General features: G+C 37.1%; 1 protein-coding gene and 2 long non-coding RNA genes across 3 annotated transcripts; 2 read left to right on the top strand and 1 right to left on the bottom strand.

Annotated features, from left to right (window-relative positions):
- Nucleotides 1-103,653: 103,653 nt before the first annotated feature.
- Nucleotides 103,654-273,536, bottom strand: LOC116567445. The gene is made up of 4 exons (XR_004276221.1): nt 273,436-273,536; nt 258,054-258,238; nt 179,171-179,224; nt 103,654-103,736 (listed from the first exon to the last, which is right to left on the bottom strand). It is a non-coding gene; the product is annotated as an uncharacterized LOC116567445 (long non-coding RNA).
- LOC116567444 lies at nt 114,344-117,875 on the top strand. Its single transcript, XR_004276220.1, has 4 exons — nt 114,344-114,419; nt 114,743-114,838; nt 116,956-117,346; nt 117,427-117,875. It is a non-coding gene; the product is annotated as an uncharacterized LOC116567444 (long non-coding RNA).
- Nucleotides 273,537-273,601: 65 nt separating the features above from the next.
- Nucleotides 273,602-275,944, top strand: PRMT6 (protein arginine methyltransferase 6). Its single transcript, XM_032302500.1, has one exon. It carries the CDS (start codon nt 273,654-273,656, stop codon nt 274,779-274,781), a length of 1,128 nt encoding a protein of 375 aa, XP_032158391.1. The 5' UTR covers nt 273,602-273,653; the 3' UTR covers nt 274,782-275,944.
- The last annotated feature ends 12,414 nt before the right edge of the window (nt 275,945-288,358 follow it).

The raw sequence follows: 288,358 nt of genomic DNA, 5'->3' as shown, positions 1-288,358 counted from the left end.
TAGAAAAGGAAACTATTGCTCAACCTTAACTTAAATCTGATCTCTTATTTTATTCCTAGATACTGTGTTCTTAAAAGCCAAGTATTACTGAGTAGGAAAATGGTTTTCTTTATGCTTTTGGTTCCTATTAAAATAGCAAGAGCTGGCCCTGAATTCTTGAGTTATGGATGGAGAGAACCTGCCATCTGGACCAGCCTAACCTGTGATCTATTTATTCCCTCATTCAACAGACTTTATTGAGTGTCAACTATGCAGAGAACAAGATAGACTCATGGAACTTCATGGAAGTCGCAACCCAGCAGATGGTTCAGATATTGACTAAGTAATAAGGAGCGTGATGGGCAGAAATGCAGGGTGCTGTCAGGGACATTTAACAGAGAGTGAACTTGGTCTGGAGCCCAGAGAAAGCTATTCACCAGAAGTGACAAGATATTTATGCTGCAACCTGAAGTGTGACTATGAGTTAGCTGGAGGAGAACAGATTCAGGCAGCTGGAAAAACATATTCAAAGGCTGTGATGGTTCATTTTGTGTGTCAGCTTGGCTAGATGATGGTTCTCAGGTATTCAATGAAATACTAATCTAGGTGTTGCTGTGAAGGTATTTTGTATAAGTGGTTATATCCACTATTAGTTGATTTTAGGTAAAGGAGATTTTTATTATATGGGTGATCCTCATACAATCAGTTGAAAGGCCTTAAGATCAAAACCAAGGTTTCTCTGAGGAAGAAGAAATATTACTTGTGGCCTGAAGCTTTACCTCTTGCTTTAGAGTTTTCAGCCTGCTTGGATCTACAAATTTCAGATTTGCTAACCCCACAGCTGTGTAAACCAAGTGCTTGACATAAGTCTTACATACATTTCACACACACACACACAAAGTACAATTCTTTGTGTGTGTGTGTGTGTGTGTGTGTGGTGTATATACCTTCCCTCATGTATACACACCAAGAAAGAGAGAGAGAGAGAGGGAGAAGGAAGGAGAGAGAATGGAAAAATATCCTGACTAATTTAGATGTTGGTACCAGGAAAGGAAGTGGGGTGCTGCTGTGACAAATACGTTAAATATGGAAGTAGCTTTGGAATTGGGGAATGGGTAGAGACTGGAAGAATTCTAAGAACATGATAGAAAAAGCCTAGATTGTCTTGACAAGACTGTTAGTGAAAGTATGGAAGTTACAGGTGAAGTCTCAAAAGGAAATGAGGCACATGTTATTGAACACTGTAGGAAAGGGGACACTTGTCATAAAGTGGCAGAGAACTTGACTGAATTGAATTCTACAATTATGTTGAAGGCAGAATCTGTAAGTAATAAATTTGGATACTTAGCGAGGATATTTCCAAGTATGATGTGGAAGATATGGTCTTTCTACGTGATGATTTTATTAAAATGCAAGTGGCAAGAAGTCTATTGAGGAAGGAACTATTAACCAAAAAGAAGCCAATGCTTGATGATTTGAGAGGCTATCAGCCTATCCAGATTGCAAAGGATGATAAAATCAAGAAAATTATTGTTGAGAAAACATGCTCTTGACAACGACTAAGAATGTGGTTTAGCAACTTTTTGTTAAAGGGATTAGGTATGTGATTTATGGATCCAATCCACCATCTCAGCAGAAGCCAGGTACGGTGAGGGAGTTACCTGGGAAGGAACTATGGAGAATTATTTTATTTAATGCTTGGATCACCTTGACCTATAGGGGAGGCCCCAAAGGATTCTGAGAATGTTTCACTAGCAGAAACATTTCCATCTTGGACAGAAAGGGACAGAGCTGGATGAAATGAAAGGAGGTTGTTGTACTCCTAAAATTCTACAGGCGGGAAACAGGATGATACAGTTATCCAGCTGCAAACATCTGCTACAATTCAACATAAAGGAAAAATGACAGAAGATGAGGGAACTGGGGCGCCTGGGTGGCTCAGTGTGTTAAAGCCTCTGGCTTCGGCTCAGGTCATGATCCCAGGGTCCTGGGATCGAGCCCTGCATTGGGCTCTCTACTTGGCGGGGAGCCTGCTTCCTCCTCTCTCTCTTTCTCTCTCTCTCTGTCTGCCTCTCTTCCTACTTATGATCTCTATCTGTCAAATAAATAAATAAAATCTAAAAAAAAAAGAAGAAGAAGTAGAAGAAGAAGAAGGTGAGGAAGCTACCAGTGAGGGCACAGAGGATAAGGGAGCCAGCACTGGTGCGCGTGAGTACACAGGTATCCTTCTAAAAGACCAGGTAGCACTCCTCTCATTGGGGAATCACCATAGCCACAATCTGTAAGTAACTGCCTCTGCTTATAATTTGTGCTGCTTTCAGTTATTTATTTTTATACAATTACTAATTCCTCTTGTTCCACCTTGTTTTGACATACTCTAGGAAAGCACACACTATATTATCGGTAGTGAGGGTTTATCAAAGTGACATAATCTGCCTAGATTCCAGTTTTCATTCTTTCAGTTCCTAAAGAAAGACTTCCAAAGGATTATAATTTGATCAAATGCTGAATTTCCAGCATTTTTAAGATTCAAATGCTGAAATTCAAATGCTGAATTTCCAGTTTTTTAAGATTACAGAGAATCATTGGAGATAAAGCTGTGTGCCTTGATTCCCACTGCTTTCTATTGCTTAACGGGAAATATCTGAGTCCAGGCTCTTTTGGCTTCCCTACATGTTCCATCCTCAAGCCCATCTCTGTTCCTTTAGTCACTTGTTTACTCCTGTCTCAATGTTCTCCATACTTTCCCCCACCCCTCTCTGCCCACCCAATTCCTACTCATGTTTCATTGCTGCCTCGTCTTCCAAAATCTTCCCAGATGGCTCAAGTCTACCTAACCTTTCTCTTTTACATGGCCTTTAGAGTCAATACTAAATCTTTAGTTTGTAATTTATGGTTTATAACCTCTTACAAGATTTGGTTTGTAATTTTTATATAACTGTTTAAGGTGTTTGACACTCATCTCTTTGTTAACGATATCACAAAGGTTGATGTTGATTATATCTTCTATTTTTGCAAGCATTGAAACACAGCAATCAAGTGTTATAAAAGCTATCAATATTGTGGTTGAGAGCTGTGGGGCAACTGAAAGCATTACTGAATCATCAGGGAGTCTTCCCCAAACCTCACTTGCCCATCTCTGTGAACCCCAAAGTGCGATTCTCTTCAGGCACCATGACCAGCCAGAATGGTGTTTGCATGCAACTCCCTAAGACATCTCCCACAAGAATTCTGTAGTAAGGTCTTTGCATCAGTACTCTTACCAAGCCAATCAGGTGGTTCTGAATGTTGGAGGACAATCTTGTAAGAAATATTGCTGTCAGGGTCAGTAATGAAACTACATGTCCTGGAATGCAAGACTTGTCAGGAAGAAGAGAAAAACAGGCTGTAGCCAGACCCTTGGAGAATCTCCCACTTCCTGTAAGTCATGGGCTGAAATCTTGTACTCAGACTCTCTAATTCCTCACTCAGCAATCTAATCTTAAACTTTCTTATGTTCTATTAAGTCTTCAATATACACACTATTTTATTATTTAATAAAAATCTATGAGTTAGAATCCCCTTACTCTTTCTGTGTTACAGATGAAGAACTCAGGCACAGAGGGTTATGTAACTTGCCCAAGGCCTTACACTATGTAGCAGGGCTGAAAATCAAATCCAGGCCATCTGGCTCTAGAATCTGTACTTTTAATCACCCTTACCACTATAAAACCACCACTGTGTTTTGCCTCATGGACTCCACATTTGGACTTATTGCATGTTTTTCCTACCTGCTTATGTTAATAAAAACAAACAAACAAACAAGCAAAAAAAAACCCAAGTACTCAATATCTACTACATGTAAGACACTATGAGAGGTACTAGGAATGCAACCCAGAATAAGACTCCATCCATCCCTGCCTGTAAGAAGCCTACATTATAATGGAGAATGCAGGCAAATAAAATAACATTCAAGCAAATGTACTGATAAGCATTATGATTGGGGCAAGAAAGGATACTATAGGAGTACAAAGGAAGGAAACCTATTTTAGTCTTGGGAGCTGGAAAGATGGCCCAGAGGAAAGGTCATGTGAGCTGAGATTTGAAAGACCTCCTGTAAGCAAGGTAAGGTAATGGCCTCACAGCACTGGCAGCATTTAGCAGAGGGTGTCCATTGGAGAGTATTACAGTCAAAGGGAAAGGTTCATACAAAACACTTTGGAATATTCCAGATACTGTAAGTAGTTCACTATAGATACAAGAAGGTCAATAGTAACAGATGAATGAAAGAGGGAAGCTTTCACAAATCTTTTCTTGACTTCTCTATCTTAACTGTTGACCTTAAGAGGTCAGCTCAAACTCTTGATTATTCTCATTGCTCAGTCTTGCAGTTTAAAGTTTACTTGACCCACAAGATAAGATTAGTTAAATTCTAGTAGCCCAGCGGACCTCACCTTAGACCCTTTTCCTGAATTTAACATGTGCCAGTTGATCAATGAGCCTAATAAATAAGTAGCTCATTTCTACAGATATGTAGGCATGTGACTGAACATAATCTTCTCCAAACAACAAAAACATCAAAGAGGATTCAGAACTCTATGTGTAAATATATCCAATAAAAGAAAGCTTAATCTAATACTTGAAAACTTGAATAATTTTTGTCAGTTGTTTAAACACTTCTAATTTATAGTTAGGGACCTTCATTTTCAATCTTCATTAACAAGCACAGGGCAATAAAGATGGATCACTATATTAATAAAACAGAATTATTATGTGTTATTTATACAGAGCAGCAATAAAATCAGACTGGGAAGATTAAGCACTCTAACATGCTGTAATTTATGTCCAAGTAATGTCCTACTTTGAAATCAGATTCTGGCTTAAACAATGAGGTAGGACATATATTCAAAACAGCAAAGGGGGATGGGAAAATGAAAAACCAGCTTTACATAGAATATTGAAAATCCTGTTACCAATTTAAAAGCGAGATCACTTGAGGAATATAATCCGAGACAAAGGAAGTTTAATGATGGCTCACTCTCTCCTCCTTAATCCTCTATATTTAGGCAATGTCATTTTAAAAGCTGCTTTCATAAGAGCAAGTAGGGTAAAGGGTTTCAAATGTCCTCTGTGTACTCTAATGCTCTGTCAGGCCCTGACACTGAGTCACCACTACCTAGAGAAACACAAAGAAAACATTTCAATATATTTAGAGATGTTTTGTTCATAAAGGAAGAATCTTCCACAATCAAAAAATGGCTTAAAAAGGAAAGCTAGTGCTAGGAACATCCTGAGCCTTACTCCTACTGCATTTATCCCTAGTAAAACTATGAAGTTGATCTTCGAAATAATTTTGAGAATAAATGAACAATATGGCTTCTTGTAATGTTTCTGAGACCTGATTTTGAAAATGAATTAAGGCTATAATTTTTAATCTGGGGCCCCACCAAGACGTGTGTAGTCATACACTAATGGAAAATGATAACCAGAGATATAAATCTGTTGCATCATCCTGGAGAACCAATTTCACTAAAGAATTTCGGAGAAAAGTTTTGATTTTTTTTTTTTTTTTTTTTTTTTTTTTTTTTTTTTTTTGCACTTAAGAGGTTTTGTCACACCCACATACAACCAAAATTATTCTTTGGGTGTGAGCCTAGAAAGTAGAAGTTTTCATGGGCTGCAAATGACTGTCAAGTTTTATCCTTCTTGTGTTATGAGGAAGCCCTAGATACTAGTGTTACAGTTGAATTAAAGAGAATGGGTCTTCAAGGGAAGACAAAGAGATTATGGTCTTTCCCTAGTCTTCAAGATTGGAGGTGGGTTTTTTGTTGCTTTTGTTTTTTATTTTTCAGAGCTGGAATTTGCCATATTTTCCTGAGTCCTTTTCTTTATAGTTACATACACAAATCAGGGACTCACCAAAATTATATTAATATCCTCTCACGAATGTGTTCATATATATATATATATGGGAATATATATGTATTTTCTAAAATATATGACCACCAATTTCCTATGTTGTAGAGGAATAAAAAATTCTGGAGTTTGATGCGTGATCTTAGTCTCATGTTGCTTTTCTATTTTAAAAGTTTAAAGATTTAAAAGAAAAAATTTTTTTGCACAAAATTTTTTTTGAACAAGACTGAGGTTCAAAGTTTGAAGAAAACTTTTCTGAATATCATTTTTTTTAATCTAAAATGGGGATAGTATCTACCCTGAAATTTCACACAAATATAATGCATATGCATGCAGGTAGTTTTACATCTATAGATCACTATATGTATGTCAAGTGATCCTATTTCTATTTTATGACCTCATTAATTGCCTCATATAACCTATTGCCACATACATAAAATTCAAAATGAACTGTACAAATACAAATGCAAAATACAAAAAATAAAGCAGTCGGTGAACATATAATTAATATTTCCTAAAAATGTGAATGCATAGGGCATGAAGGACTTGAGCATCATCAATAATGACCAGCACAATCTCTGACACAGCAAATATTTTAAAAAATGGAAAATATTTTGAATATCATATCTGTCCAGTTCCAGTCAGAAACTATAAGCCACCAGCTATTTTTAACCATGTTGTACTGAAGAAATAAAAGTGCGGAACGTAGCGACTGCAAAAGTAGCTATCTTCCAAAGCGAAACAGTTGATGACTTAAACTTAAGAGCTGGAGAAGAACTCACAGCTGAGACTCAAACTCTAAGGCTGAAGAAATGATTGGGTCAAACATCCCGAGGCTTAGTATAGAAACAGAGAGCCCTGGGTCCAGACTTCTGGGGAGTTGGAGGAAATCTCTTTTTCCTTCAGCTTTCCAGTCCCCCTCTGGAATCCCATATTAGCTTATCCCAACATGGAGATGGCCATGAGCTGGCAGAGTAGAAATGTCGTGAGCAGAATTCCAGCACCAGACTCACAGCCCAGACCATGGAATAATTTCTATTATATATATATATATAATATATATATATATATATATTTATATATATATTATATATATATATTTATATATATATTATATATATATATTTCTAATAATTTCTGTGCCAGGTCTAGAGCTGGCACGATAGCATTGCACCAACTCAAACACAGGAATGGCAAACTGGATGAAAGAATAAAAGGGAGCGAGGGAAAAAAGGAATGAAGGAATGAATCATTCATTTATTCTGTGACTGATGAGGTAAAAATCTAAGCTCCCAGTAGTGCTTTCTCAGACCTGTATTCCTAAGGACTGGATATAAGCTAAAATTTATGAATCATATAACACTCAAATGCACTAGGGAAGTTTGGTATTTAGAGACATTTCATGGCAAATTGTTTTCCAAGACTAATAATCACTCACTAATTTAACATGCATAAATCACAATGTTTACACATTTGGTTTTCTTAGCAAATTGGATCTATATTGAAAAATATGAGACTCACATTATAAAATCTCTAATACCTACTTGGCTCTCAGGGGATATCCTCAGCATATAATATGCCAGATTGAGGTGGAATAATTTTAGACCTTGGAAAGGTGATAAAATCCTGTTTCCTCACTTCTACTGGCCTGACTCACAGAATAGATTGAAAAAATTGGTAACATTGATAAAACAAAATTTATAACTGAAAAAAAATATTAAGAGAGAAAAGGTAGGGGGGTGTGTGTATGTGTGTGTTAAATGAAGTTGTGCTGCAGTCTTCTAGAACAGAAGGTCTGATACCTAAGAAGAAGAATGGGTTATGGGACAGCATTTAGGTTATCCTGTTTTGCCGCACTATATACTGTCCTGGGTAGATCATTGTTTTCTCTTCCCTCATGCCCAGTAAGAGTCAACGAATTATGAGACTAACCAAATACCAACACAGTTACGGCATAACAAGCACAGCTGTAACGGAGTGTAAATGATAACTGATCAAAGCAAAGTAGCCAGTCCTAAGGGTTCTCTGGGCTATCTTCTGCTCTCTCTGAAAATGAGCGCTGATGAATTACACCTCAAGAGAAAAGTTGTTAAAAAATGTAATACCTGGAGAGAGTCACATGGAATATATAAATGCTCAAATAAGAGCTCTCTACCTCAGGTTGCACCCGCATCTGACCCCTACGTTCTAAATCTACCAGAAGCTCGTCTTTTGGGACTTGGGTTTTAACTTTTCAACCTGGTTACACATTACCGGGCAATGTAGCTGATATTCCTGTAAGACAAGAGATAACTAGCTAATCGAGAAAGGTAAAAACTACAGCACAAGGATCTCTCAACAGTCTATTTGGAGCCTAGACATACTAGCATAGAAAGCATAAGAACACTAAAGACAAAGAGATAATTTTTAAGTTGAGTAGATGGCTAAAAAAGAAAGACAAATTAGATGGAAACAACAAACATCTCAAGAGCAAGTCTAGATGCAAAAGAGACGATGGAGTGGAATGCTATTTAAAAATAATTAGAGGAAATAAAATTTGACTCTGAACATTATATCTAGGTAAATTGACAGTGGAATGTGTCTGACGATAGACAGACCTAAAAATGCAAAGCTTAAGAAGGTTTAGCACACAGAGACCATCTCTGAAAATGTTCTTGGAAAAAAACAAACAAATCTAGGGATTTGCTAAGGGTGTGTGGTAATTTAGTAAAATGTACCACTATTTTGTAAATCGATCCAAGCCACACCATTGAAGTAAATCTAAACAATGTAAAATTATAAATGATAGCCACACAGCGAGGGCAGTGGAAGGTGGGTAGCCTGGAGGAAATGAGAAGGGAATGAGGGTATAAATAAGCCTTATTCGAACAAAGATCTAAACGTTTTCAAGCTTAGGAATCTGAAAACAAAAAATCATAACACATTTATGAGACTTACTCTGTATAACATTACAATTAGAATGCATAACTTCCATGGTAACACAGAACCAAAGAAAGATAGGCAAGAAAGGAAAAAAAAAAAAAGGAAAAAATTATATATGGCAAAAGACTTAATATGACAATAATTAAAATAAATTAAAAATTTTAAATTTAACAATTAAAAGCAGTAAACTGTCATACTGAATAATAGCAGTATCCTACTACACATTACATATAAGTGATAGATTAGAACTAAAATGGTATAGAAAGTTGAAATTAGGGGCACCTGGGTGGCTCAGTGGGTTAAGCCTCTGCCTTCAACTCAGTTCATGATCTCAGGGTCCTGGGATTGAATCCCACATCGGACTCTGATCAGCAGGGAGCCTGCTTCCCCCTCTGCCTTCCCCCTCTCTGCCTACTTGTGATCTCTCTCTCTCTCTGTCAAATAAATAAAGTCTTAAAAAAAAAAGTTGTAATTAAAGTAAAAGGAACCAATATATCCCACAGTTATGAACTAAACACACATTAAGTAAGCATTTCAATATCAGAAAAGAAATAGAATATATATATATATATATATATATATATAAACACATGTACATGTGCTCACAAAAAAATACAAAGTAACAGTAAAAGAAAAATGATCAAAACCTAACAACATAGCCTCAAAAGAGCTGAAGAGTCAAACTGTTTTGTTTTTTTTTTTATGGAGAAAAAAAAACCAAAGTTCATCTTCACATAAATAAAATACAGGTGGATTAAAGTTTCAAATATGGGGGGAATATAGAAAAAAAATATGGGTGATAGGACAAATTTTAGAATACTTCTGTGACCTTCTGATAGTAAAGAACTTTTTAAGATTAAATCCTAAAAACAAACCCACAAAATATACAGCAGCCACCAACAAAGATGCATTTAACTATGTAATATAAAACTTGGTGCTTAATGAGTAAACAAATAAGCTATATATTTGGAGAAGATAATTGCAAAATCCAAAGGTAAAAACACTAACAATTGTAATACAAGTGGAACTCCAGAAAAATGTCAAGAAATTTATCAAAATCTGACATAAACATGGAAAAAGAATTGGATTAGGCCAATTTCAATGTTTTCTAGAGAAAACAAATTAAAGTACATGTGAGATCCACATCTGCATCCACTAAGCATGGCAAAATTTAAAAAAAAAAAAAGGTAATTCCAAGTGCTAGAATAAGGGCAGGTAGAAAGTTTCACTGTGGGTAGAAATATTCTGGAAATAAATCTGGTAAGACCTCATGAAAACCAAGTTAAATACCATGTATCCTAGAACTCATTAACCTCAATCCCAGGAATGCACCCCAGAAAATAAAATATATACATAGTCCCTTCAGTCTCTTATTGGCAATGGTTGCCTACTGAATCAGGGTGCCATCTCTCTACCTCTTTCCTTTGCTTTAAGAATCTGTCCTGGCACTGGTAGATGTGTTCTTGTTATTACAATTAGATGGTAATAATCCCAAGGTCATCAGGAGGGCCAGCACAGAGTCTGAACTGGATCAGACCAGCCAAAAAAATTGGATCGTGGCGGCTTCTTTGGAGTTGGTGGCTTCTGGCATTTGACCTTAGCCTCAGTATCAGGCAGCACCTGTAAGCAGGGCTAGAAAATTGGGTTATTGATTATGGCTTGTCCATGAGTCCCTCGTGATAAGCTCATAAAAAAATGAATCCAAAACTTAGATGAATCTGAAAACCAAAATTTCTAAGCATGTGAAGAAAAGTAATATTAAAAAGCCAATAACATTGGTAATCAAAGAAAAGGAATATGATAAAAGCTGGAAAAGAAGATTCTTCAATGAATATGCTTAGAATTTCTCAGACAAGATTGGTCTCCAAGATTTGCTCCCCCTTCCCTGGAAAGTATTTTAATTCTACACTCTAATTAAGTCAGATGTGGGTGATTTGCCTTTATAAAAAAAAAAAAATCTCTCTCTCTCTCTCTCTGAGTCTCTTGCTTGAAAATTTCCTGTCATATGTTTACCTATCTATCCATTTATTACCAAAATTATCCATTTCTACCTACCTGTCATTTACATTTATATAAATATTTGCATGAAGATCCATTTCCTATGGTTTCTCCACAATAGTCCTGTTTGTCTTTCAATAGAAACCAAATATAGCTCTATCTTATACATTATAGCTCTTTAAATATTTGTAACAAATATCATGTATCTTTGTCTTTCATTCTACCCATTAAATATCCCAACCTCATAATTTTTCCTTATGTGTCATAGATGTCAAAGTCCTCACTATGATGCTGACCTATTTCTCCAAATGCTTAATGTGGAGATCTTAAAGCTGAAGAATCAAACTTTACATGGTTGAGAAAAAACATGTAAAACAACTACAAGCCTGGAACCACAACAAAACCCACTCTTGATACTCATTTTCCTTCATGATTATTTAAAGAAACATTATAAAAAATGCTGTCCTAACAAGATCAGAACAAAGAAGCTGGAGTATAATGGGAAAAAATACTATTCTCAGTCCAAGATCTAGATGGAAATTCCATCTCTGCACCTCCCATGAGCGAGTTAGTTGACTCTAATGGAGCTTGGTTCACTCAGCTTTCCTATGAAGATTCAAAAGACTTACTCCCATAATAATTTATGGCGTAAGGAATTATGTAAATAAACTCAATTAGTGTCACTTCACAATGTTTGGAAATAATGATAAAATGTATTTTAAGAAAGCACTACCAAAGTTTGAATCATACATTTTGACAAAATAAATATTTAAGTGCAATTCTGACAAAAGTGTGAATTATATTCTTCCAGTTGGAGAGATTATTTTTGAAAAGACATGTCTCAGCGGCAGTCATTTTAATCTAGCTCATTTGGATTAACCCTTAAACCGGGCCCCCCCCCCCAAAATCTGCACTATTTTTCCATGGTTATTCTTCCCATGTCTGATGTTTCTGGGTGATATATTTAATTGAGTCAGATTCAGTGATGGAAGAGAGGCAGTATTTTATAAACATGGTTGACAGTTTGCAATTGATGGGAAGGGTTCCTCAATAAAAGAGAAATCTGGAGCTGGAAGTCAATAAAATAAAAATGTTAGAGCACAAAAATTTCACTTATATAAGAAAATTACTGATTTTTATTGGAACTAGAAGGAAAATTATTTTTCTATGTCTGAGAGTGTCATGTATCTTGATCCCTCATGGTTACCTGAAAGGGATCACTCTTTCAACTTGTATAGACACACACACACCATGAATATATGCAGCAATGTCATGAAGTAGGACATAAATGAGCATGGGCATCCTCAGAATTCTGGGAGGAAAACACTGCTGCTCAAATGTGACAACCTGTAATTGAATATGTAAGTAACAGTCAATATTTTGCCTTTAGAAATAGGTCATTACTGGCTCATCCAGGAAAGCAGAAAAGGCTCTTAGGTTGTCAAGTCAAAGAACAATCTCAAAGTCCCAGCTTCTTGAGTAAGCAGAACTTGAACTTCCTGAAGGAGAGACACTTGACACACTGAGAGGGACATGCTCAGTCATTAGGGCACCTCTGCAGACCCATCTTTTACTCTGCATTGGAAAGACTAGCAGCTGCTTGCCCTTTCAGACAGGAAAGAAAAAATAAAAAAGTGGACACAGCAGCCATAACAGCTGTCACTACCAGGAAAGGGGATGTGGAGAATTCGAAATGGGATAAATAGGTTTGGCACTACAATAAAGATGTAGAGAATTAATAATGTACCAGGCAACTTCCTCACGATCTCCCTAGCCTTCCATCAAAAGCAACGGAGACTAATTAAATCAAGGCAAGTATTTCAATTGACACATAAAAGAACAGGTCTAGCTATGAATTCTCTTCTCTGTTTGATATGATTAAAGTTGCATTATACTACAGAAGGCCACTTGGTAAGTGGTTAAGCCATGGTACATTTGGTATTTATGAAAGACTTTTTGTCATGTTGCAATGATGCTTTGAAAGCCTGACCACACAGTATTGAGTCTGGCTTTGATTGTGCCCTGGTGAAGCCTGGCTGTGGGAAAATAGTGAAATATTTTTCTCCAACATGTAGTTAGCCCTGCTGCTTTCAACACTGAGGCAAGATGTTAGAACACATTTGCTCAATTTCAGATCAAAGGAATCATCCTGACTTACATTCCCTTATATGTCTTTTATAAATGTTTGACTAATTCTTTTGACATAAATAATATCCATGTAGATATTATTATTACTATTATTATGAGGACTAGTTCATAATCATATTGATCTCATAAAAGTTCATACTTTGTATTAAAAAAATTTTTCCATGTGTCTTCTTAATTTCTTACCTCCACTCCATAGAATGCTACTTATATTGCCATAAAAAACATTGAGAAAAGAACCATATGTACCTTAAACTTTTCAAACCCATTAGTTTTTCTGCTCTTCAGCAATGGAATCTTAAGAGGTAATGCAAGCATTGGCAATTGAATGTGTTATTCTTAACAAATGAGTTTAGAGAATAGGAAATGCTTAATTTAAACAGATCTTAATAAATGTTACAGGAAAAGAAAAAGAGATGCCATCATAGAATGCATTTAAGTACCACTGCCACAAAGACAGACTTATATGAGATTCTATTTCCAAGCAATGCTTCCTTTCAATGACATCATTTTCAACAAAGACTTTCACTTTAAGTTGAGCTATCTCCAAATTTCTATTTGTCACTATGGGTCCTCTTTTTTTTTTTTCTAAACTCATTTAGGAAAGCTAAGGATGGCCATCCTAATTAGTCTGCAGGGTAATAACTTTTCACACATAAGAGAACTATTCATAATTTTTAAGCTCAGATAGATGAAAAATTATTTAAATGGAAAGTATGTGGTAAATTTAGTGTGAAAAAAAAAAGAAAGAAAGAAACCTAGAAGAAAGAATTCTGATTAGAAAAGGCTTGCATTCAAATAACTAAGAGCAAACCATTCCACACCGTGGAGTGGAAAAGTGAGATAAGTGCATGTAGCATTCTTAAATATGTATCTCATTATATAATTCATTATTTAACAGTTGCGAACGTAGTACACAAGTATGTGTAATAGTACTTCTATATCCTAGCCCCTAGCCATTGTTATAGCTTCAAAACAAAAAACAGCACTCAGATGGTTTTGAAAGAGTAAGCTCCAAAAGTTCTACGTCTGTGCATCGTTGTGTGGCTGTTGCTAATGGAGGTCCAGGCAGGCCATCTTCAAAGGTACTGGGGGGTTCATCAGGAATGTGTCTACTTTCTGTACATTACTAAGCATTCTCCTGGAAAATCTCTATTCTGAAGTGCTCCTTCTTATTTTAAATGGAAGCAATATATCTGACCTAGTTTTTGTACAGAACTTATATTCAACTAGGTTTAAGCTCCCTGTCGCATCATCTGCCTTCTTGATAGGGGCTGAGCAGATACACCTCTAGTAGAGCTCATTAATCCAAAGGCTTCCTTCCAGGCATGATCCCACTCAGGTAAAGTGGTCATTATTTCCCCAGGATCAGGGTTACTTTCTGAGTCCCTTTTTTCAAAGCCCCATTTGATTATAAGGATAACACTCCTAACATTTCCCTCTCATTCATTTCTTCTTCCTGTGCAAAAGGCCATTGGTGGAATAGTCAGCTAAGGCTGAAGAGAACTTTTGTTCTTAACAGTTTTAAAATCTAGGAGAAATTGTCAGGAAAGTCACTCCATAAAAAGTGACAAAATAAATTTCTCATGTGTCATTTGCTAAACAGAATTCCAAGATTGCCTGCATAATCAGTATTGTTTTATTTTAATGCTTTTCATGGGGAGAATTTGTAAATGAAGGATAAAATTCTATTTTAAGTGTTGTGATTATACAATATTAACCATAAGGGTAAGGGCTCTGTTGTATTTACAGTATCACTGAAGAATTGAAAAACATTACCAACTCTTGTAGAGACATGTTTATATATGTATAAAATGCATATTTATACAAACAAATATAACAAGTTCTCATTTTAAGGTGATTCATTGTTGTTGTTGTTATTGTTGTTGTCATTTTGTTCAGATCATGAGCTTTGATTAGTTTCCAAAAGTAGCTAAATTCATGCATTATATCTTCTCATCGTTGTTGGTCATCAGGATGACATTTTTAATTCCCTTCAATTGATTATCATGATTCAAGTTCATCTATTTCCAACTTATAATTATTTCAGGAAGGATTCAGTGAAACTGCCTATTTTGCCAAGGAAAAAAAATTCAACTTTTGATTACTTTCTTTTACTTTTTTATGCTAGAGAGCATCTGAATCTTCCCTTTAACTTTGCTTCATTGCTTTCCAGAGCAAACTGCCAAGACCCTCCCATTATCATTCACCTCCCTAAACACTTCTGTATCATTTCTCCTGTGTGCTCTTTACCAGAATTACAGAACCAACCAATTTAATCTCTGATGCTTGACAGTATATTTCACAGGTTGGCCTCTCTTTTATGTAATACTTATATATGTGAATTGATCAAATAAAATATTTAGAAAAGATTAATTTTATAAGAGAAACTCTGAATATACCAGTTTATACCACACAGGTCTGGCACATTCATATTTATATCTGTATCTATCTGTCTGTCCATCTACTTATCTGTACCCAGATAGAAACAGATACATACATACATACACAGATATATAGATACACATGCTTTCATAGCTTGCTGCACATTAAGCAAATTTGCCCATGTTTCATCCATTTGCTTACCTGTCTTTAAGGTAATTTAAGTCAGTGTGTGTGTGTGTGTGTGTGTCTTCCTGTTTTTGTAGCATAATTCCTTTTGGTTTATAGTTCAGTAAATAAAACATCCCATCATTTAAACCAACTCTTAAAATTTGCATTACCAAGATAAGGATGTGGTGAGGATGTTACATAGTCAATCACAGTTTTAGTGGGAACTAAACAATAAATATTATTGCACTCACATCCTCTCTTTCCTAATATTTTACCCTTCCTTATTTGGCAGTTACTGGCAGACAGTAGGCAATTAATATATATTTTTGAAAAGGGAACTGATTAAATTGAATACTCTCAATTGTTTAAAATATCACCTTACATTTTCTCGGTGGTATTGAATGAATCCTAGTCCATCAGTTATGTTCTTATTTAGGTTATTTTTTCCTATTATAATTAGTGTAACATGGTTTTGTTTTATTCTGGTTTGGTTTGGTTTGGTTTTTTTGTATTACAATTTTTTTTTTAATTTTTTATTTTTTATAAACATATATTTTTATCCCCAGGGGTACAGGTCCGTGAATCACCAGGTTTACAAATTTTTATGACATTGTTAACCCCATCAAGAGTCCAATTAAGCAATTATACCATTCTATTACTTGGAGACTCCTAACTTTCTTGCAATTTTTGTCCAAATAAATTAGCATGTTGTTCTTTGAATATTTAAATTAGAAAATACCATAATTGCAAGAAATACCATACAATCCGTAGCTGTCATAACTAGTATCAAAATGAATCAGAGTGAGGACTGATTTTTCTGCCATTTCTAGGGCATTGTTCTGTATTCCACTTTGCATTCCATCCCAGAGAAACTCACATTTTCTTCTGCCTGGGGGAGCCACTGCCTCCCCAACACGCTTTTCCTTTCTCAGGGACTTGGAATTCAGGGCATGTTCTCTTTCTTCCCTTTATTAACTTGTTAACTTGTTTATTAACTAAACAAGTTAAGTAATATATATATTACTTTATATCTATCTATATAGATAGATAGATAGATAGATAGATAGATAGATAGATATAGATAGTGTATGTGTGACATCTGGATGGGAAAGAACCAGAAGGGGGGAGATCATATTACTTAACTAAGTAATATATATATTACTTAACTTGTTTAGTTAATTTGTGTTAGTAGCCCCGGATGCTATTAACCAAATCCCTATAGTTAAAATATTTTCTTCCCTCAGTTTCCCTGACCCTTCACTCTCCTTAACCTCCTTCTACTTTAGAGGCTACTTACCAGTTTCCTTTGTTGTTAGACATTCTTAAAGGTGACAGTTGTCCTAGATTCTATTTGGGGAACCCTTCTCTTTTGATTCCACTTTCCCATTCCTGTGTCCTCTTTCAAACACTTCCTTCCAGCTCCAGTTCAATGTTGCTGCTTCCCCATTCTCAATGCCCAGGTCCTCCCTCTCTCCTGAGCATCAAACACCTCTATCCAATTGCTTACCAGACCTCTGACTCTAATGTCCCACAGACCTTAAAACTCATGTCTGTATTACTTCTCTGTCTCTGTGGCTCTTGCAATGAATTATCACAAGTGCAGTAGCCTAAAGTGATACAAATTTATTCTTTTATAGTTCTGGAAGTCAGAATTCCTAAAATCAACATGTCAGCAAGCCTGTATTCTTTCTGGGAGCTGTAGGAGAGAATTTATTTCCTCTCCTTTCCTAGCCTCCAGCTTTTTCTCACATCACTTCAACTTCTGCTTCTGTCACAGTATCTCTCAGACTCTGAATTGCCTGCCTCCTACTCTTATGATTACCTGGGCCCTATCTGTCCAATGCAGATAATCTCTTTACCTCAAGGTCCTTAATTGAATTACACCTTCAAAGTCCTTTTTGGCCATCAGGATGCGGACCTGATCTGGGCTCCTAGTGTTTTATCTACCACAATCTTGCAATGTTGAACCACTTCCCACAGTGCCCACCCCACCCCCAAATTCTTCTTTCTCCAATACTGATTCTCAATGAATGATGCTGCCTTGTACAAGTTCTTCAACTCAGAAACCTGTTGGGGTCATCCTTGATTCTTTTCTTTAATTTACTTGCTTGCTCCACAGATTCAATCGCCGGCTTCTATTGATTTTATATTCTGAATATTTTTTAAGCCAATTCAACTCTCTCCATCTTTGCCATTGCTTCCAAAAATCAGGCCACCAACCCTTCTTGGCCGTTTAACAGCTTTCCCCCCAGATTGCTTCTCATGACCTGTTCTATGTTCCTAAACATGATTCTGATTCTGCCAGTTCATTGCTGAAAACCCATCAATGATTCCCTATGTCACTCAAAAAAAAAAAAAAAATCAAACTTAGTTTATAATATAAATTTAGTGTTTCCCTCTTAAACCTTGTCTCTCATTGTCACCTCCCCATTTCCCACTTCCTTACTGAACTCAAAAGTTATTTAAGCTCTTCCAGCTCCATGTGATTCACGATAAGAGTCATTTATTTTGTCTGGAATGTTTTGTCCTATCTGAGTCCTGAAATCATACCAATGCCTCCTACCTATCCTACATGCCCTAGTGTTCATACCATTTACCCCTGGAAGCTTTTCTGTGTTCAAGCTGGTTGACACCTTGCCTTTGTTACCAGTGCTCCTGAACTTTACCAATTTAGCATTATGAGATAATGTAGGTTCCTCATGTGTTCCTCCCTTCACCACATATGCTCTGGGAAGCAGGATCTATGTCTTCCAAGGTCTTAGTTTATTCCTGTATCTAGCACAGTCTTGTACAAGGGCTCACTGTGTCCTGTTAAAGAAATGGATTTGCAATAAACTGCACAATTTCTATGACAGTCACTAACTATAACTGAAGAATTTGATACCGATCGATGTTCTCTGAACCATTAGAGCCATTTCCATGAAACATTAAACATTGAAAATTCTTATTGTATGCAGAGAAAATCCAATTCAATTAATGTCTGTGAAAATCATAGCAGGCACATGGCACTGTGTATGCTACTATTAAATGTAAAAATTTCACTTTGATTCCCTGAAAACACTAGTAAGAAAAAATATGCTAGATATAAAAACAACAATGCAATATACATTAAGATGCATGCTATAAGAAAAATCCACATGGATGTATGACTACACAAAAAAGAAATGATTATTGTAACATGTTAGTGCACTTAGTCAATAGACCAGACCATAAAGACTATTATTGTCTTGGAGGTAGAGCCCAGGATAACCGTCAAGAAGCTAAAGTACAAGATCCAGCATAGAGAAACACCCCCTGAGGAGCAGAGGCTCATCCCTCCAGGAACACAGCGGAGATGGCCACATTTTTCCTGACTGAGGCAGCCAGAGTCAACTCTGCACCTGGTCCTACATCTGAAGAAGTGGCCATTAGTTCTTCAAGCTCATATTCACAGTGTCCTATGATGGCATGACTCTGCAGTATTGCCATTCACCCAACCTAAGTTTTAGAAATTACCAGTTTCAGTAATAGCTGAACCTGTTCAAAATGTTAATAAAGATTTTGTTGCATGGTAACAAACAAACAAATCACCCTGAGGAAATAAACCGACAGTCTATTATTCATCTTCTTTTTTTTTTAAGCATAGTATCTCACTGGGACTTCATATATATGTATAATGGTTTTAAAATATGCCCCATAGGGGCATCTGGGTGGCTCAGTAGGTTAAGCACCTGCCTTCAGCTAAGGTCATGAGTCCAGGATCCTGGGATGCAGACCTCCTTTGGGCTCCCTGTTCTACAGGGATCCTGCTTCTCCCTCTCCCTCTCCTGCTCCCCCTACTTGTGTGCTCATGCTCTCTCTCTTTCTCTGTCAAATAATAAATAAAATAAAATATGACCCCATAAAGCCTTGACTTCTCTTCATAAAGAAATTGGGCCATTTCCCCACATCTTAGATCTAGACAGACTATGTCTGCTTAATCAATAGAGTACAGCAAAAGTGATACTATGTGACATCTCAAACTAAGTAATAAAAAGCAACAGGCTTCCTTATAATTCTCTTGGAGTATTCAGCCTTTTCACTCTATTTCTTGGGATGTTCTTTCTCAGAACCCACCTGCCATGATGTAAGAAAATTTAAGATACGTGGAGATTGGCCCAGCCGAGACCAGACATTTGAGTAAAAAAGTCCCCAGATGTTCAGATATTTGAGTCTTCTCATATGAGGCTGTAATTTTAGTGGTAAGAGACAAGTAATCCCTCTGTGTCCTGTCCAAATTCCTGGCCCGTAAAATCCACGCAAATGATGAAATAGTCATGGTCTCTTAATACTGACCTTGAGGTGGCAATAATAGTCATTGTCTCTTAGTACTGACCTTGAGGTGGCAATAATAGTCATTGTCTCTTAGTACTGACCTTGAGGTGGCAATAATAGATACTCAGAATGAAGGTAGCTGCTCAAAAAATATTTAAAGAAGGAAGCTGGACAGAAGAATGGAAGGAAAGAAGAAAAGAAGAGATGGGAAGGAAGGGAAAAGAAGGAAGAAAGAAAAAGAAGCAAGAAAGACCAAGACAGAAATACAAAGACAAAGAGGATAGAGAGAATCAGAAACACTCAGAGAGCTAGAAAGAAGAGAGAAAGGAAGGAAAGAGAAAATAAGGTAAGTAAATTTAAAAGGCAAGACATGTGGAAGAAGAAAGAAAAGCTCAATTCAGAGAGAAGGAGAAGTTTTCTGAGAGGTAGGATTTAAGTTGGGACTTTGAATGATGGGTAAGACTCAGCATTTTAGGAGGAAAAGCATACCATTTAGGTCAGTGAGGTGTCCGTCTAAAAAGCAAAAACCACTTGATGTATATCAGGTATAAAATGTTTAATGTAGAAATCAGAGGCTTCAGCAACCAAAGGAAAACCTGGAATCAAAGGTCAAGAAAGCCACCAGCATTCGAAGGAAGTGGGGGAGTTCTTACAAACATGGGAGAGAGGAATTCCACTCATTGAATCTCAATATCTGGCCCCTGTGTTTGGAGAAGAGTGACTTCTCCTTCCCTTAAGCCTTCCAACTCTTCTATTAGTATTTTTCCTTGGAAAACTATCCTGGATCCATTCAGGTAAAGGAATTTTGAGAAAGACATTTCCTGGCTTCACTTCTGTGTTACAGAAGCAGGGATGCTCGGGCCAGTAGGGGCTGGTAAGTCAAACATCAGTGGGGAGAGACACAGGTCATACTTAGCAAATCTCTACCTTACCTGGATTTTGGTGAAAGGTAAGAATCGAAAAATTTGTTGGGGCCATGGACTTGTTTCCCATGGGAACTAGGAGGAGGAAATCAAACAGCAGAAGAAAGAATAGCTGGGAGAGAAACCGCAGAACAGGGATTCATAGATACGATTCAGTGACTGCTTGTGTTCCGTCTGGGACTGGGATTCAAACCAACGATCATAAGCTACAAATCCTTTACTTTTCCCCCTAAAGCAGTGTTCTCTAAGTTTCTTAATTTTTTTCATCTACCATCTTGAAGATTTGTGTTAAAATCCATGGACCATCCATAGTATTACTTAAATTTTTATTCAAATATCATTATTTTAAAGTAATAATTCTGTTACAAGGAGATCGTCATCGTGTTCAAAAATGAAAGGCATCACCCAGTAAAATAGAAGCTATCTATGTGAATTCTGACTCTGATGGCCTGAAGATTCCAGATACTCAATGTAAATAGAAACTATTTTCTTTCTTAAGATAGGGAAATAAATGCTAACAAACTGATCATTAAGCGAGTTACACCAAGATTTATGCCTCCTTTTCCAAAGACAAATCATAACGTATATTGTAGCAAGGAAAGAAAACATATACTGTTTGGGGGGGGGGGGGCGGCGGAAATCCTATAAGAAACTTTCCTAATCAGAAATTATACTTTCTTGGGGCACCTGAGTGGCTCAGTGAGTTAAAGCCTCTGCCTTTGGCTCAGGTCATGATCTCAGGGTCCTGGGATCTTGGCCCAGCGGGGAGCCTGCTTCCTCCTCTCTTTCTGCCTACTGTTATCTCTTGTCTGTCAAATAAATAAATAAAATCTTAAAAAAAAAAGAAATTATACTTTCTTGGTTTTTAATATTTGTAGCAGAGAATAGAAGGTAACTTGCTCCCCATGAAAACAGTGGCTGACACCATGACTCTGCTAAAATGAAACCAGAGAGTAGTGTTGGGAGTTACCCAAGCATATGGATTCTGCTTCCAGTCTCTCAGGTTCTTAAGCTGCCATTGCCTGATCAGCCCATTTAGCAGGGCTCCGGAATGAGTATGTACCCCATTCTAGTTCAGGGGCCCTGCCAAAGGTTGAAGTCATCCTATCTTTGATTAGTGAGCTAAAGCAATGTAGTCGTGTAGTTATGTTGTTCAGCATTGTCAGGGAGAGAGAAAAAAAGGGGGTTAAATACAAAGAAAAAATTTTAACTGGTATGTGTCTCTTCTCTATTCCCATCTCCCTAAAACTGAAAGAATAAAACGAGGGCTGAGCTCAGAGAGGCAAGAGAAATCTGGGTTTGGGGAGCCCTAAAATAATTATAAAAACAAAACGATCTTGCTATAATCGGGTTAGATATTTTTACCTGTGTAGGTTTTGCTACTGAGATCTGCTCATCCTTTCTTTAAAAAAAAAAAAAAAAAAAAAGTGATTATTAAGTGCCATACAAACGTAAGATCATACCAACATCAAATATGCTAGTTCTTCTTGCTATAATCAAGTGTCTGAGAGAAAATTATAAAGAAATACTTGGTGAGACAGTTCTGCTTCATGTTGTAGGAGGAAGATGATCAATTTTCTTGTTGATGATCTTGGTGTTATTGTTTTGAGGGTGAGGTAGAAGATAATTCCAGAAGCAGTAAGAACAATCCCTGGTGTCACAGAGTTCATTTTAGAGAAAGCTATTACAGAAATACAAGGAGGAAGGAGATAAAAGTCTAACTTATTCATAATTGAAAAGTAGGCTGGATCATCTGTAAAAAGATTTGAGGAAGTGATACAGTAGAAGTGAGAAAGAGAGAGAGAAGATCTGAGGATGGCAAAGAGGCTTCCAGATTAGAGACTATTTAAACAATGATGTCGGTAAGGCAAACTAAGATTACAGGAAAGGACAAATTTTGATTTGGACAGAGAGGGTTAAGATACATTTCTCTTGGAGCTGAAGTACCTGTAGAATCCCTTGGGGGATATATCCAGGAAGCAGACGATACATAGAGCTTGGACCTGCTCAGATCTAGTGACAGAGATGTGGAAATTAGCACTCTCAGTTGCTTGGTCTCACAGAAGTAAATGAGATGCCCCACAGAGGCATGGCAGAGTTAAAATTCAAGACCAAAAACAGATTTCTGGGTGATAGCCTACATGTAAGGAACTTCTGGGAGAAAGACAAGAGAGACAGAAGAACAACAACAGATGCAGATGACACCATCAAAAACCCAATGGTCAGAAACAAATGAGCTGAAAATTAGTAGTCTGGAAAAGAAAAAAAAAAAAAGAGGTCAGCGAGATGCTGAGAAGACAGGGTATAGATCAGAGTTTCATTCCTGTCATACCTGATTTTTCAACTTGTGGTTCTATGAGCAGTCTTGCTTTCTCCTCTTTGTGCTTTAAACCCACTGACCACTCTGGAGAAAGCCCCTTCCCTTCCACCTTCCTCCTGGTTAATTCCTGCTCATCTTCACCCTTGCCCATGCACTACCCCCACCCGAAGGGCAGATCTCGCCCTTCCCATGTCCTGCAATAAAAACGTGTCATCCTCTATCGTACACTTCATTTAATACCTTGTATGACTGACACGCTTGTCTACCTTCCCAAAAACAATACGAGTGAGCTCTTGGAAGTAAGGATGCTACATCTCCTTCTGACGGGGGCAATTCTTGGCATGCTGTAGATGCCTCTAGATCACACATCACAGCCTCTTGATCAGCAATGAAAGAATTTAACCAGAGGAGACTCATCTCACACAGTTTGATGGTATTAATTGGAGGTAAAGGAGGACTTAAGCGAGGACTCAAGCAAACACAATTAGGAAAAATTACAGCTTATCAGTGAAGTGCACATAGTGAGTGGGCTTGTACGTGGAGAGAAAAAAATGACTAATTGCTTCATTTTCACTTCTAATGTGGTGTTCCCTGGTTGTTTGACCAACACATTCTGGGAACGTCCCATAATCAGCGTCTTTCTTCTCTGCCCCTAATTTGAGTTTCCAAATTTTCCTTGGCTCTCTCACTCCTGGCTGGCTGCCCTGGAACCTCCCATTGCCTGATGGAATGCTGTTTAGCACATAAATCAGTGACACTTTTGTCTCCCAGCATGAGGACTGTGAAGAGTTTACTCTTTGAAGAACCTCAAAGTGAACTAGAGAGATCAATGGGTCTCACTTCCAAGGAAGTGAATGGTTTTTTACTTATACCAGTTTGCTGCAAAATTTTTTTAAAGATAGCCAGGCAGAGAGCCTCCCAACCATTCTCAGTGTGAACTGTAGGATAACCATATAGGACACAAAATATAGTTGGTTTAATTCTGTTCTTCTTGAAGGTGACCTGACAATACATTTCAGTAAAAGTTTAGGGACCAAAACTTCTAGTCAGTTTGTCATCTCCATACTTCTATAAATGTCAGATGCTATGCTGACCCCTAAGAATAAGGTAGCCATGGACTTTCCTTCAGTATCCTTACTGTCTAGTAGAGAAATCTGATGTAAGTTTAATTAAAAATTAAACAAATAAATAAAAAATGTAAAACAGAGCATAAAAGACAGAAATTTTCTAACATATTAATTTAGTGGCTGAATATTCTGGTCTTTAAAAAGTCATAGTTTTAAATTTCCTTACAGGTCCCACCAGCTCTAAAAATCTCGTGGAGTATAAAGGTTTAAAGATAATCATTCGCGGTTTCTTTCCACTGGAAAGCAATGCTCTCAGTGTAGCAAGAGGGACGTTGAAAGGATGCTCAACTTCACCTGTCCCTTCATCCACTTACACCCAGATTTCTATTCTCCTGCTTAAGCCTTTTCAGTGGGTTCATGTTACCCACAGGATGAGCCCAAGCTATTTTGTGTAGTCTTTGGATTTGTTTGTGTTTTTATCATCCAACCATTAACTGTGGCCTTTCCGCCCTGTTTTTGCCAAATATCCCTACCATCCTGATGCATACACCACACATGCCCAAGCACGTTATGCCTCACAACATAAATCCAAGAGTTCTCCATGGCCTGCAAGTCTGCCTTGCACAAATGTTCCCAATGCCTGGAGGCCACTCCCTATCCTTTCCTCTTCCTTCCTTCCTTGCTATGCTAATTCATTCCTCCTTGAAGACACAGCTCCTATGTCCTTGCAAAGCTCCTAGGAAGTGTGGAAAGGGACCCTTCTCTTTCTTAATGTTCCTTGTGCTCCTGGGCCTCCATCACATGCTTCTGTCCCAGCAGTCGCTGTCCTGGGTTTATTCACATATCCTTTCTACTGGGTAGACTACGAGGACCTTAAAAACAGACTGTTTATTGGAGTATTTCCATATCCCGAGTCCATAAACAAACACCTGGCATATATAGTGCATGCTCAACATACATTTACTGAATGATGCATTTATCCACAATAAATGTGTGCCACTGACAGTAATAAATATTTTGCACAAAGCAACAATGCTTAAGTAAAAGAGCAAGTAACAAAAGAACATGATTTTAAACTAATTTGGCAAGGCCTGGAATTCTGTTTCTCTAAAAGCTGTCACGTACCACAAGTGAACCCACGGTCTAGCCGCTGAGTCCTGGTTTGCAGGGAGTGCTACAGAGCATCTGTAGATAGTAGGTACTTATGTTTTTTTAACTGTTATTGAGATAAACTGTTTCTAAATGCTCTGGCCTTATGTGGGTGCACATAATACCACAGACTAGCATTTGGATGGCCCTTTAAATAATACCGTTCATCACCACAAGCCTGCAAAACATGAAGCTGAGAATTGCTAGAGGAGAGCACATTTGCAGCAAACTTAAAACCTTACAGAATTTTCCTGCTTTCATTTAAAAATATATATTTCACAATAATCTTACAATGGCTTGCACTCACCTCTAATAGTCTCTGATTTTTATGGCTGGTTTTCAATGGCATATCTGATGTACAGTGAAGTCTTAAATGCTTGCTTAATAAGAAATTTTAAATACAGATTATGAGATGCCTCCTTGCAACACTTTCTGCTTAATGCCCTTGTTCTGCAGGAGATTTCATTAGCATGTGCCCTGCTCTCGTCCTCCAAGCCCTCACTGCTTCAGACAAGCATGGGCTTAATTGAGAGAAAACCACGCTGTGAGTGTGACTCAGGTGTGAAGGCTGCTTCTCTCGGCAAATTAAATCCAGTGCAATGACTGAGTGTTCTTTTCCATACCCTTCTGATAGATTTAATACTGCATATTAATTGTTGTTCTTGTATCCTCTACTCTGTGATTGTTTTCCCCAGGATCCTATTGAGGGTGATTGATGCTCATATAAATCTGATGGTTTCATATAGAGAAAGAAAGATTAACAGTGCTAGGAAGAACACTGGTTTATAAGAACACAGAGCAACCCAAATATTCATACAATATTAGCACACGCTTTTGCAAGTTTAAAAGGAAACACATTGGTTGATAAAATTCAAGGGTGAAAATCAGAAGAAAAAAAAAAACTGGTTCCTTAGGTATAGTTTCTAATACCTTATCTTTGTGACATACAAACTGATATGTCTTTTGGTTTAGCAGTTAATCCAATTGGAAAGCATTCCTTGACCATGTTCATGGCTATGATAAAAGAATTGAGGAGCAAATGAAGATTTTAGAATCCGTTTCCAATACCACTTCATCCCCATGCTGAACTGTAACGTTCTTTAGAACAAGAATGGGGCTATCGTTTGCATGACCCAGAGGTTCCATATGTGTTTTTTGAGCTTGAACTTCACTGCAATATATTTAAGTATACTTAGTGCAATATGAATGCATCATTTTTTAAATCAACCTTCATTTTTCTTTCTCACCAATTTCTTTATAATTTTTTTTCTCATTATTGAGCCCTTACTTCTATAGACAGCCTCAAATCCTTTGTGAAATCAGGCAGAACCTAAAAGCAAAATGAAATGAAGAAGGAAAGTCAATTCTAACATTTTCACAGAGAAAGAGAAAGAGAAGTGTGAAGCTAACTCTTGTAATTATATTTCTAGTTTACGTTACCAGAGTATCATTTTACTGAAAGTTTCGCTTTGGGTAGCTTATAGTTTATGTAAAATGTCTTTGCTGAACTGGACTCCTTAGGGTGAGGCAGGTTCACCTGTGAAAGCCAACAACATCTCTATTAACTAAAGGCCATAATGAAGACTGAATTTCTTGCTGAAAAAAAATTATCTTGGGTATAGATGCTAATCTAAAACCTACTTCATGAATTTGCTTATTTTTCCTGCTCCCTTCAGACATTAGCCAGCTAAAGCCATTACACATACATTAATTACACCAATTAGTCCCCACTGCACATACACATACATTCAAATTTGATTATCTGAGCTAAAAGAAGTGGCTGGGCATGGCACAAATAATACAAATGAGCAAAAAATTCAAATCCCATGTACACTGAACTAATGAGTACATTATATATTTTTGGCATAGCTCGGTTACCTTATTATGCTTTTCTTAATTTAATAATGCAATTACCTTAAATTTTCTTATTCCATCCAGGTAATGGTAGGGAGCACAGACCTAGATTTATAATAGGCATTGTGAAAGCCAGCTTACAGTTCAAGGATTTGGTCATAGTCTTCTATATTTTCAATTTTATTTTTTCCTCACTGGACATCCTCCATACTGTTGCTTTATTTCTCTACAATGTCCAGCCAACACATGGAAGGATAATCTTCACAGGTATCATAGTAAGGATTTATTCATTAATCTCTTAGATTAAAAAAAGATGGAAGGCAAACTAGTCCCTATCTCAGAGAGTTCCAGCATTTATTTCCTTAGATTAGATTTTTTGCGTTAACCTTCATAAAGTTCTGCCAGTTTTGACCACCTTGAGTAAAACGGCATAATGTAATGCAGTGAGATTCAAACCTTAAGTGTGCAAAACAAAATAATTTGGTGAATTTGTTAACACACAGATTGCTGGGTTCCCACCTCCAGAGTTTGGGTTCAGCAGGTCTGGGATGAGGTTCAACCATTGGCATTATAAACAAGCTCTAAGGGAATGCTGATGCGGGTGGTCTGGGGACCCCACTCTAGTGTAATGGTTAAGGATGTAGCTTCATGTGTTTAAACCCAGCTCCAGCACAACTAGCTGTATGACCTATGACAACAGATGCCACCTCAATCCTCAGTTCTCTTATCTGCAACATAAGGGTAATTATACCAACCTATGACATAATGCTATTTTCATGATTAAATAAATTATACACTGAAAATGCTTACAGTGGTGTCTGGCTCCCATTAAGTAACAAATGCTAACTATTACTATTGTTGTTGTTACTGTTATTTACAAACACAGTTTATCCAGAGTCATCATAAATGATTTACCACTAAAAAAAAAAAAATGCTTTTCTTGAAGTACTTGGCTGAACACTAGACACTGAAAGAAAAAGAATGTTGATAGACTAACCCTTCAGAGTTACATTAGAAAGGAAGATTCTGAGAAAGCAAGTGGGCCTTGAATATATTACACTGGACCATCACAGGGCAGGAAGAGAGTGCATGAAAGAGGTGAGAAAAAGGGCAGCAGGGTGGAAGTCTGATTTTTCTCTGAGGCACAGATGCTAAGTTCACTTCAAGTGTTCAGGATATATATGTGTTATATGTCTGACATTTATTTATTTAGGCTCTGAGCCAGAATTGAGTATGCAAACATGAGCAAAACTGGACATGTTCTTTGCTCTCCTAGAGCTTAAAATTTAATGTAAAGAAGTCATAAAAGTCCATAAAAAAAAAAAAAGCAAATGTCACAAGTGCCAAAGAGGGTCTTGCTGCTTTTGAGATGTTAGGTGACACCTCTCTGAAAGGGGTAAGGATTGAGCTGAGTTCTGAAGGACAGGGTGCTCAGGAGTACAGTTGTAGTCCATAAACACTGCAAGTGAAATCATAGAAATTTCACAGTTTCTGAAATAAATTGATAGATGATAAATAGATGAACGGATGGCTAGACAGACAGATAAATGATAGTGAACCAATGCCTCTTGAGTCCATAAATCATTAAGTAATGATTATGTGTGACATATAAATTAAATAATTTAAGACTACATTTGCTAACTATATCTAATAAGAATGAATGCCTTCTGGGAAAGTTAAGAAAAGTCAACTTTTCAGAGGCCTAAATAAATAGGAAGTCATTTTTCTTCAGTAAAGAAGTCTGGAGGCAAGATGTTGCTGATGTTAGTTTAGTGCTCAACATTTCTAGGACCCATGGCTCTGGAATTCCCTAGGCCTTTCCATCTTGAATGTCACATCTTGGTCTCAAGATAACTGCTATATTCAAGGCAGAAAAGGAGTATGTTCCTGATAGTCCTCTAAACCCCCCCCCCCAAGAAACATATTTCTCTTCAATTATCATAGGACAGAATTGATTGACAATAAACCCCAGAGGTAAGCCAGGTTGGAAAATAACAAAAGGAATTGTCATGATTTTCTTACGTTAATCTGACCCTCTTCCCTAGGAGGGCTCCAGTACAAAGCTGGGATCTTGTCACCTAGGAAGAGGGAATAACTGACAGTTTCTGCTACAAAAATATACATAACTTTGGTTTATAGGTGTGTTTATAGTTATTGGGCTGTAAATCTGAGAGTTTGGTGAAAATGATAATAAAGTTGATATATGTGTCTGGTTGTCTTTTATCCTGAGTTGGTAGAATTCCCAGTACCCACAGAAATGTTCATTAAGGATTTTTTCCCTCCCAGCATGATGATCATGTTGATAAGATGAACTGAAATTCTCTTTTGTTCCTTGATGGGTGGAAGGAGGGAACAAGAAATTAACAGGAAATTGAGTATTTCTTGATAGTAAATTATATTTTTTTGGAGAAGTTCAAAATAATTGAGAATTTACTATTCACTGGTGCATAAGATTGTGGAAAACTTAAACATTTCAGTGAATTATTTTGAAGTGAAAGTCAACATTTTCTTCTATTCTTCCATTTATGTTTTAATTCAATAATTCTATTTCTTCAAAGATTTTATTTATTTGAGAGCGAGCAAATGAGGGAGCATGAGCAGGGGGAGGGGCAGAAGGAGAGGAAGAAGCAGGCTTCCTGCTTAGCAAGGAGCCCAATGCCAGGCTCTATACGAGGACCCCGGGATCATGACCTCAGTGGAAGTCACAGGATTAACTGACTGAACCACTCAGGTGCCCTCAGTAATTCTTTCTAGACATACCATTTGGATAGTTCCTGGAGAAGAACACTGGAAAAGCAATTATTACTGACCAAATCATTGACGTTGTTTTTATTTAAAAAATAATTCAAGATGGAGTTGACTTTTCATATGGGTGTACTGGCAAATCAAAAATTGAAAATCATTCTTTCATGTCCTTACACATTCGTCCAAATCCATAAAACACCAGGAGTGAACCTGGATGTAAACCATGAATTTGGGGTGGGTACGGTGTGTCAGCTCTGGTGCCATTGTCACAAATGTACCTCCTTGGTGCGGGGACGCTGATAATGGAGGAGGTAATACGGGGGGCAGACTATGTATGGGAAATGTTTGTACCTTCCCCTAAAACTACTCTCAGAAATAAACTAGTACCACCCACCTCCCCCAACAAATGGAGTTGACTTTTAAATATATTTTTATTTTTCATTTTAAATCTGGCAGTGACTTTTTTTTAAAACACATGGACATTTGGGTAAACACTTTCTTTTTTTGTAAATGGTAGGTATTTCGCTTATTTGAATTTTAACTGGTTTTCAGTGTAGTGATTTTGTACTATCGTTATTATTTTTCCATTCATTTTTTAAAAGAATTTCAAGCTCAGATTTCTTCTTCGATAGAACCAACATACCACCAGTTTCAGGTCCTTTGCCTCATAGACCCAGAGGTCAGAAGCAAGTAAGTAACCTCTCTGCCCCCTGGCTTCCTTTTCTGCAACCCTTTTGTCACAGAGATCGTCACACTATGTTGTAGTCAGAGGCTTACTTCTTTTGTTCAGTATCAAATACTATTTGTGTCAGTTTTGCTACAGGTCAGACCACATTTGCTGTCTTTCTTCATATATTAGCTCCTTTGAGGGCAAGAATGTGTCTCATTTATCTCCCTTAACCCTATTCCCAAAGCACATGAAAGAGAGAAGTGGTCAAGGAAGAGCTATAGGAATAAAGTTAGAGAAGTCAGGAGCAAAGTGATCCTCCACATAAAATGTCAGCTGGAAAAGTGATAGATGAAGAATGACATGACTTGACGGCAAAAATAAACTGCTAAGATGTCCGCTTTTGCTTTCTTTATGGCCCAAGTAATCAAGCCCAGGATAAAACAATGTAGCGAGTTCACTGGGCAATGCCAGACAGAAAGCTTTTGGACACTGGAGCCTTCAAAAGAACAAATATGTGAACTAAATTCTGTCTCTACAGTAAGATAGAAAACCCTTCCTCATTTTAATTAGAGATAGAAAGTATAATGGGCTGGGGGAGATGAAAAGAGAAGGAATATAGTTTAATATTTATAGGGAAAGGTGATGAGAAAGTGTGAAGAAAAGTCTTAACAGGAGCCCGGATGTGCACAGGATTATATATAAAAGAATATAAGGGAAAAATATTAATAAATAACTGAAATGACCACCTACCGAAGAAAGATTGAATAAATTAGGTTATAGCCCTAAAATGAAAAGCTATTCAGTGACTAAAAAAAAATTACACACACACTCACACATATGCACACACAAACATGCATATGCCTCCCATATGTCAGACTTCATAACGTTCTCATGGCAACCTTAGAGGTAAGATGCTATCATCATCCCTATTCTACAGATGATGAAACTAAGTCACAAATATATCAGGTAACTTGTTCAAAGTCACACAGCTTGTAGTGGAAGAACTGGGATTCAAACCCAGGCAGTCTCGGGCTTAAGCCCTGAGCCAGACTTGAAGCAAGATAGTCAAAACTCACCATTAAATGAGAGGAAAAGTTCACTGAACAGTATATATGCTAATGGTCCTATTTTTTTGCAAATGTAATATAGAGCTACAAAGAAAGCGTGGGGAGAACCAAATCAAAAGTTAAAGAAGAAAATGAGGCGGTCTAAAGCTCTCTGGCACATCCCCAACTAATTACAAAAAGCATTAAATTGTGTTAGGGAGATGGAACAACCCGAAATTCCTCTCAAGCATTTGGCTCGCTCTCAAATGCCCCCTCCACTGTAAGAGAAGATCATTTCATGTCCCCTCTACTGGTCTGCTTGATTGTGTGTCAGCTCTATTAGAAAGTTGCTTCTCACTAATCCAAGTTGACTTTTTATTAGCCACTTATACCTTAAGCACCCGCCACATGACCATTTTAGGGTTTCAAAGCTGCAGTCACTAAGATCTAGGCAGACTGAGATCTTGGCTGTGACCGAAAGACAACATTCGAATTTGATGTTTAGCTTAACTGGTGCACGTTTATCCCCCTGCTTTTCATTCTTCTGTGAGGGGAAAACCAGGGAGCACAGACCACATCTTGTGACCCCACGCAACTGTGGGGGAATAAGAGAGGAGCTCTTTGCAGTATAGGATTTCTCTCCAGCAGTCTGTTGGCATGAGCTAAAAGATAAAAGTGCCAAGGTCAGCCAGCAGCTCCAGGGGGTCCTTTCCCAAGATGGCCAGCCTGGGATAATTACCCTCACACTGGAAAATTACCTATTTTGTCCCTCAGGCACAGAGACAAAATAAATCAAAGCCTTTGCAAGGCCTGGGTTTGTCAGGCTGCCACTTTTCTGTTTTCAGTGTTTCGTGATTCTCTGAGTGATTTATATATCTGTGTAAATTTTGAAAGTAATTCATTAATATTAGAAAAAGGTTGGGACTTGCTCTTGAGCGGGGGAGGGTTTGGAGCAGGGAGGACCATTCCTTGCCTTCGTCTACACTCTCCCAAGGGCATCACACCTACTTACATTATATTCTGACCTGAATTTCTTAGATCTGGTGGGGAGGGTGTCACTAAGATGTTAGAAAATGTTAGTCTACAGTCCCCAGTGAACTTTAAGGTTTTTGTATGAAAGAAATGTTGGTATGGGGCATTAGGCTTAATTTTTTATAAGTTATTTTGTGTTTTGGAAAACTTCCAAAAATGTAAAGAGGAAGGCAGAACTTTCGGAAGGCATTGGTAGGCTCAGAAGTGACTGGAAATACAATCTGCAGGATCCCATCTCTGTTCCTTCCTACAAGTCAAATTGCTTAATCCTGTTGTTTCCAGAACCTTCTGCAGACTGGAAACAAAATAAAACTTTAAATTGGAATATGGAATTTTGGAACTGAGACAGCACAGTTAATCTCACAATGCCTTCTTTATGCAGAAGAAACCTGGCATGCTGTGTTTTTGCAAAGTTACAGGAACCATTAGTAAATGGTAGAGTATGAAGATTCAGGTATTTGGACACCCCACCTGGGGAGTTTTCTGCTATCCTATATTGACAATCAGCCCACAACCTATGGGAAATTTATGATAACAAATAATAAACCTATTTTTAGTGGGGCTATTTACTTCATATTTTTGTGTTTCCATTTCCTTAAGTAGAAAATTAAAGGTCTAGAAAATGACAATGATGTGGTGAATTCCTTATACAAATATTTTGCAGATCCACCAACTATTTGTTAAAACAAACAAATAAAGCAACAATGAAGACATACGGTGACTGAGTGGAAAGTCCAATAATATACCTAAAGGACAGCCAGTGAATTACTAAAGAAAACTTCATCTTCTCTAAAGTCAGCAACATATGGAGTTCTGGGCCTAAAGCTGGGTTTCCTGAAATGGAATGTTCCATGGCTGCTTGTCTCAGTCTGGACACACAGCATGTTGTACACAGCACTGTGCAAAGATCACATGGTCACTGAGCACCTAAAATGTCATGGGAAATCTTGAGTAAAGAAACCAGTTTATGCTTGCTTCATACAGCATTTATGAAGCCTAAATAAACAGAAAATGTTTTATTCGTGATCTATTAACACATTACATAAATATTACACACCAGACATCTGGAAACCTCCAGGCAAAAGCCTAGTCAAAGAAGACTCTACACTGCCCTTTTCTCCATTCAAGGCCATCTTCTCAGCCCCAGACCTATACTCTCTGATCATTCCTTTTCAGTCCTCTGGCAGTCCTCACCTTGGGGGTTCAGGGTTGAGGGTCCTGCCCTGATCGCCTTTCCTCTTAGTGGGCTAGAGGAAGAGTTAGGCCAAGAAAGCAAGAGCCAGAGAAGAGCACCGATCACCAAGGGGCAGAAGAGCTGCAGATAATCAGCCATTCACTCTGGAAAGAAAAAGGGGGCTGCATTAATAATGACCCCAGTATGAACATTATAAACCAGAACCTTCCCCAGGCAAAACAGCATGTGTGGTCACCCTATAAGAAGAACCGCTTGGAGCTCCAGTGGTGACTCTGAGGCTGCCGCTGGCCCATGCAAGGCCGCTGAAAGCCAGCATATCTCATCACTGCAATGCTCTCTCCCTTCTCCCATCTGTAGACATAAAGCTATCAGTGTTTCCAGTGAGAATTGATTGCTCTTTTTCCCAGGAGTCCTGAGTACTTTGTTTATGTCTATATTGTGTCTGTATTATATTGTATCTTTTTGTAACTAGTATATGTGTATATTTTGTAGTTTCATGGCAGTAATTACCATGTCTGCTTTCCAAGCAGAAATGAAAAAGTGTTCTATTCTGCACATAGTAGGAGCTCAGTAAATTTTTCTTGAGCAAACAAAAGCATGGTACATGAAGAATGACTGAAGCACAGCTTCTAGATTAACCAGAAGATGTGACTCTCTGAATTTGTGCTGTTTGCCATTTTTGAAGGCTATTGACATTGAGGACAATTACTTAATATCCCCCTTGCAGATCCTATCCCCTAACCTTTGCTCTTCAAACTTGTTCTTTATCTGATCCACAAGCAACACTTTTCCTCAATCTCAGGGACTTCTTGGTGTCAAATGAAATGCTGAGATACCACTTTAAAAATTTTTAAAGATAAAATGTTTGTGTAAAAGGAAGGAAAAATGCCTTAATTCTAAATGCTTTGGTAAAAGCAGTGATGAAAATTCACAGGAAAACCGACCCACACAGTATATGTACAGCTGGGTTGTGTTGATCACAAGGAAGGAAGAGACTCATCTCCGTTTCTGAGATTGAATCCTCCTTGCTCTTTACCATCAAGGACAAGCCAGGTACAGGAGAACAAAAACTGAAGGCCAAGATGGTTAAGTGACAAGATTAATGACATTCATAAAATTGATGGAGGCCTGTGGGCTTGAAGTGATTGTAATAGCTCACGTGGAGCCCAAGGACGTAAATTAACAAACAATCACTTTTTGGTCTCATATCCACCATGGGGTCACAAAGTAAAAGTGGGGATATTATTTTCTCTCTGAGGACTTGGTTACTTAACAATTAAAGGAAGGATAAAATAAAACCCAAAAGGATTCCCCTTCACATTATTCCTCTCTGAAAGTACACTCAATTCCTTTAAGACTTGATATAAAAAGATTCTTCCTCACATTGCTTTTCTGTACCGTACAGGCTTTGGGATGTTCATGGCAACTGGTTATCTCTGTCTAAACTTGAACCTACACTGGTTGTCTTCCCTCCCTGGAGTGAGTCTTTTTAGGGAACTGGGTTGCAAACTCAGGCCCTCATCTGTCACTGTACTTAATCGCCCTTGGTTCAACCCATTTTGGTCTTTGTTCTTTTTTTGCGATGTTTCAGTAAGGAGGGTACTTCCTCAGTGTCAACCAGGGGGAGCTTCCCAGGTGCCACACCTTCAGCGTCGAACACTGGACTCGGGGCCAATTCAGGCAACTTCCCCTCATCCCATTCCAGTCACGGCACGCAGGTCCGGGCCAAGTGGCACCGTGATAGAGATTGGTGAGTTTATTCCTGGCAGGATGAAGAGACTGACATTGCTCACTTTGGAAAGGTAAATCAACTTCACAAAGTGTACCACCAGTTTAATAAGAGTCCATATTTATTGAGCACTAATTATGGGCCAGGAACTGTGTTGAGTGATTTACAAACATTATTTCATCAAACTATCACTACCGTTTTATGAAGTAGGCACTTTTATTATTCCCCAGCTTACAAATGATGGAACTAAGATTTAGAGAGGTTATGTAACATGCTCAAGGTCACAGATCTAGGAAGTGGATGAGCAAAGATTATATTCCGTATCTGTCTGGTTCTGAGACTTCTCCCTTTAAACTACTCACATAGGGCGCCTGGGTGGCTCAGTGGGTTAAGCCGCTGCCTTCGGCTCAGGTCATGATCCCAGGGTCCTGGGATCGAGTCCCACATCGGGCTCTCTGCTCAGCAGGGAGCCTGCTTCTTCCTCTCTCTCTCTCTGCCTGCCTCTCAGTGTATTGTAATTTCTCTCTGTCAAATAAATAAATAAAATCTTTAAAAAAAAAATAATAAAAATAAACTACTCACATATTAATGCACGAAAAGAGACAAAGCACGAAGTAAAGGAGAGTCAGTTTTAAAAACATGAGAAAGGAACTTGCTAAAATTATATGATGATCAAATGTTGAAAAGAACTCCGAAAATCTCAAAGCAGAAACATATTTTACATTACAGCCGTGGTAGTTTTGTGGAATTTTTCTTAAGGACCACCTCTGAGGACATCTTCATGGAAATATGGGACAGGATAATAGTTAGGAAATCTCATCAAGACTCAACGGAAAGAGCTAATGCTCAATTTCTGGCTATGAAATAATAGCTCTTCTTTAAGGTAGCCGATGCATGCGGCATACTTCCCTGCCTATATCTGTTTGGTTTCCCAGGTTCCATCCATGCATGGGACTGGATCTGGGAATGTTATAATCATCTCCCTTCAGTGGTCAGCTCCATAGGTCATCCATTTCTTCTGCTGACTCTCATGGCATCTGGAGTCTCTCAATAATTTTTCACACTTTATCTTTTCCCTTTGTGTCTCTGACCTCTGGATATAGGCCTCTCCTCCCTGGCCTTCCTCTCCCAACTCCGCATTTAAATATCCTTCCCCCTATTCCCACTTGCTATTGAACATAAGTCTCCAAATTCATTGAGACAGGTACTTGTTTCATGAAACACATATATAAACAAAGTTAAATTGAAATTTTCTAGATCAAAAACAAAAGTTTCCAACACTTCAAGAACAGCAACATGGATTTTGACATATGTTGAGAGATGGGACATCATGGTATTCAAAACTATAGGCTCTGGAGGTAGACTAAAATGCTGGCTCTGCTGCTCATAACCATGTGATCTTAAGAAGGTTGCTTCATTGCCCTGTACCCCAGTTTTCATGAAACACATATATAAACAAAGTTAAATTGAAATTTTCTAGATCAAAAACAAAAGTTTCCAACACTTCAAGAACACCAACATGGATTTTGACATATGTTGAGAGATGGGACATCATGGTATTCAAAACTATAGGCTCTGGAGGTAGACTAAAATGCTGGCTCTGCTGCTCATAGCCATGTGATCTTAAGAAGGTTGCTTCATTGCCCTGTACCCCAGTTTTCTCATATGTAAAATGGGGATAATTATATTAAATAGTTCATAGGGTTGTTGTAACTATAAAATGAATTGGTGTCTAAAAAAATTTACAAGAGTAGCTGATATATGGTAAACATTCAAATACGTTATAATTATTATAATATCTTCACAATGCCAATAGACCCACTCTAATAAACCAGAGAAATGATAAATTCTCTTAGGCTCACCAAGCAAATTTATGCCTAGATGCATAAATAAATATCTGCTTAAGATTTAAACTCAGTCTATGCAGTATCCTTGGTCTTATACAAGCAAAGCAACAACACAGAAGTACTTTCTTCAGATAGTTGCCCGAGAATAGAAGAGAAAAAAGAGAAACTATCTATTTTAAGATTGTGTTGTGGGAGGAGGAACATGGAAGTAGATGTCAGAAGAATTAGCTTCTACCTCTGATATACTCTGTATGAGTTTTAAGGACTTCTGAGCATCTTCATTTTTAATAGTAAAAAGAATATTTCTAACCATAGTGACATTCTAAAGTTGCTGTGTCAAGAAAATGACATAAAATAATGAAAACATGTTACAAATTGTAAATCAGTATATACTGCTAGTGGCTACTGTTTTGTTTTTCAAAAAGCACTGTAGAGCACTGATGTTAAGCATTATACTGGCTGGGCTCAACTTCGTTCAAAGCCATCTGATACATAAGAGATGTTTCCATAACAGCTCTCCACATGAATATCATTATCTCTGTTGCAGAGGTGGGAAAACCATGGCTCAGAAAGATTGTGGAATCCTCAAAGTTACATGACTATTAAATGACACTTAAATTTATTAATACAATTTTGCAGCTTCCAAAGTCTAAATAATTCTTTCAATTATGTAAAAGCATCTTCTTTATTTTACCTCCTTCCTGGTACAACTGACTAGATACAGGCCTAAAACATAGTACCTTTCTCAGAGAATATATAGTAATTATACATTTTTAATAATTAGAAGATAACACATAATCACATGCTAGACTGTATATTTATCAATGCTGCTATAACAAATAAGCCATACAAATTCAGAGTTTTACACCAAGAAAATTTATTTCTCACTCATTTAACAACACAGCTTTGATATTTCTGGATAGTGAGCAGCTTTCCTTCCCAAAATGATTTATAGACCTGAGTTTCTTCCACCTTGTGGTTCTGCCTTCAGCTTGGGCCTTGGAGACCTCTGCTTGCAGCCTGCAGAAGAAAGAAAAAGAAACCCCACCTGCTTCTTAAGAAAGGCTTGTCGCAGAAGTGACACTTCAGTTAGGTTCCTATGCGAGTGGTGATAGCTAGTCATAGGATCACAACCGCTGCAAAAGAGGGGTTGGCAGAGGTAGTACCTAGATGGGCAACTACCCCAGCCACAGTTTCACTCCACAGAAGGAGGACACAGACATTAGCCAGAGCTGCCAGAGTATACAATATAGAATAAGTGACAGAAGTTTGCAATTCCCTGAAAGAAAACCCTGGGAGCAACTGGGTTTTAGAATGCAGAAATTTTCAGATTTTAGGAAGATAATTTAGTACCTGGACCACATTGTATGGAACGCCCACTTAGAGCCTAGAGTAGATCCGTATAATCAAACCCATAGTATTTCTTTTTTTTAAGATTTTATTTATTTATTTGTCAGAGAGAGAGCACACACATATGCCAGAGCACAAGCAGGGGGAGTGGCAGGCAGAGGGAGAAGCAGGCTCCCCACTGAGCAGGGAGTCTGATGCAGGACTTGATCCTCGGACCCTGGGATCATGACATGAGCCAAGGCAGATGCTAACCAACCGAACCACCCAGGGGTACCAAACCCAGTAGCATTTCTGCAGTGAAACAAATCAAGGGTCACACTAAAATGTAATTAATAAAAATTTAAATTTTTTCACATCATTTGGAATTGGTGTCTTACCACGGAGACTTTCCAAAAACATAGAACAGATGAATAAACTTTTAGCTTTCTGAAATGCACACGAGGACTTGTGAACTGGTGTTAGGATTACAGATACGACTCAACAGAAGTGTAAGGGAAGGACTGCAGTGTTGCTTGTGGTATATGCCAGGGCTCTCACTCAAGCGAGAGGAGAGGAGGTCAGATGTGACCGGTCAATTACCATGTGCTGTACTAGCTCTTTAGCAAGTTAAATGTTTTGATCTTTTTGTATTTGCAAATGCAGAATGTTAGGAGGCAAGCGATAGAATAAGTACTTAACCATTTGTTATGCACACAGAACAGCTGCCACATGGCATTTTCTTTCCATTTACAACTCTAAGTAGATGAACTGACACTTTGAAACTGATAATCAAAATGTCCTTCCCACTAAGCTCTAGTCATCACCAATAGGCACTTTTAAATGAGTCATAAACCTTTCAACTCAGGAGCAGAGCAGCTTATGCTTCGCTTTATATTATAGTCATTCCATTTGACTCTTTTTTATGGTAAAAATAAGAGATAATTTATGAGTTTCATTTGTGCTCTCTTTAAACTACTTTTACATCCACAACCCCAAACATTCTCTTTGACCCAGGACACTTCTCAAGCCAATTTTTCTGATCCAGGTGCTAAATGCAGGTGACCACGCAGACATACATTACATTGCTATGAATTAATCATTATGAGCTTTAATCTTTAGTGATTCAAGCCTGATAATGGCTAAATCTGGTGATGTGACCTTGATGTTAATTTTTTTAATTATATATTTTTTGCAAATATAGGTCAGTTAACTTTCTCATGGCTCTAGCTATGTTTTCCAATCTCCTGGGTTCTAACAAATGCACTAACCTCAGGCAATTTGGAAAGGCTTTGTTACATGATAATGAGAAGTTGAACAGCACATACAAAAACCTGATATTTATTTAAATAGCATCATGAATAAAAAAAACTGATAGATTGCGGTATTCATCTCATGACAACAAACTACTTGAAAATGCTGTAAAACCTAAAAATAATGCATTTTAATTTTCTTAACAGCTTGAAGCAAAATTGGATGTTTTAAAATTAAAACCATACATGGCATTGACTGGTAGGTCTTAATTCAAACAATGAGGCTGTATATGATATAGTATTTCATATTAAGCCCAAGACATTATCTCAAATATTTGTGTTGGTATAAAAAACAGATTATGACAATTTATGTAGTTACCCCTTTCAATTATTATCAAGCTCTTTATCAGAGTAGTAGTAATATCGTAGGTATACAGGTGTGCATTTGTGAGTAGAAGTGTGAAAATTCTCAAATATATCGAAAACAGATATAAACACAGGTCTGGCCCAAAAGGGCTGAACTCGGTATCAGAAGACCAGCTTTACAATTCTAATTCTGACCATCTGGGTGACTTTGGGCAGGTGATCTCTTTCCTCATTGGTAAACCAAAGAGAGTGGATTTACTGATATCAAGTCCATTTCAAGCTCTTGCATTCTATGGTTTCAAATAATATTATTTCAGGAATATAAATTCATTTTACTATAAACATCATGTATAGGAGTCTATGGCTTCTGTTTCAAGCCATGCATATGACAGGAACTCTTTCCTTCCTAAGTGTCTTTATCACTGTTGTTATATCTTGGTTTTTTGATTCCACCAAGCTCATAACCCATGTGTCAAAAAATAGTTGCACCAGATGGATTAATCAGGCAAGAAAGATTTTATTCGAGCCTACTGCAATAGAGGCAAGGGACTGGACTCAACCATACTGAAACAAAAAGCTGGAGAAATTTTAAACCCTGGAGGAAATTAATGGAAAAAGTACTAGAGAAAAATATTTTTTTTAATTTTATTTATTTATTTGACAGACAGAGATCACAAGAAGGCAGAGAGGCAGGCAGAGAAAGAAGGAAGCAGGCTCCCTGCTGAGCACAAAGCCCTGTGCAGGGCTAGATCCCAGGACCCTGGGATCATGACCTGAGCTGAAGGCAGAGGCTTTACTGAGCCACCCAGTCGCCCCAGTACTGGAGAACTTTAAGAGGATCTGGTCATAGATGATTAGACCATCTGTGTTTGCTAGTTGGTACTTATCAAAGTTAGGCTCCTAGACTTTCACAGAGATCGGGAGTTAGGAATCCTATCTTTCTTGATAATTATATTTCAAAAGGTTGTCTCCCAGGTTCCTTAAGACAGATTTTCCCGAGTTGTATAAGATTTAGATCTCAAAGGAGCAGAGAAAGAATTTACAATTGCAAGCTTTCTGAAGTTAAGTACTCTAAGAAAAAGGAGGCCAGGGATCTACAGGCAGGAAGAAAACTGCCTAAAATTTATCCAAGCTGAAGAGAAAATTAAGGTTGTCTTGTAAGAGAAAATTTGGTAAACCAAATACTGTGGTTTGGATGAGGCCAAACAGGGAATCCCCAGAGGTCAACAAGACCTAGAAATAACTCCCACTAGTATTATAACAGGATGCTTGACTTAAGGCAACTTGCATGTAGGCAGCTTATTTACTACCATTTCTCCAGTGCCCAGCAGGTGCCTGTCACAGAGCGATAACTCTATAAAAGGAATACTCAGTGTGTAAAAACTAATTTGTGAACCAGTCCATGAAGATGGCTGTTTTTCCTCTTGCCTTCACCAACAGAGAATTCCTGACCATACACGAGTACACTAATCTGCTACCATGACTCTCATTAACTCTAAGCTACAATGTCTTAAAAGCAAGAATCTATTTTACCTCTCTCCAGAGCTATGGTTGAGAACATGGGCTGGGGAGTCAAGAAAGAGTTATAAATTCAAATTTCAGTTCTGATGCACAGTATCTAGTTGACCTTTATGAATCTGTTTTATATCTTTAGAAAAGAAATAATACCAGTACCTACTTCATTGGGTTGTTGTGAGGGTTGAATAAAAGAATGCATGGAGATGAAAAGCACTAAGCAGAGGACATTGCACAGAGAATTTCATAATTACTGCCTTTTTTAATTTTGGTTTTTATTTATTTACTTTTCAATTTTTCAATTAAATTAATTAACATAGAGTGTATTATTAGTTTCAAAGGTAGAGTTTAGTGATTTATCAGTTTTCTATAAGACTCAGTGCTCATTATATCATGTGCTCTGCTTAATGCTCATCACCCAGTTACCCCATGCCCCCATCTGCACCCTTCCAGGAACCTTCAGTTCTTTACAATGCTTAAGAGTCTCTTACGGGGGCACCTGGGTGGCTCAGTGGGTTAAGCTTCTGCTTCGGCTCGGGTCATGATCCCAGAGTCCTGGGATGGAGGCTTGTATCGGGCTCTCTGCTCAGCGGGGAGCCTGCTTGCCCCCTCTCCTCCCACCCCGCTCTCTGCCTGCCTCTTTGTCTACTTGCGATCTCTCAACCTCTGTCAAATAAATAAATAAAATATTTTTTTAAAAAAAAAGTCTCTTATGGTTTGTCTCCCTCTTTGATTTTGTCTTGTTTTATTTTTCCCTCCCACTAAAATTTAAATTACTTTCCTTTATCCATTTACTTAGTAAAGCACATTGTCACCCTCAGCTGAAAGGCATTTTATTAGTAATAAGGGGCCCTGTTTAGAGAGATTTGATGGTCTTTCCAAAGATATGGTACCAGGTTTTTCCCATTCTTTCTGTGTGTGCCTTTGGTGTGATCTCCAAAAGACAGACCTTTGCTATATGTAATCATCTTTTAAAGGTGATGGTAATTTACTGCAATTGTATGAAACACTTCTCAGTTAAAAAAGAAAATCCAAATGGGAAAATATAAGGCCTTTCTATTTAGGAGAGCATTTTATATCAACATGTCAAATAATTCTGATAATAGATATGTACAAATAAATCAAAGAAGGAAAAGTTAGTAATTTGGTTGTTGACAGAATATGTCCACAACAGGTCTGTCTATATTCTATTCAAGGAACTGAATGTCCAAGACCTTATGTTCATAACTTTTCTCAAGTATGATACACTGTGTCTCCAAAAGTTATAAACACTTCCCTGAGTAAGTTTAAATAATACATATTTTGTTGAGACTACAATTGATAACAAATGATGCCATGATTTGGAAGATCATTCCAATAGTAAGGAATTCACAGCGACCTTGTGAGTAGGCAACATACCCTCCCAGGTTTCAGTCTTTGATTGGAACAATTTGTGTTTGCATCTTTCTCAGTATTAAGAATGATGGACTTCAATCTGAAAAATAAAATCCTTTTTGTTTCCTCTATCTGGGAAGGCATGGTGGATATTCCTATACTGGAAAAGATTTTCAACTCAGAGTTTATGCTTTTATTATAAAAACATTCACAGTAACAATACTGTGAAGATACCCAAGAAAAAAGTATAAAGATTTGGGGTCTATTCTTGATGTAACTAATTTGTTGCCTATTTCTCTAGTTCCCCTTCCAGGAAAAAATTTTGAAAAAGTCACTCTATACCACCAAATCTTCAGAATAGTCTTATCGGTTTTTGGTTTTATTTTGGTTTTTGTTTTTTGTTTTTTGTTTTTTTTTGCTTGTTTGTTTGTTTTTGTTTTGTTTTGTTCTGCCTGATCTCTCTTTGAACCCAATCTAATCAAGCTTTCACCCCAACACCCACAAAAATTGCTCTTGTCAAGGTCAATGGAGACCTCCATGGCACTAAATCCATGCCATGGATTGGCAGTTCTTTGGTCAGTTCTCAAATGATTAACCTGTTTGCAAAATTTGTCTCTCCACCTTAAAATATTTCTAGGACATCAAATTTCCCTATTTGCCTTCTGCCTCCCTGAACAATCCTTTCCAATTTCTTTATCTGGTTCTTCCTCCTTTCCTCAATTTCTTAATATGACAGAGCCCATGGGATTAATTTTTAGACCTTTTCTTTTCTAAATAAATCCTTTGATGATCTCTTCAATTCTCAAGCATGTAAATGTCATATATTTATAACACCATAAAATTTTAAATCTGTTCCCTGAAACTCTAGACTTATGTATCAACCATCAACTTAACAAATTCACTTGAATGTCCAATGTGTTATTTAATGTGTCCAAAACCAAGACTCTGATAGTGACTACAACACTTGCTTTTAAAAAGAACAAATGTACTCCACAAGATAGTTAATGGAAATCTCCATTCTCTTAATTGCACAGGTCAAAAATTTAGGTGTCCTTTCATAGTAATAAAATGCAAATTAATACTACACTGAGATACTGTCAAGTTGGCAAAAATTCAGAAGTTGACAACATTCTCTCTATTGCAGTTGGGGAACGGCTGTTGGAAGACAGGAAATTTCATGCATTGCTTATGGGGATGCTAAGTAGCAAAACTCCTCTGAAGGCCATCTTGGCAATATTTAACAAAACTACATTTGCATTTACCCTTTGATCCAGCAATCCTACTTTTAGGAATTTACCGTGTATATACCACCCAAAATAAGGAAATATGAGCATGCAAGCTTTTTCATAGTAACATTTTTTATTATTTCAAAATACTGGAAATATTAAATGGCCATAAACTTAAATGCCCATATCTAGAAGTTAATTGAGTAAACTATGGTTCATCCAATGGAGTACTCAGAGCTCTAGAGAATGAGGGGGAGGATCCTTATGAATGAATATGGAATAATTTCCAGTATATATTATTAAGTAGAAAAGCAGTATACAGAGATAGGTGTAATTTATTTACTGTATGTTAGCTAGGAAAAAGTAGAGAAAGACATATACCAGTACCTGTTTATTTTTGCAAAAAGAAATATAGCAACAATAACTAAATGCTAATATAATTGGCTGATTGGTGGATAGAAATCAAATTACAAGAAGCAACACCTCTCTGAGAATAGCTCTTTGTAACAGTTTTGACTTTGGGAACAATTTAACATCTTATAATTAAAAAAATAAACTAATAAAAAATAAATGGAGCAATCTAAAATTCAATACAAGTAGAAAGAAATACAATAAAAAACATAATAAATAGAATATATAGCCACATGAGGAGCAAAATATGCTAATCTAAATAACATCTATACACAATACTTTGATTATATACCCTCAGTCTAAAGACAATGAGAACTGCAAATAAATCTTCAACTACTTTAGTAGAATTTGTCTTTATTGCAGTATAGATGTGGCAATTCTCAAACTTTTTCATGTATACTGTAAAATTGAGCTAATAGGTAAATATATCTGTACTTTCAGATCTCAATTATGGGAGAAGGAAAATACAAATTGGGAATGTAGACAGGCTCAAGAAAGAACCTTAGAGTTGGAATTGGAATTAGAAATCTCAGTAGGAACACATGGAATTTTAAAAAGTAATAATTATCTATTTTTCTGTCCACTGAAATTACCCAGTATCAATGAGCAAAGTGTCCAGAATCTAAATCTGGGTTTCAGAATTTGATGGCTGATTCCACGGGTAAGGCAGGGAAAGTACTAGTGAGTTAACAGAGAACTCCGCCTTCTAGAATCAGGCCATTTCTCCCCTTCCTTATCACTTGGATGATTAGAATAGGATAGAATAGTTTCGCTGCTTCCATTCTTGCCCCATGCACTCTATTCTCAAAAAGATACAGAGTATCATATAAAAATCTAAGTCTAATGTTCTCAATCCTAAATCCCCCCAGTGCCTTTCTATCTCTGTGGGAGTAAAAGCCAAAGCCTCTGAGAACTTCTAAATCCATACAGAATCAGGTCCACTATTGTCTCTCCCTTTTACTTCTAGCCACAGTGAGCACCCTCTTGCTTCTCAAACACACCAAGAGCACTTTTAACTCAGGACCTTTGTACATGTTGCTCCCATGAACTCCAAATGCTCTTTCTCCAGATAGTGATATGGCTCTTTCTGTCCCCTCCGTCATTTCTTTACTCAACTATCATTATCTTTATGAGGTCTTTTTGGTCCCTCAAAATCAGTAACCCCTAACTCACCCTTTCCTCTTCCCCTTCTCCATTTTTTTCCCTTCTATTTTACTCATCTTTATTTTCTGTCTATCCCACTAGAGTGCACACTCTACATATCTGATTTGTTCATCACTGTGGATTCCCAGAGCTTAGAATCATGCTAGGCACATTAGAGATAGTCAAATACTTCTTTACTTAATCAAGTAAGCAACAGAGTAACTAAACTTACACAAAAAGTCAAAAGAACAAATGGGATATATAGTATATAAATATAGTATATTATATAATATACATTATGTAATATCACATGTATAAATATATTGAAACAAAATGTGTTCATAAATTTGCATAAAGGAGATATTACATGGATGGAATGATAATAGAAGGCTAAAAATTGAACTGGAGCTTGACTAACAGGAACTGGAAAACAAAAACAGTATTTATGGAAGCACTCGATTGAGGAGTCACTGTTTGTTTCCCAGAAAAAGAAAATTATTTTGAAAATGTGCTTCTTCAAAACAGGCATTTTAAAATCAATTGAAAATTATCCTGTTAATACTCTTCTCACACTTGAATCTTCCAAACCACCATTACTCTATCTTAGGAAAAGGCAAACAAACAGAGAAAACAGATAAGAGGCCATCTGGCTAAAGATGTTGAGCAGTCACTGTACTATTGTAATTATCCAACCTAGAAACTTAACTTAAAAGATTTCTAATCCCATTCGTATCTCTACCTTAGTTTATGATTTATGTCAAAACCAAACGGCATTTTCTGATATCATGTTCCATTTTTTTCCCTCCTCATAGGTCTGATCAATTCATTTTTTAAAATTCAGAACTTGGGTGGAAAAATCAGGAAACCATGTTTCTACCTCCATTGCATTTCTGTAGAATTTTAAACAACTAATCTGTGAGTTCCTGGGTAAAATACCCTTTAAAGGATCTGAGAAGACTGTATAACTCACTATGCAATTAATGTTTTCTTCCTCTTTCAAGAAAAAAAAAAGAATTTAACAAAGTGTGACAATTGTATACTATTCACAAGAAAGCTACACCAACTTGTATGTATTCACTAAATAAATTACATATTGCAGATAAGATATGCAAAATTCTGTGAAAAACTCCCTTTGTTCAGAAAGTGCCCTTGCTTTCTATTTAATAAACAGAAAGGACTCCTGTTTAAATCTCACTCTGATGCTGCTTGGATGTGATGAGTTATCGTTTTGGTCTATTATTTATGTCCCAGAAGAGATAAAGTCAGAACATCTTTGTGCCTACCCAGAAGTCATCCAGTCATGCACACAGAGCTTGTCTGAGATTGTGAGCAAACACCTCTGCATCACCTCTCTACCTCCAAGTGAACTCTGTCAGTGAGGAATCTCGAACTGCTCAGACACATAAAGAAAATCTCCCCTCTGGCAGGGTGCTGAAAATCAATGGTTGATATCTGAAGTTGCTTAACATTGTCTTAGATAAAGAATGAGCATACAGTACACTAACCTTTTAGCTGGTTTCTTTCTTTTAGTATCCTAAAACATCCAGCTTTATTTGTTCTTTTTTTTTTTTTTTTTTAAGAAGCATCACAGCAGGACCTTCTCCAGAGAAAGTCATCCCTAATTTGTGCAGTTCTAAAATAATGCAAAATGGCTTCATCATTATTAATCATATTACTTTGCATTGTAATTATTTGGCTACTTAACCCCTTTTTCTACCAGTCTGTAACCAACTCAAAAGAATTTTATCCTAATGGCTCTCCATGCTATGTTTGATATACTATTTAGTACCTGGATAACACACAACATAAACTTCCTAAAAGAGTACACAAAGTGAAGTCCACTAAATCTGTGAATGACATAAAGTTAGGGCAATGGACAGTTCACGCACTGAGTTACAAGATCAGTAATCCAAATTAGCTCTGAAATCAGGCTAAACTCTAGTAAATGATGTTTTCAAATCAATGCAGATGTTTTAATAATGTACCCAAATACAGATCAAAAGAAAATTGACCAAACTGTAATTTGTTCAGAAAACTCTCATGAATTCTAGTTCACAATAAGTCCAAATTAAGCCAATGTGAAACAGCTTCTCGGCGATCGAATGCAGGACCAGGGTGGTGCCCCAGACTCCACCCCATCCTCACCTCCAGCACCTGCACATCAGGCCACAAGGAAAGTGAAGATCTATCTGCCCATGTTTTAATGGAAAAAGAACATTTTTAGTTCTAAGAAGGAAAAGACTGGCTATTGAAAAGATCTAGCTATGGCATAGAAGCAAAGGGCAAAGAATATACAGAGGAACTGCAGAAAGTCCCAGAGGGAAGCAAAAAATGAGAGGGAGATGCAGCTGCAACAATTTAAAAATAGAAACAAGAACTCTCTGCTCAGAAAATAACTGCCTCCTGATGGAGCTAGAATCTCTCTGAAAAGCAACATTCTGAAATCTTCCATGGGTTCTCAGCATTAGAATGGCCTTGTGAAGACTAAAGGAATTACAGATTAATTACACAACTATATTTTAGAAAGCTGGACAAGCAAATGATGATATGGGGCCAGTAAAATAAACCTTTGTCAAATCTCTGGAGGGGATTGAGCTGTGCTTGAATTAAACCATTAAAAGAAATACCTTCCTGGAAAGGAAACTTGCTGTGGAGGAGAATCTCCTGGGATCTGATCAGCAGAGGAAAGATGACGCTAAGGATTTGCAGCAGAAATTAGCAGAATGATGGAAGCAGTAGAAGCCTAGAACTCCCATGCCCAGCTCTGCTAAGAGATTGGACATAGCCATCCAAGTCCAAAGCAATGGCTCCATAGAGCTCATTGAGGAGGACCTGGCACTGGCCTAAACACAGGGAGGAAATCAGGGTTACTGGTACATCATTCAACACGTCCTCCACCCGCCAAGGCCTGTAGCTTCAATGTCTTAACTCATTCTCAAAGTGAATTTACTATTGTAAAAAGGGTACCCTGACAGACTTATTTATGCAAGTCTCTAAACTAGGCAAGTATTCTGGCATTATAATGGGAAAGCAGGACCTGAAATGGCAGTGACCAATAACCTGGCAGTTTCCATGTGCTTTTGAATCATGGGAAATGCCTGGAATTTGGGATGCTGCCTTTACAAATTTCCTTACCATCTTTGCCATCACCACAGAATGTAGTCAAAATGTTACTTTAAGAAAACCAGAGGGGGGGCGCCCAGGGTGGCTCAGTGGGTTAAAGCCTCTGCCTTCGGCTCAGGTCATGATCTCAGGGTCCTGGGATCGAGTCCCGCATCGGGCTCTCTGCTCGGCAGGGAGCCTGCTTCCTCCTCTCTCTGCCTTCCTCTCTGCCTACTTCTGATCTGTCTCTGTCAAAGGAATAAATAAAATCTTTAAAAAAAAAAAAAAGAAAAAGAAAGAAAACCAGAGGGGCACCTGTGTGGCTCAGTGGGTTAAGCCTCTGCCTTCGGCTCAGGTCATGATCTCAGGGTCCTGGGATCCAGCCCCACATCAGGCTCTCTGCTCAGCGGGGACTCTGCTTATGATCTTTATCTGTCAAATAAATAAATAAACTCTTAAAAAAAGAAGAAAAGAAAAGAAAAGAAAGCCCTTGGTTGATCTGCCCATTCAGTTAGTTCATGCATGCCCTTATATCACGTAGCTTTCAACAGGTAGAGTTGCAGACAAAACTTTTAATCCTTACAACATTAAGGATTGACATTTTAAACTATTTACAGAATCTGAGTGTCAATCAAGCAGATTTTTAAAAAATAAAATGTACCTCAGTGCCTAGCTAGAGATTGATTACTCTGCCTCATAATGGGCTTCTGAGGTGTGCTAGTCTCCAACTTCTGATTGAAGTTGAAGGTAAATTTCATGTTGAAATCCAATGAAAGATATTTTATTCTGTGGATGCCTCCTGGACATTAGACTGTCTGACTCTCCTGTGTGTTGTTGACTTAATTTTCTGGCATAAGAGGATCCTCTATCAGGGCAGAGTGGCCTTAGTAACATGGTCCCTGATAATAGAGCTTATCGAATTGATAGAGATATGCCTTAGAGAAGATTCACATATGAAGATTGTTGCTGCAAGCTTATTTTTCAAGAGGCAAAATAATACTGGATATGAAATAATCTTTTGTTAACAAACTGATCATTGCTTGTTTTAAATGAATGTTTTAGACTTGAGAAAAGAACACACTAATTTTAAGGCATTATTCCCAGCTTAATAACTTTCCTTTCATTACTAAGTTATTTTTAGAAAAAAAAAAAAGAAAATGTATATTTGAGTTGGAAATATGCATTTTATATACCACTGATTTTCAATAGAGGAAATAAGACCTAGTGCCTAATTCTTAACCCAAGAAATTTTCTTAATCGGCATGAAAAAGATAGGCCTTTATATTTTTAACAATAACAAAAAAAGCAAGATAATGTTCAGATTTATTTCCAGCTGAGTGATAACCTTGTGATGATGTTTAATAGTCCAATAGATATTTATATTTTGATGCTGTCTCTTCTCACATGACAGTAAAGAGCTCTTTTGGCTTCTGTTTGTTTTTATTTAACTAAGTCACAAAAATAAAAAATCCATCACATTTTTAAAAATATTTCCATTCAAGTAGGCTTTTTAGTAACACATTTTGGAGAAGTGTATATACTGCCAAAGGTATTTTAGCATTTGATCATTTAGTTGAGTCTTCTGAGTTTCCATTATAGATACGAACCGTCTCTATTTCCCTTCTCTCAAATCTATCTTCTTCGACAGAGTTGCTGTATGGAATAAAGTTTGTTTTGAATGGTAAGAAAAAAATAAATTCATGCAAGTTTGGGGACTACAGTAAGTAGAGCAGATTATCTGTTTATTGTTGTTGTTCCCTCTGTACATGCTGAAGAAAGGAAAGATTCTAAAGAAAAATCCCAAACTCCATAGCAGGGTTTCCAAACAGGGCCAGGGCAAGGGTGAGGCCAGAAAAAAGCCAAGGGTACAACATTTAAGATGTGGAGGGGCCTTTTGGGATCTGATCTTTTCCAGTCCCATCTCTCAGTGCCCACACCTTGCATCCTGTACCCCAAGTCTACTGAAATACAGGTTTTTAAAGGTATGAGGCTCATGATAGTCTCTTAGAAACACCCTGCTCTCGTTGTCCATCTAATATTGCTCTCCCTGCAGCTGTCCAATTTGGGGAGAATCTCTGGAAAATCCTTCATCCACACAAAATAGAAATGAGTTCTTATTATCCTTAGTATAATATTTACCACACTGTATGCATAGTTTTATTTTTCAGATCTAATTTTATGGAAGTATAATTTGCCTTAAGTAAGAGCCACCGATACTATGCTAAGCAAACACAGTATGTCTCTCCATTGATGTAGACATTTCATTTTTCTCAACAATTTTATGTCACTTTTAGTGTATAATTCTTATATATATATATTTAATTAGCTTCATTCTTAGGTATTACGTGTTTTTTATACCAATTTGACACTGAAACATTTACATAGCAGTTTAATTTAATTTTTAATTTTTCCTTGCTAGTATAGAGAAATACAGTTGATTTTTCCATATTGATTTTGTATTCTGTGGTCTTGCTAAATTCACTTTTAGTTCTAGTAATGTTTTTGTAGATTCTTAGAATCTTCTACATACATAATCATGTCATATGCAAGTACAGACACACTGACCTCTTCCTTTATATACCTTATATTTGTTTTACTTACCTTATTAGCTCGACTGGGACCTCCAGTAAAATTCTGAAAAGCAGTATTGAGAATGGAGATCTTAATCTTTTTCCTCAAACTTAGAGCCATTAAATATGATTTAGATGAAAGATTTTGAAGGTGCTCTTTTTCTGTGTCAGGAAGTTCCTACCCATTTCTGCTATCTTGAAAGCTTTTATCATGATTTGATATTATTTTGTCAAGTCCTTTTTCTGCACCAATTGAGATTATCATTTTCCCTATATCTTATTAATGTGGTAAACTATTGATTGATTTTCAAATTACAAATCAAATCTGTACTCCAGAGATAAATTTCATTTGGTCATGATGTAATGTACTTATTACATATTACAGGATTTGATTCTTCAGATTAGATATTATATCTTTCTTAAGGGTTTGTCTAGAATTCACAAGCAAGGTTACCTTGGATAGGCTTTTCTTCATGAGAAAGGGTTTAATATAAAATTCAATTTATTTCTTACTTACATAGCTGTGCAAATTTTATTTCTTTTGGGGGTAATTTTTTGTAATATGTGACTTGCAAGGATTTTATCTGTTATTTCTATTTTAGTGCCAAATTTATCAACATATTATTCATATAATATTCCTTCATTATCCTTCTAATGTTTGTAGAATCCATAAAGATATCACTTTTTCATTATCAACATTGGTAATTTATATCATTTTCTTTTTTCCCGTTCACTTTAGTTTGACTGTTTCCAATTTTATTGATGTTGTCAAAAAAAAACCCTTTGATTTCATTGGTTTTCCCTACTTCTTTTCCAATTTTTTCTTTCCTTGTTTTCTGTTATTATTGCCTCCTATTTAATACCTTCTACTTTTAAAGATTATTTATACTTTATGTATTTATTTGTTTATTTCTATTACTTTTATTATTATCACTTACTTTAGACTAATTTGTTTTTGTTTTGGTACCATTAATGAAAGAACTTTAGATAGTGTACTTTAGACATACTTGTTATTTTCTAAAATAAAAATTTAGAGTTTTTAATTTTCCTCTATATCATGCTTTATTTGCATCACTCAAATTTTGATATATTGTGCTTCCAAAGTCATTCAGTAAAAAAATATTTTCTAAATCTTCATGTAATTTTGATTTGATTCATGGGTGTTTTGACCTATTAGGTCAAGTTGATTAATATCTATTGATTTGTGTATTTACAAATACACATTTACAAATCAGTTACCAAAAGAGGATTGTGGAGATTTACAAATATAATTGTTAATTTATCTTTCAGTTTTGCCAATTTTTGTTTCATATATATTAGACTATTTGATACCTCACATATCACTAAAATCTTCCATTTACTTTTCAGCTTTTTTCTCTGTGTATTTCAGTTTGAATAGTTTCTACTGATTTATCTTCAAGATCACTGAACTTTTCTCTTGCAGTTTCCAATATGTTGTTAACATGACCCATTAAAATTTTCATTTCATATATTGAAACTTCAACTCTGAAATAAGCTGCTCTTTTATAATTTTTTCACTGTAGCTTCATTACATTTATGTTTTTCTTTAAATCTCACAGCACATTTTATAACCACTATTTTAAAGTTATTGATCATCTTATAATCTTGTCATTTCTGGGTCTTTTTCTATTAACTAATTTTTCCCATGTTATGGATCACATTTTCCTGCTTTTCAAAAAGTTTAATTGAATTTTAGATAGTTGTTTTAATGATTTTCTGTAAAGAATGTTGTAGTTTGTTCTATTAGGCAATCAAGTAATTTGTGAGTTGGTTTACTTCTTTATGGACCTGTTTATAAGTTTTGCTAGAATAAGTCTAAAGTGGATTTTTCTCTAACCCATTCGATATCTGTACTAAGTGTCCCATGTGTTCAATGACATCCCTCCACTTTGCCTGACTGAGACTCAAATGTGTCACAGCAGTTTGAGAGCTCTGGTTATAACACAGAGGGGGTTTCCTTTGTTCTACCTGATGGAATGTAACCCTAAACATGTGTAGTTTGTAGTCAGTCAAAAACTAAAATAAGGGGCACCTGGGTGACTCAGTGGGTTAAGCCTCTGCCTTCGGCTCAGGTCATGATCGCAGGGTCCTGGGATCAAGCCCCGAATTAGGCTCTTTGCTCAGCAAGAAGCCTGCTTCCTCCTCTCTCTCTCTCCTCTCTCTCTCTCTCTCTGCCTACCTGTCTGCCTCCTTGTGATCTCTGTCAAATAAATAAATGAACTCTTAAAAAAAAAAACTCAAATAAATCTCCACATATATATCTAGGACTCTTTTTCTATATAGAGCCCAGATTTCAGCCACCCTAGCCTCCTCAATCAAACTCGGATCTCTGTCATGTCTTTCTCTACCATGGTCCTCTGGACGCTTTAGAAGACAAACTACTCCTTGTCTCTCTTCCAACTTCTAGCAGTTTACCACATTCCCTAACTTCTTCTGTATCCACATTCCTTAGCACCTTCCTTCGCTCACAGCCACACTACTCCTATCTTGGTTTCTATTCTCACATCACTGATCCTCCTGCCTTACTCTTGTAAGGACACAATGTTTGCATTGGACCTACTAAAATAATCCAGGATAATCTCTCCATCTCGAGAATCTCAGTCACATGTGCCAAATCCCTTTTGCCATATAAAGTAATATATTCACAGCTTCAACAGTTAAGACATCTACATCTATAGGAGGTTATTATTCAGCCTATCACATTCGGTGATTTGTTTAACAATTACAAAGAATACATTTACATGAAGATTTTGGATTTATCTTGGGGGCAGATTTTAGATTTTTGAATTAAGCAAGAAAGAGAGGACTTTATGAATTGCCCATGGAAGTGGGCTAACAGATGGAGAAGACAGTATAATCATGACTGTTCTCCAGACAAACAGAACCAAAAGGATGAGGAAAGACAGAGATACTTGACATTTATTTTAAGAAGTTAGTTCATGTGACTGTGGGGGCTGGCAAATCTGAATAATCTGCAGGACAGGGTAATCAGGCTGGAAATTCTGGCAAGAGTCGATGTTGTAGTCTTGAACCAAAGGCAGTCTGGAGGCAGAATTCCTTCCTTCTCTGGGGAGCTCAGTCTTTTTTTTTAAGATCTCTTACTGATTGGATGAGACCCACCAATTTACTCCAGGTCTGCTGATTTATGTGTTCATATCTAAAAAATACTTTCACAGTAACATCTGGATTGGTGTTTAACCAAAGAGCAACACATCATAGACTAGCCATTTTGACGGATAAAATTCACAGTCACAGACAGCATAGTGTCCATCCTTCCACCCATCACCTGTGCAGAGGATATGCTACAGACAGAATAGGGCATGGCTCTGACATAGAGGCTTTAAAGTGAATATGAAATCATTTTAAGAGCTCAGCATTTGAAGGCTTGGAGAACTCTGAAACTTAAATCTTGGTATGGACTTGCAAATTCTTATGTTAAGAAAAGCCTTTTTAAGTAGCTTATCTGGCAGAAAATATCAATGAGAAGGAGCCTATGTATGAGATAAGCCTGTGCTGAGAGGCTGGTTCCTGAACACAGGAGAAACACTCCCCAAGAAATTCAGTATCCTAAGGGAGATTTGCAAGTTGCTGGATGTCCTTTGCAAATTAAGAGAAACTATGTCAAAGTTCATATAATAAATTTTAAAATGACCCAATCTCAAGGGCCAAGGGGGAAACACCCAAGAAAATCCAAGTTACAGTTATCTGTCCTTCCCTTAAGCAGAAAACTACTTGAATGGGGGGTGTTCTTACTCACCACCATATCAATAAAGATTTGTTGAAGAGTCAGTCGGTGAATAAGTAAGAAGAGAATTGGGTAAAAGAGACGTGAATGAAAATAACGAAATTTCTTCTACATAGTGAGAAATTTGTAGGTGATTTTTACTACCTGCAGCATCCAGGTCTACTCTCCTATTTCCCCTCTTCCCACTCAGTCATGCAAGCTGCCAGGAAACACATAGAAACTGACCACACCCAAAGCAACATAGTGTTAAGAGTTCTTAGACTTAAATATAAAGGAATTAATACCCACTGTCAAATGCTAACACATCAATATGTCTTCTTGCAAAGGACAGTGTACAGATTCTAGTTATTCTCTCCCACAGTGCACAGAAACAACTCGCCCACTGTAGAGACTAGTGACATCACATGCATGTTATTTTGATGGCTTCTTTTCAAATAATAAGAGATGTTTTGCTTTTAAGTACAATAAAATAATCAGCTACATATACTACATATATAGTACCTACACTACATTATGGGTGTAAATTCACCATTTAAAAAAATAAGTGCTTTAAGTTTCATAAGGTTGCCACCCACACCAGTTTGGAGTAGATAAGGTAAGCCTTTTAAGGGAGAAACTGCACAGAAGGAAATAAAGTGATCTTGTTTCTGTGTTCTTGGGGATAATACAAATTCAAGGGATTGGAGAAAGAGAGAAGGCACAGAAAAGAGGAAGAGTCTAGATAAGAAAAGAACCAGGAGAGTAGCTGTAAACAAGAATAGGAAAGGAGAGATTTTCAAGAAGTGAGAGAAAGAAATAGAAAATGGTAGATGTTGCAGAGAGATAAGACAGGATGATAAAGAAAAAAGGCCAGCAGATAAAGTAGTATTCTTGAGAGGATGGCAGGAGAATGCTATAAGATAGGTGGCAAGTCACAGGAGGGAAAAAGTAAAGGAAGTTTGGAAAACCGATCTGAAGATGCCACCAAGGCAGGAAATTGATGGAGAAGGTTGAAAACTCATATTGGTAACTTTTGTTTTCCTGATAGAGTATAAATAAAGATTTTTTATGAATTAATGTCAAGGTAGTGGGAAGGCAGCTTGAAAGAAGCTATGAAAATTTGAAAGAGTTCTTATGGTACCTAGAGTTTAGAGTCCTTAATAGTGCTTAAAATCATTGTGATTTTTTTTTTTCTCATAGAACCTAGAGTAGTCATCTACTGTATGTACCAAGAAAACACATGGACCTACAATTGGTTTTTTGAGACCAATGAGTCTCACAAGGAAAAGGGGTTGAAATGATAGCTCATGCATGTGCTAACAGCCTTTCTAGAAAGAGGAAGAAAGTGTGAGCTGTAGCTTCTATTGATACAAAGCTGAGAAGAAGTCTTTGTGTTTCAAGTCCTGAAAATCAGGGAAGACCTCACTCATGATGAAGCTGAAGAGGGAGATAGAAAAACAGTCAATACCATAGAGAACCTTGGTCATAATAATGAAGATAATAAGCAGAAAGTGGCCTGTTCAGGTTTGCATATTTGAAAAGGTCATTCTGGCCATAGTGTTAAAAAGGAGGTAGAGCAGATTGGTCAAAATGAATGGAGTGTAGACCAATTGAGAGGCTATGGTAATTATTCTAGCTAGAGGTTACTGTGACTTAGAAAAGGTGATGATGGACAGAAGAGTGGATACCTGGGAGATAGAAGCAAAACCAACAGTCTTGTTGTTAAATTGAACATCCCATGTGTAATACCCATTTGTCAGGGTAGGCGGGTTGATGATCATTGCATCTGCAAATATGAGTGCATAGTCCCATTTACATGTTAACAGAGTACAACCAACAAACCACAATGTGAATTTTTCCCAATATTAAGAAGAAGTAGAATACTCATAATGAGGAAAACTCCTGATTTTTGAAATTTGTATCAGAGCATTATTTGAATTTGACAGAATTTGCTCTGCTTTGTCATTGAGTTGGCAAGCTAGTGAACAATGTCACCATTTATTCTAGAAGGAATAAGTACCCAACCAAATCAGAGAGCTGAGTAACGGCTCTCAGTAATATTCTCATCAGAACTCATTCTGGCATCAAACTAAGTTCCCCAGACAAATTACCAAGTTTTATATATAAATTTTTCTTCTCCATATTCTTCTCAGCCAAAGCTTTACCCTAACTTACTTTAAATTTCTTTCCTGTTTTTCTTCTCTCCCATAAAATAAATGCCAGTACTTTCACCTCAAAGTGCCTTCTTCTTTTTATTGTCTTATAACAAATTTTCCTCAGTCTCCTGTAGCATATTTTGTACTGAGAATGAAGTTGGAAAAAAACACCATTAGATTTTAAGCTCTTTGGGAGGATTTTTTCTTCTTTTCTCCAAAATATCCCTAAAACCTATAAGAGTGCCTACGACACAATCAGTGTTTGATAAATAGTTGTTGAATATGTAATAAATACACAAATGAATAAATGAGTGAATGAATGAATGAAGTTAGCTTAAGTGATTCTCGGATCAGCCTTCTCCAGTCCTCCACAATAGGTCATGCTCTTGAAGGAAACCAGAGTACATCACCCCAAAATATGCTACTTGGGCATATTGATTATTTTGAATCAAAGACATCTAAGAAACAGCAGGTGCAAGAAGAATGCTCTAACCCTGCTTTTTCTTTCTAAGAGCAGGAGACAAAACTCTCTTGTGAAAGATCCTCTCCCCATGCAGAAGGAAGGAAGACATTCATATGACAGAGAATTTGGGGTTGAGAAATCTGTACAAACAAACCTTGTTAAACTCATCCTTATCTCCCTAATTACTTCTTCACCATATACCACACCTGGCCCCAACCCCTTTGTCTTGTCAATTCTTCACAAATGTATCATTCCTTTGTCTAAAATGCCCCAGTCACTTCTCTGGGTCTTCATTCTCTTATGAAGTCTCCCATGTATATGTAATAAGTTATCAAAAGTTTTACGCTTTTCTCCAGTTAATTTATTATTTTTAGGCCCAGCCAGAGACCCAAAGAGGGTAGAGTAGGATTTTCCTCCCCAACATTCCCTATCAATCATTCTTTTTAAGCCCCACTTCTTCTTCATGGTACAATTCACAATTGTAATTAAGCAATTAAGTGGGTAATTGGCTATTTAACCCTTGTTCTCCATCATGCTCTAAGTTCCATGACGGCAGAGATCATGCTCTCTCATTCATGGCTGTCTCCCTGGTGCCTGATACTGAGCCTGGCACACAGAAGTAGGGCAATGAATATCATTCACCAAGTGAAAAAATGGGAAAAGAGAATAATCAGGAGACATGAAAACTCTTAGGTGAGGGAAGGCATTTGCAGCTTCAGACTCACCCGGATTCTGCAGTCAAGGGAATGAAGGCCCTGAAAAGTTAAGTGACTTGCTCACTATTTCACAGCTAATAAGTAGTCGGGGCTGTATTTCAATCCCCATTCTCTCCAACTCCTTCGTTTGTGCTTTGAAATGGAAACACTGTGCCACACTGCACCATTTATGCAATGATATATTCATTTAAAGCACCAGAGATCACATTTTAGTAAGAAAAAGAGTTTGTAGTATGAGATGAATCAATCAGCCATATGGAAGGAAGAAAAAAAGAACAGGCTGAAAGCTTCCTTTCACTTTGTACAATATGAATTGTCACAGGAATCAAATTTGGCACATACTGTAAAGCAGAGGAAAAAATGATCCCACGTCGGATGTAAAATGTGACTTGCATTTTCCCTGTGTTTTTAAAATCCTGAAGAGGATACCAAAAGACTTGTGGAGTTGAGGGCATGATGTTTTGATGATAAGCTTTTTATGCACTTATCCTCAGGCAGTAAGATGAGGATCTGAAAAATTAAAGCTGACCTCAGACATAATGAATACATTAAAGGACAGAGTGGCTGGTCAGGGTCAGGCAGCCTTCATGAAGCAGAGTGGATGTGTCTCAAGACTTGGAGTCTCCAGACGGAGGGAGGGCAAGGATATGGCCTACTGGGCCATAAAACAGTTACATCCTGTTCTTCTTCTATCACTTCTCTTTGAGGTTGTTTCCCCTGTCTTCAGCAACATCCCAGGTTTGCAACCAGATTTTTCTGCCTGCTAATTGGAATGGGGGTCGAACGGCAGCCATCAAGTCTCCATGTGCAAGCGACGTCTAATTCTAACAATATCAAGTAGATAATGGAGTTCATGGGCCACTGCTGAGGAACGCTCTCTCTCATCTGCCACAGTCAGGTCCCCTAGACCGTTGCTTCACGTCCGGCTCTGCAGCACAGCCCCTCTAGAATCTCAAGCCCTGACTTTCTAATAGGTTCTTAACACAGAATTTAAGAATTTGAAAGCATTTTAGAGATCACCAGATGCAACACCTATCAACCTGAAGTAATCACCTACCAACACCTACCAACCTGAAGTAATCACCTTGAAAATATCTATCTTAAAGACTCATCTAGCCTGGGTTGCAACCCTGTGCTGGGGAACCACCACCTCATGAGGCAGCTTCATTCCACTGAGGAACAGATCAAATCATGGGAAAAATCTTCCATCATTAAATCAGAATGGACTTCCTTGTAACTTCCACTCCTTGTGGCTTCCTCTGCTCTCTAGGATTGCAAAACTCCCTTATCTACACTGTAGGACTTGCTAAAAAACATGACATTGAAAACAACACCAGAGTCTTACAAACTTGGACTCAAATGCTAATTCTGGAGCTTAGTGACCATTTATCTTTCCTCAAATTCTGTTTCTCCCCCAATGTAATGGAAATAGCACCTCATGGAATTGCTGTGAGAATTAAATGACTTCGATGCTGCTCAGAGCCACAGGGTAAGGTCCAGAGCACAGACTCTTGGAACCAGCTGGCTTGGTTTCAAACTTGGTCCCAACACTTTACAGTTGTGTGACCTTGGGTAAGTTACTTAAGCTCTCTGGTCTCATTTTCTTCATCTGTATAATATCTATAAGGAAAATAATATTAACAATCCATAGGCTGCTTCTATCCAGGAGCATCACTGTCCACTAGGACCTCAGATCCTTCTACTGGATCCTCTCCATTGAGTCCTGAGATAATGATCAATCAAATGAGTGGAAAACGCAAACAGGCTCTTTGCCACCATGGTCTAGAGCAGTCACCCATCTCTTCCTCTCACATCCCACTTGCTAGAACTAGTCATGTGCCACATCTGAACATAAAAGGCCTAGAAAATGAAGGCTACTGGTTTTCCAAGAAGAAGAGGAAGTGGGTTGGGTGAGTATATAGTAATGTCTTGGCCACAAGCTCCAAGAAGGGTGCTTAGCACATATTGCTTCTTAAGTGTGGGCTATCATTATTGCCATACCATGTGATAATAGCAGTTAGAGCAACTGTAATTATAAGAGTCCTTAGTATTTAAAATATGGTCACACTTGGTGGGCTAAGCATTCTTACTTTTTCTAGTGATCCCTCACATTATCATGGTTCTGGGTCTTTCATTGGTTCTTAGACTTCATAATGTCACCATCATTCTGGAGTCCAACTAATGCAGAACACATACATCTTAGCTCATAGCATGCACACAATATGAACACAAAACAACTGTCCCATTTTACATTTCTTTATTTTTCTTCATCCCATATTTTCCCTGGATCTGTGCCTTGAATTTACTTTAACCCAGACTTAGCTTCTGGACATAATATTGATTAGGGATTTTTAAAACTTGTATTTTAACTCATGGGTGGGACACCAAAATTCCGGGAGGTCTAAACCTGCACTTTTAGAATAAAATAGGATAAATCTAGAGTTGCTATTAGGTTTAAATGAGTCTGTGTATGTAAAGCATTTAGAATATTAATTTTTAAAGTTGGAAAAAACATGAAAAGAAAGAAAATTCACACACAAACTATAACATAGATGAACCTTGAGGATATTAAGTTATGCAAAATGAGCCATTCACAAAAAGACAAACATTGTATGATTCCACTTACATGAAGTACTAGAGTCAGATTCGTAGAGATAGAAAGTAGAAGGGTAGTTGTCAGAGTCAAGTGATTGGGGATTTGGGAGTTACTCTTTCATGGGTACACAGTTGCAGCTTGGGAAAATGAAAAAAGTTCTAGAGGTGGATTTTGGTAGTGGTTGCACAATAATGTAAATGCACGTGATATTACTAAACTAACTGTACACTTAAAATGGTCCACATAGTACATTTGATATTACGTATTTTTATCATAATGAAAACAGAAAAAGATTAGAAAGTATGAATACCTTACACTTCAGTGAGGTAGGTATTATTTTATAAGACACTTATTTCATATATGTGTGTACTTAGTCATGAAAAAAAGTATGTCTTTTTAAATATTTTTAAATTTTTTTTTATTAACATATAATGTATTATTAGCCCCAGGGGCAGAGTAAACCTGTAAATCGCCAGGTTTACACACTTCATAGCACATACCTTCCCCAATGTCCATAACCCCACAAGAAAATGTATGTCTTACTGTAGGTCAAGATTCACACAACAGAAACAAAAACAAAACAAAACAAACAAACAAACAAAAAAACACTGTCCCAGAAACAATCATCAAACCAACAAAACAAAACTATACACTGTTTTTCTTGAGCAGATTCACCCTTGTTAAATCTAGGAGCAACTGGGCATGCAATTGGGCATGCAAGTTGGTGCAGCCAACTTGCTTTTGAAGTCCCAGAAATAATTGCAGCAGTGTATATAAACACACACACACGCACATGGACTCACACAACACATGTGCACATACATATGCATACACACAAACATATGCAGACATGCATATACACACATGCACACATCACCTTTCACACATTTAAATTACTCCATATTCTTATATCCCTCCCTATTCTCTTGCTCACTTCTTTTTATCATTTAAGGATGAAGTTGAGTATTGTTCTTCAGGGAACCCTCCTTGAACCCATCACTGACCCCGCTTAGAGAAAAACGTATTTCCCTATCATACCATTTATTACTCTATTTGCAAGGCCTGCTTAATTTTCTATCTCCCTTACTCAATGATAATCTCTAAAAAGAACGTGTTTATCTTGCTCACTGTTAAATGTTTAGGACTTAGCACAATGCATGGCACACTATTAAGTGTTTAATAATTATGAATGAGTGAATGAATGAATGATGACTGAAAATGGAGATAGAGCTACCTAACTAACAGACCCAAACTAAAATATATAACATGTTGTTTTGGATAACTCAAATAAATCAATTTCCTTTTTATCCCTATGTCTTTTTAATCCCCCAATGCTCTAGCTGAAGAGAGGAGGGAATAATATAGATATTTATTTTCTAATTATTTCTATGATCCTGTCTTCCCATATGATAGTGAGGAGCTTAGTGTTAAAGGAGGTTGCAATGTGATTGTTAGGACAAAGAAAATTTTAGTAAAAGAAAGAAAACATGAGCACAATTTTGAGGGCTTATACACATGATGAAGTTGAGCTTCACTGTTAGCTCTGTTTCATTGCGGTTATAGATGTTTGAGATCCACAGGTGAGCCTAAAAACCCTTACTTAGCCCCCTAAAAGCTTTAGTGGCTCCTCTATCGCTGTTACTTATACAGATCCATCTTTAAAAAATGACAGTTTTTCTCAGACTGCAAACACTCACCCGTGAAACCCCATTGCATTGCTCTTACCTTCTTGCTGGGATATTTTCAGCATCTATTTTTGCCACCAAAATGATCCAAAGTGAGAGATACCCAGTAGTTCAATTGCAGGGTCATTAGGTAGCTCTATTTTTAATTTCTTAAGGAATCTCCACATTGTTTCCAAAGTGGCTGCACCAACTTGCATGCCCACCAACAGTGTACAAGGGTTCCCCTTTCTCCACATCTTCTCCAACACATGTTGTTTACTGTCTTTTTGATTTTGGCCATTTTACCTGGTGGAAGGTGGTATCTCAATGTGGTTTTGATTTGAATCTCCCTGATGGCTAGTGATGATGTACATTTTTTCATGTGTCTGATAGTCATTTGTATGTCTTCTTTGGAGAAGTGTCTGTCCCTATCTTCCACCCATTTTTTGATGTGATTATCTGTTTTGTGTGTGTTGAGTTTGAGGAGTTCTTTATAGATATTGGATATCAGCCCATTGTCTGTAGTGTCATTTGTGCATACCTTCTCCCATTCCGTGGGTTGTTTCTTTGTTTTGTTGACTGTTTCCTTTGCTGTGCAGAAACTTTTGATCTTGATGAAGTCCCAAAAGTTCATTATTTCTTTTGTTTCCTTTGCCTTTGGGGACATGTCTTGAAAGAAGTTGCTGTTGCTGATGTCTAAGAGATTACTGCCTATGTTCTTCTCTAGGATTTTGATAGATTTCTGCCTCACATCAAAGTCTTTTATCCATTTTGAGTTTATCTTTATGTATGGTGTAAGAGAATGGTTGAGTTTCATTCTTCCATACATAGTTGTCCAATTTTCCCAGCACCATTTATTGAAGAGACTGTCTTTTTTCCACTGGATATTTTTTCCTGCTTTGTTGAGGATTATTTGACCACAGAGTTGAGGGTCCATATCTGAGCTCTCTACTCTGTTCCACTGGTCTATGTGTCTGTTTTTGTGCCAGTACCATGCTGTCTTGGTGATCACAGCTTTGTAGTAAAGCTTGAAATCAGATAATGTGATGTCCCCAGTTTTTTTCTTTTTCAACATTTCTTTGGCAATTCGGGGTCTCTTCTGGTTCCATACAAATTTTAGGATTGTTTGTCCCAGTTCTTAGAAAAATACCAATGGAATTTTGATTGGGATGGCATTGAAAGCATAGATGGCTCTAGGCAATACAGCCATTTTAACAATGTTTATTCTTCCGATCCAAGAGCATGGAATGCTTCTCCATCTTTTCGTGTCTTCTTCAATTTCTTTCATGAGTGTTCTGTAGTTCCTCAAGTACAGATCCTTTACCTTTGGTTAGGTTTATTCCCAGGTATCTTATGGTTCTTGGTGCTATAGTGAATGGAATCAATTTCCTAATTTCCCTTCTATATTTTCATTATTAGTGTATAAGAAAGCAACTGATTTCTGTACATTGATTTTGTATTCTACTACATTACTGAATTGCTGTGAGTCCTAGTAGTTTGGGAGTGAAGTCTTTTCGGTTTTCCATATAAAGTATCATGTCATCTGCAAAGAAAGAGTTTGACTTCTTCGTTGCCAATTTGAATACCTTTTATTTTTCTTTGTTGTCTGATTGCTGTTGCTAGGACTTTTAATACTATGTTGAACAAAAGTGGTGAGAGTGGGCATCCTTGTCATGTTCCTGATCTCAAAGGGAAAGCTGTCAGTTTCCCCAATGAAGATGATATTTGCTGTGGGTTTTTCGTAGATTTTATGAAGTTGGGGAATGTTCCCTCTATCCCTGTACTTTGAATCATTTTAATCAGGAACGGATGTTGTATCTTGTCAAATGCTTTTTCTGCACTCATTGAGAGGACCAAGTCATTCTTCTCTCTTCTCTTACTGATTTGTTCTATCACACTGATTGATTTGTGAATGTTGAACCACCCTTGTATCCCATGGATAAATCCCACCTGGTCATGGTGGATAATCTTTTTAATGTACTGTTGGATCCTATTAGCTAGGATCTTGTTGAGAATCTTGGCATCTATATTCATCAGGGATATTGGCCTGAAATTCTCCTTTTTTGGTGGGGCCTTTGCCTGGTTTGGGGATCAGGGTAATGCTGGCTTCATAAAGAGTCTGGAAGTTTTCCTTCTGTTTCTATTTTTTGAAACAGCTTCAACGGACGAATGGATAAGGAAGATGTGGCCCATATACACTATGGAGTATTATGCCTCCATCAGAAAGGACGAATACCCAACTTTTGTAGCAACATGGATGGGACTGGAAGAGATTATGCTGAGTGAAACAGCTTCAGGAGAATAAGTATTATATCTTCTTTGAATGTTCAATAAAATTCTCCAGGGAATCTGTCAGATCTGGGGCTCTTGTTTTTTGGGAGGTTTTGGTCACTGCTTCTATCTCATTACTAGATATTGGTCTATTCAGTTGTCAATTTCTTTCTGATTCAGTTTTGGACGTTTATAGGTTTCCAGGAATGCATCCATTCCATCTAGGTTGCTTAACTTACTGGCATTTAACTGTTGATAATAATTTCTGATGATTGTTTCTATTTCCTTGGTGTTAGTCGTGATTTCTTCCATTTCATTCATAATTTTGTTAATTTGGGTTCTCTCTCTTTTCTTTTGGATCAGTTTGGCCAGTGATATCAATCTTATTGATTCTTTCAAAAAACTAGCTTCTAGTTTCGTTGATGTGTTCTACTGTATCTCTAGTTTCTATCTCATTGATCTCTGCTCTAATATTGATTATTTCCCTTCTTGTGTGTAGGATTGCCTTAATTTGTTGTTGATTCTCCAGTTCTTTAAGGTGTAAAGAGAGCTGGTGTATTCTGAATTTTTCAATTTTTTTGAGTGAGGCTTGGATGGCTATGTATGTTCCCATTCCTCTTGTTGTCAAGTATCTAGGGAGGAGACTGATCTGTCTTTTCAGGTCAAGGAGGAGACTGGAAGCAGGTAGAGGAAAGGTCACTCTTTACATTTTCTGTTTTTCTCATTTTTAATGAACTTCCAGGCAGGTTTGGTTTTTTTTTTTTTTTACTCACATTACTTCCATTGGATATCTAAGGGGGGCATAAGAGAATAAACTTTGCATCATTCATTTTCACCGTTGAATAAATCTCTCATGGTTATTTGAAGTGTAATTTGGTTCTTTGATGCCATTCTCCACATCACATATAGAATCTTCTGCTAACACAGGAAGTTAATTTGTTTTTTCCTTCACTCAAGATATTGATGCATATTTATGAGAACTGGTTCTTGGACCACCCCTGCAGCATATCATCAATAAACAACTAACTATTGATAAAACTGCTATTGAAACAAAAACTTCTCTGAATATATGCTCCTTCTGGAAACTCTGTCTTTTACCATTTAGAGTAGAAATCAGAAACTAATAATAGCTTTTCTAATTAGCAAGTCACTATCACATACCCTAAGGAACCCCAGGAACCCCAAGATCCTTATGATCAAGGAATTATCCCAAGTTTAAATGACTTTTTTCTCTCCAGCCTTGCATGTACACAATCCAGCCTTGAAAAGGTATGACAATTAGATGTTAAAATTTTCTTATTACATACATTTTTAAGTGCCATGTCCAAGAAAATATCAAAAAGGTGCATTCCTAGGAATCTGTACTAATATTGTCTAGCTAGAAAAGTGAGAACTAATTTCAAAGAGGAGTTTTTAAATTCGAATACCAGAAAGAATAAAAAAGAACCCAAATAAGAACACCATACCTATTGATATAAGCAGCCAATAATATTCTGGCACCCAAGAGGCAACACGTGAGCAAGAGGGCAAACTTCAGGCTTCTGGAATTAGGTGATCAGACCCCTGCACGTCAGAAGAGCTAGAGTGAGACTGGCTATACCTTTGGAGGGGCAGGGACTCTGGCCCTTTTCTTTCCTCTGCCTGAGCTGTCTTTCCCTTACACCATTAAGTGACTCTTCTTTATATTCTTCAGTTCTCAGTCAAATGACACTGCCTCAGAAAGGTCCTCTCTGGCCACCCTCTTTTCCCTACTCTTAAGACCACAGACATTCTTGATTTCACTGTCACCTGAATTTTCTTCATACTTCCTACACACCGTAAATTATTTTATTTTGGATTTTACTTGTTTTTATATATCTCTCCTCATATAGAATCTACACTCATATGAGCAGATGCCTTCTCTATGTTTCCAAGCATATGACTGGGCATGGATGAGGTGCTCAATAAATAATTATGAAGTGAATGAATGAATGAATGAATGATGGAATACATTCATACCTGAACTGTACAGACATTGGTGTGCAGACTATTTACATAATCTACTGCCTCTCAGATTGCCTTGGTTAGACACGTTTCTTCTTGATAGAAAACAGTACAAGACATGCATTCCTTTCTAAGAGATCTAGAATCCTTGTCATATGAAGGATGCCCAATCAGTGTAAAAGGTCTCATTTAATCCTCATAATACTCTGAGAGTGGTGTTATTACTCCATCTTAGAAATAAGCAAAGTGACAAGTTGTTTAAGAACCTAGATCTGTCTCCAAATCCCTCGTTCTTTTCTTCAAATGAAATTCTGAGTCTCTTGCTATCTGTGGTGCTGAAATGAAGGAAACATAAATGTTGGTAGGTCACTAATCACTCTTTTGCTTTGTTTTTCTTTCTCCTGGTTTTCATATCTTTGAAAGGTATGGGAGAAGGAGTGTGTGTGTGTGTGTGTGTGTGAGAGAGAGAGAGAGAGAGAGAGAGAGAGAGAAAAAAAGATATATAGAGAGAATAGACTTGTACCAGCCTCCAACATCCACTCTGTGGAATTAACCTGTTAAAACATTCCAATTCCTGGGGCGCCTGGGTGGCTCAGTGGGTTAAAGCCTCTGCCTTCAGCTCAGGTCGTGATTCCATGGTCCTGGGATCGAGTCCCGCATCGGGCTCTCCGCTTGGCTGGGAGCCTGCTTCCCTTCCTCTCTCTCTGCCTCTCTGCCTACTTGTGATCTCTGTCAAATAAATAAATAAAATCTTTAAAAACAAACAAACAAACAAACAAAAACATTCCAATTCCTAATTTCTTACCCCAGATCAGGGGAGTACATTAGGAAGAACATTGACTTTGAAGATAGCAAATATAAATTCTGTTCTGACATCAATATGTTTTAACTTTGTGGCTTTGGGCAAATTGCTTACCCTTTTTAAACCCAGGTTCCCTAAAATGAGAATAATAATGTCATTTATATCATATAGCTGTTATGAAGTATAAATGAGAGTTTGTGTTTAAAAATACCAACAATGTACTGAACATTCATAAGATATGCATAAAAGTTTGTTCCCTTCTCCTTTATTTAGGTTCTGTTTTTCCTTTTTGTTATTTTACCCATGGTACATGTTAGGGTTGCTTATTGCTTAGGCATTTTTAAACTGACTCAAGTAAAACATATTTTGTTTTCACCCACCACTTTTTTGAATTTCATAAACCAAATTTAGGCTACGGGTGTTAGGCATCTATTTTAGTTTTTTCATTCTTGATCCAGTCCTTCTGATAATCCACATGTGGGGAAGTAGGAGCTGTCTGTGGTTCACTTTATTTTTTTTTTCCTAGTTATAACTCTAACTGAATTTTAAAATAATTATAGAACCTTAAAATTTGGGGAAAAAAAAACCTTAGAGGTCATTAGTGCCAAAAGCCAGCTGAATAAAACTTGCCTGGGAGCTTGGCAAAAAATACAGATATTATAGCCTAGCTACATAGACTCTGATTCAGCAGGTATGGAAAAATACCCAGAAATTAGTACTTTTATAATGCTCCCCTTGGATTCTGATGCACAGCCAAGTCTGAGAAGCAATGAAATATAGACTAGCAGTTTTCAAATATTGTTAATTCTGGAAGACTTTTTTCACTTCTTGACTTGGAACCTTCATTGGAACCTTAAGATGTAAAACTAATCAGGAGTTGCTCTAATTGAAGGCAGGAGGATGAAAACCTTGGCTGCTCCCCTCCTCCGTGATTCCTGAGGACCACTAGGGAACTCTGATGGGGAACAGAGTTTGAAAACTATTGATCTAGACCAAGTCTTCTGAAACATCACTGATCCATAGTCTCTCAGCTCCAGTTTGGATTCTACCAATAACATAAAGCCTTCCTTTTATAAATAGCTTGTACAGTTGAGATCTACAGTTATTTCTTATTTGCTAGTAATATATTGCTCCCCTAGACTTCCATAGGTTTCTGGGGCACTGACATAATTCAGTAGTTCAATTAAGCATAAAACTAAAATTTTCCCTGGGGTGAACATGCTTTCTTCTCATCCTTGCCTCCTGGTATTCTAAACATCCTCTTTTCTGTCTCCTTTTTTTTCCCTTCTTTTTTCTCTTTTTCTTTTTTTTTTTTCTTCTTCTTTTATCTCTGTCTTTTTTTTTTTGTCTCCTTCTTAATTCCTTCCTAAATTTCTCTCCTTTTTCCCAGATAGTCATAATATAACAAAGAAATAGCACACACAAGGGCAAAATATTTTAAAAAATCCTTTTAAACTATACAATAGAAAAATCTATCATTGCTTTGACAAAGAAAAAGAATGAATTAGCCTGTTTGTGTCATCTCTGGATATGGTTAGTAAATATAAAAAAACTTTTAAATTTCTGTTTATTCTAGAGCACATACTCACAAAAATATTTTGAGCCCTAACTCTGTTCCCAGCAATTCGCTACACTGGATATACAAAGACAAGTCCAATTCAGCTTCCACCCTCTATGTATTCACAAAGTGGAAGAAGGGACAGGTACATAACAGTTGTAATATAAATAATGAGGTAATGCCAAAAAGACATTGTAAGAGCAAAAAGAGGAAGGTGACTAGCTAGAGGAAGAGCCATTTGAATTGGTCCAGAAGAAGAGTTAATAAAAGAACCAGAAGAAACAGAAGAGGGAAAGGAAAGAAAGATTGGTAAATTACGAGAAAATTACGAGAAATTACAAGAAGATTAAACAATGAAAAAAATGAAATACTTGGAATTTTTACCAAAATAATCATGAAGAATACAAGATCTCTAAGAAATGTCTGTGATTCCCAATTGTGAGTTTTAAATAAGCTTGAGTTCTGAAAGAGAAACAATGTGATTTCTTCTGTATCATAAGTCAAGAGAAATGTACTAAATTAATATCAGGAACATGAATGTTATTTTGTTAAAAAATGGATCAGGTTGGTGTGATGGGGTAAGAATTACAATATTATTATTAGTGCTATAGGTCTATTTGACTTTTTAAACTATGGATATAAAGCAATTATAGAAAGAGAATTTTATCAACATAACAGAAATTAAATTTACCTTAGAGGGGAAAAAATGGCTGGACTCAGTTTTAGTAAAGAATCCCACTGAGCCAGTTTAATTGAGAACCCCCCACCCTGAATATCCTGGATATTGAGCTCCTCTTCCTCCACTTTGGATACCCAATCAAGTTGTTCTTTCCCTAAAACCTCAATGTCTAACCAAATTCCTCTTGGTACTTTTCCATCTACTTTTTTCACCCTGCCAGTTGGCTATGAATCCCCTCTTGTCCTTATTGTATCCGGTGTTGAGTTCAGTCTCCCCCTTATTGCAATAGCTTTTCATAAAGCCTTTCTTGCCATTTGTGGCAAGTGTCCAGAACTTTTTTTTTTTCTTTTATAGTGGCAGGAAGAAAAAAAATCTAATTTTAGTCAACTGCACATATATGTAATCTGATAATTTAAATGTTCTCTTTGGATTTGACCTACTCTTCCCCCCTCCCCTTTCTTTTCTATGTTTCTATTTAAAATGTTACCTGGGGATGAAAGAGGGCTCTCTACTCAAACTTGTGCTCATCTTTATGAGTATGTCATTTTGAGTCCACTAGTGTTTAAGCTGGCTTGATCTTATCCTTGTCTGTTGGGATCCTCTCTTTGACTGAAAAAACTGTGGTCTTCTATTTCTTAGCTAGATCACAATATGATACGGTGTCCTCTCTTTACTAACTGAGTCTTTGCTGAGCTCTCAGTGGTGCTGAAGACCACTCTGAGTCTCTATTATATTCTGCCTGGCACCTGACACAGCTGCTCCTCCCCTCCCCAAACCTGCACCACCAAAGGTTTTGCTATGATGACTTTTTTCCCTCCATGGCCCCATGACATTCCTACTAGTGCTCAAATACATGTCCATGCCACACAGGATCCAAGGAAGCTCCTCAAGCCCAAAATAGATTCTCTCATTGGTTGACCTTGATTCCATGTTGGCCTGGAGTTGTTCTGCATAGTGATCTCTTCAGCTCACTAACAGGAATAGGGCAAGAATCCTCCCCATCTAGAATTTCAGAGCTGACAAACAAGATCCTGTAGACTCAGAGATTTCATCCAAAATCTCTCCAACCTCAATCTCATCTTCTTTCAGTTATCTCTCCCCATAATCCTCTCAGGATCACAAAATAAGTAAAGTTCCCTCTTAATTTTTTTATGTCCTATCTTGAGGTAACTTCATTTCACCATGGAAGAAACACTATCATCAAGCCCAGGGCTTTGTATTTTAAGTGGGAGATAAAAGACTTAAACAAAAATTTCTCTTTTAAAAATATTAAATTAACTTGCTATAATAGTCTACTAAGTTTTTATTTCTCTATAAGTTCCTTTTGTAACAATTTTAATTTCCACTCTAAACTCCTCAAACATACTAAATAAATAAATAAATAGGAAAAAAAACACTCTTGTAAGAGAGCTACTAATATTAAGCAGAAAATTGGTAGAGAGGATAAGTACAAGATATAATATAAAAAATCAATAACTTTTTCTATACTAACAGTACTGCTTGAAATTGGAATGGAACAAAATAATTCATTTGTAATAGCAACAAAACTATTAAATACCAAAGTATTAATTTAACAAGGAGGTTTAAGATTTTTTTTTAAAGATTTTATTTATTTATTTGACAGACAAAGAGCGAGCACAAGCAGGGGAAGTGGCAGGCAGAGGGAGAAGCAGACTCCCCACTGAGCAGGGAGCCCAATGTGGGGCTGGATCCCTGGACTCTGGGATCATGACCTGAGCTGAAGGCAGATGCTTAACTGACTGAGAACGTGACCAGGGGGAGGAGCAGAGGGAGAGAAACTTTGAGCAGACTCCTCAGTGACCAAGGGACTTAACCTCAGGACCCACAAGATCATGGCCTGAGCCAAAACCAAGAGTCAAAGCCTTAACCAGCTGAGCCACCCCTAGGTACTGCCTATCGGAAACTTTCTGATTAAAAGAACAAAAAAAGAAAAGATATAATTTTGGATAAGAAGATTCAATATCACTAAAATGTGAATTTCCTCCATATGAATACATACTTTTAATTCCAATATGGAAGTTTTTTTAAGGATGGAGGAAATGGATAAAATTACCTTAAAGTTAATGTGGCAGAATTAGAGGAAATTGTAAAGAAAGTGCAATGAAAGGATTTGTCCTAGGTGATATTAAGAATTATTATAAATCCTCCAAAGTTCAATGATATCATGAAAGGAAGAAAAACTCATGAAACAAAATAGTCTAAAAATAGTATATCACACCCTGTGTAAAGATCCACTATTTGACAAAGATGGCATCAATTAATCAGAAGAAATATAGTTTATTTAGCAAATGTGTTGGCTAAGTTGGCTATTCATCCAGCAGAAAATAAAGTTGAACTGGTACCTCACACTTAGAAGACACAAAAATAAATTCAGATGAGGGGTGCCTGAGTGGCACAGTTGACTAAGCACCTAACTCTTGGTTTTGGCTCAGGTTGTGATCTCAGGATCATGGGATCAAGCCCAGTTTTGGACTTCAGCTCAGCATGGAGTCAGTTTAGGATTATCTCTCCATCTGCCCCTGCCCAACCCCTCTCACTTTAAAATAAATGAATACATCTTTAGAAAAAAAAATTCAGATGGATTAAGAACTTAAATAATTTTAAAAGTACTTACAGAAAGAGATACATCAATATAACTTTGGGCAGGAAAACTTCTTAACTAAAATGGAAAATCCAGAATATCTAAGAAATAAGGAATAAAATCTATGTTTTAGACGAAGTCGAAATTAAACACTTTGGTGCAGAAAATGGTATCATAAATGAAGTAAAGAAAAATTTAAAAATTTACAACATATTGAACAGAAAAGAAAATACTGTGTATAGCATACAAAGAATCATTTCAAATGAGTAAGAAAAAGGCAAACTACCAAATAGGAAAAAGGTCAAATGATACACTAAGGTAAATAATGGAGAAACAAATTAAAATGTGGTCAATAAATGGTCACTGTATGTGCAACCTCATCAGTAGTTAAATAAACATGAAGTTACCCCTGAGATGGTTTTGGTCATTATCAGATTGGCAAAACTAATTATATATTTAAGAGAGAGATAATCTCTGGTGAGGATGAAAGTTGTATAAAATATAAAAAATAGAAAGCATTTTGGCCTCTGGTAGAAACAATCTCTCAATACCTAATAAAAACAAAAATGCAAACAACCTTTGTGCCAGTCAGAGTTCCTGGATATAATAAGAGAAATGCCCCCTAGATAATTTGAACAGAAAATAAATTTATTGGAAGGATATTAATCACTGAGAGAACTCGCAGGAGAGTTGGAGAATGAGGTAAAGAAAATGGACAAGGATCATTGAAATCTGAACAACTGGACCCACAGCCAAGGGCAAGCCTAGGATCAGCCCATTTATGGTATCCCCGTTTCTTTCAGTGGACACTGGACACAGTTGTTGGCGTGCAACTCAATTTTCAAGAAAAGAAAGAGTTTAAACTCTCAGTTTAAAAATTGAATTTTCTTTTTCTAATGGAAAAGTTAGTTAAAAAATAATGTCTCTTTTGGTGCAAGCTTACTTTTTTTTGGTGCAAGCTTACCTAAAAACATTTTGAATTCTTTCAGTTTCAGTTCAGTTTCTTTTTTTTCAGTAAAAATTCAGAAAAAATTAAATAGAACACTTTCATTAAAAACTAGTGAGTATATATATATATATCAACATACACATACATATGAATGATGCTCATCAATTTTTAATAATCATTTTTGAGTGGTGGAATATTTTGGATAACTTTTTTTTTTAAAGATTTTATTTATTTATCAGAGAGAGGAACTAGAGCGAGCACAGGCAGGCAAAGAGACAGGCAGAGGCAGAGGGAGAAGCAGGCTCCCTGCCAAGCAAGGAGCCCGATGTGGGACTCGATCCCAGGACACTGGGGTCATGACCTGAGCTGAAGGCAGCTGCTTAACCAACTGAGTCACCCAGGCGTCCCTGGATAACTTTTATACATTTCAGTGATCAGTAATTTTTTTATGATTAGGAATATCAGCTTGATTAAAACAGTAATGTCTTTATTTGATTAAAAGTGAACTGGGTCACTGACATTTTGAAAAAAGAATTGTATGACTTTAAGTATTTTTCCTGCTGTAAATAGTGGATTTTTTTTTTTTTCTCTAACAAGGTGACTGGAGGGAGTAAGTTCCATATATGGTTCCAAAGTTGAATAAAGTCAGGGTCCTAGATTGGATGTTCTGTAATGTTTAGGGTGCTGCAACCTTGGTTTCAAGAAGGCTGCAGCGGCTTCAAGCATCTTGGGCCACATGATTATATTCAAAGATGGAAAGTGTAAGACATTGCATCTCTCTTCTAAGGGATACTGCTCACCAGCTTTATCTTTGTATCTCATTTCTACCCTATTTTTTGCCTGGCTCTCCTGAGATTATGTAGGAGATCTCTTCATGATATAAGAATAAATTTGGGATCCTGTTAGCCAAGAAAGGAGAAGAAAGAGATGATAGCTTTTAAAGAAGCAATGTAGCCTGCCTACTATACACTATACACATTTTGTTAGCTTCTGTGTGTGTGTGTGTGTGTGTGTGTGTGTGTGTATGAGAGAGAGAGAGAGAGAGAGAGAGTACAAAAGCGAGAGGTGAGTAAGGGGAGGAGGAGAGAATTTTATAAACAGCTCCAAATTTATATCTGTGTTTATTTTTATATCAAATATAATTAGAAATTCAAGATCTCAACCAGAAATCCATTTTCATGAGATTTTTCCTTATTTTGTTCTTCATTAATCCTTAAGTGCAGAGTTTGTGTGGTAACAACAGTTTCTCTTTCCGATATATTTCCTTGAATTTTGCTGCTGACCAATGAAATCTGTGGTAGAGACGAGGTTTAAAGAGCTTAGACAACCAGTGAATTCATAACTTGATGTCTTTAAGTTAATGAGAATAAGCTATATTGAAATTAGCATTTAATGTGTACTTTATGTTTTCCATAACCTTTTTCTGAAATTCATTGCTAATACATTCAAAACTTGAAGGAATGAAATTTTTTTCTCAAAAATGTGATTTTCTCCTTATAGATTTTAGCTTTATAGTTTTGTAATAAATTTGGTATTGAGAAAGGAGCAGTAAAGAAGAGATCCCATTGAACAGAAACTAGAAGGTGACAATCGAAGAACTTCATGTAGCAATGACTATACTTTTTTCCTTCTCTGCTTTTGAAGAAAGTTCTGGTTAAATGGATGTTTAAAAATATTGGCAAAGCAAATAAAGGCCTTAGTGAAAGAGAAAAGTAAGTTATAAAATTCTTTTTTTAATTTAATTTTGTTTTATTTCAGTATTCCAAAAGTCATTGTTTATGCACCACACCCAGTGCTCCATGCAATACGTGCCCTCCATAGTACCCACCACCAGGCTCATCCCACCCCTACCCCCCAAAACCTTCAGTTTGTTTCTCAGAGTCCATAGTCTCTCATGGTTTGTCTCTTAGGAAACAAAATCAAACAAGTCGAGGGAAGCTACTTTTAATTTCTTGAACATTTCCATGACCCAGAAAGGTTTGTTTTGCCCCTACGTTAAGAGAAATTGGTGAGTTTCAGAGGAACATTATCATCAGAGTCTAATAAGATTAGGTTTGGACTAAGTAGGTAACAATTACAGATAATGAAAAAGGTATCTAATTGCAGCTAGATGTTTGTTTTCTTCAAAATCTTCATCTCTTTGTATAATCTTCTAAAGATAGGGCTTGGGAATCTTTGTTAATGTTTTGCTATTTTAATAAAGAAGTCTACTTTTGTATTAAATTAAAAGTGTTAAAGTTTCTATTAGTTAACTCAATCTACTCCATAAAACCCAGTATGTGGAACACATGTTCAAAAACATTACTCAGTTATTGGCATCTTAATGAGTTTCAAGTAAACAAAATACTCAAATAGATTCCAGCACCTACAAATCAAAGGAAAGTGTGACAGGACTTTCTTTCTCATTATGGAGAATTGTACTAGGATACCAAAGAGCACTAAGAGAAAGAAAGAGAATAAAAAGAAAGAATAAGTGAAAATCCTGACAGTAAGCACAATACAAACAACTACAAAACTAAGCCATATGATAGGACTTGTAGTTTAGTCAACCAGTTTCAAGCAACCAGTTTCATTATTTTACTTTTATCTCCCACCCTTGGTTAGTTGCTCAAGGCTAATATAATATTTGGGCAGAGATTTGGAATAAAGATTTGGAATGCCACTTAAGGTCCGGTATGAAAACAACTTCATCTGGCTCAAATATTGTCTGAATTTGAACCAGTTATTTGGGTGTCTTATTTTTTTTTCTTTTTGTAATTTGTTTATCCCTTATCAAGTAATCTTGTTATTTTCTGTTATTCTGGAATCCTTCCATTTTAAATTGTACAAGCGACAGTGTGGGGTTTTATTTATTTTCAACTGGGCATTACAGAATTATTTTGTTTATGTGGCTGGGAGAGTGCAAATTTGGGATGTAAGGTTTAATTAAGACAAGAGTCATTTTATAAAGACTTGGCAATGTTCTCTCCCTGAATGATGCTTCAATAGAACTGCTTCACAAGCAATGAACATAGCAGACTGATTTGACTGTTGAAAAATGAACAAAATTGGCATCAAATCACTCCAGACTAATTCTAAATTTGAGTCCTTTTGCTTTCCTATAGAATTCTAATATTTAAAGATTGGTAGATAATAAATTGAGAGACCATAAGATTTCTTTTTAAAGGAAACCAAAAAAAGGCAAGACTTATTTAAGATGTTTAAGCAGAATTTTCATTTGTGGGGCATTAGAGAAAATAAAGGACATATTTGAGGTTCTTTCCTACAAAATGCTTGCCACTCTAAACTCCTTTTGAGACATGGAGGTAAGGTTTACAAAGGAATGTAGTTGGCAGAGTCAAGGGAATTTTGTTTAGCTTCTCTTTCCTTCATTGTATACATAAGAAGTCAGAGGGAAAAATGTTTCTGTCATTGCTTTTGTTATTTTCTCCCCCTTTCTCTTCTCTGTCTCCTTCTTAATCTTAAAAGCCTCTGGAGTAAGTGTGTCTTTAAGTGGTAACACAACATTCAGAACTCAATTTCTAGACCACAGTTTTATGCAGAAGCTATAGGCATATGTAAGAAAACCAAATCCCAGTGAGGAATCTCTAGTCAAAGGTTAAAGTGGTCATGGTAGTTTCCTTTAGTTTTCTTGATTCTGCCTCTCATGTGGACACAAAGAGACCTACCAATGGGAATTAATTACTTAATCATACAAAGTACATGAAAGTGGTCAATCACTACTTGTCAAGCACAACACTCAACAAATTTTCATTAAAGAAATGCATTTGCCAGGGAGGATAGAACATGAAACTCCTAGGGGACAAAAAGACAATCAACAAGGATGAATACAAATTGACTAATGGAAGCAGCCACAAGTTGGTAATAACCCCAGTTTCAAAAGAATTTTTAAGAAGCTTTAAAATCTGACTTTTTAAATTTTGTTTTCCTTTGATTTTAACTCAATTCACAAAGTCCCTCATGTTTTACTATCCTGTAAGGGAACATCCCCACCCTTCCGACCCCCAACCCCGATTGAAACAGTTCTTAGACTGAAAAAATGGAAGACATCTTTTTAAAGGATAAAGCCTTGAAGAGTACCTACATAAAACATAAGTCCATACATCTCCAAGCAAAATGCTAATACCCTAACTCCATTATCATGGTGTTATGGACTGAATATTTGTGTCTCTCAAAATTAATTCATAGGTCGAGTCCCTAATTCTCAATGTGTTGGTATTTGAAGAAGCAGCCTTGGGTAGGTAAGGAGTTAGATGGAGTCATGATGTTGAAGCTTTCTGGTAGGATTAGTGCCCTTATATGAAGAGTTTTCTTACACATTCTAGTGTGTCTCCACCATGTGAGGACAGAAAGAGAAGGTGGCTCTCTGGAAGCCAGGAAGAGAGCTCTCACCAAGAACTGAATTGGTTAGGACCTTGATCTTAATCTTCCCAGCTTCCAGAACTGTAAGAAAATGAATTCATTAATTTTATCAATTAATTCATTAATTTACTTATTTAAAAATATTTTATTTAATTTGACAGAGAGAGAGATCACAAGTAGGCAGGCAGAGAGAGATTGGGGGAAGCAGGCTCCCTGCTGAGCAGAGAGCCTGATGCAGGGCTGGATCCCAGGACCCTGAGATCATGAACTGAGCCAAAGGCAGAGGTGTAACACACTGAGCCACCAGGTGCCCCAATCCATTAATTTTTGTAACCACCCAATCTATGCCCAACCAGACTTACATGCATGGTCTATATGAAACTGATAATGTGCAGATGTATTTAGATGCAAAGGTCAGCCTGACCTTAGCTCCGTGTGACCTTGAGCAAATCATTAACCTGTCTTAACTTATTTGTTCGCTCAAAAGTTGGGGGTAGTAATATTTGCTTTATTCAATTGTGTGAAAATGCAAACATGATGAGATAAATGGCTTTACAGAGTGTCTGGCAAGTAGCATGCCTGTCACTTCTGAAAGAAGTCATAGCCCCTTTCAGTTGAAAGCACAGAATGTGACCTGATGAATCTCCTGCTATTTTTATAAAACCCCTGCAGATTCCATTCCTTATTTCCACCAGTACTTCACTGCACATTAATAAATACTTCACATTTCTTTTTTATGATGCCAACAAGAAGTATTTTACCAGTCAAATAGTTCTTCCAAAATGTATTATCAGTTTGTTGGAATATGATGTTATCCTCCAAAATCTGGTTGTTTTCCAAAAGCCTTAAAACAAAATTCTGAATAATGTCTGAATAATGTACGAATAATTCAATACAGTAAATATATTTGAACACTTGATAGATGCTGGAAAAAAACATTGTCCTGGGAGCTGTAGAGCATACAGGGTTGGCTCAGACGGGGTCCTGCCCACAAGGAGCCCAGAATAGTGAAGGAAACAGACATGGAAATACAGTGTGATGGATGCTGGACTAGGCACAACCATAAGACATAGTGAAGGCACCAAGGTTAGTTCTTCTTAGGGTAGACAGTAAAGCCTTCTTACAGAAGGTAATACAATTAAGTAGGTGGTTTTCCAGCATGACTTAAACGTTGTACCTTACATCAAAGTCAAATGAATGAAGTGAATTTGTGAGGAACCATTATTTGCAATGTGCATTCTTGATAAATCCACTTGTAATTTTTTTTATCTGTTCCAGGATCCAATACAAGATACCACATTACACTCAACAATACTGAACAATCACACTAACAAATTATAACCACTATTACTACTACTGCTATTACTATTACTACCATTACTACTACTATTACTACTACTGCTGCTACTACCACTATTACTAATCTCTCCCATTTGTATAGTTCTTCACAAAGTACTTAACACATTTTATTCCAGTCCTACTCCTTAGGACATAATTTAGTCCCAAACGAGGAAACTGGGGTGCAGAGAAACTCAACAATTTGCAAAGTTAGTTCTTTTTTAAATGAAGAATAGAAATAAACCACCAAGAGCACTGGCACATCTTTCCCTAAAGTGAGGAAACTTAGAAAACAGGAAGCAAGTCTATATCCTCCAGATGCTTTACCCAACTAGCATCCTAGCTCCCACTATACTGCTTCTTAGCTACTTGAAAAAAATTAGTTAACATTCTCATTTGCATCAATTAACATTCTGAGAACTCTAACAAATGCTGTTCATAAGCTGTGTTTATACTACATTGCTTTTCCTTTTTTCACATTTTTAATTATAAAAGTTAAGTATGCTCATTATAGGCAACCGAAAACTATAGACAAATATTAAGGGGAGAAAGAATTAATCCATAACCCTGAGACCCAGAGATATCTACAGTTACTATCTATTCCTTCGAGACTGTTTTCCTTTGTGTTTGTCTCCATGTTTGTGCATATACTCTTATTAGGGAATATACTGTATAAATAGACATGTTATGCCCTATTATTATTTTAAGAATTTATTTGGAATAATTTCAGATTTACAGAATAGTTGCAAAAAATAGTAGAGAGTTCCAGTAAAACTTTCACCGAGCTTCCCCATTTTTAAAAACTAAGAAATTAACTTAATTATTAACTCAACTACATATTTCCTTCATTTTCACCAGTTTTCCTGCCAGCATCCTTTTTCTGTTCCAAGATTCCGTTCAGGGTATCACACTGCCTTTGGTTGTCATGTCACGTCTCTTTGGTCTCCTTTGGTGTGTGACAGTTTCTCAGGCTTTCCTTGTTTTTCATGGCCTTGACACTTTGAAGACTGCTGTCATGTAGTCCATAGAACAATCTCAATTTGGATTTTTAAATATGTTTTCTCATGATCAGTGCCCTTCTCATCACATCACATCAGGAAGAACATGACATAACATAATTTATCATTGGTGAAGTCAAACTTGATCTTTTGGTTAATGTGGTGTCTGCCAGGTCTCTCTTCACACTGTAAAAGTGAAGAGACCTATTATTTCCCTTTCAATACTCTATTCTTTGGAAATGAGTCACTAAGTACAGCTCACCCTAAAGACATAAGAGATGAAGCTAAACCTTCTAGAGGAGGAGTAGTTATATATATACTATTTGAAAATTTTTTTCTCAGGATGATTTATCTGTACTTCATTTATTTATCCCATCGTTTATTTATAGCAGGATGGACTCATGAATATTTATTTTATGCTTTGAGTTACAGTATGTTACTTATTTTGTTGCTCAAATTGATCCCAATTTGGCCAGTAGGAGCTCTTTCAAGATGGCTTTTGTTCCTTTGAATTTTCCCAATAGTTAGCCTTTGTTTCCTTTTGTTTTTGAGCATTTTCTTACCTTCTGGTGCTACAAGACTCTCCAGGCTTATCTTGTACATATTCTCAACCCTCAACCTTATTTTTCTAAGGATCCCTGATTCCTTTTACTGAAGAATGGTGTTAGAAACCAAGATGTGAGGGGCCCCTGGGTGGCTCAGTGGGTTAAAGCCTCTGCCTTCGGCTCAGGTCATGATCCCAGGGTCCTGGGATCGAGTCCTGCATCGGGCTCTCTCTCTGCCTGCCTCTCTGCCTACTTATGATCTCTGTCTGTCAAATAAATAAATAAAATCTTAAAGGAAACCAAGATCTGGGTTCTAGGTGTTAACACTTAAGTGGAAACACAGTATTATTTACCAACTACGTTATAATACAAGTAAACATGAAATAAAACAGTTTATTATTTTATTTGACCTGCAGTTGATGCTTCTCTAGTTTTCCTTCATCAAAAGTATAATCTGCATAAATAATATACTAGTTAAGAGCCTGGGTGGGCTCTGGAAAAACAAACAAACAAACAAACAAAACCCCTAAGTTTGTATGCTGGCTTTCCTGCCTACTTGCTGTGTGACTGTGGGCAAGTTGCTTAACTTTTCTGTTTCTCGGCTCTATTATCACAGTTCTAACATGTTACTAGCAATAATACTTACCTCACAGGTTAATTGTGAGGCTTTAAATAAATTGATATTTACCAAGTAAATATGGATGCCTGGCATCTACTCATTACTATACAAATGCTACTTGTTATCATTGCTACTCTGACAACTTTAACCACAAGTTCAATACTGAAAAGGCAACATCAAATAATAGCTAACACGAATTGAGCCTATCTTATGAGAAAGGCAATCATTAATCCTAACCATAAAGTATATCCTATTTTTAAATAACATATTTTCTTATTATTAATTATTAACTTAAATTTCCTTCAATGGGTATATTTTAATCCATATTTTATCCTTTAAGTGTTTTTGTTCAATTTCTCATAAAAACTTTATGTAGCAGAGCATCTCTAAGAAGGCTTCTATGAATTCCTTCCCTTATTGTAAATACATGCTACTGCTCACATCAAGTAGAATCTAGCTCCCCTTCCTTTGGATTCAGGACTTTCCTGGTGACTCGTTTAATCAAAATGAAGTAAGATTTTTAAACTTTTTTTTTTTTTAAGATTGATTGATTGATTGATTTGAAAGAGAGAGCGCACACATGAGAAGGGAGAGGTCAGAGTAAGGAGCAGACTCCCCACTGAGCAGGGAAACCCAATGTGGGACTCCATCCAGGGACTCCAGGATCATGACTTGAGCCGAAGGCAGTTGCTTAACCAACTGAGCCACTCAGGTGCCCAAGATTTTTGAACTTTTGAAATGAAGTGTTGTAAGAAGTTTTGACACTTCTGTCTGGGTTTTCTGAAACTCTTATTTTGGGGATTACCTGTTTTAGAACAAAGCTGTCATGAGGGAAAAGCCGAAGCTGCATGGAGAGGCCAACTGTAGGCACTCAGGGTGGTGACTCCAGGGGAGTTACCAGCAAACTCTAGTTTGCTAGAGTTACCATAACAAGGTACCACAAGCGAGCACCCACTGCTGGTTATCCTAGATACTCAGCTGGGTCGGGTTGCAAATGACTGTTGACAATTGATGCCATTTTGTGCACTGTGTCTGGTCAATGCACAAAACTGTGAGCAGTAATAATAAATGATGGTTTTAAGCTTTATTAATAAATTAATCAAGGTGGGGGTGTTTTGCTCTGTAGAAATAAGTAATGAAAACAGATGACCTCTTCAGTTGTTTATGCTCAACCCGTGATGAGAAACTTTGTTCACATAAGTGAAGGCAGCAAATGTGGGAAGATTATTAATAGCTTTTTGATTGCTGGATAGAATTTTCCCTGTTGCCGGAATTTAGAACACTTACTTTCTCTAACTTTTATGTCACAGAATTGAAGAACTCTTTTTTTTCATCCATTGACCAATATAGTTTTGAAAAGTTTTGTTGACAATCTGCTCGAATTTCAAACCCAGTATAACTTTTTCATAGCAAGTATTCCAGAACAACAACAAAGCTTTTCCTTACATACAGCCACATGTTGACCTACTGGGTGTTAATAATTCTTCATTATTAAGATTGCAATTTTAATATCCACTAAATATCATTAGTAAAATGTTTTTCGCTCCTTATTTCAAGATTTCATTTTCATTATTTTTTGAAGCTTTTATTTATTTGACAGAGAAAGAGACAGACAGACACAGAAAGAACAAGCAGGGGAGCTGCAGAGGGAGAGGGAGAAGCAGGCTCCCCACTGAACGGGGAGCTTGATATGGGGCTCGATTCCAGGACCCTGGGATCATGACCTGAGCCAAAGGCAGACACTTTAACTGACTGAGCCACCCAGGTACCCCTTCATTTTCACTTTGAATCTGTAAACTCTGAGCATGTTAATGTTTTTATGGAATTGTTGGTGTTTTCAGTAAGTGCCTCTAGTGGCTGAATAATGTAGTTTAGCCAGCAAATAACTGTGCTTCAAAAATATTCAATGGAATCATTCGGAGAAATCGTTTTTGATTCTTACAGCTTATTAATTTTTGACTAAAGTTTTTCCTTGGATGAACAGCACAATCCAGCATGAAACAGCAAAGAGTGGCATCTGATCCCATTTATTCACATAAAGCTGAAAATAGACAGAATAGAGCTGCTTAGATTTTATTAGATTCACCATTTTGATAACATCATTTAATGTGGAATTCGGATCAATAGCAAATGCCTACATCTGAAAGCCTTACTGTGAAGAAAATAATGTATTTCTTAAATCTTAAGGTTTACAATACGAGCTATATATGCGAAAGCCTTCACAACTTTCTGCCAATGTTCCCTCCTAATCGGGGCAAGTTTATGTAGGGTTTCTATCTGGTGTGCATCAGTATTTACTTATCAATTTAAACATTTCATCTCCTGTAGGCTCTTTTGGTATTTTACAGAACAAATAAAGTTCTTCAACGTGTTTCTCTTTAGAGAGTCTCACTAGCACCATTATTAAAGTACTATCTAATCTGTAATGGAACTTCTTTAATCTAAAAGTATTCCAGATTAGTGTGATCTCTGTTATCCAAAATGTCTTCAATGTGTCTACTAATTACATTAATCAAAAAGTGGTACATTTCCTATTTCTTCTGCATCATTGATCCCATGTGTTGCATTAGCAGTTTCAAGGCAGGATGTTAAAACAAAAACTCTACAATTGATGGAGAAATTCTCTATTGGGAATTACAGAGCCTTGTAATTAGTTCTTTAAGCACAAACTAATATTGTATAAAAGATTTCATGGAGCAAATCTGTTTCTTGGTCATTTATTCAATAATCATTTATCTAGACCATACTATGTGATAAGCATGGATCTTTGTTAATGAACAAAACATGCAAAGATTCCTGCCCTTAAGATGATTACATTCCAACAAGGCAAGACAGACAGTAATCTATGTAAAGAATAAAACTGAAATTCCTTAATATATTAAAAGATTAGTTTGCTAGAGTTACCATAACAAGGTACCACAAGCTAGGTGGCTTACACAACAGAAATTTATCATCTCACAGTTCCGAATGCTAGAAGTGTCTGATCAACATGTTGGCCAGGGTTTTTATCTCTTGAGGTCTGTGAGGAAAAATCTGTTCCTTGCCTCTCCCCTAGCTTCTTCCAGAAATCCTTGGCATTCCTTGGTTTGAAGATACATCACCCTGGTGTTTGATTCCATCTTCACATGACACTCTTGTCTTAATTCCCCCTATTATTGATAAGAATACCAGTTATATTTGATTAGGGGCCCACCCGACTCAAATTTGACCTCATCTGAACTAATTCTATCTGCAATGTCACATTCTGATTTAATAAGAGTTAGAACTTCAACATGTGAATTTTGGAACACAATTCAATCCATAACAGATGATATGTGTCAAGAATAAAAGAAAACGTAGATCAGGTTGAAGGAATGGAGGGGGCAGAGTGAAATATGAAATAAGGTATACCTTACCAAGAGAGTTTAAGAGAGAACTGAAGTGATAGAGAAAGTTAACCAGGCAGGCATCTAGGGAAAGACCTTCTAGGCAAATGGGAGAGCTATAGCAATGGCCCTCAGACCAGAGAGGTCCCTCTAGCTTAAGGACTAGCAAGAAGTCATTGTGGTTGTAGGGGAGCACGTGACAGAAAAGGGCAATGAAGAATGAAGAGCCAGCTCATAGACAGCTTCACAGGCCATGGTAAATTCTGGCTTTGACTCAGAAATAGAAATAGACAGCCAAGGCAGATTTTGAGAAGAGTGATATGACTTATTTCTGTTTTATGAGAGTCACTCTAGCTGCCATATAGAGAATAGACTTGTGATGGATAAGGGTAAAAGCAGAAACACCCATTAAGAGGCTCTTTCAGTAATCCAGACACAAGAAGGCGGTGTCTAGGGCCAGGACAATAGTAGTGGAACCATGAGAACTGGTGGAAGTCTGAGGTTATTTTTGAAATAGAGGGGACAGACTTTCCTCACAGAATGGAGTGGCATTCAAGGATGGCTCTGAGGTTTTGAACTGAACAGTTAGAAAGAAGGGGTTGCTATCAACTGACCAAAGGAAGGCTGTTGGTGAGGCAGGTTTTTGGTATACTCGATTACAGGGCAGCCTCTAAACAGCAAATCATGACCTCTACTTCTCAGTATTCATGTTCTTATATGACTCTTCCCTTCAGTGTGTTTTGCATCTAGGGATTATTTTTTTAATCAAATATATTATAGCAAAAGTGGCAGAATGTCAGTTTGTACATTAGGTTAAAGAAAAAAATGTGGCTTCAGTCTTAGATGCTTTGTCTCTCTTGTTCTCTCGCTCTCTGGCTCTCTCAGCCCTCCTAGGGCAGCCAGGTGTCATGACGTGAGCTGTCTTGTGGAACATTCAGTTGGTAGAGAATTGAGGGAGGCCCCTGGCTGAGAGCCAGTGAGGAAGTGATGTCTTAGTCCGACGGCCTACAAGGAACTGAGTCCTTGCAACAACCATAGGGGTGGATTTAGAAGGAATCTTTCTCCTGTCAAGCCTGTAGATGAGACCATAGCCTGTCCAAAAATTTGACTTCAATTAAGCTTATGACTGCTTTCAAGCCATAGGATCCAGCTAAGCCACGCCTGGATTTCTGACCCATAGAGATTTTGAGATAATAAATGTTTATTATTTTAAGTTAATTAGTACCAGGATAATTTCTTATATAGCAATAGATAAGTAAAACACTCTTTTAAAAACCTCACAACTTTTTTTTTTTAAAAATGTTCAAAATGTTTTGAGGAAAGATGTCAGAGAATTTACTTGTCATCATTGATTCACTGGATAATATTGCACACACAACAAAAAAATTTAGAGTGAGGAAGAAAAGAATTGTAGGGACTTTCAGTCTTGGGAGTATGATATCTTTCCAGCTTTAATCAAAAGTTTGTCCAGGGGCGCCTGGGTGGCTCAGTGGGTTAAAGCCTCTGCCTTAGGCTCAGGTCATGATCCCAGAGCCTGAGATCAAGCCCCGCATCGGGCTCTCTGCTCTGCAGGGAGCCTGCTTCCTCCTCTCTCTCTGCCTGCCTCTCTGCCTACTTGTGATCTCTGTCAAATAAATAAATAAAATCTTAAAAAAAAAAAAAGTTTGTCCATTAAGATGGGAAAACATGCCTATAAAAATCATCTAAATAGAAAGTTAAAGGGATCATAGGCTATGAAATTATTCAAAAAAGCTTTCTCAAAAAATAAATTTATATTCTCTGCATCCTTAAGAAAATTTAAGGACATATTTTCTTAAAATATAAAAAAATGAATATGCATTATGCAAAAGAAGTCATAAAATGTTAATTTTTATTACTTTAATGTTTAAGATTCTAAAAATATTCTCTTACAAATATTTTTGATAGTCATATGTAACCATATATATTGACTTCTGTAACTGTAATGTTCTATAGTCCCTTTAAAAATGGAATGAATTGAATTTTATTCAATTATTATTTGTTCTGAGTAATTAACATTTTTACTTTGAGGAAAAAAAGAATTCATTACAAAACTTAATCAGCAGACTTTGACTCATTATTCATATAAAATAATAAAAACAGTTATATAAGGAAAAAACCATGAGACTGTGGACTCTGAGAAACAAACTGAGGGTTTTGGAGGAGGGGGATGTTGGATGAGCCTGGTGTTAGGTATTAAGGAAGGCACGTATTGCATGGAGCACTGGGTGCAATGAATTTTGGAACACTGAAATACATTAAATTAAATTAAATTAAAAAAACATGCATTTAGAAAAACATTTTAAATTAGGTTTTAGTTGTGTATACCTGCTAATAATCATAATTATAATCATAACCATGATCCCTACCACTTCCTGAGCATGACTGTGTGTCAAGCCTTACTGTAACCACTTTTATGGCTTATTGAGTCCTCACAAAAACCTTCTGGGGTAGATCAACATTATCGCCATTTTACAAATGAGGAATCTGAATCACAAAGTTTATAATTTTGTCCAAAGTCAAACAACTAGTAATTAGTAAAGCCAGAGTTTGAACTGAAATGGTATGGTTTCAGGACCCTGCTCTTAAGAAAACCAACCATAGGGGCACCTGGGTGGCTTAGTCGGTTAAGCTTCTGCCTTTAGCTCAGGTCATGATCCCAGAGTCCTGGGATCAAACCCTGCATTGGGCTCCCTACTCAGTGGAGAGCTAGCTTCTTCCCATCCCTTTGCTGCTCCCCCTGCTTGTGCTCTCTTTCTGTCAAATAAATAAACAAAATCTTTGAAAAAAGAAAAACACAATGAAAAAAGCCAACAACACACCAACTGCAAAATTAACTAAACCAAATGGAACTGATTTCAACAAAGAAGGTGGGAAGGAGGTGATATGGTGACTGTTCACAGGGTCCTAAGTACCAAGGCCAAAATTACTCTATTCAGCAACCTACCAGAGTTAGTTTTTAAATAATATTCAAATATTTACAACAATTTTAAATGTTTTTGTAACTTTTAATATGTATTTTTAATGGTTTCAATGTTCTTTGTTCTAAAAGCTTTACCATCACTGCTAATTTGCAGAATTTATGATATATCCATTAGGAAACTCAGGATAGGGAATTTTTCTTGAAGCTATGTTTTCATAATAAGAAACATTTTTTTTACTTAGATTTTAAAAATTATTTTTATTTTTGTTTGAAACACCTATAGGGATTTGGGGGCAAGTGTGGGGAGGTAATAGCTCCCAATGGAACCAAATTCCATTGCTTGGTGACATAACCACTAACTAGTGCAAGGATAAAAAGAAAATATATATACATATATATATGTATATATATATACATATTTCCCTCTATGTTGTGTTTTTGTTTTGTTTTTTAGGTTTTTTTTTTATTTTGGGAAAGAATACATAATATTAAATTTACCATTTTAACCATTTTTAAGTGTACAGTTCAGTAGTGTTAAGTATTGTCTTGTTATACCACTGATCTCTAGAACTTTTTCATCTTACAAAACTGAATGGGATTTAAAAGTCCCTGTGTTTCAAATGCTTCACATTGTACTCATTTCATTTTCTCCTGAGTCTCTATAGAACTTATTTGGACATTTAATCATATATACATGGTAAATTCTATTTCTTGAACCAGATTATAAAATCTTGGGATTGTCCTTTTCATTCCTTGTGTACTCCACCACTTCTTTGCTAGGTTGATACCATCATCATACCATGAGTGCCCCTTCCCCTACCTCTGAAGTTCTGGGAAAGTTCCCCCACCACCCATGAACCACTGACCCCCAACACTCCATACCCCCAACCCTTCTGACAGTGTACACCACTGCCTCAAAGAATCTTTCCAAGATCTATCTCCCCAAACTATCAGCTCCTTAACCCTGTGTTTGGATTCTATTGAGGACATGATCTGTAGTACCTAGGAATTTGTCTTACTCAGGATGCTATAATGAAATACCATATCCAGAGTGGCTTAACAACAAACATTTATTTTTCATGATTCTGGAGGCTAGAATATCAGGATCATGGTTAGATGCATAGTCAGGTTCTTGGTGAAGGCCCTCTAGCTAGTTATGTACTCACATAGCCTTTCCTTGGTCCATGCACAGAAGGAGAGAGAGGGAGAGAGAGGATGAGAGAGAGAGAGACAGAGAGACAGAGAGCTCGTGTCTCTTCATTTTTTTAGGGCATTAATCCCATCACAAGGATCCCACCTCATGATTCTATCTAAACCTAATCACTCCCACCTTCAAATGTCATCCCTGTTTGAAATTAGGAACTTTAATTTCTGAATTTTGTGGAAACACAAATATTTATTCCATAGCAGAATTCTAGAACAACCAACATGGGAGAAGGATGTAGAAATCTTTTAGCTTGAAAAATTATATAAGATTATATTGATTATATGACAACTATTAGGCCATCCAAGCCTGTTTCAGAGAAAGAAAACAACAAAATTATTTTAAGCCCAGTTCTACAGTCTGTCCCACAACTACTCTGTTTCCATTAAAGTTTGCACTCCAGAGTGGCTGGATTTCTCTCAGAGAGATGCAGTAAAACTGAGATGATCAATACAGTTGCTGGAAAGAACAAGGAATGAAAAGCCAGGAAAAGAGGTAGAAGTGCCTGGATTTGGGAGGAAAGAGGGATTGCCAAGTAGAAAATGGGCAACAAAGAAAGCCCAAACATTTTTTTGCTCAGTTTTGTTCATCCTAATTCCTATTAATGTTAATTTAGTGTGCTATTACTGTTAAACTGCCCTTGACCCCTTAACTTGTTAAACCTCTCCTCAAGAAAAAGTCCTTGGAAAAAAATAGCATTTAAGTTAGGCCTTGAAAATAGAATACTGTACAGATCAAGAATAACAATTGCATAAAAGAGAAGGAGGGAGATGAGAGAACAGATAAAAGCAGAAGAAGAATTCTAGACTGAAAGGGAGGAGTCCATTTCATTTAAAGGTTCGGAGGTAAGAAAGAGCTTAGCTTTAAAGAAACTGAAAATTAGTCCAAGGTAAAATATACTGCGCTAAGAGGTAAGAAAGGATAAACCTGTGAATGGATCATTGAATTTGAGATTGGAAAGAATAGGGAAAGTGGCAGGATTTAAAAAATTTCAGTGAAATATACCCAAATTCATCAACACTTGCAGTCAGCATCTTTGACAGCAAACTTGACCAGACTTTTTTTTTTTTTTTTTAAGATTTCATTTATTTACTTGAGAAAGAGAATGAAAAAGAGAAAGTGAGCATGTGGTGGAGGAAGGGCAGAGCGAGAAGCAGACCCCGTGCTGAGCAGGAAGCCTGATCTGGGGCTCCATCTGGAACTTCAGGATCATGACCTGAGCTGAAGGCAGTCGCTCAACCAACTGAGCCACCCAGCCACCGCTGACCAGACTTTTTAAAGAATAGAAGCAGATTAATAAAGTCTTCACACACACAAAATAAAATAAATCAAAACAGATCAAAAAAAGAAAGTCTTCCCAATTAGGTAAACTTTGCTCTATATTATCTGGTTTACAGGTACCGGCACAACTGAGGAACAAAAGCAGTGACGTGGCCACTCAGTGCCATTTGCCAGCTCGTGGGGACAATCTGAGGTTTGTAATTGTTCGACATGGTTTCATTCTTGGCCCAAGGGAAAAAAATACAAAGTAGCTCTCAGACTGTTTATCACTTCAAGAGGGATGTGGCTCTCTGGCAGGGAGAAAGGAAAAGAATGGGAATGATTAAAGACTCAAAGGTGGTGTTCAGGACAAAGAGACAACAAGAACGTCAAGCCTCCCTGCCCTCCCCACCCCAGGATATGAATCATTTAAAATAAAAGTAAGATGGGGTAACTGGATGATGGACATTGGGGAAGGGATGTGTTGTAACGAGCACGGGTATTATATAAGACTGATGAGTCACAGACCTGTAATCTTGAAGCAAATGATACATTATATGTTAACTAATTGAATTTAAATTAAAAATAAAATAAAATAAATGGTATGTCAGTAATTAGGGTTCCCCAAAATATCATTTCCAGCTCTACTTCTAACATAATTCCTCTGCTGATAGCTATTAGGACTCCATCACATGATTTTGGTGTCACTTAGTACAGGTGATATCAAAAAATAACTACTATTCAGTCATCATCGAGGAGTTATTGTTAAATATTTTAAACAATTTTTTAATATAACAAGTGGGTGGAATGGTAGAAGGAAATTGTGCATTGTAATGTGAAAAAGTCTTTTCATAAGGGACAGGAAATATTCTAATTCATTGTTGAAGTTAAAAGCTGTTCACATTGTATCCCTGCAAGTAACAAATTCATGCAGCTTTGAAGTTTTGTATACCTGTTACCCTGCTGCCTTCTACAATCATTAATAACTTTGCCTAGAGAACAATGCTGATAAAAACTGATGCATTGACCATGAGCACCATGCTAATACTTATTAAATAACAGTTTGAAGAGGGAAACTTTTACTAGTCTTCGATTTGTAATTTTTAAAGTATTATTTTTATATTAATCAGTCATTTTTATCAAGTCAGCTGGTGAGACCCTTAATCAATGAAAGTATAGATATCTGATATGTTATGAAATGAGCCAGTTTTCATATTTAAAGAAACTTTTTAGGAAAGGCTTTCTTTGGGTAACAGTACACCATATTGTGTTTTGAGGATATGGTGTCAGGGTGCACAGAGCATAAAAGGCGATTTATTTGTGCAATACTTATCTTCACCTTAAAGTGCATTTAATGGAGAGGCACTACATTACCTGTTTCCCAGATTTCAATTCAAACATTTCCTGACTGACTTCAAGGGATAAATCTTTATGCAAGGTACAGCATAATGCAAAGGTGAGTGAAATCCTTTCCCTAACATTTCACATTCCAGAAAGGAGCTAAAGTGCACACACAAAGAACAATAATAAAAATAGAATGCAAGAATTGCTAAAAAGAAATATATGAATAGTTGTTATGGGATCATAGAAAGAATAGAGATTAATGGCTGCTAAACCCAGAGGAACATGATGTTGAGCCTAGCTGAAGAAGGAGAGGGCTCAGAATGGCTTTATTGCAAACAATGGATTTAAATTGCATAGATGCATTTCTAAGTCATATATCAGTCTTTTTAAAATATAAAATATAGTTGCTTTGCATCGGTATCTAATATTCATCTCATGATGATTTTCTGTACTTCCCAGAGAGTGGCCAGCACCGGAGTCCCCAGCTACAGACTTCTGCATCAGAGGACCCAGAATGCCAGCCAGGGGCTTCTGTTTGTACCCTGGCTCTAGGTAGAAACAACAGTTAGCAAGAAAGGCCCTGTCACTTGTTATGATGAGCACTGGATGTTGTACGTGAATGATGAACCAATGAACTCTGCTCCTGAAACCAGTATTGCACTGCATGTTAGCTAACTAGAATTTAAATAAAAATTTGGAAAAAGAAAAGAAGAAGAAGAAGAAGAAGAAGAAGGAGAATGGGCCTGCTAATTGATATAAAGTTCATAAAATTCTTGGAAGATTTCTTGTGCCTGTCTTAAGAAGCAGGAGTCCCAAGATGCTCTGCAGTATGGGATGCTTTGAAGAAGGCTGGAAAAACACAGACAAAACACCACGTTGATTCTTCAGTACATCTGATGTCCTCCAACAATGTCACCAGCTACTGCTTACCTGGTAATTGTTAAATAATGCATTTTGCTCACATGAAACATAATCGACAGTCGGGAGTAACCTTCTTCCATGCTGTATTTGAAAATTCACAAACCTACGTTGGACACTTATTATGGGTCAGGTTACTTACCATGGGAAACCTTAGACTGGGAGAGCAATTAAGCCCCTCACTGACTTCCTTAAAATGAAAAGAGGCACAGAGACAATTATTACCTACTCCCTGAAGAGACCTGTGTTGCCTCAAGACTAGAGGAGTGTTGGGGGGAAACATAAGGATGGACTGGGAACGGGATTGAAGAACAGAATACACCCAAATCATAAGCCCTAGGTATTTCCATGATCTGCTTCCCTTTTGTGAGCTAGGATTATACACAACCCATGCTCTGAAAAAGTAGAGTGCCCAAATCCAAATCTGTGAAGGAGATCTACAGGATTTGTAGATCTTTGTAGAAAGAAAGAAAGAAAGAAAGAAAGAAAGAAAGAAAGAAAGAAAGAAAGAAAAGGAAAAATCTTTTACAGAGCCTAGCCGCTTCCTTAAGGGATGGTTAGGGCTCCAGGGAGTTATGTCAACTCAGGTGGCTATGGTTACTTTTCAGGATATGGAAATAACCAATCACAAAGTGGCAGCTGAAGGGCCAGAAAGAGTTAATACAGCCTACCAGAAAGCCAAACTCTTCCACAGACAACATCCTAGGTACTCAGAATAGTGGGCCCCATGTGTAGGAATGTATTCAGAAAACAACACGGGGAGAGAAATTTAGAAAAGGAAAAAAAGAATACCAAAAGATACACACTTGAGTAGAATAATGTTTAACTTAATAAATAATGCACATCATAAAATATGTATTTGTTTAGTAAACACCTCGTATACCACAACATCAGTCACCCAAATCACCCTGGTTTTGCAACTGAATAATAAATATAGCACCTTGAAATATCTGCCTGCCAAGATGGATAAAAGGGCGAAGAAGCCAGCACATACTGACCTCAGACTCCACAGCCTTCCCCTGCCTCTGGGGGAGAAGACACAGCGGATGCTGAGTGATTAGGCCGTGGAGGTAGCAGCAGTGCACAGAGGCACTGAATAATGGATATCCTTGGAAGCCCTTGGTGGAGGCTGCGAGCCGCCATGGGAGGAGGGGAAAGTAGCGAAGAACCTTGAGGGTCTTGCGGAGACCGGGGGAAACCAGGAGAGAAGAGACTGGCAATAAATCTTTCAATACCCAAGAAAACAAGCCACCAGATAAAGGATTTTATCTGTTTGAGCAGAAGAGAATCTGTCCCCTTGCTGTAATAGTTACTCCTGTGAAATGAATATATGAATGCCAGATCCAGACTGAGAACGTCGGACCGACATCACCCATTTGAAACCGTCAATTGTTTAACCCTGGCTTACAGGTTAGCACAAATTAATCGACAGAACCTACTTTGCCGGGAATTTGCAGAATGCTTTCCAAATGGTTAAACCGAGACACTTTATTGACCATAAAGGGTTCCTAATGCAAACGAAGGAATGCTGAGGTGGCATTACTGTCTACGATAGGTTGCAGTTTACAGCGATAAACTTCCCGTCTCCTATCAAGCCTTCAGCCTGCTGTTCGCTGCGCAGCCGTTATCTTCACATGCTGACACGTGTAATCTAGCATCCTCACTTTGCCACAGTCAGAGCAATTGCTTGACAATTTGATTACAGTTTCCTGTCAGCTCATGCACGGAATATTTCTGTGAGCTTTCAGCAATCGCAAAATATTTTGATTTTGAAATGATAGTAATCCGTGAAGAAAAACGTCCTCAAAATATTGATTTCTGATAACAAATCAAGATCTGCATAAAGGAAATTGCTTTAAGTGTCTATGAATAAGGATGAGTTGGAGCACAGAGGCGAAGAAGTTGCAGGGTGGGATAATGCCACCAAGCAGAGAAGGACTTGGGGTGTAGAAGCTTCTGAAGGAAGCAGGGCTTGTGACAAAAGAGCCACCCATCAGTGTTCAGAGGTCTGGTGGTGATAATTGAATCACCACTCTGCTGGACTAGTGTATAGTCCGTGTTTGTCAATGTCGTTTCAAAAACACTCTTCCTCCTTCAAACAACTAAAGGTTGTTGGGCACGTATATTGGTAGAAATTCCACAAGAGAGGGAAATAAAGAATGAAACTTTGTCATTGAGAAGGCAAAGCATTTCTCGGTTTAATAAATAATTTGCAGATGAACGTGTATTTAAATGAACTAATATCAAGTGTTAAAGGTCATAGCTATCTGTAAGGATTTTTGTCCCTTGTCAGAAAATGGAGAGAGGCTTTTTCAATATATGAGTATGACTGGCTCTTTGTGACCCCTAATAGAGAAATGAAATAGGATTTGTCTTGAATTATCGACCTTTCCCCTGCAATGAGAGTGTTCCAGAAAGACCTCCATATTCTTTTCTGTTCCCTCAGAAATCAGTCATTCAAAATAGTTCCAACCAGCATTTTAGGCACTTCAACACAAGGGTAGTTTTCTACAGAATAAGACAAAACTGAGCTTATTTCCACAAATGAGCGAGATAGAAATGGGCATATGATCAGATTGAAAAAATCATGGAATTTTAAATGGAGGAAAATGTTCTGAAATGAAAACCCATTATGGTCGCCCTGGAGCTAAAGGTAATTTATAGGTAGACCAGTAAAACATGTGTTCCTCGATAACACAATCAATCATTTTACCTGGAATCTAGCCACTCAGCAATGTAAGGCTCTAGCATGAGGCTAGAGTTTTTTCAAGCTGCTATTAGTCAAATAGCTTTAATGACTTCTACTTTTAGACAACAGTTAGGGCTATTTAAATCTATAATTTGTCCTACATTTCTTCTTAAACAGGCATGCAACTGTACATGCTGACATTGCTTATGTCAGAAAATAGGAAAAGCAAATGGTGGTAACACATGGACTTTGAAAGCATAAATTACACAGAAAGTTTCTATCACTGACATTTCTTTTCATGTTTGTGATAAGACATAATTTGCCTAGAGTAAAATTCATCCTCTTAGTGTACTACTCTGTGAGTTTTTACAAACACATGGAGCCAGGTAAACACTATCACATTCAGAATGTAGAACAGTTCGATAATCCCCCCAAATTTCCTCCCACCCTTCGCAATCCACCCCAACTACACCCTCGGCCCCTGGCAACCATGGTTCTATTTTCCATCCTCATACTTTCATGTTTTCCAGAATGTTGTATCAGTGGAATCACACCATTTATGATATTTTAAATCTGGTGCCTTTCATCCAGAAAAATGTGATTGAGATCCATTCCTGTTGTTGTGATACCAGTACTTTTAATTGCCGAGTATGAATGTACCTCAGTTGGGATTAATTCCAGCTTTTAGTGATTACGAATAAAGCCACTATTAATATTAACATACATGTTTTTCTGTGCATAGGAAATTTTATTTAACAACCTAGGGTTGCTAGGTCATTTGGTAAGTATATGGTTAGCTTTACAAAAAACCTGCCACCGTTTTGAAAAGTGACTGCATCGTTTTGAATTCCCAAAAACAATATATGGGAGCTTCTGTTGCTCAACATCTTTGCCTGCCCTTGGTATTTTCAGTCACTTTGTGTGCTTGTTTTTGCTATTCTAATAGATGTGTTGTGCTGTCATATTGTGGTTTTTATTTGCATTTTTCTTAATAACTAATGATGTTAAGAATCTTTTCATGTGCTTATTTGCCATTTCTTTGATGAAGCGTCTGTAAATCTTGTGCTCATTTATTTTTTCACTGGGCTGATGGTTTTCTTATTACTGCTTTTTGAGGGTTCTTGTGTAAGCTGGATTCAAGTCCTTTATCAGATAAGTGATTTCAAATATTTCTTCTAGTCCGTGACTTTTTATTTTTGAAGTAATGCCATACATAGGGCAAAAGTCTTCATTTCAATGCAATCTAATTTATCAGTCTTTTCTTTTCTTTTCTTTTCTGGATTGTTCTTTTTGTAATGTACCTAAGAAATCTCTGCTTAATCCAGGATTGCAAAAATTTTCTTCCTTCTAGTCTATAGATCATTCACAACATAGTTTAAAACAGATTCAATATTAATGAAAAGAAAGGATTTTTTTTTCTAATTCAGAAGAATACAAACAGCTTTCAGTATTTCTCATATTTGGAAATTTTGAAATCACAGTCTGTTCCCTAAAACATAACAAATCACATCAGTACCTTCATTCATTCATTCATTCATTCATTCATCTATTCATTCATTTGTCAGGTATTTATCAAGTATTTGTCAAGTATTAATTTTATTAGATTAAAGTATAAGGATGGAAAATAGAACCATTACTATTTTTGACTTATATTGCTATATGGTATTTCAAACATGGTTGGTCTCTTCCCTCAAAAATTTCACACCCTAGTATAAGACAGACAAGTAGAGAGAAAACTGTATGTAACTCAGTGTGATCAGAGCAGGGATTAAGGTGGTCGCCAGCAATAGGAACAAAAAGCAGGATACAACACAAGATGATAAAGTATAGTAACTCCACATAAAAAAAGGAGATAAAGCTTGTAGCCCTCAGGAGCACATGGTTTTATGGAGGAGATGAAAATATAAATACATAAATAAGTATTTAATTGCCAATATCTTAAGTGCTATGAAAGAAAGTTATAGGAAGCGAAGAGAATATATAAGAAGATATAATTTAGCCTAGAAGCCTAATGGAAGACATCCTTAAGAAACCAACATGTAAATTGGAAGGTTAGCATAATTAGAAATTCATCCCAGAACAAGAGGGGAAAATTCAACATTCCAGACTGAGAAAATTGCACATTTAAAGACCCCGAAATAGAAATTACATGAACATATTTGAGAAACAGAGAAAAGGAGAGGCTAATAGGGAGTTGTGTAGTGATTTTCTAATATAAATGTAATGAGAATCATCCATGAATCTTGCTTAAAATTAAGATTACCAGGCCCCACATATAAAGTGTTTATTTAATAGTTCTAAAATAACAAGGTGATTATGATGTGATGTATCAACCACCATACTTCGATAAATTCTAGAATCCAAAAAAAGGGAAAGGTTGGTAGGTAAAGAGATAGGAAGTAGGAGCCAAGTTATTCAGAGTAAGGATAGCTGAGTCAAGCTTTACCCTAAAAACCAAAAAGTCTTTGAAGGATATAAAATGGGGATGAGTCATGATCCAGTTTACATTTTTAAAAAATTATTTTGAAATGACATAACAGAAATGGCAACATGGGTCATATTTAATTGCTGTCCATTTCACAAGAAGACCAGCAAGCAACTATCCATGAATAAGACACCATTATGGAGGTTTCAGAAATACGAAGTGAGGCTGAAGCCCTTCCATGGGCAGCAGAAGCTGAGAAGAACACAATTAGAAGGCTAAGGGGAGGGACTTCATTTTGACCACATCAAACATACCCAAGGCTGCACTTTGCCATGAAGAGGAGCCCCCAGAGCCTCCAGTTTCTCCAGTGATAAAAAGAGAATTCAAAAGGACATTCATTAATACTCCCGTCTGCCTGACCTCCTATGCAGCCATCAAAAGAAATGAAATCTTGCCATTTGCGACAACATGGATGGAACTAGAGCGTATCATGCTTAGCGAAATAAGTCAAGCAGAGAAAGACAACTATCATATGATCTCCCTGATATGAGGAAGTGGTGATGCAACATGGGGGCTTAAGTGGGTAGAAGAAGAATAAATGAAACAAGATGGGATTGGGAGGGAGACAAACCATAAATGACTCTTAATCTCACAAAACAAACTGAGGGTTGCTGGGGGGAGGGGGTTTGGGAGAAGGGGGTGGGATTATGGACACTGGGGAGGGTATGTGCTTTGGTGAGTGCTGTGAAGTGTGTAAACCTGGTGATTCACAGACCTGTACCCCTGGGGATAAAAACATATGTTTATAAAAAATAAAAAAATTAAAAAAAAAAAAAAAAAGGACATTCAGATTCCCCAGATAGCAAGATCCTTTCCAGGAAGATTACTCAGGTCTCACCTCATAAGAATCACTAGAGGAATCTGCAAAGCTCAACTACTGGGGGTTACGTAGACAGATAAGGATTTTGGTTTATGGCAACCAGTATTCAGATCTCATCAGACCACATTCCTGCTTATAGCAGCACCTGAACAGAAATCCCAGCCTGTGGTTCTGCTAATCCAGAGATCCAAACAAGTTGTCTCATCTGGCCACGGGGTTCAGTTGGCAGTTCTTCCTGATTTGAATCATAAGTCACAGGGCTGTACCAGCTATGGAGCAGACTCTCCAAACCCACACTGGCAAGGTAACTAATTCACTACTCCAGCCCCATCCCCCTCACTGATGAACATAGCATCCAGTCCCACTGCTCTGTGAAGCATGGCCACAATACCCTGCAGCCAGAAAACACATCCTACAACTTGTCCAGACAAGGAACCAAGCCAGCAGAGCTTCCCACCTGTTGAACATTGCCTCTGGCCTTGCATAACCAGGAAACTCAAACAGATAACCCTGAGCAGCTTTGGCATCCAGCCTACGGTACTGCCAGAGCCAAAGCCAGCCTACAACCTGGTTTAGTAGTGGAATCTTTGTGAGACCTTGCCCCATAACTGAACAGCCCATTGCCTCAGCTACACAGGGACCCAATCCAGTGACCCTGCCCGATTGCAGAGAATAGCCTGCAGCCCCTCCCAAGGAGGAATCCAGGATGGTAACCTTGCCCAGCTGAGGAGCATAGTCACCAGCCCCAGTCTTAACAATGGGTAGATTATTAACACAGAAAGTCATTAGAGAAAGAAAGAAAGAAAGAAAGAAGAGGGAAGGAAGGAAGGAAGGAAGGAAGGAAGGAAGAAAGAAAAAATAAAGGAAGAGCAACCTTGAACAACACTACAGACAAAACGGACATAATATATATAAAACAGTCCATTCAATACAGCAGCAACAGTATGTTCTTTTGAAATGTACACAGAACGTTTCCTAGGACAGATCATACGTTAGGCCACAAAATAATTCTTAACAAATTCAAGAAGGCAGATATATCAAGTATTTTTTTCTGAAAACAATGGTATGAAACTAAAAATTAGTAACAAAAGCTGGAAGATTCATAAAAATGTGGAAATTAAATAACACACTCATGAACAACTAATGTATTAAAGAAGAAATGTAAGTTAAATAAAAAAGTATTTTGAGACAAATGAAAATAGAAATACAACATGCCCATACTTATGGGACACAACAAAAGCAATTCTAAGAGGAAGTTTATAGCTATAAATGCATATACCAAGAAAAAAAGAGAAATATCTCAAACTACAATTCTACCTCAAAAAAAAAAAAGAGCAAACTAAGCCCAAAGTTAACAGGAGGGGAATAAGGGGAATAATAAATATTAGAGCAGAAATAAATGAAACTGAGACTAGAAAACAATAGCAAAAATTAACCAAACTAAGAATTGGTTCTTTGTAAAGATAAGCAAAATACACAAACCATTAGGTATACTGAGGAAAAAAAAAGAGAGAGGACTCAAATAAATTCATAGTGAAAGAGGAGATAGTACAACTGAAACTGAAGAAATACAAACTGAAGTGATCATGAGTGATCACTCTAGATAATTATAAGCCAACAAATTGCATACATGGACAACATGCAATTTATAAATTCCTAGAAACATACAATCTACCAAGACTGAATCATGAAGAAATAGAAAACCTGAGCAGACCAATAATGAATAAGAAAATTAAATCATTAATGAAAAACCTCCCAAATAAAAAACATCCCAGGGGGCCCCTGGGTGGCTCAGTTGGTTAAGTGACTGCCTTCAGCTCAGGTCATAATCCTGGAGTCCCAGGATGGAGCCCCGCATCAGGCTTCCTGCTCGGCAGGGAGTCTGCTTTTCCCTCTGACCCTCCCTCTTCTCATGCTCTCTCTCTCTCATTCTCTCTCTCAAATAAATAAATAAAATCTTAAAAAAAAAAAAAATCCCAGGGACAGATGCTTCACAGGTGGATTTTCCCAAACAAATAAAGAACAATCATTCTCAAAGGCTTCCAAAAACTTAGAAGGAACATTTCCAAAATCATTTTATATGGCCACATTACTCTAATACCAAAGCCAGACATGTACACTACAAAAAAAGTAAACTAATATCCCTGATGAATACAGAAACAAAAATTCTCAACAAAATACTAGCAAACTGAATTCAATAATACATTAAAAGAATTACACACCATGATCAAGTGGAATTCATTGTTGGGATACAAGGATGGTTCAACAAAAGCAAATGAATGAATGTGATACATCACATTAACAGAAAGACAAAAAATTATATAATCATCTCAACAGATGCAGAAAAAGCATCTTCAAAAAAATAGTAAAATTCAATATCCTTTGATGATAAAAACTCTCAGCAAATTGGGTATAAAAAGAACTTACCTCAGAATAGTAAAGGCCATAGGTGACAAGGCCACAGCTAACGTCATACTCAGTGGTGAAATGTTGAAAGCTTTTCCTCCAAAATCAAGAACAAAGTAAGGGTGCCCATTCTCACTACTCCTATTCAGCAAGGTACTGTTAAGTGCTAACAAGAGGAATTAGACTAAATAAATAGCATCCAAATTAGAAAGCAAGAAATAAAATTGTCTTTGTTTACAGATGACATGATCTTATCTATAAAAAACCCTAGATAATCCACCAAAATACTGTTAGAACTAAAGAAAGAAAAAAAAAAGATTCAGTAAAGCTATAGGACATAATATCAACAGGAAAAAATCAACTGTGTCTGTTCAAAAACAGAGAACTATCTCAAAAATAAAGAAAACAGTCCCATTCACAACAAAGTAAAAAACAATGCTTAGCAATAAATTTAACTGAGGCAGTAAAATATCTAAATGCAATAAGACATTGATGAAAGAAGCTGAAGAAAGACATTCCATGTTCATGGATTGGAAGAATCAGTATTAATTAAACATCCATACTACCCAAAGTCACCTACAGATTCAATGCAATCCCTATCAAAATTCTAAAGGTATTTTACACAGAAGTAGAAAAATAAGAACCATAAAAGACACTGAATAGCCAAAGAAATCTTGATAAAGAAGAATGAGGCTGGAGGCATCACACTTCCTGATTTCAAACTATACTATAAAGTCATAGTATATAGTAACCAAAACAGTAGAGTACTGGCATGAAAACAGTCACATAGACCAATGAAAACAAAATCAGGAGCCCAGAAATAAACCCACATACATATAGACAACTAATGTTTGACAAGGAAGCCAAAAATCTCCAATGCAGAAAAGATTATCTCTTCAGCAAGTGGTGTTGGGAAAACTGAATATCCTATTGAAACGAATGAAATGGAATCATATCTTACATCAGACACAAAAATGACTGAAAATGGATTAAAAACTCAAATTTAAAACTTGAAACCATAAGACTCCTAGAAGAAAACAAACAAAAAGTTCCTTGACCTTGGTTTTGGCATTCGTTTGGCAGTTGGTTTTGACAATTGATACCAAGATATGATACCAAGAGCAGAGACAACAAAAGCAAAAATAAACAAGTATGATTACATTAAACTAAAAACCTCTGCACAGCAAAGAAATGATCAAAAGAATATGAAAAGGCAACCTGTTGAATGGAAGAAAATATTTATAAATCACATATGTGATAAGGAGTTAATATCTACAATATATAGGTAACAACATATAATATAGCTCCATAGCAATGACAAATAAATTAATTCAGTTTAAAAACGGGCAAAGGACCTGAATAGATATTTTTCCAAAAAAGATGTACACATGGACAATAGGTCCATGAAAACGTTTTCAACATCACTGATGCTGAGGGAAATGCAAATAAAACCACAAGGAAAAATCACATCACAACAGCTGGGATGGCTAGTATAAAAAAAAAAAAAAAAGTCAAGAATTAACACATGCAGACAAGGATGTAGAGTAAAAGGAACCCTTGTGTACTGTTAGTGGAAATACAAACTGTTACAGCCACTATGGAAAACACTACAGATATTCCTCAAAAAATTAAAAATAGGGTACCTGGGTGGCTCAGTTGGTTGAGCGACTGCCTTGGGATACTGGAGTCCCAGGATCGAGTCCTACATTGGGCGCCCAGCTCTGCAAGGAGTCTGCTTCTCCCTCTTTCTCCCCTTTCATGCTCTCTCTCTCATATGGATAAATAAAATCTTAAAAAAAAATTAAAAATAAAACTACCATATGATCCAGCAATCCCTTTTCTGGGTATACATATCTAAGGGAAATGAAATCATTATCTGGAAGAGACATCTGAACCTGCTATGATCACAGCAGAATTATTTACAACAGCGAAGGCATGGAAACCGCCTAAGTGTCCTTCAATGGATGAACAGATAAAGAAAATATGACATATATTTACAATGGAACATTATTCAGATGTAAAAAAATATGAAAATCCTGCCATTTGTGACAACATGGATCAATCTTGAAGGCATAAGCTAAGTGAAATAAATCAGATGGAGAAGGACAAACACCAAATGATCTTACTTATATGTTGAGTCAAGAAAACAAAATGAACTCCTTAAAAACACAAGAGAGTAGATGGGCGGTTGCCCAGGGCCAGAAGTGAGAGAAGTGGGGGAAGGTGGTCAAAGGGTACAAACATACAATTATAAGATGAATAAGTTCTGGAAACTTAATGTATAGCGTGGTGACTATAGTTATCAACATTGTATCTCATACTTGAAAGCTGCTAAGAGAGTAAATCTTAAAAGATCTCACTTCATACATACACAAAAAATGGTAACTATTAGACGTGATGGATGGCTAATTAACCTTTTTGTGAATAAACATTTTGCAATACATACATGTGTTAAATCATCACACTGTACACCTTAAACTTACATAATATAAATCTGGAAAAATGCTCAAACAAAACTTACTTTGGCTGCCAGGCAGAGAAGAAATCAAAGGGGTCTCAAGAGTGGACTGGAAAATCCATTAGGCGCTATTGCATGGACCCAAGTGAATTCTTAGACAACAGTGGCATGTAAAGATAAAAAGAAATTGACAAAATTCATAAGACAACTGGTCATTAATTCATCCAGATACCACGATCTACTTGTCTTGTCACTAATGATGCCAGCAGGTGAAGGAAAGGTGATAGCATACCTGAAAATTTCAGTCACTTTTTAGTATGTTCCCAAATCTCTGAGCCTTGCCATTTCTGTCACACAAGAGAGTGGTTAACCAAACATACTATACTCTTTCAAAAGGTTTTTTTTTTTTTTCCCCTGCTCTTGTTGTATATTCAAATTCAGAATTTCTTTAAAAAAAAAATAGGTCAGGCATGCTCAAAACATTTGCTTCATAAAACAATAATACTAAAATTTACATAAGCTATCTATACTGATACACAAGTACCAACACTTACAATCCAGCCCTGGGATTCTTTTCTCCTACTACCATGTATTTTCTCCTCATGTCCATCATTGTGAGGCAGTTTGGGCAGTAAAGGTACATTTCTTTTTTTCTTTGCAGGCTATTTTACCTGCTTATTCCATGACCATAACTCTAGTATCTCTAAGTATGCAATGGATAATCACTAGGATTTGAATTTACTTTATTATTAGATCTCTGCTATTTGGAGACAAAGGAAGGAGTTGGAGGAGAAAGACATGAGCCTTCTTCTTCTGGTTCCTTTCTTTCCTCTAATACCTCAAACATTATCACGCCTGTGACCTTATCATTGTTCTTGCCTAGAGCCAGAATTTCCTCCTTGCCCTGGTTACCTTTCCAAATTATCAATTTATTTCTCAAGGCCATCTCCAATCTTATAACTTCTCTGAAGGATTTGCAGATGAAGCCATCCCAGGTTCATTCATACAGCCACTCAATCATTCAATCTGTAGATGTGTAGGGGGCAAAGGTTTATGTATTGCATGGAACATCTAAATCCTTTCTTTAACCTCCAGTGCTTGAACACTTTCCTTCTGGCTCATAAAAACCATATTTGCCCTATGCATTTGACTCTTAACTTGCACTTGTCTTGTTGAAGTGATTAATTTTTTAAATACACACAGAGTATCTTCACTCTGTGTGAAGAGTAGCTTTACATAATGGCTCCTTGATGACGTTTCACAACCAAAGATATAAGGCAGTACTCATTTTTGTAAAGCTATTGGCTCAAACTAGAGGACCATATTTGATTATGAAAGTATCTCTTTCTTGCTTTTTTATGTTAAAATGTATTTCTGTTTTAAATACACTTGATGGCAGAAATCAAACAACAACTCTGTCACATTGTCAAATTTTCTTAAACCTATAGCCTATAAAATGTATGAGACCTTAGAACACTTTTGATAAAGATAGTCACATGATGCCTCTCTTCATCCCAAATAGCTCCTGTCAGAGTACTTCACACCCAGAGGAAGCTTGCCAAATATCTGAACTGGTAATATCATTGTTCTGTGACTTGTTCTCATCAGAAATCAAGCCCCCACACTTCACTTCTTTTGTCCTATGTTCTAATAACTTAGTAAGTGATCAAAGTGTGTGCTAGGTGATCCTAAAATGTGAATTAGTTTATATTTACCATAGGCACAGACTCAAATTTACTCGAATAAGTACATGTGCTCATAAAAGGGATCAGCAAGAGAAGGAGGGAGAGAGACCAAGACAGATAATTAAATAACATATGAGCATTTCACTTGATATTTCATTCAGTGAGCATATGCCCCAGAGTGAACACGAGAAGCAAAACAGGACTTTGCCTTTTCTTCTGGTAAGTTCACGTTCCCTGCCCCTCTCTTAGTGATCATCTTGCTGCAGGTCTGAGAATTCTAGTTTTTAAAGATATTTATTACATATAATATGATTCCTGAATTCAATGCAATTACTTCATCTGGGGCTCAACCAAAAAAGAAAGAAAAATCTATCTGTTCCAAAGCTGGAGGGGAAAATTGGCTGTACTGGCTTTATTGAGAGAAAGTATATCAGTTTCCAACTTGGCAAATTCCTAAGAGATTTTCAAGGGCAAGTTTGCCTATACTTAACTTTTGCCTTACCTGTTGGCTCTAGACATTTTCCCCACTTAAGATAGCACTCTAACTACATGGTACTCCATTCAACCCTAGAAAGACTCTCTCTGACTTTGACATTTAATGTATTTTATGCAAGAGGTTCTCTGTTCCTAACTGATGATTCAAAACATTGAAATCACCTGCCATCATTTTAAGACTTTTAGAAGCACTATTGTCGATAACAAACAAATGTACACAAAAAATCACACAAAAAAAAAACAAAACAAAAAAAAACTTTAATACAAAGGTGAGATACACATGTTCCCAGAGGAGTCCAACAGGTAAGGAAACAAGTGAAGAATCCTGGACTTAGACACTGTAAGAGAAAGGAGAGGCCTGGAGGGCAGAATAACAGGGAATATTCAGCCCCAACCTACTGTTGTTTCAAGGCAGGAATGTGGGACCAGTGCTGCTAAATAGCAATTTTTTTTTTTAAAGAGAAGTTGAAAACCTGGATTTATATATAAAAGTTTACTAAGAGACTTAAAAAAAAAGGAGAATCAGCTGGGTCAAGACCACAGGGCCTAACACACCATATCAATAGGTCTGACGTGACACAATGATCATCCATTTCCAATCTCCCCACTACCATGTCTTTATCGAAAATAGGCAGCTTTTCAAAGTAAAAATGCAAACATCTGAATCCATCCAGTGCTTAATTAATATTCTGCAAATTGCATGATGTGTGGTTTCCTTTCCATGGAATTTTGCTGAATCGGGAAAAAATGCAATTTTTAGTTTGCTTGAAAAAAAAAAAGTTTACTACCTCCCAACATATAAAGACATTATAGCATGATGCCAAGTCTGTGCCTGGAGGTCTTTCTTTCTTTTGATTAATGAGAAATACTTCCAGTCACTGTTTACTAAGAAGTTAAGAAATAAAATATATTACATAGTTTCCTACCCTGTAAGACAAGTTGGATTTATTCTTCGTAGGATCACCGTACTAGATTATCTCATACACAACCATAAACACAATTTGATGGTTTCTCTATCTTTAAAAAAAACCCTGTAGCCCCAGAATCAAGCCTTCAATATGAATCAAGGAATTCTCATCATGGGACACATTTCTGACAGGGGAAGTCAGTACTCTGACATTATAGTTGTTGGCAGAGAGTTGTCTTGTGGTATACACAGCATCCAAAGTCATAGCTTGGAGGGTGAACCCTTACATCATTACTCCATACATACCAAACCTCTTTGCTCATTTCTGTAATCACTCACAGAGCACAGAAACCATCAGAGGGGAATAAGTCCAGGAAGGCGAATTGTGCTTCTTATGGCTATAAGGGATGCAGTGCTCAGTAGAGTGGAATTACTTTTCCAGCAAAATAAATCAGAAGGCTTCCAAAATTTTTTAAACCTCAAATCATGAGTGATGTTTACATTTCTTGTTGGTTTCTAGTTTTACATCCAACATATGGTGAGCAAAATATATCCAAACCCATTCCAGAAATGAAAGGCAAAAACTGTCTTACAATTTGATGTGCCCCCAAGTAATGTGGTACCAGAGATTGTAAATCTGCCTTTTATTTTATCAGTCTTTCTGATGAGCATGTGTTAAAACCACATGCAAAATAGTTCAATTAAAACTATCACTTGTGTAATTATTGTCAAGTAATGGAAACTGCCTATTGCAGAATGAATGAAAACTAATATAGGTTTAAATATAGAAAACTTCTCTTATAAAACTGGAATGAACTCTCATCTTATAGATAAAGGATACATGACTTAGCATTAATCAAGATGGGGCAACTCAATGGGTGGCAGAAAATATCTACCTATCACTGTGCTGACAAAATAGTGCAGCAGAAAGGGCATATTTTGGCTCATATATAAAATGCAAGGGAATGAACTGCTATTGACTGATCATGAGTTTTGAGATGATTGTTAACTCTGTGTTAGTGTCAAGGTCATGGGAAGGGTGATGTACACATACATGCCCAGTAACTTTATAGGAAACATTCCCTATCCCCAATATTTAAGAGCAGCCATCTCTAACAAAGAAATGCTTACTAGCTGATCTATATTATACCTATGTTATTTTTAAAAAGATTTTCACCAAATGATTATTTATAGCTGAATGCAGAGCTATTTGAACAAATGCCTGCATTTTAATTACACAAGTTCAGAGTTCTTTGTTGTATTTTTTTTTTTTTTTAATCTTCAGAGATATATGATGCTGGTGGGTTTCAAAGGTACAAACTAATCCTCACAGTTGGGGTGCTATGTGCCATCCAAAGATCATGAAATTAATGAGGTCAACTTTAAAGGGGCCAAATTTTCTTGAACTGGTTTGATTTGAGCAAAACGGACTCGTTTTCATGTAGTCTTAAAACAGTTTTATTAGAGCTATTTGATTTTACAACGCTGGCCCAAAGTTTTCTAAAAGTCAGGGGAAATCTCCTATATTTACTTGTATTTCACTTTCTCTCTCCTATTCTCTTCATATTGAAATTTAGGATCTGACTTATTTATAATTTGCCGACAATCCCTTTTTATTAGAACACTCGGATTTGAAGGGTATTTAAAGATTTAGGGTATATTTTGAATCTTTCAAATCAGCATGAAAACCAGTGTAAACTTTGCGTATGTCTCAATAGGTTCATCAGTTTCCAAAACCTATGCTAGAAGCTCCTACTAAGTGGTGTAAAATTTTCATCTCTCTCAATATTAAATAACAACAACAAAAACAATTATTCTGACTTAGGTAGATATGTGTTTTAAATTCATATTCATGGGAAGAGAAGATTGTTTAAGTTCTCTTACTATTAATGCTGAGTTAGTCCCCCAAGGAAGTCTAGTGAAATGATTAATTAGAATGCCATTTGAAATAATACAAACACATATATGTTTGTTACAAATATTTTCATTGCTACTATAAATAGTGATAATAGAAAAGTACACCATCATAGTCGTGACCTTTCACTTCCCTCTGTCCCTTCCTGGTCCAGATTCTACTGTTAAAATCAGTACAAACTGTTTTGGCACCTACTGTCACTCTGGGCACTGAGAAAGAAAGTAGCTGGCATTGTTCTTGCATTGAGGTAACTTAAAATCTAGTTGACCAGCTAAAATACACACACACACACACACACACACACACACACATTTAAAAAATCACATTTGGGGGGGTGCCTGGATGGTTCAGTCCGTTAAGGGTCTGCTTTGGACAATTAAGGTCATGACACCAGGATCCTGGCATCCAGCCTCCCACTGGGCTTCCTGCCTGCTTCTCCCTCAGCCCCTTCCCCCCATGCTTGTGTTCCCGCATGTCCCCTCCCCCACTCTGGAATAAATAAATAGAATCTTTTTAAAAAAATCCCATTTGTCATGAGGCCACGCTGGTCAATATTTCAGACATTATAACCCATTATGTTCAGGCAGTGAAACAGACCCTCCACAGAGGGTCTCTACAGAATCTGTAGGTAGATCTGTGCATACAGTGATCTGGAAGGACAAAAGCAGGACAGATGTGGAGGGACATTAGGACTAGATACATAGAGAGACACACACAATTGACCTATGCAAATGGATGCAGATAGAGGTGGAGATACAGATACATTTACATATATATATCTAAATGGCAAATATCAGAATTCTTTTATTACTTGCAAACTCAGAACACATAGGCATTGGAAATATAGATGCCAAATGGAGGAAATTTAAAATCTGTTGTCTCCCAGGATACAACAGAAATATTTGGGGGGAGAATTAAAAAAAAAAAAAGAAAAGAAAATAAACCACTGGCACTCCAAAACAAATCATATACATATGATTAAAAATCATGATCGATGTAATATCTTGTATTGTGTGGGACAAACACTGTATCACATGAGGAAGAGAAAATTTTTAGCTGAGGAATTGGGGAAAATTCCATAGTTTTATGGCTGGGCTTGATGTTTGGTAGAATGTTATTAAGTATGGAGTAGTACATGCATATGTACTGTGGAGGTGGGAGAGGGGGATTTACATTCCGGAAAGAAGAACTGTGGCACCAAAGGTACTAGACTGTACAAACCATTTTAAAAGGACAATAAGAAGATAGCTTGGCTGTGTCAGTGTCTTGAACTAGATCACAGTTGAGAAATGTGGACTTTTCTTTAGTAATTAATTAGAACGTTGAAAGGTTTTTGTATGAGAGAATAGAAGATGCAAAGCATAATTCTTAAATGTTTAATCTCTCCGTGTTATAAAGGATAGATTAGGAGAACAGGGACCAAACTTTCACTTGCAATAGATTAAACATAAGGTGATTAGGAAATGAACCAGAATGGTAGAAATAGAAATAGGAAGAAGAGGACTAGACAAGGTGTTTACATAGAGAATAGATAGCATGAGGCTGAAGCAAAAAACAAAGATGACATGACTTAAAGGCTGGATACCAGAGAGAATGCTCAGCCACTTATTAATTTATTCAAAAAGTGTATTCTTTTAACAACTATTTGAGGGTACACTATTTGCCATATGCTGTGCAAGTCCATGGGGGCTCAATGGAGTTCATAATCTTCAGAGGAAGATAGACAGAGAGCCAGATATCAAATAACCAATATATAAGTATACTAATTATATATATTTGTAGAATAAATATTGTAAATATATGAACGTATATACATATATGTTATATATTTATTATTTAATACATATTAAATGTATAAGTATTATATTATACATATAATCTTATATAGACATGTACACTCATATTCTTGAAGATTGATGTTAGTCAATTAACCAATTAATATTGGTTATTTACCAATATTAATATAATTAATATTACAAATATTAATTACATTAATAAGCCAATATTGGCATTAATATAATAATTGGTAATATAATATAATTAATATAATTAATATAATATAATAATTGGTAATATAATATAATTAATATTGCCAATATTAATAAGCCAATATTGGTATTGGTATATAATAACAGTGGTATATAATTGGTATATAATGTTATATACCAATTAATTAATTGGTATATTATATATACCAATTGGTATATACAATATACCAATATTAATACCATTAATAGTAACAAAATAACAAACACATAATTATAAACTCTGATAGGGCAACAGAGGAAGCTATGAGTTCATGCAACAAGAGTACCTGGGGGAGCTGAGGTGTTCCAAGGATGTTTCTCTGTGAGAGTGATGTTAATTAAGGCAAATGATGGAAAGTTGTTCTCTCTCCTGGGAGAGAGAACAGTGTGGGTCCAGGTTTGGAAAAAGAAATCATGAGTTAATTCCTGGAAAAACAGAGTTGGATGTGTCTTTGAGATTCTTACTGGAAATATTGAATCAGAAGATAGAAATATGTGTCTGAACTCAGAGGAGCAGTCTAGGCTATAGATCTAAATGTAGAGGTCCCCAACAGATGAGTCATAGGTATGGATGATATCCACTGGAAAGAAAGTTTACAGTGAGAGACTTAACAGAGCTTAGAGGAACCCTTGGAAATCTGCAGGATTCAGAAGTCAAGTAGGGAGGATGTGCTGGCACAGGAGACTAAGAAGTTGACTGTTAGAGTTAAAAAGGAGGAAGACATGCTGGGAGAAAATTAAGGGGACTGTTTCTTGGAGGGAGTCGTTAACAGTATTGAAGTTTGCTTTGTAGATACACAAGTCGAAACCTAAAACACCTCCTACTGGATCTAGTTATGGGAAGGGTATTGGTGGCCTTGAGGAAAGTAGTTTAGAAAGAGGGGAACGAATAAAATCCAAATTATTGTCAGATAAGAACTGAGTGGGAGGTGAGGAACTAGAATGTTAATATAGACAGCTCCATCTGAAACATTTGGCATTTAACAGACTTCAATAAATCTCTTTTTGAGAGGAAGAATAAGGTTTTGTTGTTGTTCTCATTAGTTTGATGTGTGCCTGTCTCTGTGTGTTGTTTTTAAGGAAACTGATAAATCAATTTTAACCAAGTTGAGTTTGGGGAGAGGGAAGAAACTTAAAATGAAAAGTTTCATGCACCTACACAAGGAAAAACTAGAGCTTGGGAGAAGGAGTAGGGATGGAGAAATGGATGAGATGGCCATCTTCTTAGAAGGATACTTTTCTGCGGACTTTGGTGGAAAGTGAGCACAGAGAAAAGGTGAAATCTGTGACTAGTCTTGATGAAATTCTACTTGTAGGAAAAGGAGCTAGAGCAAAGTTGGAATCTAGAAATGAAGACAAAGGAAAGCAGTCCATGAAGGAGACAGAATAATGAGGTTAAAACTAAGGGAGGGATGAATTTTTGGAAGTAAGACTTCCAAAGCAATATGTAGAAACTTTCAGATTGTGCTATTTGCAGTCACAATCACTCAATAACTATTTATTCAAATCAAATAAAAGATTTTCTTATGTGAATGTTGGAAACTGTGGAAGACACACTTTCCTGCTGTCTTATTCAGTGTGGGTTTTAAAATAAAAATCAGAATAAAAATAAAAGGTCAAACAATGTTGAAAAAATAATAGAGTAAAATGTTATTCCTACTCTCCCCAGCCAGATTAACCAAAATTAAACAAAGTTAATTCAATTTAAACGAAGTAAATATTGTTTAACTAAGTTAAAATTAACTTCATCCATCTCTTCTTGTCCTTATGTAGATGAAAGATAGCAAATAATGACATATGAAATTAGAACTAGATGCCACAGAATTTTTACCTAAAGAGACCTGTGTGGCCAGTTCTTAGGCAACTAGATGTAGAAAGATATAAGGCTTTTAGTCATAATTTTGGTGTAATGGAATCACATCATACAAACTGTTTGAATACAAATATGTAATTACATTTGTTATTTTAAGAGAGGAAAAAATCAAGTGGAAATAAAATGCTAGAATTTACATAAATGTTTCTTCAGCAGAGACTATTAGTTCCTTAAAAAGCTTGTTTATTTAATAAAAATGTTTAAAACATTGTAATCCTATTTTTTTTAACTACAAGCTTCAAATACAGACAAATTCATTGAATGTCAATTGTGATAGATGAATAAATTAGTCTTGGACTTTTCCCCATTTCCTTTCCCATACTATATTCCATGATTTTTCTTTATTTTTTCCATTTTATACTTGATACCATTTAAATTCCATCCTTTAGCTAAAAGTCCCACTCTACTTATAATTTTATATCTTAACAGATTCAGAGCTTACTATTTGTTTGTGGGTTTTGGATTTTGTTTTTTTTTATATTGTTTCTTCCTTTTTTCAGGTTCATTTTGATTCATCTTCTGGTGGGCAAAATCTAGCCAATAGTTTTTCTAAACAATTTCTTTTTTCCATTTTTGCTGTGTTCCCTAAGTTTTTCCATGTATTAGATGATTTGTCTATTGCCTTTTGTACTTAAAGGACAACAGGACTGGGTATAAAATCTTGGGGCATTAATCCTTTAAAAAAAAGAAAAAAAAAGAGAGAGAGGCGCCTGGGTGGCTCAGTGGGTTAAGCCTCTGCTCTCGGCTCAATTCATGATGTCAGGGTCCTGGAATCGAGCCCCACATCAAGCTCTCTGCTCAGCGGGAAGCCTGCTTCTCCCTCTCTCTCTGCCTGCCTCTCTGTCTACTTCTGATCTCTGTCTGTCAAATAAATAAATAAAATCCAAAAAAAAAAAAAATCTTGGGCCACAGTATCCTTTTCTCAAAACTTTAATCATACTATATATTGTCTTCTGGTCTTGCATTCTCTTATAAAAATTTGAGGGCAATCTGATTGTTAATCTATTTTCTTCCAGGTTGTTTATATGATTATTTAATATTGAAATTTAGTAATTTTACCAAATTTGCCACTGATAATTCTGTATCATCTTTTCCTACAACACAAATACCTTTTTGAGCTGTAAATTAAAAATATGGGTTTTTTTGCAGGGGCTTTATCTTAATATGTATTCAAAAGCTTTTTTCATTGTTCCATCTGTTTTATTCAGGAATATGAAATATGAGTGATTCATTTATCATCTCATTAATTTATCATCATTGATTACTACTTTTGTGTTTTTGTTATTTTCCATTTAATTTTATATTTTCCCCCATTCTACCCACTATATCTTTGTTCTTTCAATCACTTTTATTATATTTTAAACTGCCTTATTTTATGGTACTATTTCCAGTATGTTTTATTTGTTCCTTATATTTCTTTTCTGAGGATCAACAGCTTGCTTTGAACTTTCTTCTATTATATGGAGTCTTCTATTCGGACCCTTATATTTCTCTTTTAACTTCTTTGAGAATAGAATAAGCTATTTATTTAAATTCTTCCTGTGCATTTTTAAGTAAGAATCCGTGCAAGTTTACTACCATTTGTTTCTGTCTGCTTCCTCCATTTAGTCCCATCGTTTATCTGTTGGTTTCTAAGTTTTACTCAAGTTTGAATGAAGTTAGCTACCTGCTGAAAATAAGATACGGGACTGGGTAGAATGAGCTATAATATAGGGAGGTCCAGAGACTGGACTGAAATTTTGTGTCTCAAACATTCTCACACCAAATCAGTCTTCCCCTTTGTCCTGAATGCATCACTCATTTTTGCGTGCAAGTAGTAATTGTGACTCACAGAGAACCCTTTTATGTCAGATATTCCCTGTGCTGCTGCTTCCTCTCCCTGCTTGGCTTCTGGCACTCTCTCAAAGAGTGTGTGGCTGAGTCAAGACTAATAGTGAGTGCCAGTTTGGTTTCTACTTCAGTGCCACCTCCCCTGCTATCCGATGCTACTAAATTTATATTCCATGGAGAGGTTCTGTAGTTTTCTGCAGCCACTCTACCCCCCTGGATGTTGTCATCTTTAATCAAAGAGCCACTGGATATGCCTTTCTGGATTGTAACATTTACTGTTGGAAAAATCGATATCCATCCATGTTCAAAAAGGCATGTGTTGGCTCTCAGCATTCTTCCCTCTTTTGGCCCAGATTTGACATCGTTTGGTAGGCATACAGTTAGTTTGTAGTTTGAGATCTTAGCCATTTCTTTGTTTCATTTTAGCTAGAAGATCTTTTAAATTTCTAGTCATTGTTTTTGATGGATTTGAGAAAGGAGGAGCAAAATTGCTGCAACTCTGCCATCTGAAACCTGAAGTTGGTGAGCATTAATTTAAAAGGGCTGGGACAATGCACTTTGGTACTTATGCAAAAAGACAGTGTACTATTGTGATTCCTCAAAGAGCTTATTACAAATCCAGAAAAGGAAACTCTTCCTATGATACCAGGACCTGTAAGGTATATGTAGAAAAATGAAGAGAAAGATCCGTTTGGATGTACAGGGAAAAAAATTTATCCTGACATCATTAAAAGTAAGAGAATTTCAAATGGATTATTTCTAACATGATACCTGTGAACATTTAAGTCATATACCCTTTCGTCTACTTGATTTTAAGTGCCTGTCCTAACAATATTTCTTATTATAAGGAGAAAAACTTTCCACCTGAAGGATTTTATCCTTTACAACCCATTCTCTCCCCCAACCTGACCCTGCAGTGAAGTCAAAATGACAGATTTGTGACATCATAATAATTTTTTTCTTCCCCAGGAACAAACTGTGAAGCCATTAACACAGGATGGTGACTTCACGGTAGGATCAAACAGAGCAGCTGGCTAGAGAGGAAAGAGGGAGCATTCTTAGTCAAACACACATATATCTTCAATAATAACCAGCAAAATTCAGAAAATTACTGTCAAAGCAAATTGCATTTTGTATAAATGCCATCTCCTTTCAAGTTTGCCCCAGCATGATCATCCTTCTTTATTTAGTGGTGTTGCCCTTTTCTCCTTAGAGACCTTTAACAAAATCTCCTTTTATATTTCATGTATCATTAAAATGACTTAAATGAGTAGGAATGGGGCATGCCTGACATTTATTTTTAATTATTTACATAAATAAAGAGATGTTCTTACTTTACATCTACTGCAGTTCTGAAAATATTTTTTGCCAAGTGGATTGAATGCTCATGTTAGGATAAAGCACTGAACAGGTAATATCTATTCAGTAGTTAGTTCACCAGGCCAACAGTGTATGTTTTGATCTAAATGAAATCCCATGAGTCGATAATGACACTTTAGTAATTATTGTTCATATCTCTATTCAGATCTATTCTCTGCATTTGAGAGACAAGGTTAATACATATGACGAATTAAACAATCATGCAAGGAAATATGAATAATGCTAAATGAGCAATACAGACCACATGCCAGGAGCTCAGAGGAGAATGTCATGACCGTGAAAGCTATGGGAACTGAGACTCTAGTCTCTGTAGTTGGACCATTCAAGGCTCAGATCTGAGCTCTCTAACTGCTCTGCGACTTGACTTCTCCAAGTTGTGATGTCCTCAGTTGTTGAGGAGGAGGAATTAGACCTACTTCATAGGGTGATTGTGAAATGTAAAGGGCTATCTATGCAAAACACGTACTAAAGTGAAAACATTCTATAAATATAAACAAATATGAGTTGCCATTTTCAGATGGAACTGATGAAAGGAGGCACACTTAAGAATTTAAGTAAAAACAGGATTTTGAAGACAAATCTAGGAAGAGGAAATCATTTTGACAGTTCTTGAAAGGGAATTATTGAAGAGATGTACACAGTGTATTTGGAGAGTAACTAGAACTTAGGATTCATAGAAAGGAGTATGGAAAGATAGGTTTAAAGAAATAAACTGGGGTCAAGTTGTGGAAAACATTAAATTCAGATAGTATTTAGAATTAATTCTACATCATTCATTCAGCAGTTGTATTTAAAATCTACTATTTACTAGTTACCTAATAACAAGGATATAATACTAAGATGGATAAATTCTCTACTTTGTGGAACTTATACTGAACAAAGGAAAGATACTGCAGAAAGATAATGAGGACATAATGTGATATAGTTTATATTTTGTAAATATTAATTAGATGGTCATAATCAAAAGAAATGAAAGAATGTAGGAATTGCAGTTTTCTTATGGAATGCTATTTCAGTGACTCAAAAATGGTAGGAAGAGATTCTGGGCTAGATGGGAAGCAGTGCAGCTAGAGAAAAAGATTTGACAAAGATTGCAAAAGAAAAAACAAAAGTCAGAGATTAATTGAATACGAAAACGCTGAAGTTCAGAGATGAGCCTGTTATTTTAAATTCAGTCAAGCATTCAAGTGAAAATTTAGTGGGTAAATTTCATGGGAGGTTTGTGACTTTCTTTCTTTCCTTCTTTCTTTTTCTTTCAGGCTGTTTTCTTAGCAATGATGGTTGGAGATGTGAATTGATAAAATACTGAAAGTAGTTAAGACATAGAAAAAAATGTGGAGAAAATTACCACATCCTTAGCTCCTCTAGAGAAGGAAGAAAATAAACCCCAAGAAGAAACAGGAAAGAAGTACGAATACATACTTGAAAACACACTATTGTCACAGATATCAGGGAAAAGTGATAGAGGAAGTGGTCAACTGTGTTAAATGTACCAAAACATCAAGAAAAAGTAAGAACAAAGAAAGAACTGCTGAGATTGACAAATGAAGACATTGTCAGAAACCATTTCAGTGAGCAATCGCACTGGCGTAGTGAAAGAAATCATTAGGTTGCAGGAAATGGAGGCAATAAATAGACCCCACTCATTCAGTAAGTTTGGCATTAAAAGATAAAAAGAAGTGTCTCTAGTGTCAAGCAGATGTGTTAGTCACTCCTCTTTCCCATTCCAGATGTTAACCGCAATCCCAAACCACCATTTCAGAAGTGCCTGCTTTTGATTGCTGGGGAAATGCAGTAAACAAGTGTAAATGGCTTGATGCAGATTCACCAGCGTTGCAGAAGAATGCATGTTGGCAATGTCCAGAGATGGCATTATCTTTGTAGTTGAAGCATGTGGCTGATTTTTCAAATACTACACAAAATTCTGAAGCCCTTAGGAGACAGAAACTGTGTTTAAGAGACAGTCAAAAGGAGAAGCTCTGCTTGCTATGTGCTGAAGTGCTCCCATCTGTACTGAATTCTAACAGAATGTCTCCTCCATCATATACAGATTTATGGATGGGTTCCTTTATTACCACACATCTTTCCTTCTTGAAGATGACAGAAACCTACAGCTGTCAATCACTAATAAGCGTAGTTTTCTTGCATTACAATCCACTCTACAGTGTGTTTTCCTTGTAAAAATTGCAAGGGTAAAAAAAAAATACATATATATATATATATATATATATATATATATATATATATATATATCTGCAGCTAACTGCCGTCAAGCTGTCAAATATCTAAACTCATTCATCTCTCTATCTCATGTCTATCTATCTCTATCTATCTCTATCTCGAATTAGCATGTACAGTTCTGGGGCATTTATGTCTGCTAAGGTGAAACCAAGAAAACATGCCACTCTATCATCTCTTTCAACACATATTATGACAAAAGTTACATACCAAAATATGCAGGGATGTTTCAGATGTGGTAGGAGATAAATTCTTAAAAAAATTGTAATGCATTATGGTAATGTGACAAATGCCATGTAGAATTGGTCCATCATGGCCATTAGTACACAAAAAGGACATTATTAGCGAGAAAGTCTGAATAGAAAGGCTATATGCTGAATAAAGACTCTGACGATTATTTAAAGTTAAATTGATAAAAAAATGTTTAATCTTTTTCTAGGGAATTTACTAATTTCCCTCCTCAAGAGGGAAATCATAAAGATTTCCTTCAACAACATCACTATTCCTCAATCTTGATTATGCATTAGAATCACTTGTGGATTTTCAAATCCTATCAGTATCTCAGGTACAGAAATTGGTACTTTTTAGACTTTTTGTGGCATTCATTATATGCAGCCAAACTTGATCGCACTGTGCCTACTTACAAAAAAAAAAAATGAGGTAGGTATAGCAAGTAGTATGTATCTACTTACTCTATCTGTTTATGTGATAAAAATAAAGTCAAAAGTTAAAATGACCTTAAAGTTAAATAAGGTAGCATAGATATATCATGGCAGAACCTGACGTGGAATTTCTGTGGTCTTAGAAGGGGTTTATACTGCTTTCTAACATTACAAACATCTTGAATGTCAGGACAACTTGTGAAAATGGTCTTTGAGGTGGATGAATCTATTCCATGTGGGCAGTGCTCAGCAAGAAGTGCCTGGGAGCAGGAACAGCAGGTGGGAACCTACTAGAATATTCTGGGCATGAAGGGATGTTGTAGATCTGCATAGACATGGTTAACTTGTGAGGACATAGATTGACCAGACAGCAATGTTAATTTATAGTAACATCTCCAAATTTCTAAGAAAAAAAATCTTAAAAAACCAAAAAAGCCTACTATATTACCAGATTATTTATAAATCTTTAGATTTGTAATTCTTTTAATTACTGGTCAGCTTCCACTTGCTGGTGATGACTATGGAAATCAACCCTGAAAGCACTACTGTAGGTCAATGAGTTGTAATTAAATTTGAAACATCTCTGCCTCATGATGAAAATGCAAAACCTCTGGTTGATTAGATACCTGGAAATGTCTGTTAGATAAAAATTCTGTCTCATAAATCACTAAGAAAAGAACGAGTCATACTTACATGCATAAATATTGCTTAATCTCAACACTTAACTACATGTGCATTATTAATTAATAACATGTGTTGCTCATAAACTGCTTTTAATGCTTGTTACCAAGTATAGTAGTTGACCTTGAATAGATCCTCTTTTAATAAAGTTTCAAATGGCATCACGCTTCTGAATGCAAATGAATTTGACACATAAGGGGGTTGTGTGTGTGTGTGTGTGTGTGTGTGTGTGTGTGTGTGTGCATACTCTTGAATTTCTGAAAAACACAAAGATTTATGTTAAGGTTTTATCAAGAAATTCTTTATTCTGGTGGAGACTGAATTTGTTTAATATTAAAATGCCATTCTTGGTCAGAGATTTAATCCTTTCATCTTAGAATTTAGTCCCTGATAGAAATAACAAAGAATGTATTATGAAAGAGAACTGGTTGACCTTCTTGTCATTCACTTGAAATCATCCATAGCTTCTTTTAGGAAATTGTTATGGATCTCTGAGCTATGATTTAAACTCTAAAGATCTGAAATATATAATTGTATTTGTCAGTGTGCAGCTATTTTTGATTATTATTTTGAATCTGTGTAAGTCTTCAGGGTAATGAGTTTTATTATTTCACCTAAGCTTGCTGTCTGCTGTGTCAAGCAGTGCTCTTATTTATTTAAAATGTTTGAAATGCTCTGAGTGATAACAGTTAATCATTTGATACATGAGGACAGATAGCCAACTGAAACACCCAAAGTAAAGCAGCTCAGAAAGCCACGTTGAGCAAAACATGCAAGGATAAACAGCTAAACATTGTCACTCTCTAGAACCTTGAAGGAATTAGTTACCATGAAGAACAGAGTTTTCCAGGTAACTAAAACTGTCTTAGAGTTACAGACTTGATACCCACCAGACCTGTGCAGATAGAGTATAACATGGCTAAAGGAGATGGCAGCTATTTGGCTTTAATTATGAGTTTGTTTCTCTTGTCTTTAGGTTGATCGTATTTGTTGGCACATACGGTGTCTCCAGTAAAATCCACAGCAGACAAGCATAGAGCTTAATATTGGCAAATGTATATAACCACCACCAAAATCAAAATAAACAATATTTCCAGCAGCCCACAAATTTCCCTTTCCAGTCAATTCCAGTTGCAATTCCACCTCAGATCCCCCAAAGACAACTACTATTCTGATTTCTAGCACTGTAGGATAATCTTATCTTAAACTTCATTACATATGAAATGAGAAAGGGTGTACTTTTTATGCCTGACTTTTTTTTTCCCCTCCATATAATGGTTTTGAGTTTTCTCCATGTTGCTGTGTATCACTTACTTGTTTTTGTGTTTATTATTGTTTGGGGGTTGCATTCTACTGAATGGCTGTACCATAATTTGTTAATACATTCAGCTGTTGATGGGCATTTGGGTTGTTCCCAGTTTGAAGCTATTATGACTAAAGTTGTTATGACCATTCTTATATAAATCTTCTTTGTGGACATATGCACTGATTTCTTTAGGTTAAATTAGGAGTAGAATCTTTGGGTCATAGTTTAGCTTTATGATAAGCTTTCAAAATTTTATAATAACATTATAATAAACTTCCAAAATTTTCCAAGGTGGTGACAATATTTTTTAATTTTTAATTTATTTTTTTTATTTTTTAATAAACATATAATGTATTTTTATCCCCAGGGGTACAGGTCTGTGAATCGCCAGGTTTACATACTTCACAGCACTACCATAGCATATACCCTCCCCAATGTCCATAACCCAACCACCCTCTCCCGACCCCCCTCCCCCGAGTAACTAACCCTCAGTTTGTTTTGTGAGATTAAGAGTCACTCATGGTTTGTCTCCCTCCCAACCCCATCTTGTTTCATTTATTCTTCTCCTACACCCTTAACCCCCACACTGTAAGTGGTGATGATATTTTTAATGCCATTGGTAATATATGAGAGTTCCCATACAGTTGTCTGTTGGAAAATAAGTACATAGGTTCATTATTACCATATCTTCTAATTTTTCCAAGAAATGGGAGCCAATTTTAGGAGAGAGTTTCTGATTTTTTAAATATCAGCAAGTAAGTAATTCAATTGTTTTAAATAAACTATAACCGATTATATTCACCAAGTCAGAGTCCTTCTGCAAGCCACCAATTTGGCAAATCTGGTATATTCCTTCTCTAACTTCTTACACAAAGTAAGGTAAACAGGTCCAAATATTTTTGATGATTTAGATCATGTATAAATATCAATTATTAATCTGTATATTACAATCTTAGATAGCATCAGAATCTATTGAGGTAAAAAGGAAGATCCATCTCAAAGCAAAATAGCTCTGAAAGGTTCTAGGACTTATTCTTTTACATCATTTCTGCCTTCTGAAATTTTCTATCTCCTTTGTTGTCATCAGCCATTTGCTAAATTCTCGATGACATAGATATGATCAGTTTTCCCATTTCTAATTTATTGCTTCCTAATTTCCTTCACAGGAATCCAGAATCGCTTTTCCATAGGAACTATGTATAAAATGAGGACAAATAAACTTTGAGTGAATGACTGAAAAAAAAAAAAAAAGCCCTTATAAGTAAAGAGTAAGAATTTGGGACATAGGTTTTTTGACATCTACTTTTTCTTTTTATGCCTAGAATGGCCTGTTTATTTCCTGGTGCTGAGCCATCATCTTCCAGAGAGACTCTTCCAGGGAGCTGAATTTTTAGATAGCTAAAGTATTAGTCTTATGTCAATAAGGGATTTCACCTAAGGACAAAGACCCAAATAAGGGATTAGCAGGCAGAGATATAAGATGTTCTCATAAAGCAAGTTTCTTCAGGGAAAAAAAGCACATCTCCAAATGCATTGGCTTTTCTTTATACGACAGAGTAATGTTTTATGGTATTTACTGTGAATATTTATAAAGACTGGTATGAACCATTGGTTCTCAAGTAATTAGTAATTATTAAATGTTTTCTGGCAATGCAGAAAGTATCCTAATTTCTGGTTTAATTTTGAAACAATAATAGCTAGAAAAAAATCAAGTGTTTATGTGGTTAGTATTATCTAAGCCTTTTACATATATTGTTGGGACTCATCCTCACACCATGCAATGAGAACAGTTATCAGACCCAAATTCCAAGGGAGAAATATGTAACCCAGACACGTTAGTAAGAGGACCAAATTCATTTGGCTAATAGATGGTGGGGGCAGAAACGAACCCAGAAAGTTTTCTTATAGAGCCCATAATATCATCCACAATGCTACACACCTCTGTATCTAAATCTTTTTTTTTTCCCCCCTTCTAGGTTAAAATTTTGAGCAAACAATTTAATGTTACATCTGTAATTAGTATAATAACTTACAATAAATCACTGTGACAGTTCCCTACATGCTACTGAAACTATCAGAAATCACTACTGAATGAACAACATATTCTGAATAGCCACTTTTAACAAGCCTCTGTATTAAAGGAGAAATTGTTAAGCCAAAGTGCTTGCCTACATGATAGATGCCTTTGAGGTATTATAAAGAAGGCTGTAAATGGTCCATTCCATTTACTTCCATAGCCATATTTTCAATATATTCACAAGTAGGTACTGACTATGTAAGTTAGTTTGACATACCAGTTAGGAAATCAAGTGATTTGTATCCAAGGTACTTAAAAAGAACAATTAGCATTCTATCAGAAAGAAAAGAATCATGCAATTGTACATAGACACAGTACAAGCTGCAGAGTGTTTCCTTGTGCTAAATAATTAATTATGTATCTTTTAAAATGTTCCACTTTATTGATTTACGAGGAAGGCTTTTCCATGTTTGCTACTTAGTTCACAAAGCGCTGCCATTCTGACAGCTATAATTAGGAATGAGTAGGGTTTCTAAGTTTGAAATATTATTTGCTTGGCAATTAACATAACTTTTAATATAAATGTGTGAGTGGGTTTGAATAGGTTCTTTAAAAAAAAAAAAAAAAAAAAACTCCTACAAGAATATAAAACATGAGATCCTTGAATTGTGACATACACCACAATCTTACCGATCCTCACCCTTCTCCTACTTCTACCAGCATTGAAAGGGTCAGACTGGGGGATGCTCCTGGTCTGGAAAGACAATCTCTGCTCATGGACTATCCATCCTCATCTCAAGTCTACCAGGCCTTGAGAGGATGTGCTCTTAGAACAGCTGGGGTCCTATTATTCATTCAGTACTTCCGTGGGTCACTGCAAAGTGCCAGGCATTGTACTGGCTTCTTCAAGCGCAAGTATGAATAAAGAAAACATTTACTTTTTCCTAATGACTTAGCAACCTTTGCTCCCAACATGAACCATTGTTTTTCCCAATTTGTTAAAAATGTTAAGAAATTTCTTTTTTTTTTCTTAAAAAAATTAAACTACAAATAATAATGCAAGTGGAGGATGTTGGGTTTAGATATAAATTTAAAACACTCTTGTTTAAAATTTGCCCTGATACTTTGAAGTAGTTGTCATTTTTATTTGGTTTTCTGTATAAGCTTTCAAATTATTGTTGCACAGTAAAAGATTGAAGAGGACTAAAAGATTCTGTTAAATAATAGCATCAGCTGTTTAACATGGAAGTAAGTTTTACAAACAGATACAATAGTGAATGCTGGAGAACAGTAGGTTAGAGTCCCATCAACCTACAAAAACCAAAATTCACTTTTTTAAACAGAGGAAGACCTCTGTTTATACCAAGATGGACATGCGGAGGAACACAGAAGTCTTGACAGGTTCAGCTCATTCATTATCCAAAGCAATTGCCGCTATTAGGAAGAGCCTTTGAGGTTGTTCACCATATGACATTATGTTTTGACTAAGCATTCAGTATTAGGGATAATTAAGCAAATTTAAGCATATCAAAAGCTTTCAGAGCCACCAGGAGTTCCTTCAGTGTTTTAAAGACACCCCACTGAGAAAAGACAAGGCCCTCTTTTCCTGTCTCAAACAGGTTCCATCAAAATCCCCTTAGCAAAAATCCTGAGAAAATTGTATGTGAGTGATATTACAAGAATATGTTGGTACCATTTCACTGGGAGATTAATAAGTTCTCTGTGGGGTGGCTCCAGTTTTTAAATGCATTGCATTTTAATGCAGATAATGGATGGCAGTCATTGTTCTACTCCTTAAGAACAAAACAAAAAGAAAATGGGGTAAGAATGAACACATAATAGTTTTATGACACATAAAAGAAATAACTTCCTTAGAGAAGCAATTGATAATTATTGGAATATATTACAAGAATCTGTTTCTCTTAAGGTGGCCAACTAGTGACCTGGGGATTGAATCTGGTCATGAGACACATTCCTCTGCCTGCAATGTGTTCTAAAACATTGAGAGATGCCATGCAAAAGTTCACATTTCATGCTTCTATCAGATGATCTGTGCTCCTACAACTGCCTGACTGCAACCAGGTGGGACTAAGCAGGGGCTGGCTTTTGCACACTGGACATGTTCTCCCTAATTTACCTTGGTCCCCTCAACTTCCCATTGCCCGTTTCTCTGCCTACTTCATACTTTTATTTTGCCTGCATGACAGTTATAGGTACCTGTTTTCAACCCCTATTTCATTCATGAATCCTAGCTAGTCACCATGTGCTATATTTATGTTTCTAAAGTTTCAAAAATATACTCATTCCCTTTCCTCCTCCATCTTGACTAAAGTCAGAGAATAAAGTAGGAATGCACCCAGTCTGCAAAGAATTAGAATGGATGGCAACCCAAAGCACACAGCCACATATCGTCCAAAATCTCTGGGAACCCATAAGGGTTAAAATATTCAGTTTAAGAATTAAGTGTCTTCTGAGACCTCATATGGGTAAGAAAATGTTTTCTCTATTTCCACCCTTATGTTAAGTGCTGGATGCAGATCAACACAGGGTGAAATCTAGGCATCTCTCAAGTTCCTGTCACTCTTCAGATATGATTAAAAAATCTCTTGCTTAGGGCACCTGGGTGGTTCAGTCGGTTAAGCAGCAGCCTTCGGCTCTGGTCATGATCCCAGAGTCCTGGGATGGAGTCCCACATCAAGCTCCCTGCTCAGTGGAGAGCCTGCTTCTCCCTCTGCCTGCTGTTCTGCCTACTTGTGCTCTCTATCTCTCTGTCAAATAAATAAATAAAATCTTAAAAAAAAAGAAAATGTCTTGTTTGGAAAAGGCAAGACATGAAATACTTAAGATAAATAATCTTTTCCAGGAATAATTATTGGTCTGCACTAGGTAAGCTTTAGACCATTCTAGCATTCAAGTTCAGTTGACCAAACTACTGTCAGGAATAGAAAAGTCAATCACTATATTGCACACCTGAAAGTAATATATCACTGTATGTTAACCTTACTGGAATTGAAAAGAGAAAAGAAGAAAAGGAAAGAAAAGAAAAGAAAAGAAATAAAAGAAAAGAAGTATCAGGTACCAACTCAGCTTCTGAAGTATTTAAGGCATCTCCTAGAACTGTGCTTTTCAAGCTTTATTTTGCATATGAATTATCTGCAGAGTCTTATTCCCTAGGTTCAGGATGGGGTCTAGGATTTGCATTTTTTTTTATAAACATATAATATATTTTTATCCCCCAAGGTACAGGTCTGTGAATCGCCAGGTTTACACACTTCACAGCACTCACCATAGCACATACCCTCCCCAATGTCCATAACCCCACCCCCCTTCTCCTAGGATTTGCATTTCTAACAAACTGTCAGATGATGTTGATACTTCTGGTCCCAGAACACAGGTTGGGTATCCTTAGTCTAGAACAATCTCATCTAACCAGTCTCTTCCTTGATTCTTTCAGTACCTCCCAAGGGGCTTGGATACTATCACTGAAGCATGATGGTTTTGCCTTATTATCCACTTCAGCTGTTTGGGCAGCTATAACAAAATACCATATACAACAGAAACTTACTTCACATAGTACTGGAGACTGGAAGTCCAAGATCAAGGTGCCAGCATGGGCAGATTCCAGGTTGCAGACCTGTCCTCACATGGTAAGAGGGGCTAGGGAGCTCCTGGGTCTATTTTATATTAACAAAAATCCCATTTATGAGGACTCCATTCTTGTGACCTAAGCACATCCCAAAGGCCCCACCCCCTAATAGCATCACTTCTGGCATTAGGCTTTCAACATAGGAATTCAGAGGGGACATGAACATTTAGACCAAGGCACCAGTTAAAGTGCCAGAAAGAAAGAAAGAAAGAAAGAAAGAAAGAAAGAAAGAAAGAAAGAAAGAAAGAAAAGAAAGAAGGTAAGGGGATAATCACAAGTCTGAAAAACCATTCACGCAAAGGTTGCAAATTATTTAGATTAAACTTTCAAACATCACAATAGTTGATCAGGAAGTATGGTTACCAATATCTGATAAAAGATTATTTTAGTTTCAAACTTGTTTATCTTTTGATTAAAGAACATGTGCTTTAATTTTTGGTGATTGTCATAAATAAAAATCAAGTGATGCTAATGATTCCACAAGTCTATTCTGTGTTATTCTGATTTTGAATTAGTTTTAATGATCATTGTTAAGTGATTGCTAGTAAATCACATTGAGGAAGTTGCTAACTTTAGATCATCCCAATGCTGTAAAAGTCCAAGTTAATTTGCAGTTTATCAATATTTATATATTAATAAAAATGTTAATTCTTCATACAATTGACATAGCACTTAAATCGATTCTTGGTACTCCTCCAAGTTATATAGGTTAAAACAACTGATCGGTTCTAGATTTTTTGTGTGATAAATTCCATCTGGCTAATGCAATGGAGAGATTTCAAAGTCATTTCTTTGGTCCAGATTTCAGAATCAATCCTTTAGTATTCTTATGTCTTCCTTCCCTGCGAGGTAACCAATTTAAGTGAAATAAAGCGATTTTTAATGGAATAGACTGTTCAAATGACCCTATTTCCTGAAGAGGGCATTTTCATGAATATTTATTTAATCTCTTTTACTTTTCTCAGGTTTTATTTTAAATTATGTTCACCAGTATAACCTCGGGAGTTGAAAAATCTATTTTTTCATGAAGGCATTGAATAATAAACATATACCTGTTGCATAAGTTTCTAAGAGATTTCTATAACTTGCTTTTAAAATATTCATGTAATGCCATCCAGCCACAAATAACAGATATACCTCCTCTTTCCTTTAGATTTTTAAAAAAATAGGGTAAAAAAAAACACACACACATAGAACTGATATAAGTGAAAGATAAAACCAAATAATTATATTGTTTAGAAAGCTATTACAAAGTGTTGATCTATTTGTGATGAAATGGGGAGATGTGCAAACATACTGAATGCAAAATTTTATCTCTCTGAAATACATAAACAACACAAATAGTTTACATAAAAAGTTTGAAGACTGTTCATCCCACAGAGGAAGTTTGTGAAATTTTTACACTAGCTTAGGCAAGAATAAGTCATTATAAGTCTTCCTTACATCTGCTTTAATCAGAATCATTAAAGTCTTAATTTAAATTCTGGTTTGGAAGTGTTTTGAGTAACCAAAAATAATTGTAAGTAAATTTGGTCCACAAAGATACTTTTCCCAAAAGATCACCATTATTTGAGTCAGTGAGAAAGAAAAAGATATATGTAGTTTCCAAAAGATACTCTATTATGATTCCTGCAAGAACTAACAAAGAAAAAAAAAAAAACACGCATTGCATGGAGCACTAGGTGTGGTGCATAAACAATGAATTTTGGAACACTGAAAAGAAATAAAATTAAATTAAATTAAATTAAATTTAAAAAAAAGAAAACATGTAGCACTGGACTTGAGGATACAGATTTTTTTTTTTTTTTAATTCCCCTAGGTACACATGGCTTTGGCCAAAGCCACCTTATCTTGCCCCTTCAACCACGTGGGAAATTCCTTCCTATGCATCCTGTGTTTAAAATCATTACCAGCTAACCTTTCACAGAACCAAAGTCAAAAATGGTATTTAATAAAAGAACTTGGCCTGACAACTTTGAACAACTTTCAGCTGCGTTTAACCATCACTTTTCACACTTGTACCTCTGGAGGCCCTTTGAGCTTCAAACAAACTTACAAAAATTAGCACATTAGCCTGTACATAGTTTGGAGCCTGCTAGGTTGATTAACTTCTCCTTTTCTCAGTTTCTGTAACTTCTGTGTATAGGACAACATAAAATGATGAATGAACAGTGTGTAGCATCAACATAATTTCTGATTTATAGAAATTAGTCCATAAAGTAAATGTTTCATTTCTTCCTCTCTCATTGTTCTTCTCAACAACCTATTCTAGGAATCCCTGAGGTATATGGCTACTTGAAGTTGATTTGGAGTAGGAAAGTTATTATGGTTCAGAGCCTATGGTCAAGAAAGAATTCCTGACACAACTTTGGTGCAAAATAGTGATTTTATTAAAGCATGGGGACAGGACCCGTGAGTAGAAAGAGCTCCACTGGGGTCACGAGGAGAGGTTGGTTATATACTTTCAAGTCGGCAGGTTGTTAGTGATAGCTTAAGTCTCTAAGGAAATTTGGAAGCAAGGTTTCCAGGACCTTGAGGGGACTAGCTATTGTTAGGGAAAGGTCATTTATTACTGTCTAATAAAATCTTAGACATGAGACACTTCAGATGCATATGGGTGGGTCATATGCTTGGGGGATAATCAGATGATTACCAACACATATCTTGGGGCTAGAGATAAAGGAAGTTTCCAAAGGGACTTTATATGTGAAAGTAGACTCATAGGATCCTGGGGTTTGGGCTAAGGTTGCCTTTTGCCCTTAGTAAATATGAACATTGAGGCAGTTGAGTCCCTAGAGGAATGTCACTCTGCCTGTTTCAAGGACTTGTCAGTGGACTGTAGGTAGTATGGAAATTTAATTTTTCTTGTTGCCTTTATTTCCCATATCAGTTTGTCCTTATATGAAATAGCTCACCTCTTAATTTCAGATTTTAGAGCCAGAGCTGACACTATCTATAGTGTGAATCACAAATGTGCTCCATTTCCTTATTAGTAAAATAAGAAAAAGAAAAATCCCAACTCTATGGGCTGTTGTGAAAAATCAAAAGCAGTAATGTATGTGAAAGTGCTTTGCGAGCCAGTTCAGTTAACAATTATCATGAAAGCAAGCAAAAAGCTAATTCTAAACTCAAAGGTGGATAGCAACTCAACTAAGCCCCACTAGAACATCCAAAAAAAAAAAAAAAAAAAAAAAAGAAGAACCGTTAAAAAAAATAAATAAAACAAAAGAAAATAAAATAACAAGCCCCTAAGCAAATTCCTATCTTCATACATTTCATTCTCCAGAAAACCAAATGCGGACTGGAAAGGCAGCTCCAGCATTGTATAAAAAGCCGCAGAGTGCCGGATCCATTTCAATGCAAAACCGAGAATCAAATTGCTATTTCTCTTCACCTTGATATTCCTTTCTCAGTGCTGTGGATAAAGGCCACAGGCATTAAGTCTGGTTCACCTTGGAATTTCCCATCAACCTTCAAAGGGAACCAAAGCACAGCAAGGTCTGAGCTTATTTTGTTCATAGGTATGAGATTGCAAAGGAACTGACTTAACAACTCTTCATGTGAAAACATCCTGAGGCTTTTAGTTGACTGTAAATTCAATATAATCTTGCTCTGTGAAACATCTGAAAATAATACTAGTAAAGGGATAACAATAACAATGACAACAGTTAATATTTGTTCAGTACTGACATTATACCAGGGTATTGTTCAAAGAGCTTTCTGTGCACTGACTCATTTAATTCTCCATTTTATACTGTGAGGTAGGTATTATCACCAGCCCCATTTTTTCCAGATAAGCAATTGATAGTGACAGCTATCCCTGACTGCAAGCTTATTCTGCAAGCTAACCTAGATGCTTTATACACCTAATTTTATCAAATTGTTAATATAATTAAGTGACCAGTTTGTAAGAAATGGAAGTCAAAAATTCTTATTCTTCTTATCATACACTAAAACTCAAATGCCACAAGTGTTTTTCAACAGAGGCAGACAGGGACTGTTCAGAGTGCTTCAAAATATCACTATCCCTGGTCCTAGCTGATAAATATCTGTAACGACCCTTCCCTAGACATTGTGACAACCTAAACATTTCTACTCATGTGTCAATCCTTTGAAGGGGACTATATTAGCCCTTTTTGAGGATTAAATAATAAGAGGAATGGCAAAATAATCCCTTGGTTTGAGGCAGGAATGGATTTTAGATATTCATTCATTCATTTATTCATTCATCCAGTAAATATTTATCAGGCATATTGTGTTTGGAAGGCAACAGATTCAGCATCACCATGTCAGAAAGAAGAAACACAGCCCATGTCTTGTCTACAGTCCTTGTTTTACAGGAAGTAAAATAGGAATAGGAACAACTATTTAAAAGAAAGAAAGTGACATGAAGCTTAAAACATGTGCAAATGAAAATGTTCTTAGAGTTTAGAGAAGACCAGTCATTGCTAGCTGGGAAGAGACAAAGAAGACTCCATGGAGAAGACATGCCTGGGACCTGGGCTTTGAAGGAAGCTGGGCTCAAGTAGAGTCTGAAATGAAGAGAATATTGAGAAAAAGAGCAAAATGAGTCAAGATACAGATATGGTGAAGTGTAGGGCATTTTCAGAAACTGTGATAATACCATCGTGACTGAAGTAGCCTGGTGTGAGGGAGGAGGGGGAAGATAATAGGAAAAAAGGAAGAGAAGATCAGAAAGAAAATTAAGGAGTATCATGAGGGTCAGGCTAGGATGGTGAGGGAGAGTCACTGAATAGAGAACTATGGCAAAAATTGTCTTTTGGAGGTATTTATCTGGCAGCTGAATTTAATATATTGAAGAGGGCACAGCTTGGAGATAGACATATAAATAGAGTCCATGTCCACAAAAAAAAAAAAAAAAAAAAAAAGCCCAAACCAAACCAAGACAAGCAGACAAGAAACTAGCAATAGAGGGAAAAAGAGGTGGATTCAGTGAATGTTCCAAAGGAAAGTTCAGTTCTTTGGTCACTGATTGGATGTGAGTAGGTAGGTCAGCTTCACTTAGGTTTGAAGTTTGAGCTTAAGTGAATTCATGGAGCTATTTATTCAACCCCACGTTATGGAATACTTATGCCTAGTTGGGGAAGTACTCCATTAGGCACTGGAGATACAGAGACAAATGATTCCCAGACTTGGGTGAATGGACAGAGATTATACCAGGTCCAGAAGGGGGAAAAAAAATTCAGGAAGAGAAGTAGATTTTAATGACAAAGACAGATGCAGTTATGGAAACACTGAGTTTGAAGACCTGACTAAAAATCCAGGAAGATGTGTCTAATACGTAGAGGAAACTTGTCACAAGCCAGCTTTACTATTTCTTTTATGAAGTACTTTCCTGACTCATTCAACAAACATTTTTTTAGAGTGCCTTCTATGTGCATATCACTGCACGAGGCTCAGAGGACACAAATATCTAAGTGTTTTTGACTCTACTTGATTTCTATCTTTCCAATCTGCCCCAACCTTCTTTATACCCCAGTTACCCTAATTCAGGGCTTCATGGCCTCTCAATTCAATTAGTCTAACCAGCCCCCTTACCTGCAGTTTTAACCCTCTACAAATCTATTCTCTGTACTGGAGCTCAAGCGGTTTTTTAAAAACATAAATCTGATCATGACCCTCCCTTGAAAATACTTTCCAAAACACATATTCTAGCTTGAAAAGTCAAGTCCAGATCATTCAACATGACCCACAGCTCCTCACTCTTGCTCACCCCTCCAGCATTTTCTCTCAATATGATTCTCCCCTTATGCTAGACTTTAGTCACACACTCAGAATTTCAGTTATGCTCTTCTCTCTCTCACTGTCAATTCTCCTAGGATGCATTTCCTTCTCTGTGCACTACTCTAGTTCCCTCTTCATCTGCCTGATCACATTTTATCTTTCAGTCATCAATTTTGACACCTTTCCCTATACCCCAAGGTATAGATCAGATGTTCCTTTAAAACACTTTCATAATAGTATATTTCTCCGATCATAACACTTATCATACATTTTCATTTCCTGTTAATTCTTAAGTGCCTGTCACCTACTGGTTAATACATCATGAACTCTTTGAAGTCAAGGATTACATTTTATAATCTCTGTATGCCTTGTATATTCCCAGCTGACTTTAACATGGTAGGAATTCAATAAATTTTTGCTAAGTGAAAAAGTGAATAAAGGCTATTTCTTTACATATACTATCACATCTAATTTTCCCAGTAACCGTGTTATATTAATAGATAAGACGTGTGATACTTTTGCAGCTTATCAGCAAAGCCAATTTTCTAAAATTCTAGATAGATGCAATAAATCCATGATAGTTTATAGCATATATTTCCCAAAGTTATTCACTCTAATCAATTGCCACCTTCCTAAGAACTATTTAGAGTGTTGGTTAAACATACAGATTCCTGACCCTACTCAGAACTTTAATCAAAATCTTTTGATTAACAAAGTTTGGGAAGTGCTGGAATAAAAGAATAAAAGAACTCTCATTCATGCTAACCTGAAAGATTCATTTCCTGTAATGTAACAAAAATCCAAACTGTTGTCCTTGACAAAATTATAATCACATCTGTTCTCAGGAATCTCTATTTTAGGATCTAGGCATATTTCAATTACCAGTTAAAGAGCAAAAATTTAAAAAAAAACTGCATTCTTTGAGCACTTCTTATATAAACATTGTCCTCCCTTTATTCTCTAAGGCAATCACATTTTTGACATTATTTAGTAATGCATTGCCCCCTTGCAGGAGCATAATTGATCCTTTGATAGGACACAAAGCTTGTGCTGGGAAGAGGATGTATTTACTGTCTAAGTACATCCATATTTAGAAAGATGCAGCTGATGAGGCAAGTGCTGTTCAGATTAATAGTCACTAAAAAATGAGAAAATTTAGCTCATTCAGAGTTCTCTTAAGAAAGACCTTTGGGTTTTATTTTAAGTCCATCATTAAAAACGTGGCTAGTGCTACTGAAGGTTCAAATTCTCATGTTTTTATTAGTATATATGTTTATAACAGAATGTGATGATGGAACTGGGTGGGAGATCTATTTCTCAATAACAGAAGCTTCACTATGTGAGAATACACCGTTTTGTTCTCTCTTTGAACAGCTTATGAAGGAAACATATGATGGGAAATTCATGGATCACAACGTCTTGCAGGACTGTTATGAACTCTGGTCCTGGTGACACCATTTTGTCATTCCAGTTGTCTCATCTTCTGTATTAGTGAAGGTTCTTTCAACTCTAAGCAGTAGAAAGCAATTCTAGCTTACCTGAATAAAAGTACCCTATGGATTTCAAAGAAGAGTTCAAACTTTAAAAAATAAATAAAAGACCCCTGAAAGTAAAGGATGGGAACAAGTCATAGTACTTCAGTAGCAGCTCATGTTGTCATCAAGGTATCTCAAAAATCTATGCAGCCTTTTTGTCCCTAAGTTCAAAATTTTAAATTCTAGAGAAGCAGAGCCATTTATTGACCCATTCCTCTTCTGGCATGATTGCTCCGAAGTGAAAGATTTCTGGTCAATAAGAACACTACATACAAAATCAAAAAAGAGATGACAGAATGGGAAAAGATGTTTGTAGTGCTCAAAACTGATAAGGTATTTATAATCAGAATACACAAGAAACTTCTAAAAATTAGCCAAGAATAAAAATAGAAAAAAGGATACAAGTAATGCAAAATAGAAAATGTAAAAATTCATGAAGCATGGAAGAGATGCTAAAACCTTACAGCAATCAGACATGCAAATTACAGCCAGAACAAGATGTCCATCTAAACATATTAGTTCAGCACAGGTTAGGTGGTAATGCCAAGTGTTGGCTGTAATGTGGGGCTGTAGGAACCTTCAGACTATTGTTGGGAGTGTGAACTAGAGCAGCTATTCTGGAGAACAATCTGGCTCTACATAGTCAAAATAGTATGTCTACAATTTACCATCTCCAGTTCTATTTTGGATATATATCCCCAAGAAGCTTGTGCAAAGCTCCCAAAGAGGACATATGCAAGGATATTCCCTGGTGTATTATTTGTGGAGGCAAACTTGAATGTCCACTACTGGAAGAGTGATAGGTAAAGTGTTCTGAATGCACACCATGGAATTTAATGCACAGTTAAAAGCAACAACTTTGATGTAATCATGGCAACGTGGATAGATTTAAAGACATCCCTCAGAAGGAAAAGCAGAGCCTGAATAAAGTATGTCATACAATGTTATTTATGCTAATTAAAACTGCATACAAAACAAAACAAAAATACGCATTTTGCAAGAGTACATGCAAACAAAAAGATACAAGATGTGTATATTTGAAAATTTGCCTTTGGTGGAGAAAGGGGGGAAGATGGGAATTGGGACTGGAGATACAATGGAATCATTAAATAAATGAAACAAGCGAGGGATGTGTATGGACCAAAGGTGATAATGAATCATGAGATATGTAGTTAACCACAGTACTCATCACTTGCCTATGTATTTACATATATTTCATTTATGAAAATCTGATTAAAGAAATAAAAAAAGAAATCCTTTTAAACATAGTATCTTTATTATCTAAAGAAGAATCTAGGCTGAGGAGTAAGGAAGGTAGATATGAACAGAAATAAAAAGTAGCCTCTCTCAGCCTCTGAAAAATTTTGTGATCCACAATCCTTTTACTATTCCAATGTATTTTACAATGTTTTTTACTTTACTACCACAATTTTCTAAAACCCCACAGACCCTGATTTTTATTGTACAAACTGTATACGCATTTTCTCTTTAGCCTGATCTTCCCTTCCATTTGTATTGACTTTAATGTCCACCTCATGACACATTCATTCAACTTTCAGTGTCATTCTTTTTTAAAGATTTTATTCATTTATTTGACAGACAGAGATCACAAGTAGGCAGAGAGGCAGGCAGAGAGAGGAGGAAGAAGCAGGCTCCCTGCTGAGCAGAGAGCCCGATGCGGGGCTCGATCCCAGGACCCCGGGATCATGACCCAAGCCAAAGGCAGAGGCTTAACCCACTGAGCCACCCAGGCGCCCCCACTCAGTGTCATTTTGAGACCCCTCCATCAATCAGTCAACAGCTTTCTCTACCTTGTAGCATTCACACAACAGCTTTACCAAGTCTTAGACCTCATTGTTTCATGGTTTTCTTCTGTATAGGTCTCTAAAAACTTCATTACAATGTATTCCACCACCTCTTCTCATTCACCAACACTGCTACATTTCACTGTCACTGGTACTTCAATAGCACAAACATAAATTATTAAGAAACTTGATTCCAATTGACATTTTGATACCATAATCACTGAATTCTTCAATATCTAAAATCTCACCACTTCTCTTCACAGATGGCTTCATTTCAGACTTTATTAAGCAAACTGAGCCCCCAAACCACCCTGCCCCTCAGTTTCCCAAATGTGATCATTACCCTTGTCTATTCATCCTTTTATCACCTTCATAGGGACAGAAATATTGCCCCTTATTGAACTTCTCCACCTTTCAATTCCTGAGAAACTTTGCCCCCATTTTATCTCATCTCTCTTAGAAGCTCCAGTTTCTCTTTCTTCACTAGGTTGTTTTTCTTCAAGCATCCTTATATCTTCTCCCATCTTGAAAACAATCTTTGCACTGAAATCATCCTTCTATCTTAAACCTCCCTCTCCATGATCCTATGGAAGGACTGGCTATATTTCTTAAAGGAGGCATTTAAACACATATTATCTTGCATTGTGGTTTAATATATACATATATATATACACACACACGTACACATATAATATGTACATATTATATATTATATATGTACTTATAATATATTCATATGAATATAATATATTATATTCATATGAATATATATTCATATGAATATATTCTATATTATATTATATTATATTATATTGGGTAATTGTTTCACTGTACCTACTTCCCATTCCCCACCAAACACACACATACATGTGGACACATACAATTATTTTCTTAGAATATAAACTCTTTGTTACAATGTTAGAAACAATGCTCACTCTGTAGACATATCCTTTCAATAGCAAAGACCCAAAAATATAAATTATTTACAACTCTTGCCTGGATAATTTCCACTGTTTCCCATCTGAATTCTTTGTTTCTGTTTCTCCCCACTCCAACTTTGTCTCTTTTTATAACACAAATATCTATATTTCTCTATTGCCTGGGAAATAAACTTCATTTTCAGCATAACATGCAATGCTTTAGCAAAGCATAAAATCTGTTGCAAAAGTTTACTCCCAATTCTTCTCCCCAGTTTCACCTTCTATCAGAAACCTTTTTCTATATGTTCTATGTCCTAACAGTATCAAACTAAGCATTTACTAAAAAACAATCTACTAGCTATCTGTTTTATTTATATGCTAGCTACATTCTGTTCTATCTACCTGCAATATCTATTCTCATCTCTACCTAGTAAACTTGTATTCAACCTTTAAGATCCCTCTCTAATATTATCTCCCTTGTGATACTCACAGGTATTAGGTGAATAGTCACATTCTTTCTGTTCCCATGGTCTTCTGTTAGCACCCCATAGTTCTGCTATCATAACACACATCATACTTTATAGTAATGACCTAAAGGATATCTAAGTTAACTACCAGATTGCAAGCAGAGATAGTCTATCTTATTAATCACTGTATCACAGTATGTAAGTGACTGTCTATTATTCAACAGATAATCTGTAAAGACTCTGGATGAATAGGAGAAGAAGTGAATGAATTAGTTGTATTCATCTTTACAAGTCTTCCACTTCATCCACTACCTACAGAATTGTTCCAGAGTAAGAGTTAGTGCTCAGCAAAATGTTGTTGAGTGGATAAATAGAGGGATGTATGAAATTATCCTATTTTTCTTTGCCTGGGCTTTTTCAAACCACTTCTCTTCCCACCTGAAATTTTTCAGAGTTTTTCTTTTTATTGTTATTATATCAGGGGCAAATGAATGGATTAATCCTAATCCTTGGTTCATGAACATTATCATTATTGGTTATTAGTGCCCTTTCATATTTGATTTGTTTGCTTATTTATTGAATGGGTTTCAATAAATCCACCAAACCATTTAAGAATAGATTATTGCCAGTGCCTTATATCTATTTCTGTATTACTTGTTATTCCGCACCTCCCCTTCCTCACTGTGCCAGAGTAACCTCTATACTGAACTTTGTTTTTATCGTTCCCTTGCTTTTTTTATTTCTCTTCTCCCACATATAGATGTACACTGGCTTTGGAACACTATAAAAAGTATATCATATTGTATATATTCTTACAGGAATTTCTTTGTTTACTGAGCATTACACTATGAGGAATCAGCCAATTTCTGTTTTTCCCTACAGTTTTAATTTTTTTCTTTTGGAATGATTAAAATCCATTGTATTATAATTATACAATTAGTTACAGAAGCACAATGCTTCCTTTCTGAGAAGTCTGAGTCCTAGATACGTGATTTCTAAACCCTTATACAGTGATAAAATTAGTATGTTTTTAGATTGAGACTTAAAGTTTATATCTAAAAACTCTAAGCACATTGTTCATTGGTTTTTTTCTTTCTTTCTTTTTTTTTTTTTTTTTAAATAAGATGTAAAGTTTTAAGCGTATGAGCCTGCAGCTAACTACCTAAATACATCTGGGGTTACTCAATGGCTCACTAACAAGAATGCAATCTCTTCTTGTCTAATTTGTGCGTTCAAGAAACATATTTTTAGCCTGCCTACTGTGCACTCAGCACTGACTATAATGTCAGGTTCTCCTTTTGTTTGGTCATTTTCCTGACTTATCTTTTATCAACCACTCACATAAAGGATGAACTCTACTTATCAGTAACCGAGTGTGCAGTGGTTGGTATATAATTCTCACCAGCCAGTAGAAAATGATTTTAGCATGAGACAAAAGCAGGGAAAGCAACAGCAAATATTAAGGTAGTACCATGGGATTGACTCCAAGGAAGCAGAAGGCAGCAGAGGACACGGCATTTAGTACCCAGCTCTGCCATTTTTTGTCTGAGTATTCTTGAGCAAATTATTTAACCTCTCTGTACTTCAGTTTGTTCATCTTTATAAAGAGACTAATGACAGGGTTGTCACAAAGATGAAATAATTTAACATTTATGAAGCTCTTAGAAAAATGTCTGTTGCATAATACAAGCCAATATAAGTATGTGATAGGTAAATAAATGATTTTACTGATATTTCATACTTGTTTGCTTCTAACTTTATCTGCATTTGGATTCCTTCTAAAAGAATTATAATAGTAGTCGGGTGGCATTGTATGTTGATCTTTCTTTGTTGAAAATCATGATTCTTATCCAACATACCAACTCCGATATAAGACCCTGTCCTTGATAATTTGCATATATGCAAATTTCAGGTGAGGCCACCATGTTGACCTAACTCATTCATGCAGTTACGCAATGAATATTTATTGAGCTCTTAGTTTATGCAGAGAACTGTGCAAGTGCTTCAGTGAATATAAAGATAAATCAGATATGGGATTTGACTTTGAGCTGCTTACAATCTTGTAGCACAGATGACATGAAGATGTCATATAAGAAGTGAAGATAAATTGTTATGCAACACAGGAAAGGGAGATCTTTTACCCAGATAGAAGTACCAAGAATTTCTTTTTTTTTAAATAATTTTATGCTTTTTTTTTTAAGATTTTATTTATTTATTTGACAGACAGAGATCACAAGTAGGCAGAGAGGCAGACAGAGAGAGGGAAGGGGAAGAAGGCTCCCTGCTGAGCAGAGAGCCCGATTCGGGGCTTGATCCCAGGACCCTGAGATCATGACCTGAGCTGAAGGCCTTTGTCCACTGAGCCATCCAGGTGCCCCAGTATCAAGAATTTCTAAAGAGAATGCAATTCAGGAAGACCCTGAAGGGGGAGCAGAACATGCATAAGCAAAGTCTTTCCAGTGTGAGAGAACATAGCATTGTGTAGTTGGGCAGTCAGTCAGCCAACTTTGGTTATACATGTAGTAAGAATAAATTAGGCTAAAAAGGTAAACTAAGACTAGGTTTTAATAGCTAACCATTATTAAGCATATGTTATGCTCCAGGCACTGTGATGACTGTTCAGAATATATTCTTGTATTTAATTCTCACAATAACCCTGTAAATAGGTACTAATATCATCCCATTTTATAGATGAAGATGCTTAAGGTCAAAGATGTCAAAAAGATCTCTATTGTCTCACACTAGTCAAGCAGGAGATCTGGTCACTCAGAGACTGGTCTCAGCTGAGACTAACAAGCATACTACCTGATATTTACTTTGAATTAATTTTTGTATTTCCATTTATGTTATAGTTAAAGCCCCCAAAAGGAATATTTGAGTTCTAAATGAGTATTAAAATCCTTGTGGTGCAAAGAGATGCTATTTGGGAAAAGGTGCCAAGCCTATATGAAAGAAGTGAATCTGAGATGTTTTTATAGCCTTTAACTCCTTGCATCTCCGACAGAGATTGCCATGTAGGACATTCCTATAAGGGAGTGTTCTCAGTATCAACACCTGTGGAAGGAAGAGGAAAAAAGCAGGACTGGGTAGAAGAAACTCTGCTTAATGAACTCTCAACGAAGTCCTCAGCCCACCCCATAGAATGCTTTGTTGCCAAAATGGCTTTTAGAGTTATCCTTAGTTGAGTTTAGGGGACCATGAGACTTTGTACCCACCTGTTCACCAGTCGTTGGATGAAATCCTGTCCTAAAAGGGAGTATGACTTCGGATACACAGAACTCTTCAGTTCAAGTTTTCTCAAAGGTGACTGACACCTGGGGACTATCTGCTGGTAGCACTCCCTAGAAATAAATCCTTCATTCCTAAAGAAGAATCTTTTTGAAAAAGGCTCATCATAGTTTTTACCACAGGTAACAGATTAACCCCCAAATCTTGAAGACTTAATCCAAGAGAATTTAATTTCTTGCTCATACAAAGTCTAATTGGCACTGGGAATTGGGGATTGCTCTGGTCAGAGCATCAGTTAGGAACTGAGGGTCATTCTGTCTGTGGATTCTCTCACCTTTAACCCTTCAGCACAATTTCCATTCATCCAGAGGAAGGGGAAGGAAAGAGTAGTGAATCACAAAGGAGATTTCCATAATCCAAGACTGAAAGTAATGCATATTACTCTTGCTCATATTCCAAGGGGCAGGATTTAGTCACATAACCATACTTACCTGAAAAGGAAACTAAGAAATGTAGTTAGTCCGTGTACTCAGAAAGAAAGAGAAACACTTTTTGACACAACTAGCTAGTCTTTGCTAAAAGGACTTTCTCAATAATACCAATTTTTCTGTTGTTTTTTTTTTATTATTCTAAGAAGCAATGTGATTTCCAGATCATTCAGCATGGACGCCAGCATAGTAGAATTCCTTAGTAGTGAATGGCATCTTTGAGATTAGGCATACTTAATAATTGACCTAGACTTAGAACTTAGAAAATGTGCAGGTGTATGATAGTAGGGTCAAAGTGATTGTTCAGAAGTGCTTTGTTGTACTTGTATATCTCAAGTCAAGTCTGTTTTTCTTCCCCAATGCTCTCCCTCACCCCCCAAAAAAGAAAATTACACTATAAAACATTTGGTCTATTTATAGTAATATTCTCTTGTAAAGATAATTACATTTTTCTTCCTTTGGTTAGACTCTTTAGAGTCTGGGACCAGGAGTCAAGAGGAAACCACCAGTAGTGCTTACTGTTAAGAACGGTGTAACATACCTACTGAAAATTTTTCAGTGAGTAAAGAGCAAGTGGCAAGAACATAGCAAATACCGCAGTTTTATATTCATAAAATTCCAAGTTTTTAATAAACATTTATCCTAAACCTAGCAGTAAAAGAAATACATGACTTGTTTTTTGGACTTATCTCTTGTTCAGATGTGTTGGCATGCTAAATAATATACCATGATGACATACTTATTTCCTTGAGCTACACAATGCAGTCCCTTCCCTCCTTCACTTACATTGCTGTATTTCTAAAATAACATCCTGACACTTTCTATCCTCCATTTGTCTCATTCCAGCACTTCCTTTCTTCCAACGATAGCATGAAATGTGTATTAACAAGTTATAAGACATCCAGGGATTGTTTCATATGTGGAAACCAGCCCTGCACTAAACGCAACTTGAAAACTCAAACTTGTTATTGCTCCTCTTTCTGCCTGAAAAAGCTTTAGGATCAGACTCTTTAGGTCCATCTGTTGCTATTTTCTAAACCCTATGTGTAGGGGCAAATCAATTCACCTTTTCATCTATGGAATGGAGGTAATGATAATGTGATATTGTGATTTATAATAAGAAACCTCTATTCAGGCTTCGTCCCTATTTCTGGCATAGAGTTCATAAAACCATTGGAATTTCTAAAGTGCTAAGAGTTACAAGGGTATTTTCTGGGAAGTTAATGAAGTGATTTTTGGAAAGCACCTAAGGATGAGGGCTGGTCTCCCACCTGTGATGAAAGGGTTGGAACTTTCAGTCACCTCCCTGAACTCCCGAGAGGGTAGAGGGTCTAAAGGTTGAATCAGTTGCCAATGGCTAATGGTTTAATCGGTCACGCCTATGTGATGAAGCCTCCTAAAAAATCAGAGTTCAGAGAACTTTCAGGTTGAAGATGCGGGGAGATGCACATCGGAGAATGTGTGGACACTCAGCCTTTCTGCATATCTTGCCCTCTGCATTTCTTCCGTCTAGTTGTTCCTTAGTTACATCCTTTTATAATAAACCAATGATCTACCAAGTAAAATGTTTTTCTGCATTCTACAATCTGCTCTAACAAATTAATCATGCCCAAAGAGAGAGTCTTTGGAACTTTCAATCAGAAGCACAGGTGACAACCTGTTGGGTGGGGTGGGGGGCAGTCTTGGAAGACTGAACTGTTAACCTGTGGAATCTGATGCTATCAAAGGTAGAAAGCCTCAGAATTGAGCTGAATTATAGGACTCCTGGCAATTGTGAGCTGGTATGGGGGGAAACCCCTCCCATATATTGGAACCAGTGACAAGAACATTTTAGTCTACCATGTACAGAGCTGTTGGGGATCACTGGGAATCAACACTCATTATTATGTGCCTGCTACTCTTCCTAGTGATTTACTTGTTTAATTCTTATACACCTAAATTGCATGAGATGAAAGCAGTTATCCTCCTGTCTCCTGTTTTATAGATAAGAGTGATGGATAGAAAATTTAAGTAACTCTCCAAAGGTCCTACTGATAATATGGGAAGGGCCAGAATCTGAGTCCAGCCAGTCTGACTCCAGAAGTTACACTTTGAACCAACACACTATATACTGAAAATTGAAGCTAATTGATTCAGGGTCACTTAAAACATCCCTGCTGGGCAAAAAAGCACTCTGGGTTAAAGAATGGGAACCTAAGTGACATCTATGACTTACTGGCTCCAGACTTGTGCTGTTGCTTGCTTCTCTCCGTTGATACAGCAGTGGAAAATTTAAGAGTCCAAAGTCCTTTGGATTCTCCAATAATAATGATGATAGTAATAGATACAACTAGCAGTTTACCAGTACTCAGTTTATTTCCTGGTAATTATTCTGTATGGATCCAACAGGTAGTTTTAAGATTGTATTCTTTAAAATAGAAATAACTTAGTGGAAACTATATAAATACTAAAATTACAGAGATAACAAGTGAAATCAATCACAGTTCATGACATGAAAACAAAATCTCCCCAAGAACTAAAGTTTTGAATGAGAGAATTGGTTTTTTTCCAAGTACAATTTCATTTTCCATGTATTCTTTCTTTGTAACACCTAAGAAGTGAAAGATAAAGTCCAATCCTTCATTTAAAATTGTCATTTTTTAGGGTCACCTGGGTGGCTCAGTTAGTTGGGTCTCTGTCTAAAGCTCAGGTCATGATCTCAGGGTCCTGACATCGAGCCCGCATTGGGCTCTTTGCTCAGCGGGGAGCCTGCTCCCCCCACCCCACCCCCCTCTGCCTACTTGTGATCTCTGTCAGATAAATAAGTAAAATCTTAAAAATAAAATAAAATAAAATTCTCACTTTTTAAAACATAAGAAATTGGAGGTGTCTTCTGTTTTTGTTACTAAGCAAATCTTCCTGAAAAATAACTTTTTTCATATTTATATGGCTCACTTCTTTAAGAAACCCAAACTGAAATACTCATTATAACAAATTACCCATGAAATAAAACTTGAAAATGTAACATGACAAAGTGTTTAAATTTAGAATTTCATTGGTAAAGTACCTCAAAGAATCTAAAGGATCCTGATTTGATGCTGGTTTGAGAAAAATTGTAATGGAGTATTGCAATAGTGACATGGAGGAAAAAAGCTATGGATCTATTTGTTTTGAATACCTATGTGCTCCTCGGAAGCCACTGCTCTGACCTCTAGGATAGGGACCAGGAATCTTTAAAGTAGGGTACCTAATCCTCTTGAATGATGTACAGTGGCTCACCACAAACCTTACCTACTGCTATAATATTGACCAAAAAGAAGTTTGTTTTCCTGTCTTCAAATATCCTACAGAAATTTCATTCTTCATATGAAAATTCTTAATGCAGTCTACATTCTATCACTGTGAGCCTGTATCTTCCCTACTAGATTAGACATTCCTGAAGAAAACTGATCATGACTTCTTTAGTTTTGCATCTACATAACACTTTGTAGATCCTTACCATTTATTGCATCAATGAATGAAAGAATAAATGAGTGAATAAATGAATAGACAGATGGATGGTCTGTGCATTACTGTAGACAAATAGTCCCTAGAATTCTACTCCAGTCAAGTTTTGCATTTCTTTCTAATATAAATGGAGACAGCATATTCAGGAGCGAGGAACTGTTGAGCCTGTTCCTGATAACCTACTACTACCTACCAATTACTGGGTAGCCATAATATGTCAAGCAGTGTTTGGATAATCACAATTTTTAATCCTCACAAACGTGGTTCAACATTCACAAATCAATTAATGTGAGAGAAAAAAATCAGTAAGAGAAGAGAGAAGAACCACATGGTCCTCTCAATTGATGCAGAAAAAAGATACAGCATCCATCCCTGATTAAAACAGTTCCAAGTATAGGGATAGAGGGAACATTCCTCAACTTCATAAAATCCATCTATGAGAAACCCACAGAAGATATCATCCTCAATGGGGAAAAGCTGACAGCCTTCCCTTTGAGATCAGGAACATGACAAGGATGCCCACTCTCACCACTGTTGTTCAACATAGTACTAGAAGTCCTAGCAATGGCAATCAGACAACAAAAAGAAATAAAAGGTATTCAAACTGGCAAAGAAGTCAAATTCTCTGTCTTTGTAGATGACATGATACTTTATATGGAAAACCGGAAAGACTCTATCCCCAAACTACTAGAACTCATAGCAGTTCAGTAATGTGGCAGGATACAAAATCAATGTACAGAAATCAGTTGCTTTCTTATACACTAATAATGAAAATATAGAAAGGGAAATTAGAGAATTGATTCCATATACTATAGCACCAAGAACCATAAGATACCTGGGAATAAACCTAACCAAAGAAGTAAAGGATCTGTACTTGAAGAACTACAGAACACTCATGAAAGGAATTGAAGAAGACACAAAAAGATGGAAGACCATTCCATGCTCTTGGATCAAAAGAATAAGCATTGCTAAAATGTCTATACTGCCTAGAGCCATCTATGCTTTCAATGTCATCCTGATCTAAATTCTACCGACATTTTTCAAAGAACTGGAACAAACAATCCTAAAATTTGTAAGGAACCAGAAAAGAACCTGAATTGTTAAGGAAATGATGAAAAAAGAAAAACAAAACTGGGGGCATCACGTTGCCTGATTTCAAGCTTTACTACAAAGCTGTGATCACCAAGACAGCATGGTACTGGCAAAAAAAAAAACAGACACATAGATCAGTGGAACAGAGTAGAGAGCCAAGATAAGGACCCTCAACTCTAGGTCAAATAATCTTCGACAAAGCAGGAAAAAGTATACATCTTTCAAAATAAGAGTATTATTCCCATTTTCCTAATGGAAAATAGATGCAAAGAGGTTACGTACCTCACTCAGTACAACTAGTAAACAATAAACCCTGGCCTAAATTCAAAGTCTGTGGTCTTAAAAAGGCATTTGAAAGGAAGTTTTTTTCTCAGAGTGCATTGTTAGTATTATCTTAATTTATATGTAATAGACAATAATGTGTGAAGGTTAATGTAGTGTCAATGAACTACTTGCAGACAATAGGAAGATAAGTGTTGTATCTTCAAACCATTCTTTTCTTGTTGGCAATTTTTTGTTTTTCCGTTCTTTAAAACCTTTCTTTATTTCTCAGAAATCAGGGTATCTCTCACCACTCCTCTTTTCCAGAAATATATAGAGAATTTTACTAGCCAAAGCCAAACAGAAAATAAAGTTCTAACTTATCAAACTGTGTTGTATAAACTCGGTTGAAAAGTTGTGGTGTTGAAGAAGACATGTAGGCCTGAGCCTGAAGTGGGATTTCCTGTTCTTCCCCATTAGTGGAAAATCGCAGGACTCATGGGATAGCCCCAACAGGGTTTATCTGCCACCTCCAACAGAGAGGCTGACATGCAGAGAGAATTGGAGGGAAGATTCTGGTGAGATGTACTTCTTCAAGCCAACCAAGAAAGCCTGCCATCCTTAGGCTCAGGGAGTGAAAGAAATCTTATGGAATCACTTTCCTGCCTTTAGGTATAATGATTCCTTCCACAAGTAAATTTTAGTCTAGTGAAATTCTTAGTTCTTAGATCATAATGATTCAGATAAACCACTGCTGTCCACTGCAGAGACATGGAGGTTGTAGGCTCTGGTTTCAGTTCTCTCCCTATGGGAAGAGCAATGAGAAAAAAAGAGAGAGAGCGAGCTGAGAGATTCTCGTCCCACCCAACCCACATAGCCTGTAATACTAAGATACAATCTGTTTCACAATGTAGATCGTATTTAGATGTCATCTGCTCTGTGGGGCCTTTCCTGAACACAAACTCTAAACCAGTTCTCACTCCAGAACACTATCACATTGCCCCATTTTATTTGCTTCATAGTGTTGGGGTCGATTCCACTTTAAAACATGTTAACTCCCTGGGCCTGCCTGGGCCTACTTAGCCATAGTGACTCCATGTTGCCTAGATAGACATTTTGTTGTCTAGAAAAATTACTGCTCTCGGTTCCAGGTAACTGTTACTAAAACACAACACCTAAAACAAGGTAACTGTTACTAAAACACACACCTAAAACAAGGCCAGTTCCAGGTAACTATTACTAAAACACATACCTAAAACAAGGCCATTGGTAACCGTTACTAAAACACACAGGTAGGAGACATCCAATCAGCCAAAGCCACATATGCAGATGTCTGCGATTGTGCCCTATAAAAACTAGCCTGGAAGACCAAGGGGCGTCGCTCTCTTCGGAGGCGGCCCTGGCCGGTCAGTCTGACTTCTAATGCTTGGCATAGAATAAAGCTTTACATAACTTTCACTTGGTCTCAGCCTCATTTCCCTGGCCGGTCAGCCTAACTTCTAATGCTTGGCATAGAATAAGGCTTTGCGTAACTTTGTCTCAGTCTCGTTCCTTTGAAAACGGACCCAACAATAGCATTTACTACTAATGAAAATTATTTTATTTATCTTTTCCCTTGCCTACTATCTGATTTTTGCCATTAAATCATAACCTCCATAAGAAAAGAATTTTTCTTCAGGGACTTAAACAGTGTCTGGCACCTAATGAGTTCTCTAATTAATTTTTATAAATGAAAAATGCACTCTTACTCATATGCAAATATTTGAGCTTATCACTGAGATTGCTTGTTGTTTTATGGGTAAGAGCCATGTCTTATACTTCTTTCAACACACCCATAGAATTTGCCACTTGGTGAGAAGTTAACAAACATTTGCTCTTGTTGATATTTTTGTTCAAGTTTTTCTAGCAATTTCTTTGATGGGTTCACAGTCTTTTTCCATTAACTACTAACCATTTTCTCCATAAGAGAAATGTCTGATAATTTTCACTCAAATTGACAAGTGTGAAAATCAAAATTACTCGCAATAAATGGTTTTCACTAGGCCACACAAGTCTTCTGGGAAGAGGGACACTAGGAGCTTCTATTAAGAGAATAATATTTCATGACCCATCCTCACCTGTTATTATGAGATCATAGTCCTATAAGATATCTCTCCCAAAAAGTAAAAAATGATTTTAGAATCATAGAATCTAGGAGAGGTTTTTTTTTTTACTTAACAAACTTTATTTTTTAAGATTTTTAAAACTATTTTTGCAAGAGAGGAGAGAGAGCCTGCGCTGAGCACTGGGGCGGGGAGTGGCATCAGACCAAGAAGGAGACTCGCCACTGAGTAGGGAGCCTGAGGCAAAGCTCAACCCCAGGACTCCAGGATCATGACCTGAGCTGAAAGCAAAGCTTAAGGGACTGAGCCACCCAGAAGCCCAAGATTTTGTTGTTTATTTTTGCACATGTGCTCATGAAAGAGAGAGAGAGAAAGGGAGAGAGAACACCTGAGCACAAGTGGAGGGGGTGGGGCAGAGAAAGAAGCAGACTCCCCACTGAGCAGGGAGCCTGATGTGGGGCTGAATCCCAGGACCCTGGGATCCTGACTGAGCTGAAGGCAGACACCTGACTGAACAACCCAAGTGCCCATTAAAATTTATTTTTAGGGGGCGCCTAGGTGGCTCAGTGGGTTAAGCCGCTGCCTTCAGCTCGGGTCATGGTCCCAGAATCCTGGGATCGAGCCCCGCATCGGGCTCTCTGCTCAGCGGGGAGCCTGCTTCCTCCTCTCTCTCTCTCTGCCTGCCTCTCTGCCTACTTGTCATCTCTGTCTGTCAAATAAATAAATAAAATCTTTAAAAAATTTTATTTTTAGAGCAGTTTTAGATGTACAGAATTGGACAGAAAGTACAGAGTTTCCATATATCCCCTCCCCCATCTTCCTGTACAGTTTGCCCTATTATTAACGTCTTGAATTGGTGTACTGCATTTGTCACAACTGATGAACCAAATTTGACACAATTATTATTAACCAAATCCATTGTTTACATTAAGGCGCACTCTCTGTGCCATATTGTTCTATGGGTTTCAGAAAATGCATAATATCTTATATCCACTATTACAGTATCCTACCGAATAGTTTCACTGCCCTAAAAATCCCCTGTGTTCTACTTATTCATCCTTCCTCCTAGGTAGAATCAGGTTTTAAGTCCTGTATGTTCATAAAAATCTATTGGCTGCCGTGGGATGACTTCTTTTTTATTCTCCAGCTCATCTTCTCTCAGGCAGGTCTATGGTTACAAGCTGCCTCACTTCACAAAGATCTAGTGCCAACTTGTGGAACCATCCCACACAACCAAGGTTCATTCGGTAGCCTCTGCCTGTGGCAGCTAGAGCTCCACAAAGCCTCAGCAGCCATCTTTAGGAGAGAAAAGCCACCATGTTTCAGGCCTCTGTTCTTTTCTTGTGCTTTATTTGGTCTCATGCAGACAAAAATGGTAGTCTTCTGCTCCAGTATCTTCAGGAATCTTCAGTGAAATCACTTGTTCAAGTCATATTCGCTGCATTTTCTCTCCCTACTGTTGAGAGCCAAGTTCCATGAGGTAACTGACCCCAGCAATGATTCTATGGGTCTTGGCTTACTGGGGGGACTTGGGATTGCTTACCCAGAGCTCAGCAAAAGTTCTCCATAAAGGGCCAGACAGTAAATGCATCAAGCTTTGCGCACCTCATACAGCTGCAGTCGCATATTGCTTGTTTTCGTTTTGACTTCTCTAAGAAACCAAAAATGTATACACATGCTTAGTTTAAAAGGGGCATATAAAAACAGACCACAGTCAGATTTGGCCTGTAGTTGACCAAACCCTGCTCTAAAGTCAGACCAGTCTGGGTTCAGATCTGTCTCTGCCACTCACTAAACCTATAACAGATATGTTTGATCTCCCTAAGTTTCCCCATTAAGAGATGGATCATAGTTAGTACCTTAAATAGGGCAAAATGGAGATTAAGCAAGATAATGCTTACAAAGAAACTCTTAGTACTATGCCTGACATTTGGTAAGCACTCAATAAATGTTACCTATTGATATTATCATTTGTCAGAAGGACATCTCCCTGATTGCTGGGTCTTTATTACTGACCAACCTTGACTGACTTCATCTGCCTTTAGGATAAATTCTCTTCCAGGACTTTCCTTGTTCCCTTATGCAAATTGAATCTTTATGGAACTTCCCATCCATCTGCCAGATATGTCCACATGTGTTTACTTGCACTGTGGAATGCGTTCAGACCCAGGCGAGGACTCCTCCTACCAGCCTGGAAGTAGATAATAAAAGATAAGATGGATATCACCAATTAACACGTGTGTGGCAAATTATCCAATAATGAACAGGCCAGTTCAGTTGTGAATGCCCCAAGGACACCTGATATAAACCAATTAACATAAAAACCAGGGTGGATTATAGCTAAATCTCATTACACAATTTCTTGCTGAATTTAGGTACTACCCCAATCAGTTTCCAGCGATAAAAAAAAAAAGGGGGGGCAGTTTTTTTTTCTTGACACAAACTGCAGTTTTTCAATTCAATGAATATTTACTGGACATCTGTTTTGTGAAACGCACTGATCCAGGCCTTATGGGGAAACAAAGATAGAAAAGACACAGCTCTACCTTTATGGAAGAAGGAAAAAAATAAGGTGGGTGTACAGTCATGATAGAAAGTGTTGAAGAAGAAAATGAGGTATAAAGAACAGAGTCAGGAGTTGGCATAGCTACTCTGAGCAATGAGAAATGGCTCCAAGCAGCTTTTTGGCAGCATCTTAAAAGATGGGTAGGATTTCAACAGGATAAAATCAAGTTATAAGAATGGTTGAGTGAGATACTAGTGAGAGGCACAGTTGACCAAAGCACGGGGATCAGGACGGACAGTGGTTAAGTGCTGAGGCTGGAATTAGAGCAACATGCGTGTTCTTTCAGTCCTCAGTTCTTAAACTGCACCCGAGGAAACTGAATCACTGGGAGAATTAAGTGCACTTCCCATGTTGCACAGCTAATGGCTGAGCCGAGGTGCCCCTCAGCAACCCAGCTTCCCAGGCTGGTTCACTTTCCATTACCTAATAGCTGGGGACAGATAATGGATGAAATTGAATACCATACTCAGCGTCTTGGTTTTCCTTCTATTAGAAGTGATTCGACACTGGAAAACTTTGAGCAGCGGGGTATCACGGTCAGGGGTGTAAACCTCTGATTTCAGCAACACCGTGAAAAGCGATCCTGAAGAAGAAAGGCCAGGGGCAGGGAGACAGACAAAGGTGGGGCAAGCTACTTGAGGGTCTGAGCCAGAGTAGTGGCCCTGGGAAAGCCATGGGACAGAGAGAAGAGTCACTGTACGAGGAGAGCCAAAAAAACTGGAAGAAGGAGAAGTAGAACTGAGAAATGAGAGAGAAGAAAACGTTACACCAGCTGGGTCACTGTGGACAACTTGTGCAACCTCTCAGTGTCTCCTGGGTGTAAAGAAAGAAAGAGCAATTGCTTCTGGCCTTGTTCTCTGCAGACCTTGTGCATTACCCTGTTCTACATAAAGGAGACAGCAGAGTAGAAAGAACTCTGTGCTCCATCCCCGACCAGCTGCTGATTCTGCACGTCTTCTAGCAAGTCACTTCTCAGAGCTCTCATTGCCCCCACTCTGAAACGGGAGACATTGCCCGGATGAGGTCTGATGCCCTTCCCAATTCTTATGATGGAGGCTCTAAATCTCAGTTGCAAGCAGGAGCACAGGAGACCAGAGCTGCCAGATAGAAAGAGGCTTCTGTTCGGAACAACTCTGGTGCCCACATCTTTGGAGTTGCAGGGGCACAGACTTGAAGAAGTCGCTCAAGGAGAATCCTGCTTGATTGTTCATCATCCTCCCTGAGCTCTGAAGTGAAACACATAGCCTGATGAGGTGGCAGAAGAGGCTCCAGAAAGATGTAACTTAGCAGCTTGCTTGTGTGCATCCAAGTCCAGAAATAGCACACCCCACGTAGGAGGCTGCCCTGACACGTGCCCTTCTTGATGGTTCGCTCAGCAAGTCTCTGAAGTGTCACCTGTCATGGCAGCAAGGCAGTCAGGGAATTGTCCACGGTGCTCAGGAAAAGGGTGTCTGTGAGTACGCCTCCTTGAACCGTAAAGCTTTCTGAAACCATAAAGAGGTCTTGGGGAAGCCCTCTCACTTTTCACTCTGTCGTCCATAGCTTGGTGTCAAAAACCAGTGACTAATCAATGTTTTATCCCCAGCCCCCACGGTCTTCTGTATTCACTGTGCCAAGTTACCAACGAGAGCTCCAAACATGCATTCTTCTGAGTAGGGCTCTGCCTTGGAGCCTATGAGAGTGCCCTATGGCACAATATGACGGATATATCTTTCAGTATCAAGTAATCAATTATGCAGAATGCTTCATTAACAATAACTACTAGAGTCAATAGCCAGGGTCGTTGAAATGTGGCTCATCTGTGCTTGAATTCACTGACCCCTCCCACTCTCCTTGTCAAGAGATATCAAGGAACAGATTCATCAGGAATAATGGCCAGATGTTTGCTTGTTAATGATCGTTCCATAATCAGAAATGCGATGACCATGGGACACTTAATCTTGTCAATTTTTGTGACAGAAAACATGCTTAATTTATCACCAGCTTTGAAGAAAACGGAGCTCTCATTCCTCCAAACCAAACTGGAACACAAAATGACTAGAATTTCATCTTAGTTGCACTATAAGCCCAATACAAGTTTTGCCTAGCTTGGTCAAACTGCTTCTGCTTCTTGCAAATCCCATAAAATTAGCGTTGGTGCCTTGACCGACCAAGCTCCCTTGACCAAGCAGCTCTGAGCGCTGCTGCATGTTGTGCTAAAATGAGCTGCTAACGGGATCGATGCCACACTCTTCGTCTGGCCTGAGGTCTGCATCAGCGGTCTGTCTCACCTGCACAGTGGGGAAACCCCTCACCAGCGTCTGCCGCTCTCATTGTTCACATTCACCTCTGCCTTGCATCATCATGCCCTCCACCCTCTTCTCTGGCAACCTAAACGTGCTTATCTCAAGGTGTGCACACATGTGTGTGTCTGTGTGCATGTCTGTGTGTGTCTGTGTGTGTGCCCCTTCAAGGCTACTATTAACCATAATGCACTTCTGTTTTCCAAATAAGAATGAGCATGTAGAGTGTAGACTCTACACCATGTGTATGCAGTGTCATCTGGTCGTTTGATAACCTGTCTCCCCAGCTGAATCAGACAAGGCCTGAGTGAAAGCTGTCTCATAAATTCCGTGATTGATGAATTGGGTGGAGGTGAAAAACCCTCACAGAGGCCATGTAAGAAACATAGACAAGAACATGGGTTTGGAAGTCCAGAGCCAACTTTGAAATTATAATTCAGTCTTCAACCAGTTGTAGAACTGTGGGCAAATTATTTAACCTCCCTCAGCCCCAGGTTCATTGTATATAAAATGAAGTTCTTGCAAGGACCCAGAAAAATAACGTATGTAAAAAGCTGGGCACAGAGGAAAGACTCAACAAATGTCTGTTCCCATTTCCTTTTTGAATGATCCAATGAGAAGACCAGAATCTGAATTCTTAGTCTCTCTCCCTCAGCCTCTGTCTAACTGGCCCATACATACACAGTCACATGCACACACTACTCAGTCTCAAGGAAACATAATGCCCAACAGTTTATACCTGTCTCAGAGTAATGTGAAAGATAAAGAAACAACCATGTTGAAACCAACAAGATAAAAAGTATACACCTGGCCTAATGAAAGGTCTTGTTTTAATATCATCTTGATCTTCTCAGTTTAAAAAGTATACAAATACACAGAAGCATTAGAGCCATGCACACCTAGTCTAATCAGTCTATTTGCTACAACAAAACACTGTAGACTGGGTGACTTAAACAGCAAACACTGATTTCTCCCAGTTCCGGAGGCTGGAAGTTCAAGATCAGAGTGCAAGCATGCTGTGTTCTGCTTAGAGCCCACTTTCTGGCTTGTAGATAGGCACCTTCTTACAGTATCCTTACATGGGCAAGAGAGAGATTCGTGTCTCTTTCTCTTTCTATAAGAGCAATAATCCCATTGTGAGGGCCCCACTCACATGACCTAATCTAGCCTGAATTACCTACTAAAGGATCCACCGCCAAACACCATGATACTGGGGATTAGTTCTTCAGCATATGGATTCTGGGGAGATACATTCAGCCCACTGTAAATACCATGTAAATATTACTCATAAAACTGCAAAATGTGGCCATCTTCTCATGCTTCATGACTGTGAAAGTGTTACAAGCTTATTTTTAACACTAAAACGCCCCTTTATTGGTTTTATTAACAGTATGGATAATATCATATCATCAATAATATAAAGCAGAAATTATTTCTCCAACCCTTTATGTATAAACTAATACTGAGAGTATAAACTAATACTGAGTCAAACAAATTAAGAGGTTGCTCTAAGTTAGTTTTTAACTGAATTTGTATTCCAAAAATAATAGAGACACAATAGAAAAAGAGAACAAAACAGATTGAAAGAGGGAATGCCACTCCATACCCCCTATAACCTTCGGTAAGGATGTCAAAATACTTTAAAATGCTATAGTCACCACCAGGATAGCAGGAGTAAAGCAGCCGAAAAGTACCATTTTCTCCATATTTATTTACTCTTGAGTATGAGATTATAGCAATGTGGAATAGCCTAGCGTTCTGTAACTTTTGGAATTGAGAAATCTCCTTTATTGTTCCCATTCAACTAACAGAGCAAGCTCTTGAGAGAACCTCTTCTTCCCTTCTTCCACTCAGTGGCTGGTGTCTACACTTCATGGTAGACACCATTTTTATAGCATACTTTTTTCCCATCTTATTATTGTCTCTCTTCAGACAGATTGCATGGAGTTAAGTGCCCATGATGATGGACTCTACGGTATGAGAGAGAAAGGGGTCAGAGAAGGAGGATAAGAAGGGAGAAGACAGAGAGATTCCTAAATAACAAAAGAAGATGTGTATGTGTAAAATCCACTAAAAACACCAGAAGTGAAGCAAGGAAAGAACGTTTGCGCTGGAAATCTATATATTTGGCACTTTATTACAAAATTGTATGAGGAAATATTTGGTTATGCCTTCCCACATTTAAATTGACAATGCTGACACCAAATGACATTAATCTATTTATATAATAAAAGAGCAAATCCTTAATGGCTATCTATGAACCTTGTCAACAGCAATGTTATTAAGTGAATGAGCTAGCTTATCAGGAATTGACATGTACATCTATCTATTTGCTTGAACCAAGACATCAGTGAGTCATCCTTCAGCATGCCTCTCTTTCACCCCCATGAATCCAATGCACCACAAATGCCTCCCACTCCAAATTTCCAAACACATCTCTAATCCAATCAATGTGCCTATATACACTCCTACCGCCCTCTTCATTGCCTTTTACTGGGACATCTCCAGTGAAGGTCTACCTTCTTTCTGTACATGCATTCCTTCCTTGCCCTATCTGTTCTCAAATAGTAGCCAGAACGATCTCTATAAAATAAAAGTCTAATTTTGTCCCTTGCTGTGCTCCAACCTCTTTAACTGCCTCATGACATCTTTTAGAAGAAAATGCCAAAATGTCAATAAAAGCTTAGAAGTTTCTGCATGACCTGGCCACTACTTGAATCTGCAACTTCTCTCTTCACACCCTCTTCCCCTCTCTCAGTCTCCTTCTCATTGGGCTACTCTCTTTCCCTCAAATAGGCCAGGTTCATTACTGCATCAACCCTTTGGTACACACTGTTCTCTCTATTTGAAGCACACACTGCCAGCTCCAAACCCCTTTTATCTGTCTAACTCCTACTGATCCTTCAAGTTTTGCTTTGAATGTTACCTTCTCAGGAAGATCTTTCCTGACGCCGGAGTCTAGTTTAGGGTCCCTATTATATCTCTTGTGGCATTAGTTATATTTTCTTTGAGTCATTTAGTATAATTGTGTAGAGCTATTTGAGTGATTATCTATTTATTTTTAAAGATTTTATTTATTTATTTGACAGAGAGAGACAGAGCGAGAGAGGGAACGCAAGCGAGGGGGAGTTAGAGAAGGAGAAGCAGCCTTCCCGCTGAGGAGGGAGCCCTGTGCTGGGCTCAGTCCCAGGATTCTGAGATCATGACCTAGGCTGAAGGCAGATGCTTAAGGACTGAGCCACCCAGGCATCCTGAGTGATTATCAATTTAAAGCCTGTCTCCACCCCTCCACCCTAAGCACCATGATAGCAGAGATTGGTTCTTTTGTTTCTCATTGCATCTCCAATCCTAAACAGCATCTATATATAGTAGCAGTGCTTTGTTGAATTAATGCATTAGTAAATGCCTTTTACCTTTCCATAATCAAGCAGCTGCCTCTCCACATTTCTTTGCTCATCAGTGGCTGACATATTTTGAGTACTTACTATTATGTGCCAGGCACTGTGCTAAGCATGTCTCATACCTTTTTTTTTTTTTAAATTGAACTATAGTTGACACACAATGTTACATTGGTTTCAGGTTTATAACAATGTGATTTGACAATTCTGGATGTTATGCTAAATGCACCACACATGCCTTAGCTTTATGGCAACTATATAATATCATGCAGTTATCATTCCCATTTTATAATTAGAAAACTGCATCACTCGAGGTCACAGATTAATAAAACTGAGATTCAAAGCAAAGCCTTTCAGACTCCTCTGGCCCATATTCTTAAAGAAATCTCTATACAGTTCCCTTGCATGTGGAGGTCAGTTATAATTTGGGGGTGGGAGAGGGCACAGGAAACCTGTGTTCTGTTAGAGGTGGGTCTATACATTGTTACTGTTGCACGCTGACCCAAGTATTTTGTTTTTCTCTGTATTTGTAGTTTCTGTTGACAATTACCTCTACCATGCCATGTTGAAAGGGGAAAATGTGTTTCCAGTTTCTGCAGGACACTGAGCCACAGACAGGAATAAATTGCAGCATGTTTCTTCCATCTCTTCCAGCTGTTTCAGCTTGTTTGCTTGTTTTAAATAGAAACACGTAAGATTGCTCCCATACTGCCCTCTCACTGGTCTCCCTGCTTGGCATTCTTGCCGGTCAAAGATTGTCGATGACAGAAACAGCAGTGTGCATGCGACAGAATTCACCCCAGGGTAAAGGAAATAAGGTTATTTCCAAGGGAAATTTAATAGACACCAGTTTGGCTTTAATCAAAATGCTGAATGAGGTTGTTTAATCACTTTTTTAAAAAGGTGACCAACTCTCCCACCATTGGATTATTGTAGCCTGAAACTGTATCCGTTAAAAATTCTGGAAATAGCCGACTCCTCTGTCTTATAAATACCCCTTCGGCCTTTGCTCCTCCAAAACTGTTCCCTTGGTGACAAGTCTGTTCCCTGGGTGATAACTGATGGATTCCTTCCTCATGTCACTCAGACGATGACTTTAATCTGAAGAAAGGCTTCAGCTCCTTTAGAGGCATTAAAAACAGGACATAATCATGGCTCTCCAGAGGATGAAAAATGGAACTTTCCTGTAAGCAAGGAAAAGCCCCATTGTGTGCTAAAACTTCAGGAAAATGCCAGCAGAGATGTCTTGGAGAAACATTTCCATGCTCTTGTCCATTTTGGCTGGTTCTGCCCTGTGTCTGGACTCTGAGCAAAGAGGAGTGAAATGTCTGCATTGCACAGAAATGTCACTAGTGACTACAATTTACTTAGCTTCCTCTCATCACTGAAGTGACAGTATTTCGCAATCCTGGAGAGATCCTTAAGACAGCACATCCTGTTAAGCCAATTTATGGAAGAGAGCCTTATTTTTTCTATTAATCTATTTTTGTGGGAGGCTTCAACTGCAGTCAATAATACTCTTTTGTGCTTATTGTTTATTTATAAAAATGTTTATTCTCCATGTACTTTTTTCTGCCTGTTAAATATCAGGTATTTCAAGGGGGAAAAAATAAAGCAATTAAAAACTTTGAAGCTAGCCAAAATCATTTTTACAATACAATTATTTTTCTCTGATTTCCTGCAGATGATAAAATAGCCTAGTCCACAGGGGCGGGAAAGCAAAATTGATGTCCATCTAAGACTGCTTAATGTTTTTTACAGAAATTATTAGGAGACAAACAAAATATGCTAGTGCTAAATGTCCTTTTGATCCTTGTTCTGAGAATCCTATATTATTTTTAGAGTGTTTTAGGTAGGAATGCACCTGGTACATATGTTAGCTTTCTAAATTAATTCTTTCAGATCACAGTTGAAGTTTTATTTTAACAGCCTCTTTTAGATGCCTTGATATAACTTCACTTCAGTCATTGCTGCCTTTAAAAATGGGATTTTTAGAATTGATGTGTGACATATTAAAATGCTAAATTTTGGTTATTACACAATGGATCATCTTAAAGTCACAGATGAATATCTCAATAGGCTACCAGATAGAGATTTTAATACTCCTGTCCCATTGCATTTCAACACTCTTGGCTCTTCAGTTCCTTTTCAAAACTTTACAATAAGTAATCACCTGCCAACTTTCTCTTAATATCTTCTAAATGAATAGTCCAGGGGGACAAGGAAATACAGAGACATTGCCACATGAGTGGCAAGGGAGGTAGAACTGTGCATCCAGAGGTGAAAATGAGAAGAAACTAAATTTTAACCCAAATTCCATTTCTCATTTCTTTGGCTATTTTACTCTAAGCTCTCTGGTTGGCTTTCCTGATTATGCTGTGATGTCCATACTACTTTTTTTTTTAATCCTATTATTACTCAGAATATCAATGTTGATATAGTACTTCGACTCTCTAATTGTGAAGACAATGAATTAGAAGCAGCATTTTGCTAATCTCACATTATGTAGAGAGAACACTTAAAAATATTTATTTTTAAAAAAAAATGTATTTGAGAGAGAGAGACAGAGGGAGAGCATGAGCAGGGGGAGGGGTAGAAGGAGAGGGAGACCCCACTGAGCAGAGAGCCCCACATGGAACTCGATTCTAGGACCCTGAGATCATGACTGGAGCCCAAGGCAGACACTTAGCCAACTAAGCCACCCAGGTGACCCACAGGAGAATATGTTTTATCTCAGTTTTCAGTTCTATTGCCATTTCCCCAAGTCACAACAATTATTAGCAGACAAGAACGGTAAAGGTGACCTAAGTAAGCTGTTCAGAGGCAGACATTCTTTACCATTTTTGCTTAACATTACTAGGCATACAATAAGTATTTAATAAATACTTTATGAATGAAAATACAGTGGGCGAAGGGAGGGAGAATGTGATCTGAAACTCCAACTACACTATGGGAGCTTCTGCTTCCCGAGAGAGTGGCATATACATTCTGGAACATAGCAAAACACATTGATGAGTTACCTGGTTGTGGGAGAAAAATAAATTTCAGAAGGTAGAGGAGAGAAACGAGAAGAATTAAATTATTTCTCTGCATAATTAGGTACAAATGTGGGTGTTTCTAGGAGGATTGGGAAAATGGAGAGAGGAAGAGAAGTTTGCGGAGAGAAAGAGAAGCAAAGCAAAGTGAAAACCAAGCCATGTAGAGGCAAAGCCATTAAGAATAGCTTAAGGTCTTTTAAGAATATAGTTAAATCTCAATTTTAAGTTGTTTGCATATGGGATGCAATGGAATCCACTGCCGACAGGCTTCAGTAGATGACTGTTAATCACAAAGCCTTGGGTCACTGATACCTGGCACAGGAAGGATAAGAGTGGTATCCAGTTGTGGGAAGCCACTGGAAATTAGTCACAACATAGCTGCAGTGATGAGAAAATATACAACTAAATGAATCCAATAGTAGCAGAAACCCAAAGCCAAGAGAGGACAAGAGAAATGTAAACCACTCAACTTGCCCCAGAGATGTAGAGAAAGAAATTTCAAAAGTCAGGATACCCCATTTATCTCTGTACCAACTGTGCAATTATTAAGTTCTCATTAAAATATGCTTCCAGGCTTCCAGATACTGGTAACATAAGTGGTATGTAAACAATAAACTTGAGAAGTAAGCCTATACTATGCAAAGTTTTGTTGGCTCTATCTAATTGTGAGGTTTTTGTTTGGTGGGTTTCAAATATATCTTGAACTGCATAAATATAGTGCTATGATCTCATTTAATGCCCACACAAAGTATATATAGTATATCTGTATCTCCATTTCACCAATGAGAAAACTTAGGTTCAAAAATTAAGTAACTTGCTCAATAGTCACACAGATAATAAGACACAGTGTTAGGGATTGAACTTATGCCCACCTGCCTGAAAGGCCTATGAAAATCCTATATTATAGAATGAACTCAAAAGAGAGGAGGTGTGTCTTTCTAGAAAGAGAAACAAGGAAGATCCCCCTGAATCAATCTCTGGTGCTGACAAGAAGTTGGTCAGCGGGAAGCCTTTAATCAACCTGCGTTATATGGAAAACTGTGAGTCCCAACAGGCTCAAAGATAAAAAAGAGAACTCTAAGTCCCTCCTGTAACACATGAGATATCCAAAAGAAATTGGGGTAGCCTTAATAATACAGGATAAGAAGGAATTTGGCAATGTGGTTAAGATCGCCTTGAGATATGCAGTGAAGGCCTGGGTTCAGATCTCCACTGCAATATACACTTCTCTGACAGGCGCCTGGGTGGGTCAGTGGGTTAAGCCTCTACCCTCAGCTCAGGTCTGATCTCAGGGTCCTGGGATCGGGTCGCGCATCAGACTCTCTGCTCAGCAGGGAGCCTGCTTCCCCCTCTCTCTCTGCCTACTTGTGATCTCTCTCTGTCAAATAAATAAATAAAATCTTTAAAAAACAAAAACAAATATATATATATATATATATATGTATGTATAAGTATACACACACATATAAATATATTCTCTGTGCTTCTATTTCTTCATCTGAAAAATGGGTATTGTAATAATGTCTACACCCCATAGTAGTTGTGTGGATTAAATGAGATAAAGCATCTGGGAACTAGGCATATTCACACCAAATGAAGCTAGTGATAAAGACAAAGGTATGGAACACCACCACTCCAGCTGAGATAAATAAAAGTATCCTGGGGCCTAGGTTTTGGTTTTTTTATTTTAATCAAAACTCCTCCTGATATATTGGATCAGGAGTTTTCATAAGGGGGTAACAAAAGTCTTTCCAGTCAGACATTTATCTCAGTATTTTTTATGACAACCAAGGCACGAAAACCTAACATAAATAAACTGAGTCCGTCATCTTGTGTAGGTAATGACAGCAAAAGGAGGTTACTTATTTTCATTATAAATGAAAATAGCTACTTTCATTACATGTTATTGTTATAAACTGTACAACCATTTGAAGAAGAATGTACTCTAAATTTGGCAGCCCCTGGAGGACCAAGAATATAGGAAGACATGTTTCCTGAGTGAGTAGTATTGCTTTTGAGACTTCTTTGCTAACCTAGGAAAATCATAGCAAAACCCAAGCTGGTTAATATAAAATAAATAAATGAAAATCCCTATATAGGTCAGGAAGAAGATGAGAAAAATGGCACCTATTCCCAATCTCACTGACAAAAACACTTAAAAAACAAAAAACAAAAAACAAGCAGACACACTGCTGGCCCCTAGGTGTGCTTAACTAATTTGAAAAACGCTGAATTTTGAGCAGATCCCTCTACCTGCCAAAGGCCACATTTTGCCACCCAGGAACATAGCTGTTAATGGGAGTTCAAGCAATGCACTCAGAACCATCTAGGTACCTTGTAGAAGAGACACAGAACATAGGGGTGATGTGGTCTGTCTATGACCAATGGACTCCAAGTGAGCCATCATATCCCCAAAGAGTTAACCACAGTGACATGTTAAGGGGGGGGAAGAAGCACTTGGGAAATAATCAATTTTCATTGCTGTATGGTACTTCCAAAAGGTTGCCACAGTAATAAAATTAGGATGTCATTTTATTATTGCAGTTAGAGTAATTTTATTTACTTTTTCAGTCAAAACACACACAGCAGTGAGAGCAATCAGCTGCTGCACTTGTTAGCTCACTGATTAAATATGTTGTCACCTAACTCTGAACTAATTAAGAAAATTGAAGCCGTTTGTGCATTAGCCAACATGGTATTAACATTGTTAACTGAGGTTTTTGAGCTTGCTTACTCTTTTCTCAGCTACAGTTTTTTCAATCACTCCTAAACCACTTTTCTTTTTCACTAGCAGTTACCAAAACCCGTTAGAGTTACCTTTGAATCTTTGGGATATATTATTGATAATAGCTGTTCATATCTCTTGCCATTTGATTGTCATGGAAAAAGCTCCAGCTAAGAAGCATTAGAGAATTATAGAAGCCAGAAATGCCAAATTAGTTTGTATAAGTTATAACTATTTTTCCCCTACAGAATACCTCTATTTGTGGCTGGATCTATGAATGTCAATAGAAGTAAGCCTGTGAATGGTCTCAAGCAGCTGACCCTATGAAACCAACCTGAATCTTGAGACCTCTGGGACTTCACTCTCCTGGCTTCTCTTTTCAGCTGCCTGAAAGTATTCTGGCCAATTGTATTGCCCCTGTGTATGCCTTTATTTTTGGTAGCCCCCTAATCCAGCCATCCCAATACCCTAATGTTGATTTGTTTATTTCCAAAAGCAGAAAGATGTCAGTAGGTTGTTTTCCCCCAAATGCTAGCTGTGAAATATTTATTCATTGCTTTGCTTATTCCTTATGCTAGTGGAAAAGCAACTTCAGGGCTTCAGGGATCCAAAAGGGAAAACTCTTGAAGTACTTCAAAAGAAAGGGAGGAAAGAAAGAAAGAAAGATCTAGAACAAAAGTCAAACTACTGCGCTGTACCAAACCTGCTTCACCAAGGTTACTTTCCCAAATAAGAAAATATCAGTACTTTGTATTTGTATGATGCTTTTAACTTTTTCAAAGCACTTTTACCTATATTATCCTGTGGAAACCAGAAGCTGACTTTTATAAATGGAAAGGACATACATAAGTGATCCTAGGGTGCTTCTAGAAGTTCCAAGCCAAAAAAGCTCTCGGGTTTAATGAAAAGAAAAGTGCCCAGAAGAGAATCAAACCAGTGCTAATCAAGCAACATGCAGGTTATCAGCAGAAGACAAAGACTATCCATTTAAAAGGTTGAGAATTCAACAGTTTAAGTAATGTAATAGCAATTCTAAGCAGGACTAAATGTACAGGGATCAGCTGGAACCACTTTTAGCCAAGATTGATTGATTTAGTTTTCACAACATCAGCCAGCCAAACAAGTAAACAAAGGTTTTTCAACTCCAACTGGTTATATCGACTTTAAACTCATTGTTGGTATTTTACCAGGTTTTGAAAATTATGAACCCAGGAGACAGATGATCTGGGACCAGATCAGGGGTGGGGGTTGTGAAGGGGGGAGTGGTTAATGCTTGTGGATTTTATAACACACACAACAAAATAGACTACATACACAGCATGAAACAGTAAGTGGAAAATAAAATGAGTACAGATAGGGAGCAACGCACCCATTATATTAGGTTGATTTTTTTTAAAGAATTGCATGTCTATGATTTAGAAAAGAAAGAACCTGGGTAGGTAAATCACTGGACAAGGTTTTTTCTAAAATCCCTTGCAGCATTAATAGATTATAATTCAGTGAAGAACACCTTGAAAACATGTTTTATCAGCAATGTCTATCTCCAGTCAGAGTAGCCCATAGTTGTCTACTTTGTCAGTTATTAACAGAAAACGGAATGACCAGTTTATGACAGAAGAAGGAAGGAAGGAAAGAAGGGGAGAGGGACGGAGGGAAAGAGGAAGAAGAAAAAAAGGAACCTTCCTAAGGACCATCAAATCCATTTCTATACTTTGTTTGGATACAAACTCTCTCCGAATTTTCCATGAGCTTCCAGACACAGTCCCAATACGCTCTGGTGGCTGGCCCTTGTTAGCTGCCAACTTAATCCATCAACTGCTTTAACAGAAAGCCCTGGAGAGCTGAGGCAGCCAAAGTATTGGCCTCGCCCAGCACGGCTGAGGAGACATCCCCCTCAATAGCTATGGAGACATGGCTCAGGATGGCTTTTTCACTAAAAGGATGTAATTGCTAATGTAGTTATTGACTTGATGGATCTGTCCCAGCTTAGCTTATTTCATTAGGGCTGTTTCCTCAGCCATATTAGGATGAAATTTCCTAGGTATCTTACTACAAAGAAGATGTCTGTCTTCCTTTCCTCCACTTTTTTCAACATGTCATTCTAATTGATTCATGGTTTTTAAGGGCTCACAATGTACTCAACACAATATAATACATGATTATGATCCCTTAGCAGTTTATATTCTAAATGTGCCCCCCTGGTGAATACAAAACAAACAAACAAAACCCTCAACAAAAAAACAGCCTCCATATTTGAGATCCCTGAGATGCCTGTGAAAAGCTTTGCTGATTTTATGAGTCAGTTATTTTAGGCCACTTATGGTTCATTGATCCTCTTAAACAGTTGCTTGATCATTTCCTTGTTCATCAAAATATGGGCAACATCGCCAAAGAAACAGTTGTAGTCAAAAGCCTTGGATTTTCCTTTTGTAGGACATGAGTTTTTGCAGTCATTTCTCAGTTGCAAATTAGAAGACCAAGCTCCTTATTCTTCATCTGTTAGCCAAAGGAAGGTCACAGTGACAACAGTCCAAAAGCAGCTTGTAAATCCAGGTCTGATGTTTGCTACAACAGCCTAGGAAGTTTCGTTAATTCAGAGATGGCAGATTGCTTTGATCCAAATCTGAGGAATGAAACTTAGAACTCTAAAGATAGTATTTCTTGGAAGGGGCAAAGAAACTAAAATAAAAAAGAACTCATGTACAACCCCAATGACTTTGAAAACCATGTTTTCATGATTGAATCACAAAGCCCACCTGGATCTGAAGGAGAGGGTGAGAGAAGGAGCCAACACCAGGCTTCTCACCCCAGTCCTTGCCACACTGTAATTAAAGTGGTGTCAGCCTTCCACTATAAACTAGTGGTATGATTTTCAGAGGTTTATGACTCAACCATAAAAATTCACTCTGGGCTGGAAACTGGCACAAGGCAATGAAACTTGAGAACACAATTTTTGTAGAGAAAATTATTTCAGCTCTTTTAAGGTTATAGAAACATTGTTTTTAGTCTTCATTCTCACCTAATGAAAATAAATCTGCTTTATATACACAAATTTTCTATGGGTTTATTGAATTTCAATAATCTATGATGTTTAAAGCCCTAAAATATTTATTTTTATGCTGTTCTTAGCCCTGAATATGTTTTTGATGCAAGTAAGTATTGACTTTGTAGAATTTAAGTCATAAGAAAGCATGACATTTTCCCTGAAGATGCTTCTCTTCTTCTCCTTATTTCCTTCTGCACATTATTAATATGTTAAGACCAATTTCTTCCTTGGGTCTCTCAAAAATTCCTTTTTAAAAAATATGTAACACTTCTAGGGAGATGGCTATAGATATCTTCATTGGAAATAAAAGGGAATTCCACTACTTTTATAAACTGTCACTGGAAGAATCTATGGTAAGGAAGGGAATGTGATTGGTGCCTCAAAGGCCATTGATTAAAATAGTTGTTTTGGCTGTTCTGGATGGTAAAAGAAATCTTCTGCCTTTGGGAGGAAAGGATCCAGCCTAAAGTAATGGAATGAGAAGGATGGTTCTATTTTTCAGATATAGGAGTTATAAACCTGTTATTATAGCAGCTTCTTTAGATAAAACCCGATAAAGTCACCAACCATTAGATGGCATTCGCTTTATATACGTTCTCACTTTAAGAAGATCTTAAAATGTATGAAGATCCATTTATGAATTCAAAATTTCTCCCTTGAAACAGCAAACAAATATGATTAGCCACAAAAAGAGAAATTCATTCTTTAAACATATTGGTTTTTCTATTCTTGTAAAAACTATAAACAAATAAATCCAGTCCTAAATTTGTTTTCAGATGAACTATACATCTTTCCATATTAAGCATGTTATTTTAATGCCATTGATTTAAAACAATTTGAAAAGTGAAGGATATATTTTGGAACTCCTTCAAAGAAAAAGGGAAGCATTATTATTTCAATTATTTTAAAGGATGAACGAACTGGAAGACATGAAATAAAGTTACCACTTAATCAGTATCCATTATGTGTCAGGAAGTTTGCTAGGCATTTCACATTTACATATTACATTTCTTTACACAGTGAAGCCAAAAAAATTCCAGTTGAAGCAGATGCTTTCTCCAAGGGGTTAAAAGAGTCTAAATCTGGAGAACAGGGGGAGGAGTGGAAGCAGCAGATCAGAGTAAAATTCAACATTGCCACTGAAGAAGGTTTTTACATTCTTGTGCCTAACATACCATAAGCACCAAGTCCACAGGCAGAGGGCATAGACTGTCCTCAGAAAGCACATGGAAAAAATTAACCCCTACTCCAAATCCATCCAGCCAGGCTGGCAGTGACTTACACTCTCCAGATAGTATGAGGGCAATGAAGGAAAGTGCTCTCACATTCTGGCTCCCTTTGCAAAAGTCAACTCCAAATGGCAGAGTTCCATCCTGATTCATTTTTTAAAAGTTGAGCTTCCTCTCCCAGGAAAAGAATAGAATACTCCAAGGGATCAGGAGAATAACTAGAGGAAACTGAAGGAGTTTTGGCTTGTGTGCAGCAGGCAAGAAAAATGTTCCCAATGACCCAGTTTAAAGGACTATAACCTTGTAAGGCACAGAGAAGACACAACAGCCTGCAGGACAAGTAGCAGTTCCTTGATCAGAGGTGAAACAATTCAGTTTGACATCGCTCTGACTTTGAGGCCAAGACCACCAACAGAGCGCTCTTGGCAAGCTGCACTTAGAATCCTTGCTCAAAGGACAGGCTGGACTGGAAGTGAGAGTGTGCAAAAATTGCTGATTGGCCACTGGGATTTTCAGCCACATCAGCACACACAGGAAGGAACACTGTCAACTTGGCCCTCTCTAAACACAATGGACAGAGATGGAAAATGAACATTGCTTTGAAAAATAGGGAGAGATCCTTCTGAGCAAACAGTTTTTGAATACCAAAAATATTTTTCTCCCAGGTAGGACACAAGCTTTTCTCTGTTTATTGTTGCTGTTTGTTTGTTTTAATGTGCTCACATTAATTTGCCAAATGAGAATATGCACTTTACACTTTCCCTCTAATATTATTTCTCTGAGACAAAAAGGTACTTGATCAAAGGCTGTATTTTTTTTTTTTTTTTTTGACAGATAGAGATCACAAGTAGGCAGACAGGCAGGCAGAGAGAGAGGAAGAAGCAGGCTCCCTGCTGAGCAGAAAGCCTGATGCTGGGCTCTATCCCAGAACCCTGAGATCATGACCTTAGCCGAAGGCAGAGGCTTAACCCACTGAGCCACCCAGGTGCCCCTCAAAGGCTGTATTTCGAGCACTTTCTACCTTCATTCCAATCTGAAAGTTTGGACAAAGCAGGACTGAGGTTATAGATATGGCCTCCTTATATTCTGAATTTTCTCATCATCCCTGAACTTACATAATGTTTTCAAGTAAATTATTTGTGAGATAATTATGCACAAATGGATCAAAAATACTTTGATATCTTTTAAGGACTTTTTACTTATGAATCAATTTAGATTTTGGATCACGATTTATATTTTGATGTTTGGTAATTAGGGCAGCTATAGATTTGTAGATGAGCTCTGAACAGGTCTTTTATTTTTTATGGACACCAGCAAGGAGAAATGATCACTTTATTATTTGTGCCTGAAACTACTAAGTTCTCTTTGACTGAAAAAGCTGCCCAAACTCTTGAACTATTGACTAACCCAACTTTTCTCCTCACTATTTATACTCACAATGTCTTAGAAGCTGGAAAGGAAAAGTGTGAAGTTATAAGCATGAAACTTCCCTCTGCCCTCTATAATATATACAATGTCTATTATCTATGCTGAGCAGCAAACTTGCATGCTTCCTCTTCCCCATCATGGATCATACACCCCCACAACTCATTGCTCTGAATCCCCAGCATCAGATGGCTCATCTCTGTTTCCATTTCTTGGTTTCTCCTTCTGGTCTTTATAAAAATTTATTTTCTGCAAGCTGCCACCTTGGCAAAGACCAGATAAAGTAAATCATCACCTAGCTACCACTCACCCTTCAGGCCCCTAACTAATTCCATTCCAGGAGCTTTCCCTTACCCTTGAGATTAGATGAGCTTTTACTATCATCTGTTTTAAAGACCTTGTCCTTTGCAGGACTCACTCCAACTGTGATCGTGTAAATATTTGTGTAATGTCTATCTTTCCTACTGTCTTCTAAGCTACCTAAGAAAGGGAACTTGGTCTGCCTTGTTTCCTGCTGTGCCCTCAGCACCTAGCACAGTACCTGGAATAGTAGACCCATGAAATACTCATCACTGCTGTTAAGTCAATAGTCACTGGTAATTTTGTATATTATTCTTCATATGGAATATAGGTCCTTTAAAAGAAGAGAAGGAAAAAAAAAAAAGAAGAGAAGAGAAGCATGTTTATTGGCTTCTTCATGTGCCAGCACTATGATAGAGTTGGTCTTCATTGGCCCTCTCGATAACCCTATGAAGAATGAATTTTTCTCATGTAAGTTTCCTCATTCAAAGTCACATAGTTGGGCTACAGTGTAAACACCAATCTGCCTGATTCCTAAGTATTTTCATTACATCTTACTTCTTTTGTTCCAAATAAAATAATCACTGTGATAGAATGCAAGACTTTCCTTTCTGACTCTTCATTCACATTACAGAGGTGATCATTTATGTTACTTATGAGCTTTTAACTGGTGTCTCATTACATACCCTCCTGCCCCCTAAAACCCTTTGTCTATACAACAGCCAGAGGAATCTTCTTAAAATATAAATATAAATGTCACTTCCTGCCTTGAATCTTCCAGGTTTTTCAATGCACCTAAAATAAACTCCAAATTCTTTGCAATAGACAATAAAGCCCTTTGTGATCTGACCTCTGCCTACTTCTCAGACCTCAGCTCCTACCACAAACCCTTTTGATCATTTTATCCATCATGTTCATCCTCTTAGCTTTCCTAGGCTATGCCAAGCTCATTCCCGTCTTTTGCACTCTTCTCTCCTTTGAAATTCTGCTGTCCTTGCATTCATATATATGGCTCCATCCTTCTTGCCAGTCAGGTCCCGACTCAACTTTCACTTCCTCAGGAAACCTCTCTGACTCCCATCCTAAAACAGCACCCCAACCTCGATCCCTGTCACTCCCACTGTACTACCCTGGGATGTTTTCTTATCTAGCCAAATCAGATCTTCACCTTCTAATTCTTACTGCCCAGGCCTCGGCCTAATGATCACTTAGCTATCCCTAAAATTCCAGAGAGGGGAGGCCTCCAAGTGTAGATTTTGTACAATGAATGTTTTTTGTGGAATTTTGAATGTAGGAAATAGATTTTAAATAGTTACTTAAAGTAATTATAATCTTAAGTGATTAAGTATTTATTATTATTATTATTATGTAAATGTAATATATAATTTAACATTTATTATGACTATATGAGTATAATTACTTCAAGTATTTAATATTTAAAGTAATAATTACTTTAAGCAATTATTAAAATGCTTTAAATAAGTAATTTAAAGTGTGACAAGTATTACAAAAGAGAAGTTGCAAAATTGAGAAATGACAAAAGAGAACTCTGAGGCATGAAAATATAAAAGCACCTATTCTAGTTTGGATAGAGGAGAGATCAATCTAATCAAGGGATAACCAAGCTGAGACCTGAAATATGTGTAGAAGTTAGTCAGGCATGGGGTAGAATGTGGGGCGGAACAACGACAGAAGAAGGTAAGAATATTCCAGGCACTAGGCACACATGTATATCCTCCTATCCTCTACCCCCGACATCCACTCACTCTCTGTCCCATTGCCCCATTCTCATAGAACTCACAATCATCTGAAAATACAGTATTTTCTTTATTTATGGTCTGTCCCTCTAAACCATTAAGAGAAAAATTTCATGAGATCGGGGACTTAGTGTGTCTAACTATTTGAGTGTCTAACTATCATTTAGGAAGTGACTGATAACTGACTTCTAAATGAATTTGTGAAGGTCTTAAGGGAATCAAGGCACAGGTGAGGTACCACAAGAAAGTCACTATGGCTGTAACGTAAGATGGAAAGAGATAATTATATAAGACACATTGGGGTTAGGACAAATGAGTCAGCAGAGGACTGAACTGGTTGAGGGAAGTTGGATGTTACTCAAAAGTAATAAAAAGACATAATTTTTAAGCAGCTGTGTTACATGATCAAATATGTAATTTTAAAGCATTGCTCTAGCTAAAGTATGGGGAGTGGAGAGAAGAGGAGCAAAACTCAAAGAGCAGCCTGTATTGGAAAAAGTTATAGTTGTCCACACGAGAAATGACAGCCTCTTGGACCAAGGTAGAGGCCATGGCAATAGACAAGAACAACTGTATTTAAAAGGCATTTGAGCGATAGAACTGAACTGATGTGATAGAATTGGATGTAGCATGTGAAGGGAGAGAAGACCACATTGATTCCTAGTTTTGAGCCATAGATGAATGATGGAGCCATTGCCTAAGGAGGAAAATCCCTGGAGACTGAGCAAGTTTGGTGCACAGAGTAAAAGCTCAGTGACTCTGTGGGTGGGTGGGTGGAGGGGATTCAGACTTTCTAGTGGATATGTCTGGTAGGAAGGTAGACATACACAAGCCTAGACCTAGGCTAAAGATAAACACACTTAGGAGTGATCTGTATTATTATTGGTTAGCTGGTTGGATTTGTTGTCACCAAGTATTATAAGGATCTGGATTGTCTGAATTGAAATCCTAGGTCCCCACCACTTCTGTTGAGTGGTCTTGGCCGAGATACTTATTACCTGCAAGCTTCAGTTTTCTCATCTGCAAAGCAGTTAACAAAATGATCCACTTCACAGGATTGTTTTGAAGGTGATGTGAGCCAAAGGTGGCAATGTGCATAAAAGATTGCCTTGGATAGTGTAGGCTCTTAATAAATGTAAACAATTCTTAGCTATTATTACCCATTTGGCATTATAAAAGCTAGCATATTCATGGATTTTGTTAAATGTTACAGAGACAATGCAAAGGCAACAGAATCTCACAGGTTAAATTTTTTGTAGACTTCATGCAAATATAAATCACACAGTTCAAATCTTCAACTATAGTGAAACCTAAATTCCTCTTTACAAGCTGATGCCCGTTATTGACACAGCATGGACTGATACCATTTTAAACACATTCTATTCCATATTTATTCTGTTCTTCAGATTGTAATTTCGTCATCTTTGGTAATCAGTTACTGGAATATGAATATGCATATTTTGAGTAAGGAAGCATTGATAGGAATTAAAGTTACATATCCTAAATTCTTGTCATAATTATTTTTTCTGACCAGTCAAGAAAGAAAGCATTCAAAATGTAATATTATGCTTCCCAGAGGAATACACTGAAATCTTCCACTGAATAAGTGGCTCCCTTTTTACCTATAATAGATAATATAGGTATAAAAGTATAAGTAACTTTATCAGCTGTCATTATCTTGCTCCTTTCCTTCCTCAAAAGGTACTACAGAATGGAACAGAGTACTAAGTATAAATAAAGATAAGGATAGAAGTGTGTATGGAAGTGTATATACACATATACATATTCTCATATATATACCTATATAAATATGTACAAAGTAAATTAAAATGGAATGTGAATTATAAAAACAGAATCGTTTTTTAAAGTTAATGAATTTTTGCCCTGGAAGGAACCCTAAAGGTCACATAATCCAGTGGCCTCATCAAACAGTTGCAATATCTGAAGTCCAAAACATTGGATAAATTGCTTGAGTTCATGGAATAATCTATGGCTGGGTCACATAGAATGCTGGTCTCCTAGCTCCTAGCCCAGGGTTTCTCCACTATACTGTGACTGACAGATTTACTATGACATTTTATTTAAAATGGATTCTGGTGGAATCATAAGTATGTTTGTTGTGTTCAACATTCCATAGCTCTACTATAGTAGCTAAACAGATTCAAAAGCTAACCAAAGGTTAACTGATTACTTATATCTCCTTTATTTAATCATATATTACAGGGTTAAAAAAATAAATAACCCAAGATACACAATTAAAAGATTCATACAGCGACTCACTGTCTACAAAAGATTTGAAAATAAGGTTGACATCTGTTACGAAAAAGGATTAATTAGGTATTACTTTAAATGATGAATTTTGGCTCCATTTCCCATGAGAACAGTTGGTAAATGTACTGTTCTAATTAGGGATTTGGATCAAAATATCATTTTATTCTAATCATGAAGCCTATTAAGATTTTTATTAATACTATCAGTTTTACTACCTATGTACATCACACATGTTTATATGACAAGCACAAATACTTTGTCTGTTGCAATAAACAATCTTATAAACGGTGTAACATTTACAGTTTAGGGTTATTAATGTAGGGCTAAATTGCTATATCATAATTGCCTTTCATCATGGCATGCTTTCTTCATATGTTATTAAAGATATTATGCTCTTAAAACCTCGTAAGATCCCATAAAATGAGTGACAGACAAAGCAAGGTTCTCCCCAAAAGTTTAAATCATGGGCTTGTTCCTCCAAAAAGTTCTTTCAAAAGAAAGCATGTGCTACATACCACAACTCTCATCTACGGTCTTCCCACTGTATCCAAGTCCAGTCATATGACTTGTCCCAGCTCCTACCACACAGCATTTGGAAGGGCAGTGCAGATAATAAAAGGAACACAGAAATTCAAATGTGGAGTCCTGGGCTCAGTTACTGCCCTTACTACTTACCCACTCCGTCCCTTTAGGCTGGTTACTCAATCCGCTAAACTCTTCCTATCTTCGTGTGATGATAATATCCCAATTTCTCAGGGAGTATTGTGAGAATTACATGAGATAATGTATGGGTACAATATACAGGGTTACTTATTTATTCAATAATTATCAAGTACCTCTCCTAGAATTTAAGAATAGCTGTTACACATTTCCAAAAGTGAACTAAGCCACTGGTTGGTGCGGTGGTGCTGAAGGGAGAGAATGGAGGAAGTTAAAATGGAAACATATGTATGTGCATAAATAAATATTAAACTGCTTGCTGATTTCCACTGATAACATGCTTATTTTTAATGAATGTTTGATTATTTATTTATGGAAAAGAATTATCTTAATCTTACTTAGAGCAATTACAGAAAATTACTTCTTTTTAAATTTTCATTATAATGGGCAGAAGGATAAAAACACGAAATCACACTATTAAAAAACTGACATTTAGAAATGCTAGTTGCATGAGGCGGCCTGGTCTGTTGTAAATGTGTCCTTACTGCCACCACTGAACGCTATCACCTCAAAGGACGAGGAGGTAATTGTGGCCGAGACAGAGCTCACAGTCGGGGCTTAGATGCGAGAGGAGGTATCTGCTGGATGGATTTTCATAGACAGAAAGGAAGGAGCCTCACAGGAAGAATGTGAGAGTAGGAGGGTAATTAGGTAGTACATCTTTAAAAACATCTATTGAATGTACTTCTTGAGAGAGTAGATTGTAAGCAGGGAAATCTTATCCAAAAATGATAAAAACCATGTGTGCACTCTAAATTATATTCTTTTTAGACTCATATTTTTAAATTTCTTAAAATTAATTTATAACGTCTTTCACCCAGTAGGCCAACTAAACCTTTGTGAGATCCAGTGACAAGGAAGTTTCTGGAAGCAATGCTTTTAGAAGTGTGTTCAAAGTGAAAGAGGCTGCCTCAAAGTGATTGCCCTTAACCTCTGATCCTATGGTTGTTCTTAACAGCCACCATGCCCTCAGTCTCAGCAGTAAATGAAATCTTTGCATGAAGACCAACTTGGAATAAAATTTTTAAAAGATGTTTACAAGACCCATTTTTAGAATTCAAAATGAAAATAGTTTTATAGAGATCCATAAAAATGCTTATTCTTACACCTTATTTACTTTACTGAAGAGAAGAATGCCAATGAGAAAAATTGGCACTACATTTTAGCTATTTAAATGTTCATACCCAGACATATTTCAGAAGTAGCAATAAAGAAACAAGTATTAACTTCACACTGAATATACATCGCAGGGCACATCTCAAAAATAGTTAGGCCACATGCTGCTTACTGCTACAAATACAAAAGTCTGCATCAGTCTATTATCAAAAGTCCCAGGCTCAACTAGCTAAAAGCACTCCCTTGTAAATTGCCATTGTTGGTCCCTCTCGGTCTCATGAACTGCTCTGGCAAAACTCCACATGGGATAAACCCAATTACCTGCCTCTAGGCTGTATCTTTGAAGCTGGGCATCAATGAAGAGACTTATACAGCTGAATAAATTTGGATCATCACATTTTTATGATCATTAACCTCTTCCAATGGAGTCTTTGTTCTTCAATTCTGAATCCTAGGATCTCTTGCCCTCTCAATGAATTTACTTCTTTGGTTGGTCTTTCCCTCCCCTTCATCTTAAACCACCCCTCCAATTGGATTATTTCATTAACACGTAAGTGTTTTCTACTGTTTTGGATCTTTAAAAAAGTTGTTTAGGTTTTTGGTTTTGGTTTTGGTTTTGGTTTTTTGTTTTTTTAAGCATCTCATACTCTCAGTTACTGCTCTATATTTCTCTTTCTGTTTGTATCCAAATGTTTTAAAAAAACATTCTTCTGGTCTTGGCTTTATTTCTGAACCTTCTGTTCACCTTTCAACTCACTCAAATCTGTTATCTGCCTGCAATACTCTGTCTAACTCACTCTTGTGAAGTTGACACTGATCTCCATAATGGATTTCTAAGAATTGACCCAAGGGGCCACCATTTCTCAAAACCATGGGCTTCATTGACTCTTTGACACCACAGTTCCTCCTACAACTTTGGCAATTCTTTCTCAGTCTCCTTTGTCAGTTAGTTAACTCTTTCATTTCAACATCTCAATGTTAAGTTCCTTGGGTTCTTTTCTTAGACTCTCTATCTAAGTGGTCTCATTCAGTCTCATGATTTAAAAAATATTATCTGTGCTAATGATGCCCAAACTGATACTGCCAATCCTAATCCCCAAAATGACAGATTCATATCCAATTGACTACTTGACTCACCATTTAAATGCCTAAGGATCATTGAAAACCAACTTTTCCAATATGAACAAGTTCCCTCCACTACCCCTTTCAATGATTTTGCTTCCTATTTCACTTAAATCCAGTCTCTTTAACATGGTCCCCAAAGATCTGCAGGACTTGGCCTCTGTACAGATCTTCAAACTCCATCTTATATTTCCACACAGCGACTTCAATGAACCAATTCTGAAAAAGTTCCTAGAGAACACCAACCTTTCACCTGCCTCAGGTTTTACACATTATCTTCTCTGCTTAGACAACTCCTTCACTTCTCCTCACCCATCCATTTACAGTCTTCACTTGGCTAATATCAACTCATTTATTAATATTCAGTTCAAATATTATACCCACCACCTCTCCAATATAACTTAGCTCCCACTCCCCAGATGTTATTCTGTCTTTTCGGAGCCAGTTAATTTACTTCATAGAAGTTATCACAACATTTAATTATATAATTATGTGAGTGTTTATGTCCAACTTTTCTAGTAGATGATAAACACCATGAATCAGGGACATTTTCTATTTTATTTACCACTGTAACAATACTGTGTGGTTCAATATACATGAGTTCCTGAACCAATTGAATAAAAGCTTATTATTAGTTAATCAGATTAAATCATTTAATCTTTGTAATGATAGTGCATATAATATTGCTTGTGTGTAATATAAATATAAAACATTTAGTATTTGTGTCTCATATAATATTCAAATTTACACAAGGTGTGGCATGGCATAACTACCTTGAAAGTTCTCCAGTTCACAGTGTCTCTATTTTGTATTATTGCATTTGGAATCCCAAACATAATTTCTGTTAGCAAATAATGCAACTGAGGCTTAGAAACCCATGAGATTAGTAAAATTCACATTTCTGTAAGATGGTAGATCTTGTCATGCCAAGTGTTCCCTACCATGTATTAAACTGCATCAAGAACGTAGTTGTATAACACTGCCTCAGGAATAAATTTTAGGGGTGCCTGGGTGGCTTGGTCAGTTAAGTGTCAGACTCTTGATTTTAGCTCAGATCGTGGACTCAGGATTGTAAGATCAAGTCCCATGTCAGGCTCCATGCTCAGCAGGGAATCTGCTTGAGATTCCTTCCCTCTCCCTCTGCCCCTCCCCGCTACTCATGCAGCTCTCTCTCTCAAATAAAGAAATAAATCTTTAAAAAAAATAAATTTTAAACTGAGTATTAGGGCAGAAAAACAACTTTGTCATTTAGTCCCTTGAAAGACAATCACAAGAAACATTAACTTTGATGCCAGTAATAAAATTCTATTACCAAATTCACCCCCACCCCTCCCACCAAGGACAATGATAAATAACCTTGGCAACAGAATGAAATGTTTAAAATGATTCCATCTAGGGATAAACTACATCATCTTGATTTCCTGGTTCCATGGACTCATTAAAATCAGATAACGTGCTATGGAAGGAACCCCCCTAATTTTTAGGAGAGGAATATGATAAAAATTGTAACTGATTTGGCCTATTAAAACTGTCTTCAGGGTGCCTGGGTGCCTCAGTCGGTTAAGCAGAAACTTTTGATTTTGACTCAGGTCAAGAACTCAGTCCTGGGATTAAACCCCGTGCTTGGCTCCATGCTCAGAGGGGGGTCTGCCCCTTCTCCCTCTGCCCATATCCCCCCTCTCAAATAAACAAATAAATCTTTTAAAAAAAATGCTGTCTTCCACATACCTATCCATTCATCGGGCAACCCACAAATTTATTTTGCCAGCTATTTTCTAAATTTAAACATATAGGCAGCTAAGTCCTATTCATATAGTGACTCAGGCAGGTTGTGTAGCATTAGCAAGCAGACTCACATCAAGCCATTTCTCAAAGAACTACTGCTTTGCCTTATTGTTAATATAAACAATAATAGTGATAGATAACATTTACTCAATACTAGCAATGGTAGAAGCACTATTCTAGATTTTTTAAAGTGCTACTTTACTATATTCTCTAAACTCTATTTTATTGTCAAACCACTCTTTAAGATAGACATTATTTTTGCCATTTTGTTTATAGACTGAAGCTCATGGATCATGAAAATGAGCTTCAAGATTGCTCAGCTGGTAGGTTGTAGAACTGGAATGTTAACTCGGGTTTATCTACTTAGAACCCATTTTCTTTACATACTGGCAATATAGTAGTCTCCTCTTATCCTGGGGGGATACGTTCTGAGACCCTCAGTGGATGCCTGAAACTGCAGATACTATCAAACCCAATGTGCTCTGCTTTTTCCTATATAGACATACCTATGATAAAGTTTAACTTAATTAAACTTACTGTGCCTAATTAGCAGAGTAAGAGATTAATGGTAATGATATTAAAATAGAACAAGTATCACAATATACTGTAAATAAAAAGCTGTGTGAAGGTGGTCTAATCTCTCAAAATATTTTTGTATTATACCTACCCTTGTTCTTCTGATGATCTGAGATGATAAATTGCCTACAAGGTGAGATGAAGAGAAGTGAATGATGAAGGCACCATGACATAGCATTAGACAACTACTGACCTGCTGACCATTCATCCTAAGGACCCCATTGACTGTGAGTGACTGCAACCACAGGAAGTGAAGCCACAGGTACCAGGGGATGCTCTACCATGTTCACCAGCCTTTGTCCTTTCTGATTAGGTAATCTTGTTTCCTCTATTTTTAAGGTAATAATTATGGTTCTTTTTCTGCATATCTCAGGTTTTCCTAAGAATTTTTTAAAACTTCCATTAAGAATGGATCTGTACTTGAGGAACTACAGAACACTCATGAAAGAAATTGAAGAATACACAAAAAGATGGAAGACCATTCCATGCTCTTGGAGTGGAAGAATAAACATTGTTAAAATGTCTATGCTGCCTAGAGCAATCTATACTTTTAATGTCATTCCGATAAAAATTCCACCGGTATTCTTCAAAGAGCTGGAGCAAATAATCCAAAAATTTGTATGGAATCAGAAGAGACCCCGAATTGCTAAGGAAATGTTGAAAAGCAAAAATAAAATGCGGGGCATCATGTTACCTGATTTCAAGCTTTACTACAAAGCTGTCATCACCAAGACAGCATGGTACTGGCATAAAAACAGACACTTAGATCAGTGGAACAGAGTAGAGGGCCCAGATATGGACCCTCAACTCTAAGGTCAAATAATCTTTGACAAAACAGGAAAAAATAAACAGTGCAAAAAAGACAGTCTCTTCAATAAATGGTGCTTGGAAAACTGGGCAGCTAAATATAGAAGAATGAAACTCGACCATTCTCTTACACTGTACACAAAGATAAACTCAAAGTGGATAAAAGACCTCAACATGAGACAGGAATCCATCAGAATCCTAGAGGAGAACATAGGCAGTAATCTCTTCGATATCAGCCACAGCAACTTCTTTCAAGATATGTCTCCAAAGGCAAAGGAAACAAAAGCGAAAATAAACTTTTGGGACTTCGTCAAAATCAAAAGCTTCTGCACAGCAAAGGAAACAGTGAAAAAAACAAAGAGGCAACCCACGGAATGGGAGAAGTTATTTGCAAATGACAGTAGAGACAAAAGGTTGATATCCAGGATCTATAAAGAACTCCTCAAACTCAACACACACTAAACAGGCAAACATATCAAAAAATGGGCAGAAGTTATGAACAGACACTTCTCCAATCAAGACATACAAATGGCTATCAGACACATGAAAAAATGTTCATCGTCACTAGTCCTCAGGGAGATTCAAATTAAAACCACATTGAGATATCACCTTACACCAGTTAGAATGGCCAAAATTAACAAAACAGGAAACAACATGTGTTGGAGAGGATGTGGAGAAAGCGGAGCCCTCTTCCACTGTTGGTGGGAATGCAAGTTGGTGCAGCCTCTTTGGAGAACAGTGTGGAGATTCCTCAAGAAATTAAAAATAGAGCTTCCCTATGACCCTGCAATTGTACTCCTGGGTATTTACCCCAAAGATACAGATGTCGTGAAAAGAAGGGCCATCTGTACCCCAATGTCTATAACAGCAATGGCCACGGTCGCCAAACTATGGAAAGAGCCAAGATGCCCTTCAATGGATGAATGGATAAGGAAGATGTGGTCCATATACACTATGTAGTATTATGCCTCCATCAGAAAGGATGAACACCCAACTTTTGTAGCAACATCGACGGGACTGGAAGAGATTATGCTGAGTGAAATAAGTCAAGCAGAGAGAGTCAAGTATCCTATGGTTTCACTTATTTGTGGAGCATAACAAATAGCATGGAGGACAAGGGGTGTTAGAGAGGAGAAGGGAGTTGGGGTAAATTAGAAGGGGAGGTGAATCACGAGAGACTATGGACTCTGAAAAACAATCTGAGGGGTTTGAAGTGGCGGGGGGATGGGAGCTTGGGGTACCAGGTGGTGGGTATTATAGAGGGCACAGATTGCATGGAGCACTGGGTGTGGTGAAAAAATAATGAATACTGTTTTTCTGAAAATAAATAAATCAATTTAATAAAAAAAAAAGAATGGGTATGAATAACAACAAGATGGCAATTATGTGAGGTACAGAATGTGTCAACTAACTTCATGGTGTTAAACATTTTGCATTATGTACATATATCAAATCATCACATCATGCAACTTAAAATTCCACAATATTATATGTCAATTATATCCTGATAAATATATATCAAGGGGAAGGAAAAATTATATCTTGATAAATATATATCAAGGGGAAGAAAAAAAAGAAATGGGTAAGAGATATGAGGTCAGAAAGAAGAAAGAAATCCAATTTTTCACTTACCAGATGTTGATCTTGGGCACATTATCTTATTTCAAAAAGCCTCAATTTCCTTGTCTGTAAAGCAAGAATAAAAATAATTATAAGCTATTTTGTGGCTTCTCTTGAGAAATAGAGTGCATGTCATACACCAGATATACTTCTCAGCCCATAGGAGATGCCCAATAGGTGATAGCTGGAATTACATTTTTAAAAATTGTTTTTCAATATCACTTTGGCACTTGTTAACTGTGTGACTTTCAGAGGATTACTTAACCTCCCCAGGTTTCATTTCTGTTTAACTAAAATAGCAATTATATTATTATTACGTGCTTAATCATTTTGTCCAAATCAATTTTTTGTTCAAACTGGCATACTTTTGAGAATGAAAAAGACATCAAAATAACTGAAGTCATGACTTATGAAATATTCACTAAAATTGGTTTCATTTATGCTTATAGGCCTAAAACATAGTTCTGTAGAAAAATAGTTATAAAATGAACTTATTTCTTAAAAAGCTAAATAACATATATTTGTGTACTTAAAGCCAAGTGAAATTTTTTTCATAATATCACCTAGAATCATCCTCAAAATTATGGTTTTTGCCCAATATATTTTAAATTCTTGATACTTCTAATTGACTGTTCTATGTAGAACATAACATTTGAGAAAATATTCTATATACAGCACTGAGGAATATGGTCTGTTCAGCATAAATTCTGCTAAATCCAACTAGTCTCAATTTTATTTTTTCATATTTAAGTGGAAATAATTCATCTTAAATATTTTTTGCCTCCATTCAAAATAGCAATGTTCAACAAATAGAATTACAGTTGTAACTTGTCAGTAAGTTGATACTTTTTATTATTCTTTTGAATGTTTCACCAAATTTGGATTCTCTAATATTATTGATCCTCTCAATTTCTCTTTATTGTGATACAGAAAATAAATGTATACAAATAAAAACCAGAAGCTCATCAAAAGATTCTTTCTACCAAATGAAATATTCTATAATATAATTGTAGAATTTTAGAGCTAATTAGTGTACATTTACATTCTTATCATTTAATTTGCTCAATTGTTTCCTTTATGAGAATAAATTTCTATGACTTCCTGTTTTCATTCTTTGTCTTCAGTAATTGCAGTTCCCTTCAAAGTTTCAAAAGTTGAAATTCCATTCTGACACAGTGATTAAATATTTCTAATTTTTTTAACAACATGAAATATTAGGAAACTTGGCTACAAAAAAAAACCAAAAAACAATATAACCCTAGGACAATTAGAATGATTTATAAAATCATTCAATTGAAGCTCAAACATATCTAAAATTGAGTTTGCAACATGTCATAAGAAGAGAAAATGTATATTGCCATGATAATGTGTGTGTTCAATACAAGCTCTTTCAAAAAAATTTCATAGTTCAGTTTTTTGTGTGTGTATAGAATATTTGTAAATTTTGATCATTATAGTTTTATATTTCAAAGAACAGAATACTATAGCTTATTTGAATTATAAATTATGAATGTACCATAACAAATTTCCTGTACATGTCTCCTCCATAAATTTCTTAATTCACTAGGAAACCATTTTTTTTTACCATACATTATGCTACACAAAATTTATAATCATCTTATCTCCATGACAGTAAATACATCTTCAGTGTTCACCTTTACAAATAAATTAACAAAGATGTTCAAAATAATATTTCACTTTCAATATAACAAATTTCCAAAACAAATTACTTAAATTCTGTGAATTGGATTTAGAGGAAATCAAACCATTTCCAAAATGTAACTAATTTTTCAATTTGCAATTTGATGACTGACGTAAATGTATGTGAGCTGCTTCTACTATAGAGGTGATAATATGTGTATGTTTAAATGTGAATGAAATTCTACTGTGAAAGCAATTTGTGAACAGTTACCACTGCACACTTCATACGTACACAGGAAATCTTCAATATCCACAGCAGAAATAATTTACAAAAATCATGTGATCTAGATGAAAACTCATGCTTCACAAAGTGATTATGTACATAAGTGAACCTTTTGTAGCTATATGTATTAAAGCATATTTTGGCCCAGTGTTTGTAAGCAAATACTAATTTGGGAGGTTATTTTTATTGTGGCATAATGTGTGCAACATAGAATTTACCACTTTAATGACTTTTAGATGTATGATTTAGTGACATTAAGTACATTCACAATGTTATGCAAACATAACTACTATCCAGTAGTTTTTCATCACCCTAAACACGAATTCTGTGCCCATTAAACACTAACTCCCATTTTCCCACCTATGGGCCCCTGATACGTTCTATTCTGCTCTTTATCACTATGAATTTGCCTATTCTAGGTACTCATATAAGTGGAATCACACAATATTTGTCTTTTGTATCTGGCTTATGTCACTTAGATAATATGCTTAAGAGTTTGCCCATGTTATCGAATGTATCCAAATTCCATTCCTTTTCAAGGCAGAGTAATAATCACTAATACTATATTTGAAGTAAATACTAGTATATCTGGTTCGTATAGGGTCTTATTGTCAATGATATCACACACAGTGGGTGGAAAATGTCAGCAGATACTTGTGTAAATTATATTTTCATCACCAACTTAATTGAGAAACGGAAATTCAGAGCTCAATTTTTCACAATACATGTTCTTTCATCTTCCAGGGAAGGTGTGTGTGTGTGAGTGTGTGTTGATGCCAGAATATTCTACTGTCAAAAAGTTACCCCAAAAAATAGGTATAAATTTATAAGTTCAGGCCATTCTGTGAATAAAAAATACATTATCATAGAAAGAAGAGGCCACACTCTAATAAGGTATCCAAGTATGTAAGTGATATTAATCTTCAGGATTCAGGAACTAGAAATAAGAATTCATGGTATGTCTCACAAAAATCTTAAATTATTCTGTATTTTTTGTAAAATGTTATTTTTGTCTTTAAATAATAATGAGTGACTATTACAAGTAAATCATTTTTCTGTGATAGAATTATACTAAAATTTTCAATTTTCAGTGTCAAGAAACTATAATAATAAATACATGGCTTTTATTATTATTATAAAGCAATATGTTATGATAAGGTTATATAATTCAATAACATGTAAAAATGAACTCTACCATGTAGACATTTGAGAACCTTAAATTAAGATAATATTAATTTTAAAAATTATTTAACAATCGGAAGATACTACCAGAAATATTTAAAATTTAAATACATTATTTTTTCCAACTTTATTTAGATATAACTGACATAACATTGAGTAAGTTTAAGATGTACAAGATGATTTGGTATGCATAAATGTGAAATAATTACTACAATAAGGTTACATCTCGGTTATACTTTTGGTAAGAACTTTAAAAATTTACTATTCTAGCAACTTGCAGGTATATAATATATGATCATTAAATGTAGTCACCATATAGTACTTATCTCCTCACTCACTATTAGTTTGTTCAGATGTATTATTTTTTCATAAGGTAGTCCAGGTACACTGTATGTTTCTAGAAATATATTCGTTTATTCTAGGCTGTCCAATTTGTGGTGTAGAATTTCTCATATTAGTCTCTAGTGATCCTTTATATTTATGTGGTATCAGTTATAATGTCTCCTCTTTCATTTATAATCTTATATATCTGAATCCTCTCTCTTTTTTGTTGGGTAGTCTAGCTAAAGGATTGTTAATTTTGTTTATCTTTTCAAAGAATCAACCTTTGCTTTTGTTATTATTTTCTATTGTTTTCCTATTTTCTTTATTTATTTCTGCTCTGCTCATTATTTCCTTCCTTCTGTTAAAATTGTGCTTAGATTATTTTTCTTCTAGTCCCTTGAGGTGTAATGTTAAATTGTTTACTTGACACTTTTCCCTTTTTTTAAAAAATATATACTTTTATAGCTATACTTTCCTCTTAGAACTCTTTTTGCTTATTGCTTTTGTTTTTGTATGTTATGTTTCCATGTTCATTTGCCTTCAGTTAATTTTTGTGCTTTTTTCATTTCTTCTCTAATCTACTGGTTATTCAGGGTATGTTTTTTTAATTTCCACCTATTCAGGAATATTCCATCTTTCTCCCTGTGACTGTTTTCCATTTTCAAACCATTATGTTCAAAAAATATACTTGGTATAATCTCTATCTTATTGAATGTATTGAGTCTTTTAGGGTGTGTGTGTGTGTGTGTGTGTGTGTGTGTGTGTGCCCTAACACATGATCTATCCTAAAAAAATATTCCAACTCTCCTTGAAAGCATTGTAATCTGCTGCTGTTGGATGGAATGTTCTACAAATATCTGTAAGGTCTATTGGGTCTACAGCATTGTTCAAATCCATTTTTTTCTTATCAATTCTCTGTCTGCATGATCTATCCTTGTTGACAGTGTGTTATTAAGGTCACCAACTATTATTGTATTAATGTTTATTTCTCCTTTTAGCTATGTTAGCATTTGCTTTATATGTTTATATGTTTAGGTGCTCTGATATTAGGAGCATAAATATTTATAATTATTATATCTTCTTGAAGAATTGACCTCTTTTTCATTATACAGTGAAATTCTTTGTCACTTGTGGCATTTCAAGCTTAAAATCTATTTTGCCTGACAAAGTATTTATTAACCCTGCTTTCTTTTGGTTACTATTGACTTTAAACTATTTTCTCCACCTTTTTTACTCTAAGCCTGTGTGCATCCTTAAAGCTAAAGTGAATTGATTATAGGCAGTATATCCTTAGAGTTTGTTTCTTCCTCCATTCTTCCATTCATTGTCTTTTAATTAGAGATTTAAACTGTTTATATTTAAAGTAATTATGGGTGGATAACAATTTACTATTGCCATTGTGTTGTTTTAAACTGCTTTGTAGATCCTTTACCAGTTTCTTCCTTTCTTGCTCTTTTCCTTTGTGAAATGAGAACTTTTTGTCTTGTTATGCTTTGACTTGACTGTCTTGTCCTAACTTTTGTATATCTACTAAAGGTTTTTCTTTTGTGGTTACCATATATCCTATATATCATATATATCATATATCCTATATATCCTATATATCCTATAGTCATAACATCCCATTTTTATCTTTGTAACAATTTAACTTCTATAGCATACAGAAATTATATACATTTACTTCATTCCCTCCCATCACATTGTAGGCTATTGTGGCTATAGTTTATATTTTTGGTATATTGTGCATACAATAATAAATTATTGCAGTTATAGTTATTTCTACTTTTTTTTAACTTTTAAACTAGTTGTATGTGATTTACACACCACCATTAGCATGTTAGAGAATCTGATTTAACTATATATTTACTTTTACTGGTAAGTTTTATACATTGATGTTTTTCCAATGTTAATTAGCATCACTTCAATTTAACTAGTAAAACACTGTTCAGTATTTTTTATTTGGCAAGTCTGATGGTAACAAACTCCCTCAGTTTTATTTGTCTTCTTTCTTTCATTTCTGAAGGACAACTTTGCTGGATATAGCATTCTTGGTTGATAGGATTTTTTTCTTACAATATTTTGAATAAATCATCTCACCCTCCCTGGCCTATAAAGTGTCTGCTGATGATATATTGGGTGGGCCCATGTATGTGATCAGCTGTTTTTCTACTACTGCTTTCAATTTTTCTCTTTTTATTAGACTTTTGACAATTTAATTATAATAACCCTCAGTTTAACCCTTTTAGGATTGAAACTTTTGGGGATGATTTGAGCCTCATGAATCTTGATGTGCATTTCTCTTCCTAAGTTTCAGAGTTTTTCCATAGAAAACTTAATTTTCAATAATGTAATAGATTCATTTCCCCTTTCTCCTTCTCTTCTCCTTCCAGGATTCTATTATGCATAAATTCATTTTATTTTGCTGATGTCCCATAAATTCTATAGGCTCTCTTTACAATGTTTCCTTCTTTATTTTTCCCTTTTGACCCCTAATTGCATAATTTTCAATAGAAATTGGAGTGATTTTTCTTCTGCTTTTTTGAAATCCACTATTGAAGTTTTCTTCTGAATTTTTCAGTTAAGTCAGTGTATTCTTCAGCTTTGGTATTTCAACTTAGTTTGCCTGATTTTTTTTTTTCTTTGTTAAACTTTTCATTTTGTTCATGAATCCTTTAACCCAATTTCATTTAGTTGTATATTCTTGTAGTTCACTGAATTTCCATAAGAGGATTATTCTAAAGATTTTGTTAGTTCAATTATCACATTTTAGGGTCAATTATGGGAGCTGTATAAGTTCCCATTTGTAGTGTCATATTTATCTGATTCCTTGTGATCCTTACCTCTTTGTATTGCCATCTGCATTTGAATAAAGAGTCTCTTTGTTCAGATTCTGCATGTTTTGTCTCATCAAGGAAAGACCTTCACCACCCAGCTCAGCTTAGGGTTCTTGGTCAGTTGGTAACATCTGTGAGCAGATGGACTTTGCCTCTGGGGTCTCTAGTTAGGTGAGGCCAGCCCTCCTGCTCTTGATGGGGTGGAGTTTGTCACTGGTTGAGCTGGACTTCTCACTGGACTCTGTTCAAGTAGTGCTGCTATGTGCACCACCTAGTTGGGCGAGGCTGCTGGTTGTTTTCCATGTTTACATAGTGCATTCTCTGGGCTCTGCAGTCACCTCTGGTTGGGTAGAGTTGTAGGCTATACTCTCCATTGGGCATTGCCATTGGTGAAATTTTGAAAATTTTGCAATGATATAGGATTTGAGGCTATGCTCTGCAATCCTTCCTTTTCAGGTAGGGCTCAGGCTGTCCTCCCAACCTGGATGTTCTCACCAGTTGGACTCACCATTTAGGCAGGGCTGAGGCTGGACTTCATGGTCAGATAGGAGCTCAGTCTGTGCTCTGCAATTAGGGCAGCAGACTGCCCTAATTATCTGCCCAATCAGAGTTGGGCAGCACTACAGGCTGGGCTTCAGAATTCAGCTCCACTGTTAGGAGAGGTTCCTGGCTGGGCTCTCTGGTCAGGTGGTGCTGAAATTGGTGACCATGCTCTGCAGCTGGGTAGGGTCACTGTCTTTACTTCTCAGTCAGGTAAGGCTACAAGCTATGGTCTGTGATTCAGTAAGGTCATTGGGTGAGCTTCCTGCTTGGGTGAGGACACAAGCTATTTGGCCACCCATTAAGGCCATATCCTCTCCTTTACTACTGAGTGGGGTTATAGGCTAAGCTTGCAGCTGGGTGGTTACCATAGGCTGGACTCTAAAGCTTATCAGGAAGCTTAAGCCTCCCTGGTTATATGAAGCAAGAGGCTATGCTCAACAGCTGGGCAGGACTGCTGGCTTGGCTCCCTGCCAGGCAGAGCCATAACATACCTTCTGCAGCTTTAGGGTGTTGTGGCCACTATTCCTGAAGCAGTGGGTCTGGATGCTGTGCTCAGCAGTAGAACTGTATATGTCCTCCCCTGCTCAAGCAAGGCCAGAATATGAGCTTCACAGCCAATGCAGCCCTGTGGCTGGCAAACAAAATCAAGCTGAACTGCCAACCAATCTTCCAGGCCTGACAGGGTCACTGTTTTGAGTTGGTTAATCTACAAAGTGGCCAGCCAAGTTCTCTGCTCAGATGCCACTGCAAGCAGGAATGAAGTCTGTCAAAATGTAAATGCTTTAAGCCCCTACCACCCTTATCTGTCTCTATCTTAACCCCAGTACTTGAACTCCACAGATTCTCCCCATGATCTCATGATCTCTTTGAGGGATGACCCAAGTCAGCCTCCTAGGAAGCATTTCATGATGCTGGGGAAATTGGATGTCCCCCTTGGGTCCTCTTTTTCCCATTGGAGAAACTGGAGGGCCAGGGAGGCTCTCCTGGTAAGGCACTGTGCCTTCCCTCCCAGAGAGGGTTGATATGATTAAAGTGAAACCACTTCTCTAACCTTTCAAATGCAGTCCTGATCAGTCCCTGTGGTCCAGGGGAGTGCTACAGCCTCCTTCCTGGACTCCAGTTTCACCGTGGTATTCTGCCTATGCATAGTGGCTAGTTGGTCTTTGTATTAGGGGGACTGAAGTCAGTAACCAGGAACAATCTAAGTCACGATCTTGATGATGTTATCCTCCTCCTTTCAGCTATTAGTCTTAAAATGAAATTTCAAAATACACAAAGCAGCAATTCCTTAATAACATTGACCTTTGTTTTATAAAAAAGATTCCAGACATAGAACACCTTTCATTTCTCATTTTTCTTGATTGTATTTATAAGAGCGGTTCCAAAAGTATCTTCAAGTTAAGCATTACAGTATATGTTGTTTCATATAAGCTCATTTCCTTTTTTTAGAGGTGAGAATGTCTTTTCTCCTTGCTCCGATTTTGGTTTTGCCATTGAAGTTAATATTGTTTTGCTAATTCAGAGTTTAAATCAATTTCCGATTTCATTTAGAGTATTCCACACAACTTTTCACATTTTTTTTCTCTTCACATCCCTCCTTTAAAGTAAAAGAACTGTGGGAGATGGATTCCAAGATGGTGGAGGAGTAGGAAACCAAGATATCATCAGGTCCCAGGAATTCAACTAGATAATTATCAAACCATTCTGAACACCTACAAACTCAACAGGAGACTGAAGAAAAGAATAGCAGCAACTCTATAAAAAATTAAAAACCAACCACTTTCTGGAAGGTAGGATATGCAAAGAAGTGAATCTGAGGTAATATACGAGAAGATAGACTGTCGAGGGGAGGGAGCCTCCATCAGCCATCTACAAGCTAGTGATAAAGCAGTGGAGCACAAAATCATAAATTTTAGAAGTCTGCTCTGCTGAGGTACTTTGTTCCAGTGGCTAAGCAGGGGGAGGGAGATGGAACACTCCCTGCGACAGTGTGGTCTCAGGAAGGACTTTCAGGGTTACAGAAAGACTGAGGGTACCTGAATGCAGCAGAGCTCCCAGTATTAGAGTGGGAAAACCAGCTACAAAGAAGGAGCTGAGGAGTAGGCTCTCAGCTCGGGATTGCCATATACTGTGATCTGGGGCACAATTGTGCCACTACTCTTTGAGCAGGGACCCAATAAGTAACAGATCTGGAAGACTCACCTTCCTCTTCTGGGAGGAGTGGTACCAGAGCACACTGCAGGAATCTGCTGGGTTCGGAGACTCTAAATGGGGCCATGCACTAGAGATGGAAACACTTGGTCATGGGACAGGTGAACACAGAGTGTGGCCAAAGACCAGGGAGATAGGGGTGATTGACTGCTTTTCTCCAAGGCTCACTGAAGAGGGGGGCCCCAAGTTCTCAACCCCAGTGCCAGATATTTAGAGGCCACCATCTTCATTCCTGTCCTCCAAAGCTGAACAGAAAGCATTCAGGGAACAAAAGCTATAGAAAGCAAACCCAAGCAGATTACTTAGCCGGGCCCCTGGCAAGGGTGCTACGATTCTGCCTTGGGCAAAAATTTGAGAATCATTGTAACAGGCCCCTCCCCAAAAAGATCAACAAGAACATCCAGCCAAGACCAATTTTACTGATCAATAACTGCAAAACTCCAGCACTATAGGAATACATCACATAGAATCCATGCTTTCTTTCCCCCATGATTCTTCAGTCTTTCAAAGTTAATTTTTTTAGTATTTTTTTTAATATTTCTTCATTCTGTTTTCAACCTTCTTATCATTCCTTTTTAAAAATCTTGTTCCATGTTTATTTTTACAGTCATATTCTATCCCTTCATTGTATTTAACAATATTGTTTGTATATATGTAAGTTTTTCTTTCTTTAAAATTTTGGGATACACATTCTTCTAACAAACCCCCACCCTAAATCTAGTATATGGCTTTGTTCTAGTCACCTCCATTAACATATTCTCTCCTTTTTTTTAAATTTTTTCTTTTCTTTTTTCAACCAATTTCTTTTCAATTTCTTTTTAAAAATCCTTTTTAATTTTCATTTTTACAGTCATATTCCACCCCTTCATTGTATTTACCCTTATTTTTGTATATATGTAAGTTTTTCTTTCCTTAAAATTTTGGGGAGGCAGTTTCTTCTAAAAGACCAAAATATTCCCCAAATCTAGTGTGTGGTTCTGTTCTATTCAACAGCCTGATCATATTGTTCTTTTTTTTTCCTCTTCCCCCTCTACTCCCCATTTTGGGTCTCTTCTGATTTGTTTATTGTATATTTTTGGGGGGGGAGTTGTTCTTACCCATGTAGCATTCTGTTCTTTTGTTCAAATATTCTACAGACAAAATGACAAAATGGAAAGACTCATCTCAAAAATAAAGAACAAGAGGCAGTACCAACTGCCAGGGAGCTAATCGACGTGGACATTAGTAAGATGTTGGAACTAGAGCTCAGACTGATGATTATAAAGATACTGTCTGGGCTTGAAAAAAAATGTAGAAGATACTAGAGAATCCCTTTCTGGAGAAAAAAATATCTAACCAAGTCAAAATCATAAAGGCTATTAATGAGATGCAATCAAAAATGGAGGTTCTAACTTCTAGGACAAATGAGGCAGAAGAGAGAATTAGTGATACAGAAGACCAAATCATAGAGAATAAATAAAAACTAAAAGAATTAGGAAACACCCAACCAAACTTTTACAGGACATACTGAAAGGGGTCCTCTAAACAAAGAGAGAGCCTAAACGTAACACAATGCAATAACAGCATGGGACTTTAACACCCCCCTCACTGAAATGGACAGATCATCTAAGCCAAAGATCAACAAGGAAATAAGGGCTTTAAATAACACACTGGACCAGATGGCCTTCACAGATATATTCAGAACATTTCATCCCAAAGCAACAGAATACACATTCTTCTCTAGTGCACATGGAACATTCTCCTGAATAGATCATATCCTGGGTCACAAATCTGGTCTCAGCCAGTATCAAAGATTGGGATCATTCTCTGCATATTTTTGGACCATAATGCTTTGAAACTCAAACTCAATCACAAGAGAAAAGTTGGAAATAACTCAAATACATGGAGGCTAAAAAGCATCCTATTAAAGAATGAATGAATCAACCAGGAAATTAAAGATGAATTAAAAAAAATTCATGGAAACAAATGAAAATGAAAACACAACTGCTGGAAATCATTGGGATGCAGAAAAGGTGGTCTTAAGAGGAAAGTATATAGCAATACAAGCCTTACTCAAGAAACAAGAAATCTTGGGGCACCTGGATGGCTCAGTGGGTTAAGTCTCTGCCTCAAGTCATGATCTCAGGGTCCTGGGATCAATACCTGCATCAGGCTCTCTGTTCAGCGGGGAGCCTGCTACTTCCTCCTACTCTCTCTGCCTGCCTCTCTGCCTACTTGTGATCTCTCCCTCTGTCAAATAAATAAATAAAATCTTAAAAGAAAAAAAAAGAAACAAGAAAGCTCTCAAATATAGAACCTAACCCTACACCTAAAGGAGCTGGGGAAAAAAACACACACACACACAGCAAATAAAGCCTAAACCTACCAAGAGAAGAGAAAAAATAAAAATCAGAACAAAAATCAATGAAATAGAAAATAAAAGGACAGTAGAACAGTTCAACAAAACTAGGGGTTGTTTTTTTTCAAAAATTTTATAAGATTGATATACCCCGGTCAGACTTACCAAAAAGAAAAGAGAAGGGACCCAAATTAATACAATCATAAATGAAAGAGGAGAGATCACACCCAACACCAAAGAAATATAAACAATTATGAGAACATATTATGAGCAACTATATGCCAACAAATTAGATAATCTGAAAAAAATGGATGCATTCTTAGAGACATATAAACTACCAAAACTGAACCAGAAAGAAATATAAAACCTAAACAGACCCATAACCAGGAAGGAAATTGAAGCAGTAATCAAATATCTCCCAATAAACAAGAGCCCTGGGCCAGATGACTTCCAGGGGAATTCTACCAAACATTTAAAGAAGAATTAGTACCTATTCTCCTGAAATTCTTCCAAAAAATAGAAATAGAAGGAAAACTTCCAAACTCATTCTATGAGGCCAGCATTACCTTGATCCCAAAACTAGACAAAGACCCCATCAAATAAGAGAATGACCATGAATACAAAAATTCTCACAAAAATACTAGTTAATAGTATTTTAACTATTTCACCCCCCCTCCCTGAAACGGACAGTATTTCAACAGTACATTAAAGGATTATTCACCATGACTAAGTGGGATTTATTCCTGGGCTGTAAGGTTGGTTCAACATCCTCAAATCAATCAATGTCATGCACTGTATTAATCAAAGAAAGGACAAAAATCATATTATTCTCTCAATAGATAAAGAAAAAGCATTTGACAAAGTACAGCATAATTTCTTGATTAAAACTCTTCACAGTATAGGGGTAGACGGTACATAATTCAATATCATAAAAGCCAACTATGAAAAATCCACAGTGAATATCATTTTCAATGGGGAAAAACTGAGACCTTTTCCCCTAAGGTCAGGAATACGGGAGTGATGTCCACTATCACTACTGCTATTTAACATAGTACTGGAAGTCCTAGCCTCAGCAATCAGACAACAAAAAGAAATAAAATGCATCTGAAATGGCAAAGGAGAAGTCAAACTCTCCCGCTTTACAGATGATATGATACTTTAGGTGGAAAACCCAAAAGACTCCACTGTAAAACTGCTAGAACTCATACAGGAATTCAGTAAATTGTCAGGATATAAAATCAGTGAACACACTTCACAGCACTCACCAAAGCACATACCCTCCCCAATGTCCATAATCCCACCCCCTTCTCCCAAACCCCCTCCCCCCAGCAACCCTCAGTTTGTTTTGTGAGATTAAAAGTCACTTATGGTTTGTCTCCCTCAGCAGAGAGAGTCAATTATCATATGGTTTCACTTATTTGTGGAGCATAACAAATAGCATGGAGGACATGGGGACTTAGAGTGGAGAAGGGAGTTGGGGGAAATTGGAAGGGGAGGTGAACCATGAGAGACTATGGACTCTGAAAAACAATCTGAGGGTTTTGAAGGGACAGGGGGTGGGAGGTTGGGGTACCAGGTGGTGGGTATTATAGAGGGCATGGATTGCATGGAGCACGGGGTGTGGTGCAAAAATAATGAATACTGTTATGCTGGAAATAAATTAAAAAAAATAAAAAATAAAATAAAAATTAAAAAAAAAAGAATAAATAAACAAAGACTTTATAGCATTAGCAAAAAAAAAATAAATAAATAAATAAAATCAGTGAACAGAGATCAGTTGCTTTTCTATACAAAAACAGCAAGACAGAAGAAAGAGAAATTAAGGAGTCTATCCCATTTACAGTTGTACCCAAAACCATAAGATACCAAAGAATAAACATAACCAAAGGGTCAAAGAATCTGTACTCAGAAAACTATAAAGTACTCATGAAAGAAATTGAGGAAGACACAAAGAAATGGAAAAACATTCCATGCTCATGAACTGGAAGAACAAATATTGTGAAAATGTCTATGGTACCTAGAGCAATCCACACATTTATTCCAATCCCTATCAAAATACCATCCATTTTTTTCAAAGAAATGGAACAAATAATCCTGAAATTTGTGTGGAACCAGAAAAGACCTTGAATAGTCAGAGGAATGTTGAAAAAGAAAACCAAAGCTGGCAGCATCACAATTCCAGACTTCAAGATATATTACAAAGCTATCATCATCAAGACAGTATAGTACTGGCACAAAAACAGACACATAGATCAATGGAATAGAATAGAAACCCCAGAAATGTACCCTCAACTCTACAGTCAACTAATCTTCAACAAAACAGGAAAGAATGTCTAATAGAAAAAAGAAAGTCTCTTCAACAAATGGTGTTGGGAAAATTGGACAGCCACATGCAGAAGAATGAAACTGGACCATTTCCTTACACCACCCATAAAAATAGACTCAAAATGGATGAAGGACCTAAATGTGAGACAGGAATCTATCAAAATCGTTGAGGAGAACACAGGCAGCAACCTCTTTGACCTCAGTCATGGCAGCTTCTTCCTAGACACATCACCAAAAGCAGTGGAAGCAAGGGCAAAAATGAACTATTGGGACTTCATCAAGATCAAAAGCTTTTGCACAGCAAAGGAAACAGTCAACAAAACCAAAAGACAACCGACAGAATGGGAGAAGATATTTGCAAATGACATATCAGTAAAGGGCTAGTATCCAAAATCTGTATAGAACTTATCAAACTCAACACCCAAAGAACAAATAATCCAATCAAGAAATGGGCAGAAGATATGAACAGGCATTTCAGCAAAGAAGACATCTAATGGCCAACAAACACATGAAAAAGTGTTCAACATCACTTGGCACCAGGGATATACAAATCAAAACCACAATGAGATACCACCTCACTATAGTCAGAATGGCTAAAATTAACAAGTCAGGAAACAACCGATGTTGGCAAGGATGCAGAGAAAGGGGAATCCTCCTACACTGTTGGTGAGAATGCAAGCTGGTGCAGCTACTCTGGAAAACAAAATGGAGGTTCCTTAAAAAGTTGAAAATAGAGCTACCCTATGACCCAGCAATTGCACTACTGGGTACTTACTCCAAAGATACAAATGTAGTGAACCGAAGGGGCACATGCACCCCAATGTTTATAGCAGCAATGTCCACAACAGCCAAACTATGGAAAGAGCCTCGATATCCATTTGGCAGATGAATGGATACGAAAAGTGTTCTATATCTACAATGGAATATTATGCAGCCATCAAAAAATGAAATCTTGCCATTTGCCACAACGTGAATGGAACTAGAAGGTATTATACTAAGCAAAATAAGTCAGTCAGAGAAAGACAATTATCATATGATCTCTCTGATATATGGAATTTGAGAAACAAGACAAAGGATCATGGAGAAAGAGAGGAAAAAAATGAAATAGGATGAAACCAGAGTGGGAGACAAACCCTAACAGACTGTTAGTATCAGGAAACAAAGTGAGAGTTGCTGGAGTGAAGGAGGGTGGGAGGGATGGAGTGGTTGAGTGATGGACACTGGGGAAGGTATGTGCTATGGTGAGTGCTGTGAATTGTGTAAGACTGATGAACCACAGACCTGTACCCCTGAAACAAATAATTCATTATAGGTTAATAAAAAATAAAGAAAAGAAAAGGACTGCGGCTGATAGCAAACATTCAAACTATGAAATAATAGTGAAAATTATTGAATTGTATTCAAGTACCAGATTATCCAGATAGTCTAGCAAGCCAACAGCACTACATAGAATCACATGTCAAAACTGCCAATTTAATAACTTATTTTGCTTTCAGAATTCATTGTTTCTTGGAATGCCATTTATTTGTCTTGGAACACCACTCATAAGTTTTGTGTAATGTATTTTGTAAGTATAAACTTTTTTTTTTTTGCAAGAATGACTCACCATTAGTAGCGAATAGGGTCAAGACCCTGCACTTATAAAATGGTAGTAACTACAAGCATGACAGACTGATGAGATCATGACCACTTCTTTCCATCATGTTCATGCTCCTCTTCCCTCAGGCCAGATGACTTCCTTTCAAGTGTCCAGAATAGTTGATCTGTAACTTCACTGGTTTTCAGATTCCATGATGCTCTATGACCCATGCCAGTTTACACATTACACAAACGTACAAAAGTAATCATTAGCTAACTTTCCACCCTTTCTGAAACAGAGGATAGCATTATACCTCCAATTATATATTTATTCCACTTTCAGAGTAGTTGAACCCCAGAAAAAATTGCCTAGCAAGACACATTAGTCTGTCTTGGAGGTTTGAAAGATTGGATTAGGCCATTATTTGAATGCTTGTATATCACGTCAGGAAAGTGAATCAGATGACCTTGAAGCCACTTAGAGCCTTAAAACATTGCTAAGGTTCTGATGCCAGGGATTAGCCCATTAAGCTACTGCCCCTGGCTGTAGGCATGATGATATTCTTAGGCTGGTATGAGCCTCCATACTGCTCAGGGTTTAGTTACTATGGAAAAAAGAAAAATCAGATTAAACTGTCAGACCCCCAAAATTAACATGTGTACCTAATTGGCTTAGTTTGTTATTATTATTATTCATACAATTGCAATTTGTGTCTTTAGAAACTATGGCCATTAATTTAAAATTGCTATTTTGGAAAGGCAAGTTATCAATATTAACACTGTGACAGAAGTAAAGAAAATTCATAAAATGTACAGAAATACAGCTAAATCCAAAATGGGCATATCAGTACATAAGTAGGAACACATTTTCAAGTTCTTGATTTGCTTGGCCTCTATCCCATACCACTAATTACTTCTCAGCTCAAATGGGCAAAATCGTTAGCAATTTTGCTTGGCAATAGGTGAAAAGATATGTTTCTTTTTTTCTTTCCCTGTGGAAAATTGTCTGCATTGTACTGCAATGCCGAGCAAGTTATTCTTAGCAGCATGTCTCCTCAGACATTTTATGGCAGCTTGGGGAATATTAAATGTATGATTAATAAATAATTACAACTATGTGTCCAATCTTTAACTCCACATTCAAAGGGAGCCTTGATTGTATGAGGTATCTGGGAGGAGTTCTGAAAACAATATATTTATACATTTTAATTTAGATTTATTCCAGTGTTAAAATATAAATATTTACATATTCTGTGCTTATTTTACATATAGAATTATTTTAACCATTATCAGTATACAACTACCTCCAGGGAGAAACGCAATAAGGAATTTAGCAGCAGGAAAACATAGTAAACAACAATTTAGGACAGAAGGTAAAGAGCATCGTAAACATGGAGAATCTGAAATTAGAGGAAGAATTTTTAATTAGGTGGAATGTAATCACTCAGCTGGAATTTGTCTATGTTACCAGAACAGAAGCATTTTGTTATTATTGTGGAAAGTGCTTTCGGGATATTTCATTAACAAACCAAGCAGAAAATCCCATTTCAGTCTTATTCACTGTCTCTCTCTCTCTCTCTCTACCTACCTAGGAATACAGTGCAATACCAGCTTAGCATATCTGTTATTTTGCAGTGATATGATATGGGAATGATTATTACATCATTCGCAGCATAGTATAATCATGGTGAGCCTAGGTCCGGGATTTTCCAGAAAAGTCCCCAATTCCTACTTGATCAAGTCTCTGTGTTATCTTTAGGTTCTACAGTTATGGTCACTTGACTATGAAACAAAAATCTGTAGCTTGATAAAAGAGCACTTCTAGGTCCCACTATACCACTCAAGTTTGTGCTCAAAAATCTTTCTGAAGCAATTTAGGTTGCAGTCCCTGCCCTCCTCTTTATGCAAAGGCATGAATGCTAGAATACCAAACAGCCTCATTCATGGTTTAACTCGTATTATGTGGCATGGCATAGCAGTTAAAAACAGACTGATATTTTCATGCTTGAATTTGAATCCCAGCTCTGTTAATCCCAGCTCTGTGTGACCCTGGGCAAAATATTTAACCACTCTGTGCCTCTATAAAATAGGCTTCACAATAATGATAATTTCTCATGGAGTTGTTACGTGAGGCTTCGACCAGTTACAGGAAACACCTAAAAGCGCAGAATAGTAAAGGTGAAATAAACACATGTGAGAAAGGACAGCATATGAGCTCAAATTCTCTATTAATTCAGTTATTTGACTGCTGTGCTTGCTTTGTACTCCAGCTCATAAAACCTCAAGAATGGGTTGGGGGCGGGTGCACCTGGGTGGCTCAGTCCTTAAGAACCGGCCAGAGGCTCAGGTCATGATCCCAGGGTCCTGGGATCAAGCCCTGCATCAGGCTCTCTGTTTGTTGGGAAACCTGCTTTTCCCTCTCCTTCTCCCTCTCCCCTGGCTTATGTTCCCTCTCTCACTGTCTCTCTCTCTCTCTGTCAAATACATAAATAAAATCTTTTAAAAAAATAAATAAATCAAAGAAATGGGTATTATTTTGTATAAATATGAGAAAACAAAGGATTTAAGTTAAGAAACTTGTCCACAGCTCAGCTAGTAAGTGACATCCAATATCCCTCTGCTTCCCTAAGGTACCCAGAGATCTTGCAAGCTCATTATTACCCTTTTATATTATCTCTTGACCCTAATTTCATTGACTGCAAAAATATTTAACAAACATAATTTTTGGATATATGATGACTGAAAAGCAACGTTTGCCTTCCCACAATAAAGACTAGTGGTTGCAGAATGAGATTCTAGAGCAAGACTGCCCATGTTCATAATACCAGCTCTACCACCATCTGGGTGACTATGGGCTAACCCTCTGTGCCTCAGTCCTCTTTTGTTATGTGGGCATAATAGTACTTAATTCAGGTTATTTAAATATTAAGTTAATTAATAAAAACAAAACATTAGAATAATGCCTGGCATATCGGAAGCACTATAGAAATGTTTCTTGTTAATACACTTATCATAACTATGACGACTCAGGGGGCCTGGATGGGTTAGAGAAGAGACATTTAATGGTCCTTCATCGATGTAATCATGGCCCCACAGAAATAAGTAAATGTGTTTCCAGCTTTCATTCAAATAGAAAGTCATTCTTCTTGACAAAAAGGATTTAATCCTCCTTCCTCACAAACCACTGCTTTAGTGTTGAGAAGGACATTGATCCCCAAAGAAGAGACACTTAAAATGTTCAGCTTAGAGAGGCAGACAGCTAGGGGATAATACAGGTCCAGCTACCAATAAACAAAAAGGTTGAAAGGAGGCAAAGCTTTCCATTGAAACTAGCTTTTAAGAGTCTATCTAATAACTAGTCTTTGATCAAGTACATAAACAAAAAACTAAAATTGAGTGGAAGGGGTCTGACTAACCTAGATGAATGAGAACAATGTCTTGTGTGGGAGGTGAAGACTGGACCAGGGCCATCCCCTCGGCTACACCTGGTCAAAGCTTGTGGAAAGCAGTGAGTGAAGAAGAAAAGAAAACTCATTTCAGAAATCTCGTATAGCTACAAAAGTTTGTCTTATGTATGTAAACAGTATATAGCTCTTAGTACAGAATGTACCCTTAGTTGTTTTCCATATTTACAGAATTCTAAATATAAAAGTCCTTTCAGGTATTTTAAAAGAAAGTTACCTGAATAGGCTGAACACTACTCAGCTTTAACTTGAGATTCTGGTACACATAGTGTACAAAATAAGTAGCACTTACAATATTCATTCTTAATAAGACTTATATCTGAGTTGGTTTTTCTTAGGCTTGTCTTGGTAGAGTTTTTATTTCCCATTTGCTTTGTCTTTTGTTTTCAGAAGGGAGAAAGCTTGAACAGATTTGTTGAGAGACTCAGTGAATGGGTCACTAAGAGGATTGTAGATTTTAATAGACTCTTCTCTTGCCTTCCCACACAGCTAGCTATTTCCTAAAACCCTAAGTTTGAAGGATTTGAAATAAAACTTTAAATATTATAGAGCTAAATCATCAAAGGGTTTTAAATCTGCCACTGGATGAAGGACAGAAAAAGGACCATCTGATCTAATGCCATGAATTCTTAGCACTGAGGATGGTTCCCTGGAGCAGAACAGAGAAAAACAGGAAAGGAAAAGCTTAATTGAACCAAAATAGACTACTATGATATACACAGAAAGCAAAGCTTTTAAATGACGAATTAAAATAAAGGGTAAAGAAAGTAAAGGTGATGTTAACTTTCTTTCCTGGAAGCTGTAACTTATCTAGGGCAATAGCTCTCAGATGTTAGAAAAAGCACTAGTCCATAATGATGTTTTCAGTACTCTCCTACAAAGTGAGGACAAAGTGGTAAGTTTTTTCATTATGTGTATTTTTTATTTAAAGGATTATTCCTTATTTTGGGAGTGTGTCTATTAACATTTTTGTATTAAGTATCCTTTAATTGGAAGAGATGTTGATAACATAAGGTAGTTTATTTTTTCATTCCAAAGTCCTTCCTGATCAAAATTAAAGGTCAACACTATATTCCCCCCAATCAAAAAAAAAAAAAAAAAAATCTGATCTGTGGAAAACGAAATCAAGACCAGCAATCTAAGTCAGTTCTTTTCCAGAGAGTGAATTAGAATTACCTTAGAGGCAGTTTCAAAATAGACACTGCCACTCCCCTCTGTTGGGAGTTCTCAGAAGGAAAATGGAAAGAGAAGGAAGAGAGGTCTGTATTTTTATATGAGATTCTGATACAGACCCTAATTGACATCCACAGTTCTCAGGAGAGAATGATCAACTATCATCCTTGGAAGACCTGTATCTTCTTTACATTTGTATTTTTCTTGAATTTATTCACCTCTGTGGATAGGAGACAAATAGTTTTCAATGAAGTTTCCTAAATGAGAGGAATAATATTTCAGGAAACAAGTTTCTATGCTCCACATAAAAAAAGATCTTTGAAAGAGAATCTTCAAGCAAATCACAATTCTTTTCATAAAGAAATCATAATATGAAAACTCCAGGGATATAACAAATATATTCTTGACTGTGGTGGTAAGCTAAATAAAGTCCTTGAGCTAATTTTAATGGAAAAAGTTTCCACATACAAACTGAGTAAGTAGACGTACTCTATAAATATATATTTCTTGAGCTCTAAAGAGCTACATGGGGGAATGCTAGAACAAATATTCAAACTGTGTAAGAGGGGTGAAAGTGTAAAAGTAAACTCAGATCTCTTTAACACTATGAAGCAAAATAAAATGTTAAAGATACTGAGTTCTTCTTTGTCCTTGACTAGATCAGTCTAGAATCATTTTTTGCTCCAATTTGGCTGATTTCCTCACTGGCCTGTATGTGTGTGTGTGTGTACACTTACACACACACACACACACAGGACAATATGCATGCATATATATATATATATATATATATATATGCATACTGTCCTCTCTCTCTCTCTATATATATATATATATATATTTAGTAATTGATTTCCATGATAGGCTTTGCTTCCCTATATGTAATATTATCACAACTAAAGTTATATACCTGGGATACCTGGGTGGCTCAGTCGATTAAGTATCTGCCTTCGGCTCATGTCAAGATCCTGGGTTCCTGGGATTGAGTCTTACACTGAGCTACCTGCTGAGCAGGGAATTTGCTTCTCCCTCTGCCTGTCACTCCCCCTGTTTGTGTTCTGTATCTCTCTTTCTGACAAATAAAATCTTTAAAAAAAAATAAGCTAACATAAAATAAATCTATATACTCTATCCCTCCCCCATACCACCTTAATGTTATCAAAAACTGTCTCAACTCCTATACAAGTCCTACTTGTTCTGTAATGCCTATTTCATTTACACAAATACTGAACTCTTAACATGTGCCAGGCACTTGTTAGGCCCTAAAAGGCAATGAAGAGTAATTATAACTTTTAAGCAAGTTGTGTTTTAGGTGTGAAATAGGCTTGAAGAAATCTTGAATAGAAACAGGTTAGGAGGCTATTGCAATAATCTAGGACAATGACTGTCAAAGTATGGTCTTCAAATTGACAAAATCAGAATTACCCAGCAAATTTGAAATGCAAATCTTCAGGTCCCATTCCAGACCTACCATATCACAAACTACAGGCTCTCTCCCAACAGTCTGCCTTGTGGTAAGCCTTCCAAGAGAGGCTGATGTACACTGAAGTTTGTGAACCACTGACATAGCAGAAGAGTGGAAGGAGACAAGATTAGTTGCTGTGGATCTGAGAGCAGGAAACACTTTTTCCAGATGTTACTGAACTGAAAACGTGATGACTGATTATGTGACAAGGAAAAAGTGAAATAACATTTGAAGTTTATGATTTGTGTGATTGATGCCTAGTGGAGCCTTTCAGACATAGAAATATAGGAAAATACCAGGTTTGGGGTGGTCAGTGTATGAAATAAATGCTGTTTCATGTTGAGACATGTCAAATCTGAAATATCAGGCATTCCAGTGGAGATGTTCAGAATGGCAAGATAATAGATAAAGGGATTAAGATGAAAGTGATCTTTAAAGTGATCAAAGTTGAAGAGCTAATAAAAAATGGGTGGAAGATATGATTTCACTTATACATGGAATGTTAAAAAGCTAAACAAACAGACAAACAACAAACAAAAACCACAATGAGTTATCATGTCATACCTGGCAGAATGGCTAAAATCAAGAACACAAGAAATAACAGGTATTGCAAAGGTGTAGAGAAAAAGGAACCCTCATGTTGGTAGGAATGTAAATCGGTGCAGCCACTGTGGAGAACAGTATGGAGGTTCCTCAAAAAATTAAAAACAGAAATACCACATGATGCAATAATTCTACTACTGGATATTTACCCAAAGAAAACAAAAACAATAATTCAAAAAGGTATGCATAGCCCTATGTTTATTGTAATATTATTTACAATAGCCAGATATGAAAGCAACCTAAGTGCCCATTAATACGTGAATGGATAAAAAAGATACAGTATGGATATACAATGGAGTATTATGAATCCATAAAAAAGAATGAGATAAAAAAAAGAATGAGATTTTGCCATTTATGACAACATAGATGGACTTATAGGGTAAGTATGCAAAGCCAGACTTAGAAAGATAAATATCATATGATTTCACTCATGTGTGGAATCTGAAAAACAAAACAAATGAATAGACAAACAAAACATAGACTCAAACCAATAGATATAGAAAACAAATCCCTCCCTGACAGTGGGAACAGGGGTCAGAAGATGGACAGAATGGATGAAAGGGAGTGGGAATTGCAGGCTTCCAATTATGAAATGAATATATCATAGGAATAAAAAGTACAGCATAGAGAATACAGTCAATGGTATATAACAGTGATGTATGGAGACAGATGATGGCTACCCTTAGGGTGAGCATGACATAACACATAGAGATGTTGGATCACTACGTCATTCACCTGAGATTAAAGTAACATTGTATGTCAACTATGCTAAAAAAATATTTTTCAAAAAATCCAGACTCATAAATACAGAGAACAAACTGGCAGTTGCCAGAGAAGGTGGCTGAGGGTAATGGGAAAAATAGGTAAAAGGGATTAAGAGGTACAAATTTCCAGTTATGAAATAAGTAAGTCTCAGGGATGAAAAGTACAACATAGGGAATATAGTCAATAATATAATAATGTTGCATTGTGACAAATGGTAACTACATTTATTGTAGCGAGTTTTCTGTAATGTATAGATCTGTCAAATTACTATGTTGTATACCCAAAATTAATATAACATCCTATATTAATTATACTGCAATAAAAATGAAATGAGGGATGCAGTCACCCAAGGAGAGTATGAGAAGTGACAAAAACTGAAGATGGAATGGAAAACACTTAACATTTAAATAATAGATAATGGCAGAACCTAGGAGAGGAAAAACATACTCATGGTATTTTAGAAATTCAACCTGGCAATAATTTCAAGATAGAGGAATTAATCAACAATTATCAATGTCACAAAAAGGGGTGCCTGGCTTGCTCATTGGAAGAGCGTGCAACTCTTGATCTCAGGGTCATGGGTTCGAGCCTCATGTTGAGTGTAGAGATTACTTAATAAATAAAAACTTTAAAAATAATAAATGCACAAAAAGTTTAAGGAGAGAAATATATGCATCACATTTAGAAATGAAGATAGTTGTAACTTTGTTAAGAGAAATTTCAGTGGTAATGAAATGAAATAATGGTAGGAGAAAAAAAAAATGAATGAATTAGGACTTTTGGTTTCAGTCCCAACCTATAAAAGGCTTAGAATTCATCACTCTATCTTACAACAAAAAAAATTGAACAAACTAAAAATAAATGACTTTTGTTGGACTCATCAGAGAACTGAGGTTTCAGGGAAAATCATTACCTCAAAATTGAACAGAAGGACCATTCAGGAAGAAAGAGACCAGATATATTTATCTGAAGTCACTGGAGCCATAAACTGATAGGAACACTTAAAAAGTAATTTTGGAAAATTGCTGGAGGATGACAATGGACTGGTCTGAGTGTGAGAAACCCCTGGGAACCTCTATAATAACAGGGCACTCCTTCCAGGTGATGGGCCCAATAAAGATTTCTCCCTGAACTGGTCATGGTGAGGGAGGGATTCCACTCTAGGATTATAGGGGGTAACCAAACACATATTTGACCCTGGACCTATGAACTTGACTGTAATTTATTAGTCACATATATGCACAGCCTAAGAGTGAAATACTGCATGCAATGCAGGAATTCATGGGAGTTTCACTTGGGAACAGAGTGAACAATCAAGTGCTGTAGGAGGCAAGCTTTGCAGTAATAAGTGGGTGGGGTAACCCTAAGTTCCTACATAAGAATGTGATTGGCTTGCCTATCTGTCAGGGAACTGACAGGCTAGGATAAACAAGAACAGAATTTCCTCCATTTGTTAGGGAGGGTTGCTAGGTAGGAGATTTTATCCAAGGGAGCAAAGTGAAGAGGATATAATAGCCAGGTTTCTTACTTTCTGTACTGAATGCTTTAACCCTTGGGTCTTGGGCTGATTCTTGGGCTGATTCTTAGGGCTAGCCAATTTCTAGAGATTGGAAAGGACTTGCCTGGGAGCATATCTTTCATATGCAAACCAACAATTTCAAAGCCCATGCCTTCTGAATTTGTTAAGTTCTTATACTTCAGACCATTATTTCCCTGCTCTATTCACCCCAAGATAAGGTGCCAGACAACTAGGGATAGTCTCTATATGCCCAACCCTGTTGTAATTATTCAAACTCACCAATTCTAAGCCTGTTTACCCTGACTCACCTGCTTCTTCCTTACCTACATTTCCCACCTTGTTCCCTGTGTCTCCTGATCAACCCTGGTGCTTCTCTATGTGGCCTGTGATGTGTGCTATGCCTCCTGTTTCCAGGAATCTGTGAGTTTAAACATTTCTTCCTGCATGATAGTCATGTCTGTGACAGCATGTTTAACCATACCGGATTAAAACAAATACCAGATACCTTTAAACAGAGGGGAAATTGGGTTAGGCCATTCAAGGCCCTCCTGGTTGTACCAAATGCCATGGAAGCACATAATTTTAGTTTTTGACCTTATACTTCAGGCAGGGCTACTAATAATCATTGTGAACTATGTTCAGAACCTTATCAGAACAAAAACTATGCTCCAAAGAAAATTTTTTGCTAAAGCCTATCCTTTTTGGAGGACGGGTATTTTTTCCACTTCAGGCTTACCTAGTCTTTCTATCTTATTGAAAGGAAAAAACAACAACAATAACAAGAACAACAAAAAACTCGACCTGAGTCAAGATTTAAGGAGAATAGATAGGAACAAAAGAAAAAACAAACAAAAATCTATACCACTGGAGAAACACTTGCAAAAGTCATAAACCCAAGACACAAATCCATTACAATACTGAGACTTAACTGGAAGACTATAGAATGCCTCTCTCCCCAAATTTGACCATCACACCAGCAGAGCTCCAGTATAGTGGCAGTGAATTGCAGGTAGAAGAACTGCAAGACACAGACTCTCTCAAAGGAGGAGACATTAAGAAATCTTAAATTCAAGAAGGGAGAAAAATCAGGACACTAGAGAAGGAGAAGTCTATATGCCTATAGTTACAGAAAACATTAAACACACTCTACTTTTAGCCAGGTCACCAGATGTCCTCATACTAAAGACTTAATTATCTCAATTCTTATCTAATCTGAGATGCCCAACTTTTCACAAAAATTACAAGGCATAACAAATGCAAGAAAAAAATCTGGAATGAAGAGACAAATCAATCATCAGAACGAGGCTTGATATGACACAGATTTTGAAATCATCACATGGGGAACTTAAAATAATGAGTAATATGTTAAGGGCTCTAGTGATAAAGTAAACCAACATCTGGCCAATGTGAAAGACAGAAACTCTTAAGAAAGAACCAAAAGGCAATGTTAGAGATCAATAACACTGTAACAAAAAAGAAAGATGATTTTGATTCGCTCAACAGTAGATGCAACCCAGATGAAGAAATAATCAGCGACTGTGATGACAAGTCATCAGAAGCTTCCCAAACTAAAATTCAAAGAAAATAAAAGAACTTAGAAAAATAGAACAAGCATCCAAGAAATACAGGACAATTTTCTTAAAGTGTAACTTGTACATAATTGGCATATCAGATAAAGAAGAAAATAAAACAGAAATGGATTGTAACCCAGAGTCTATCATGATATAAATAAATGATTAAATAAATTACTAATGGAGAAAACAGATAAAATGTCCATGCAGAAAAATTCTAATTAATTATATATAGACTATTTATCCTAAAGATGGAGTGTAATTTCCCCTTAAAACTGACTGTGCATTTCAAAAAGTACTGGTGTCTGGAGGAAAATACAGTCTTTTCTATAAATTGTTTCAAATTGGATCTTCATATGCATTAAAGTAAATTGTGGTCCATACCTTATATTATATACAAAAAAAATTTTAAATGGATTATATACTTGAATGTAAAACCTAAAACTTGAAAATTTTTAGAAAGAAACAAAGGAGAAAATCTTTTTAACACTGGGTCAGGTAAGATTTCTTAAATGTGACACCAAAATCACAACCTTTAAAATAAATGTTTTACATATTTTTTATAAATCTAAATTAAGAACTATGTTTTTATAAAAAATAATTTTGAAAAAGTGGAAGGACAAGGCATCAGCGGGGAGAAAGTATAAGCAAATCATAGAAATGTTAAGGCAGTTTGTATTCATAATATGTAAAAACTTACAACTTAAGAGTAAGAAGACAGCCTAGTAGTAAAAGCTGACAAAAGTTTTGAATAATTACTTCACCAAACTGGATATACAAATGACAGATATGCACATGAAATAATATTCAACATTATTTATAGTTAGAAAAGTACAAATTAATGCCACAAAAAAACACCTAAACACCTACTGGAATGAATATAATCAAAAAGGCTTTCCAAATGTTACATAAATGTAAAGACACTAGAATTCTCATGTACTACATGTACTATAGGTAGGAATGTAAAAATGGTACAAGTACTTTGGAAAAAGTTTGTTAGTTTCTTTAAAAAGTTAAGCATGCACTTAGCACACAACACAGCAATTCCACTCCGATGGATCTCCCAAAGTAAATGAAGATATATGACCTGATAAAGACTTGTACATGAATGATTATAAAAGGATTATTTGTCATAACCAAAACCTGGGAAATATCCAAGTCTCTATCAGTACATGAACAAACAAACTCTGGTATATCTGTATAATAAAATACCACTCAGAACTAAAAAGAAACACACAAGTGATACATGTAAAACACAGAAGAACCTCACAATACCATGCCATCTGAGAAAACCTAGATACAAAAACTACATATTAGGGATGCCTGGGTGGCACAATCAGTTTAGTGTCTACCTTTGGCTCAGCTCATGATCCCAGGGTCCTGGAATCGAGTCTTAAATGAGGTTCCTTGCCCAGAGGGGACCCTCACTCTCTCTCTCTGGCAAATAAATAAGATTTTTTAAAAAAAGAAAAACAGCATATTGTACAAATCTAATTATTTGGAAATTCTAGAAAATATAAAACTATGAAGAGTGGAATCAGATTAGTGGTTGTCTAGGGTTGGGAGTGAGAACAGGGTTAACTCTAAATGGCATGATGGAAATTTTGGGGGTGACGGAAGTATTCTAAAGCCAGAATGTAATGATGGTTGCATATCTCAATATATTTATTAAAACTCAGAACTATATACTTAAAATGGGTAAAATTTCTGACCTATAAATTATATCTTAATAAAGCTATTTTAAAACACAGTATTTGCAGGGCTCCTGGGTGGCTCAGTGGGTTAAAGCCTCTGCCTTCAGCTCAGGTCATGATCCCAGCGTCCTGGGATCGAGCCCCGCAGAGCAGAGAGCCTGCTTCCTCCTCTCTCTGCCTGCCTCCCTGCCTGCTTGTGATCTCTCTCTCTGTCAAATAAATAAATAAAATCTTAAAAAAAATCAAATAAAACACAGCATTTGTTAAGGATGCAGAAATTGTACTTAACTGAAAACTGATTATGAGAGGAAAGAGAGAAGCATCAGATAGAAAGTAAAGACCCTTGATGGAGATCTATTTTCCCTTACAAAACTGAGAAATCATTGAGCAAATGTAGTACAAAGAAGTCAGTAAAGAATAGGAGGTTAAAAACATAGGAAAGAGAGAAAATAACGGATCTGGATCCTTGAAGAAGCTTTCAAAAGCAAGTAGACAGATTCCCTTTAGACAAAAAAGGATTACCTCATCCTCTGCAATGGAGGAAGAGATGGTAAAGACAGATGAAGTTAAAGAAAACAAATGGTGGTGATGGGGCAAAAAGGCAACAAGAGTTCTATCCTGGTGGTGTCACTTACTTAGAATTAAATGGAAAGAAAAATAAATGCCTTAGTCATTCAGATTCTTCCTAATGGTTATGGACTCTTCAATTAGTGAGTGTGAATGCAGAGTGGTGTTCTTCCTAGCTGCAGTGAATTTATACCTGTAGTTATAACAATCCAACCTGGCAAAAATAATCTTCAGCATCAATCAACTATGAGAGGTGTGTACATTTGGGGGTTTGAGTGCTGAAGAGTTTAGAAAAGCACCTGATTGCAACTGAGGAAAAAGCTGATTGGAATCTATAGGATTGCTGAGAACTCTACCTACAGCTGAGCTTGGAGGCAAAGAGTAAATAATTGCCTCATTTCTCCTGTTGGGTGTTTTCCTTCAGCTCTATTCCATAGAACAGGGTAGATAAGAAAAAGGCTGATAGTTAGATGGATCCATTAATGATCCAGGTATTTCCCAAAGGTTTCTCTAACAAACTGTTTTAAGTCAAGTTAATTGCTCTATCATCCTCACCTTTCTCTGTAGTTAGTCCCCACTTCAACCTCCTAGTTCCATCTGTCACCCTATTTTACCTCAAAGTCCCCTTAAATCATTTTTCTTGTGCATATCTCTTCTCTGTTAAGAGCATTATGTGCAGGGACACATTTCATTGGCTTTCTTGGAGTCCCACTTTAGTGCTGAGCAATTAGTAGTCATAAAGATTTGTAAAAATGCAAATAATTTAAAAGTATTATGGAATAGCTACAAATAAACTATTTGGAAACAAAATCTTTTCTAGAATATTGGTGATAACTATATGTTTCAAATCTAATTTCTAATTTATGTTCTGCCACCAAAGAGTTTGACAACCTTGGACAAGTGATGTAACTTCTGTGAGCCTCCATTTCCTAATCTGTAAAGTGATTGGGTTGACTTAAATAATTTAAAAAATTAACAATGATTTTTTTCCAACTCTAATTGAATAAGGGAACTCATGCTAATTGTTTAAAAACCAAAATAGGTAGATGGCTATAAGAAAGACAAGAATCATCAGGGCACCTGGGTGGCTCAGTGGGTTAAAGCCTCTGCTTTAGGCTCAGGTCGTGATCCCAGGCTCTTGGGATCAAGCCCTGCATCGGGCTCTCTGCTGAGCAGGGAGCCTGTTTCCACCTCTCTCTCTTTCTCTGCCTACTTGTGATCTCTGTCAAATAAATAAATAAAATCTTTAAAAAAAGAAGAAAGACAAGAATCAGTTTTGTTTATTCCTAGATCTACTATTGCAATTTTATAGCACAAAATATAAGACATATAACACTATTCTGTATTTAAATATTCTTCTAGAAATTAATTTTTCATAAATATTCACAAAAATGTATTTACAATGTAAAAAATGGAAGCAATCCAAATGTCTAGTTCCTTGTTAATGGATAAATAAATTGTGATATATACAATGGAATGCCTTTCAGCACTAACAAGGAATTAGTCACTGACACATGTAGCAACATGAATGAATCTCAAAATTTGTGCCAAGTAAATGAAGCCATACACAAAGGCTACATTCCATTTATATGAAATTGTAAAGAATCTAATATAGAAAAAGGCAAAGATAATATTTCACAGAAGAGAAAGTAGATTCTTATGTATCAGTAATGGATGACTGAGATTGTCCAGAAAGGAGCACAAAGGAACATTGTAAGTAATGTTATTCTCTTATATCTGCATTGTAGTGGTAGATGTATATACGTAAATAATGTCAAAAATGACCGGTAATTGGCATACCCTTTCAATGTCATATCCCATACCTCCTGGGTAGGAAATAAAGCATATGAAGGATTGAAGGAATGATATGTCCTTCATGTCACTGCTGAGATTAAGAGTAACAAAATTAGTTCATAATACACTAAAAAACAAACAAACAAAAAAAACCCCTCAATGTTCATATGTTTGACTATATGGGATTGGGAATAAAGAAAATGAATGTGGGGTTTATTCTTGGATAGGAAAGCTCTGAAGTAGATAGTTGAGGATATTAGAACACATCCACTATGGTTGATCATGGAATTCAGATGGCACAAAGCAAAATAAAAAGAGCTATACTAGATGCAATGAAAATGAAAGATCAAATGGAAAAGAGGGAATAGAGGAGCTGTAGGTGCAGGAGAAAGAAAGGGGCAGATATATTGCAAATGATGACTAGTTTGTAGAAATGAAATTGAGATGTTCAGAGCAAGGACATAGAATCCAGAATATTGGAAGATACAAAAAGTGGAAGTTGAGGCTAACATTTATTATAAAGTGCGTGTGGAAAATTAACCTTTAAGTCAAGTAATTACATATTTGAAAAAAGATTAAAGAATAGATTAGGAAGTGAGGATCCTGTAGGCAGCATATTAGCTGTCTTTTTTATCCATTCAGTCACCCTATGTCTTTTGATTAGAGCATTTACACCATTTACATTTAAAGTAATTATTGATAGGTATGTGCTTCCTGCCATTTTGTTACTTGTTTTATGGTTGTTTCTGTGGTTTTTCTCTGGTCCATTCTTCTTCTCTTGCTCTCTTCCCTGTGGTTTGATGGCTTTCTTTAGTTTTATGCTTGGATTCCTTTCTCTTTATTTTTCAGGTATCTATTATGGTTAGTATATTTCATGTTATTTCATATATTACATGTAATAAAACAGTTATTTTTTATGTATCTATTATACATTTTTGATTTGTGGTTACCATTAGGTTCATTATATAACATCTTATGTGTATAGTAAGAATTGATTTTTAATGAAAATTTTTGTTCTGGTATTTGATCTTGTTGAAAGAGAAAACAATTTCTAAGAAACAAAAGTTGATTTTAAAAATAAATGTAGTGATAAAATATATCACTGTGGAATTGAAAATGACAACTCAAAAATACAAATACATCAATGTTAACTAATTACACCCATGATAAACCTATTATGCATACATGAAGAAAACAGAATTTTAATATACTATCTCTTTAATAGCTCAATTTTGAGTCTTTTGGAGCTAAATTTAAGTTGCTGTAATTTATACTTGATTATGAAGCTAAAAACTATCTATGGAGTTAGGTTGTTTTTCTCTGAGAAAAGTTGACCTAGGATGGTTGTAAAAGATTAGGAAATCTTATCCATATTAGAAAAGGATTGAGTAAATATAATGAATTGCTTAAAGAATGGATACTAAAAATAGTGTAGATAAAAGTTGAGGTTATAGATTTGTTCAAGTGGAACCTAAAGGCTGAACTAGAAATTATGGATACATAGCATGAGCAGTATTTTTTTTTTTTCCTCTAATCTGCTCTGCCTCACAATGAAGGAAACCATTTCAAGAAGGCATTCAGCTTTGGGTCTCAGATGTGAGTGCTGAGACCAGTTGCCAAAGAAACTTAAAAGGAATTCTCACTGTAGACAGGAAATTACAATTTTCCTTATAGGAGTCTTCAATTAACAACAAAGTCTATTAGTAAAATCTAAAGATTTTACTAATCTAAAATCTAAAGATTTCATAAAATGATAATATATACTTTCTTTTTCATAGTACCAAGAAATAATCAATGCTTTTATCTAATAAATATTTAATAATTATTTACTAAAGAGAAGTGAATTCTTTATAAAGGTGTTACAAAGGATTGATGTTAATAATATTTACTAAATCTTAACTCCTCACTACTTGCCAAGCAGTATTCTAAGTGCTATACGGAAAAGCACTTAATTGACAACAAAAATAAAAACCTAAAAACTATTTGAGTTATTATACTATCCCCATTTTATAGAAACAAAAACCGGAACACAAAGAAATTTAAGAAGTTGACATAACTCATAAAGGAAAAGGCCAGAACTGGAATATCAATGGCATGATCACAGATCATAACTCCATTCATTATAGATACACCAGCCTTTTCATATGCATTTTTTACTGAAGTCATCTTTTTTCCACTGATATATTTATACTAACATGGTGAAGGTAGAAAAGGGAGCAGGACAAATTATCTCAGCATCTGGATCACTGTCTGCTAGCTCCTTTGACAACCTTCATTAATCTTTCAGAATCTTCCTCCTGGTTATAGGAGTTTTCAATTAACTAGCATGAATACACAGAAATGTCTTGACTAAATGAAGTTTATTTATACCTATAGTATTACAATGCAGTATGGCAAAATGATCTTTAGCATCAATCAACTCCAACCCCACAAGATAAAATATTCCATCTACTAGGAGAAGCAGAAGTAACTTTTATAAACAAAAGTTATCAGCTTTCTTTGTTTCTAACAAAGACCAAACTGCTAATTATCTATCTAAAAATCTGGTTTAAATAAATAATCAGAATTATAGACAAAAATTTATGTGAAGTGTGTTATTTATAGAGCAAAATTTCAGAATTATCTAAATGTCCCTACAGAAGTATAATGGTTAAATAAAGAATTGATGATCTATAACTAGATTTTCATCCAACCATTGAAAATCATGTTCTGAAAAATAGTTAATGTCACCAAAAATTATTATTATATAGTATGGGAGGGAGGATCCCAATATATACAAAAAATAAATTAGAGACATACATTCCAAAATATCACCATATTGTGGTATGATTACAGGAGATTTTAATATTCTTCTTTGCTTCTGTTTTCCAAATAATCTATAGTATGCATATTGTGGCTTTTATAATAAAAAACCTATATTAAAAGAGAATTTAATAGCTGCTTTTTGAATAATAAGATAATATTTACATTTTATACATTGTTCTATAAATAATGAGTATATGTAGGGAGCTTTATATGCAAACATATTTTAGCATGATATTTTATTTCATTATTAAAAGAAATCTATGAAGCTTCTGCTTCCAGCCAAATCCACATAACATATTGGATTTACCCTCCTGCCTGAAACGATAAAACAACAGGATAAAATATATGAACTAATGGTTTTGAAGATAATAGACATCAGACAATGAAGGATAAAAATTCCTGAGGAATAGGACTTAAATGAAATGATCCTTAAGACTGACCCAGCTTACAGATTTGAGAAATTTCCAAGACATGACACAAGGGTGTGGGGAGGAGCCCAGGCAGAAGATAATGATTCCCTGAGGTAAAACATGGATTTGTGAATCCAGGACACACACACACACACACACACAGCCAAAATTCAAAGGACAGACCACTAAAAATAACTATACAGAGCAGGGACTCTGAATATCCACAATGTGTGAGGAAACTGAGGATCAAAACCTACGAAAGAATCAGCCTCCAAGGAAGAATACCAAAGCTCCTACAGTGCTGGGCATAATGCCTGTTTTCACAGTCAAACTGTAAAACATTACACTTTACAGGGCATTGGATAGAGCACTCATAAGGACGTTTTTCTCAGTAGTGGAAGAAAATTAGTCCTGAACTAAATTCTGGTCTGTTTCCACATAAAAAATCTTAAAAAGAAGACCAAAAGAATGAAATTATTTCAAACAATCTTATTGCATTCTAGAACATACCTCAAGAATATTTATAGCAATACAAAAATATCCAGCTCACGGTGTAGTAAGATCTACAATGTCTGGAATCAAATTTTTAAAGAAATAATAGGCTTGCAAAGAAGCCAGAGAAAATAACTCACAATGAGGAGAAAAATCAATCAATCAAAACTGATCCAGTTTTGACAAAATGTTATAGGTAGTGGACAAAGACATTTAAAAAGTTATAATAACTGTATGCAACTTGTTCAAAAAGTTAAGTTGGGAAATAGCAAATATTTAAATGAATCAAAGTAAATTTCTAGAGCTGAAAGCTACTCTGTTAAGAAGAAAAATACTGGAAAAGCTAATTATCAGGTTAGAACATAGAGAAATAGCAATAAAACGATCCAAAATGAAACACACAGAGGAACAAAAGGACTAAAAAGAATAAGCACTGTGTTTATAAAATGTGGAGATAATTCACATGTTGTAATATACATATAATAGGAGTCCCAAAACAGAGGACAAAGAGGTTTATAAAAAAAATTGCTCCCTCCAAAATCCCAAATTTTATAAATATTTTGAAACTGTAAACCCACACATGTATCTCAAGCACCAGAAATATGGAAAAAACTACACAAGTCACAAATTCTAAACACAATTTTACCAAAGAAAATATAGTAACATATAAAAGAATAATAAATCATAATGAAGTAGAGTAGTCCCAAGAATGCAAGGTTAATTTTACTTTTGAAAGCAATCAGTGTAATTCATCACAGTAACTGATTAAAAAAAATAATCTATATGGTTATCTGTGATGAGCAGACTCTAGGAGAGTTCCCATTGTTCCCGACCAGAACATATTTCACACCTGTTGTCGGAGGCAGGCCCCTGGCCAGGGCGGCCTCCGCCATTAAAAGATGGCGCCTGGCTAGTTGCCAGGTTAGGATTGCCTCGTGAGACTAAGCGGAACGCCCAAAGAGGAAGTAAACAGCATTGGTTGCTAGCGAAGTTGTTCGTTTAGGTGCGCAGCCTGATTTGCTCCCTGCTGTACCCTGCTCGCTGATTGGTCAGTAAGCGTATATAAGTGTGTAGACTTGCGGAAAGAGAGAAGAGAGAGAAGATGCATCCGAACCAGGGTGTCTTGTCGTCCTTGCGGGGCGAGGGCGATAAATGGCGCCGGCACCTGGGAACTAAATAAAGGAATCTTGCAAGGTAATCAGCAGGAAAGCGGGGAGTAAAGGTCCGCAGGTAAGTGGGGACATTAGCCACGTTCAAAAGTGGGAATTCCGCGGTAAAGCGGGGAGTAAAAATAGAAAAACCATGCAAGGGAGAAGTCCACAGGTAAGTGGGGTAAAACCATGACAAAGGTGGTGGGAAACTTGTACAAGACCGCAACAAGAAGCGGGGCAGCCATAGAGCCGGGACTAACTTGTACAAGTCCGCAATAAGAAGCGGGGCGGCCATAGAGCCGGGACTAACTTGTACAAGTCCACAATAAGAAGCCGGGCGGCCTTAGAGCCGGAACTTTACAAGTCTGCAATAAGAAGCGGGGTGGCCTTAGAGCCGGGACTAACTTGTACAAATCCGCAATAAGAAGCGGGGCGGCCTTAGAGCCGGAATTTAGCGGTAAGTCTTTAACGTCCGCGTCTGTTGTCTGTGTGTTCATAATGGGATCTGAAGTATCTAAAGTGCGATTGGAAGGGTCTTTAGAAGACCTGCTGAAAGCCAATGGAACTCCACTAAAAGCAAAAACCGCTCGGGCCTTTTTGAATACAGTGGAAAAAGAGGCTCCATGGTTCCTAGATGAAGGCTTGCTAAACATACCTCAATGGGACCACTTAGGGGAGGATTTGAAGAAGCAGGATGCTTTAACTCTTCGCCTCAAATTTAACATAACAAAAGCACAGGCACAGGACATAGTAGTCTCCTGCAGAAATTGCGTGATCTTACTACCTGCACCGTCCTTGGGGGTTAATCCTAAGGGTTTGTTACCTAATCATATATGGCATATGGATGTCACACAAGTTTCAGAATTTGGAAAATTAAAATATGTTCATGTCTCTGTAGATACCTGCTCTGGAATAATTTTCGCCTCAGTGCATGGGGGGGGGGGAATCCAGAGATGTTATCGCCCATTGCCTACAGGCTTTCGCGGCATGGGGAAAGCCACACCAATTAAAGACAGATAATGGTCCAGGCTACATCTCACAACCCTTTAAAGCCCTCCTACAACAACCTGACATTGACTCGATACATGGAATACCCTATAACCCACAAGGACAGGGCGTTGTGGAGCGCGCGCATCTTACAATAAAATGTGCGCTTTATAAACAAAAAGGGGGAATAGGGGACACCTTCAGGTCCCTAAAGATAAGCTCAACACCATTCTCTTTATTTTGAATTTTTTAACGTTGGACAAAATGGGTAAATCAGCTGCAGACCGACATGCAAGTGATGCTGCTGCTTCCCCTAAGCCTTTAGTACTTTGGAAGGACATCCTCACAGGAAAGTGGAATGGACCAGATCCAGTGTTAGTATGGAGTAGGGGGTCTGTATGTGTTTTTCCACAGGAAAAGGAGGCTCCAATTTGGATCCCAGAGCGACTGGTGCGTGCAGCCTTGCCTCCAAACACCAGTCATGATGCTGAAGATGCTGATGATAACTCTGGGGATGTTACACCTCCTGTGGCCGACTCAAGCCAGAGAGCTGTGAGCAGTGGTTAATGCATGGCTATATCCTTTACCAGTGACTAATTCTTCTCTCATATTCCCTCCTCTCCCTTTGATGCATGGCAGGTCTGTAACTTGCTAGGAGCATGTATTGATATCTCAGCAGTGTCCATGTTAAATGGTGGCAAATTCCTCAACTATTCTTATAAACAAAATGACTCTAGTATCTCTGAGACAACAGTTAATGTGTCTTGTCCCAATAATATTACTTATCAGCCCACTCCCATATGCGTCTGGCCACCGTTCCTTTTCCTCGTAACAAATGCTAGCGAGCTGAATGATACGTTGAATTGCACTAAGAATTGCTGTCTTTCCCAGTGCTGGAATGTTACAGCCTTCAAGCTGGCTGTGATTATGCGTATCCCTACCCATGTTCCTATCCCAGTTTCCATTCCAGAGGACAAGTTACCAGTGGTGCTATCCAGAAAGAAGAGAGATTTTGGTATCACAGCCGCCGTTGTGACAGCATTGGCTATATCTACAGCAGGTGCCACGGCAGCAGCAGTCTCGCTTGCTGCAACTATACCCACTGCAGAAGCTGTGAACACCTTGCAGAAGGAACGGCGGCTGCCCTTCAAACACAGACTCAGATCAATGCACATCTGCAAGCAGGAATCCTGATAGTCAACCAGAGAGTGGATTTGGTTCAAGAACAAGCGGACATTTTGGGGGCCCTACTGGGACTGGGATGTATAGCACCTTTCCCGGCAATTTGTGTAACTCCCATAGCCTATACTAATATGAGTGACTTACAGAATGTCTCCTGACAGCTCTCCCAATACTTGTGGGGGAATTAGTCCGCAGAATTCCAAAACTACACTCAGCACCTGCTACTAGGCATAACAAGGATAAATAACACCAGAGTTGAGCCTGCAACCCTCCCGGAGATAATCAAAACATTGCAAGATGTGTTAACCTTTACGAAACAATGGGCTAGCGTAATTGTTCTGATGACAATCCTCGTAGTGGGCTTGATTCTACTAGTAAGGAAACTGCAAATTTGGAGGCGACAGCAACATAGGCAACAGCAAGGCATGGTGCAGGCCTTGTTAGCCATCGAGGCTGGAACATCCCAAGTGTGGCTAAGTATGCTGGATCGGTAGTCAACGACGGGTAAGATTGGTGGGGGAAATATACCAACCCAAGACAGGACGCAGATCATTGATATCTGCCGTCTGATGACGGGTAAGGATATTCCCTGCCACTGACAACCTAAGACAGGCACGATCCCTGCCATAAAAGAAAAAAGGGGGAGATGTCGGAGGCAGGCCCCTGGCCAGGGCAGCCTCCGCCATTAAAAGATGGCGCCTGGCTAGTTGCCAGGTTAGGATTGCCTCGTGAGACTAAGCGGAACGCCCAAAGAGGAAGTAAACAGCATTGGTTGCTAGCGAAGTTGTTCGTTTAGGTGCACAGCCTGATTCGCTCCCTCCTGTACCCTGCTCGCTGATTGGTCATGTAAGCGTATATAAGTGTGTAGACTTGCGGAAATAAAGAGAGAGAAGAGAGAGAAGATGCATCCGAACCAGGGTGTCTTGTCGTCCTTGCTGGGCGAGGGCGATAACCTGTGTGTAGCTCCCTACCTTTGAGTGTGAGCAGAATCTGCGACTCAATTCTAATGGATGGAATTCCACAAAGGTGAAAGGATGTGTGTGACAATGTGTATATCACTAAATCACATAAAATTATAATATCAGTATTGTTAAAAGTTACTCTTCCCTGCTGACTTTAAAGAAGCAAACTGCTATGTTGTTTGTTACCATATGGAGGAGACCACTCAGAGAGGTGCTTAAGGCAGCTTTTAGCTAACAGCCTGCAAGACAGCGAGGGCCTAGGTCCTCCAATCTGCAAGCAAATGAATACTTCTTGCAAACATTTAAATTTGGATCTGAATTTGAATATAATCCTTTCTGATTTAAGCCTCACATCTGACTGTAGCCAAGGCCAATACCTTTTTGCAGTCTCATGAAATCCTGAAGTAGGAGACTAAGCTTACTAAATCTAAAATCCCATTCTGATTTTTAAAATCTCAGCAAATTGAGAATTAAAGGGAACTTCCTCAGTCTGTTAAGGGGCATCTACAAAACACCAAAATACATGTTGGTCTAAGTTGCTAAGTTTGTGATATTATTGTTAGATAACAATAGATAAATAAAATGTTATCTCAATAGATGCAGAGAAAGCATTTGACAAAAATCTAAAATCCCATTCTGATTTTTAAAATCTCAGCAAATTGAGAATTAAAGGGAACTTCCTCAGTCTGTTAAGGGGCATCTACAAAACACCTACAGGTAATAGCATAGTTAATGTTGAAACACTGAAAGGCAAGATCTACTCTCATCACTTCTATTCAAGATTGCATTGAAGTTCTAGCCACTATTTCAATAAGATAAGAAAAATAAATAAATGGCAATAGATAGGAAAGGAAGAAGTAAACTATTTTTATTAACAATCAACATGATCATGAACATAGACACAATATTAACATCCCAAAATGAAATAGATTTCATTATAAACCTAACAAAATATGTACAATGAGGAAAACTACAAAACTGATGAAACAAATCAAAGAACAAAGTAAATGGAGGGATATTTCACATTCATGGATAAGAAGTCACAGTACTGTCAAGATGTCAGTTCTTCCCACATAATCTACAAATTAAATGTAATCCTAGTCAGAATCATAGCACATTATTTTGTGGACATCAACAAACTGATTTCAAAGTTTATATGGAAAGGTAAAAGAGCCAGAATAGCCAGCATAATTCTGAAAGAAGAGAAGAAAGTTGGAAGACTGACACAACCCAATTTCAATACTTACTATAAAACCCCAGTAATCAATATAGGATTGTATTGGCAAAAGAACTGACAAAATGGATCCATGGAAAAGAATAGAGAGCCCAGAAACAGACCCACACAAACACAGTCTTTTTTTTTTTTAAAGATTTTACTTATTTATTTGACAGACAGAGATCACAAGTAGGCAGAGAGGCAGGCAGAGGCAGAGGGAGAAGCAGGCTCCCTGCTGAGCAAGGAGCCCGATATGGGACTCAATTCCAGGACACTGGGATCATGACCTGAGTTGAAGGCAGCTGCTTAACCAACTGAGCCACCCAGGCATCCCCAAACACAGTCTTAACATCTGTCCGCTTTGACAAAGGAACAAAGACAATACATTAGAGCAAAGACAGTCTTTTTAACAAATGGTGCTGGAACAACTGAGCATCCATATGCAAAAATAAATAAATAAATAAATGAGTTGAGACACAGAACTTACACTCCTTGTAAAAATTAAGTCAAAATGTATCTTATACATAAATGTGAAATACAGAACTATGAAACTTCCAAAAGATAAGAAAACCCAGAAGGCCTAGGTATGGCAATAAATTTTTAAAAATTGAAAGAAAAAAATTTAGATGCATGAAGGAAAATATTAATAAGCTGGACTTCATTAATATTAAAACCTTATGCTGTGCAAAACACATTGTCAGAAGAAGGAGAAGACAAAAGGAAGGAGAAAATACTTGTCAAGACACATCTGATAAAGGGCTGTTTTCCAAAATATACTAAGAACTATTAAAACTTAACAAAAAGAAAATAGGGGCACTTGGGTGACTCAGTCAGTTGAGCATCTGACTATTGATTTTGGCTCAAGTCAAGATTTCAAGGTCCTTGGATCAAACCCCACATGGGGCTCTGTGATCAGTTGGGGTCTGCTTGAGACTGTCTCCCTCTCCCTCTGCTCCTTCCCCCACTCTCTCTCTCTCTCTCTCTCTCAAAAATGAATAAATAAATATTTTTTAAAAACAAAAAAGAAAATAAACAACCCAACTAAAAAATGGGCAAATGTTCTGAACAGACATTTCAGAACCAAGGAAGAAGGCATGTAGCATATGAAAATATGCTTTACATGATATGTCCTTGGGGAATTGCAAATTAAAATAACAATGACATACCACTATACATCTATTAGAATGGCCAAAATCAAAAACACTGACAGCACCAATACTGTTGATGATGTGGAAGAACAGGAGCTCTCATTCCTTGCTAATGGTAATGCAAAATGGTACATCCACTTTGAAAGGCGATTTGACAATTTCTTACAAAACCAAACATACTCTTAACATACTTTACAACAAGTGTGGATCTTGGTATTTATCTAAAGGAGTTCATAAATTTTCCATAAAAACTTCCAATGAATGTTTATAGCAGCTTTATTCATAACTGCCAAAATTTGGAAGCAACCAAGATGTCCTTCAATAGGTAAGAAGATAAATTGTGGTACATCCAAACAATGGAATATTATTTAGTGATAAAAATGGACTATCAAGCCATGAAAAAACACAGAGGAATCTTAAGTTTATATTACTAAGTGAAAGAAACCAATCTGTGAAGGCTACATATGTTTATAAGTATGATTCCACCTACATGACATTCTAGAAAAGACAAAAATATGAAAAGAGTTTAAAGGTTAGTGGTTGCCAGGAGTTGGGTAGTGAGGAGGAAAGAATAGGCAGAGCACAGATGATGTTTATGGTAATCTACATGATAATATTTATAATAGCAGATATGTGTCATTAGATATTTGCCGAAGTCAATACAATGTACAACATGAAGAGTGAACTGTGATGTAAACTAGGGCCTTTGTATGATAAAGGTGTATCAATATAGGTTCATCACTTAACAAATGCACCACTCTGGTGGGAGATGTTGATAATGGGGGAGGCTGTGCATGTGTCAGGGGAGGGACTATATGGGAAATCTATACCTTAAGTTCAATTTTGTTGTGAACCTAAAATTGCTTTAAAAAATTTAAATTTAAAAAAAATCCTCCTCCCCAAATATAAAAGCATGCTGATTGACTTTTGTGTCTTTATAGCACAGGTTCTGAGTTAATTTTAACATATGATGAAATGTACAAGTTTGCAAACCTTCTTATTTTAATTTATACTACAGTTCAAATTGCAGTTATACTTGGTATCCCACTGAATTTCAATAATGTATACCCTATGCAATCAGAATAGACATCATCCATAAAATAAGAAACAAACAGGTAAGATTCAGCTTAGCTGTTAGAACTATTGTCATGCTTAAATGTTCTATAGCCTACCCATTGCCTAAAATATTCCAGGATTGGTATGGGCACTCTTGCCCAACAAGTAATAAATTTAAATAAAATTTATTTAAATAAAGTTTAGCACTTACAACCACCTTGATAAAATGGGATTCCATGTACACCCTGGTCAAAAATAATTAATGTGGGTCAATGTAAATGAAAACAGGGCTTTGAGGATTGGAATTTCTTATACAAGACCTATTTAGAAAAGAAAGAAAAAAGCACTCATTTCACTTGTCAGAATATACAATATAGGGTTCTTGAATAAAGCATTCAATAAAAGTTTCACCTCCCTTACCAGCCTCAGGTTTCAGGCATCATAAATGCCATGCTGGCTTAAATAAATTCAAATTTAATTAAATCAAATATGGCATATTTCACTTGTCAGTCAAATATCAAAAGTGAATTATAGTAAAGAGCTTGATGCTATTCTTTTATTTCTGGTTATTGACAGCTTTCAAGTCCTACTTATCCCCCACACACATACTTTCCCCTATTGTCCCATTTCTGGGCAAACCCAGGTGCTCCTTCCTGCAATGCTTAAACCAGGCAAGCCCCAGCTCTTTGCAGAAGCCCTCACTCCAGCCCCACTCTCTAACCACAACAGAACTCAAAGCCATTTACACTCTCCTTGCCATCTAAAGCCATTTTCAGACCTGCTTGAGAGCTTGCTCTGCTCTCCTCAGAAAGACCATGTGAATAACAAATCTCTTCATACCCTCTTGACACCTTTGTGGCATTATCAGTCTCAACATTAAATCAAATTATGAGTAAGGAGTTGAGCCCATTTCCTATGGGACAACCATAACATGCACTATGCCTTAAGATCAACAAAGAAAAAGAATCAAGCATGCTGCCTTCTCTATATCAATTGTATTCCAGAATAAAAAAATGCAGAAGAAATGAAAGGAAAATAAACATAAGATTGCAACTCTATAGGAATACTGGGCTTAGACAAAAATCATCCGTGAAAACCATCAGATAAAAGGTTGATGGGAAACTCTGTAATTGATAGATGGGCTGGAACCATCTGAACTGAACTGATAACCTTAATAGCCCTGAAAGAGAGAGAACCCACTATTATATGTATCCTGATAAATGCAATAGGAAGTCCACAGCAAAATCTGTTCAGTATTCTTACTAAAATTATAAGAATCTAATCAAGCTCTTGGATTTAATATTAGCTAATAGAAAATGTGGTAGGTAGAAGAATTTGTTAAATTTCACCATGAGACTGAAATTACTGAAATATAGTATATGAAAATCCCATCAGAAAAATCAGTGGGTTTCTTCTAAAAAGATGGTATTAAAAATAAGAAAGGGAACAGTTATTGATAAGATATACTAATGTATTACAATGCATGGACTTTGTTTGGTCCTGATTCAAGCATATCAACTGTACACTGTTTTGAGTTCATCAAGGAAATCTGTACACAGACCAGACATTAGATGATATTGAGAAATACTTATTAAATGTGGTGGATGTGACCATGACATGATGATTTTTTTTTTGTTTTGTTTTATTTTATTTTATTTTTTTTTTTTGAGAATTTTTTTTTTTATTTCCAGCATAACAGTATTCATTATTTTTGCACCACACCCCGTGCTCCATGCAATCCGTGCCCTCTATAATACCCACCACCTGGTACCCCAACCTCCCACCCCCTGTCCCTTCAAAACCCTCAGATTGTTTTTCAGAGTCCATAGTCTCTCATGGTTCACCTCCCCTTCCAATTTCCCCCAACTCCCTTCTCCACTCTAAGTCCCCATGTCCTCCATGCTATTTGTTATGCTCCACAAATAAGTGAAACCATATGATAATTGACTCTCTCTGCTTGACTTATTTATAGCAGCAATGTCCACAATAGCCAAACTATGGAAAGAACCTAGATGTCCATCAACAGATGAATGGATCAAGAAGATGTGGTATATATACACAATGGAATACTATGCAGCCATCAAAAGAAATGAAATCTTGCCATTTGCGACAACATGGATGGAACTAGAGCGTATCATGCTTAGCGAAATAAGTCAAGCAGAGAAAGACAACTATCATATGATCTCCCTGATATGAGGAAGTGGTGATGCAACATGGGGGCTTAAGTGGGTAGGAGAAGAATAAATGATGATTGTTTTTTTTAAAGGATTATCTGTTATAATACAGCATGTACAAAGAGAATGTAATGTGAGGAAGGAGGAGACTGTCAGGGATACACGTTACTAAAAATTATTCATGTCTGACCTGAGACCTAATAAGGGGCTAGGAAGAGGAAGGAAGGGTATTCCACATGAATCAAATAGCACATGGGAAGCTGAATATCGGAAAGACCACAGTGTCCAAGAAACTAAAAGACACAATATGATTGCATAGAGAGCTTGAAAGGAAAGGAGTAAGTGAGAACCCTGAAAGGTAACCGGAAGCTATGTCATGAAGGCCTTAAATATTATGATTAGGAGCAATAAGAAACTGTGGAGGATTTTAAGCAAGGAGAGGTCATAATGATGTTTTTGCTTTAGCAATGTCACTTTAACTGTATGATGTAGAATGGGTAGGTAGTGTAAGATTTAAGGCAAGGGGACAATGAGTTAGAAGGCTTTTCAAGAGTACATATGTGTAGAAGGTGACTGTACAGTTGATGAGAAAAATTTTAACTATATGAAGTAGAAGGAATTGACAAGACTCAGTGATTGTATGTGAAAAGACATGAAGTTAAGGAAACAATATAGGCAAGGATAATCCCAGGTTTCTAGTTTCTGGAAATAAAGAGTAGCATTTTCTTTAAACTGAGATAGGGAACACAGAATAAAGAGTTGATTTTGGAACAAAGATCATTTTCAGCCTCACTGAATTTGAAATGTCTTCAACACACATAGAAGAGAGTTATCCATCAGTCTGTTGGACATATGAGTTGGAAGCCCAGAGATACATCTTTGACAATCATCAACACATACAATGTGCTTAAAACCATACGAGTTTGTGAGAAGGCCTGAAAGAGTGTGCTTGGAAAGAAGAAAGGTAGTAAACAAACCTCAAGAATATTATATACTAAGAACTACGTGACAGAAAACTCACTTTTAATCATCTGGTTCTGAAGTCTTACACTTAAAAACGTCTACTGTTTTGTACAGCTAATCAAAGGTGGATATTATATCTTGTATATTTGTGTTTGATCATTATTTTTATTATAAAATATGCAAGAGATTACATGATTATACTATTTTTATCCATTTCATTGTCAAGTGTATTTTGCAATTATAAACCATGCCATTATGAACATTCTTCCACATGTCTCCTTGGGCACATACACAGTATTTTTCTTATCCAGAAGTTGGGTACAGATACAAGAGTTTCCTTAGGGTATATATGTAGATGTGGAATTCATAGGTTGAAGATGTATTGGTCACTGTTCAACTGTAGGAAACAGAAACAACTTCAATTATTTTAAGGAGAGAAGTATGTGATATAGAGTATTAAGTGATTGCAAAATCACTGAAGGGACTGAAAGAGTGGGCTCTAGACAGGAATAATGCAGAACCATGCCACCAAATGAGCACATCCATAGAATTTCACCATGGCTACAACCAGGAAAATAGGAAGTCAGTAAGCTACTACTGGAACCATTAAATTAAAAAATGAACCGCTATCACTGGGATCCCAGAATCAGGAAATCACAATCTCCGAACCACAACTATTTCTTAACTCTAATGAAACTGGACATTCACTGCTGTAACAAAACAAAAGAAAACAAAACAGAACCAGAACCAATGTTTGCGTGCCTTTGCTTGCCAACTAAAATAATACTTGAGGAATTGCCCCCATATCATTTCTACTCTATAAATGTTGCTCAACAATATCAGTTGACAAAACCGAATGTGTTTCTGGAGCTCTAACTTCATGGGAATCTGAGAAATGTTGATTTTAGCTCTCAAGCTTTAATGGAACAAAATGGCACAGTACACCAACATGGAAATGAATATTGTGGCACCTTCATTATTATATCCACCACATGGCATCTGGGCATCTTAAATATGACCACACATTGTGAAAAAAATCTCTTAGTAAATGTGAGCTATCATAACAAAGTAAAATAGATGGGTGTTTTAAATGGGTGATTTAAACAACAGAAATTTACTTCTTTCACAGTTCTAGAGGCTGGCAAGTCAAAGATGAAGGTGCCAGACTACTTAGTTCTTGGTGAGGGTTCTCTTCCTGTCTTGCAGATGGCCACCTTCTTGTGACCTCATACAGGCAGAGAGCTTATATCTCTTCCTCTTCTTACTAGGATTCTCATCCCATGGTGTGGGAGTGGAGACAGCATTCACAGCATCTCATCTAACCTAATTACTTCCCAAAGGGCCCACCTCTAAATCCCATCACACTGAGGGGTTGAACCCACAACATATGAATTTAGAGGAAAAGTGTCAGTCCTTAACAATCTCCTACATGGTTTGTCAATAGGTATTCCCACTACTAGTGTATGATTGCTCTCAATGTTCAACCTCCTCTCCAACACATGGTATCTTCAAGGTTTTTGTTTGTTTTTATCTATCTAATAGGTGCAAAATTGTATCTCATTCTGGTTTTAATTTGCATTTTTTGATTGCTTATTAGGCTGAACATATTTTTACATGTTTGTTAGACATTCTAATTTCTTCTTAAGTTTAGATATCTTGTCATGTTTTCCTACTGAGTTGTTAATCTTTTTGTAATGATTTATAGGCAGTCTTTTAAAATTCTGCTTCCTAATTCTCTTCTGATTATATGTATTGAAATCATCTCCTAGTATATAGCTTATGCCTTTACTTTTCTGTTATTATTGCCATATTTTCATGATATACTTTTAAAATTTTAATTTATGTGTAATAAATTAATAAATGTAATTTAAAAACCTTAATTTTTTCTTTATAGTATATTCCTTTTGGATTCTATTTCTTATATTCTGCTCCTAGATTTATTAGATGATATTTTCTACCAGGGAAGTTCTTCATAACTTCTAAAAGATCTAAAGATTTAATTTGTACAGTAGATTTTACTAATCTCATATTAATTCTTGGGTATAATGGGAGATATGAATTCAATATATATTTTATTCCTTATGAGTGAACCATCGATTGAGCACCATTTTTTTCTAACTAAATCAACCTTTCCCTACTGATAGGAAATGCCTCCTCTGTTATATGTCAAGTTTCTGAGTCTGATTCTGAGATCTCTATTCCTTCTATTTGTCTATTCCAGCACCACACATAAATGTCTTAATAGCTTGATAACTTTTTACCTTAAAATCAATTGTGTCTGAGTTTAACACACCATCCTCATTTTGCTTAGTATTTGTCTATTGTGCATTTTTTTATTATTTCACTTTCAATTTTTCAGTGTGTTGTTGGGTTTTTTAATAACATATAATTTTTTCTTTCCAAATTGAGTTTGACCATTTCTTTTTTAACTGGCAGATTGATCTAGCCATATTTATTGTGCTTACAGATATATTTCCGGATAGATTTCTCATTTTGTTCTCCCTATTAGCCTTATTTTTATACTTAGGTATTTGTCATTTCCTGCCTTCTTTTGGAAGTTATTATTATTCCATTTCTCTCCCCCTACACGTTTGAGAATTATTACCTCTACTTTTATTATTTTAGTGTTTAAAAGCTCCTTTGAGCAGTTTGACATGTGTAACCAATGGTTAAAATAGGACCTTTCTCTCTTTAGAGTTTCAGCTTAAAAAACCCCAAGACCACAGCCAATAGATGCACGTACTTCCATAATAAATTCTGTACATTTCTCAATGCTCATCAAAATAAGAATATTCTTAATCTTCTTTACCCATTTCACCCGTACGCCCATTCACCTCCCCACTGGCAACCATCAGTTCATTCTTTATAGTCTCTAAGAGACTGTTTTTTTTTTTCTTTGTTTTGTTTTGTTTTGTCTCTTTTTTCTTTTGTTCATTTGTTTTGTTTCTTAAATTCCATACATAAGTATAATCATGTTTTATTTGTCTTTCTTCAACTATTCCAATTAGTACTATGTCTTCTAGGCCCATTCATGTTGTTGCAAATGGCAAGATTTCATTCTTTTTCATGGATAAGTAATATTCCACATATACCACATCTTCTTTAACCATCCATCTATCGACAGACACTCGGGTTGCTTCCATATCTTGGTTATTGTAACTAACGTTGAAATAAACATACGGATGCATGTATCTTTCTCAATTGTGTTTTCATTTTTCTTAGGTGAATACCCAGAAGTTGAATTACTGGATCATATATGCTAATTCTATTTTTAATTTTTTTGAGGAGGTTCCATACTGTTTTCCACAGTTGCTGCACCATTTTGCATTCCCACCAACAGTGTACAAGTGAAATAGATGCAAGTACCTCCATATTTTAAAACAAATATGTTAGATCATTTATGCAGAATTTGCAAACCTGTTCTGTTACCTCTATAGGCTACCTCCAAGCCATAAGAGAGAAGGCTGGGAACTCATTAGCAGTAGATTATAATTAGAAATTTCAGTGGAAAATTTTGTCTTTGCAGTGCTGTTCACTTTCCCTTTGCCCCATTTCCACTAAGTCAAGAGAGATGGAACTAGGCGGGGTCGCTTACAGAAATACTTGGAAAACTAAGTTGTACTATTTGGAGTTTGGGGATCATAAAGCTGCTGAAAACTGACTCCTTCTTTGAGAAGTCTGAAGGTGGGTGCTACATGGAGCCACACTGATACTAGGGCATATAGACTGGGCTATGCTGCAACAAGCCATCACTTGGCTTAATGAATCTGTGGAGAGCCAAACCCCTCTTAACCTTGAGGTCCAAGAGGGGCAAAGTAACTCAACAGAGGAAAGTCTTTGTGTAAGATGAACTAACTGAAGACAGAGCCTCATGACAAATACACCTCTCTGGTGGTGGAGGGTGCATTTCCCATGTTAAGGCATGAGGAAAAGGAGTTCTGACATATGGAAGAGTCTCAGAAAACCCAAAGAATGGCCACATGAGAGAAATGGCCAATATTTATGTGTCTGCTAAACATATGACTAAACATTGGAACCTAAAAAACACTGGAACTCAAACCTAAAAAGTGATATTAAATGTTTATTACACTGAAGAGCAGCAACTCACTCTAGTCAACATGAAAAATGTGGAACATCCATTGGAATCTAATATTCCAATCATTTCTTACTTTTTTCTCCTCTGTCCTAGTCACCGTCTTAGGGATGTACCTCATAAGCTACAAACATCATATTTTACATATGATAAACAGGATTTTATCTGTTTTTAATAAGCCCTTAAATGGCCAATTTACCCTATTACAATAAAGCTGTTGTAGGGAAAGATTATTATAGTTGATGGCCAAGAGCTGAATGAATCTTTAATTATTTATGTGATTGTGCATAGCAAGATATTTGAACAAAATAAATGGATAACTACACAGATGCTCTTTTAAAAACAATTAAATAGCTGGTTTTTTAAAAGCCCTCAATTTCTTCTATATTTCTCAAATTGTTAATGGGGTCTTTGATTTTCAACATGAAGAACATCCAAAGAGCTCAGAACATATGATGCTCTCTAGCACTACAAACTTTCACAAAGTAAACATGTATCCTGCATCATTAGATTGACTCAATGATGGAGGAAGGATAATGCAATCTGAGTGGCCATCACTTAGCAGCTGCCATTACCAGCTAGTCACCATCATTGCCAATGCTCTGTTTCTTCTTTTAGGCTCTTTTCTGAAATCTGAAACTCAATTGACATTTGCTAAAGTGTAAAGCTTCCAATAAGTGTTGGCTCATTTTGGTGTGAAATTAAACTCTTCAAACTGTGTGTGGATCTAGGCTAGATTCCAGCTTCTTACAGTCCGTATCTCTATCCATCCTCAAGAATCCTCCTCACTACCACTGTCTCCTTATGGGGAAATCCCTTTGGCTTGACTTATTCCTTCTTGCCTAATGTACAAAAGCCAGGTGGCCTTCTTCCCAGACTTAATTCATTTGCCAACTCTTTCTGTCAACTTCTAAAGAGGACAAAATGGGGGAATCCTTTCCTCTTGTAATTTTGGATATGTTGTAAGATTTTGTTTTAAAGAACATCAAAGTGAACATATCTGGGATCGCTAAGTTTTCTGTCAATTTTCTGATTATCTTTATAATTAGTTGAAATACAGTGCTACAATAGCAGCAAATCTTCTGAAAAAACTTTAAAAAACTAACAGTGTAGCTTGTCTTTGAGGTTTCATGTATGTGTAAGATATAATAATAAAGTTGAAAAGAGTGAGCCCCAACCAGGTAAAAACTAACTAACCAACCAAATAAATAAATAAATAAATAAACAAACAATTTTTTCCTGGATGTGCAATTTTTAATAACAGTGATGATTGATTTGAATTTTAAAAGAGTAAGAAAATCATTGCTTTAAGTTCTTAGCACATAGGAACAGAATCTATAACAAATAGACACAAAAGGTCATCATTGATTATGAGACTGTAATTGTTTAGGGGCTCTTCCACACAGATATGTTAACCAAAAAATTTTTAATTAAAGAAATGTAAACAGAAGCATTAAATACCAACACAGTGAGGTTCTTCTCCCAGAAATTTGCTGGAAAAACTAATTTTCATCCAGAAACCAAAGGTTCAGACAAAATCTGTCTTTCTGCTTCCAAGGCAAACAACTTTTGCCTAAAATATCTCTGTAATTCTCAGGGTGCCTGGGTGGTTCAGACCATTTAGCTTGCAACTCTTGGTTTTAACTCAGGTCATGATCTCATAGGTCATGAAATCAAGCCCCCTGCAGGGCTTCACACTCAGTAGGAGTCTGCCCTCCCTCCTCAAATAAACAATTTTTTAAAAAATTAATGTTTCTGTAAATCTCAAACTGAACTAATTGCTGCTCCACTCTACATCACTTACTTGGCTATGTCTGAATTACACTTCCTCCTTTTCATTTTCCAAACCCTTTAAGGTCGACTGATATCTTACGCTAGGCAGTTACAAATAATTTCTTACTCTGGTATAAGATCAGGATTGGCACAGTTCTCTTCCATGTGGTAACTCAGAGATCTAGGTTGCTCCCATTTTATAGCCATGTAATCCAGAACATTCAGGCTCTAAGGCCACCTCAGCAGGAAAACATAAGGATGAGTAGGCTTGCTGGCTCTTCATCCTGTGAGGGGTAGGTACACTCACCTTTCATTGGCTAGAATCATACATGCAAGAAAGGCTGGGAAGAATAGAGGAGTGCGTGCTTAACAGTTGAAAGTTCATCATTTCCAACACAAGACTGACCTTCTGGAGATATGACCATGCTTTCTCTCTTTACCTGAGATTTCTTAATGTACAGTTTTACTCACCATGAAAGAGCATTGTGTGTGTGTGTGTGGTTTTATTCCAGTCTTAGCATCTCTTGCTCTTATATTGAATTTCTCAGTAACTTGGTAACACAGTTTTTAGTAAAGTTTACTCTTTCCAGATAATTTGAGTTAGGCTGAAGGCAGGTGGAGGTGAGTAGCTTGTCGACAGAAACCTAGCTACCTCTTTTTTCATGGACAAAGGAAATGAAGTGTGGGGCTTTGGCACAGAGGGGTTCTTCTAATTTATCTAAAGAGTTTTTCATGTGAGTCTAGTTCTATGGATACAAGAGAGTTAAAAAAGACAAAGTCCTGATGTATCCATTTAGAATGCACCACGGTAAATCTACTGCATGTTATTACTTGCCAACATATATTTTTCATGTTTTAATAAATCACAAGACAGCATTCACAGTCTGACTCACTTGGAGAAAGTAGAAAATAGTTATCATGCTCTTTCAGAGAATGAATTCTCATCAACCAGCCTAGCAACCAGCTTAAGCAAAAATGAATATGAAATTGTCAATACGGTATAGGAGGAAATGTGTGCTGGTATTTTAAAAACATCTTCATTTCAGGTGGGCTACACACAGAACTGACCAATAGATGATACTCAGCCTGAGTTAAAATGGATGTCAGCCCAGAATGGAGAGAATTTGGTGAGAAAAAGAAAAACAATAGCAAGGGGCACCTGGGTGGCTCAGTTACTTAAGTATCAGACTCTTGATCTCAGCTCAAACCTTGATCTCAGGATCATAAGCTTCAACCCTGCCTTGGGCTCCAAGCTGGGCACAGAGACTACTTTAAAAAAAGAAAAAGATACATGAGCTTTGAAGCACCTGGGTGGCTCAGTGAGTTAAGCACCCAACTCTTGATTTCAGCTCAGGTCATGATCTCAGGGTCAGGGATTGAGCCACACACCAGGCTCCACACTCAGCACAGAGTTTGCTTGTCTCTCTCCCTCTGCTCCCCACCCCAAAAAAATACATAAAATCTTTTAAAAACATAAAAATAAAAACAATAGCAGTACAACAACTAAATGACTATAGTGTGAGACCATGATGTTTCCACAGCAGGTTAGGTCAGGTTTCCCCAGCAGGTTACCTATGCAGATCATCATCCTTGCAGACTTTGCTTCACATTTAAAGATAAGCAAATTGATAAAGAATAAACCATAGTAAGGCCTTCCTGCCACTTATATAGAACAATGCATGTAATTCACCAGGCCCCAAGGGTCCTATTGAGTCACAACCCTGAAAAGTTTCAAAATATCCTATGGCGTCTAACTAGTCAGTTTAGTTTGGTTAAACATTGGAATTCCCGATGCCATCTGCACATACACATATCCATACATACAGAGCAACGCAATCATACACACATAGAAAAGATGATACATCTAAACTAGCACTTCTCAACTGGGGGTGATTTTCTCCCCCCAGGGGACACTTGGCAATTTTTGGAAAAATATTTGTTTTTCAAAACTATATGGATCCTCCTGAAATCGAGTGAGTAGAGGCCAGGAGTGCTGCTAAGAATCCTATAATGCACAGAACAGCCCTTTATAACAAATAATTATCCAATTTAAAATTCAGTAGTGCTGGGGCGTCTGGGTGGCTCAGTGGTTAAGCTTCTGCCTTCGGCTCAGGTCATGATCTCAGGGTGCTGGGATCGAGCCCCACATCGGGCTCTCTGCTCAGTGGGGAGACTGCTTCCTCCTCTCTCTCTCTTTGCCTGCCTCTCTGCCTACTTGTGATCTCTCTTTCTGCCAAATAAATAAATAAAATCTTAAAAAAAAATTTTTCAGTAGTACTGCCGTGGAGAAATCCTAATCTATACATTAACAATAATGTCTCTGAGTAATAAAATTAATAGTTATTATTGTTTCTTCTTTTGGCTTCTCTGCATTCTGTATTATTTATAAAAACTAAGTGCTTGGCTTTGTTAATCAGGGTAAAGGCAATCCCATTTGGGAAAAAAAAAAAAAACAATTGTTTCATTTTAATCAATTTAAACCAAAGATGTTTTACTCAGAAAACCTTGGGGATAGATAGGATGATAGATGATACAAATAGATAGATAGACAGATAGGTTTCTATTATGTGACTTTCCAATTCCAATAAATTTGTACGGCTCTCCACTATAATAATTCCAACTTCTTGGAATTCCATTGTTATAATTCTAAAAGTAACTTTTCTATTTTCCCAACATGAGGTATCAAAGACTGCCTTTTCCCCATTGTACATTCTTGCCTCCTTTGCTGTAGATTAATTGATCATATAGGTATGGGTTTATTTCTGAACTCTCTATTCTGTTCCATTGATCTATGTTTCTATTTTTGTTCAGGTACCCTACTGTTTTGATTGTTAGGGATTCACAGTAGATCTAAATATCTGGGATTCTGACACCTCCAGCTTTATTCTTCTTTCTCAAGATTGCTTCCACTATATGATGATACATTTATCACAGTGAGCATTGAGTAATATATAGAGTAGCCAAATCAATGCATTTTAAACATGAAACTAATGGAATATTCTATGTTAATTATGTTTCAATAATTATTTTTTTTAAACCCTGAATTCCTATTTATCTTTCTTACAGTATGTCCACAATGTGGGAAGAATTCAAGCACCAGATGGTAGCTGGCCTAATCAGAAATTGGGAAAGGCAATTCTTCATTATCTTGAAATATCCCAAACATTGTAGGATTCCTATCATCTGTTCCCCACTTACTAAATCCTGGTAGGGCCCCTTCCATTCAGTCATATTAACAATAAAAAATACTCAAATACATTTTCAGATAACTCTGTCTGAGAACCATTTGACGAGGTGGTTTCTAGTGGTTTATTCCAATCTTTTGATTCTTTGATCTCCCTCATACCAAATGAAAAAACGAAAAACAAGCAAACAAAAAACTTTCTGATTCTTCCATTTTATAAAGACCTGTTCCTTATGTAGAACTGTCGATATTCCCAGACTTCTCTGTTGAAAATGTCATTTCATAGATGTACTTGGGTTTTTATCAATTAAACCAAACTAAATTAAAGAGAAAAACAATAGACCATAACTAAAGCTCTATGTGCAACCAGTGGAACTGAATATTTGTTAATAAATGTTGACATAGTGTAACTGGTAACAGCACTTTCATAAATTTGACATTACTCTCTACTGTATTTATCTTGAATTTCTGCCTGATTGCCACTAATTTCCAAGTCCTAAAGTAGTTGTTATAAATAGCCAAAATTTCCTAATCTCCATGACATATTCTCCTACATTTGGTCAGGTGCATTATTGTCTAAAAAGAGTTACTTTTAGCAATACTGCTACAGGATATCATAACTACATTTTTGCACTATTCTGAATAAAATACTGCCATCTAAAACATTCCATATTTTAAGAATTCAAATTTTATAAAATAGTAAAATAAAGTTTTATTCCATGAGGAGGATATATCTTTCTTAGGCAAACCATAATTACATAGATTATTTGTGACCTTGAAGTTATTTTATTAAGTACAGTAAAATCCTTTCAAAGCTCATCTTGCTGATTGCCATGGAAGGAAAACAGTGAATGGCAAAAAAAAAAAAAAAAAAAAAAAAAAAAATTGAGCATCAAACTGGGGTAAAAGAAGTATATTAAGCTGAGATGAAGAAAAAACTATCTTAAGTTAGACTTACAAGCGGAAGAGAAAGAAAAGAAACAGACTTCTAAAAATCTTTATGGCTTTTAAAAAGGTAAACTGTAAGCAACTAAGTATCTACTTAAGTCAATAGCAGTGGCACACTAAATTAATAGGAAGTTAATTTGATCTTTTTTTTAAAGATTTTTTATTTACTCATTTGACACACAGAGAGAGAGATCACAAGCTGGAAGAGAGGCAAGCAGAGAGAGAGAGGGGAAGCAGGCTCCCTGCTGAGCAGAGCCAATGCGGGGCTCTATCCCAGGACCCTGAGACCATGACCTGAGCCGAAGGCAGAGGCTTTAACCCACTGAGCCACCCAGGCGCCCTGGAAGCCAATTTGATTTTAATTCAAAAAGACTTGGGATGATAATTGACTCTCTCTGCTTGACTTATTTCTCTCAGCATAATCTCTTCCAGTCCCGTCCATGTTGCTACAAAAGTTGGGTGTTCATCCTTTCTGATGGAGGCACAATACTCCATAGTGTATATGGACCACATCTTCCTTATCCATTCATTCGTTGAAGGGCATCTTGGTTCTTTCCATAGTTTGGCGACCGTGGCCATTGCTGCTATAAACATTGGGGTACAGATGGCCCTTCTTTTCACTCCATCTGTATCTTTGGGGTAAATACCCAGGAGTGCAATGGCAGGGTCATAGGGAAGTCCTATTTTTAATTTTTTGAGGAATCTCCACACTGTTCTCCAAAGAGGCTGCACCAACTTGCATTCCCACCAACAGTGGAAGAGGGTTCCCCTTTCTCCACATCCTCTCCAACACATGTTGTTTCCGGTTTTGTTAATTTTGGCCATTCTAACTGGTGTAAGGTGATATCTCAATGTGGTTTTAATTTGAATCTCCCTGAGGGCTAATGATGATGAATATTTTTTCATGTGTCTGATAGCCATTTGTATGTCTTGATTGGAGAAGTGTCTGTTCGTATCTTCTTCCCATTTTTTGGTATGTTTGCCTGTTTCATGTGTGTTGAGTTTGAGGAGTTCATTATAGATCCTGGATATCAACCTTTTGTCTGTACTGTCATTTGCAAATATCTTCTCCCATTCCGTGGGTTGCCTCTTTGTTTTTTTGACTGTTTCCTTTGCTGTGCAGAAGCTTTTGATTTTGATGAAGTCCCATAAGTCAAGCAGAGAGAGTCAATTATCATATGGTTTCACTTATTTGTGGAGCATAACAAATATCATGGAGGACAAGGGGTGTTAGAGAGGAGAAGGGAGTTGGGGTAAATTGGAAGGGGAGGTGAATCATGAGAGACTATGGACTCTGAAAAACAATCTGAGGGGTTTGAAGTGGCGAGGGTGTGGGAGGTTGGGGTACCAGGTGGTGGGTATTATAGAAAGCACAGATTGCATGGAGCACTGGGTGTGGTGAAAAAATAATGAATACTGTTTTTCTGAAAATAAATAAATAAAAAAAGTAAATTCTACACAAACAAACAAACAACAACAAACAAAAAGACTGGGGATGTTTTGATTGGCATATATTTAAATTCTTTTGAATATATAACATATATGACAGGTAAAATTTAAGGAAGAAATACTTGATTCTTAGACTGAGGGCTATATGATAGCCTTTCTTTAACCCTTTATTATGGGAAATTTCAAATAGATACAATAGTAAAGAGTATGTCTGGTGAACCCACATGTATGTGTTATCCAATGTCAACCATAGCCATCACAAAACCAATCCTGGTCTTTGTATATGCTTTAATTTTGTGTAATCCCTATCTGAGTGGATGGATTAGGAACATCTTCCCCAGAAAGCCTGAACATAGCCTAGATAATCTCTGGACTTCCATCTTCAGTCTCTAAAGAATACCTTCAGAAAGATTAAGATCCCAGATAAAACATCAAGTTGCACACACCCATCTACTTGTTATTCCTTCAAAAATTCCACCAAAACGCAGTAACTAGATTTTGCCCCCCAAATTTTTTCTCATAGTAACTAGGAGTACAGGAAAGAGACAATAGCAATAAGGTTTAGAAGCTAGAAACAGATGGAACAGTAGTATGTAACTGAATCCTAAATGGGAACTGGGCAAAGCTGAAAGCCCATTCCATTTATATCTCTGAATCTCTGAAGAATTTAGGAAAGGAAAGTTCCAAATCCTAGAATGCTAACAGTCACCTTTTACCTCCACACACATGAATAGAAGATCATTCTTTTTTTTTTTTATGTTTTTTTTTCAGTGTTCCAAGAGTCATTGTTTATGCACCCAAATCTGACCAATCTCAAGTAAAAGTTTTAAAGATGGAGATATTATGGTCTTCACAACTAAACCAGCCAGCCAGATAATTCCACAGCAAAACTCATAATGGTGAACCCCCTTCATAGTCTCAAAGTTCCCAGAGTTTTGAGTACCCTACTTTTGAACATGAAACAACTGGCTATAGTAGGCACCTGAGTAAAATGTCTCACATGAGAAATTGAGATCAAAATAACCAAACAGGAAAAGCAATTTGAAGGGAAAATGGACTACAGAGTAATGAGAACTTAAAAATTAAAAAAATAATAATAATAAATAAAATAAACCTCTATCATCAATACCCTAAGAGAGACAAAAGAAGGTGTTACAACCACGAAACAAGAGTAAAATGTCATTTTTTAAAAAGGCACTCAGAGCAAAAAATGAGTCCTTTAAAATGAACATATATATATATATATACATATATATATTCGAATATATGAATGAATATATATATGTATATATATATATGATAGATGATGTGCAAAACTCAATAGCTAACACTGAGTATATATGCCAAAATGGAAGTAAAGAAAGAAGGGGGGTGCCTGAGTGGCTCAGTTGATTAAGCATCTGACTCTTGATTTCAGCTCAGGTCATGATCTCAGGGTCATGAGATTGAGCCCCACATTGGGCTTTGTGCTGGATGTCGAGCCTGCTTAAGATTCTCTCTCTCCCTCTCCCTGCCATCCACCCAATGCTCACTTGCATGTGCTCTCCCTCTCTCTCTCTCTCTCTCTCTCAAATAAATGAATAGAAGGAAGGAAAGAGAGGTGTGTGTGTGTGTGTGTGTGTGTGTGTGTGTGTGAGATGGGAACAAGGGAAAACAGAACCAAACACTTGTTTACCATAGCAAGAAGTCAGTATATAATGCCTAAGACTAAAAAATCAAAAAGTAACAATATAAACATGTCATTTAGAAATGTGAGGTACATACCTCACAAATACACATATAAACTCCCCAAGACAGACAGGATACGTGATAGAGAGAGATAGACAGATAGATAGATATTTATAAGATGTGAAAATGATTTCTCTGAAAAGGGGGAAACGGACAAGAGAAAAAAGAAGACTATGTCTTTCCATGTCAAATCTTATTTATTGAATTAAGTTGACTCTTAGAATGATTTCATTAGATTAACATTTGAAACACTTATAATTTTGCTTACAATTTTAAAACTTCAACGTTGACTTAAAAAAAAAACCTTGTTTGATGTTTTTGTGTTACTTGTAAACTGATATTTGTGTTAATTTCATTTGACCCACCTCCTCATATAATCCAACCCCCCATTTTCTAACACTGCTAAGCAGCCAGCAGTTCTCAGTATATATGAGAAAGTTGCTACGAGGCTGATTTGAGAATGAGCTTTGACAAAAGTTATGAAAGTGAAACAGAAAGCAACTGACCCACATAGTGTTTAATATGTCCACTGGGCACACAACATTTAATTAGCTGAAATGTGTTGACAAAGTAAGACCTTCCTGTTGGCTCAACAATTTTACATCAAAAGAAGATCCTACAAAACAATGACTGAGATAACAAATTGCTAAGTTGCTTACAACCAGTTTCTATCTACATATACTCTGTCTTGGGAGGAGCTTAAAGAGCAACATGGAGCTCTAGCTGGTATTCATGAGATGATGATTTCCAGCCACTAGACACTTAACATGAAAGGACAAGACCCAGCTGGCTGAGTTAGCTGCAGCCCTACTCTGAGTTATGTGTTGATGAGAAGCAGATCTCTGTACCCTTTGTGGCTAAATTGTTAATTTCCTCTACCTCATTTTTTAAACTACCGCCGTATTACTGATGGCTCTAACCAGCTCCATCTGCATCTCTCATTCCTTCCTACCTCCACCACCACCAGAAAATACAAAAATACAGGTACCTAAAAGAAAAGAAAAAGAAAAATATAGACATTCAGAGATCAGTAAACTGTGATTTAAGTCACAGGGAAACAATGTAGCAACATGAAGCATAGCTGTTTATACTCCTTGAATCCCATATTTTGGAATCTGTCTGACAAGATGTGAGAACAGTGTGTTCTTTTAAGTAGATTAATATTTAATATGTATAGAGGGCTCATACTAAGTTATAAATATGCACACAGAAGCTTCCTTCCAAGCAGTTCAAAAGAAATGCAAAGATGTCTAACCAGATGAACTAAAAATCAGGGCACAGAAGTAACAGGAGAATACCATTACTTATGATTTCTGTGCCAGACATTCCAATCACTAATGTTATACTGGAATTAATAATCATCCTAAATTGTAGGATGTACTAATATTTAGTTATTGTAGTAACTGTACTATTATTTAAGTTAATACAATGAAAATCACTTCAAATAATTTTATAATCAGTATAGTTCTTTTACTGCTGGTTTAATTTATTTCCTTTGGTCTTTTAGGGTATAGCAAGCTCTGAGCAATCAACAAGAGAGAAATGAAATAAAGTTTCAAAATGCAGAATTTCAGAATTTCTTTTAATTCTTTTGAGGGTTGTGTTTTTAAAAGGTAAGTTATTGGGGCAGCTGAGTTCTGCTCAGGTCATGATCCTAGGGTCCTGGGATAGAGCCCCCCATCGGGCTCCCTGCTCAGCGGGAAGCCTGTCTCTCCCTCTTCCTCTGCCTGAGGCTCTGTCCACTTGTGTGTGCGCTCTCTTGCTCTCTCTCGCTCTCTCTCTCTCACTGTCAAATAAATAAGTAGAAATCTTAAAATAAATAAATAAAAGGTAAGTTACTTATGTCCATCTCAGTAAGACTCTTTATACCACCATTTTTCTGTGAGGTAGAGGTCATGTCTGTGGTTTAATATACATTTCTAATTTTCTCATCATTTAAAGACTGCAACAGGGTGATAATTGGTGTTACCACTGTCTGACACGGGGGGTGGGAAGAGTTCTGGGTCCTTTTACTCCGTGTAGGTAAAATAGGAATTGCCAAATAAGCGATGTAGGCTCCAAATGATTATAGGTCCATTTGACACATGCTCACAGACTATTCTTTTCATGACTTTAGAGGCCTGTCCAGAAGCAGTAGGGGAAATATAGCTGATCAATATATTTACACTTATTGAAACTATAGATTATATCTATTTTTACATATTTTTCATGATTCTTCTAAGATTTCTGACAGAGTTTCAGCAATATCATCTTCAAGTTTCCTGTTTCGTATATTACTTTGTCTGGATTTAGACTGCTGAAGCCCTCAGAGACTGCATGGAGGCCATTTCAGAGGTACAAGGAAGCTGGGCCATTATGCACAAACTGTTGTCCACTAGTTGAAGGCTTTCCCCAAAGAAATGAACTCAAATATGTCTGGAATGCCCTTCCAGACTGAAAAGTCTCTACCTCTCCAAGGAATTTGGTTTTCAACCCCTTTCATTGATATTTGTTCCACACTTTTTACTAAAAATAAAGATAATTTTTCTTAGAAGATAAAAGCAATATTAGTTATTTCTTTGACATTGGAACTTATATTTCTCAGATCTTTATCATTCTGCCTTTAGTTCCTAAGACAGCCATTTCAGTTGTCTATAGCAATTTTCCTAAGCCTTAGTTTATTCTAGATTTTACAGTTTTTTGTTTTATTCATATTCATCCTTTCCTGGCTATCCCTCATTTCTTGCTTTGCCATGTTCTTTTCAAATCTGACCCAATCTTAGAACACCCATCTTAGGTCAGGTTCTCTCAGAAGACCTTAAGAAAGGTCATGAGTACAAGGTCATCCTAGGAAGCAACCATAGAAGACAGAGGAAATGAGGGAGAGAAAGGATGTAATTCAGTGTAAGGTATACTAAAAAGCAGGATACTCCTGTGGGTGGACAACAGAGGTTCTGTTTTGCCAAGCTTGGGAAACTCCATAGAGACTACCTCAGGGGCCAAGGAAGCTGGCATATTACCCACACTCTAGTCAACTATCAGTGTGGGATTCTACCAAAGAAATTAATTGTAAAAACATGTCTAGGCTGCCTCTGGCAGGCTGAGAACTCTCCAGATTCCCAAGAAAAGCCTCAAGCAAAGAGTTGCAAAAGTTTACAGTAGAAAGTTGACCCAAGGGTCAGCTCTGCAAGCACAGGAATTATATGTGTCCTGTGGATGGATGACATCATAGCAGATGATGTCATAGCAGATGACAGCATCTGCTATAACACACTAAGATGGATTAATATGTCTCTTTAGAAAAGAGCCAGTTTTTGTTAAGATTTATTTTATTTCATTTATTTTAGAGAGAGAGGAGGAGGAGGAGCAAAGGGAGAGGGAGAGAGATTCTTAAGCAGACTCCATGTTCAGCCACTGCTGATCACGACCTGAGCTGAAACCAACAGTGAGCCTGCTTACCCAACTGTACCACATAGGTTCTCCTGAAAAGAGCCATTTTTTATTCTGATGAGATCATTTTCTATATCATTGTTAGAATGTGTTTTCTGAGACTCCAAATCCTAAGATATCTCCTGTTACAGCCTCAGGTCAGAGTCCCATTATCATTCTTTCCATTTTTTTGAAAGTTGTGTCTCTAGTGGCTAGGGTAAAGATTCAGGTGATTCAAGTGTGCTTTTCTCCCATTATTCTAGCATGGTGATGCCACCACTTCCTAGGGTCAGCTAGTGCGCAAGGGTCTCAGTGTTATCATCCATAAAATGAGGATAATAAAAATATTTATTTACTAGGTTGCAAAGATTAAAGAGGATAATATAAGTAAAATATATATCATAGTTCTTATAAAATAGTAAATATAGTAGTGTTAGGTATTATAATATCATTACTATTATGAATTACTGCTTTCTCTAAAGACTTTTAAACTTCTACTTTTCTCTGGGGTGCCTGGGTGGCTCAGTCAGTGGAGCTTCCAACTCTGAATTTTTTTTTTTTAAGATTTTATTTATTTGATAGTCAAGTCTGCCTACACAAGTAGGCAGAGAGGCAGGCAAAGAGAGATGGGAAGCAGACTCCCTGCTGAGCAGAGATGGCAATGTGGGGCTGGATCCCAGGACCTGAGATCATGACCTAAGCTGAAGGCAGAAGCTTAACCCAGAGCCACCCAGATGCCTCCCAACTCTGAATTTTGACTCAGGTCATGATCTCAGCATCCTGGATCCGGACTGTGATGGGCTCTGCACTCAGCAGGGAGTCTTCTTGGAACTCTCTCTCTCTCCCTCTTCCTCTGCCCCTCTCCCACATTACTCTCATGCACTCTTTCTCTCAAATAAATAAATCTTTAAAAATAAATAGATAATAATAAACTTCTATTTTTTTTTCCTTCTTAGTCAAAATTATGCCTGAAAAAGTCATTCCTTTTATCTCTAAAACATTCTAGGACAGGGCTCCTCAACTTGAACATTATTAACACTTGGGATTGGATCCATTTTTGTGGTGGGGAACCATCCTATACATTGCAGGACATTTATCAATATACTTGCCTTCTACTTACTGTATTCCAGTAGCATCCTTTCCCCAAATTATGACAGTTAGAAAATGTCTTCAGACATAGTCAAATGTCCACTGGGGTTGGGGCTCAAAAATGTGAGAGCAGGGGCACCTGGGTGGCTCAGTGGGTTAAGCCTCTGCCTTCAGCTCAGGTCATGATCTCAGGGTCCTGGGATCGAGCCCCACATCTTGCTCTCTGCTCAGCGGGGAGCCTGTTTCTTCTCCCCACTCTCTGCCTGCCTCTCTGCTTACTTGGGATCTCTGTCTGTCAAATAAATAAATAAAGTCTTTTTTAAAAATGTGAGAGCAAAAATAATATATAACATAGAAATAAGCAGTCTATAAGTATTTATTGAAAGAAAAGAAATAAAGGGAAGTAATAAAAAGGGTGAAAAATGAGGGAAGGGAGGGAAGAAGGAGAGGGAAGAGTAAAAATGGGAGAAAAGGAAGAAAGAGAGAGGCAGAAACAGAGAGATTCCTTGTGAATGGTAAGAATGTATCCTGTGTGTGCATTTAGCTAAATGTATCAGTAGATGTTCTGATGGCTACAGTCCCCCAGTGCTGCTCCCCTAAACTGCCTTTATGCCCGTTTCATGCTCAGATTTAGGGATATCCAGTCTATGTTCTTGACCTGGGAATGCAGTCCTCTGTAACTTACATTCTATTGTCCTTTTAATCTTTACCCAAATATTCTCCAATCTACCTCAACATTCAGGTTCATGAGTTTTTATGGTAGCTAAATGTCATCTTAACAAATGACAGTACTCAAGCTCTTTTGCTTAAAGCTCTATTATTTTGAGCAACTTGTAAATGCCTTGTCCAACATGATAGCTAGTAGCCAATAGACTTAGCATTATATATATATACTGATCAGTAATTTTTATTTGATTACCTATTAAAATGATAATATTTTGGACATATTAACCTCTTTTAACTTTTTACTTAATTAATATATACATATAATTAGCAAACTATGAAGTTGAAGGCACAATTCTCCAGACTGTCAAATCTACCCAAGACTTCTGACACCAATTTCAAGGAGTTACAGTCCAACTAAATGTTAGAGAGAAAACAGCCCTCATTTCAGGCATCAACTATAAGTTTGTAGGGATTTCCAAAACCACTCCCTGTTTTGATAATTCACTGAAAGAGTTTGCAGAACTCACTGAAAGCTATCATACTCACAGTTATGGTTTATTACATGGAAAAGATACAAAATAAAATCAAAGAGAAGAGACTCATAGGGCAGAATCTGGGAAGTTCCACTGTCAGAATGTATGACCATCTCCTGCCATCACTGTATAACAATACACACAGAATATTGTCAACCAGGAGAGCTCACCCAAGCCTTGGTATCCACAGTTTTTATTGAGACTTCATTACAAAAGCAAGATTGATTGATTGATGTCCTACATGGTTGAACTAAGCCTTCAGATAAACTGATACCATATGATCCAAAGCCCCCACCTTAAATCATCTGGCTGGTCTTTCTGGACTGGCCAGTCCTGACTCTCAGACCACTGAGTATGGCTAGTCTCACCTATATATCTTCTGTTGTTGGCCCCCACTCTGAACAAAAACAATACCGTCAGGTATGACATAATATTAGTCTTAGAAGCAAACACAAAAGCATCTCTTGGATCAAGGCCAAATTCTTTACTACACAATATGGCTACTAGAAAATGTTAAATTAAATATGTGGTTCACATTATAGTTCTATTAAATAATACTTATCTTTACCTTTTGATATCCAAAATTCTTGTAGTCAATCCTATCATACTAAATCTCAGTATCTTTGTTTCATATAACCAAACTATGTCATTTTCTGTCACCGTAAGTATTTTTCCCCCCGCCCCCATTTCCAATATGACCTATGGGAAGTTTCTCCATGTTATTCCACTTTCTAGGTCAGTTTAAGGTAACAATATATTCACATGTTTTAGAATCCCCTATTTTCAGCTGATCCAACTGAAAGATCCCTTAGCAAATAAATTTTCTCCATCCTTGAAGCTCCACTTTTCTGTTATAAGCTCATAATTTTGATAATCTTAAACCATTCCCTAGGTATGACATCATCTAGCAACAAAGTTCTTAATAAAACATATTCTCCTTTCTCTTTTATAGTCTATATCTTTTATTGGAAAAGAAAACCTCAAAGCTTCATGGACCCTAGATAGGGTTTCTAGGTCTTTTTCAGAAATTTTATTAATCAGAATAAACTTCTACAACTTTCACCATGTTCCCTGTGTAAATACTTCAAAGACATGGTCCTCCTCCCAGTTAGCTGACTCAGGCCTCTAGACAGCTCTGTCTTGTTCAATACTTTAACTATCATTCAGTCTGATATAAAGTTGTTTGGCTCAAAGATGGGATCAGGAGGGAGACAAACCATTAGAGACTCTTAATCTCAGGAAACAAACTGAGGCTTGCTGGGGGATGAGGATTAGGAATAGGGTGGCTGGGTGATGGACACTGGGGAGGGTATGTGCTCTGGTGAGTGCTGTGAATTGTGGAAGACTGATGATTCACAGACCTGTACCCCTGGGGTAAATAATACATTATATGTTAATTTAAAAAAAATAAAAAGGTTGTTTGTTTCATGCACCATTTCTTCAATATCTGTGGTGTATAGTAAGCAAAGGTTTTAAAAAGTTGAAATAGGACATTTCTACTTGCAGTGAATTCTCAGCCTATAGTGGAAATTTAGCCAAAAAAAAAAAGCCTTACAAGGTCAGTGCATTTTAAGATTATGAACTCTATGGGACAGGCAGTTTGAAGACAGACCAAGAGCTGACCTGTTCAGTCCACAGACCATGGACTCCTTGAGGAATTTATTTTATACTATCATTAATCTGCACCTTGTCAGAAGAATTAAAAAAAATTGTTAGGTTTAATAAGACCTCAATTAAGAAATTTACATTCTTAAGGCAAGTGTGCTGCAGCAACTGGATAAAAGCAATTCAGTTAGCTGTGTCTGCAATTGGGATTCCTAAGTCCTGGATCTTATGAGGTTAAAACAGTCCATTAATTACGGTTAGTCTATGTTCATCTTCCTTTGCCACTTTCTTCTGTCATGGGGCATATACCAATTAAAATGTCTATACATTGTTTTTACGACACATTAAATGGAAATGACAATCACTAATGCAAAACCAAAACCACTAAGTTGCTCTGCCGTGATTAGCTGTGGAGGTGGGCATTGTATGTGATTCTGCAGCCCCATGCAGATCTGTTGATGGCTTCCATTCCCTGGCAAAACCACTGAGGAGGATTCTAATAGATACTACATCTGCACATATGCTGTTGGTTGTCCTTCCTTCACGCTTATTCTGCCCTCGCTGACTTTGCACATCTGTTGTAATTTGGTGAATAATAATAAATACCCTTCTGTAACGTGTGATGCTTCGAGGCACAAACAAATAAAAAAATCATTTAGGCACTGAGACTGGGGAAATAACCACATGGTATCAGGGACCATCTCATTTTAGCCATCTTGTGCCAAATTAGGACTAGCCAAGTCTTGATCCAATATGTCTCTTCCCTTACTGAAAGCTCCTGGGAAGGCTATCTCTTAACTTTTCTGTCTCAATCATTCATCTGAAGAGTGGAGGATAGTGATGTCCCCTGTCTCATAGCTTCAGAGTGGTTATAAACATTAACTGAGATTCTCTCTCTCTCTTTTTTAAGTACTTAAAAAGTCTCTCACAAGTCTGTAGGGACAACATTTCCTTTAAGGTTTTATTGAGCACAGCCTTGTTTTTATATCCCTTAAATCATATGGTTTTCCATAGCACCACACAATTATTAGTGCTTTTCAAAGAACAAGTTTAAAATCCTTATTACTAGTTCATAAGCCTGAAGTTGTCTTCTGAAACAGAAATCATAATGTTTTGATCATCCATCAAAAGCTATTAAGCAGGAGCTAAGAATCTTCTGAAATATGCATGCTAGTCAGGGAAACTTCAGAGCTTTGGCTGCAAATAAAGACCACAGTTTCCGGAAACTCTTCGGATTTCTTCTTTCTTGTCAACAGGTGGCTGTAGTTTTCCTTCCCTTCATTACTAAAGCATTGCCTGACAAATAGCTGTACTACTACTGAGTGGTAAACAACCACCTTCCACCATTATTCTATGTCCATAGGAATGTCTTCTGCTGTTGACTCATTGCAAATTAACTCAATGGTGCTGAAATTAATCACCCACACTTTTTTATCTCTATTTAGGAAAAATAGGAACTCCATGGCTTTTTGTCATTGGTATACTGAGGAGCCCAACATAACTTTTGCATCATTTATAGTGCTCTGTAATTGCCTTAATAGGTCTAATTAGTATACTGGATTTTGTTTTCCAAGAGCTTGCATATTTTTAATGGGTTTACTCTCTTGTTAAATGGTCTAAATGACTTTGCATGAAGACCAGCTCCCAGCAGAGGCAGACTGCCTATCAATTAAAAAGACAACTAATCTCAGAATGTTTTTCCCCATGATTTTAAAGTTCAAATATTTAGAATAATCACCAATTACAAGCAAATAAACTATAAACATGAGATTTCAAATCTCTTAAGAACATACTTTGCCTGATTTTAAGTTTAAATAGTTAGAAGTGAGCTTTTAGCAGTATAAGTAAAAGTGCTTTGTTAAAAATAGAGCTAAAATGCTAATATTGGTTCAAAAGATATTTTCTAAATTACTACAGTCAAAATGTTAAATCCAATAATATTTTATAACTGAAAAGAACTCCTGACTGCTTTCATAAGCATTATCCATACTAACAAGTCTCAAATGTTTCAATAAATTGTGGAATATACATGCTTCAAAGATTCTTATTTTTTTTATGTTTTAAAGATTCTTATGCAGAGATAAATATTCTTTGTTTCTTTTCAATGAACATTTTTACAATTCTTTACAAATTGGGTAGAGTATAAAGACTGGTAGAAATTCTGACAATTTACTTCAGGAAATCACTTGATTCCTTATGTTGCTGCTGAAGCACCAGCTAAGGAAGAGACGACATATGAGTACTTTGTTTCAAAGAAAGAGAAAAGAAATCAAAAGTTGATCTCTATAGATTACATGTTTGTAACACGTAAAAGTAAAGGAAGAGAACCCACAAGTGTTCATAAATTAAAATCTTAACACAATTAACAACTGTTTTTTTGGAGTATCCATTAGGTGCCAGACACTGGCTTAGGGGCTATTGATGCATTTTGTGAACAAAAATAATCTGTGATAGAATTTAATTTATATTCAAGTGTAGAGGACATCAATAAACAAATAAATATGCAATCTACAGTCTGAGATAGTCCTATGTTCACAAAGAAAAGCAAGATCCAAGGCTGCAGAATGAAAGAGACACTCTTAGAAAGTCCAGTGAGGGACATCAGGGTGACTCAGAAGCGTCGACTTCAGCTCAGGTCATGATACGAGAGTCCTGGGATGGAGCCCACTTTGGGCTGCCTACTTGGCAGGGAGTCTGCTTCTCCCTCTCCCTCTGCCTGCCTTTCTGCCTGCTTATGCTCTCTCTTTGTCAAATACATAAATAAAATCTTAAAAAACAAAAACAACAACAACAAAAACCAGTCTAGTGAAAAAGACCCCAGATAGTAAGAGATGAGAGAAATCCTGACTAAGAGACATGGCTATCTGGGGTCCAGGCATTCTTTGACAGGGAAACTAATGCAGATGTCCTAGAGCAGGAGAGTAATCAGCATATTCAAGGAACTGATCTTGAGGTACTTGTGGCTGGAACACAATGGGAAATCCATCTTTTTTATTTGACTTCTTGTACTGTGACATTAGATTGCCCCACACAGGGTTAAAAGGCCTACTGCCCAACACAGTGCAAAAAGAGAAAAACCTTTGAACAAAAATGCATAAGCATACTGAGTAAAAATCAATAACCCAGATAATATGCAGAACACATTTATGTCAAGGGAAAAAACACGATTGTGGTTTATAAAACACAAAGACACTGGCTTTTTTTTTTTTTTCTGTTTCTGATACCTTAGAAAATTATTTAATTACATTTTCTCTGAAAAATTAAAATCCAAATTATGTTTAATGTGACAGTGAAAAAAAGTGCTTAAAAATCTCGTTACCTGTGGGAAATCAGAATACAAACCTCACAATTTGACAAAACTGAACTTTCATTTTTAAATTATCTTAAGTTTATTAATAAAGGTGCTGTCTCTTGAGGTCTGTGTTTTATAAACATCAAGTAAAAAGCACTGGATTATATATTTTTGTCATTGGGTTTTCCATAATCCTGGATTTTATAAGACTATAAGGTTTAAACAAAACTTTAAAAAATATTTCTTAATATATTTTACTTTAATGTTTGCCATTTTTATTATAATTTATACAAATTTATTCTATCACAGGTGATGGATGGATGGATGGATAAACAGAGAGACAGATTATAGATAAATAGACGATAGATGCATTAAAGTATGTGTGCATTGATTTCATGAACACATTAAATGGTCATGATAATTACTTAAGCAAACTAAAATAAGGTGTTCTTATGTTATTTGCTTGGAAAGATCATCTTTTATGAGATTTTCTCTATCACTTATCTAATTTAAACAATATTTAGTATTAAAATGAGAAAAGAGAAAAAATTCTTCAGAGCAGACTAGACACAATGTTGTCCTGACTCTGCCATTTACCAGCAATGTGACCTCAGCAAGTTATTGTACTTCCCTGAGCTTTCATGAATAATAATCTCTTATTGTTTTAAATATACACTATCAATATCTATGGCATAACACCAAACATCTAATAAGGCACTCAAAATTAGACAACTTTTTAATTATTATTATTCGTATTAGTATTTTGTTTTTACTATCACCATCACTATTACCAATCAACTGTAAGTCTCATTTTATTGATGGTAGTGCAAAAAGACTCTGGTCCAGGTGAAATTGTAATACTGGACCTTGCCAGCATCTACTTCAGAGAAAGACTGGCTCAACATTGCATTATTGATTTACCTTACAGCAGATGGCAATTTGTGATAAGATTCTAGGAGTTATGTTGTGTTGCTGTATCGCTGTTTGATGGTGAAGGCCATGCTAGCTCAGAAGCAAACAGTGACCAACATCTGCAGGATTATAAACTCAGTGAAGGAAAACAGTGAAGAATGTTGTTCTCAAAACATTTTGGTAGGAATTCTTTGAGAACAAAGACATTTTAATACCTTAACATGCTTCTCCAGCAAATAATAGTTGCATATTTTTATGACCTCCTTTTTGAGAAAATCACATTAAGAAATGGGTTCTATAAATTATATAATGTTTCGGGACGCCTTGGTGGCTCAGTTGGTTAAGCAGCTGCCTTCGGCTCAGGTCATGATCCCAGCGTCCTGGGATCGAGTCCCACATCGGGCTCCTTGCTCCACGGGGAGCCTGCTTCTCCCTCTGCCTCTGCCTGCCATTCTGTCTGCCTGTGCTCGCTTTTGCTCGCTCTCTCTCTGACAAATAAATAAATAAAATCTTAAAAAAAAAATTATATAATGTTTCTTAAAGGACACTTACTTTATTAATCACAACTGTAGGTACAACAATACATATATGCATAAAATCTAATATACATATGGGAATTTATATATTACAGTGCAGTCTCAAATCAATGGGGGAAAGATAGATTATCCAAGAAAAGCTTTTTTTTTTCTTTTTTTTTTTTTTTTTAAAGATTTTACTTATTCATTTTAGAGAGAGAGGGGGTACAAATCAGGGAGGGGCAGAGAAAGGGAGAAGCAGACTCCCCTCTGAGCAGGGAACCTGACATGGAGTTTCCTCCCAGGATCCTAGGATCATGACCTGAGCTGAGGGCAGACTCTTAACCGAGCCACCCAGGCACCCATAAATTACTTCATTTTAAATTGCAACTTACACCCACCACTTGGTATTCCAGTTCTCCTTAAAAGATACTACTTAAAATGCTGCTTAAAAGTAGCATTCATTACTTTCTGATATACTATATAATTTACTTATTTTGTTATTGCTGCTGTTGTTGTTAATCTACCTCCTTCTATTGCAATGCAAACTCTGCAAAGGCAAGGATATTTGTCTTTCTTGATCACTGATACATCCCAAGTATTTAAAATAGATCTCAGAACATGAGAGACACTCGGTACTTACTTGTTCAATGAATGTAGCAAATGATCTAACAAAAATTTAAGTGTTAAAAAAAACTGAAATTATAAAATGCTAGGAGAAAACTTCATTAAGATGGAGACTAGGGGACAGGGTTTGTATAGGAAAGAACTTTCTGGGTGGCTCAATGGGTTAAAGCCTCTGCCTTTGGCTCAGGTCTTGATCCCAGGGTCCTGGGATCCAGCCACATAGGGCTCTCTGCTCAGCGGGGAGCCTGCATTGGGCTCTCTGCTTGGTGTGGAGCCTGCTTCCCTCTCTCCCTTGTTGCCTGCCTCTCTGCCTACTAGTGATCTCTGTCTGTCAAATAAATAAGTAAACTCTTAAAAAAAAAAAGGAAAGAACTTTCTATTGTATCTCAAGACTCTAAATCCATAAGAAGATAAATGCCTTGAATAAATTAAAATGAAAAAAAATAAATAAAATGTAAAAAAAAATGAACAAACAAAAAAACCTTTTACATAACAAAACAACATAAACAGAGAAAAAAATCTCAAATCACTAAAAATAATTTTACTTTTATATTACAGATAAATGTTAATTCTTGTCTCACAAAGCTGACAACCCAAAAGAAAAAATATGTAAAGACTATGAACATACAGTTCATACAAAAATGGAAATAATCATGGCTTTAAACGCAGGAGGAAAAGATGTCCAACTCCTCTCCTAAAGCAAATAAACTGTTCTGAGATAACTATATTTACCCAACAGACTGATAAAATCCAAAAGCTGGATAAAGGTTTCTATAGGTGAACATTATAATAGCATTCTCACACATTGCTGCTAAAAGCATAAATTGGTACAACTCCTGTGGAAGGCAATTGACCGATACCTGACAAAATCACAAATGCATAGACATTTGGACCTAGTTATTACCACTTCTGGGAATTTATCCTATACAAATCTACTTGCATACATGTGACATGAGGTTTATAAGAGGATTTTTTGTTGTAATATGGCATGGCCTAGTAAAATACTAGAAACAAACAAATGATCTTCAGTTAAGACCTTACTTAAGTAAATGACGGCTCCTCCATCAACTGAAATACTCTTCAATTGTATAAAACAACATGGTAGTCTATATTTCAATATGACAAAAGCTCTAAGATATAATGTTAAGTGAAATGTGGAAGAAGTAGAACAATGGTATCTTGCATTTAAGAAACGGAGAAATTAGACTATTTATATTGGTATTTGTTTACATGGATACAAAAAGAAACTGGAAGGATACATGAAAAATTAATAAAAGTAGTTACCAATGGAGCTGCGAGATAGGAATTGGGCAAAGTAAAGGACAAGGTGGGAGTAAAACTTTTCACTGTGTAGTTTTGCATTTTTATGTTCTTGTTGAACAATGAAAATATATTATCTATCCTAAAAATCAAGTGATGAAAAATAGTTGTAGAAAAATAGCTCATAAGAAAATAGTAACAGTACTACATCATCAAAATGCCAACTAACTTCATTTTGTAAACACCTTGATTGAACCCTTTAGAGATATCAAATATGAAACTAAACAGGAAAAGATCATTTCTCTATTTGACTCCAGGAAGACTGTGGTAAGGGAGGAACAGGAACCGGTAAAGAATTCATTATTGTTATTTATTAGCTACTGTAGGCCTGCAAACATGTCAGGACTCCAAATAAAACAAGGCAAGAAGCAGTATTAGCATCAAAAATAGCCACTGACAGTGAGCAATACCACTCGCAGAATGAATAAACAGGTGTATAGCCACTTAAAGCTTAATTTCTCCATAATAGGAACAAATAGATAAATAAAAGAGAAGCCTTCCCACTGAGAGCAAGAGAAATTGGACCACAGAGCAGTAACAGAGCAGTACTGTTGAAATATAAATCAAGATAGTGGGTGATGAAAATAAAAGGAAAATGTAGAATTGGGGGGGAGCCCTCCTTCTATCTAGCATCTGTTGATTCCATCATGTAAAAACAGACTTCATGCCAATGCTCCCACCTTTGGGTCAAAAATTTTATGGTTAAAAAGTGATAAGTATGGACAGTCAGGTTTCATCCACTATGGCTCCTAACAGAAGTTCACCAAAATCTGAGAAATCAAAGGAGAATTAATGAAATAAAATAAATAAATAAATAAATAAATAATAGAGAAATTAATGTAATAGGAATGTTTTACCTGAAGAAGAGAGAGATTAGAGAAAGAGCAAGTAGATTCAGCATCAGTAATAATACATATTATTTGATTACCAATCCTTTAGACCTTGGGAACCAGAAAATAAAAATATGACAGACATACCCTTCAACGAGTTCAGGAGAAATGACATACACATTGAAACGTAATTTGTAAACTTGCTGTTTGTGGGTAACTGGCATAGAAATACATTGCATTACAGAATGTTGTGTCAATATTAAATACATTACAGAATGTTGTGTCAATATAAAAAATACTAGGGAATTAAAAAAAAATGTACCAGACAACTTCACATAAAAATCTGGATTTTCAATTTTTCTTTGAAATTTGGACATAGAGGGTTACCAAGTATTAAGAGGAGGAATTTTGTCAGGTTCCATGGGGTGCATTTTATACTGAGAACAGAGGAGGCTTGGAACAAGACAGAAAACAATGTTGAGGGGTCTATTGGTCAGCCTAGGCTGTCCTAACAGAATACCATGGACTGAATGACTTAAATATAGTCACTTATTTTTTTCATAGTTCCAGAGGCTGAAAGTCCAAGATCAGGGTAACCAGCATGGTCAGGTTCTGGTAAGAGCTCTCTTCTTCCCTTGTAAGCCACCACCTTCTGACTGTAAACTCACATGAGGGAGAGATAGCAATCTGTCTCTGTTTCTGCCTCTCTCCCTTCTTATGAGGCCACTAAGCCCCTCATGAGACCTTCACCACCCTCATTAATTAATATAACCCTCATAACCTTTCAAAGTCCCCATCTCCGAATACCATTGGAGATACCTATCCTAATCAGGGGTTAGGGCTTCAACAGGTGAATTTAGGAGGAAGATAAAAACATTCTGTATATACAAGGCAAGGAAAACTGCTTGCTGGCTGAGAAATTTGCATGGAAATTATGGAAACCTTGGTAGGAAGAGATGTGATTTTTCAGTGATCTCATTTTACTCTTTTATATTTTCAGTTTGGTGTTGAGATCTTCCTCGACTTACAAAGCAGTTGCATCCTGATGAACTCCTCCTACACTGAAAACATCATAGGTCAAAAATGCATTTAATACCCCTAGCCTACCAAACATCATGGCTTAGCCTGGCCTACCTTAAGTGTGCTCAGAGTGCATCCGCCTACAGTTGGGCAAACAAGACCTATTTTATAATAAAGTAGTGAATATCTCATGTAATTTATTGAATACTGTACTGAAAGTGAAAAATACACACGGCTGTCAGTGCATCGGTTGTTTCCCCTCATGATCACGTGGCTGGCTGGGAGCTGTGGCTGCTGCTGCCTAGAGTCACATAAGTATTGTACGGCAAGCTGTTGCCTGGGAAAATATCAAAATTCAAAATCTGAAGTGCAGTTTCTACTGAGTGCCTATCACTTTCGCACCATTGTAAAGTGGAAAAATTAGGAGTCCAACCATCGTATGTTGGAGAACATCTGGGCATAAAAATCTTTCTCTACTCCAAACTTCTACGTCTAATGTATAAATATCATATCCTCCAAAATCTCATCTCATAACACTTCATATACCTAGTCATCACTTACAGAAAAAGTAATACATATCCCATTTCATATCAGTTATATACATAAAACTATGTCACTTCACAAACTACAAAAGAAAATTGGTCTTGTTGGGATGCCTGGGTGGCTCAGTTGGTTAAACATCTGAAGCTTGATTTCTGCTCAGGTCACGATCTCAGGGTCATGGGATCAAGCCCACAGTAGGGCTCCCCACTCAGCAGGGAGCCTGCTTGATTTTCTCTCCCTCTGCCCCTCCCCACTCACATATGCTCTCTTTCAAGTATAAATAGTTTTTTAAAAAATAAAATTGGTCTTGTTAATTTATATTTACCTTTCATTAAAAAAAAACAGTGTTTTTAGTGAGCAGAGGTTTAGAATCTAGTCAATAATTTGACAGATAAAATTAGTTTATTAATTAATTTAGTGATGGTAATACAGTCAAATGAGGCCACAAGTTTTACTTCAAAATTAATTACCTGTGCATATTCTTTAGCAATACGGAAGCATTTCACTTATTTCGCAAAACAGCTGTTAAATTTCTAATTTTTTTAAAACATGCTGCTAAAAAATCTGCTTTTGCCCATAAAAGGCACCATATTTACATCTCTATTATTCTCCATTCCAGCGCCTTCTTTTGAAAGCAGGTGGCCTGTATTTCATAATTAGCAAAATACTAAAATAGATCATCAAAATGCAACTTTGTCAAGTTCCTAAAAGAAAGAATTTATGTCAGAAAACAGTCCGATCCACAGTGATGACAGAGTTGATAAAAGTCTGCTCTCTACAGAACAAGGCTTCTCTGATGGAATTCCGTGCTCAGCCTTCCCTTCACCAGTCCTCACTGTCATAGTCCCCAAAGCCAGGTTTGGGTTCAGGGTGAACCCTGATAAGTGGCAGGAGAAGGAGTTTATTTGTTACAGCAGTGCTAGCCCCAAAGCCACCTTATAATCTGTGTGAACCACTCCACAGATTGAAGAGCTCCTTCCTAGCCACAGCTCTACCATTTGCTAGTTCATTTGCCACTTAATCTCTCTGAAATTACTTCCCTCGTCTGCAAAAGTAATATAAGAATAATGCCAGTTACTTAGAATTATTATTAATTAAATTCTTAGCACAGGATCCTATAAAAACAAGGCACTTAGTGCAGGTCAAAGGGCAGACAGAATACATGAATTCACTTTCTCCCTTTCCTGAAACCCTATCATAATAATGGTGTTTTATTTGTTTGGTTTTAAGACATAAGGTTACAAAGACAAAGAGAACAGGAGAGTTAGAGAAAAGTAACAAATATTTTGAAGTCAGAAAGTAAATACTTGACTCCTGGTAACTGACAGCAGACCCAGGAAGACAAAATACAAAGCAGGTAATGGGAGGAGTGAGACCCCTATTATACCCTAGAACCGCAACCCTGTCACCCTTGCCTGAGGTATGGGAGATAATAAAGCCAAGATATGAAAATCGGTGAAAAAGTTATCCCACCATTATCCAACCACATAAGCTGGACAACCGTTTCTCTCCAGTGAGTATAGTGACTGCTGCAGCCCCAGTGTTCCTACCCCTGCACTTTCGAGCAGTGGCGTCCAGCAGGAGATTGCAGGATCAGAACGATCTGATCTCTACCTTTAAAGATAGGGACCAAAACAGGGCGCCCGGGTGGCTCAGTGGGTTAAGCCGCTGCCTTCGGCTCGGGTCATGATCTCCGGGTCCCGGGATAGAGTCCCACATCAGGCTCTCTGCTCAGCAGGGAGCCTGCTTCCCTCTCTCTCTCTCTGCCTGCCTCTCCGACTACTTGTGATTTCTCTCTGTCAAATAAATAAATAAAATCTTTAAAAAAAAAAAAAAGGATAGGGACCAAAACAAACAATAAAAATGTTTCTCAGAAACAGAAGGTATGCAGGGAAAAGAAATATTCCAAATATTACTAAAACCCTGGAAAAACAATTAAAGATAATGGATCTATGAAAAAGAGAGTAAAATACTACCCGAGAAGAAAGGAACATCAGAGAACAAGAAGAGCTTCTTGATCTCCACTCTAGGCAATAAATACAGTATGTAAAGAGAGCTATAGGGATGGATGCCTAGGTGGTTCAGTCTGTAGAGCGTCAGCCTTCAGTCTGGGTCGTGATCTCAGGGTCCTGGTATCAAGTCCTGCATCACGCTCCCTACTCCATGGGCAGCCTGTTTCTCCCTTTACCTGCTATTCCCCCTGCTTGTGAGTGCTCGCTCTCTCTCTCTCTCTCTCTCTCACAAATGAATAGGTAAAATCTTAAAAAAAAAAAAAAAAAAAAGACATCTATACATACCCTGATAAAGATTTCCAAAATCAGCAAATGGCTATGTATAAGTGTCTTCCAGCGCTGATACCCTACTTTCATATCCCTTCTTTATATTCATCCTCCCTGATTCTCTATTTTGACCTACATATCCCCTGTCTGTGCACTAAACACATCCTCTACATACATCTCTCATAGCACAGAAACAATATGCCATAGTATTTGTCTGTTTTGTTTTTCTATATCCCATACTAGAGTGTGAAGTTTCGCCAGGGAGGGGTTGAATACCAACAACACCAGCATAGTGTCTGGCATATTAATAGGTACTCAACAAATGTTTGTTGGATAGATAAATGAACAGATGAATACACTGTCATCACCAGTTTGGTATGTCTCCAGAACTGATCATTCCAAAAGTGATCTCATATATCACTTTTGCTAATCTCATATATGCCAATTCCTTGAAAGAAAATAAAAGAAGAGAAAAGAAAAGAAAAGAAAAGAAAAGAAAAGAAAAGAGAAAAGAAAAATATTTGGGTAGAGGAAGAAAGGATGGAAGAGCTCTCCCTTCAGTAAAGAATACCGTTTGACAAATACCCAATACACAAGAAAAACAACTCTACTGAGTACCTTTGGATTTCTGCTTCAATTGCAAAGGCAAATGCCCTATTACTAGAGTTAAGCAATCAATGCCTCTTTGTATGTTTTAGAATATTAACAATAGTCATAGTTGAAGTTATTTTGTTCTTTTTGCTTCTGTATTTTCTTATATAGCACACAGGTATACCTGGATAATAAAAATTAATTTTATATACATACTATCTAAAATAATGTAAATTCAAATCAATGTTTAAATATACTTAATTTTTTAAAAAATTCTCACCTCTTTAGAAAATGTACTTTGAACCAACAATGGTAAGGATTCTCAATCCTGTTCATGTATCATAAACTATGTATGTCCTGGTTCCTCCCAGATATACAGAATCAAAATTTATGGGAGAGAGACGAAGGCACATGTATTTCTAACAAGCTATAGGCAGGTCTGAGAATCACCATTTATAGAACATGAAGGCTCATTAGAGATCCATGATCTTAATCCAAGAACTTTACCCAATAATTGCATTCAGTGACTTCATTCATAAACCGTAGGTGGGAAAGTAGTCATTAGTTCAAGAAGAAGAGGGGAGGAAGGAAAATGTATAAAGAATAGGATTTCTCAGAGTGACTACTGAGAGCACAGTTTAATCCAGATGCAAAGTACCTATTAAGTGAAGACAATGAGTGAGATAGGATTTATCAGGCTTATTTCAAGTTTATCTTGCTTTTCTGTATTTCTAACTGCTAAGGAGTAATTTCTTAGAGGATTACCTCCATTAAAACCCACACTCTTATCCTTTCTGCTAGCAATTCTTTCCAAAGTATATAAAAGCTTATTTCAGTTTGTAAGAAGCTAGTAAATCAAATGGATATTCAAGTTCATTTGCCTGGTGTCCTTGCTAAAAGTTGACATTGAAATAAGAGCTTATAGCATATGCACTTGCGCTATTAACCAGGCCTGCTAACCATTTATCTTTTTTTCCCTAAATTCAAAAACTGAAATTCTGTTAGCCTGCTACTTTATTTTTTTTCACCATATTGCATTCGAATAGCATCACTATTATATTAACGTAATAGATCATCTCTATAATTGAGTATGAATAGTATCACTTTGCACCCTTCTAGAGTTATTAATTTCAGTGTACTCATTGTATTTTTGAATGTAGCTGCACAGTAAATAATGTAACACAAAGAGGCTTTAACCTATTCCCAAAGCCTACAACAAGGATATAAAGCCAGTGGTGTATTAGCTTAAAAAATAGATCAATCTTATCTTGTAAAAAGAAGATAAAAGGTAGTTCTGTCAGAAAGGACAACCATGCTTGAGGCTGTAAACCATACTTGAGACTATAAAGAGAAGCTTAGAAGCACGCACTAAATTTTGCTTCCTGTCCTTGGAAAAAGTCTTCAAGTCAATGGACATTTCAAGAATGGATCCAATCATCCAGGTATTTCCTTATGTTGACTATGCAGAGAAACAATCAGCTCAATAATAACAACAGTAAAAAGTATATTGTCATTTCATAACACTTTAGAAAGGCCTTTAATATATATGAAAGTGAAAATTAATTGAATTCTTAAGAATGGTCATTACACTATCCAAAAGTATCCTAAGGCATATAACACTAAGCAGAGAACATAACAATATTCATCACAAGAGTAACAGAATAGTTCCTCAAAACATCAACAAAGTTCTGAGCAAATTAAATATTTGCAGAGCCAGGTAGGAAAGATATTTGGACAATGCAAGAATTATTCTCTCAAATTTTTGAGAACGGCACTCAGTATTATTTAAAAGCCATAGATAAGCCTGAGTGAAAGGACTTCAAAATGGATTATGAGCTCTTTGTATTGTTGTTGGTTTGCACCCCTGAGAGGTTTTGGGGCGAAATCTGAAACAGGCTGTCATTTGTTGAAGGCAAGGAGAGACTGAAAAAACAGGCCAGCCATTCCAGATTGGTAGGTGGGAGGTGTAATAAACAAGGGAACTTACAAAGCCTGCCTTGGGCAGTGGTGAAATGAATAGATCTGCTCACCTGCCAGCCAGAATCTTGGAAGTTTATATAGAGGCCTTACCTGGGTTCCCTCATTGCCAAGGTCCAGTTCCCTGGTCAATCAGCAGTCATGTCCTCTCAATGACCTCCTCCAATACTCCACTCCTCTAGACCGGCTCTTATCATCTCATGTCCCTCCGTCCTCTGCAGCATGCCCTGAGCAGTCAGCAAGGGGGTTCCTTGACATGGAGGTAGCTCCTTTGGTGGCTATGAAGGCAGATACCACAGCAGCAATACAGTCATAGGCAAGAGAAAACACATATTTAGAAAACAAAAATCCCCCAATCAGGGACAACTTTTTCTACCAAGAGCTCCATGATCTGAACTACTGATTTACTAAGTCCCCTAGGCTTGGGATTGGATCACTCAGGGTGTTCACTGTGTCCTCTTATGTTTTAAGATAGATGACACATTAGCAGATTTATCAGGTATGAACATACAACCTTCTTTTTGGATCATGACACAGGTGCTTCTTTGCAAGGCAGTAGTGATGTCCAAAGCTGTCCTATTTTGGAAGACAGCTTTTCTCATTCAAGACATTTCAGTGTTTGGAACACTGGTATGTCTCAGTCAATTAAGCATCTGTCTTTCGTTCGGGTCATGATCTCATGGGTCTTGGGATTCAGCCCCAATGTTGGGCTCGCTACTCAGCAGGGAGGCTGCTTGTCCCTCTTCCTCTGGCACCCTGCTCATGCTCTCTCTCTCTCTCTCTCACCTACTCATTCTCTCTCTCTCTCTCTCTAATAAATTAATAAAATCTTAAAAAAAAATAAGGACATTTCAGTATTCAGTAAAGATAGGCTTTGTTGGGTGAATGTGGCAAGGGCTTCTGTGTATTGGTCTTCCAGGTCACTGGAGGGGACAAAGATAACAGCCAAATGATTATACCAGTGGAAAATAGAATATGCCCATCTGGCCTTGAGAAGAGGAAAGTTGGCAATTTTCACTACCAGGAGGGCAGATTCTCCCCTGTGCCCAGGAAAAACCTAGGTTGCAGTGACCCAAACAGCCAGGTGGAAACCACAGCCAAGGATTTGTGTCACACTTCCATGTGGTCACATTCAAGTCTACCAATAAATACCCAGACAGTGTGACCAATCAGTGCCAAACTTGTCACTATTCTTTAAGTGACAGGATGACTACAAAGTTCCAGTGATATCCATCCCATATTCCTGGTAAAACTGGGCTCCTTATATCTAGAGTGATTCTTCTATTTCCAACACAGGGATGGTGCTCAAATGTCCATGATCCAAGGTAACCTACATGAACCCATCCTAAATGTGACTAGCCGCCCATGGCTTTATTGGTGGTATTTTTAGGACTCTTCTGGTTAACAATTCAATGTTATGAGTGGGCCCACTGCAGAAAGTTACTTCCAGGGCGCCTGGGTGGCTCAGTGGGTTAAAGCCTCTGCCTTCAGCTCAGGTCACAATCTCAGGTTCCTGGGATCGAGCCCCGCATCAGGCTCTCTGCTCTGTGGGGAGCCTGCTTCCCCTCTCTCTCTCTGCCTTCCTCTCTGACTACTTGTGATCTCTCTCTGTCAAATAAATAAATAAAATCTTTTTTTAAAAAAAGTTACTTCCATTTGATACCCAGTCCATGACCAGCCACCACAGGAGCAGCAGAAATCTAAGGTCAAAAAGACAGATGTTTAGTAGGAAATTGCATGTAACATCTTCCCCTTTTTTAAGAATCATATTTGCAGCCTGATCCTTACATGTTATTATAGCTGCAGCTTTAGGAATTTGACCTAGTTGTGCATACTATACATGTTGGCTTGGGAAGGTAGCACTGTCAGGCAGGAGAAGACAGACTGAGGGTGGGATTTGCCAGACCAGGACCCCTTCCCCCTTTCTCAGTGATGCGTGTCCCACCTAGCTTGCAGCCAGACAAAAGGATTAGAAATTGAATAGTTTCCCGTTGCCCAGGGATGCAAAGTAAGTCACCTATCCTGGTGGGACATCCCATTGCAAATTCCAGTAAACCATGCTTTTCCCAGGCATTATAGGGCTTGGCGTTCTCAGCAGCACAGCATGTTGATCCTTGGTGAAGGTATGCACAATGGATGTTTCCTGAGACTTCCATACCTTTGCATTGTTGGGTGTCTTGGGAAGGGTTCACAGTCTGGCATATGAAGCAACAGGCCCTTTTGTTTGAGCATTAAAATGTATTATAGCTTGGGGCAGTACGTTAATCCACCCAGTTAATGTGAGGTTTTTACCTATTAATAATTTAATATGCTGCTCTAATATTCCATTTTTCCTTTCTACCATCCCTGCTGCTTACAGGTTATAGGGTAAATGGAACTTCCATTCAATGTCTTTTGCTCAATTTTGCATACTATGACCTCTGAAATGTGACCCCCAATCACTGTCTGTTTGATGAAGGTATCCACATATGGGACTCGGGTTGTCTAATCCCCTAATAATAGCAGCCTGGTTGGGGTATGGGGAGAGGAAAACTTGGTCAAGACACAGTATCCACACAAACCAAAGCATGTTGAGAATGCTCAGTGTGAGGACTACCAGTATAATCAACTTGCCAGTCTCTCACCAGTTGGGAACTTCAGTGGATGGCCCCAGGCTCCTTTGGCAGTTGCCTTGAGCATTGTTTAGAGCACACAGGACATGCTGTTATTGCATTTATCAAGTCACTATATTTCAAGGGCAATTCAGCATCCCTAGCAATACATCATTTCTCCCAAGCACTGCAGTAGCCATTCTTTCTATGCACCCAATCTGCTGTCTCCTGAAGGATCAGTTGCTAGGACTTGACTAACCTAGGTCATCAGCTCTCTGATTGCCAGGGGAAGTCAGCACTTTATGAGTCAGAATATAGAAGATAGTGAGGATTGCCTCAGACTCTTGCAGGCAAACTCAAATGTCTTTCCACATATCCTGACTCCACAAGGGCCTAATCATGGCCTGTCACTTAGATACCCACTATCAAAGCCATAGAGTTAGAACAGCTCAACTGTCCATGCAAAAGATTAATGATCACCAGCTAAATGGCTCTGAGTTTAGCCCATTGGCTGCTGTGGTTTGTTCCTGTTTCTATCCAGATACCTGACTAGATCCATGCATTCTAGGCACCAGTGGGAATTTCCCCTGATTCTCTGCAGAGGTACCAGAGGAAATTGGTGGGACATTTGGAGGACCTACATATTCTACAGGACCCAGTAGAATCTGAGTTTCTAGAGACAGTGGTGCACAAAGTGCTCCTCTTCTGCAATGTGGAACTTTGAGCCATGCTAGAGATGGGCTGATGGAACATATTCTCAACCCACCCCTTGATAGGAAGGATAGTTCTTATTATGATATGCTGTTCCTTTGTGAAGGGGTCTACATGGAGGAACACTGAGTACATCACAAGGAGCTGGTGCTCTAAGGGAGTTTATCAGTTTTCTGCCCTCTTTCAAACCTCGGACCAAATCAAAAGAGCATGCTCTCCTTCTGTTGTCTCTGCTGTGGTGCCCAACCCACGCCTTACAGAGTCACAGACATACCTAATTCAAGTGGCCCTACTTGAGAGATGTTCAGAGCTTTAATCTGTTTCGTTAGTTTTTTTGTTTTTTTTTTTTTTGTTTTTTTTTTTTTTTTTTTTTTGCTTTCCAAAGGCTGCTTGCTGCTCTGATCACCAGCTTCACATGTACTTCCTACCAAGTGGTATAAGGGATGGTGACACGATGCCATGTGGAGAATAAAAGTCCTCCAAAACCCCCAAATCCCTTCAAAGGCTTGCATCTCTTTTGTGCTCTTAGGGGTTGGACAGGCCTGCATGTCATCAATCATAGCTTCTGGGACAGCACACATCTTACCCGAACATATGACTCCTAAAAACTTCATGGTGGTATCTCAGTCCTGAACTTTTTATGATTTCATAAAAAATCTCATTCACAGATGTTCCAGCAAAGTCTGCACAATGTGCTATGGCAAAGGTAAGTCTTCACAGGTGAACGTTATATCATCAATGTAATGGGCCTGTTTTACTGATGTGGGGAAGGAGAACAGGGACAGGTCTCATGATATATTGTGGGGTTGTACCAGTTGACCTGAGAAAACATTTAAAAGGTCCATTGTTGGGGCTCCAGGGTGGCACAGTGGGTTAAGCATCAGACTCTTGGTTTTGGCTCAGGTGCTGATCTCAGTGCCATGGGGTTCCATGCTCAGCACAGAGTCTGCTTGTGTTTTCCTCTCTCCTTCTCCCTCTGCCCTTCCTCTTCAAGCTCTCTCCCTCCCCAATAAATAAATAAATAAATAAATCTTTAAAAAAAGAAAAGAAACTTTGCAGTGACATGGATGGAGCTAGAGGGTATTATGCTAAGTGAAATAGAGAAAGAAAATTATCATATGATTTCACTCATATGGAGAATTTAACAAACAAAACAGAAGAGTGCAGAGGAAGGGAAAGAAAAATAAAACAAGACAAAATCAGAAAAGGAGACAAACCAAAAAAGACTCTTAACCACAGGAAACAAACAGGGTTGCTGGAGGGGAAGGGGATAAAGGGATGGGGTAACTGGGTGATGCTACCTCTGAATCTAATAATACTCTATATGTTAACTGAATGTAAATAAAATTTAATTAAATTAAAAAAAAATAGAAAGAAAGTAAGAAAGGTCCGTTGTTGTCCCTCCCATGTGAAGGCAAATTGATCTTGTGATTCATCAGCCAAGAGTATACTGAAAATAGTTTTTATTAGGTCTGGTATAACATAGTACACTCATAGGATCACAGCCAAGCATCTAAGATGGTGGCAATGCTGGGCACAGCTGCGTGGATGGGGCACTACCTTGTTCAGTTCTCAGCTGTTCACAGTCATCCTCCATGAGTCATCAGACTTTTCACTGGCCATATGGGGTTACTGAAAGTGCTATAGGCACAGTGCAGAATAACCACTTGGGGTGCAGTTTTGGAACAGTTTTTCTTATTTCCTTAGGCCCTGAGGCAATTTATATTGTTTGTCAGTTACCATTTTTCACATGGGCAGTAGACTTACTGGTTCCCAGTTGGAGTTTTCCTTCACCGCTGGCTTGATTACTCCAACCCTGAGGCAGAATTCACCCACAGACGTTTGCAAATCTTGTAGGATATTCTTGCCCGAAATGCTCTCTGGTATTAGATTAAAACCTCATATTTTTGTGGGGGAAAATGCCTGACTTACAATGTTAAATGGAACCTCCTGACCATAACCATTTATCTTCTGTAACCACAGATGGCGAGGATCAGGCCATGAAATGTCAAAGAGTTACCAGGTATTAGCATACATTTGACCCCAGTGTCAACCAGAGCCATCACCTTTTTTTTATTTCTGGGAATCAGTGAATAGTCAACTCAATATGAGTTCTCAGATCATCCCCACTGGCTCTCCCCTAGAGGCAATATTTGCCTGCATCATATACTTGGGGTTGGGATACACCCTCCCAAATAAGACTATATCCCTAAGGCCTCTCCTGGAGCAGATGGGGGCATGAGGGATGGGGGGGGCAGATAGGACAGGTTTGAACTATTTTTTAGGTTTTAAGGTTTTCTACAGGATGACCAAAACAGCATTGAGTTGTCAGTCTACCTTTCCAGTTGGAGTCCCAGTAGCCAGGTCAAGCCACATTTCCTTCCAGGTTACTTTTACAGGATCTTTTACAGCTGATTAAGATAACCTTTGGTTTTTCAAGTTCCATCTCTGTCTCAGGTCTTTCCCCCAGCTGGTACTTTCCTGGGATTTGTCAGTGTCCCCCAGATCAGAAATGGATTGCCCACCATCATAAATGTTCTGTCTCATGACAAGGCTCAGCATGGATATCAGCATCCCATACCACAAACTGAGTTTAGACTGGAGAATATTGGTTTCCATTCCTGCAGTACATGTGGCCCAATCAGGGACTTTAAAGACAGATGGCCTATCTCATTCCCAATTTCTTAAAATTTTGTTGTACTTCCTCTATAGATTTCTAACATTTCATTTGCCCAGAGAGATCCTCCTGGATGGGCCAGGCCTCCTGCAGGCTAGAACAATCTGATCCATGACAGACAGAGTACCTTGAACACCAGAGCACCATGCAGGTCCTGCCAGAGGGCAGGGTGTGTGGTGTTGTTGCTCATTTTCTGTGCCTCATACTTTATCAGAAAAATGTCATCAGAATCCCCCTCTCTCCCCCCACTCCTGCCCCACATCCCATAGCCACACTAACTATGCTGGAATACTTTCCCTGGCCTTTTGCAGGAACTTGGCAGCTAAATCAATAAGCTCAGTGGGAGTATATTCTTTCATCATGATTGCATCCTAAATTGGGGGCTGCCCTGCTGGCTGGGGTTGTTTGGGCTATGCTGTGCTATTGTGCTTGTATTAGGGGTCGGACAGCATGGTACATTTAGTCTGTTTTACTGTCAGTCATGTCCTCCTCTTCCTTCTCCCTACTTTCTCAGGGTTCCACCCCTTAGTGTCCCAATCAGGCTTTGTCACAAGAGCTTAGACTTAATCCACAGCAGACTATACCCTCCTAGTTCTGCAAAACAGCACACTAACTTCTCCACCTTATTATCCTGCTCTCCCACCTGATCTGCCAACCCCGAAGCTGAGGAATGGACACCCACATGTCCTTTTTTAACCTCAGCTCTTCTTTCATCTTTCTAACTTGTCTTCAGTCTCTAGTTTGTCATTGCTAGCCAAACAGCCCACCGTAGAGTCCAGTCCACTGCAGCAACCATTCGTTTCCCTTCTTTGCCCCAGTGCACTATCTGCAGTTCCTCAAACAAGCACCTCAAACCAGCAGGCGTTTTGAAAGCATCCCTGTACTCATATGGAAGTCCACAAGTGTCTTACACACTACTTCTCCCCACATAGAGGTTAATGACCAACTTGGGCATTCTGTCCCCATACCTCTTTCCCAAAATTCATTTACCTGGTCTCCTGGCTGGCTTACCAATTGTTTGTTCACAAATTTGGAAGCTTCTTGGGTGAAATCTGAAACTGACCCCCATTCCCACAGGGCATGGAGAGATTGGAGAAAAAGGCAGACTTCTCCAGACTAATAGTTGACAGGTTTGATAAGCAAGGGAACTTACATACACGACTTGTGGGCAATCAAAAGGCTGGTATATCTCTGCACCCACATGCCAGGATCTTAAAAGTTTATAGAAATCTTAACTGAGTTCAGTTGCATATAGTCCAGATGGTCTCAACTACACATTACATTCTCAAGACCACATTCTTGAAGTGGCTCCAGTTACAGAGATAGTGGGAAGAATACATATTCTAAGGACAAGAGGGGTAAGAAGCCTCTGATTACCCTAATGCAGATCAAGGGTCAAACAGTGCTCACATTCTCTCTATGACAACCTCCAACAGTTGGGAGCTCCTTAGGGTGGAAACTGAGACTACTTCCTCCTCCATTCCCCAGAGCCCAGTACAGTGCTGTATGTGGAAGAAGCTCAGTAATACTAAGTGAATAAACCAACTAAGACTCTTAAATATAGTCAGGCTACTAGAGCATAACTAATAATTCCCACATCACAACTCTTCTAAGTAAAACACATGTAGAGATTAGATAAAAACTCAATGTCTACCACGCTTGCTTCTTTTGGTGTAGAAATAAGGTAGTTACAGAACACAAATGGAAGAAATGAGAAGCTCCTTCTCATCAAAAGGAAAAAGTTCCTTTTGCTATGCAAAGTCATTCATAGGAAGAGCATAGCCTATACCATAGTGGCTTTAGAGGTAACAGAGGACAAAATTCTCTACAGCAATCTAAACAAAGAAATGACAGTTACGCAAACCCCATGGATTCATTTCAACACACATAAGGCAGAGCAAAAGAATCTAGACCCAAAACAAGGCATGTAGCCTTTTTTTTGATTTCTAAATGGGGTTAATGATAATAGCAACTGCATAGATTTTGTGAAGACTCAGTTGTCTCTGGTATACAAAGTATGAAATAAATGTTAATCATCATCAAATAATTAATATTATGATTATATGCATGCTGCTCGACAAGACACTGTGGGGATATACAGGGAACTGGTTCTTGCCTATAAGGAATTTACAGTCCAGTAGAAAAGATAAACAAGAAATGAATACAGCAGCTATGTGCCTTGGTTTCCCAAATTGTGAAAATAGAAATAATAATATAGACCTCATAGATTTTTAAGAATTAGAGATTATTCCCTAAAATATAAACACTATAGAAACAGGGATTTTTATCTGTCTTATTTACCTCTACACTTTTGGTACAGAGTATCAGGTGGTCTGTAAATATTTGTTGAATGAATAAATGAATGCATGAATGAATGAATAATGCACATAAAACATTTAGGCAATGCTTAGCATATGCTAAACATAATACGTTTTAACTATTATTATGCACTTAATAAAAAATAAGATAATAAAAATAAATTATTTATATAAAGTAGGAAATATTAAGAGTCAAGAGAACTGTACAGGAAAAAAGAACACTACAAAATTCCTGGTAGGAATGATTATCTCCTTTTCAGAGGATCTGTAAAACAGCAGAAACTTGGCTAAACAAATTATGGTACATTTGTACAATGGAATATTCTAAAGTAAAGCAATAGAAGTTAAAAAAAAATACTACCACACATAGTCACATGGATGAATCTTGCAACCACAATGGTGAGCAAAAGAAATCAGACATGAGGGAACACATACTGTGTGATCAGAAGTGTATGAAGCTACAAACCAGGTCACTGAACCTTTTTATGGTATTATCAGGACATATACCTTCAGGAAAGAGGAAGAGAACAGGATTGTAAGGATGTGTGGACACTTCTGGCACTGGTAGTGTTCTATGTCTTGACCTGGGTAGTAGTCGTAGAATGAGAAATCATTCTGTACATATATTTATACAAATCAGCTTCATTTTTGCTGTATCAACAACCCCAATATCTCAGTAGCTCACCATAGTAAAAGTTTTCTGGTCCTGGCTTCCATGACATGGGAGTTGCAATCTAGTAGGTTCTGCTAGGTACCCTTGGACTCAGCTTGGCTTCATTGTAGGAGTATTCTCTTCTTGGAACCAGACTAGCAAAACAGCAACTGTTTGGAGTGTGGGGCTTCACATAGAGGGCTCAGAAACTCAAAATTCACAGGCAATCTGTGCAACTAGCTCCATTAAAATTTTCTGCTACAATAGGGTCATAGCTGGTTCAGAACTTTGTTTCTGGTCTATCAGATGCTGTCATCTCCACATGCCATGAGCCACACCCATAGTTCTCTGAGACACAGACTTATCTGAAGACATGTCACAGTAATTATGAAGCTTCAGCAGGAACAACCCTCTGTCTCTTTATCCTAAACCATTTTCTCCAGCTGAAAGTATTCCTTTCCAAATGTAATTGAAGTGCTCGCTTCGGCAGCACATATATCAAATGTAATTGAAGTCCCCAGTTGGTTGATTTTTAGTTAGTCAAAAGGGGGTAGAGGGTGGGAACAAGAGAATGATTTGAACTAGGGCCCTCCCCAAGGTCAAAAAGCTTCCTCTGCTGGCCTGGAGGAGGAAAACTCTCAGGTTATAAGAGAGTCAGGGCCTGAAGGCAGGAATTGCCAGATGGCCTCTTAAAGGCGAAAGTAACCCCAATTTGTCAATCAGGAAGAGGAGGGACAACTCAGTCCTGCCTCAGCAAGAAACTGAATTCTGTCAACCACAGAATTCAACCAAAAAGGAACATGGCCAGGCTGACAGCTTGATTCCAGCTTGCAGAGTGAACGCTAACTTCACCCAATGAATCAGTGCCTGAACTCCTGACCCACGGACGCTAAGAGTTAACAAAATGTTTGTTTTTTGAGCTGCTAAGCTAGTAGTAATTTGTTACAGAACAATAGGAAAAAACCAACCAAACAAAGAACAATAGGTCTTCCATTCCATAAACTCCACTGGCCTCACACTGGTTGTGATATGCTTCAAATTGACTGGTGTGGTCCTTCTCAAATCTCACCATGCTTCAGAATTACCTGAAGGGCTGTTAGAGCAAAGAATGAAGAACCCTAACCTCAGATATTCTAATTCATTAGCTATAGAGTGGGGTTCATTATTGCATGATTCTAACATTTTCCCCGGTGTTGGTAACTCTGTTGATCTAGAAACCATGCTTTGGGAATCACAGGCCTCCCGCAACTACACTAACTTCAATGCACTGGAAATGTCCTTAGTCACAAAATGCTACGAGATCATAAGTATCTGGTTTAAGCAACTGCTTGACTTTCTTTCATATTAAAGGTTTTCATGAAAGAAACAAGAGAGAGGAAGATCTTATTAAATAATATTCATTAAGCTTAATACTTAATTTTCATTAAGCTACCTGATTCTCATTATTCCTGTGGCAGATGAGCAAATGCTAATTTCAGAAATACACTGATATGTCACTGCCCCCATATTATAGTTTACATTCCTGGGACTTTTTGTACTATTTCCATTATAATGGCATGATTTAGAACAGAATTTGTTAAAATGTCATAACCAATATTTGTACTTGAAATTTTTAAAGTACCACATTCAATATTTTAAGAGGGCTCAATAAGTTTAAACCAAATTGATAATTATGGATCAAGTCCATAATATCTTTGTTGTAACTATCTAAATAGCTCAATACAAACATTTTTAAAAAGAATTACAACTACTCATAATAATATCATCAGGGAGTTATGAATTTTCTATTCATGTGTTTTAGTATTAGGTTTTAATAGCTGGGCCAATACCTCATGGAAAGACGCTATATACATCAAGAGAATAACGTATACATAGGCTTTTTATGTTTGATGTTCCAATTTGTCTAAATACAAAAACCACCACCTTTTGCCTTCATTTTCTACAAAGGATTTTTTTTTCAAGGTAAAAGTGCCTCTTTCTATGCTGATGCCTTCTAAGTAACTACAGAATGATAAGAACCACATCATTTAATGAATATTCATATCAAAGAGATATTTATAACATTTTTCATGTCATTGCTCCTTTACCCTTCCCCAACATACACTTTGAGAATTACAATGACTTCTTGAAATCCTGAAGGAACTATCTTCAATTCTAATACAAGGCTTTAAAATACATTTTTATACAGGTCTTCACATTAAAGAGGAGAAGAATTTGAAAGAAGTATTTGTGGGAGGAAATCACATCAGCAAATTCAAGATAAAATAATACAGGAAGGAAAGTTGAGAATTAAAAGTGGTCTAATAATTTGCTTAAGTAAGGCAAAGTAAGAATAATAAGTAACATCAGATTAACACAAAAATATAAGCTCCAGGGAGGTAGATATTTCTGTCTTTTTGTTGGTTGATATGTTCTCTGTTTCTGGAATATTTAGTGTAGAATAGAAGCCCAAAATATTTATTGAACAAATAGATAAATACATAAATGTGCATGATGCAGAAAATCAATCATGGTTCTCCCAGTTGTACAAAACATATCTATGATCCCATGTTCATCAGGACCAACAACCAGGAATGTGGGAATGGTGCAGACTCCAGGACAATGCACTAGATTCTCACTATAAAAGTAAAAAATACAAAATCCTGGTGTTCAAATATCCACCATCTGGCATGGAAAAGCCAGATATGTAAGGGGCTGTGGTACAACAGGATAAGTGAAAAAAAGAATTATATATAAGTATTATCGGTTACAGATTGGTTGAAAAAGTTACAAATAAATGGTAACATTTGAGCATTTTCTAAAAAGATAAGTGAGGGGCGCCTGGGTGGCTCAGTGGGTTAAGCCACTGCCTTTGGCTCAGGTCATGATCTCAGGGTCCTGGGATCGAGTCCCATATCAGGCTCTCTGCTCAGCAGGGAGCCTGCTTCCCTCTCTCTCTCTCTCTCTCTCTCTGCCTGCCTCTGTACCTACTTGTAATCTCTCTTTATCAAATAAATAAATAAAAATCTTTAAAAAAATAATAAAAAAATAAAAAGATGAGTGAGAGGACAAACCCAAAGCAAAGGTACAGACATGTAAAAATTCACAGTGCTTTTGGAGAACAGCAAGCTGTGGATTTCAAACTTTCGAACCATTGCCTAGAACAAGAAATATATATGTATATAATATATATATAATATATATATAACATATTGGAATAATACTCACCTTTACTCATTTTATGTATTTGATATATTCTATTCTATTTCCTTTTTTAATGCTATTGAAGATATATTAAATCAATTTCAAGATCCATTTGTTTGAAAAACATTGGGTTTGAGCATTAAATGAATGTGGTGAGTAGACCACTGAAATGGAAACACAAAGAATGCTCTGCCGGCTGAGCTCCAACTCTTCTCCCATATAGGTGGTTTGCTAGACCTACATTACTTAGAGGGAGACTATGATCTAGGTCCCTTTCCTATTTAAAACAACTCAGTGTGGTAGAAAACATGAGTAAAGAAATTCCTCTCTATAGCAAGCCAATATACAGGAAGGAAAAGTGCCACAGGCCATTTCTACCCTATTCTGGACAGAATTTTTAGGGCTTTCTATTATTCTGGCTAAAGGGTTAAGGGTGTTTGAAAATAAATAACTCTCACGTCTGGAAGCATCCTAAATTCAATTTATATCTAGATTTATCTCAGAGTTTCCGAGAGTCGAATTGTTATACTGAACTACAAAAAAACAAAACTCTTTTCCCTCTCCTATGAATAACTATTTAACTGTATCCACAACAGTCTTTGTTGAAGACTATTTACTGAGCATTCCATGTACCAGGATCTGTTGTAGTGCTAGGAACTACAATAGTGGGGAAACAAAAGTTCAGCCTCTTGGAGTTTATATTTTACAAAACAAAAAACAAAAAATGCAAGAAAACTAAATACATACAAATTGTTAAAGCTATGAAAGAAATAAACAGTATTAGAAAATAATATTTAAGGTAGCTAAGGAAAGCCTCTCTCAGAAGGTAATATTTACGTTGAGATCTAATGGGTGAGAGGGAGCCATTGAAGTCAAGTACTAAGAAGAAAAACAATGTCCCAGGTCCTAGAAGAGCATTAAGTGAAGACCTGAGCCAGGGAAGAGGTTGTTGTTAAAGGCGGCATAGCTTGAGCCCTATACATTGGTAAGAGTAGCAGGAGATGAGATGGGAAGTTATTTGAAGATACTGGATTGTTTCAACACCTAGAATGGGAAGTTACTGGAGAATGAGATGGTCTAAGTTGGGTTTTTTAAAGCTTATTCTTATTTTTTTTTTCTTTCTTTCTTTCTTTTTTTTTTTTTAAGAGACAGAGGGGGACAGAGAGCGAGCACAGGCAGACAGAAAGGCCCACAGAGGCAGGGAGAAGCAGGCTCCCCGCCGAGTAAGGAGCCGGATGTGGGACTCGATTCCAGGACCTTGGGATCATGACCTGAGCGGAAGGCAGCCGCTTAACCAACTGAGCCACCCAGGCGTCCCTAAAGTTCATTCTTATACCTATACGGACAACAGGCTAGATAGCGATATGATTAGAAGTTGGGCCATCTCTTAGAAGACTGATTTCCAGGCAAGCAAAGATGGAGGATTAGACTAGGTTGTTGGCAGTGGAGGAGGAGAAAAGAAGATGGACTGAAGATGTATTTTGGAGGTAGAACCAACAAAACTTATAATCAGAATATACTTAAAAGAGACCAAAAGTGAGTTGAAAATTGGTTAGAGGAGTGAGTGCATCTAAAAGGGGAAGTAAAAGATTTTGAGGAAAGAAAGAATGGGAGAGGTATGCATTAACAGCCTACAAATAATGTATTAAAGTGGTCCCATTTACAACTCTAATTCCATGGCCTGCTCTGTGCTTTTGTGTCCCCACTATTGTAGTTCCTAGCACTACAACAGATGCTGGCACGTAGAATGCTATTTTCTTAAAACAAGTTATCAAACTGGGCCGAAAGAGAAACTGCTTTGAGGACTTTTAGCCTTAAATGGTTGAGCCCAGAACACTGGAAAAACGATAATTTACCCAATGAAAATAATGAAGCAAGATTTAACTAAAATCATTTTAGTGAGAAACAGTAGTTCTGGCTGCACAAATTCCCCAGGGAGCTTTTAAAACTACATGCCCAGGCTCCATGAAGTCGTTCTGATTTAATTCGTTTGAGGTGAGACAGAAGCATAGGTAGTTTTAAAAAGCAGCTCTCATATGAGGAAGTGGTGATGCAACATGGGGGCTTAAGTGGGTAGGAGAAGAATAAATGAAACAAGATGGGATTGGGAGGGAGACAAACCATAAGTGACTCTTAATCTCACAAAACAAACTGAGGGTTGCTGGGGGGAGGGGGTTTGGGAGAAGGGGGTGGGATTATGGACATTGGGGAGGGTATGTGCTTTGGTGAGTGCTGTGAAGTGTGTAAACCTGGTGATTCACAGACCTGTACCCCTGGGGATAAAAATATATGTTTATAAAAAATAAAAAATTAATTTAAAAAAAAAAAAAAAAAGCAGCTCTCCTGAGCAGCAAGAATTGAGAGTCCTGAGTGAGAGGTACAGAGGAGGCCAGGTCAATAAACCTCTTCCATTAAATGAAGGATTAATAAAATGGGGTGAAGAAACTTTTTCTCCCAGATAAGAAACACAGGCCCAGTGGCTAAATAGACACAGTTCAAAAGTCAATTTTCCTCAACGTATGTTTTTTGAGTCTGGGAGAAACTTTTATTCTCACAGTGTTAGGAACACAGACCCTCACGGAGACATCACACGTGTTTCAAAGTACATTTTATTTCTATTATGAACAACACAGGGGGAGAAATTAACCCCTGACAGTTGACTGAAAGAAAAACAGAAGAGGAAGAGCTTGTATCTACCCCGGACAAACAATCACACAGGAAAAAAAGAGTTGCAGTGGAAAAGCGATCACAAGGGTGGAAAGACTCCGTTACTTCTGAATTTAAAAATTATAACTGGTTACCAAAATACAGCTGGCAATGACTTTCAGTGTATCACGTCACCCTTGCTTTTCACCTGTTCTTCAGTCTGAACCCTTCCAAGATGTAACTCTTGAATGAGCCACTCAATCACCACAGCAGGACTAAGACCCAAGTGTTCTCCTCACATAGAGACCAGAAACAAAATCTGGCTGCAATGAAGATTCCTTGTTGCTGGTGCGTGAAGGCAAGAGGAGTCCTAGGATGGTGGTGTCACTGAAATCAAAACCAAAGCCTCACACCGTCAGGGGTTTTCTTTGTTGTATTTACACCTTCTTTGCACTCCACGAAAACAGACAAAGAAAACGTGCAGTGCAACTTCTAAATCTCCATCTGGAGAGCTCTGGGAGCAGTAGCGGTCCAGGTGAGTTGGCACCGTGGGAAGGGGGTCGCCCAGACAGTTCGGTGTAGTAACGTCAGGGAGTGGAGCACACACGACAAGCGTGGACTTTCAGTCACGCGAGTGAGAGGACTTCAGTGAAAGCAAAAGAGACTTGAGGAGCTAAGGGTAAGAGGTGGAACGTACCAGGAAACAGAATTTGGGTGTGGTGGGTGCGAAAGGGATTCCAAAACCTTAGAGAAGCAGAGCCGTGCAGAGTTCAGAGGCTTCCGGCAGGCACCCGCCCGGCGACCTCCCAGGAAGTGGGAGGTACGAGCAGGCACTACAAGTCCCAGAAGCCCCCGCCCCCTGGAGCCCGCGCCGAGCCGCGCAAAGCCCGCTGGGAGCCGGTCGGAGCCGCCAAGATGTCGCTGCCCAAGAAAAGAAAGCTTGAGTCGGGGGGCGGCGGCGAAGGAGGGGAGGGAACTGAAGAGGAAGATGGCGGAGAGCAGGAGGCGGCTCTGCCGCGACCCCGGAGGGCTAGGAGGGAGCGGGACCAGCTGTACTATGAGTGCTATTCAGACATATCGGTCCACGAGGAGATGATTGCGGACCGTGTCCGGACTGATGCCTACCGCTTGGGCATCCTGCGGAACTGGGCAGGACTGAGGGGCAAGACTGTGCTGGACGTGGGCGCGGGCACCGGCATTCTTAGCATCTTCTGTGTACAGGCCGGGGCCCGGCGCGTGTACGCGGTGGAGGCCAGCGCCATCTGGCAACAGGCCCGGGAGGTGGTGCGGCTCAACGGGCTGGAGGACCGGGTGCACGTCCTGCCGGGGCCGGTGGAGACGGTGGAGTTGCCGGAGCAGGTGGATGCCATCGTGAGCGAATGGATGGGCTACGGACTCTTGCACGAGTCTATGCTGAGCTCTGTGCTCTACGCGCGGACCAAGTGGCTGAAGGAGGGCGGTCTTCTCCTGCCGGCTTCCGCCGAGCTCTTCGTGGCGCCCATCAGCGACCAGATGCTTGAGTTGCGCCTGGGCTTCTGGAGCCAGGTGAAGCAGCTCTACGGTGTGGACATGAGCTGCTTGGAGAGCTTCGCCACGCGCTGCCTTATGGGCCACTCGGAGATCGTGGTGCAGGGTTTGTCCGGGGAGGACGTGCTGGCCCGGCCGCAGTGCTTTGCTCAGCTGGAGCTGGCCCGCACCGGCCTGGAGCAGGAGCTGGAGGCTGGGGTGGGCGGGCGCTTCCGCTTCAGTTGCTATGGCTCAGCGCCCATGCATGGCTTTGCCATCTGGTTCCAGGTGACCTTCCCCGGAGGGGACTCGGAGAAACCCCTGGTGCTGTCCACCTCGCCTTTTCACCCGGTCACGCACTGGAAGCAGGCACTCCTCTACCTGAACGAGCCTGTGCAAGTGGAACAAGATACGGACATTTCCGGAGAGATCACGCTGCTGCCCTCCCGGGATAACCACCGTCTCCTGCGCGTGCTGCTGCGCTACAAAGTGGGAGACCAGGAGGAAAAGACCAAAGACTTTGCAATGGAGGACTGAGGGTTGCCTTTTCTCCCAGCTACCTTCCGAGGCGGCCAGACCTGCGTGGTAGAGGCGGAGGGGGGTCGGAGGAGAAAGGGAGATTCCACGTGCAAGTAGGGGGCAATATCTTCTGTCTCCCTTTTTCCTCATGGCTCCTGGGGAGGTAGAATGACTTCAGTCTCCCTTCGAGGAGATTCTCCTGGCGAAATTTATTTAGAAAGTGAATCCCGATGCCCCCAAGGATGGAAACGGCTTGTTTATTAATGGGCTTCTTTAAGTCTCAAAAGCATGTGGTACCAAGCACTTGTATTTCTATTTCTTTTATTCCCCGGGTAGAAAGCAAACACACTTTAGAAGAAAATTTCAGTTTATCAAGGCTCATGCACATCCCTGACACCTCACACCTAAATCTGAAGCCAGGGAGAGGGTAAAGGGGTTTATAGTTAGATTCCATAAATTTCCAGTAAGACTTAAGTATCTCTCCAGAGCCATATTCTATTATTCTCTAAATTCCCTCCTTCCCTAGGTGCCTCTAGACTTCAGTCTTCCTCGTTGTTTTTTAAATAAACTTCGCGTCTGGTAATGAGAGGGAGAAAAGTGAGGAAGCAGTTTGAATAACCCTGTTCTTACACTTACTATCATAGGGTGCTAAAGTTGAACACGTTTCTCCACTGAATAAAATAGGCTATATATAATTGTGCAGCATACCCCCCAAATGTAAAAGGTACATTTAGGAGAAAAACATCTGAAAGTGAAGTAGTATGCGTTTTTTTTTTTTTTATTCTTGTCTTTACTATTAAGATTTAACCAAGAACTTTTTATGTTACATAATAGTTTTGTGTGATTTTTATTAAACCAGCTAATAGAAGGTTTTCTGAACCCAACCCAAGAGTTTGTTCATCATATTGGGTAAATTGTTTAGGCACTCTAAATTAAAAGTATTTTCCCAGCTAGAGAAGTGCACTGATTTAAACTCATTTAGAGAGATATGTGATCTGGCCTACTTACATCAAGTGAAATTTCCTTTTTTAGTGTTTTTTTTTTTCCTTCTTTTTAGCTCAGCCAAATGTGAAAGTTGTGAATTTCGGAAAATCATTTGTAATGAAGTGTGAGTCATGTTATCAAATTTATTTCATGGATGTTTCCCTCCTTATTCCTGTGGCAAATAAAACATTGGCATTCTATTTTTATAGATGAAGTAAGAAGTCTTGTGTACTGTGACTTATAATGCTTTTGCCTTTTGAATATTGCCAGTTTTTAAGAAAAGTGTTACAACCCTTCAGAATATAGCTTCAGGGTAATTTATGCTTAATGTATGTTTTCTCTTCATACTGGTAGCTTTTGTATCCTAATAGAAAACAGGAGTGAAAAAGTGGTATTTGAAGTGATCCAACTTAGTTTCGTTTACTGTAATGAGTTTTCTCCTTTATTCATTGTGTATTAAAAATACCAAAGTATTATAACCAATTTGCTAAAGTTTAGTGTTAACATGAGACCTTCCATTATGAAGGGAAACAAAAAATGACTTTACAAGATCCAAGCAATAACAGCAACTGTTGTCACCATTTTGATAGTTAACAGTCTATATAAATGGTGCAGTCATAGTGAGGTAGCCCTGATTTAAGCTGGAGGTATAAAATAGGTCCTCTTTTTTTTTAGGGTCAACTATATAAGATGAACATTTATTTATTTAGAATTTTAGTGTATGGTTTTGGGTAGATTTCTGATATTTTTTAACTTCCTATAAGAATCCCTTTGCTGTGTGGGCAGACAAAAGCATTCCCCTCAATCACATTTTTTTAAAAATATCTTTTTATAACAATGTGCATATTATAGAGCTCTTGTTATCAGTATAAGCACGCAAAGATAGCACCAGTTAAAACTTAGAGAAACTATAGAAGCAAAAACTATTTCATATTTAGGCAAAGTGAGCTTTAATATTCTTGTTACTATTTCCCAAAAGAAAAATGAGTTACAAAAATATAGCTGCTAAAGCAGTGAGTCAAGAGACAGCATAGCATATAGCTAAAAGCTGGACTTAAGCCAGATAGATCCTGATGGAATCTAGGCTCCACCACTAAAACCGTGTGACCTTGGGCAAAATACTTAACCTCTGCGTTTTTCCAGTGCTCTCATGCAAACAGTATAACAATCATACCTGCTCCATAGATATGTAATACATGCAATGCCGGGAATACAGTTAATATGTGTAGTTAATACTGTGAACACATAGTGCCTGGTACACAGTAAAATCTCAGTGATTCCTAACTATTGTAATTACAGAAAACTACTATGCAAACCTGAAGCATTTGGCCACGTGTAAAATGTGCTACAGAATAAATATTCAACATTCTGATTTTCTTGCAGGTTTGTTTGGCAGTATCAGCACAGCTGCGTATGACTGGACACCAGATGATCCAAACCCTTTGGAGTGACAACACTTCCAGAAGGATGAGAGCATGACATGCTCCAATAAGCGGGCACTGTCCATTATCTGTGTGAGCTGGTACTGATTGCCTGGGTCATTTGGACCACAGGAAGAACTGTCAGCCCTAAGGAGGGAAAAACATAATGAAGTACTACCTGCTTTCTTCAGACATCTTACATTTATTTAGCATTGTGAAACTTTCCAAATATTTACATTAATTCACTGGACCTGTGGATATTTTATTGAGTATGCCAGAAAACAGTCATTGTGATAAGCACTTAGGATACAAACCAATAAAACATGGTTTTTGCTTCCAAGTAGGTATGTTCATAGGATAAACCAAAAAGGAAAATACATCAATAATGGGATGCTTGGGATGTAGGTGTTAAGAACAGCAGGTAATTTACCTTCACTTTACATACTCGAAAGAAGACTGACACAGATATTGAAGGATTTCCCTAAGGTTATGTAACTAATTCTTGACAGCTGAACACAACTATCTTAATTCCTATCCCCAACCTTTTAGTTTAAAAAAATTTCAAAGGAGTTATATCTCATAGGTCTCAAAGAGCCACCCTTCAAGATCTCAAAATTGACATTACTAGGTACTCCTAAAATACACCACGTACCCATTGCCTCAACAGGGCTAATCAAGTGTGACATTCTTTCTGAGGCCTCCAGAACACAATGCTCACTGCAGTAGCAAAGAGAAGTAGATGAACTCTGCCATTTTGGCTATAGGTAGTAGCATTCAATGGAACAAGTGTTCACTCATTTAATTTAATAAACAACTATCTAACAATTAAGTCCTATGATAAGCAAATGCTACCCTCAATTGTGATACAATAGGGGAATAAATTTATCTGCATCAGTAGTTTGCATACATTCTTTAGCCTAGAAAGACATTCAACTAAATCTCACCTCTGCTGGAGCAAGGGTGAGAATCTAACCTTAAAATTCCTCCAAAGTGAGAAAGTGTTAACTTATCATCACAAAGATTATGAGATCCTCAGAGAAAAATGCGATAGTAATGAGGAAGATAATTAATGAGACTATATCTCAAAATGTTCTATATGCCTGTAGGATAAGACATTTGAAACAAAAAATCTGGACTTCACTAAAAACAAAATTTTAATAAAAAGACATGACCAGTAACACTGGAATTGTGCTTCTTGGCAGCTTTGATGATTACTCAATATTATTTCTAATAATATCTTGGAATAAAGACTGATGAAGATTTCAGTTGATCAAGTAGCTACCTTTTTAACTCTAAAAACAATCACTTATATGGGGTATCTGGATGACTTAGCAGGTTAAGCATCTTTCTGTTGAGGTCATGATCCCAGGGTCCTGGGGTTGAGAGCCCCATGTCAGGCTCCCTGCTCCTCCCTGCTCCAGAAGAAGTCTGCTTCTCCCTCTCTCTCTTCCTCCTCCTGCTTGCGCTCTCTTTTTCTCTTTCTCTCGGTCAAATAAAATCTTTTTTAAAATAAATAAATAAAAATCACTTAAAACAGACATTTTAAAATAGAGAGCTGTGAGGAAGGAAAACATTCCTTCTTTCTTCAGGCTGTGCCCTGCATGAAAAAGAAGGCGGGATGGAAGTTAATCCTCCCCATGCTTTTTCAAGTGCTTTACAAGCATTCTTGGGATCACACGATGTACACATTTGTGAAAGTCATATCACATTCTGCAATATTGTGCACAAAAAGTAACAGAAAATTCATTGGGTGGACAACCAAAACTTTAACCAGGAGTACAATGAATACCAATAAAAAATAGTAGGAATTTAAAAAAGATGTTAATTCTAATAAACACTGCAGTAAATAAGACAGCTTGACAAAAGAGCAAAAGGAAGAGTTCCTGAGACAAAGCAAAATGTACAAAAATGGAGTGGAGGTTTAATAAACATTCAAGACCTAGAAGATGTGGCCAATAGTTCCAAGACAAAGAACATAGGGTGTGATACATTTCTTTTTGACTAGTTCCATTCAAGTGGGTCAGTGTACTTTCTGTTCGGTGGCTGTTGCCTGGTAGTATGCATAAACCAACCAATATCCATGTTATGTTCTGACATTGTTCCTTTATTTCTCAATATCATTTGAATTTATTTGTTTACAGAAACATGAATGACACCAGAACGTGCTATCCTTTTTTCAACTTCCAGAAATTAAAGGAATTCAAAGCTCCACTGGGTTTACAGCTCTTTCTCTTTAATGCAAATTTTCTTAAAAGGAAAATGGAATGGAGATGGGGAGGTTTACAGGTGGCCATAACCATCCTTCAGTATGAATATACTTATTGTATTATTTTGGTCACCAGAAAAGATCAACAGGAAAGGAGAATAGAAATCCTGAGGAGTATAGAGTGAAAGGAAAATAGCTGAGTGTTCAGAAGATGGTTAGATAGTGGAATTGGGGATGGGGGAGTTTCTCCAGAGTCCAAGGGCAACCTAAAAGATATCTTAGGGTCAGCCAAAGAGATACGAAGTTAGTGAGAGAAAACATTAAGTGAAGATTAAAATCCCCATACACACATTTTGCCCACATCTCCAATTCCTTAGGGTAAAATTTTTTCTGAAGTAATGGGCTCAGAACATAACTAAGAGTATTTTGATTGGTTACAAACTACTGCTTATTTTGATATTTGTCCTTAACCTCTTATTTCAGCTTAATTTCTAAACTGTTCTATTTCAGAACTGTTCAGACTGTTCTATTTCAGAACTCCTTAATTCTTTCAAATTTGTGAACAAAGCCTCCAACCTCCCTTATCTCAAGCTATGTGCAGATTAATAACGGGTGGCATGGAATGGGATGACAGTAGACCTTTTAAAACAAACAAACAAGAAACCTCTTGCAGTTTTGCTCTTGATAAAATTATCACATTTAAGAACAAAGTGTAGAATTCTAACTTTAAATTATAAATGGTGGTGGAGAATGGATTAAGATCCACAAATGGTTAAAACATTCATTTTATGCATCCATTGGAATTACACTCTTTACCAGGAATTTCTATAAAAATAACAAACTGCTTATTGTAATGTGAACTTCTCACTCTACTATCATTTATCATCTCGTTAGTTATAAGAATAGGAAACATTTAAATTGTTAAGAATGTACAGTAAAAGACAATTAAAAAGAGAGGATTTGGAAAATCTACAGATTACACCATCCTTGAATAACTGAGAGTTTACTTTAGTCAGAATAATTAAGAAAAAACATAAAGAGAATGACAGCAATTACAAGGGGATTTTAATACAAAATAAAATTTGAAACTAACAGGAAATGTGTTGTTTGCAATAAATACAATTTAGTATTAGCTAGCTTTGTTTGAACCCCAGGGGGATTTTATAGAGCCCAGACATTATTATAAAATTGGTTCACATATAAAGTAATTCCATGGTACTAGGCCCAAGAAAAATTGGCGTCAGCATAGTAAGTTCTTAAATAGATAAGAGAACAGCTGAATTATTCTAAGCAATCAGTTAAGGTTCTTAAAAGTAAAACTAGACCAATAAACGATGTGGTCATTGCACCAGTCCCATAATGATGTTACTAAAGACATCAAAATGATATATTGTTCAATGCTAAAATATGTGATATAGTTGTCAGGGAGATATCATTTTTCTTTTTTTGATTCATTATCTGATTTATTTTATACCAGATAATAATGTATGCATAGAGACATACAGTGAAAACAGCATATGCTGAAACTTTATACCAAATGATATTCAAATGCACCAGCTACTACTGCTCAGCATGTAGAATGTTTTCATGCAATAATGGTATATTAATCAAACTGTGCAAAGTCTCATTAAAATCAATGATGTATTAACTTTGTTTACCTCACATCAGTTATACATAATAAAATAATGTTCTTTCATCTAGGAAAGCTCCATATCTATTATAATTTCACTTAAAGTAAACCCCTCCTTTTGTTAGACATGCCTCAGCATACATAGAGTCCTGATACTTATGTAAAGCATTCTCATTAATTTTTAAACCATTATTGAGTGCCTAATGTGCTATATGCATTTTAAGTACTTTATCTTACTTACTCTTTAAAATAGCTTTCTGAAGTAGTTCTGTTATCAATCCCATCATACAGATGAGAAAACAAAGGCATAGAGTTTGGTGAATTGCCTAAGACCACATGGAGAAAAAGCGACAGAGCTTGGGACACATCTCCTAAATTCCCAACATCTAACCTAGTACACTATCCCATCTATGATGCCTGGGCTCTCAGTAGTTAAGATTTCATCTATAGTCACTTAAAATATGTAGGTCATTGTCTTAGGCCAAGATCCCCATAAGCAGACCTTGAGACAAGAATACATATTAAAGTGTTTATCAAAAAGTGTTCCCAGAAGAAGCCAGAAGGGCAGTTGGGAAGCAGAATTAGTAAGAGAAGGAGATGAGTCTAGAGTGTGTTATTAAACCAAATTCTAAGAAAGGGAACTTTGACTGAGTCCTACAGAGATGCTCTGGAGACGGTGCAAATCACATCCCAGAATGTCCCCAGTGAGGGAGCAAGATATCTGGGACATTCATACCTTCTCACCTCTCAGACATTGGTTAATGCCTGCCTCTAGGGACATGTAAATTTCTAGGCATGTCCCAGCTCTTCTGGGTGGGCATGGCAGTTTTCACAGCCTAAAGACAATCCCCCAGCTCAGGATTACCAGTGAAGAAAAGTTAAAAGTACGGGGAGAGCAGATATACAAGAAGGATGAAAAGTAATATACAGGGAATAATGGAGCACTAGTAGGATGTGGCTACTATCATAAATATCCTTCCGGAGATTCTTTTACATTCTAAGTAGTTAAGTAGTTACAGACACTCGGTTTTGTTTATGTCCCTTTTTCCTTAGTCTTCTAAAAGCTTCATGAGTAAAAGTATAAATATAATAAATGTGTAGAAGGAAGAAGTTAATCTCCTATTCCCCACAGTTTAGAATGTATCTTTCTATTACATCTTCTTATATACCCATTTATGTAAGTTTTTCTTAAATATGCAGACAATCTCTGTCAAATAAATAAAATCTTTAAAAAACTAAAATAAAAAAATAAATATGTAGACATATTATACATGTTACTCTGAAAACTGTTTTGTGGGGATTAAAATACATACACTAAATGTCCCCTGAAGTCAATGTATGTATCTATAACTTATTAATAGCAATATGAAAATGTATGGTATACATAATCCATAATTAATCAAATGAATTTTCTATTGATAAACAGTGGTTTGCAATTCTTTACTACTACAAATTTTATTTACCTTTCTCTTTTTCTATTCTCTCACTAGGTAAGCTCAGCTTATCCAGTCCATTACTATAAATTGTATACCATTCATATGCTGATGATTCCTGAATTTATATTGTTACACTTGACATCTCTCCTGCATTTCAGAGTCATATGTACAACTTCTTAATTGTCATCTATACTTAGATATAACAGGCATCTCAAACCCAACATAATCAAACTGGTTTATATAAATAATGTTATGTATATAATTATATGCATAATTTTACCATATATGTATATATCCCTAAACAGCATATTTTTAGGTTTTGCTTGTTTTTTAAAAACCAATATATATTTATTAAATATATTTTTTAAATAGCCAGAACTTCAATCCTCTACACAACTCTATCTTTAGTAAAGAGTTAATATGTTTCTTGAAGACTTGACAATAGCACAAATCATTACATCAGATTCTGATCATGGGTCTTTATTGATTGGTTGTTGCATGAGACTACTATGTTTGGTATTGGCATATCAAGAAACAAAGGACAAAGTCCTGGGCTGACTGAGTCTTTTTTTTTTTTTTTTAATTTCTTTTCAGTGTAACAGAATTCGTTGTTTATGCACCACACCCAGTGCTCCGTGCAATACGTGCCCTCCATAAAACCGACCACCTGGCTCCCCGAACCTCCCACCCTCCACCCTTCAAAACCCTCACATTGTTTTTCAGAGTCCATAGTCTCTCATGGTTCATCTCCCCTTCCAATTTCCCTCAACTCCCTTCTTCTCTCCATCTCTCCATGTCTTCCGTGTTATTTGTTATGCTCCACAAATAAGTGAAACCATAGGATACTTGACTCTCTCTGCTTGACTTATTTCACTCAGCATAATCTCTTCCAGTCCCGTTCATGTTGATACAAAAGTTGGGTATTCATCCTTTCTGATGGAGGCATAACACTCCGTAGTGAATATAGACCACATCTTCCTTATCCATTCGTCCATTGAAGGGCCTCTTGGTTCTTTCCACAGTTTGGCGACCGTGGCCATTGCTGCTATAAACATTGGGGTACAGATGGCCCTTCTTTTCACTACATCTGTATCTTTGGGGTAAATAATCAGTAGTACAATTGCAGGGTCATAGGGAAGCTCTATTTTTAATTTCTTAAGGAATCTCCACCCTGTTCTCCAAAGTGGCTGCACCAACTTGCATTCCCACCAACATTGTAAGAGGATTCCCCTTTCTCCACATCCTCTCCAATACACGTTGTTTCCTGTCTTGCTAATTTTGGCCATTCTAACTGGTGTAAGGTTGTATCTCAATTTGGTTTTAATTTGAATCTCCATGATGGCTAGTGATGATGATCATTTTTTATGTGTCTGATAGCCATTTGCATGTCTTCATTGGAGAAGTGTCTGTTCATATCTTCTGCTCATTTTTTTTGACATGATTATCTGTTTTGTTTGTGTTGAGTTTGAGAAGTTCTTTATAGATCCTGGGTAGCTGACTGAGTCTTAAGAGGAGAGCAAGCATCTCAATTTTTCAAAGGCAGTGAGTATTGTAACACATTATAGGTTCAGTGTGGAATGAATCACACAGACAAGTTTGGTCATTGCAAGATTGGGAAATCAGAGCTTCTCATTGAAAATGGAGGCATGGAACTTTCTGATTCTCATGCATGTCAAGACTCCAGCTGACATACTCTCCGTTTGGAACATCCTTTCCTTAGACTATATATTTCACTCTTTCTCCCCTTCTTTCAGTTCTCTGCTTAAATGTCACATCAGACTGACATTTCCTTGACTACCATAATGAAAATAGTCCTCTTCACCACAGGTAGCATTTTCCCTTTGTGATTTAAAATTCAGTTATTTACTTCTTTAGTGTCCTTCTCATAATGTAAGATTTGTGCGTATAGGAATCTTGTCTCCATCATTCACAGCTATCTATCCATTGCCTAAAACATTATCTGGTACAAATTAGGTATTCAATAAATATTTGTTAAGTAAATGGGCCTTGTGAACCAAATGGAATTTCTATAAGAAGACAAAGGAGGTATTCTAAGCAAGGACAAAGATTTGAAAAACAAGTGCTTAGTTTTTTTCAATCAAAGTCTATAGATGGAAATTTCAGTGATACCTGGCATGCTGAAAATATCACAGATGGACAGTGCAAATGACTGGGCTTGCCAACACTAGAATAATCCTAGTGAGTTTACAGCCAGTGAGCCTAGGGTGTCTACCAATATTCCCTGAGCACACAATAAATCTTATCAAAGATGACTGGGTTAGATCTTTAGAAATAAAATTTTGAAAGGCATAAAAAAACAAAAGTGTTGATAAGATTTTCAAAATGATTGGTTTCTTTTTGGGGATTTCTATGAACAAAAGAGGAAGACCAAAAACTATAACAAAGGATAAAAATGAAACCAAGGTATAATTTATTAAGGTCGATGAAATCTTTTTTTCAAAGTTATATTTTGACAACCAGTTTACTCAGATTTCTCTCCAGTTATGCTCTGACAAGTAGGTGTCTGTCCGTCTTCTCTTCCCCACGAGGCCTGAATGGATGAGATCCCACAGAATTTCTCAAAAGCCACTGAAGGAATCATAGACCTGTGTGTTCTTCATTCATTGTCAGCTGCAGTGCTTAATTTATCTTTAAATGCTATGGACAAAGACATCATAGGGACCTTATTTCTTCACCAATGCTATTATAACCAAGCATGAAATTCTCCAAACAAAATGGGACAAATAGGGTGCCTGGGTGGCTCAGTTGGTTAAATGTTTACCTTTGGCTCAGTTAATCACAGGGTCTTGGGATAGAGCCCCACATTGAGCTTCCTGCTCAGTGGCAAGCCTGCTTCTCCCTCTCCCTACCTCTGCCCCTGCTTGTGCATACTCTCTCTCTCTTCTCAAAAATAAATATATATTTTTTTTTAAGTAAGGCAAATATTTTTTATGTTCTGAGTCATTTGGGTTATGTCTACAATGCCACGAGGCACCTGGATGGCTTGGGTGGTTAAGTATCCTACTTTTGATTTCAGCCCAGGTCATGATCTCAGGGTCCTGAGGTCAATCCCCAAGCTGGACTCCATGTTGGATGTGTAGCCTGCTTAAGATTCTGTCTCTCTCCTTCTTCCCTCTCCCTTTACCCCTCCCCTCTCACAGGTTTGCACTCTTTCTCTTAAAAAAAAAAAATATATATATATATATATATATAGAGAGAGAGAGAGAGAGAGAGACTATATAGACACATCTTAAATATGAGCAATTTTGCCCTAAATGATAAACTGTTTAAAAATATTTAAAAAATGCATTTTTATGGTATCAGTGTTCTTCATATTAGATTGAAATATTTCTGTCACCACAAGAAAGAATTCATGAGCAAACTTCCCCTAAAAGTGAAAGTTTCTCTCTCAGATTGAATTTGCTCATCAAGGAACTTACTTTGTGGAGTCCATTTTGCATTGTTCTGATTTACCCTGTTAGTTAACTATGCACATAGACACACACATTTATGCACATAGACACACACATTTATGGACATACATGTACATACACACACACTTTTTAGAAATGCTTGAAACAGACCAAAAGGCAGCATCTACTGGAAAAATGTGATTCAGTTCCTGAAAACACGGTGTTATTATCCCAATAAACATCATCCAATTCTTTAGCTCCTTTCCTTCATGTGTGCGGCCACATTTGCCTGTATAGAACACGCATCTTCTCCCCTTTCCTTTCCTGTCCAGCCTTTAAGAACTGCTTAAACTCTACCCTCCTGCTATTTCCTCATCTCCCCACTGGAAAGAATCTCTTCACAATCTCACATTATATTTTACTTGCTTTACTGTTTGGGGCTGGAGCGGGTCAACTCTAGATTAGTTTTATTGTCCTATAAGGGCAGGGCACATTTCTGATTGCTCTTTACATGCTCTACCTTACCCAGCATATAGTATTTGATAGTTTTTATTCTGTAACACTCAGTGTGTTTCTTCCTGTTCCTCAGGAAACAGAGTGTTTTTATAGTTTAAGGCAGAATTCCTGGTTTAACTGATTTTACAAAAGGCCTTAGATGAACTCGGCATCCATATATTAGAAAATTCTATTACTAAAAGAATTCTATTACTAAAAGAATATCAAAATACTGCATCCCAAACAAAAGACTGTATATTTTTAATTGAACAATAACTCTGAGAGTAAGTTCTGTCTGGCAAAATAATAAAGCATCTATTTATAGAATAAAATTGAACATGTTCCTAAAAAAACTTAACCAATCTGCAAGTTTTAGTGGAAAGAAAGTCATCCAAAACAATGCATATACCAGCTTCTGCTATAATTAGAAAAAATTATAATTAAATAATTATCATTAAAATTGCTTCAGTATAATGTTTACAGTTCATCTGTATCTATTCTATACATATGAAATATGACATCACTATAAAGTGTAATTATTTCCAGAAACTTTAAAGTGTCTTTAATTAAACATTTTTCACAATATATTCACTGTAAGTCACTTTATCTCATAAAAAAATAGGTAATATTTTAACTAGATCTTGACAAAAATGCATTAAATCTGTTTTTTAAAATGTTTTATTACTTGCAAGTTTCAGCCTGATGTGATTTTAAAATAGCCAAGTTATAAACCGCTGAAAATTGGAGTTTATAATGGAAATACTGACAGACCCTTAACTTTCAGAAGGAAGAAAACCCTGCTGTAATAACCTGGACCGACGTCGCTGCAGTCAGCACGTTCACGTAACCAGGCTGCTATGGGATTTCAGACACGAAAGTGGTTGAACACTTGCCGAACGATTTTCCTGTTTCTAAAATTTTAGCAAAATCATTTCCTCTAAAAAGTTATTGTAACAAACAAGTATGAAGCTCCCCCCCCCCTTTTTCTTTTTTTCAACGATGTCTCCTATTCTCTTCTCCCATTGCTGGTTTCCACCAAGCTTTTCCATTTCCGTGTAAGGCATCTCCACCTACCAGTTAGTTATTTAAGCCACAAAAATGAGAGGTCCGTTGTTACTCATGTTACTTCTTCATCACATCTGATCGGTTGCAAATACGGAGGCTTTTACTGCCAAAATATATTTTGAAACCAGTTATTCCTATCATCCCTGCCATCACCTTCGTCCATGGCAATGAAAACGCAGGCCGAGCGCATCGCAGTAGCCTTCTTATTTGCATGTCAGGATAAACAGTCGATGATGGAAAGTTATTTACAGAATCCCAGCAAATAAAGTGGTAGGAATAATAGCATGAGAATATCACCATTTCACAACCCACAATGAAATAATGGATCTTCGGAATGATCACCCATAGTTGCTAAAACCAGGAGGGGAGTGGTGAGTGGAGAATTTCTTTTTCTTTCCTTCCTTCCTTCTTTCCTACCTTCCTTCCTTCCCCATCTCCCTCTCTCCCTCAGGCCTCAAGATTTATGGGAAATACAGGGAATGGAGGAATAAGTTAAACAACACCACTAAGAAGCAAGCAGCCAAATCCAAAATGTGAGAATTCTACAGAAAAACAACAGCCTAATTCCTCCCACAAATCAATGGTGTATATAAGGTAGAGATGGGGGGGGATGGTTTGTTATAGAATAAGAGTCTTAAAAGATGTAACAACTAAGTGCAATACGAGGACCTAATTGGGTCTGATACAAAGAAATCATTTGTAATACTCATATTTGAGGCAATGAGGGAAATTCAAATATGGACATACCAAGAATGAAGAAATTATCATTAATTCTTTAGGTATGAAAATGGCAATGAAATTTTTTTAAATGTTTGTACCAGAGATACATAATAAAAATACTTGTGGATGAGATTACGTGATCTATGGTATTTGCTTTAAAAAGTCCAGGGGGAAAAAAAAAAAGGAGGGGTGAAGAAGGAAGAAGAGCAACACATGCTGGTAACT

The sequence above is a fragment of the Mustela erminea genome, chromosome 10 (assembly GCF_009829155.1).
Source record: "Mustela erminea isolate mMusErm1 chromosome 10, mMusErm1.Pri, whole genome shotgun sequence".
Lineage (NCBI taxonomy): Eukaryota > Metazoa > Chordata > Mammalia > Carnivora > Mustelidae > Mustela > Mustela erminea.
This window is presented reverse-complemented; position numbering and strand designations above follow the sequence as displayed.

Coding starts and splice junctions, on each gene's coding strand:
- PRMT6 (XM_032302500.1), top strand. CDS start 273,654: ATGTCGCTGCCCAAGAAAAGAAAGCTTGAGTCGGGGGGCGGCGGCGAA.